At 38.1% G+C, this 287,393-nt stretch overlaps 2 protein-coding genes and 1 pseudogene across 2 annotated transcripts; all 3 read right to left on the reverse strand.

Annotated features, from left to right (window-relative positions):
• Positions 1–13,829: 13,829 nt before the first annotated feature.
• Positions 13,830–15,124, reverse strand: LOC100758979 (annotated as a pseudogene).
• A 20,749-nt stretch (positions 15,125–35,873) lies between these two features.
• On the reverse strand, positions 35,874–81,758 carry Slco4c1 (solute carrier organic anion transporter family member 4C1). The gene is made up of 13 exons (XM_027397699.2): positions 81,416–81,758; positions 77,837–78,100; positions 57,931–58,113; positions 56,664–56,760; positions 54,947–55,068; positions 53,414–53,532; positions 51,961–52,105; positions 51,401–51,596; positions 45,743–45,896; positions 44,618–44,808; positions 40,704–40,768; positions 38,711–38,848; positions 35,874–36,034 (listed from the first exon to the last, which is right to left on the reverse strand). Exons 1-13 carry the CDS (start codon positions 81,756–81,758, stop codon positions 35,874–35,876), a joined length of 2,178 nt encoding a protein of 725 aa, XP_027253500.1.
• Positions 81,759–82,336: 578 nt separating this feature from the next.
• Positions 82,337–196,031, reverse strand: LOC100772074 (solute carrier organic anion transporter family member 6A1-like). The gene is made up of 14 exons (XM_027395993.1): positions 195,710–196,031; positions 193,730–193,990; positions 188,834–189,025; positions 187,260–187,356; positions 177,135–177,250; positions 173,709–173,818; positions 170,464–170,608; positions 165,408–165,603; positions 153,701–153,854; positions 145,936–146,123; positions 139,288–139,352; positions 138,082–138,219; positions 136,779–136,894; positions 82,337–82,423 (listed from the first exon to the last, which is right to left on the reverse strand). Exons 1-14 carry the CDS (start codon positions 196,029–196,031, stop codon positions 82,337–82,339), a joined length of 2,187 nt encoding a protein of 728 aa, XP_027251794.1.
• Positions 196,032–287,393: the final 91,362 nt, after the last annotated feature.

A 287,393-nucleotide genomic window follows, 5' to 3' on the forward strand; every position in this document is an offset into this window, starting at 1 on the left:
TCCCAAAGTAACACATTTCCTGGTTTCCAAACTGAGGTTAACACATCTTTAAAATATACAGGCTAACTTAATTCAGCAGTTTTTTTTTTTTTCTTCTGCTATCCAATATCTTTCTTTCAACAGCTATTGTTCCTTTCTCATTAGCATTTAGAAATTTAAAGTTAGTAAAGCACTGTATAATCTACCTGAGGGGGTCTTTATTACCTCTCTCTGTTTATTATGGCAAGAATGATAGATTTTGATGATGGGGAATGTACTGTGTATGTTTATCTTATTGATTGTTAAATAAAATACTGTTTGGCCAATGAGATAGCAAGTTAGACGTGACTAGGAGTCAAAGAGGATTCTGGGAAATGTAGTAGAGAAGTGGTGCTCCAGGCAGGAAGTGACATAGCAAGGAGACTCATATTTAAGCGAAGGAGAAACAGGAAGGGCCCTCTTGTCCCCTCCGCTCCTGCTCCAGCGGCACAATGTGATCCACAGGCAAGGAGGGATGCCAATAAGGTGTCCGATAAGATAAGTCTTATAACCTATATAGGTTTATGATAGTTATGACTGAGCTAACAGATGAGGGTCCTAGTCATTGGCCAAGCAGCATTGAACCTAATACAAGTTTCTGTGTATTAATTTGGGCCTAACTCGGGGAGGCAGCTGGCGTAAAGCTCACACGTGGCGGTGGGGCTCAGGCAGCTTTTGGCAGAAAGATTTATCATAACATTGCACATTAAAAAAATACTTGAAAGTTTACCCCAACACTAAAACTTAAGGGAAACTCGAGAACCAAATTAAACCAGGACAGCCCTATGAGAATAAGTATTATAAGAAATCCATAGCCAAGCAGAGGTCACACTTTTAATCCCAGCACTTGGGAAGCAGAAGGAAGGCACATAAGAATTACAGTGATTTAAATTTAAAAGTCACTTGCAAAAAGCAGGCTGAAATTCAAAGTGAATGTCCTTTGTGATCTAAAAATAAATACACTTAAGCCTTGAATTTATTTATAAAGAGAAAGGGCATTAGAGGTATATTTATCCACAAATACTGAGGTATATTTAGTTTGAAATTTTCAAAACATTTTTTAACTCAAAGATACTACTTTTTCTGTTGCCAAAAATATATTTTGCCCAAGGAAAGATATAACCTGACAAAAAAGGAACCCCCAATGTTAGGGTTGGGGCAGTGTTTTGCTTTTATCTGTCTGAGAACATCCAACTAAGTAATCTGGGCACCACTGGACAAGTGAGACATCTGAAGAAAAAGGACAGATCATCAAGAGAAAATATCTCAAGGAAAGGAATAAATTGGCCAAGTAGTTTTGCCCACCTCTACCTAACCAGCCTGAAACCCCATGCCACCATCTTGACTGAGTGGCTGTCTCTTCACACCTGACAACCCCCATGTGGACCTGGGGCTGGACAGCCCAGGTCTGTTGCCTTCTCTCTTCCCACATGTGTCTAGCACACCCATCAATGATTCCCAAATGCTTGCCTTCCTGCCCTCTACAGACGTAAGTGGCAAATTGTCTTTATGTGATCCCAATTCAATTAAATATTAAATCTGGCGTTGGGGTTGTTTGGAGTATGGCTCTCTCCTTCTCTAAACCCATGCATGCTTGCTAAAGGAAAATCCAAAATCTCTGTATGATATCAGAAGAGCCTCCTGGTATGGACAAAAATTATGGAACTATTCTATTACCACTAATCTCACAATCTCTTGGCTCTCATTTAACTCTCTAAAACCAGTGCTTTTTATTCAGATAAACAGGAAAATTTCTCAGAGTATTTGATCATACTGTGAACTCCAAGGTTGAGTTATTTCCTGGAAAAGCCTGTTTCTAGTTGTTGTGTGGCTCAGCCCTCACACACCCTTAATTCAAGAGTTTTCTGTTTGAATGTTGTAAGCAGGGTTAAATAAAGTCAACCATGGGTCAAGAGGTGATGGGAAGTGAACAGGAAAGAAACACAGAGAGAAAGAGGAAGTTAGAATGAGAGATAGAGAGACACAAAAGAAGAGGGGGGAGACCTGTTATTAGAGGAGTTTTGTCTGAGATGGTGTACGTAGGAGAAGGAGGAGGCCTCTGGGACATTGGCTGAGAAGGAATGGTAGGTGGATCCTTTCTCTGCTTCTCTGAGCTAGCAGGCTTTCACCCCAGCATGTGGCTCCAGAGTCTTTATTGGTAAAATTGAACTACTAAAATTTTGTTTAAAAATAGCACAATGTTTATTATTACCAACTTGCTGTTTTTCCTACCCCATCTTCCTGTTCTCTCTTCTTCTTATTCTACTTCCCACACATTCTTTTTCCTCTTTTAATTCATACACATAGAGTTGCATTGCTTTTTATATTGCTCATCCGTCTACTACATTTTGAAGCATAAGTAGAGAATACTGGAAACAGGCAATAGCCTCCATCAGTGGCAACAATTACTGTCGTCCACATCATCTATGACCGAGGTTGGGCCAATAAAAGCACTTCCCGTTTCAATCCACATGCATTTGCAGTGTTTAAGATAGAGTAGCCAGGCCAGACAAGGTTCCTCCTTGTTGACTTTTCTATTAGTGCTGATGGAAAAGAGCATGTCTCAGATGCACTGTAAAGGAAGAAGACATCAGAATGTCAAAGTAGTGTGGTACCCAGGAAGAAGCCTGGAGACATGCAGGGAGTCTCAGAGAAAGGTGTGCAGATGCTGTCAGAGGACCCTACCAGGTAAATCCCGACCGAGGTCTGTAAAGATAGTGAAGTGTCCTCGGTATTCTACATCCTTTTTTTTTTTTTTTGTTGAGTGTGTGCTCCATGTTTTTCAAATAAATATTTTTGTCTTATTGCCTTTCAATATTTTTGTGTGTTTATTAAAGTTAATCAGTTTTTCAATTACTTGCAATTAAGTTCTAATTAATATTTTTGTAAGTTCCATTTCTTGGCAAAGTGTCCTGATATTCCAAATTCTTTAAGTTTCTGGGTTATGAGTAAGTACACACTCTCTCTCTTTCTCTCTTTCTCTCTCTCTTTCTCCCTCTCTCTCTCTTCTTTTAGTGGTGTCATTGTGCAATCAAATTATAAAAAATGACTTACTAATGGTTACCAGAATATAAAATATACCTAATTGGCCAGTTGGGAATCCTATTTCCTTTTTTTTTTATTTTATTTTTTTTTTATTTTTCGAGACAGGGTTTCTCTGTGTGTGTAGCTTTGGAGCCTATCCTGGCACTCGCTGTGGAGACCAGGTTGGCCTCAAACTCACAGAGATCTGCCTGCCTCTGCCTCCGAGTGCTGGGATTAAAGGCATGCGCCACCAACGCCTGACTCGGGAATCCTCTTTCCAATAATTCATGGTGAAGATGCAAAAGGATATCATTGAATATGGACATAGTTTTGTTTAAAAATAAAAAACATTGTTGGGCAGTGGTGGCACATGCTTTTAATCCCAGCACTTGGCAGGCAGACAAGTGGACCTCTATGATTTCGATGCCAGCCTGGTCTACCGAGTGAGTTTCAAAGTAGGCTCCAAAGCTACACATAGAAACCTTGTCTAGAAAAACCGATAAATAGATAACATAACTGGATGTTTCAAAAGAAAAGTTATTTAATAGTGTATATGAAGTCACCATTTATTTAAAGGGGAAAATGTATGTAATCTTATATCCATAGCTCCAGCTGGGTTCAACAAACTGAAACAAAGGCTTGTTGTCTGCGAGGGTTTTAGCAAGGCCTCTCAAGGCACTTATCTAGCTCCCTGCCCTCTCAGTATCTTTTAACACTAGGTACCTGGCTGGTGGTGAGGCTTCGGAAGGTTGTGGAATCTTTGGCATGAGAGGCTTTTGGTGGGGTATCAGCCGGATGGAGTTTGGGGGTTTACAGCCCAGCCCCACTTCCTGTTCATACTCTGCTTCCTAACATAGTGCAAGGTGACCAGCCTGTATCCCTCTCAAGTTGCAAGCCTTCCAGTCTGAGCAAATATTGCCTTTTCCATTTCAAATATCTGGGTATTTTGTTTTTGTTTTGTTTTATTGGTTTTTTGAGACAGGGTTTCTCTGTATTGTTTTGGAGCCTGTCCTGGAACTCGCTCTATAGACCAGGCTGATCTTGAACTCACAGAGATCCACCTGCCTCTGTCTCCCGAGTGCTGGGATTAAGGGCATGCGCCACCAACGCCCGGCTTCAAATGTCATTTTTAATGGCAATTTTAAAGCTACCATTACAAATTTATTCTCTTCTCTTGAGGGATTTTTTTTTTTTAACATCGTTTGTCTGGTCCCTTCAGGGAAATAGATCAGTAGGACATAAGCAAAAACAGATTGACATTGGGGATCAGAGCCTTGGGCTGTGGTGGCCTGGGACTCTGAATTCTGTAGGGTCAGCAGATTAGGAATCTAGGAGCTTCTGTGTAGCACTTGGGGCCAAATTTCTACTTCTTTGAGACCCATTAGCCATTGAGAAGACTGAATGAATCAAATGGTAGAGATGCTCAGGTTCATTCACATTCTTCTGAGGTAGTATCGTAATCATACTCAAAATTACCTTAAACATGATGGGTAGAATCCTGGTTGACCACTGAGCTATGTGTAGAGCTTTGGCACATAATGTTAAATAACCCAATGGCTGTGCAGATAACTATTTACATAAGCAAAGATGAAGGCCACTGCAGAAAAAAATCCTTCTGCTGGATCATTATCTGCATGGTATAAAGACTCATGCCCTTTTCATGGCTTTTACACACACAAGCCCCCAGCATTTTCCGTGAATTCTGGGCTTCTGAAGGCTGGTCCTCACCCTTCTGTGGCAAGCTGTATATAAAATGGGCTGTTGTCTCCCTGGCCTCTTGAAACGTGGTTTATATCACATAGGTTGCTTCTCCATTTTGCTTCTTTCACAGATGCCTGTACCTCACCGTCTGGTTTTAGAGGGTCATGGAGGAGCATGTGAGAAGCAAAGTAGTTTAAACTGGGACACATCATTGAAGATTATAGGAGGTAATAAAGTTTGGAAGGAGAGTGAGATTCCTAGTACAGCATTCTTCTGCCAGGCATTTGCCCGGCAGGAGCAGAGAGCAGACCTCGCATGTCAAAAACTCTCCTGCATTGATTTCTCCAGCACTGCTGGAGGCCCTGCTTCAGAATGATTTGCCTCAGCAATAGAACATCTCATCAAGGTCAGAGGAATGGAGTTCTGTGCCTTAGCACCTTGAATTGCATCTAGGAGAGAGGGTAGGGGTCAATTGGACTGGGTGACGTGTAAGCATGTGAGGAGAAGGGATTTGAACAGCTTTTGTCAGTAGAAAGGATCATGGTATATCTGATTTTTTCATACTGTGACATAGTACACTGAGTATCACATGGTGTTCTGTGCTTATCTTGACAGGTATCCTGAAAAGATATAAACATATTAATTTTATTAAGTTAATAAATGAAAGCCACCATTCACTTGCAAACTGAATATATGAAATAAAATTGCAACTCTAATAAAATGTATTTACTAAACATGTGGATTGTGTATGAATTACATTAATTTTAGTCTTATTCCATCATCACATCTTCCTTGCCATGGTTAAGCTCAGGAACCTGCCTTCCTACATGTTATGCAAAATGAATGTAGATTGTCTTCCTCTCAAAACTGCTGTAAAGCGAATAAATCACTTAACACCCTGAAGTTCCTCAGTGCATGGAAGATTTTATCTTAAATCTTAGTAATTGTTTGATGCACTCTACTATAATATAAATATTGAAACCCATGCCATTCAAATCATACAGTTTCTATCTTAAATTGTCATGTTATAACATCAGAAGTTAACAAATGTAATAAATGGTGCTATCTCCTCCAACATCTTACACTACTTATGTTCTGATTGCAAAATACTCTCCTTCAGCAGAATTAATTTAAATTCTTAAAAATTCCATTACCTTGCAAATTACTTTCTGACTTCCATTACCTTCCATGTCTAGTCTCCCTGGTGACCTTTTCTTTCTCTTCTCCAACTGGAGAGACTGTGGAAAGGAGGTAACAACATTCTTACACTATTGTAAGTACAACTTATAAAAGAGAAGAAGCAAATGTGACTTGGATAGGAACTTTATATTGTAAAGAGGACTGTGTGTACAACTGTGTAATAGGCTACAAAGGCTGGAACCAGGTACAGAATAGTGAGTGTCAGCCTAGTTTCTATAACATTCGCTGATTATCCATGGAGATCAGTACTGGGCAAACAGGCAGAACTGCTCACTCCTCCTCATCATCATTGACTGCACCAACTTTGTCCTGATAATAAAGGTCACAGGAGCCTCATTTCACATCTCCCACAACTATCTTGCCAAAGAGCTGATGCCAAAGAAAAAACACTCCTGGAACACTGACTCTTGCCAAGAGAATAGCTATTGAGTCCCCACTCAAATGTCTTAAACTTTTGGATTTGAATGAGATCAGTGGGTTTTTAATTAACATATAAAGGAGATGTAGGAGAATGGGGACACTGTTCTATCCTGTATACTCAAGACATTAAGAAAGATGAGATAAATTATAGGAAAACTTGGCTTTTGCAGATATACACTAAAAATAAATATCCATGTGATTTTTACATAAGGCACTTTTTCACTCCCAGAAAAAAAAAATGTATGTATGAATAAAAGGTGTTAGACCAACGCCTGGCCTCCCTGTTCTGCACTTTCCCTGGATCTAAGATGAAAAACCTTCCCCAATGAAATTTCTTAAGTTTAGATAAAAGACTAATTCATAGCTTAAGCTTTGTAAGTCTCATATCTGAAAAATAAACAAATACTGTAATTGTATTAAAAAAGAAAAACCTACTTAAATAATGGTTTTATTTATAAAAATAGAAACCCACTTCCTTACTTTTAAAATTAGTTTTTCCACTTGTAAAACTTAAGTGATAAAATGAAAGCTTAAGAATACTAGGAAGGGCCAATCAAAAACCAGGATCTGTGTGAAGAGGCTTTCCCAGTGTGGGTAGTGTTCTGGTTAGAGTCTTGACAACTTGACAAAACTCAGAGTCAGAGGGAAAAATGGAATGTTGATTGAAAAGATGTTCCCACCAGATTGGACTGTGGACATGCCTTGTGGGCCATTTTCTTTATTAATGGTTGATGTGGGAGAGCCCAGGCCACCTTGAATAGTTCCATCCCCACACTGAGTCATAATACAATGCCTAGTGAGCAAGCCATGGGAGAAAGTCAGTAAGAAGATTTCCTGCATAGATTCTACTTCAGTCTCTGCCACTGGGTCTTGGCCCTCACTTCTTTCAGTGATTGACAGTGACATGGATCTGTAAGTTGAAATAAACCCTTTCCTCACCAAGTTTCTTTCAGTCCTGGTGTTTTATCACAACAATAGAAACCCTACAATAATATCCTGGTACTAGATTTGAATTAAGATGCCCTAATGATACTTCATGCTGTCTTTGTACCACAGAAGTCTACAAAAGAAACCAATCTGTGTAATTCTAAAGGCGACCTTTCCTTAACTGCTCATAGAAGTCATATGTCAGCTTCTAAAATGCAACTGAAGAAAAACAATGAAGGTCCATTTTTCCAGCTGACACTGACAATGCGTCATTATTGGAGAAGCATTAATAATTTGTAAATATTACAGTACTTTTGAGCCGGAAATGTTCTCTTTGATTCTCAGTCCTGAAAAATCTTAGTCAATGATGTACTGAGCTTTTCCAGAAGGCATTTTATCCTATGACCACAGCAAAACCTTTGCAAACTCCCTAATGTTGCTAGTAGCCCCTATAGTTCCTAATGTTAATATGTTAAGAAAAGTCTCACTCTGACAACAAGGATTCTGACTTGGTATTTTGAAGCAAGTATTGTGGAAAATGGAAAAATACATCCCATGGTTCCATGTAACTATGGTATGTATACAAACAGCAGATTCAAATATTTAAAACAAACCAACAATTGCATTTTAATAATTGAGCCCATGTTCTATTACATAAGTCTATATTTTTCTGATAATTTCACTCTGATTGAAGGAGAGAAAACTATCATTTGAGCAATCGATCAAACTATAGACCAAGAATATATAACAACTCAATAGCAGAAGAATCAATAACACGACTGAAAATTGTTGAGAAGCTTATGGAAATGCAGAATATAAAGAAGTGGCCAAGGTGTTTATGAAAAGGTAATGAGAGTGACTGGTCATCTGGGAAGGACCATAAAAACCACAATGTGATATGATCTAACATCTTGTAAAATGTTCACTAACAGAAAGAAAGATGATAACAAATGTTGGCAATAATACCAAAGAAAGAAAACACTTTGATCATGCCAGTAACAATGTGAATTGTTACAACCATGGTGAAAATCATATAGAGATTATTTAAAAGTTGAAAAAAATTAGAGTCTCTACAATGATCCAATAAACTCAATATGCAAGAAAGATATATTTGCATCATGGTGAAGATATTTGAGGCACATTATAAATAGAGATTAGTAGATAGGAAGTGGGAAAGACATCTATCACCTTAGAATCTATTGCCTGTCTTCAGAGGGAGTTAAAAATTCTTAGCACTAGCAGGTCCATGGTAGTGCTATCCTTTAATCCCATCACTTGTGAGGCAGAGGCAAGTGAATCTCTGAGTTCTAGACCAGCTTGGCCTACTGAGAAAATTCCAGGAGAGACAGGGCTCCACAGAGAAATGCTGTCTGAAAAAAAAAAAAAACAATAAATTAATTTTACCGTATTAACAATCCACCTCATATCTAAATTTAACCAACATGCCTCATAATGCCACCTTATGATTTCACTTAGAAAGGGAATCATTCATTGTTTTCTTTTTGTTCCTTTTTTTCTTACTCAGAATTTTTCTGTTTCTCCACTACATCATCAGAAAGACTTTAGATATTAAGTCTTCCCTGTATGCGTAATCTTTAAAGCATCACAAATTATATTCTTCAAACAATGCAACTTGAAAATGCAAGGATCATATTTAATATAACAATTGCAAAGACAATACACACAATTCTCCCATGAGAAGCAAATAACAGCAAATGCTGTCTTATTCTTTCCTTGAGAACCTATCCTTGTTTAGCCCCTGTACTTAAGATCTATGTCAAAGGTAATCCTTTAATAGTCTCCACCAAGGCAAATTGCTCAGTGGTTAAATGCACTTCACCAAAGTCATCATGACCTGACTTTGATGCCCAAGATCATATGGTAGGAAGGGGGAAAAGGACTCCTGCAAATTATCCTCTGACTTCCATCTAGCTCTAGTTGGCTGGCGCTATGCATGCATACATGCATACATGCACACACACACACATACACACACACACACACACACACACACACACACACACACACACAATGTAAGAAAATTTTGATACACAAATTCAACCTTTGCTTACCATATTCATTCTGAAATTATTTTCTTAGCAAAACCAAGAATCCAGGTTTGCCTGCATCAAGGTCCCTAATGAAGAAGGTCCCTTCTGGCTTCTACAGATGGAAACATGGATGAATTATTGTAGGGGAAGCTGTAGCCACGCCTACTTAGGGGCTGGCTACAGGTGTGCCTGACCACGCCCTCACAAGCTTGCAAGGGTGTGGTCAGGGGGACGTAGGGTGACTGCGTTTTCTCTTTCGCTTTCACTTTGGTACTTGCTGTACAGACTGCTGCCACGCCGGCTGGCTAAGTCGCTCTGTAAGTAAGACTTTTCCCTATTAAATACCCTTGTATTTCTACCTGACTCTGTATTGGTAATTTCCCACTATAAATTACTCCACCTCATCTCTATTAATACTAATCCCGATAGCCAAGACATGGCATTAACTTAAATGTCCATCAACACATGAATGAATATAGTGATTGTGATGTAAACACACACACGCACACACACACACACACACACACACACACACACACACACACACACACAAAAACACACACACAGAGGAACTTGGGCACACATGCACATTCTAGCACTTATTATTTAAAAGGGGAGAAATTCTGACATTTCTGATTATATGGAAGAATCCATATGACACTGTGTTAAGCAACAAGCTAAACAGAGGAAGGCAAATACATGACCTCTGTCATGTGTGAAATTTTAAACAAACTCAGAAACAAAAGGAGCAATGGTATTTGCAAGGTGCTAGCGAAAGGGAGAAGTGGGAAGACACCGATAGGGTCCAAAGCATCATTTCTGAAAGGTGAATTAATTCTAGAATCCTCACCTACAGCAATGGAATAGTAGTTGACAATAGTTTGTGCAAACATGGAATTTCCTGAGACAATGAATCTTATGCTGTTACATCACAGATATAAAAAGGATAGATGGCTGGACTGGAGAAATGCCTCAGAGGTTAGGAGCACTGGCTACTCTTCCAGAGATCCTGAATTGAATTCCCAGCAATCACATGGTGGCTCACAACCATCTATAATGAGATCTGTTGCCCTCTTCTAGTATGCAGGCATACATGCAGACAGAACACTGTATACATAATAAATAAATCTTTAAAAAATGAATAGATAGGTAGTAAACATTAAAATACAAGGTATTATTTTGAAGGTTGTCTTTTTATTAAATCATTAACATATATCAAATGACTTTTGGGCATGTACATAAATGCATATATTCCTAACTCAGAGAAAAGCTGAGATGACAGCAGAAATTGCTGCTGGGATTACACCTGTCCCCACTACTGAGTGCTCCACTCAGTGACCAGAGAGAAGAGGGAGAAAAAGCCCAGCAGCTGTATGGTCACAGGACAAATGGGCAAAAGATTCTGAGGCTTGTTGCTTGAGGTTTGTTATCTCCCACCATAGAACTTAATGAACTAGCTTCCTTTAATTAGTTTAAGGCCATAGTGTCTGATATCCAGATGGCAAATCAACTGATGATATGAGTAGATTAATTTTATTTTATTTTTAAACATGTTAGCATAAGGCTATTTAGCTATGGAGAAAGAATGAACATATTATTTTCTTCTGAGTGCTTTTCTGCAATTTATCTACTAGTTTTTGATTAGCATGGTCAAACAAAACAAATAACTCCTAAATCTCACATTGAGCCAAACTTTAGCTCACACTACTAACTAAACAAGAGAGCCTGTATTTTTGTTGTTGTCCTTGATAACTCCTAATTCTGTTCATGACATAAACTTCCAATATTTAGTGTTCATTCAAACTTAGGTTTGTGCTTCTGAGAATAAAAATGAATCATCGTGATCTTACCTACTTCCAATACTGTGGTTAAGAAAAGATTTTCAATCTCAGAAGCTGTCGAGAAAATATATGTATATGGGAATGGTGAGTGTGTGTGTGTGTGTGTGTGTGTGTGTGTGTGTGTGTGTGTGTGTGTGTGTATGTGTGTGTGTGTGTGTGTGCCAAAGTTGAACTGTGGCATGTATCTGATCTATAGTCAACTTAATTTCAAAACCACTTATATTAGTGCTAGAAGGCCCTGAGTGTGAGTATACAAGACAGAAAAAAGAAAAGGACAGCTTGGCAATAACTCAAGAAACTTCCTGGCTGAATGTGCCTCTTCAGAGCTGATTATTTTAGCACCATGCAGAGAGAGTGCAGACATGGTGTTAGTATTGGTTCCAAATTCAAAACGTCATAAATCTCACAAATTGACTCTTTGGCGTACATCTTTAAATGGCCTGCTTCAGTTTGAGATCCATAAATTTCTGGACATCTTTTTCATGGGTTCCTGGGAGAAACAGAATTAAAGAAACACAAAGGAGGGTGCATCAAGTTCATGAAATTTGAAAGAATGTTTGAAATATTTCACTGAGAAAAATTGTGAATCAAGGCTTTTATTGTTAAAAATAGTTTTCCTCTATGAATCAAGAGATTTCAAACTTTTGTTTATCTAAATAAAATATCCACAGACTTTGAAACAAACATCTTTATTTACAAAGACAAGAGTATCCACCAACACCTACCTTTCTTGCATTAATACTCAGCAACCATTTGTCCTACAGAAGTCACACACTCATGCCCATTGTCTGTTTCCTAATTTATCTTCGAACACTAATTAATGAACCTTTATGTCATCTTTGCTTATGAGTTCTAGCAATTATCTATTCAATTTGTCCTCATTTATGTGAGTGAAAATATTAATTCTCTTATAATATTTTCTCTGTATCCACCTACACATTGTACATTTTCTCACTCTCCATCCATTTATGATTTATGTCTTCAAGTGTTACAAAGCCAAGCAATATAATTATGGTTCTTTATCTGTTAACATTTATGGTAATGTTTTCTTATGGCCTGCTTTTATTTACATGTTTATCCACAATGTTAACATAAGTGCACCTTTTTGGGAGAAATTCTCTTAAAACCAGAGTCTCTTCACATCCAAGAAAATCTTTCTATAAATGGAAAAGAGAAAGAAAATAATTTTATATTGAATACACACTAAAACTAGAATGCAATATGCATGAAAAGTGAGGCCCCTACAAACAATATAGCAGCATGAAGAATCCCCAGTCTTCCATGTAGCCAATCAGATAGGACCCTCTGCTTTCGTGGGTTCAGGGTAACAATAATTACTTCCCAAGGGAGTAGCATCATGTGGATGACTAAAATTTTTATTCCTAGGCTAGAATGATCATCTATGTTAGTTAAATAGAATAATCCACAGGAAGATATACATTCCTATCTTTACAATGGGAAATACTATGGGAGTCAGGCTCCTGTCCAATTTAGGCTGCTCACAAGAACTAGCATAATGGCTGTGGAGTTTTGATAGGAATGGCACCCCATTCGGTCATATATGTGAATACTTGGCCATTAGGGAGTGGTACAATTTGACAGTGATTAGAAGGCATGACCTTGTTGGAGAAATTGTTTATCTAGGGGTGGACTTTGGGGTTTCAAATGCTCAAGTCAGGCCCAGTGTCTCTCTCTTCCTGCTGCCTGTGGATCTAGACATACAACTCTCAGCTACCTTTCTAGCACCATGACTGGCTGCATGCTGCCTTACTCCCTGCCATGGTTTTAATGAACAAAAGCTCTGAAACTGTAAGCCAGGCTCAATTAAATATTTTCCTTTTAAAGAGTTGCTATGGTCATGGAGTCTCTTCACATCAATAGAACAATGACCAAGACAATGGTTCTCTATTCTAATAATTTTACTTCATGAAGATGGTTCACATCCTTTTGAACAGAAAGGAAATCCCTAGATGCCTAATGTAGCTCTTTCAAAGATACATTGCTTTGGAAAAGATAACCACTAATTTTCTAAAAGAGGAGAGAAGATAAAATGTTTCCATTGTTTTCAACAGGAAGGCTTATTATTGTGTTGAATCTTTGTTTGTCCTATTATATCCTAGAGCATAATTATAAATTAACAGGGGACTCCAGGATTTAGAAATATTTTAGAAAAACAACACTGAGATCTGTTGAGTTGTATAAATGCTAGGTTAAGGAATTCTTTCTTCCCATTTCATTGTTCTCTCCCTTTAGGTGATGGCATTCTACCTCGAAATCTCTCTCTCTCTCTCTCTCTCTCTCTCTCTCTCTCTCTCTCTCTCTCTCTCTCTCTCTCTTTTTTTTTTTCTTTTTTTTTTTGGCTCTTACTGAGGCTTTTATTTTGTATGTAGAACCGCTGGGGTGGGAGCCTTGCCTGTGGCCATCCTACAGATTACACTGGGCTCCAGACACTGGGCTTGGAACTGAGGTGACAGAAACAATGACTCAGCCAATCACATGATTACAAAGCTGGGGTTTCGAGCAGGGCTCCAGGTAGCCTAAGGAAGCAGTGGCATGGGAGGGACAAGCACTGGGCGGGCCTTGAGCCGCCTTGATGACATCAGGGACAGGGTCTAAGCAGCAGGTGTTTCCAGGGTCTCTACCCACATCACTTGGCCAGGGGGTTCCTGAAGCATCTGTCAGAAAACTTGGCCTTGCTGCCCAGCTCTTCCTCGATTCTAAGGATCTGATTGTACTTGGCCAGACGCTCGGATCGGCAAAGGGCAACAGTCTTGATCTGCGCAGTGCAGAGTTCTACCACCAGGTTGGCAATGAAAGTGTCCTCTGTCTCCCCGGAGCGATGGGACACCATGACGCCCCAGCCATTGGACTGAGCCAGCTTACACGCCTGCAGAGACTCAGTCACAGAGCCAGTCAGGTTGACTTTGAGCAGGAGGCAGTTACAGGACTTCTCACTGACAGCCTTGGCAATCCTCTTAGTGTTGGTTACTGTGAGATCATCCCCAACCACCTGGATGCCCACACTAGCTGTGAAATTCTTCCAGGCTTCCCAGTCATCCTGGTCAAAGGGGTCCTCGATGGGCACCACTGGATACTCCGGATGAACGACAGGTCAGCCAGCTGGTCAGGCATGATGTACCTGCTGGGGTCATCAGGAGACTTGAAGTCCAGGTCATACTTGCCAGACCTGAAGAACTCAGAGGCAGCCACGTCCATGCCGATGACAACCTGGTCCATGTAGCTGGCCTTCCCGATTGTGTTCTTCAGGTCCAGAGCTTCTTTGTTCTCCAGGATTTTGGGTGCGAACCAGCCCTCATCACCCACATTGGTGGCATCTTTCCCGTGTTTCCCCTTGATGACATTCTTCAGGTTGTGGTAAACCTCTGCCTCAATGCGCATGGCTTCCCATAAGCTGGACGCGCCCACAGGAAGGATCATAAACTCTTGCATGGCCAGCTTGTTGCCAGCGTGGGAACCGCCATTAATCACGTTGAAAGCTGGGACGGGCAGAATAACTTCAGGGTTGCCAGCCAAGTCAGCAATGTGACGGTACAGAGGTACCCCCTTTTCTGCGGCACCAGCTTTGCAGACAGCCAGGGACACTCCCATGATGACATTTGCACCGAATTTAGATTTATTCTCAGTGCTGTCCATCTCAATCATGAGCTTGTAAATCTTCTCTTACTCCACAACGTTCAGTTTCTTGCTAACCAGAGCAGATGTGATAGTTTTATTGATGTGCTCAACAGCCTTTGAGACACCCTTCTCCATGTAGCGAGTCTTATCATTGTCGCAGAGTTCTAGGGCCTCGTAGATGCCAGTGGAGGCACTGCTGGGCACAGCCGCCCGGAAGAGACCTTTTGAGTTGTAGAGATCAACTTCAACAGTGGGGTTCCCACGGGAATCAAAGATCTCTCAGGCAAGGATCTTGAGAATAGACATTTTCTGGCACTCGGGTGGGCGAGCAGGAAAAGAACAGAGGTTCGAATACACATCCTGGAGAGCGTTTAAGGTAAGGACGTGCGAGTGAGCCGGTTCCGGAGCTGGTCTGCAATCTCTTTTATTTATTTATTTTTTAAAAGGGCAATTCTTTGAGTTAGGTTTGGTATTACGTTGCCTGTAATTCCAACACTCAAGAAGCTGAGGTGAAGAGGTTGCAACCAGTCCGAGCTCCATGACAAACTGAATGCCAGTGTGAGCTACATAGTAAAGAGCTGTGATAACCATCCCAAAAGGAAGGAAGATAATGGGAGTTATGGGACCAGAAAATCAACAGGCACGAAGGCCAGCACCTCAAGCCAGTGACTTCCAAGTTGGTTGTCCATTGCCAAAAAGAAAAAGAAAAAAATGGAGTAACACATGAGTAGAGCAAAGATGGAGCTCTGAAAGAAAAGAGAGAAAGAAGTATAGCTATCTCTCTGCTCTTCTACTTCAACTCAAGCTTCCTGTCAGGACAGGAAATGTAGATGTATTGGGTGGGGGGGGGCACACAGGTCCTCTTTGTTCCTCTTCTCAACTTTTTTGGTTTTCACTATGATTACTTTGTTTAATTGTCCCATCAAGGGTAGATGGCTGTACTTAACTAGTTAGGGCTATAAAAACTCTGGCCAACTTGTCTTATAAAAAAAATTAATATAATTAATAAATAATAGCAATCATCTCTGAAAACCATCTTGGGAAACGAAAAAAAGAATCAAGTACAATGCTGATGCTTGGGATGCTGAATGGAATGCACCATGAACAAATATTATTAGCTGTGACCATTAATATTAAGAGAAATTTATTTTGGTTTTAGTTTATGCATATTGCCTTTTATACAGGTATAAACAAACTAGTATACATTAGTATACATTAAGACAGATAAAGCTCTATGGAAATACCTAACATCAATGGGATCTTTCTATACTGCCTTTAAAAAGTAACTATTAAATTCTAATGAATAAATATTTATTTTGGACTTCTTGTGTATCTAGGTGAGCTGAGCACTGGATTTGGTAACTCCAGGGCCAGAACGTGATCTCTGCAAAGTTGCTCTGCTCTCCAGGATTGCAGCTATGCCATTCAACTTGTGCCCTTTTTCTTCATAACTTCATGAATAAAAAGACATTTGCTCCCTCTCTGCTTCTCAGAGTTAAGTGAGTATTCATTGAAAAGCATACTGAGTCTAAGACAATCGCTTTTTCCTAGGGAAAGGGATTACAGATTCAAAGAGGTGCTAATTTACTTTTCATTGTCCCACATGAACTGCTGTGTCCAGTGTTGTATTGTCATAGAAACAAAGAAGCTTATTATTCATATTTCCTTGGATATGAGAATGGATTATTTACAAAAAAGACCTTCTACCAACATAGAAACATCCACCCAACAGAGAACAATCATAACAACTCATACATTCATCAACTAGTTATTAAAATATAAATCTAGTAAAATGTACATTCGTTAACTAAATAGTTATTAATCTAGACATCTATGTGTGATGTGGCTGACAAAGTACGTTATATCACTGGAAAATCCCTGTCTCCAGTTAGATGAGCACAGCCTATCCCATCCCCATTCCGTGAGGTTTCATGCATATGGATTGTGTATCTGCAATGTAGCTAATTATCCAGGTCATAAAAGGAGGAAGATAAGGAAAGAAACAGGGGAAACAAAAAGGAGTGAACCTGTGTGCCATTCTCACTTAATTCATGAGCCATTGTCAGTGAAGGGCATTTGCTGCACTGGAGTAAAACACAATGGCAATGTAATTTTCTTAATCTCCCATATGATTTTCTTCTACACATTACATCTCCATCCCTCATTTCTTTTGTCTCATTTCATGTCTTCTATTATAGTGGCTTTAAATGCTTACCCCCCCATCTCTTATTGGCCCACATTCAAACCATTTACTGCAGGTAATTAGCTTCAGTGTTTCTGAGCCTTGTTATCGCAGTCTTCTCCATTCACAGCAGGTCTTTTATGACTACTATTCCGTGTATCAGAATTTAAAAGCCTAAAAACAGGATCAATGTCTGTTGAGAACACTGTGGCTTATTTTTTTCAGCCACTGGTAACTAATTGCTCTGCTTTTGTGTGCCTGATGAAAGCCACAGATCCACTGACAGATGGGCTGTTTAATTAAAAATATAATACCACAAGTCAGCCTAAAATTTAAGAAGGGCTCTTGTATCACCAAGTCCCTGAATCCGGACTCAAATACCAAGTGATCACAGGTTATACCGAATAAAGCATGCTTAGAAAAATTTCTGGACCAATTAAACCAAGCCAAAGTATGTGTGTGCCTCTGAAAACCATGAGAGCTTTGATACTTCCCTCAGAGTGGCAGTAGGATAGGATAGACTGGCTTCTTTCTGACTGAAGTCATTTGTTCCTCGCGTGTGGCATTTACTTTGGAAAACTTGTCATTGCACACTGACTCTGCTCTTTTGAACTGTAGATGCAGTGTAGACTGAGAAGGGATACCCTTTTCAAAGCCCCCAGTGCTATCTAACTATAAAGGGAGGGCTCATCTCTGTCTTTGGTCCCCACCAGAAATCAGAGGCAAATTTTCAGTACCTCTCACTCCAGTATGCAAAGTTACTTTCTATCCTGAAAAAAATGTGAGGATTTCGTTTTCATCTTGTTAAAACTCGGGCAAATACAAATGTTCTAAGATATAAATCTGCTTGAAAACAGTGGCACCTTTGTTTCGTCAGAGTTGAGTACAGGGTTCCTTCTACCTTCCCTTCCCTATTGCAGTGGTTTTGCAAACAGTTTTCATTTCCCCTTTAACTTTGTGAGTTTCTGCTCTGGCATTCCAATGGCTGATAAAACTATAAAGCATATTGAAAACCATCAGTTTTGCTTCATAGCTTTTCCCAAGACTAGCTCTGTGTATCAGCAGGGTGTGGGGCAGTTGGAAACCAATAATTCAAGAAAATAAGCATTTTGATGTCCAGTGTGCATCACCAAGTGATTTGTTTTTATATTGTTAAATTATCATATACTCAAGAAGTAAATTGTGTTTGAAAATAGACATTATGCCAAATAAGAACAGAAGTTCCCAGGAAAAAAGCCAGCCACACATTGTCAAAGATTCTACAATGGTTTGAATGAGAGTCATTTCTATTGGCTCAGATGTCCGAATACTATGTCCCCAGTTAATGGAGCTGTCTGAAGAATCTCACTGGAAGTGAGCTTTGAGGTTTCAAAAGCCTTGTGACATCCCCGTTACACTCCCAGCTTCTTGCTTGCAGCTTAAGCTGTGAGCCCTCACCTTGCTGCTCCAGGCACCATGCCTGACTGGTGCCTTGCTTCCCCATATTGATGGTCTTGGACTATTACACCTCTAGAAACTTAAGCCCAGATAGAGTCTTCCTTCTGTAAGTTGCCTTGATTATGGTGTTTTATAACAGCCACCTGAAAGACTAAAATTCTATTAGGATGACTGTGGGGAGTTAGAATAAATGCATCCAGAGCCAACTTACCTTGTGCTGTCTTTGGCATCCTCTTCCAAACCCTCTCTTCTGACCTAACTTCCTTGTGACCATCAGGTAAGCCTCTTTGGAATGCACCAAGCTCATCCACCACTGGCTTCCTCAACCCAAAGGCTAACACTACCAAGTTCTGCTTGCAATCTACAGCAGAGGTTCTGCTACTTTCCTATAAACAAACCACCTACTTGATGTTCCCACCAATGTATTTTAAAATGCCTTGATTTGTGACTTCCTTTAGTTCTGCAACTATAAAAGCTTTATTAAACTGTTAAGTCACTGGAATGTGTTACATTTGCTTTAGCCCTATCATTACTACATGTTTTTCTTAAATTGTTTCTTAACAATACATGTAAAATGATAGAGAAAATTTACCATCTATCTAGACATACATAACTCAGCTTGTTCTAACGTGACGTAGTACAATCCAATGCTTATCAATGAAATAACTTAAGAACCCAATCCATCTACTAACCTTTTCTTTAAATTATAGCCATTAGATACTGTATTTGATGGTGATTTACAAAGTCCATTGTATATGTAGTGACTGTTGGATTCAGAATAGATTGTGACGATGGATCCAATAGGTAAAATCATATTCCACCAAGCCTGATGACGACCTGACTTTGGTCCCCAGAAGCCACATGGTAGAGGGAAAGAACCAACTCCAACACAGGCGAGCGCACACACACACAAACTAGATGCCACATAAATTAATAAAATAACAAGGTTGTTAATAAGTTTAGAATGCAAAGGTAGGAAGCTAGTGTCAGCTAGGTCCTGCACTGACTAAAACAGAGAAAGTAAGAAATGAGAATGCCATGGCAGGCATAGGGCTTGATGATGAGCTCTGCCCTGGCCAACTGAGTTAATGGTGCCCGGAATATAATCCAATGGAGATGATTGACTAAAGAGAAACAGAAGGAGTCTGCACATACTCATGAGGGAAACATGAAAGCAAAAAGAAGTGTTTTCTGTTAAAGTCAGAACCTTGAACTCTTTAGAGGGAAGAGGTAGAGAAGAAGAGAGATTAATGTTTTATGGAAGTGGACATAGGTCCACCTCAAGCAGCTGGGCCTGCGCAGTTCGTTTGTGATTGAGCATTGTTTTGTATCATCATTTTAACCCATTGCTCTTCATGTCACCAGCAAGGCAGTCTTTACCATGTGTGTTCTGTTAACAGCTTGAACTCTGTATTGCATCTCTTCCTGAGCATGCCTTGGCTCTGATTCCAGCTCTCAGGATATGAAAGCAGGGAGATTTGTATGATGTTGAACCCAGTCCTAGCTAGAGTAAGACCCTATTTCAGAAAGAAAAGAAAAAGAAAAAATACTATGTATTAATATTCAAAAAATACATGTAAACTGTCAAGATTATTTATTGATTCCTCAGACTTTCCTGTGTTTTTGAGGACTAAATTTATCATTTAAAAATAAATTACAGAATAGCATCAAACATCCTCTGTTGGGGAATTCTACAGACAAAAGCCTATAACAACAACAAGAAAATATGTGCTATCTATTTCCAAACTAAAAATAAAGCAAAATAATAAAAGCTGAGTTTACAAAACAAAAAATTTAAGTTACTGTCTTCTCTTTCCAATTATTTGCAAGGAGAAAACAATTCCACTAAAATTAGCTAAAGAACAGCAATAATGGCTGTGAGAAAAATGAAAGTAATTTTTTTATAAAAGGTACAGAACTATTCCATTATGAACCAAAACAGAGGCAAGAATTGATCGTGCACAGCTCCAGTCTTGGCACTAAAAATGAAGCAACAGGACCATGAGTTCAAGGTCAGTCTTGAGCTACACAGGAAGATCCTGTCCCAAAAGAGCCAAGCAGAAAGGACAGAAAGAGGTTTAGAAAACAAAGGACCTTTACCAGAGGAATAAGAACAATCCCGCCACCTTCTGGCCAAAACAGAAATTGCAAACTTGAAAACAATTTAACATTTACGCTCTTAAAATGATCATATTTTTCATGATTAGTGTCTCAAATTTGCCTGATAAAATATAATTTCTGGGTTGTACAAATATGTTGAATAATACCCATGGCTAAAAGTAGTTTGGGTTTAGTATTGACAGCTTGTGGGTTGGGGCACAGCATAATGAGGGGACCTTGGAAACTTTAGGGAATGAACTCACATGCTTGCAGTTTCAGTCTTCTCTCTTTATTGTTCTGCTTTAATTCACTTTCCGTGTCCTAAATGTCTATAATTCCTTAGTTCCAGTTCTGTCACAATTCAAACTCCAATTCCAATTCTCTGTTCCAGAACTCAGTTCCAATTATTTTACCACTTTCCTCCTCCTCCTCCTCCTCCTCCTCCTCCTCCTCCTCCTCCTGTTCTTCTGCATTTTCCTACAGTGTTTAGTGATTACACTTCTACTACATTCTTTATGCTCCTCATTCTTTATTGTTCTGCTGTTAAAAATTCCCATATATATATATATATATATTATATATATATATATATATATATATCTTAATAGTAATTTTAAAAAGTTACAAGGGAAACACTTGGTCAGCTTAAATGGTGACTGACAACAGCTGTGGCTTATAAAAGCTCATCTTATCTCTTAAAAGTGACAGCTACAAAGTTTACAAAAGGGAAGAAACTAAACCAACGAGAGATGTAAGGAAGTGGCTAAGAATATATGCACACACTATTTTACATTTTCAAGGGTTAATAATAATAACCATTTGGGGGAGGGGAGAGAGAGGGAGAAGGGATTGACATCTGAAGCAAGCTCGTTCCTAATTTGAACTAATAAAATAAAATAAAAAAATAATAACCATTCGTGGTTAGTTGGTTTACAACTTTTTTTTTATCACCTGAATCTTAGGACCTAAGCAAAAATTTAGTCTACTCAACCTGCAATCTTCCATCAAAAACTGGTACAGAGTGTTAACTGCTATTTTGAGTCAGAGCAGGAGATGCCGGTGAAGGAAGCTTGGAGCTACACAGGAGCTACTGATCTCTCCAAGGACAGTGACACAAGGACAGACACCTTCAACACCACCCTAGTTCCCCGTACATCCTCTAAAGAGCTTAGATCCTACAAGGCCAGACACCTGCAACTTCGTAAGTAAAATCTGTGAGGGTTCTGCCTGTGATTGGTCCAGAAGGACACATGTCTGGCACAATTGCCCCGTCAGTGAGGCTAACGATAGAGGACAGGCTTGACTGGACTATGAGAGATAGCTTTATACAGTATAGGGAGAAGTCATCTTCCCTACTATGACCAAGTATATGTGCCCATAAGACTGAGATGTAATCATGATATTACAAGTGCACATTACATGGAGATGTGTGGTAATGGAGAGATGTCAGAACTGTTATTGCACAAGTGAAGTCACAAATGAAAGCCAACACTTTTCAGACACAGTGGCCCTGCAGGCCCCACCTGGCAGGATTCCTCCACCTGAGCATAATTTCTCTGGTGGGTTGACATCTGAATTGTCAGTTTCTCTAATCTGTAATTGCATCATGTCCCACAATATCTCATGATGAAGGCTCCTGCCATTTTACTATTTTAAAAACTTGATATTACCATTTACTAGTGAAAAGCCCTGGATTGGGGGCCTGGATTCAAGTTCCAGATTTGGGTCCCTGATAATATAATTTCCCTGGGTTTTCATTGTTTTATCAAATGTGTAATATATTTATCATACTACACAATGTATGGTAGATAAGCGAAGCGATAACTGATTAATTGACGCAGAATACAAAGAGGAAATACTATTGGGACACTGTTTTAAAAGGGGGTGGGGTTCTTACACTGAATCTGGTGTCCCATTAGCTGAGAAGCAAGGATCCAGCACAACTACAATTTGTCATGATGGTTGCCAACACACGTATTTTATATTGAAGGAGCAATGATCCAGGCCTTAGGCCTGAAAGTGTCCCCACAGCCACTGACAATAACTACCTCACTTTCACCAGAATGATCTGTTCTCAACTAAATTTTGTTGAAAGTGTCTTTGTGGGCAGTATTATCCAAAAGACTTCTAACTTTCTAATCCATAAATCACTTATCAAAAAGAGTAATTTGCCCAGCAGTGGTGGCACACGCTCTTAATCCCAGCAGTCAGGAGGCAAAGGCAGGAGGATTTCCATGATAGCCAGGCCAGCAGCAGCATGGTCTGCAGAGAGAGTTCCAGGACTGCCAGAGCTCCCCAGAGAAATCCTATCTCCAAATCACTTCCCCTAGAAAATACAGAATAATTATCAGCATGTCACTTACTTATACAAGAGGGAAGCCAAGAATTAATATAATCAGGACAGAAACAAGGTAAATACAAGCAGAGGCAAGGAGGGAGAAGGAAAACATATTCAGACAATGTGATGCAGTGATTTAGTTTCCCTTTCCACATGAAGACATTGGCTTTGCTGACCAGTAGTGAAGAAAACAGCCAGAGAACTTTACAGTCGACAGCCAGAACGGCCGTTTGTTCTGCATCATAAGAACTGTGCAGACACAGGGCTGCAGAGCATGTGGCAGAACACTTTAGGGTGGCCAGTGCATTCAGCATCCACAGCAGGGTCATGTCAAATCTCTCCCATTTGCACTTTAGAATTTCTCACCCAAATATGATTCCATAGGCTGGTCTCCGCCATTCTCAAAGCTCTCTGTAAAACATCCTGTAGTGTTCTAACTGTATTGTGGCCAAAGTGGGTTATTAAATGTGGAAAATAAATTAACTTACCAAGTGGCATCTTCTAATGATTTTGTTACTTCTGGAAGAAGAATTGGGGGACATTTCACAATAATCCGTTGGCCTCCATCTATTTTCCAGCTTCCTGACACCCCTCCTCCAATCTCACTCACCTCACCCCCAACGAGCATCTGGATTTCAAAGTGAAACCCCTTTGAAGCCAAAAACCTCAGAAATTGCTCCAAAACTTCTTCTTCTGTTTCGCTTTCCAAATCCTGTTTCAGTTCTCTCAAATTTAAAAGTTAGAAATAAGAAATCATGTTTAAGTCACTGACAAATAAATGCAACTCATGACCCCAACTTCTTCTGGTCTCCTTGGGAACACACACACACACACACACACACACACACACACACACACACACACACACACTAAAAAAAATTTAACAGAAATGCAGTGCATCTGTCCACATTTATAACTAGTGTGAACTGCACATAGAGTAAGGGACTGTGGATTGCACACACTATAATACAGCATGGGTCATTTCTGTAGAGAGCTCTGGCTTACATTATTCTTGTATCATTTAGTGAACAGAACACCTTGTCCTTTGGTTTTTCTTTGTTTTGAGAAAGGGTCTTCTGTAGCCGGGAATAACCTTGAACATCTGGTCCTCCTGCCTCCTCCTCTTGAGCATAGGTATGAACAATCACGGCCAGTTTCGCCTATCTTCTCTGGAGAAAGGGCTAGTCCTAACCTTTGCTCACCTTTTCATTTGTGTGTTTGTCTTTTCACTTCTGAATCCTGAGAGATCCTTATGTATCCTGGATACAGCTCTCAGAACAGATACAAGACTAACAAATATTCTCTCCTACCCTTTAGGATGCTTCTTCATTTTCTAGATTATAATATTTATAATATTATAAAGTAAGGGGGCTTTTGTTATGGCTAAGAAACCATTATCTAACCTCCTATCTATCTAAAATATGAAGGTTTACTCTTTTATTTCCCTCTAAATGCTTTAAAAAACAGTTTTGTTCTGTCCTACAATATTCATAAAATACAATTTCTACAGTAGGAGGTACTGGTCCAATTCTTTGTTTTATATATGGATAATTATGATTTGTGTATGTGAAAATAAATTGAGAAAATACAGTCTTAGAATCTTCTTTGTGTGGTGGCAAATTTACATTGACTGAACTAGCTGAGGTATCACCAGGAGACACACCTCTGAGTGCCTCCCCAGGAGTTGGTCCCTGAGAGGGTTCACTGAAGAGCCACACTGAATTTGAACAGCAGCATTCCATTTAGTTGGTCCCAGGCCGAATAAAAAGAACCTGAGCTCGGTATCAGCACTCTTGTCTTCTGCTTCTTAGCTGGCAATATGGCTCACCACTTCATGAACCCATCATTGAGATGTCACTGCCATTTCCTCCAACCATAACACAAAACAGACCCATCTAAAACAAGGGGTGGAGAAGGGTCCCTAAGAGCAATGAAGGCTTTTTCACATCAGAGGCCTCACTCAGGAGTTTCGATGTCAGGCGTTCACGGTCACACCTGTGCAGCTCTGAGTTCTTTTCGAATGAATTCAAAGACTGGATTTCACAGCCCGCGGGAAGGGTGAGCTTTTAGAAAGGAATGCAGTAGAGGTTCATAGGTGGGACATTGAGATAAAGATACGTAATACAGAGCTTGGGCAGCAGGAGCGGATGTCAGGGGTGGGGTGGGTACCAACAAGCTGCTCGTGTGGGGCTTTTCTTAGAATGTACACAAGAAACTAGATTGCAGTACAGAAAGAACTGGTCGGTCTAGTTGGCCCACCAAAAAGGTATCCTTGAATTTTCGTGACTCTTTCTATGGCTACATTGAGACTGTATGTAATACACACCTGAGTCTCTAGGAGAACATTTCTGGCAGGACAGAAACCAGGGTATGTGTCATTATCTCCGGCCAGAAACTTCGTGACATTCCTGGCCAAAGGCAAAACACAGAGTAGCTAGGAGGATTTTTTTTTTTCTTATCTTTTCTGTCTGACCTGCTTCTATCTTATTCTCACCACTTCTTTCTTAAGTTGTTTTGTCAGGCATTTTATCTGAGAAATAAGGAAGGAGACCAGCCAGTGTACCACATGAATAACTTTGCTAGCTCTTTGTAGTGTGTGTGTGTGTGTGTGTGTGTGTGTGTGTGTGTGTGTGTGTGTGCATTAGTTTGAATTGTGACCATTTTCTGTCTGTCTTTCTTTTCTTTTTCTTACAATAAGAGTAAACAAATTCTTTCAGTCTTTCTCGAAACATTTGGTTCATATATTTGCCAAACACACATTGCATGAGTGTATTGTGTTGTTGTTTTTTTCTCTCAGTGTATTCTTTCCTCCCCTTCTTCTGCCCTCAGCCACTTTTTGTTATGAGAATTCAATTATTTGTATTGTTTGCTTTCTCTGTGGGATGAGTGAATTTCTGTTTACTGATTTGAAATTTTTGTGTTTCAATAGCATTAATATGGGTGTATCTACTTAAGAATTTCTTTTTTGTTCATCAAGAGTTTGATGGTCTTCTTATGTCTGAGCTTTCCAACACAGTAAGCAAGTTTTTCAACCAGATTTCTTGGTTTCTATTGCTGTCATTTGATTATTTTTATTTGTTTTATTTTTTACTGTTTATGGTTTGATTTGAACCATGGCTCTACTTATTCTAGGCTAGCCTAAAACAAGAAAACTGTGAGTGTATCTTTAAACTCCTTCTGATCCTCTTACCTCCTCCTCCATAGTGCAGGAATTTCATGAATGTACCACAGTGATCAGTTTATGTAGTACTGGGAATTGAATTCAGGCCCTCATCCATGCAAAGCAAGCCCTCTGTCAACTATACAAGTCGCTAATATTTCCTTAGATATTTTACTGCCCCTTCTCCCTGTGACAGCTATTGTCTTATATATTGGTATGCTTAAAGTATCATGCATTTCTAGAGGCTTTTACTTTTAAAAATAATTTATTCATTCTTTTAAATTTCATTTCACATTCTATCCACAGTTCTCCTTCCCTTCGACTGGATTCCTGGATCAGATCTACAGGGTCAACTAGGGGCAGGGGGCTGGTAAGGGGGAGGAGAAGGGGGATGAGAACACAAGGGAACGGGAAGGTTAAGAGGGGAGGGATGCAGTTGAAGAGCATTGAAAGGGTTGTCTTAATAGAGAGAGCCACTATGGGGTTAGGGCAAAACCTGGTGCTAGGGATTTTCCCAAGAATCTACAAGGATGACCCCAGCTAAGACTCCTAGAAATAGTGGAGAGGATGCCCAAACTGCCCTACCCCTGTAATCAGATTGGTGAATCCCCCAACTATCATCACAGAGCCTTCAGCTAGTAATTGATAGAACCAGACTCAGAGATCCACCACCGAGCAGGAGGCTTTTATTTTTATTACACTTTCTATTTAGTGACTTCCAGATAGGATATTTTCATTCAGAATGCTTCTTGATGACTTACATCTTCTCCTTTTAATCTGATGCTGAGTCTCCCAAGGGCATGCCTCATTTCAGCCATAATAATGTTTTTCTGTTAGCCATGGCCATGCCCTTTTTAAAGATGCCCATTCACCATTCATTTTGATTATACAACGACGATTCCAGAATCTAACTTATGATCTAGATTTTGCCATCATCCGTCCTGTGAGGATGGCTGTGAGTGAGTTGGGCTTATCTGTCACCTGAGATTTTTGGATCGATCTACCGGTCACTTGATTTCCTTAGCTATTGTTAGCAATAACTAAACAGGAAGCAAAATGGAAAAACGAAAAAGCTCCCTTCCCTCTCTCTGTCCTATAACTGCCATGGCTTAAACTCAGGCTGCAGGTTGTGGTTCTTTCCTCCAGACACTTCCCCTCCACAGGTTTTCCCAGATTGTAGCCCTCGAGTCACTGAAGTTCCTGTTTCTCTATATAACTTTCCTTCCCACTCACAGTGCATATCTCAATACCAAAATTCCCTTTGTTCACTTAGAAATTTTGTAATTTGATGCTGTTTCCTCATTAGTGGATTTTCATAAAATATTTTGCACATATACCTTCATCGAATTCTTTTTAAAAGATGGTATTTTTCCATTACTGGAACACATTTATGTGAGCTATGTTGAATACTAAGCCTCCTCTACAACAGTTTCTATTGATTCCTTTCCCGGGTGTAAGTGGGTAATGATTTTGTGCAGTTCTTGTTGTTGTAGATATTTTGTTAACATAAATATATTCTAGAGGAGCTTGAATTGATTTTTCCCCTGATGGAGTCCAGATTTCCCTGTTAAGTTTTTTGCTAGGCTGTTGGTATTATGTTTCTACCACTACTGCAACCTCAGGCTAGCTGCAAGGTTGGTCATTGAGATTCCTGATAACTGGAATGCCCAGGGCTCTAACTCATCTACTCCAAATCAAGTCAGATTCTGTCTCCCCCCCATCCCCCGAAAAAACTGCTGAAGTTCACTCTCCATCAACACTCATAGGACTTAAAAACAAGGGCAGCACTCAAAGTCTCAACACACAGAGACTCACATTTTTCCTATCCAAACTTGAGAGACAGAGAGAGGGGGAGGGAGGCGGGGATATACTTCTAACTTATTACATGGCTTTGTTCAGTTTCCAGGGTGTTAGTATTCAGGCATTTGTATCATCCTGCCTTTGGAGTTCTGACAGGGCCTTCCCTCAGCTGCAGCCACTAAGAGCACCACCTGTGCATATTCACTACGTTCCCTTTAAAAGGGCCCTGCCCACCTCCCTTCTCTCTTTCTTTTTCTCCCTCTCTCTGCCTGTTCCTCTCTCCCTCCCTCTCATTTCCTTTCTCCCTCTATTCCTCTCTCTCTCTCTCTCTCTCTCTCTCTCTCTCTCTCTCTCTCTCTCTCTCTCTCCCCTCCCTCCTCTCCCTCCTCTCCCTCCCTCTCTTTTGCTGCTCCTGTCTCCAGAGGTGAGTCTCACCTTCCCCTTTCCCTTTTTACAATCCTTCCCCCCTCTCCCCTCCCCCCAAAAACCCTCCACTTGAACTCTGTTGTATGGTATCTTTCTCTCTCGAGCCACTTATTTTAAATTACAATACAGGGTGCTGATATATTTGCTCTTATCACTTTGCCCAGCTTCGTGGCATAACCATAATTTTGTCAGTAAGTCAATTAAATAAATGAGTAATTGCAGAAAGTAGAAAAAGGAGATTTATTCTATGTGGCTAAGTTGAAAGGAAGAGCAAACAGGCTCAATGACCTCCACATGACTTTCTGTTTAAATAGAGAACTTATAGTTGTGAATAACTGAGCTGTCAAAAGGAAGGTGTGATACTGCCCAGTCTGTCACCATTGCCTGAGCTCCAGTAAGCAAGGTCTGTGTTCTAAGTCTTTCCCCAAGATAAGCAGGTGTCTGGCTGCCCCAGAGGCCTCAACCTTTTCCCTTTCCCAGAAGGACATGGCTAGGGAAATAACAATTTCTTGGGAGTCCATTGCTTAATTAGTCTAATTAATCTGTTTCTTTGGAATATTTCCATCACTTCCAGAAAAGTTACAAGGACATAATCAAATCTTAAGCTTGACAAGGATCATTGGGATCGATGCCTAGACCTGTGATCTGGAAGCTGAGGTAGGACTAAGACTGAGGTAGACTAAAATCATTCTGGTTTTGGTTTTGAAAATGAGTAAGAAGGAGGTGCATGGATTCAGAAACGTGCATAGTCTCTAGGACACAAGAACATTGGCTTCCAACGATAGCCCGTAGAGTGCAGACCCTTGAAGAGCCCTTTTCCTCTTAGAAATCAATTCTCGACACCTGTAGCCCACAGCAGCTGCCACCTGCTATGAGATCAGAACACATAGATTATCTATGGGAGTGGGAAGGAAGCAAGCCTAGACTCCCCCTATACAGCTGCAAAAGAAAAGAACGGCTCTGCCTAGTTCCTCTTCATGAATTTGAGTGTAGGGCATTTTGCTAGTTAGTGATTGATGGGAGAGGGCCCAGCTCATTGCAGGAATTTCCATCCCTGGGCCGGTCATACTGGCTTTTATAGGAAAGGAAGCTGAGCAAGCCACCATGACCTCGGCATCAGCTCTTGGCTCCATGTTCCTGCTCTGCCCGATTTCCTGTCCCAACTCCCTTCAATAATGAACTTCCATGGAAAAGCATAAGCTGAATAAAGCTTTCCTTCCAGTCTTAAGTGTTTCTATTGGCATGAAAAGACACAATGACCACTGAAACTCATAAAAAGGAAAACATTTAATTGGGTGGCTTACAGTTTCACAGGTTCAGTCCATTATCATTAGGGCGGAAAATGTGGTGGCATGCAGGCAGGCATGGTGCTGGAGACAGAGTTGAGAGTCCACCATCTTGACTTGCAGGCAACAAGAAGTGGTCTGTCTTACTGGGCATGGCTTGAATAGACATGAGACCCAAAGCTTGCCTCCACAGTGACACTCTTCCTCAAACAAGACCACACCTACTCTAACGAGACCATACCTCCTAATAGTGCCTCTTCCTATGGGGGATATTTTTATTCAAATCATCACACTCTCCATGTTGCTTTGATCTGGTCATAGTGCTTCATCACAGCAATAGTAACCCTACCTAAGACAGACTATATGAAACCCAATTATGGTAAGGAATTTTGCTCAAGTCCCCCAAACATATTAAAGTCAGACCTCATCTTTGATAAGGTGACTTTTCTCAAAGCTCACTCTTCCTTCTCTCCTGTTAGCTCTCCCAGTGTTGTCCCTCTGGCTATCTCTCTTTCTCCTTTACTTTAAAGATTTCTCATAATGAGGTTTCTCTCCCTTTGGGGCTCCATCATGCTGTCCCTGGTGTGATGGGTCCCTCCTAATATTCTTCCATATCAAGGTTCAGCCGTACAACCACTTATGGTCAAGATTTTCTCTCTTGTAATAAAGATCATTCTGAAGGGAATTGGTCTTAGCTTTCTCTTTTTTTTTTTTTCCCGTTCTTTTTCCTTTCTGAATCCTTTGGATTGAATTGGCTTGTTATATCTGCCTTTTATCTTAATTGAATTTTTTCATACAATATGTTCTGATCATGCTTTCCCCCCCTTCCTCAACCACTCCCCAGATCCTCTCCACATCTGTACCCACCCAGCTTCTCGCTCTGTCTTTCTTTCAGTTAAAAAAAAAAGATTAAAAAAGAAACAGAAACACACACACACACAATCAGAAAAGAAAACATTCAAGCAAAAGCTCTTAGTTTCTTTTTTCCACCTGCCAATCTCTTTTCTCTTTGTTATGACTGTAGCCAACAAGTAAATAATAAGCATGGATCTTATTCCTGTCTGGCCTTCTCATCCACACAGCTGTAAGATGTAAGTGGATTGTACTGCGACATGACACTAAGTTTGTTATACCAGCAAAAGAAAAACTACTACTCAAATATAGAAAAAAAATAATGTGATATAAATAACGTGACACAGGCTTCTTATAGAGAAAGGCTCTACCAATAAGTGAAAGGGAGACTACATTGAAGTCAATGACACTATACTGTCATTGGGAGTATCCATGTACACACACTGACATATATCAGTGTAAAGAGATGTGGGACATGAATTGATATGAAAATCTTAGTTCTTAAATGCCATCCTTCAAAAATAGGAATCAGGAAACATTATAGAAGGGAAAGTACTAAGGGAATCAGGAACATTCTGTAGCTCTCAGGAAATGCTCAAATTATATAGATATAAAGAAATCAAACAAAACACAGGTATCAACCCATAATGCCCATGTCTATGAAACAGTGTAACCATTAATATTTCTCAATGTATTTTATATAATAATGTAACTTTATAAACAAGATAACATGGTAGCTCTATTTTAGAGAGTAATATCCTTGTTAATAAACTTTAAAGAAGTGATAGAAATAAGAGATAAATATTGGTGAAAATAACAGGGTGGGCAAAGATTGAAAACAGATGCCAAATTATTTGGGTGAAGGTTTGCTAGGCGATAAGGTAGTTGTTATCATCTCCAAATATCTTTCTAAGAGATGTTGCTCAATAACAAAGGTTACTATAAATAACCCTACAGTAGTCATTGCTGTCAGAAATACATCTTAAGCAACTCAACCATTACGTACAGGTATGTACTTGTTTATATGGCACTCCGGGAAGAACATGACACCATTTCCCAGTTGTTTTTTTTTTCCAAAGATGTATAATATCCTTATGAATCACAGGATGTATCAGAGAAACCGAAACTGAAGGATATTAAAAAAAAAAAAAAAAAAAAAAAACCGTTGGCCTGCCCTTCCCTATGCCACAGCCAGTCTTCAAGAGTACTTACTCTGGTGAGCCTGCCTCAGGCTGTGCACATACTTTTGGGGTTTCGTCCCACATGGTATCAGACACTGCTAGGGGAATTCTAAGGATCTCTTCCCTGACCTCATAATAAAGAGGCTATGAACCTTGACCTATGGTAAGGGTCCTTTGAAGGTGCAAGTAAAAGCATTACAGCTTGGGATTGGTCCCTCTTTCACTGTAGCAATAACTCTGCCGCATCATCAAGCCCTGTGCATAGTCCCACATGCCAAGGGATGAGGTGTTTTCATAGCAACCAAATGACTAGACCTTCTTACAAGCAGATCACCCAGTCTCCAGCAAGTCTGCAGACGATTAAACTCCAGGTCAACATCTTTAATGGAATCTCTTAATAGACTTCAAACTACAACTATCCATCAAAACCAGGTTCCTGACCCACAGAAACTTACAGCAATTCACATTTGTTTCATGGTAATGAGATTTGAAATTAAAGACTCATCAGTAGAGAAGAAGATGTGGAATGAAAGGGATGAATTAATAACTGTTCTTGATTGGAGAGGAATAACAATCCAGGACAAATAAACACTGGATCACAGATAGGATCAGGAGCATGTAAAGACCATTAATGTCTAACATGATTTCTGGGCATTTTGATAAACCAAGATGAAATGTTACCTTTGTGAGTAGCAGATAATTCTACAAAAATATGCACAAAACCTGGTGTGTTATTCTTGCATGTTTCAAACATTTAAACTGCAATTTAAGATAATTCTCCTAGTATGGTAATAAACACAGTTTTTATTTAATTGGATATAACTGCTAGGATGTAAAGTCACTGGATTGTATTCACCAAGTTCTAAAGCACATTGATTTTCCTTTCCCACCCACAAAACATACTTAGATTCTTAAGTAAAGGTACGTCATCTTTCAGAAACTATCAGGCTAATGTTACAGTTTGGATTTGGAATGTCTTCAAAGGTTTGGTTGCCACCTGGAGAACTGGGGGTGGGGGTGGTTGAAACTAGGAAATTGGAGGAGGTTAGTCATTGTGGGCATGTCTTTGAAGGGTATACTGGTCCACCACCTGGTCCCCTCTCTTTTACTTCTTTCTGGCCATTATGAGAAAAGCAATTTGGCCCACAACCATTATGCTGTGGCTCTCCATAAGCTCAACAATGCAGCCAAACGACCATGGACTAAATCTTCAAAACCATAAGTCAAATATTTCTTTCCTTTGAAGTTATTTTTTCTAAGATTATGCATGATTGTCATCCTTGATTGTCACTCAAATGGGATTTAGAATCACCATGAGAACAAATATCTGGTGGTGGGAGGCTCTACCTTAAATGTGGGCGGTACCACTTTAGGGGCTGGGGTCTTAGACTGAAGAAGGAGGAGAAAACATGCTGAGCACAAGCCTCCAGGTCTCTGCATCCTGACATGATGTCACGAGACCAGCCCCTGCTGCTATGACTTCTCTGTCATTGTAGCCTGTAATTTCACGCTGTGAGCCAAGGTGCATCGTTTCTCCCATAAGGCGCTCTAGTCAGGTTTAGTCAGGTGTTTTGCCACAGCAATGCGAAAGCCGATGTAATCAAATACTTACAACAAAGTCATACAAATATTCTGATTTAATAAAAGTTACATGTAGTAATTATAGAGTTGCTTTCAACATAGAAAATAGGTCTATATTTTATGTATATCTTTTTCCAATGTACATATCAAGGTCAAATGTATACAATTTTCTCATGTGTATTATTTATATTTCTGTTTTCTGCAGTTAAGAAAATTAAAATATGACAAATTTTAAGATATAGTCAAATATGTACAAAATAATAGCAGGTCTACCTACAAGTTATTTTAAAATAATTATAAGCTGTGACCAATACATATAATGAACTTGTACTCTAAAGGCAGCATAACGACATACATGCATGAATTCTGCATGAATTTACAAGTAGAAAACAATGAAGATTAAAGTAGTGTATTTACCAAAATTATTGGTTCCCTTTAGCCATTTTCATTCGAAATTTAGCTTAAAAAATATAAAAGAAATACTTCAAAACTGAGTATACTGAAGACAATGTCAGTTTGATGAACATTAATCATAATGGATACCAACAATTTATTTACCTGTCTGCTAGATGTTTAGGATACTTTTTTCTTCTCCCTAAGTTAAGGCCATATACTCGTTTGTTTGCACAGATCATTTGTTTTCTTTCTTGTCTTCATTTCATATTTCTATCACTGAAATTCTCAAGAATGCCTTTATGTTATAGTTTTTCCACTGGAATCCATGCTTCCACCCACAGGATATAGGAAGTCTAACATCTATTACCCTTGGCTATGACGGAGGCAGTATTTATAAATATGCCTGGATGATGGGGATGAATATTCTCACCTGAGGTATCCTGTGCATTTCCTGTCTTTCTTGTATTGTCCCTTTAGTTGGCGAAACTGTCTCCTCCCCAAATACCTGGATTTTGGCTGTACCGTTTAATTTAATTTTTTGGTACATGAATGTTCCTGAGTTAAGTAGGTCTAGCCCTCTGGTTCCTGAGACTGCATTTACTATTCAAGGTGCTTGCAAGTCTAACTCCTAGCTTCTGGAATTTAAGCCTCTAAGTGCTATCAGGTTCTGAGGTCCTTGACCCCACCTGGATTACCACCAGACACAGCAACATAAATTCTGTGAATTCTAATGGCCCTGACTCCTACTTTCTTCCAGTTCATTTCTCTGGGCTTGTATTGTCCTGATGGGGAACTTGATACATGACACTTAAAAAGAGCAAACAGGGCCGAGAGGTGCTGGTTTGCAGGGGAACCCCATACCAAACCTTATTAAGTAGAAGCTTTAACTTGCAAAAACAACTCAAATATAATGACCCTTAGTTTTGAATAGATCTTTTCAGTACCAAGTATCAGGCTTAAACTTTGCATTCAGCTGCACCCTTAGCCTTTCAATGCTTTTCATATTTAGAAATAGTATTCACAATAGTGAGTTAGTTTTGCTGATGCTAAATAATCTCTTCGCTGTTTTAAGAAAATTTGTAAGGAACCCACACAGATGGACTTTAGTTCCTCTGATATCAGGTACATGAACTACTTGTGCTTCCAGTAAATGCATTATGAAATTTAAAACTTTAACTAAATAAGTATCTGATGTTTGTTAAATGAAACTCTGCTTAGGTTACTCTAAGTAATGTGCTAAGTGATTAGTCTGGAAAATAAAATTTAAAGTATTCAATACATAAGCATTTGTCAATAGTGCATTGTGACAGCTTTTCGGGTCTAGGTGGCACTTTTCATTACTGGAACTGGTTCTTTCCTATGAATATGTAATTAAATAATACTATCACAGAATCATACGTTTTAGTGTTAAAAGTCAATATTAATAAATTACCTCCTAGAAGTCTTATTCTAAGTTGAAAATATGTGTAATCAGTGCTAATATTTCTAAGGCTGTAAAGGTACTAGAACACAAAGAAAACAACCATCCTATGTTCTATTGGTTTATGAAAATAAATGGCAGAAAAAAGGTACAATATAAAAACAAATTACAGTGTAAAGCTGCCTTGAATTTCATGAGTTTTAAATAACTAGTCCCCAAAACCATCACATAAATTTAATTAACTTAAATTTTTATGGTGTAAACTTCTCAAATAAATTGAAATAATTGAAAATGAAATTTGAAGTGTAACTAGTAAAAGAAAGAATTTTAAAATGCCAATGTGAGCCAGTCATAGTGACATACACTTGTGATCCCAATACTTGAGATGTAGTGCAAGTTGGATCAGGGATCAAAGGTCATCCTTGGCTACCTGAGTTACTGGGCAGCTGGGAATATGTGAGGCCTTACAAAAAGAAAAAAAAAAAACAACAACAAAAAACAAACAAAAAAAAACTGATGTTTTAATTTGTGTTTGTGCACCTGTGTTTTTTTACTCTAAGTTTTTAATTATTTGTTGTTGGCCACTATTGTTGTCATGCCTTGGTAATTTCATAGCTAGACAATGAAAGCCAATAATAATCTGTGTGGTTTATGGCTTTTGGTGAACTTTAAAGGCACAGGCCTGGATTTGTTTATTTGTTTGTTTTGCTTTGCTTTGCTTAGCTTGTTTTTTCCTGTTGTAACAAAAATAGGCATCTGTATACAGACAACAAACACCCTCAATTGTGGAACATGGGTTTGTAAGCTATGGTCTACATGGTCTAGACAATGGTGACTTGGCACAGTGTGTTCTTACAGACAGGAGCCAGTTTTCCAAAGCAATCTCTTTTCCTTTTTCATCCTTCATTTTCTACTTTGTTGAAATCCTCTTCTATTGAAATAGTAGACACAATGACATTCTGACTTTGAAACGATGCCTCTGTGCCTGTTGTTGGTGGTTTATAGAGGACAATCGCAAGTCCATTGAAGAACATGGTGATGACTTTACAAGTAACACCTACATAGAAGATAAGCAGACAGGCATGACTTTGGACCATTAATGATGAATGAAAAACAGTTTCCACCGAGTGATTCTTCACACATAGAAAGTTCCTACTTTAAAGTGAATAATTATAAGGAATAAAAAGTCTATACTTTTGAACTTTAGCCCACAAGAGGAGCTGAGTGTGGTGGCACACAGCTGTAATCACAATGCTCGGGAAGCAGAAGCTTCCCAGCTGAGGCCAGCCAGGCCTTCACAAGGACTTTAGGAGCAGCTTAAAACAGAGCAAGACCCCACTCAAATGAATAATATTAATAATTTAGTATTTCTATTAAAAATAAGTAAAGACATAAGTTACAAAACTAATGCTGTGTGTTACATAGGAGTCAATAAATCCTTTGCCCATTTTTGTTTTTCTTTTTGAGAAGCTATTTTGCTATGTGGCTCAGACTAACATCAAACTCATGATCATGTGATCTTAGCTTCACGGGATCTGGAATTATACACATGTACCACCTCTACACCCAGGCTCTGGGCTCTGTTTCTGAGTTTGTGAACACATACCATATTCAAAGGGGGAAAGCAACCAAGAGTCAATAATGAATAAAACATCTCACCATCCTTAGACTTGAAGAAAGTAAAGAAATTTCATGTCAGAAGTAGAAAATAATATTAAAAGTAATAAGGCTTCCGAGTTCCTATGAGAAGGCCTGGATATGAATGTTACATGTAATACTTACCCAAATTTGCTCTGTCATATCAGCTAAAACCCTGATCTATTCCGGTTTATTGTAAAAATTTTGATTTGATGACAAATACTTCTTTTGTGACCCAATTACATAAAGATAAATTAGTTTCCACCATAAGATTCAGCATTACCAAGTGTTAGTATTGAAAAGCATCTCATGGTGTAGTTTTTCCAATAGTTGAATTCCTATTTGTTAATCATGCCTATCTACTCTAAAACATCTGAAAATTAGGAATTCTCCTTGATCTATCTAAGTATTATAATTTGTCAAAAGATCACTAACATATTCAATTGTCTCAGTGCTTGGTTGTTTACTTGTGTTTGAAACTTTAAATTAAATTTAAATGTAATTCATACAGTTACAATATTTCTCTTTATTCCCTCTAGACCTCCCATACACTCCGTCTTATTCTTGTTTAAACCCATGGCTTTTTTCATTAATTGTTTCTATATGCATTAATGCATATGCATAAATATTCCTAAATATAACCTACCTGGTCTGTATAATGTTACCTGTATGCATGATTTCAAGGCTGACTACTTGGTTTTGGATAACCAATTGGTGGCTCTTCCCTGGGAAAGATTACCCCACCCATAACACTCCTTAGTTGCCTGTAGTTCTTCATATAGGCCAGAAGTCTAAGAAGAGACTAAATATTTGTCCTTATACCCACTGTTAAGTGTAGTCTTTGCACCTCATCAAGGAAATGCTATGAACAAGTAGAATAAAAAGAATTTTGAGTAGTAGGTACAACTAATGAGATTAATTTTATCCAGACTAGTTAATATTTTCTCCTATTGTGAGTTAACATATTTATTACTTATTTATTCTGTAGATATTGTGTTTCTGTAATTATGAATTCAGGTAGTATACTCTGATCTATATATAATAAAAGTGTATCTTGACATTTGTTAAAATCATAGCAATGAAAATCAAACAACACTTGTATATTTGACATCTCTCCCTCCCTCTCTCTCTCTCTCTCTCTCTCTCTCTCTCTCTCTGTGTGTGTGTGTGTGTGTGTGTGTGTGTGTGTGTGTGTGTGTAAGAGACAGTGTCTCATTCTTAGCCCAAGCTTGCCTGAAACTTACTATGCAGCCTATGTTAGACTCAAATTCATACCAATCATCTGGGCTCAGCTTCCCATGTTCCAGGATCATAGCTGTGTGCCACCAAGTCCAGCTAAGAGTTCTCTATATTTAAACATTATAAGTCCTACATCGATAAGAAATGTTTAACTATCACATTGCTATATACAAGATATATACTTTACTTTATTAATCTTATCTTGAATTTGTCATTTAACCAAGAAAGTATAGACTGCCATCAACCAAATGAATGAAAGATCATGGTAAGCCGGGCATTGGTGGCGCACGCCTTTAATCCCAGCACTCGGGAGGCAGAGACAGGCGGATCTCTGTGAGTTCAAGGCCAGCCTGGTCTCCAGAGCGAGTGCCAGGATAGGCTCCAAAGCTACACAGAGAAACCCTGTCTCGAAAAACCAAAAATAAATAAATAAATAAAAAGAAAGATCATGGTAAAAGCTATGAATTGTAAAACGTTTCTTGCAACTGCAGGACATTGCCCTGCTACAGTCTTACATAGTTTCCAAAGCCCACGCACTTAGAGGAAAATCATCCCTCTGGGCTTTTCAAATTCGCTTTTATTTTTGTGTGTACTTGCCCAAACATTTAAGAAAAATTGCTCTAAAACAGCACATGATGTGCGGTATATAGAAAGTGAAAATTTTATTCTTTTACCTAAGAAAACTCAAAATTGCAGGGGCCATTCCATGATATCATGTTGGATAAGTACTTTCAGCCTCAGAAATGCAGAATTTCCCCCACAGAATGGCCTGAACAGCATACCTAACCTAGACTGTAAATCATTAACAATGTGATTCACATTAGTCTACTCTAAAGTTACCAAGATATCAACTTACTTATGGCTACCAGCATATGGGCCATCCTGATATTATCATAAATCCAGCAAGCTCCTTTTATTCCACATTCATTGACATCCCACAGAACACATGTGCTGTCTATTGTGACACCAAATATAATTGGCCCAGGTATTGTACCTAGAGGAATTAAAGACAAAATGAAAATAGGTGAAGATTGTAACTTATAACCATAGGTTCTAATATGTATAGCTATACATATATTTATATAATACCAATAGGTCTTACTCTGTCCAAATGCACATTAGCCAGTTCATTCATAAATCAAAGGGTTATAAAATTTGTCAAATATTTTAAATAATTATATGCAATAATATATTTCTAACCAATTCAAAAAAGTCCTTTAATAGAAACCATTAGCACTAGGGCCAGTGAGAGGCTCAGTGAGGAAGGGCACTTGCCTCTTGGTCTGACAGTCTTAATTGGATCCTGAGATCCACATAGTAGGGAGAGAGAGAGAGAGAGAGAGAGAGAGAGAGAGAGAGAGAGAGAGCATACTCCTGAAAGCTGTCCTCTGTCCTCCACGTGTTTCATGTGTGCTCCCACATTCATGCACACGCATATGCTAAGTAAATGTTTAAAAAATATTAAAGACAATTTTACTCATATATTGGGTTAACACAGAAAAATATTTTATTTTGATTTTATCTGATATAAAACTATAAATAGGTAATGTTTGAGAATCTGCAAAATCTTTAAATTCATGTAAATGCAGCTATATCCACTAACACATTATGTGTAGCAACAGCTTTCAAAATATCATTTCCCTAGCTTTTTACAATACTAGTAAGTGAATATTTTAGTTTACCTCTTTCATAAGTTAACAAACAAATCCCTCTTTGACATTGGCTATGCCAGCTTTAGAAAATAAAAAAAATTGGTTCACAAGAAGGCTGATAAATTACTATTTGCATTATCTGCACATTTTGTGCCTATTCATACACACATTAATGTGGGCATGTGTGTATAATGTAGCCAGAAGGTGTGTCTGAGTGGACATGTCTGCATACAGGCATATGGTGGAGTATTTCTTACACACACACACTCACACATCCCAGGAAGCAATGAAGTAACCCTGATGGAGAATGTACTTCTGTGTATATTCATCTTATTGATTGTTGAATAAAGTACTGTTTGGCCAATGAGGGAACAAGTTAGAAGGGAGTAGGAGTCAAAGAGGCTTCTGGGAAATGTAGTAGAAAAGTGGTGATCCAGGCAGGAAGTGACATAGCAAGGAGACTCATATTTAAACAAGGACAAACAGGAAGTGGTCCCTTTTCCCCTCTGCTCTTCCTCCAGATTCACAATGTGATCCACCGGCAAGGGAAGACGCCAATGGAAGGCGTCAGATAAGTCTTATAAAATATATAGATTTATGATAATTAAGACTGAGCTAGCAGATGAGAAATCATAGTCATTGGCCAAACAGCATTTGTACATAATAGAAGTCTCTGTATTATTTTGTCCATCCACGTGGCAGGCAGAACTCAGGTGGCTGGCAGAGACCACCCACGTGGCAGTAGGGCTCGGGAGGCTTTTGGTGGAAAGATTTATAGTAACATAACCCTCTTTACCTCTCTATATTCCATGTTAGTGAGTTCAAACATATGGAGACTGAATGTATTATTATAATAATCCATACTGAAGATGCTCAGTTATTAAATAAAAGGTAGTAAGAAAAGAAATATATGCTGAGATCCACAACTGATATTTCAAATGAACTGGATATTCCCATGAGGTTATATTCCCATGGGATTAGAAACAACAGATAACAAGTCAGACAGGTGAAGTGTAAAGTCTTTGTATTCTTGTGTCATGTAAATAGTGCTACATCATGAATGCTGGGAAACAGCTTCCATCAATGACAACCATGCTTCCTTTCTCTTCCATCATTTACTTGCTGTGTAACATATCTGAATGGGTAAATAACACTACTGAACCAAGACAACATATACTAATCTTTTTACTAACATACCTATCAACCGCAACAGCATGAACTGCACTCCCAATGCTAGAGACCGCTCGCTGTGATTGACACACCTACAAACATATTCAAAACAAGTGGAAAAAAAAGTCAGGGCATGTATTAGTCACAATCACACCTTCACCTGGACCTGAGTTTAGTATTTCTACTCAAGTAAGTGTTGTTCATATTAAAATATTTGTAAAATCTTACAAAGAAATTATTCTGGGATTACATAAGAAAAATATTATCTGTAGTAAAGCACTAAAAAAATACCAAAAAGTCAAGTTAAGGAAAAAAAACCCTCCAATTTCCCAGGAGGTGATGGCAAATGCCTTTAATTTTAGAACTTGGGAGGCGAATCTCTGAGTTCAAGGCCATCCTGGCCTGCAGAGTGAGTTCTAGGACAGTCAGAGATACACGAAGAAACCCTGTCTCAAAAAATCAAAAATCAGAAAAAGTATTCAATTACAAAATTACCCTTCATAAAACCTCTAAAGAGATTAGACATGAGGGGAAGAGATGTACTTCGGCAAAATAAAAGTCACAGATAACAATCATGGGTAACAGTCAATTCTGAGAGTAGAAGAGGGAAAGGATGCCCACACTCACAGTGTTCAAATTCTGCACAGATGAAGTATGCAACAAATACAAAGAAAATACCTCCAAATTGGAAAGGAAGAAACTGTCTCTGTTTTTAGATGGAGTAAAGCCTCCATGAAAAGAACTACTTGCAGAAATGAATAGAGTTTATAAATTTGAAGATACCAAATTAGCATTACCAATTAGTTACATTTCTACATACTATGAAATATGCATAAAGGAAACTGAGAAAAAAAGTCCCACTTACTATAAAATCAAAAAGTAACTAAATACCTGGGTTTAAACAAATAGGAAAAAAGTCTTGGACATCAAAAAAATGTAAGAATATGTTGGGAGACATAAAAAAAAGACATTGCAGTGTTCACAAATCAAAATAATGTTGTCTACATCCCATACTCTCCAAGGCAATTAGAATAAAATCCCCATCAAAATGCTAATGAAATTGTTCACAAAAAATAGAAAACACAATCTTAAATTCATATAGAAAAGACCCAGCATAGCTATCCCAATTTTGGTCAATAAGAACAATATTGGAGGCATAATATTACCAGATTTCAAACTACAATAACAAAGCTATAATAATAAAAAGTCTGGGTCTGTCATAAAAATGTACACAGAGATCAATGGAATAAAGCACATATGTGTATGCTTCTGATGTTTGATGAGGACATCAAGAACACATATTGGGGATGTGTGGAAAATTGTATATTCTATATTCATATGCAAAAAAATGAAATTTGGACCTTATCTCAAACTGTACACAAAATGCATTCAAACTGACTAAAGACTAAACATAAAACTTGAGTCCTATCCTTCCAAAAGCAAAACCAGAAAGTTCTCTATATTTATTTGAGCAATGATATGGCTATCATACCTCAATATAAGCAACCAAAGCCAATAGAGGCAAATGGGACTGTTTCGCAATCTTTCTGCAAATCAAAGGAAGCAAAGTGAAGAAACAGAGTGCAGGAAAGAACCAGCAAATGAGGCATCTGGGAAGCATTTTATACACACACAATAAATCATAAACTCAAGCAAAGCAATAACAAGAGAAAAGTTCTAAAAACAGGCAAAAGATCTAACTAGGAACTTCTATGAGGAAGACAGAGCACAAGCCAGGAACAATGTGGGAAACAAGGCTCAGAACCAGTGGTCATGAATAAATGTGTGTTAGACCACAAGCAGAAGCTGTGTTGCACTTACTAGTTCAACTTTGATACAGTGGAACAAAATGATCAAGAGGAAATGCGGAAAAAAAAAAAAAACAGTGTAAACTACCAGAAGGACAATGAGCTGGTCCAGACAGACAGCAGTTTCTCAAAAGGAGTTAAAATCGTGAGGAATAAGGGATTCAGCAGAAGGTCAAAGAGATGGCTGCCCTTCTCTGCTCACCATAGCCTCACTGACAGCAGCAAAGCTATCGAACAACTCAATCGTCAAATGAATGGATAAAGAAAGTGTGGTATAGAAAATAATTTTACCACACTAGGAAAGGGATCTCTTTCCATTTGTACAGCATGGATGACCTTAGAGTGCACTGCACTGAGATGAACCAGACGAGATAGAAACACTGTATGTTCTAATTCATCTGTGTGCACCGGAGCATCAGCCTCGCTAGAAGTACAGGCAGACTGCTAAGATGGCTCAAGTGACCAAAGTACTTGCTGCCAAGACTGGTGACGTGAGTCCAGTTCCCAGGAACAACACCATAGAGGGAGAGAAGAAAAGCGACTTTCGAAAGTTGTCATCTGATGCCCACACAAATGCCATGTCATAAGTGTATACATATACATGCACACAAATTAATGAAAATTTTAAAATGTTTTTAAGAAGTAGAGAGTAAAGTGATGATTACCAGAATACATAGTTCAGTGACTGTATTGTACCAAAAGCCAGAACAGGCTCAACTATACAGCAAGTTCAAGAACAGTCTGGTCTATATGAGACCCTGCATTAACCTCTGGTCCCTCACCCAAAAACTTTTATTATATATTTGAAATTTAGTAAGAGTAGATGTTAATTACTCTTATACACGTGTGTATATGTATAAAAATGGTGACTGTGTAAGATGAGTGCTATGGATATTATTTCATATCATATGTGCCCTTCAATGTATTTAATAGTAGCACATACAGGTTTGATTGACTATTGCAATGATTCTGGAAAGCAATTTAAATAAGATATCATCTGCACTAACAACAACAAAAAATAACAAATGAACAAAAAACCTTTCTTGGCAAAGATTATAGGCAGGTACCCCTACACTCAGGTGAAAATCTTATTATCATTAGTAGTAGTAGTATTTTGAGTATCACAGTTAACTAAGCTTCAGAAATGCTGACTTCTTCTAAAGTTGAGGCTGGAATCTCACACATATAGGTTAAGTATATAAACTGAGGCAATAAGAAACTATTTCTGGATTCAAGAATATTCTTTCTTTAATGACTGTTCAATGACAATAATGTGTGATCTCAGCATACAAGGGAGTCATGTGAGAGAAAAAAGATTTATGTTTCTAAACAAGTTAATAAGCCAAGCAGAGTGGCCCAAGCCTGTAATCCCAGCACTTGGAAGCCTAAGACAGAAAAGAATTGGTGCAGGTTCGAGGCCAGCTTCAGCTCATAGTGAACTGCTGTCTAAAAGTACAAAACAAAACAAAACTACAAACAAGCAAGCAGTTAAAATGTGTCTTACATAATTTAAATTATTTTTCTAAATTGTTCTTTTTACTAAATACCTCAAATTCCTGGTGATGTTATCTGTTTAATATGATTCAGAATCTATACACTTTCCACTTACTAAAAAATATGAATGACAATGAGTTTTTTTTTAAAAAAAAAGTGCTAAGAAAGAAAAAGCACAGCATTTGTTAGGCAAGAGGCAGAAAGCCTGCTGTGGGAAGGTAGAGACTCTTGTAAAACAGCGTTAAAGGAGGAAAAAAAAAAAAAAGAAAATCATCAACAATGCCCAGATCACAGCGACCTTCTTAGCAGTTTATAGTGAGTTTGTCAGAACCTACTCTTCAATTTAGAATGAAGATCGTTGTGATTATGGACAATACTTGCACACAACTGAGCAAGTCTCAGATGACACTGGTCATGTGTGAACCTCAGAGAGATGAATGTCTAGTGAATGTCACATGGCCATAGTAAGACACTTTCACACATTAGCTTCTTTAACCCTCACTCATCTGGGCTTCTGTGCAGTCCCAGAATTCATGCTGTATCAGGGTGGTACTGCTTGAATTAATAAAAGCCCAACTGAACCTCTAAGTCCACCGCATGCTTCTGTAGGGTCTGCCAGTTTCATAGTCCAATGCTTACCTTAATATAGACACAGTTATTGGAGTACCTGCCATAAAGGTAAAGATAACGGTAATGAAGAAAATGCCAAGAAATATGGGCAAGTTTGCACAGTGAGTTTCACATTTTCCAGCTTTAGCTTCAAAGTCAGCACTTTCCACAGTCGATGTGATTTCTGCTTTCCTTTCAATGCAGGAACAATTGTAATACACCTGAAATTTCAACAGGAAAATGTCAAAGTTGTTTATTTCAAAAATGTGATTTTTGTCACTGTCCTAATCTATAGATAATGGTGCTGAGAGTGATTAATCCTAAGAAACTGAGCACATAGGAACAAGCCACTCGTATGAAATCCAGTCACCTGTATTTGACAGTGGCTGTTACTCCAACGTGTAGCCTATTATTGGCCCACGACATAAAACAACTTGACAAGCGAACAAAAACTATAATTTTGATAAGTGCCACGGTAAAATTATCCTGTACACTATACACCTTCATACCCTTTTTATAACATGTAGGATAACAAATTTAGGAGTTACTCCATCTTTACTGTGAAAACTACCTTACATATAACTAACTTATTAGTTATTTCTTATATAAATATAGATATGGACGAATACCTATGATAACAGGACATTGTGAAAGGTAACAACAAATCACATTCTAATGTTGCAGGAAAAAAAGATCAGTTATTTAGAAATTGTATTGAGTCCTAAAGACATTGTATATCTCAATGTTATCCTTAATGTAAATATTAAAAACAACAGAATAATACTGAAATGTGGAAGCGAAAGAAACTAAATTTATATTTGAGCCTGAATTAATGATTTGGATGATTTATAATGTATCTATGGTGTATGAAACTTAAAAATAATAAGTTGTGCTATATTACTGATTAGTAACCATTCTCAAGGATCTTATAATTGAGAAAGAAACAAACAATATAAAATGTAATATAACTGTCATGCTGAGCTCAGCAATAGTTGCCTCACACATGAAGGCAGGAGACTTATCTGGAGGAAGAGGTTAACGGGGAAAGTGGAGCAAACAGAAGGAAGACTGAACAGCCCACTGTGAGGGTCAAGATGACAATCACAATGCACAATGCACATTGCTTCTTGGAGGCAAAGTAGAAAAAATGGCTACCTTTGGTTTCCTGCTTGAAACCGAGTTTACACAACCTGCAAAGCATGGAGAGAAATACTGGATCCCATCACTTCCACAGAGGGGGTAATAATAGGACCGCAAACAGTTGCAATTGGCATTACAAGGAGCAGTCAAATTCCCCAGTTCTCCTGTTCTGGAAACAAGAAAAAACAGAGAAGGTGAGACTTTTTTTATGATGTTACTCCTAAGGGACAACTCAGAAGCAGTCGTGTCTTGTCAGTGTCATTTAGTCAGTCACTCACTGAATAAATACTAAATGAATAAACAAAGTTTCTGCTTTTCCATGAGATTTAGCATACAATTAACCTATCTCTAGACCTAGACTGAAATCTTTGAGGAATGATGCTCTTATTTAGCTTCAAGTTCTCATTAATCAACACAAGGCCTACTTATCACCTCCTCAGACACATTGCTGAATGAATGAATGAATGGATGGATGAATAAATGAATGAATGGAGAAGGCACTGGGGAAGAACTTTGAGAAGAGTAAACCTTAAGGGGAAAAGCAGTCAAGTAAGAGTTATTAATTAATAACTGTTACAACACACACACACACACACACACACACACACACACACACACACACACACACACAGTAAAATAAAACAGAGTGCTCCAGTAATGTCAGGTTTTCCCAGTGACAGTTATTGGCTCCCTGGATGATCTGTGGATTGATTGGTAGTACCCTCATCTGCTACTCATCAGTTGCAAGCAGCTTTCTCCTTAGTCACAGCAATGAAAAAATTGCTAGACATTTACAAACATCCCCAGAAAGTGAGCAAAATTTTTAAACCAAAAAGAGTGATGTTGTTTAACACTGTTGTCGAACCATTGAATCTGTCTTTGCAAAAAATAAATTTCCTGACTTCAGACTCTGTGATGTGGTGGTAATACTCTTTCTTCCTGTGTGTGAGAAGTCACAGAAGTCCTGATATACAGGGGCACAGAAGTCCCAATATATGGGGCACAGAAGTCCCAATATCCAGGACACAGAAGCCCAATATACAGGGCACAGAAGTACCAAAATACAGGGCACAGAAGCCCCAATGTATATATAGGTGCAGAAATCCCAATACAAAGGTTATTCTAATCAAAGATGCTCCCCCAGGGCCTCACCTAATCATTCATTCAGCAGTGTGTTTGAAGCAGGTGATAAGTAGGCCTTGTGTTGGGTAATTGGAGCACACTGAATAAGATAGCATCATTCTTCAAAGATTTCAGTGGAGGCTTAGAGGTGGTTTGATTATATGCTAATCTACTGACTGTAGTTTACTGGCACATACAGATAGATGCATTTTAGAAGTTCCAAGTCAGGATGACTATCAAGACAAGAGGTTTGGACAAAGGATACCTGAGGAGCTACCTCCTAAACGAGTCTTAAAGATGAGCAAAATTTAGCCACACAGTGGGTAATTGGAAGAGGAGCAATTGAACAGAGAAAAAATAGAAATTGTGTCTTGCCACAGCTAAATACTGAGCCAAACTCCTGGAATCCATTTGCAAAGAGGGAGGAGTGATGAGCAAAGGGGTCAAGACCAAGCTGGAGAAACCCACAGAAACAGCTGACCTGAACAAGAGGGAGCTCATGAACCCCAGACTGATAGCTGGGAAACCAGCATAGGATGACCCAGACCCCCTGAATGTGGATGTCAGGAGGACTGGGAGGTCTATGGGGCCCATGGTAGTGCATCAGCATTTATCCCTAGTATATGAATGGACTTTGGGAGCCCATTCCACATAAAGAGAGACTCTCTCAGTCTCGGTACACAGGGCGGTGGGGAGGAGGCACGGCTAAACCCTGCTTGAAATGATGTGACAGACCTTAAAGATCCCCCACGGAAGGCCTCACCCTCCCTGGGGAGCAGAAAGAGGATGAGATAGGGAGTCGGTGGGGGACAGAGGAGGCGGGGAAGGAGAAGGAACTAGGATTGACATGTAAAACAAGATTGTTTAATATATATATATATATATATATATATATATATATATATATATAATATTGGCATTCCAATGGTGTTTGGAACAGAAAATAAAATGGAATGTTCCTGTAAGATGTCAGGGTCTAGAGTAATGGTTGCCTCAAGGGCTTTGTTAAAAGTCAATGACTGTTAATTATTATAAATATATACACAATATTTTCAAAAGTTGACCAAAAATGTTTTTACGTGTGCGTGGTAAACATGGATTTGTGTGTGTGTGCATGTTTGCATCTGTGTGGGTGAATATATAAGCATGTGCCTGAGGTTAACATTCAACAGCTTCCTTGATTACTTTCTTAATTAAGACCGTATCTCTCACTAATCCCAGATATCTCTGATACAGGCTAGTCTAGCTATCCTGCTTGCTCTGGGGATCCACAGTCTGTCTTTCCAGTGATGGAATTAGAAGTAGGCCACCATGTCCATCCAACATTTACATGGATTCTGAGTATCTGAACTCGTTTCTCACACTTACTCAGCAAGTATTTATCCTCTAATATTTCACAAAGTACGAATTTGAGGGAAGGAGACCAGTTATAACACCCAAAACAAGTGATCAAAATGTAAAGAGAAACCAAAACACAGCTTGATTGTAAGAAAGATTGGAGATAACTTTTTTATATACAGTTAAGATTTGGCAATTGGTAGATGATAAAGCACTGTTTCAAGGAATTTGAAGGGACTCCTACTATTTAGCATGGGAGAACCCAATTCTGAGGAAGAGGTAACAACTATGGTTTTATACATATATTAAAGTTAAGAGTCTTAAGTTGGTGGACAACTGACCCAAACTTAGAAAACTTCATATCCATTTGCATGTATATTTAACAGAAATCATGATAGTGATAAGATCTAACATACAGTATGTAGACATATCTAACTTTTTGACACTCTGACACAGATTGTAACACACAGTGTCCACTCTTAAAAATTTGCAAAATCTAGGATGCTAAGCTGAGGTTTGGGGAGGTGTGCTCACTTCAAGTTCACACAGCAAATCTCAGACGTGCTACCTTATGCAGAGAGGTAGAATCTTAACTGAAAGAGGGAACCAGAGCTGGAGATGAGAGAGAAAAAGCATCATTCCAGAACTGTAAGTGAAATATGTAAACCAATGAAACATCAAAGTGTCTAAAAAACAATCCACCAAACTGCAAAATGTTGGTATGTAAGTCGTAGGTAGAGAAGTTTGTGAAGGAAGAGGATCAATGTAGAAGGGAGGAAACAAGTTGTTGGGTAGTGAAAATCAAAAGCTAGGTTGTAAGGGGCTGGAAAGATGGCTGAGGTGGTAGGGGTACATGCCACCAATGCTGATTCCCTGAACTTGGAGTCTGGAACCCATGTTAGGAGAGATCCAACTCCCACAAGTCATCCTCGGACCTCCACATACGTACACACCCAAATGAATTCATAAATACAGTGTTGTAAGAACACTTTCCTTCTGACTGAAGTACCTTCTCATGCAGCTGTGCCCTACAAAACGCTGCCATGTGTGCCTTTGTCAAACACCATTATATTATGAAAGGATGATAGTCTCTGCCCACAGAAAGCTTACCATGGACAACAGAAAGGAGACTAGATGAAAATCAGCCCTTGAAATACAAGTTAGTAATATAAAGCTACACAACAGTTTCAATTTAGAATTTCCAATACTTGTCAAACACATACTGAAAATACACAACGTGCAACATATGACATTATGCAAAGCACAGCAGAAATAAGAAACGTACATTACTTATCATCAAGCTCTGCTCAATTTATCTGCATTTTATAAAAAATTATGACAAGTGATAAATAGAATAGGAAATTATTAGTAGAAAACTAGTAAATGCTTTTGAAGTATATTTTCTTTCTTCTTTCTTTTTTTCCCCAAGATAGGGTCTCTTTCTGTAGTTCAAACAATCCTGAGACTTGCTATGTAAATCAGGCTAGCTTAAGACTCACAGAGAACCACCTGCCTCTGACTCCCAAGTGCTGGGATTAAAGGCATATGCCACCACACCTGGTTGTAAAGTATATTTCCAGCATTTTCATATTTTTCTTTTTTCTTTCTTTGTGTTCTTTTTTTTTTCTATTTTCAGACATATAACCCACTTCCACTCAAAACTGGTTCATGAAAGTAGCCTTTACTTTTAATAACATTTACACCCTTGGTAGTGTGTTCTTTCTCCCTTTCCTTCTCAGCTCCTTAAAACCTATTAACCCCATTTTCCCTTAGGTCACAAAGCCTTCCCTAATTATAGTCAAATAAAATTGAAAAGACCTCTCCTTGTGAATGTTATAGAACTTTCTAGAGCTCCAGTCACCCAACCATTGCTCAGTCACCATTTTGTTTTCCCATCTCTGTTTGAGAGTAAGAATTTACTGTCTGTAAGAGGAATCATGAAGAAGTGTGTTGACTAAATGTAATTGAGCTTAACCAAACATTTATGTAGAACACTCAGCATCATATTAACTCGAAGGAATGACAGACACATAACTGCAAATCAAGATTATTGTTATTGGCAAACTTTCCTAAATGAATTTAATGCCATGTGAATATGATATTACACAAAGTTATGAAATCCTATATGGGGAATAACACCTCCCTCAAAAGCCATGTACACAGGCAATGGAATAATTAAAACAACACAATGAGGCTCCCACGCACACTGTTCTAACCTCTCACCTGCCTGATCTACCATGGGTGGCTTAGGATTTAATAACAAAACAAACCTGGCCAAGAAAACTCACTAAAGGGAGGAACTTGTTTGCAAGATAGAAAAAGAAGCCATTTATTTCTCAAAAATTAACATGAATTCCACAGTAAATAGGACAGTAAATATTATGCAGGTTTAGTTTTATTTTAGTATTTTTAAGTATATCTTCAACCCAAATAAGAGAATTTTATCATAAAGAATAACTTTTGCCAGGTGATGGGACAGACAACTTTAATCCCAGGACTCTGGAAGCAAAAGCAAGTGGATCTCTAAGTTTGAAGCCAGCCTGGTCTACAGAGCAAGTTCCAGGACAGCCAGGGTACACAGAGAAACCCTGTCTCAGAAAACAAAAGAATAGCTTCTATTTTACAATACTGAAGTTGGTAGGAAATTAGGATGTTAAATTCTCTCTAGGATGTTGTCATAGTCTGCTTTTTGTAGCTATAACAAAATATCCAAAGCAAATAACTTAGGAAGATGATAGGTTTGCTCCAGGATAGGGAAGAGTGTTAGAGGGAGGTCAAGCAAAACAAAGCAGGATCTTTTTGGCCTCTGATGATAGAAGGGCCTATCACAAACAAGATGGAAAAGACTATCTAGAAGAGGTTATCACAGGACAGTTAGGAGAAAACCAGCTAGTTTGGGAACTTCTTCCCTATTATAGATGAATCCCTACAAGACAAACTCTCTGTTTGCTTTTTCCTCTTTGAATTCCAGAGCCTAACACCTTGCCCTTAAACAGCAAACTTAATTAACACCTACAGCTTTCAAGAGGGCACTAAATATTCAAATTAACAAAACAAAAGACAAATTTCCACAAGATCTTATACTGAAACAAAGAAAAGGTGTCAATATTTTTTCAAAAGGCAATTCCTAATCTCTGTTTTGAGAAAAAAATACTTGAAAATGCATACATAATATGTGAGACATTAATGTAAAAAGCATTGAAATATATTTACCCATTATATGATTCAGAAACACCAGCAAAGGGCTCATTTTCACATTTTGCATAAATAAATACAAAACTCAGCGTAAGTGCTACTCCAGATGTAAACAATGCAAACTTCATTGTATTTTTACACTTCATTTTGAATTTTGAAACAAGAACACCACCTAAGATTTGACCAAGAGCAGCTCCAGGGATTAAAACAGCCCCTAATGAGAAGTAAGATAATGAAAACACACAATTATGCTCAGTTACTCATATGGACAACTGGAAATTATCAAAACCAGCACCACCATGGCTTCTGCAGACAGAAGCATTTACCTGACACAAAAATATATGCACAGAAAATGTCATAGTTACAGGTGGTGGACGCTTAATAAAATTAAGTATTAACAGAATTAATACATTCTTCTTATCCCATTTTGTCTGTCTCAAGTTGATACAGAACACTGATTTCAGAGAAACTACCCAAAACTCCAAGGAATGTAGTATCCAAAATGACCTACTCTCCCAATAAAAATAACTTGATTAGGTAGACCAGTACACCAAGTGATAAAAAAGAAAAGCTTTTACCTCCAAGGGTAGCTGCAAAGCTGGGTGTCACTCCAAATTGATTTTCTATAAATTTAGGTAAAAACGTGGCAAATCCGGTAGTAACTAATGCTTCAGAAGTAGTTGATAGAACTAAACATATAAAGACAGTATTCCTCATCAAATTCTAAGGAAGAAATACAGTTCATGTGAATAGCAGATTACATCACAAAGTGCTCCATTAACACAGAAGCATAATAAAATGCAAGCCTTTTGACTCAGGGTTTCTTCTGGCAAGAAAATATAATTTCAATTAGGTGATAGATGTACACATGCGCACGTGCGCGTGCGCGCGCGCGCGCGCGCACACACACACACACACACACACACACACACACACACAGGACATTTGTGTGTGGAGCACCTAGGGAATTGACAGATGACTCACTATTTAAGTCATTATGTGTTGATTGGCCTCAAGAGGCCAGCAGAGGAGGCAAAAGCCCATTTGGGAAGGTTTCCTTTTCTAGGGTTAGAGTAAATGTCTATACTATAAATTCATCCCTTGTTAGGTTACTTAAAATACATTTAAATTCCTGTATCCACTAAATGGGGAACTTGAAACTGAGCTCGGAGAATATTGTTTTGTAATTATAGTACTCAGTAACTAAGAATATTAGATAGGTGTGAAGTAGCTACATAGGTATCTCTGCTGCCAACTCTCTCATAATGTTAGTTCACAAGCCTAACACACCAAATTCCCAGACACTAAGGACAGATGAGAACATTAGTGGTGTGGTGGTGAGTATAACTACCTAGCAAGAATAGATGAAACCATTCGCAAAGCTACGCAGGGGAGGAGTACTACCACAGGACTTCTCAACTTTCAGTAGAAAGGAGGAAATGATAACCAGATACAATGGAGAATAAGGAGGCATGATCCAAAAGGAAGAAGGCTTAAGGACAGCCAAGTTCAATGACAATGGATCAATGCACGGCCTAAGGGAAATAGCATGGAGTGACAGAACCACTGAAAATACTGTCAGTGAAGTAAATCATGCTCTTTCAATTATTCTATTCTGGAGCTCAAAGGGCAATGAAATTCAATCTAAAAAGTTACGTATAAAAGCTTTAATAGTAATAGATAAGAGAATAAGTAATAAAATGATATGAAGCTGCTGGTCAGTGGTGGTGAACACCTTTAGTCCCAGCACTCAGGAGGCAGAGGCAGGCATATTTCTGCGAGTTCAAGGCCAGCCTGGTCAGGCTCCAAAGCTGCACAGAGAAACCCTGTCTCAAAAACAACAGCATCATCAAAAATGATGGGAGGGTGCATGTTTGTTGTATGTACACATGTGTAAATACTGTGTTACTATGAGACTGTGGGGAAAATACACACATACATGTACATGCACACACATACAGAGAGAGAGAGAGAGAGAGAGAGAGAGAGAGAGAGAGAGAGAGAGAGAGAGAGAATAAACTTCTATTTTACCTTTATAGCAGTTGGAAAATCTTTAATACTTTTTCCAAAATTTTCATCTGTATGTTGGAAGGAAGTACTACTATTCTGATGAGTCTGGGAAGTTTTGCCAGCTTGAATTTTCGCTGTTCCTGGGGGAAGATGGTGTAGAACAAATGTGCTAATTTTACTATTTGTTGTTTCACTAGTCATTTTAAGTGTGCTTACTCTTTAATTGGTATACCTTCTATGAGTATGTAAATTCCACTAGAGTTCAGTTTCCTTCTGTTACTAAGGTTCTATAAATATGTGTGTCTGTCATTGGGCTGTGCTAAGGGCTAGTATTCATTAACATTCCTGAAGGGCAGCCAGGTGTGATGGCTGACTTCTATAATAATCAGCACTCATAGCTCAGTTTATGCCAAAAGGATTGGCATGAGTCTGTGACCAGACTGTCCATCTGGGCTGTAATGTGAGACCTTGTCTAAAAATTAAAAACAAAACAAAACAAAAACACTGAAAATATCAACTAACAAATGGAGCTCCAATCTGTGTAAACATTAATGTTTAGTCAATGAATTTTAATTTAATAACACAGTTTTGCTACCAACATATATTATTCTTCAGTTGAAGTCTGATAACAGTTTTATTCATTTGAAATGTTGGGGGGACAGTCTTTATAGATTAATGCATGTGGGGCTGTTTTCCTTTGTTCACTAAAGAAGACAGACACGTGCTTGGAATGTGAGGTAATGTTTGCTGTCTTTCACTGTGGCCCTTTGTTTGAAACCATTGTTCTGTGGATAAAATGGAAACAGCATTATCTTCTGGCACTGTAATGGAATTACCCAGGATGGTAGAGACATCAATGGGTTAACAAGCTTCCAGTCTATCGAGTGTTCTTTTACCTGTCTCCCTGAACCTCCAAATCCACCTCCACTCACCCCACAAACATCCACACACCTCCACACAACACTTCCACACCTCCACATACCTCCAAACGCTATGTTTCAAATGACATTGCAAATAAATAAATGCCTTCAAGTTTGACAAAATTGCTTCAGAAACAAGAACTCATAAGAGAATTGACATTTCTACTAGGATGATATTTTCCAAGGCTATCTAGTATTGAAATATGGTTTATAAATTAATACATGACAGAATGTTTTTAGGACAATTGAAAAAAAGTAAGGACTTGTAAAACTATCAATAATTAGCTTGAAGGATTTAACACAGATTAGTCCTTGAAATTAATGACTAATGGAACATGAGATAATAATGATTTACAATTTTATCTTGCATGTACATGGGCAAGAATTAAGATAAATCACAAGGGCAATTTTAGTGAAAAGGACTTAGTACTCAAAACATAAATGGGAATGAAATAATCCGTAAATATTAGTGTTTCTATGAATATTTTCTAAGAGATTAGATTTCAAAAATATGCATTGGCAGACCATGAAGGTCTACAAACAAACAGGGTGATTCTACAGTTCTTACTAATCACCTTGAAAACCACTGACCTAAAATTACAATAAAGCTTTCTGAACTAAGAGATGCATTTACCTGGTAAATACTTTGGAAAACAGGAGAAAGGTATTATCAAAGACCAAGCAAAGAGCCAAGCTAAAAGAAATCCAATCCACCAAGCACCCAACCACCGGGGATCATCCTCAGTGACATCAGAACTGTAAGGACAGAAAACAAAAGTCAAAACTCATTCAGTCTTAATCAGAACTCTGTCATAACAATTAGATGTCTTATAATAAAATTGTAAGGAAGTCATCACAAGGAGTCAGATAACAGATAAGAGACATGCAGGTATACATGAGGTTTAAGAATAATTCTTTGGAAAGCATCATAAAATGGCAAGCATGTAGACTAAAGGGAGGACGTAGTGGTTAAGAGCATTTACTGCTCTTGAAAAGGACCAAGGTTCAATCCTCAGCAGCAACATGATGGCCCACAGCCATCTGTAACTCAAGTTCCCACAATCTGACGGTCTCTTCTAGCACTACACACATGGATGGTAGACAGGCACATGTGCAGGTAAAACATTCACTCCCAGAAAATACTAATAAATAAATCTTTTTTAAAGCAGCAAATATGCAATAAAGGTTGAAAGTATTTAATAGTAAATATAAGCATGACAAATATTTAAAAACCTATGCAGAATTTCTATACATTATTTAGTTTTTTTTTTCATTTATTTCAGTAAGCTAAAAACATCTTGCTGTAGATCACTGACCCATGTTAAAAGTTTCATAAAGCATGCTTCAAAGAACACTTTATTTAAATTGTTCTGAAACAATTTATTAAAAATTGCATAATGGATGTGAAAAGTACTGTGTGTGCCAAACAAATAAAGCTGAAGGCAAAAAATAATTGCATAATGGTTCTCCTATTTTAATATCAATAAGACCTTCCTCCACACACATCACTCCGTCAGTCTTTTTCTGATGTCAAAATACTTGATTTTAAAAGCTAACAGTCCTATCTCAGGGACTGTCCTGAACATATTTTATATTGTGTCTGTAAGAAAAACCCAGAAGTAGCATCACAGAGAACCAGTCAGACCCACCACGTCATTTATTTACTACTTGCTGTCATGTGCAGCACTGTGCAGTCAAACTTCCAGTGGGAAAGGGGGAAGATGCTGCCTGGGGCAGAAGCTTACTATTCAGGAGGAAAAGCCAATCCCAGGTAAAGAGGGAGTTGAGTTCAAAACCAAAAGATCAACTCCAATTCCTGTGTTTCCCACTTACAAACCTGTACATGTTGCTGCTGAATAAAATTATTGGGGGAATTGAATAGGATAACATGTAATATAAGCTAACAGAAAATGTGTTGTGTAGATTATAAGCATTGGATAAATAATGTTAATTATCACTATCTTGACTGCCTTAGTATGAAAACAACATGGTTTTTACAACATTATCAGAGCTATCACAGAACCTATTCTCATTTGGATACTTATAAGACAGTGTTATCTATCTGCAAATAAATCTACAGGGAAGCTCAATTTATTCAATAATTATTATTATTGAATGACACAAAGGGTATATGAAGTATACTTTAAAAAGTCACTGGTAATTCTATTAGACATCCTTATTTATGAACAATATGCTAAGAGATTTAGAAAGTGGTGCAAACACAGTACTCATATAAAAATAATGTGCATTGTTTTATTTCCTGAAATCCTTCATGACATTCTGAGTGAGAAATGAGGTCTCCTTTACTGAAATAGAGGGAAAAATTAAAAGAGAAACAGATATTGTCTTGCCTTTGTCCCATTGCAACATCAATGTACATTCTCAACAGCTGTCCACCCAACACATAACCAATGGCCGGGCCTAGAATTGACATAGAATAGCCGATTCCTAGGAAAAGATTAAAGATATTTGGAATAGTTATATAAACAGTTTTGCTCAATATTCTAACAGCAGTGAAGAAATATATGTTACTAAAGAAAATTCCTAATGATTAGACCTACATCAAAATTACAGAGATTTAAAAAATTATCACTTGAAAGTTATCATTTGGTTAACAGTTATGTCGAGGAATCTAAAAATAATGACTCAGGATAAAAAAAGAACCACTTGATTAATATAATAACAGTTAAACCCAATAATTACAAATCTGTCTATGTTGTGTAACTGGTGGTGGGGATCATACATACACTGTTTTCCTTTTGAAGTAAATATTGTTTACAATTTTGTGGAAGAAAACAAGGCAAAGTAAGAAGTCTCCCCACCAGGCACACACTTAGAAAGCTTTCTTTATTTTACTGTGTAGCGGAACCAACCTAACACCTGCATCTGCTGATGAGTTGACTTCCTTTTTTGTTTGTTTGGTTGTTGTTTTTTGAGACAGGGTATCCCTGTGTAACCTGTGGCTATCCTGGAACTCCCTCTGTAGACCAAGCTGGCCTCGAAATCAGAGATCCATCTACCTCTGCCTCCCTAGTGGTAGGATTAAAGGCATGCACCACCACTGACTGGAGAAAAGTTGATGTCTTAAAAGCAAGTCATTCATCTTTAGTCATGATTCCTGGTGAGTTCTCTCACTTTTACTAGCAGTAGGGGTGAACAGCTTACTCCTGGCTAATAGATATTTATATTGTTGCCATATATAAGAAAGTATTTGCAAAATGAAACTTACTGTATTGACACCTTCTAAACTTTTATTTTCTTACTTGAACACACAAACACACACACACACACACACACACACACACACACACACACACACACACACACACACACACTACTCTGAGTAAAATCCCCTGTCTTGAATGTCAGCATGTTCAGGATTGGCCACAATAAAACCATTGTGCATCCTAGTAACCAACGGGGCAGTACAGTAAACAACTAAAGTACAATCACAGTTACTTAAATGAAATGCCCATGGCATTACAATTCACATGGTTTTGTTTTTTGTTTTTCTTTCTCCCTTAGTGATAGGGATGGAAACCATCCGAGGCAAAGGCTCTTCCAACTTTTCCTACACGGTGAACAAACAATAAATCAAAATACAAAGAGTTCACTCACCTATATAGAGAGAAGATTTGTGTGTAGGTACAGAGTCATCAATAAAAGCTGTTCCCAGGGTATAGAGTGGAGTTCCTCCAGTCCCAAGTAACAGTTGTCCCAGGACAAAGATATACAAGTAGTTAGAAAGCAAAGAGGATGTGGATTCACAGCTGGTGCTATTCCTTGTTGTTAGGCAAGTATCTTTAGAGGAGAGGAAAAATGGTAATTTCCAGTTTAGCCATCAACTTAAATATCTACTTACAAATTACATTTAGACAAGATGTTCCTTCCAATCACTTCATTTTCACTACATTTAAAACAGATAAAGGTACATATAAAAAGGTTTATAGGTTACTCGGGCAAAGTTAGAAATTACTCTCTTGACAAATTTTAGAATATAAAGAAATACTACTTAAGACTTGAATCTAAGAAGTTTGCAGATAACCAGTTTAAGTATATCAGTGATGATAAGGGGCCAAAAATTAAAAATAAAAGTAAACATTGCAGTTACTTCTTCGGTCAAGAGCTCATGATATATGCTAAGGAGCTCATGGAGATGTTGTGATGGAAAGCACAAAGCAGAAATAAGAGAACAAACTACTAGAAATGGAACAGGGAGTAAAGACTGGAGGACTTCCAAGGAAAAAAATAGTTGACACATAAGAATACATGAGAAAAACTTAAAGCCCCAAGATTCCGGTGAGGGCTAGAGGATTGGTAGTCAACTGGCACTTGTTACTCATGCAATGGACCTGGGTCCAACTTGTGACACCCACATGACAGCTCACAAGGGCCTCTTTTAACCTCCAGGCATGCGTGGGGTGCACAGACAAACCAGCCAGCAAAACACTTATGCACAGAAAATAACAAAATAATTTTTAAAACTTTCAAAAGACATAAAAGGTAAGACAGCAAGTCATACAAAAGCAATCAAAACAAATGTGTAATCAACTAGAATCAGAAAATATATACATATTCCAAATTAACTGAAAACAGTTTTATAATCTCTAGGGCATAGAGCAAGCATCACAGGGAGTTGGGTGTAGGACTTTCCACCATGAAAGTCCCTGGTAAAATGTTAATGGGTTTCCAAATGTCACTAATGAAGACAGGGGCAAAGGTGGGTAGTTGTGTTGCCCAGTTACATAGACACAGTGAAGACATAACAAAATGTAATCAATGAAAAATGGCATGATTCGTACATTTCCTTCTTTTACTTATTTTTGTATTTTAAAATGGAATGAGCCTTCTCTGGAAAATGGAAGATTTAAAACACCATATAAAGGAGGGAAATTGTTGAGGCTCATTAATGGAAAGCCATCTCCTTCTGCAACCCAAGGTTATTTTATAAAGTTTTAATCATTTTGTATTTATTTATTTCTTTTTTCTTTTTCTTTCTTTTTCTTTTTGACATGAGGTTTCTATTTATAGTCCTGGCTGTCCTGGAACTCCATCTGTTGACTAGGCTGGTCTGAACTCAGGGATCAGTCTCTGCCTTTTGAGTACTGGGATTAAAGGTGTGCACCACACTCAGCATATAGTTTCATTTCCCTTAAATTGTCTTTAGTCTACTGTGTTACATATTTTTTTTTTACTTGCAGGAGGTAGAAAAGGAGAGGGAGAAAGAGGGGGAAGACCTATGACTCTGTCTGGAAGGAGACATGACATTTCAAGCTGATTCAAATATCACAGAGACCATCATCCCATCCTGTAAGGGTTAATCCATGTGAGCCTATCCATCACCTGGGAAGAGCACCTCTGGGGAAAAGTAATACTCGTAAATCAATGATAAGAAGCTTGAAAGAGCAGCCATCACCTTAATAAGTGCTGTAGGTATAGACCCCAAAGCCCTGGGTCTGTGCAGTTACTTAGAAACCTCACTGCTAACCTGCCCACTTCTTTCTCTGAGTTCTCAGAGGAAGCATAACGTTTCACATTCCCTTTCATCAGATGCTGGCCAAAATCTGAAGCCTACTGGACTTGGCACGTGCAAGTCCTCCAAATGCCTGAAGACCACCCTGTTCTGCGGCTTTGTGAACTTCCATAACTGAACATGCCTGCTTTCCTGGCCTCCACCACGGCCAAAGCTTGCTCTCTGCCTTTTCCATCTCCTTCCTCACAGCTTGCTTTTCCTTGGTATTCTCCTAAATGGTCTTTGAGTTCCCATCTGAGTCCATTTTCAAATGGTTTTCATCAACAAGACTAAGAACCAGCAAATGCAATAAATGATAATGATAAATGGTAAAATATATCAAAGATAAATGATAGATGCTTAAAAAGGTGAAAAGGTTGATTATGGATATTGCATACTGTATATTCTTGTTTTAACTAAATTCTATTAATTTGTGACATTACATTAAACAGAAAAAATAAATTTAAAAGAGAAAACAACATGTAAGTTAACAATAACCACAAGAGGGAGCCCCCATATCACTTATAAGTTCAGAAACCCAGTGGAGGTAAAGTTAATATGAATCTTTTCTGTAGCATAAAGGCAAAAAAGTACACACACACACACACACACACACACACACACACACACACGCTCACACACACACACTCACACACACACACACACACTCACACTCACACACACACACACACACACACACACACACACACACACACTCACACACACACACATACACACACACACACACACACACTCACACACACACACACACACACTCACACACACACACACTCACACACACACACACACACACACACACACACACACACACACACACACACACTCACACACACACACACACACACACACACACACACACACACACACACACACACACACACGCTCAGGCCACTAAGCCCCTATAAACTTCCCCATCCCGCCTACCCCTGCTCTGGTCCCTAGTTCCAGGCATTTGTCCTAACAACCTGGAGGCAAGGCCCTGCTTTCCCTGTGCTCACCCTACAGGAGTGGAAAGGACAGACACTGGGCAGGAACTGAGATTGTACTCTCCAAGTCCTAGTTTCCTATGAGGATCTGGGGGAGGAAAGCCCTGGAGAAGACTGAGGACAGTTATCTAAAGAAACCAGACTCCTTTATTACTGTATATCAAGGTGACTAATTTTAAACCAAAGCAGCCCCTCTTCTCCATCTTTGATTTTGTTCGTTTGCTTGCTTAGACTTCTTATTAATGTGTGTGTTTGTGTATATGTGTTTTCTTCCTCTGTCTCAGCTTTCTACTTCCTAACCAGAGCTCTAAGGAAGGAGAAACACTGCTGCATTCGCTTACATCTGTCCATCCACAAGTCACTGCCATAGGATCGTCTGGCCTGGGGACTTAGCTCAGGCCTGCTTTCCTCTCCTGTAATCTGTTTGCACTTATCCTGTTACCAGTATTTCAAACACTTCTTATAAAATGTGGTAAACAAAAAATAACCTCTGATCTTCGGCATGTGGTTCCCTCTAAGCACCTGGTTAAACACAGAGCCCCTTTTCACCAGGGGAAGCTGGTGACAGAAGCCCTACAAAAGATGCAGGAACAATGCCTTCTTCCTGAAGCTGAGGAGCCGCCCTCCCTCCCACATCCGAGGGGACAGACTCTGCCTGTAACAGAAGATGTGCACAGTGCCCACGGAGCATTCCTGTACGGCATCACTTCTAAAATATGGAAGGGGGAGTGGGAAGGAGGTTACTCAGAGAATCCCACAGATGCCTCAGCAGTCTTCCTTGGTGGGAACTAAAATCTGAGAGCCTTCGCCTGTACTGCCCACCTGCCTGAGGTGGCAGCCTGGCCAGCATTCCCTGGAAGAACTTGACCCAAACTTGGTCCATGAAGGGAATTTCCAAAAGAGATGTCACTGCATCTGCAGAAGGTTATTATTATTTAAAAAAACACCTAAGAACAGTTTCATTAACATGAACTCTGGGGTATTCATCACCATTCATGGAGCAGATGAAAAATGGAAGGCATTTACTCATTCGGTGAAGTGATCGGCGCCAACATTGGATGTGAAGGACAGCGAGGCAGAAATAAGGCATCAGAAGAAATGGGAATGAGGAGCTACATGTGCTGGCAGGACTGGGAAGGAGAAAATTAAAACCCCACGGGAATGAAAACACAATGGAAAGTGGCCCAAAGGCGAGCCTGGAAAGCAGGGGAGCGTGGCAAATAGGAAGGGACATGTGGTTGAAATGAGAATCACATGGAAATAGGTCACAAAAGCAGAAGAGAAGTAAAAAAAAAAAAAAAAAAAAAGACGCAGGAAAGGAAGCGCATGTGACCTGAAACAATGAGACAAAACACCAAAGACAACCTAAGAAAATGACACTCATATGAACAAATAGGAATTTCGATAAATAGATTTCATTTCTCTTTTAAGTAGGTGTTCGGGATAGATGCATCACTGAACCACAGCACTAATTAACTTCAATAAGCAAGCATGTTTGGAATATTGCAATTTTGCAGAGAATATATCCGCAATCTGCACATCATGAGTCATAATGGTTCTGTCTCCAACTCCCATGGCAGTAGGGTTAAAGGCAAACAGATGACCCCATCTTGTTTTTTACAAGAGTGATGGTATTTAAACTTGGGTCCTCATGCTTGTGTAGGAAGTGTTCTTACTTCCTGAGCCAACTACTCACATACCTTGATTAATCTTCCCTAACCAATTTTCTTCAATGGCTAGTCCAAGGAATGTTATTATCCAGACTCAGCATCAGGACTTGGACTATATTATGGTAGAATATTTGCCTAGCACCCTCAAGGCCCTTGGTCAATTTTCAGCACTGAAAAAAAAATGTTATTTTATCTTGAAAGAATCTCTGGTAGTAATGGCTTGAACTTCTATCCCAAATTTTTGAAAGTGACGAGCACGTGTACATCCTTTCTATTTTCATTACAAGGCCCTGAGGTACAGGCCAGTGAGCCTGTAATGCAAAAGAAATGAATGGTTGGTGTGTCACCATGAAAACCTGCTGGAAGCTGCCTACATCCACCTGTGCTGGGACAAACACAGCCATCTTCTGGGGCAGAACTCTTAGGAATTTCTTATTCTACTAAAACCTGGTAGCCATATATAAAGTCTAATCAATGCCTAAATATTCGGAGGGTCTTTTCACACTCCAAGCAATACCAAATGGTGGTCTTCTGGCATAGCGTGTAATGCAAATAATGGATACTGTGAGGGGGTCGAGATGCTAAGTCCTGAAATTTTAACTGCTATAGTAGAACTTAAATGATTTCCGGTTTGTTCTTTATCTTCTGGCATGTGTACACATTACTGGATGTTTTCAATACATCAAACACAATTAACATAATGCCATCAATACTGAAGGCCAGCATTTAGGACAATAAGTATCCAGTAGATCTTTTGTGAATTTATTTTTGAAAAGCACGTTTCACTCTATCCATTTCAAATGAGACTTTATAGCAAAGGCCTTCTGTGCTAGTTCTTCTAATTAAAGATTTATAAAGACATATGAACTTCACTCCTGATCAAGATAAGTCATTATGACTCCTGCAGTGCTGCAAGAGTAATCCATAAATAATGGAAATGATACAAATTAAAACCTAATAACCCATAAATTTGTATGAATTAAATATTACGACAATGTTTCAAAAATTAATAGAAATACAAAAAAAGTAAAAGTGTCAGCATACGATCAGAAAGATAAAAATGCAATTATAGACTATCCCAACAATGGCAAATATAACAATAAACAAAATCAGTCTGTTCTCAGGCCTAGTGAATTCATCTTCTACCAAATTCTTGGTTAGCCTTTAGCAAATGGAATACTACAGAGATTTGCTCCAGAAGAATTCAGTATTGCTGAAGTCCAAACACCAGCAGTGACAAAAGCCAAAGAATGCTAACTATAACCCTATTCCAGCCCCTGGACTGCTTTTATAAGTAGGAGTTGATAGAAACACAACACGCCCACTTTTTAATGTGTTGCTAGGTTCACTTTCTTGAGACAACAGCAGTGTTAAGCAACTGTAACAGACTGAATAGAACCAAGGATGAAACTATTTACTACCTTGCAGTTTATAGAAAACAGTTGCTGACCTCTTACACTCCAACGTGGCTGTGCAAGCACAGTGTATCTTTGTCCTCTTCTTCAGGGCCTGAATTATGAAAATAACTATGTTTGTTCTTGTTTATAAAAAGATTAAAACAAACACAACAGACAGGAGTAAGATTAATCCTCGTGGAACAAAAATCAACTTCAACAATTACCAGTCCAAGTTCAATCCTGTGTGTTGATTTTGAAAAAGTATCTAAAGTATCACATAACTCAAACACAGAATTTCATTGTGTGGTTGGCTGTATTGTTTATTATCCACAAATTATTTGCTGACATATTTAGCATTTAGCTTGTCAGTTGTTTTGCACAGTAAAATGTGGAGGTAAGCTAAGTCACTTAAGGACAATTGGATTGAGAGCCTAAGACTGACTGATCATTTCCTTTCTCTACAATTTACAGAAAGTATATAAAGTTATTCACCAACCTCAACCTTCAGATAAAGATGGCTTGATTTCAGCTATTGTTCACTAATGAATAGTATACAAAGTAAATTTAAAATAGGCATGATTAGAGAAACCACAGCTATCTGGGGGTTGTTGCTGATATATAAGCCAATGTATCCAGACTATAGGTTATGATGTCATTCAGTGACTCCATAAATACATTTTGTCAATATGTTAGAAAAAGCTCAGGATGCAATGATAAAGCCGACGTAGAGGATTTTTCCTGTGACGATAGTATATATATGTTTCCACCTGTTTCCCCTCAAATACAATAAAACTTATTGTATATTTTAAAAAAGCAATTAGATAGTCAAGGCTATGCAGAGAAAACCTGTCTCAAAAACCGAAAATAATAATAGTTGTGGGATAATTGTATACTGTGTGAAGATATATTGCTGTGATTGGTTTAATAAAGAGCTGAATGGCCAATAGCTAGGCAGGAGGCATAGGTGGGACTTCAAGGCAAAGAGAGAATGCTGGGAAGAAAGGCAGAGTTACCAGTGAGACATGGCCTTTCAAAGGAGACAGGAGCTACAAAAATGAAGACAGATAATGCAATGTGACAGAAAGTAGATTGATGTAAATGAGTTAAGTTATAAGAGCCTATAGACAATAAAAGGATTGAAAATTAAAGAAGAATTTGGTATCACACATAAATCTGAAATTATAGGTGAAATCAATTGATCCCATAAAAGGAACAACATGAAAGGGACATTTGAATATCCCTGTAACTGCTAAGGACAGAAAAAAATTGAAAAATTTTCAATTGAAAATCAGAATGATACGATGGTTTCACTTAGTGAATTCTAGCACACACATTTAAAAATTAAAATCAATTGTAGAAATTTATTTGAGATTTGGGTGGTGGGCCCTCCCAAATACTAAAACATAAAAAAGTAAAAACAACAAAAACAAAAACCCAACTACTGTATCTCTTATGAACAGAAATAGAAAAGTTCTTGACAAAGTATTACTAAATAGAGACAGGTGGTGCTGATGGGCACATACCTTTAATCCCAGCACTCAGGAGGCATAGGCAGGCAGATCTCCATGAGTTCAAGGCCTGCCTGGTCTACAAAGCTAGCTTCAAGACAGCCAGAGCTATACAGAGAAATTCTATCTCTAAAAACCAATGCATATATAATATATGTATATATTATAATTACCAACTAAAATTTGCTCTGGGATGCAAGTTTGGATCAATATTTAAAAATAAAATAAGAAGATTAATTTTCACCATTTATTTTAAATAGGATCTTGCTACATAGCCTTGGGTAGCCTATTACTCACTGCATCAAACGTGAGGCAATCCTCCTGCCGACCTGTTTTGGATGATGGCAATATAGACATGAATCACTATCCTAGCTATAGCTTTCACTACTCTTATTCAAATTAATCAAAATGTTCTAGGCAGTTAAGTCAAGCCAGAAAAAAAGTTAACTACAAAGGAATATTTTAAAAAGACACAAAACTGTCAGTATTTACAGAAGTCACAATTGTCTACATAGGAACCACCAAAGAGTCCAAAACAATAAGTTCAATAAGGAAAAAATAAGGTCATTAAATTCACAAGGTACAAGATAAAATATACATTTTATTATGCTTCTAGTTATTAGAAACCAACATGGTCACTAAAATTTAAAGTAGAATGCTACCTAAGTAATTTCTTCAAAAGACAAAAGAAATATTTCTGTATGGGTCTAATAAACATGTTCATTGCTTTCATGCTGAAGCTAAGACAGTGACAGAAAACTACCTAAATGATTGCATTAGTTTGTTCTTTATTGCAATGATAAAGAAGCCACACCCCAAAACAACTTCAGTGAGAAAATGGGATTGTTTCATTTTATAGCTTATGGTTCACCATGAAGGGAAATTTGGGAAGGAACTCAAGGCTAGACCCTAGAGGCAGGAACTGAAGCAGAGGCCATGAAGGAGTATTTCTTACCATGTTGCTTTTCGTGGCTTGTTCTGCCTACTTTCTTATGCCCCCCACCCCCACGATTACTTACTAATTACATATAGTGGGTTGTGTTGTAATTTTAAAAAGCTGCAAGAGAGAGAAAAACACCATGCCACAGAGCTTGGATGGAGGGGATTTTTATTGGGGGAAAGTAAATGGGAAAGGGTTGGGGGAGATGGGAGACCGGCCTCTGGGGACAGGAGTGGCAGAAGAGAAGAGAGAGGCTGAGAGGGGAGAAGAGACAGAGAGGCAGAGAATCAGAGAGAGACAAAGAGAAAAATGGGAGCTGGGCATATCCGTTTTAAAAGGGAACATAGTGAATGTGCACAGGTGGTGCTCTTAGCAGCTGCAGCTGAGGGCATATCCTGCCAGACTCCCAAGGACAGGCCAGGACAGATGCCTAAATACTAACAGGCTGGACCTTCCCATATCAGTCATTAACCAAGAAAATGGTTCCAAAGACTTGCCTACAAGTCTGACAGAGGCATTTTCTCAATTGAAGAGCCCCCTCACCCATTTACAATAGAGTAAAATATATGTATAATTAGTACGAACTTAACCAAGGAGGTACAAGACTTCAACAATGAAACTTTACCAAATAAAGAAACTGATGACTACACTAGAAGACAGGAAATCCTCCCATGGTCACAGATCAACAGAATTAATATTGTGGAAATGGCTACATTGCCAAAACCAAACTACGGATTCAATCAATTTCTCCTCAAAATTCCCATCACCATTTTCACCAAAACAAAAATCAATTCCAAAATTCATTATAGAAACACAAAAGATTCTGGATAGTCAAAGTCAAACTGAGCAAAATAACAAAGTCAGAGATATAGTTGTTAACTTATGAGACAGCATTATGAAAATGAAAACAGCACTATACAGGCACAAAAAAATTTGGACAAATGAATGGAACAAAGGACCCAGAGATAAATCCATACAGCCACAGCCACTTGATTTTTTAGCCAAACTGCAAAAATATACAATGTACAGTACTTTTCAACAAAATGTGCTGGGAAAATTGGATAACCATATGCAAAAGAATGTAACTGGATCCTAGTCTCTTGGCATGCACAAGGGATGAATTCAGAATTTGAAATTGCCAGGAGAAAACAGAGGAAACACTTTAAGGTATAGACATGGGCTCTCTGAAAAGAACTCCAGGAGTTGACACATGAGAATGCAGGAAATTTCACACAGCAGAGGAGACAATTAACGAATCAGGGAAGAGTCTACGAATGGAAGAAAGTCCGTGTCTGCTCCACATCCGACAGGTGGTGACTTTCTAGACTAGATAATGAATTCAAAAAGCAAATTCAAAACTCCAAACAACCCAGTCAATAAATGAGCTAATCAAACTGCTGTGGCTTACAAGACAGAGCACACTTTAAAACCTGTTCAACAACCTTATTTGCCAAGGAAATGCAAATTAAAACAGTATTGAGACTCCATCTTTCCCTGGACACAATGTCTAGCTATCAAGATAAGAAATAGCAAATGCTAGTAAGGGTAAAGAGAAGGCGACTCTTATATTCTGCTCCGGGAATATATTTACTAAAGTCATGGGAAGTTCCTCAGAAAACTAAAAGTAGTACTACAATATGACCCAGCTATGCCACTCCTGGACATGCACTGTAAGTACTCTGGAGCAGTACACCACAGTAATATTCACCCATTCATGGATATTACAGCATTGTTTTCAAGAACCAAATCATAAAAGCAGCCAAAGTGTTTGTCAACAGATGATGGATAAAGAAAATGTGGGATACTTTGCACAGTGGAGACTTACACTCTAATTTTTGTTACACTCACTTGTGTCTGTGTATATGTGGGGGGCACAGGCATGACATGGTGCGTAGGTAGAAAAAAGGGACAAAGTTGTGGAGTCAACTCATTCTATTGACCATGTGGGTTTTAGGGGTAGAACTCAGGTCCTTACTCTTGGGGTCAAGTGTCTTTGTCAGCTGAACTATTTCACCAGCCCATAGTAGGGTTTCATTCAAACATACACAAGCATTAGCTAGAACCTTTATGACCAGAACCACAAAATGTAATAAGAAAATAATAAATGAAGCTTCATTAAATAAATTTCATAAAAAGTTGAGTAACATAAAAAACAAATATTCCATAGGCCCATCTCTATTAATAGCAAAGACACCCAACATATATTAAAAGTAAAACATGTTTATGTTCATAGGTCAAGCCACTTGTTTTGTCAAACTGGATTTTAAGTATGTATGAATGTGGTATAATGAGTGACTGTTAGACTATTAGTGAAGACTGTATGAGAGTGCAAAGGTAGCAGTAAGGACTATACATTACACTGACTATTTTCTAATACATGAACATTTTAAAAGACTGGGCAATGTTAAGTTAATAGTGGGTAATCTAGGTAATGCTGTCATAAGATAGGCTTCCTTTTTTATCCTATTTTTATTAGTTTATCTCTTTTTTTCTGAAAGTCTTAGAAAAATCCCATTACTATGTGTCTAAAAGCAGAGAACAAAGCTTGCCTACTAAAAGCTCAACATTCGATTGCGTTGCAGGCAGATCCAATTATCTGAGCTACACTTGGTAATTCTTCTCTTATGTCCTAACAGGAAACCTTGGAGACTTATCTAATCTTTGCTAATGTGGTAGTTTCATAATGTTTGGCCACATTTTGGCCAGGCATCAAGACCAAGTTGCTTCTTTAAAATGCAAATCTGTGGAACAGTTTTTGCTCATGTTTTATGGTAACTACCATTGCTAGTAACAAACAAACACCTGACAGCTATTTTAGTTATCATTCCTCATAATTCTTTGCTCCTACTCTTTTTTGAGGGGAGAGACATGAAGAAAACATATTTATCTTTGAGATTTAGTATGAAATGAAAGCAATTTGCACATAAAAGCTTTAAATAATGAGTCTTAGTATCATGTACTTATAATTCACTGTAGTAACTTAATGGAATTACTAATATTTACCAGATCTTTTCTATTTCCCAGCACCAATTACAAAACTTTTAAACTCTTTATATGTTTGCCTAGGTCATATATATATATATATATATATGTATATATATATATATATATATATATGGAGAGAGAGAGATGTTTAAAATGTGTGTGCATGATCTCAACATTTCAGATGGAATAATTGAAATGCAAGTTGTGTCAGTTATTAAAATCTGAAAACATAAGTATTAGACTGAAATTTGAATTTAGAAAGTCCAGCTCCAAATGCCACACTCTGATCTGAACTGCCAGGTGCATTGTTTTTATGCAGATATGATTGGATAGAGAATTATAATCTTCCCCTTTTGATTTCCCTAAATTAAAGGATCTGTAGAAGTGCACTATGCAAGTCTATTAGCTGCTTTGCATCTTTGCTCCTCTTGAAGGAACATGGAACCTCCCATCAGGCACAGTCTTAACTATGAAGTTATTATCACAGAGACTTCTGGTTGAAGACAGGGAGATGGGGTCACATAGCTGACACACGGTGCACAAACAGAATTTCTGCTTGACTGTGATCCATGTGATTCATCTAATGTGCAACAATATTAAGAATAAAACAGAAAAGCACAGTAAGGCTGATGTTGAACAATTTGTGCCCTTTTAAGGGGCAAGACTCCAAAAATAGAGTTTCCTCATGTTTTTGTCTTGCCACAAACCACATTTTACCAATCTTTCTGAGGAAGCTACAAAAATAAATTACTTAATCTTTAACTCCCAAACATTCTAGATGCTCAGACACAGCTATGCTACACATCACTTGAAGGTCACATCAGACATCACCTAAGAAAAAAAATCCTGCATTGCAACATCCCTCAATGAAGTCAGTTTTACCAGATATTTGTGGCAAAAGCCAACAATTGTTTCAAAGCATTTTCATAGTATATTCTGAATTTGCTTCCCTTTGTAGCTTCCCTTTTCACACTGTTAAGTTTCAGATCTAAAACATTAGTAATGAAGTCATTTATGGACAAGAAGTTTTGCTCAAATGACTAAAGAAAATTTTAATTCAACACACATACACACACACACACACACACACACACACACACACACACACACACACACACACAAGCTTTGGCAATAACCTGAGAATCCCAACATCAGTCTGAGCTCATTGACCAAAGGACTCTATTTTCATGCTTGTCACTTTTTTTGTTGACTTCACTTCTTTCTATTTCTTCTTCCAGGTTAATGTTTTAGTAAGAGTGTGTAGAGAAAACTGGTGTGATGCTCTCATAGGTCTAAATATATGTTAATGGCATCAATAGCATGTGAGGTAGAATATTTCCTGAATGAAATGACTACTGAGCTATCAAATACACAGTGAAAAGATGCTTCCTATAGATACCTCTAAGAAGGCATGTTCCCAGTTGCAGAGAAGGACGGAGTAATGAGCAAAGGGGTCCAGCCCAGGCTGGTGAAACCCACAGAAACAGCTGACCTGAACAACGGGGAGCTCTTGGTCCCCAGACTGATAGCTGGGAAACCAGCACTTGACTGAACCAGACCCCAGGAACGTGGGTATCAGTGAGGAGACCTCAGAAATCAATGGAACCTCCTGTAGTAGATCAGTATTTATCCCTAGCATAGGTGCAACTTTGAGAGCTCATTCCAGATAGAGGGATACTCCCTGAGCCAAGATACACCGGGGTGGGCCTAGGCCCTATCCCAAAGGATATCACAGATCCTGAAGACCCCTTCTGGAAGGCCTCACCCTCCCTGGGGAGCAGAAACCTCATGTGACAGGTATGGCTTAGTTGGGGGGTGGTAGGAGAGGAGGGGAGGGAGAGGGAACTGGGATTGACATGTAAAACAATCTTGTTTTTAATTCAAATAAAAAATGGAAAAAAATTCAAAGTGAAAAAAAGAGAATCCTCCATGGTGGATGAAAAAAATAGGCAATATAAGGAAGCATTAAGTAAAAATAATTACCCAAAACTTTTTATTTCACCTGAAGCATTTGCTAATCCTGAAAAGCTAGCTTTAGCCCTTTTATTATGCTATTACATTTAAACTGACCATATTTGTTTCCTTACATTATGATGCATGATGCCGTCTCAACCCTGGTCCTCTTATTTGTTGCAGGACAGTGCACTTGAAATATAAGAACAGAGTGAGTCCCATTTTAAAAAGTGCCATCAAAGAAGGAGCCCTCATGATCAAGCAAAATCATAGCACTCTGTGGTGAGATATTGTTTATGATTTATTAAAGCTTTCCTGGGGATTCAGAAATCAAAGTTAGCCACTGGCCACAGAAGCCAGGCACACACCTTTAATCCCAGCAGCCAGAAGCTAGGAGGTGGTGGCACACACCTTTAATCCTAGGACTCCGGATGGATATCTGTGAGTCAAGGCCACCCGTATCTACACCAGAGTGAATCAGTCTAAGAGAATTGTAGCTCACACATTTAATCCCAACATTAGGGAAGTATATAAAACAGAAGCAAGGTCTCAGAGAGTCTTTTCATTCTTCAGCCTCACAGAGGAGAGGCAGCAGTTTGAGACTTTAATCCCAGAACTTGGGAGGCAGAGGTTGGCAGATCTCTGTGAGTTTGAAGCCAACCTTGTCTATAGAATGTGTGCCCAGGACAACCAGAGCTATCTAGAGAAAAACCCTGTGTCAACAAACAAGCGAACGAACAAAAGGCCAGGCATGGTGGTGCACATCTTTAATGCCAGCACTCCAGAGGCAGAGGCAGATGGATCTCTGAGTCTCAGGCCAGCCTCGTCTACAAAAGAGTTCCACAGTCAGGGCCATATCAAAACTGAGTGTCTATCTGTGTGTGCTGGTCTTCACCAGTAATTAGAATGGTGGAAAGACTAGGGTTCAAGGTCATCCTTAGCTACACAGAGTTCAAAGCCAGGTTTGACCTTGCCACAAAATCCAGCATCAAAAGTGAATGTCAATACCCAAAGTGAAAAGATAAAGTAAGCAGTGTCATATATTAGTTATTTGAAAATCTTTTATGGCACTTGACCATTTTTAGATCAATAAGCTTAAAACATAACCCTTAGGAGTATTTATTTCTCCTACTCTTGCTTGTATCCGATAACAACAGCCCAAACTCATCTCCATTCAAAGTTAGTCACCTCCAATCTCTCTTACCTATAACCTCTCCAGGTGAGAAAATGACCTTTCTCTGAGATCTCCTTTGGTTTTATACAGAACAATAGGAAACCATGCTGACCCAAATCCCCCCTTTCTACCTTTGCTGACTCTCACACTCCTTTTGTGTCATTCTCACACCTGTAGAAATTTTACATGCTACTCATATTTCATATTTTGTCTTCACTGTCTTACTGACTATATTATATTACTTTAATCTTCTCAGAGGGATTAACTCATCCAAAGTGATTTCCCTCAAGTTAAAAAAATCAGTGGCCCTCCCCTTTAATGAGACTGATGACTACCATAATGCTGTCCTAGAGCCTTCATCCAGTAGCTGATGGAAGCAGAAGCAGAGATTCACAGCTAAGCACGGAGCCAAACTCCTGGAATCCAGTTGTAGAGAGGGAGGAATGATAAGCAAAGGGGTCAAGACCATGCTGGGGAAACCCACAGAAACAGTTGACCTGAGCAAGTGGTAGCTCATGGACCCTAGTCAGGCATCTGGGGAACTAGCATTGGACCGAACCAGGACCCCTGAACATGGGTGACAGTTAGGAGGCCTGGGAAGTCAATGGGGCTTCTGGCAGTGAAACCAGTATTCATCCCTAGTGCAGGAATGGACTTTGGGAGCTCATTCCCGCATGGAGGGATACTCTCTCAGCCTACACAAACAGGGTGGGCCTAGGCCCTGCCCCAAATGATGTGACAGACTTTGATGATCCCCCATGGGGTCTGGGATGGGGGGTAATGGGAGGGTGGAGAGGAACTGGGATTGATATGTAAAATAAGATTGTTTCTAATTTAAATAAAAAGAAATTTAAAAATCACAACTATTTCCTCAATGTTCACCTCACATGCATTAATCTATGGGGCAGGAATCATTTTGATTAATAAAATGAGTTCTCATGCTTTTTATGTTATTTTACATTAAGGTTTTTTATTGTATTTTGGAATTTTTACTTATTTGTTTCTCTTTTTTTCATTTTTTTAAGTGTTTTTCGAGACTGGGTTTCTCTGAGTGCTGGGATTAAAGTCTTGCACCACCACCACCCAGCCACATTAAGGGTTATTGGTATTTATTTTTGTTTTGAAGCAGGGTCTCGTGTATCCCAGGCTGCTCCCTGAATTGCTATGGAGGCTGAGGATGAACTTGAACCTCTGATCCTCTGGCCTCTTCCTCCCAGAGCTCACATTATAGAAGTGTGGCACCACGCCCAGTTTAAGCTCTGCAGGGAACTGAATTCGGGCAGCTATGGTACTAGAAAAGAGCTCCACCCAGCTCCCTGACTTAGATATTACATCACTTAACAAACGGTGTCTTCAGGCTTCTAACTTCCAACGTATCTGTTTTCTCTTTGCCACTTAAAACTCCAGTTTTCTTTTTCTACATTTCTCAGAGTTAGACAAATAATTCAGATTTTTGTTCCAGGTTTTCATGTTTTGGTTTTTTTTTCCAGGTTTCCTTGTTTGTGAAAATGAGTTTACTTATTTGAACAAAAAGGTTGTGATATTTTTAATATAATACGTGGCTCCTTGGATTAAGGAAGAAGGGATGGAAACACAGCTAGGTTGGCAGAGTGCTAGCTAATCAAGCAAGAGGCCCTAATTCTCCACAACACAGAGTCCAAAGTGGTAGCATATGTCTGAAATCCCAAAACTTCAGGTGAGAGCAAGTGAGTCAGAATTTCAAGGTCATTCTTGGGTATACACAGTTCAAGGCCAACCTGAGCTACATAATACTCTGTCTTGAAAAAGAAATTGTTTGAATTCAGAAAAAGAATATTTAAATCATCCAATATCTAATAAACTATGAATAACTTCTTTCAGAAATTAAATGCAATTTCGCTTCTATATCCTATGTTAATTGAAAGCTTTTCTCTCCCTAACTCTCTGCCTCTTTTACCCACATGCCATAATAATACGTTTGCCAAGGAAAAAAAGTTCCACAAAATTCAAAACAGTAACTAAGTTGCAGCTAAGCATGTTTATCTATATTGACAGTGTGAAGAGTAATTAACACAACCCTCTCCAAAAGTCAAAGTGGCACTACCAAAAATTAGAATACAGAAGACTTTCTGGTACAGTGTTTGTACTTCAAGGACTCGGCTTGTGCTTTTAGGCTAGTGTGTTTAAGTATATACACTGAATACTGGGTAGAAGTATTTCACCCTGAAGTTAAAAATTCTTAATCTCCACTGCCAACTCTGTTTTAACTAGTCCTACCCATTCTAGGACACAGTCCCAGCTGGTCAAGTCAAATACAAAAGGGTCAGCTTGGCTGGCCTCCACTCTGCATGTTCACCTCACAGCACATTTAGCTCTTGTGGTGACTGTGTTGGCCACAACTGATCATTTCTGAAACCCTCAAGTTTTTCCTCTATCCTGAAAAACATCTCTGAAGGCTGTTTCATCATTATCCACCTATCATCACTGTAGCCTCCCCATGTAAACCCACCTACGAGATGTTTAACCTTCAACTGTCTTGTTTACTTGCTAATCCTTCCCCAAATAACACATGAAATAAAATGTTTTACTATTGTTTTTCCAAGACCTTCGATTATAGACATGCGGCACTAGGCCCAGCTTCTTCACTGCTGTTATCTTAGTACTATGTGTACTCCACGTAAACGATATTTATAGACATGGCAAAGTGACATAAAAAGCAAGCGAACTTTTCCTCTTTCCATTGTCTACTAAGTCTGGCCTACTAAACCGCTTTAAAATATCCATAAGAACAACAAGAATCTTGTACTATACACAATAATCACCAAAACTCTCTGCTCTTGCATCAGTAATCATCTTAGCCGTAGCTCTGAGCCAATTCTTTTCACACCCCACAAATACAAATGCTTGTATTTGTAGATGCTCCCTTTGGGGATATCAAGAGTTCAGTTTGGCCAAAACTTAAGGTATGCCCCACAAGAGACACCCTGCAAAGACCACTGAGACAGAGGTCAAAGTTTTGCAGAAGGGGCACTTACTTTTTACTTTATAACATGTGAGGCTTGGCAACAAAGCTCTTTTAAGAACAAGAAAGTTAGCCAGGCATGGTGGCACACATTCTTCATCTCAGCCCTCAGGAGGCAAAGGCAGATGACTAAATTTGAGGACAGCCTGATATACAAATTGAGTTCTAGGACATCTGGGGCTGCACAGAGAAACCCTATCTAAAAACACCAACCAACTGATCAACCAACAAGTAAATGAACAGGAACAAGAAAATTCTTACATAAAGAACCACAGGAAACTAAAGAAAGTCAAGAGCAGGAAAATAATCCTCTCCAGGGAAGAGCACACCAATTGGTTATCCAATACTAATTGGTCTGCTTCGAAAACATGCATACAGGTAACATTACACAGACAGTTATATTTAGGAATACACACACACACACACACACACACAGTCATAAATGTAACATGTAACATTATATACATTATATATGTGTGTGTGTGTGTGTGTGTGTGTACATATATTGTTCATGTAACAATCAAGTAATAAAAAAGAGAGCATAAATTTAGGAGAGAGCAAAAAGGGTATATAGGAGGTTTTGGATGGAGGAAAAGGAAGGAGGAAAAGGAAGGGGAAAATGCCATAATTCTAATCTCAAAAATAAAATATTAAAAGCAAGCAAACAAATGTGTGTGTGTGTGTGTGTGTGTGTGTGTGTGTGTGTGTGTGTGTGTGTACATGTAAGCCCCCAATAAAAGAAATGTAGCTGGTTAAACATCAATACATTTATCCTATCAGGGAATCAGGAGTCTGTGTTCTTCTGAGGCAGATTAGCTTGAATGTCCTGTGCTGTTTAGATTTCAAAGCATAATAGCACAACCTATGCTGCAATGTGTGTCTTGTTCCTGAAATGATTCAGTCTGCCTTATGCAATGTTGCCTAATATCAGATACTATACTACAATCCCCAGCAATAATCATCCCACTGGCACTATCTTCCACCTCATTTATTTTAAATTTTTCATATTTTAAGGGTATCTTCTCTTCATATATGTGCATTTCCCATTTTTATGTCTAAAATGTAAACTTGTAAACCTCAAGTGAATAATACACAGCTTTTAATTAACAATGCCATCTTATTCTTTATTATATTTCAATTGGAAAATCAGTCTTGGGAAACACTAAAATTCTAATATTGTTTTTTAAAGATGCTTGTTTTTATTACATATATAATAAACAATATATATATATATATATATATATGTCTAAGACTGCTTATCAAATCCACTGAAATTGGAGTTACAGATGGTTATGAGACACCATGTAGGTACCAGGAACCAAACCCAGATCTTCTGAAAGAGTAGCAACTGTTCTTAAACACTGAGACACCTCTCCAGCCTGCTTTATTAATATTTTTAATGGTAACACAAAAATATTAAAATCATAACCTAAAACTAAGAAAGCCAAAGGGATAGAGAAATGGCTCAGTAGTTCCAAGCAATGGGTAGTCTTCTAAAGGACCCAGATTCAAATCCCAGCACCAACATGGCAGTTCACAACTCTAGTTTATAACTCTAGTTCCAGGGTGATTCAACAGACACACATGCAGGCAAAACACCAATGTACATAAAATAAAAACAAATCATTTTTTTTAATTTAAAACATAAAGGAATGTGTATAGTACAACATCTCAATTTCTCTTTTCTCTCTCCAGGCGTTCCCCACACTTACCTAATCCCTAAGGGCCTCTCCGAGTTAGTTATTGCCAGTCCCAGAAAGGACATAAAACTGTTAAGGTGAACTTCCACAAGTCACAAGCACATTCCTCTGGCTCTAGTGTAATTGTTTTATCATTAAAAATGATTGGGGGAAAAAAGGGATCTTTAAATTTCCTTCCAAGGTTTTGAATAATGGACTTTGTTTCATCAGGGTAGCATGGTCTGCAGGTCACTGTGACGCTGTATGTCCAAACTAGAGCCAAAGGAAAAACTAGGCTTCAGTTCAGAGAAAATGTCCACTAGACCAATTCACCTGTCCCGTCTTAAACCAGGAATGTGCATGTCCAGCATACAGAGCTGTAATCACTGCAAATAACAAGAGTACCAAAGCAAATCTGGAAGTCCCAGAATCCAATGAGCTCAACACCTGCAAGAGTCTGTTTCTATTTAAAAGGGACTGAGCATAATATGGGGAGGGGGGGAGTGAGACTCAGAGAGTCACAAACCTGGAGGACCACTGAAGTGACAAATAACACGCAATCTATCTCTGCAGTCTCCTACACTACGCAATTCACACGAAGCAGCCTTTAGACCTTACTTTACTGTACACATATCAATGAACCTGTTTCCATGTAATTGTGGAGACTAATGCAAACAACAAACACAACAGAGACTTACCTTCAAAAAGGGATCCCAATTCATATCTTCCACTAAAAAAGTGTGGCAAGGAAAACACCAGTGCTCCCAATCCTATCATAAAGGCTGCAAAGGCAAGCCAGCGAGGTTTGTGTCCCCTCTCACCAAAAAACGATACAAATAAAGACAACACGCAAAAGGAGATATCATAGCTGGATGATATCAAGCCAGTCAGTGAGCTCTTCATTTCATAGCGCTTCTCGATGGTGGAAATGCTAATATTTACTAGGCCATTTACTACAATACCTAGAAAAGAGCAAACACATTGTTTTAGCTTCAGTATATATAAAAGTAGCAATGGAAAGCACAGGGGGGCTGTTCCATTGTTCTTTTGCTATTTTCAAATGTGCCAATCAGAAAAAAAAATCTCTCAATTTTCAAAGTCAGGCAATCCAACCATGTTTCCTCTGAAATCATTTTGCTTTTCCTATTGTAAAATTTTGTGCTTTCATGTGTTCTACAAAAGCAATGCTTACTGCATGTTAATTGACTACTATTTGTCTGAAGTCACTGAATTCTTTAATTCACAAATGGAAGCCAGACTGGTAAAGTCCCATAAAACCAGTTTGCTAGAGAGCTCTTAAGCTCAGCACACTCTACAACACTCTCTGGAAACGACAGCAAGAACAAGTTGCCACATAGGACGGACATTACAGCAAGGTTCAGTTACCTCTTTAGTTTCAGACATGCCTATCTGTAACTACAGTTCACCCTGAGCTAGATTTAAGAAGAGGAAGTTGAGCTCTCAAGTCTTTTTTTTTTCCCCCAACAGTTTCACAAACATTAAATAAAGCTTTACTTCCCACTTTGAGATATGATACTTCAAAGTCCCTTGTCTGACCTAGAATCAGTGATCCTACAGCCTTGGCTACTCAAGTGCTGGGGTTATAGATGTGTACACCCAGTCCACCTTCAAAGTATTATTAAAAATGGTCAGGATTAAGTATCATTTTGACCATTAAAATGCTAAGTCATATTAAAAGTAAAATATAGTGGAAAAGGCTACATAGAGTCTACCTGCCTGTTTGATAAAAGAATAGTAAAAGAATAGCAGGGAAAGAAGGCTGAATGTCCAGTGTTGACTGATTTTCAGATGCCCGTCCAGGTTATAGGTCAGATCCACAGGAACAGAGATGTGACAGTAAGCTAAAACCTAAAAGTGATGGAAGTTTCAGTTAAGTGTGTTATTATTTCCATTATTAATTAGGCTGGATACAAACATCTTATAATAACTACCTACAGTCTGTCTTGTTTTATCAAGACTGCAAATGAAAATATATTTTAACAAAATTGGTATAACAACAGCTTTCAATGTCCTAAAATTGTGGTTGTTTGTTTGCTTGTGTCTTTTGCTTCTCTTTAAGCTAATTAGCAATTTGGAGATTGTAAAATGACATGTGTAAAGCACCTAGAAATGGCATTTATAAGGAAGTAGTTACCAGGTAACATGAAATTTTTCCCATGTAAACATCAACCTTCCAATATACCCACAACATTGATTAAAAATTAGTTATGCTGGGTGTGTTAGGAGACAGAGGCAGATGGATCTCTGTGAGTTCCAGGAATGCCTGCCTGGTCTCCAAAAACAAATGAAAATTAGTCACTAGGAATCATTGCTTTTATAGGAAACCTTCATTTTTCAAATGTCTAGAAGAAGATGGCCTTTAAGCCTATGAATCCCCAGTTCTAGACCCCACACATTCCAAGAACACTGAATTTTTTGTTTGTTTGTTTTTCGAGACAGGGTTTCTCTGTGTAGCTTTGCAGCCTATCCTGGCACTCGCTCTGGAGACCAGGCTGGCCTCAAACTCACAGAGATCCGCCTGCCTCTGCCTCCCGAGTGCTGGGATTAAAGGCGTGAGCCACCAATGCCTGGGGAACACTGCATTTTTATCTGCTCAGAAAGAATGTAGACTATGTCTCACCTTTGTAACAGGCAGCTCCCTGGGAGGTCGGTGCTGAGCAAGATACCCATTGTCTTTGAGAAATGTCTGCTAAACACCTTCCCCAAGCTGTTTTCCTTCCTAATCAAGTGTCTATTAATGTATAATGGGATATGGTCTTCTCAAGGGTAGTGAGGTGCACAGCAATACACTTTCAGCCACTGCAACCTAAACTTTAGCATAAACCAATATGCTGGTCTATTTTCTTCTATTTTTTCTTAAATCATAGTAAATGATGCTTTATAACTAAATAGGCATTTTCCCCCTGAGTACCAATTCTATTTGATAATAACTTAAAATAGTATTTTAGACATTGCAGAGCAGAATTCAAGATGAAACACAAGATAGATTTTTACTGTTTAATTCTATACTGTTGTAGCAATGTATCCCAACACATGATTGGAAAGAAAACTGGAGGGATAAGAAACGTGGACAGAAAATGACTACAGCACAAATCCTTGTGAAAGGAGCTGAAATCTACTTATGATCAACAAATATTTACTTAGCACCCAGAGGGTGCAAAGAAAGAGGCACCGAGTTCCTTGGAATAGAAACAAAATAAGAACAGAAGACAAGAGCCCTCGGTTTGGTTTTTTTTATTATTATTAATTTAGCAAAGAGCAATTTCCAGTAACCCTTTACTATCTCTTGGGTTGCATTCCTTCCAACCAGTCCTTGACTATTGCAAAATAGTTATGGCTCAATTAGTGCAAAAATGTCTACATACGACATTCAGTTAAACTTTCTGCGTATCTTTCAAGCTGCCCCACCTTCTGCTCATCCCTCCTCGGTTTATCTCTTTAGACTAACTTCCCATTCATTCCATCCCTTCCCTTGGAGGCAAACCAACTTCATTCCACTTCTTTCTTTCTGCTTCCTTTCTTTCCAAAAAGCCTCCCCTCTTCCTCACGACACCTCTCATGCAGCGAAACTCGCTTTAGATCACAAACTCCTGGGGGGATAAATCTAGGCTTAATCTGTTAGTCCCAAGAGGACTGAAAAGAGATCCTAGAACAAACAGACACTGTGACCCGAGAGCTAATAAGGGTTCACCCTTCTGGGCTGGAAGCTTTTCCTCATTTAGTCGCTGGCCTGCACTTGTGCCCACATTCTCAACTATACAGAAAATAAGATTACCTACATTTAATCTATGCGACATAAAATCAGTCCACTCCTATTTGCAAAGCTTTTAATCCTTCCTCTGTCAAAACATAAACAAATAAAGAAATCCCTTCCCTAGCTCCCAGTGGACAATAAGGTTTTAAAATGCAGACTCTACCCCAAGGCTTATCATTTTCCCAAAGGACAGTTCTCATAATCTTCCCTAGGGGAATCTACTCTGCTAAACTGAGGCAGAAGACAAAATAGCAAAACCTCGCATGCCAAGTTTTAAATGATGCTATCTAAGGAGGAAGCTGGAAGTGGTAGAAACGCGCCAGCAAGAGTGCCTTCAAGTTCCAAAACCAAGGGGTGGGGGTAGGCAGGGGTTACCTAGTGTGGCATCAACTACCGGGTCAATCTGTGGGGTCCCCCTGCACCTGCCTCCTCCTCTTCCCCAGCTCGACCCCACCCAACCACCAACTCAGCAAAGCCCCCAGAAGCTGGAGCAGGACTTTACCTTGCGTGAGGGCCAAGAGGCAGTAATGAAACAGAAAACCTTGGGGCGTGTTGCAGAGCTGGAGACACCTGGGGTGGAAGTCCCTCCACCCGCAAGGCCCCTCCTCTAGTTCGCATAGTTGTGATCCCGGTGGCTCATCAGAAGCTGGAGGAGTTGATAAAGGCGGAGGTGACTCGGATGACTTCTGCGGCTCCTCAGATTCCCGAGGCTGAGAATCCCCATTCTGGTTCCTGGAGGTCACAGCAGAGACCTCCACCTGGGAGGGCGAAGCAGACGCACGGCGTGGGGTGTCCGGGCTGGAGGGGACAAAAGCGGGGTTCTCGATTCCTTTTGGGCCCTGCATGGTCAAGAGGGGTTCTCTGGACTCCAGTGACTGAGATCAGCAAGACTGGTTTCTTTCCTGGCTCCGCCTCTGGGCAGGTGACTGCGCCCTAGAGCCGGACCAGTCTCCGCCTCCCGGCCCTCCCACTCTGGCACATCGTGGCCACCGCAGCTGCCGGGACACTCCCGGAGCTCCGGGTCCCTGCATCTGGAGGTGTCGGCGCTGCTCTCCTCCACACCTGTCGCAGCAAGCGACAACCTTAATTCTCTGCGTGGGCGTGCGACGCGGCCTCCGCCAGGTGAGGGGAGAGGGCAGCAGTATCGTGGACGCGAGGGTGGCACTATCATGGATCTCGGTGCAGCGCTCTTTTCACGGAGTCCAGGGATGGTGACAAATAGAGGCTGTGGGAGGCTGTGGGCCAGCGCTCCCCCTGGGTGTGTGTATGAAAGCTGCAAACACAGTTGCATCAGGAGACCTTTCAGGAAAACCTGCGGCTGCTTTCCTCTTTGTTGCTTAAAAAGCAAGAAATCCTGTGCTCCAAGAATCAGGCCGCCCTCGGGTATAATACTTTGAATTCCGTGAACATTATAAAAGGTCTTTCATCTGCCAGCATTCCGGCAAACAAATCCTTCCATATGACCACCAACATTCACAAGGTCCACCTTTTTGGCTTTAGTTTCTCCAAACTGAAGGAAAAATAAAACTTTAAAAAGTCATACATGGTTTCTCTGGGCAGCGTATTGCAAGCCTAAAATGGAAAAAAATGATCATCGCGCAAATAATGTGTATATGTGAAACAAAAGAAAACTGATTGGAAGGCATTAATATTGTTGCTTGATTGACAGTAATTGCAATCTATTCATTTATTATGTCATTGATCATCAGAAAGTATTTTTTTTTCCTGTATGCTAAAGACTGTTGCAGTCTGTAAGAGTACACCGGCCAAGACAAACTGGCAAATACCCCAGACATCGTGGTGCTCACATTCAACAGGAAACAATCCCTAGTAATTGTGCACACTGAGCCCTACGAAATGCTACCACAAATGTGCTCTCGGGAAATCTTGGTTTTGTTTGTACACACTGTACTTACTGGGGTGAGAGACTGAGATGTAAGCTTGATATATTACTTTTGAACATTCAAAAAATAGTTTGTATTGTCACAGGCCCTGGCTGAGCAGAGATAAGGACTGCTGTGTTCCCTGTTACTGGTCCTTAAATGAGTGTAATTACTGTTGTGTAAGTGTCACAACTGAAGAATCTGTGCCCCGGAGAGAATCAAAAGCCCTCCCAAGGTGGCATTGTGACCACAGGCCTAAGATTGGAGGGGACATGAACTCAGCCCTCCTACTCTGGACTTCACATTATCTGTCTTTTAGTTACCTCACCCTACTTGCGATGATTAGCTCATTGGATCGCCATTCCCAAAGATCAAAACCAACACTTAGGCCAGTGTCATGGCATATTCCCCTTAGTCCTAGTACTTGGGATACAGAGGCAGGCAGATGTCTTGAGCTCAAGGGTAGCATGGTCTACATAGTCAGTTTGGGGACAGCTAGAGCTCCGTAGAGAGAGCCTGTTTCCAAAACCTCATGCTTCTCTGATAAGAGGTTTTGAACATAAGAAGCTGAGGATGTTCAGATTCTTGGGGAATTACCTATGTTAAAATGATCTCAGTATAAACAGAAATCATCACATTTTCTACGGAACATGAAGTAATTTACCTACCAGCAAAGCTGGATTTGATGAGGTTTGGTTACCTCAGCAATGGCTATGTTGTAAGTTTGAATGAACAGATTCTAAGTATCCTGTTCCAACCAGAGTAGCAGCAACTATGCACATTTAGATTTAAACTAAGGACTCTTCATTCTCACAGTGTTAGCAGGGGACCTCTGCTCAAAGATTAGCAAAAGCGTTGTTTCTTCACCTTCAATACACATTGGTGTTTCTAAAAGTGTTACCAACATCATTTTCCTGTTACATTATATTCTATGTGTTGCAAGGGTGTGGGGAAGGAGACTGAAGTGTGCTACAAAGATGAAAAATGCTTTCTTTTGTAAGCAAGCTGTCTTGGGCATGGCCTGTCCTCATAGCAAAAGAACAGTAACTAAGACAATATATGAGTGTTTTGTCTGTATGTATGTGTACTATATGTATTCCAGACACTCCCACTGGGTATGAGAGTTCCTGGAACTGGAGTTAAAAACAGTTGTGAGCTAATTTAGTGAATATTGAGAACCAAACCCAGGTCCTCTGCAAGAGCAACAAGTGGTTTTAACATCTGGATCAACTCTCTAGCCTCTCCACCCTAATTATTACAACAGAATTGTGTGTGTGTGTGTGTGTGTGGTGTGTGTGTGTGTGTGTGTGTGTGTGTGGTGTGTGTGTGTGTGTGTGTGTGTGTGTGTGTGTGTGTGTGTGTGTGTGTGTGTGTGTGTGTGTGTGTGTGTGTGTGTGTGTGTGTGTGTGTGTGTGTGTGTGTGTGTCTAGTATCCAGAACTAAACTTAAGACTTTGTGAATTCTAGTATAACATCTTAAAATTTTTATATCATACATCATCTCCCCATATTTTCCAGGTTGGCTTTGAATTTGGGATCATTCTGCCTTGGCCCACAGAGTTTCTGGATTACAGAGTTACATGCTACTCTCTCAAGCCCACAGAATCTTTTACTGACTAAATAAGCAAAGAGACAGCTTAAGCTCTCACAGTATCCTTCATTTATCTCTTCCATTTAAGTATCTCATACAATGTATATGTGAAAACAAAGAGATCTGTGCTTATCTACATTGCTTTAATACTGTAACTGCACAGAGATATGTTTATATTAAAAAGAATTTCAATTATAATTTTTTCAATCTTTGCTTGTCTTCAGGGTTAAATATTTGGTGTATTCTTTTCTGTGAAGGACTATTTCTCCTGCTCTCAGCATTCCTTCGTTGCCTGTATGTAGTTCTTTGTGTAGAGTTGAGGCCTTGTGGGTGTTCCTCCTTCCACTTTGGCGTGTCTATTGTTGTCCCTGTTCAGTTTATGTTTAGATAGTATTGTTGGTGAGACTTTATGGGCCTAGCTTCTGACATTGCTAGCACACAGTCTTGCTGCAAACTCCCCAATCCTCTCTTCCAATCTCCAACTCCTTTTCTATAATGTTCCCTGAGCCTTAGGTCCAGGGGTTGTTTTGGAGATTTAATACTGCAATAGCACAGAGATATAGTTATATTAAAAATATAACTGTGACTATAAAACGTTTTCTTGTTTAAGTGTGTGTGTGTGTGTGTGAGAGAGAGCAATTGAAGAAAAAGAGGCCATGAATTTGAAAGAAAGAAAGAGGGTTTCATGGGAGTGTTTGGAGGGAAGAAAGGGAAAGAAGAAATGACATAACTATATTATCATCTCAAAAATAAATAATTACAATTTTTCTTTAGTTTTGAAGATATCACATACATAGAGAATGAAATATGATTATGTCTACTATTTCCATAATAATTTTGTACCAAATCTGTCTTTACTTTTCTCTAACACACTAAGTCCATTAATGCTACCCATCACTGAACACTTTACCTTTGACCACATCCTCAAATGAGAATGTTTTCTCACTCCAGGAAGTCATCAACTGTCCATTGCTACTCAGAAATTGCACTGGGATCTTGCTGGCTTGAACTGTGGAGCTCTTGTGGGTCATCTGGTGTGAGTTCCTGAGGGTGATAGCTATATCATGCCCATGAGAACTTTTCACAGTACTCTTCCCTATTCTTTCTGCCTTTTGGGCTGTGATATTTCCTGATCCATGATGCAGGGTTGTGGGGAGGAATTAATGTTGGTGTCCTGTTTACGGCCTTGTTCTTAGCACTTTGACCAGCTATGCATCTCTCCATTGAGTGCTGTCCACTGTGGAAGCTGTGAAGAAGGCTGAGAACAGGTGAGATCTGTGAGTATGAACATAGGTATTTAAGAGGCAATTGGACAGCAATTGTAACAGACTTTAACAAAAGCAGACTCTCCTCTGGGTCTATGAACTCCCAGCCATGGGCTTGTGACCAGGGTTAGACTAAGGTTCTTCTCTACTCTATATCATCCCGAGAAATTAAAATATTAAGAATGACTCCATTGACTAGAGAGAGAGAGACAGAGACAGAGACAGTGACAGAGAATGTAAATAAACTAAAACAAAAAGAATTGTTGCAACTCGCTACATGAATCTGGCTGAACAAACTATTACATTTTATATTAAAGGAAATATAGTGGCAACATTAAGTGGTATCATTAAGCCATCAGAATGGAGTTTTTTGGTGGTATTTTTTTAATAAACCCAAGAAAATACTCTTATTCATTGTAGATATATGAGTCCCAATTTTTCTATATTTCTATACATCAAATTTATGTTATATATACTTCTATATATATGTTATTGGTTTTTATTAAAATTTCTATATATTTTTAAATTGTTAAATTTCTATATATTTTACATTATAGAATTTATATATTTCCATATATCAAAGACAAAAAGTCAATGCTTTAGATGAGTTGGACTGGTTCAAAGACTTAGTTTGGAGAGGCAGTGTTTCTGTGACAAGCTGTTTGGAAGGAAAGAAGGTCTGCTTAGTATCTGAGGAACTGAGACAAATAGACACACAGAAAGAGGGACAAGACACAGAGATGAGATAGATAATAGATAACTGATGACATGTAGGTAGGTAGACAGACACACATACATATAAACATACATGGATGATAGATCATAATGAGATGATAGGTAGGTAGGTAGATAGATGTATAGATAGATATAAAAGGTAAAACTAAATGCCACACATTTTAACAACAAGTTCTACATGTTGCCTGCTTATATTGTGAAAATAGGTACAAGCACAAAGAAGAAATGGAAAGGAAGCTGTCATAGGAAGGATGGGAAAAATCAGAGAACTGTAAAGTACATGTGTTAACAAATGGTCTTGTGGAAAGCCAGAGATTAGAGGACTTATTTTCCAGGGTCCCAATCCAAACTCAGGCAGCTTAGTGATAGGAGTTAAGTGATTTATGGTTCGAGATTCTTCTGTAACACACACACACACACACACACACACACACACACAGAGTCTCTGTTGCTCTTTTCTGAGCCAGCACCACAGGAATGAGAGGAAGACAACAGATATGAAGGAAGTTGGACTCTGTCTCCAAGAGCTAAGATTCCACAGTAATAGGTAGGGTATGACAATGGCTCTCTGCTTTGGATAGAAAGATATAAGTAAGAAAGAGCAGACTGAGAGTCTGTCTTCTGTAAGTCTTGAAACTATGACATGGGTATTGTAAGTAGAAGATATATGTGGACTCGATGTGAAGGTAAATTTCAACAACATTCCAATGTTTTGGAATTCATTATCTGGACATTGAAAGAGAAATATACCTATTAATAGGCTTTCTGCCCCCACCCACCCCCATAATAGGTTTCTCCAATGATGCAGTAAATGAGATCAAGCTGAATTGAGAATATATATCAACAGGTTTATTTGAGTAAAGCAACTTCCAGGAGGGTTCTGTAGTCCCAGAGATGAGGTCACAGGAGGTGGGCCCACAAAGAAAAGCAGAGAGACTTTATAGGTTGCAGGTGAGTGGTGATGACATGGCCTCCACAAGCTGGGTTTGTGCCCAAGTTTGGTAGAAACCTGAGCACTTTAGGAGACTCAGACAGCTGTCAACTCCAGGGGAGGAAACTGTAGTACCTGCCAAGAATGCAATGCTGGGCTTTTTGGAGTCTTTCTTTTGTTTGAGATTCTCTGAGTGGGTGGAGTTTGAAGAGAGGAATGGGCTTTTCCATTATGCAGGGGCAAGCTGGAGGTTCCAAATGAACACCTATTTGTTACAATTCTTTTTTTCTTTTGCAATAGATTTAGAAACGTCTTTTTTTTTAATTCAGTAACATGTAGAACATAATATCCTTTTAGATACTTTTGTTTGTTTGTTTTTCTTACTTTTGTCTCCAGTGTTTTTCACATTTGCTTTCTGTTGCTGTTTTGTTTGTTTGTTTCCCCCCCCCCCCCCCCGACCTCCCAGAGCTTCTCTGTAGCTTTAAAGGTTGTCCTGGAACTTACTCTGTAGACCAGGCTAGCCTGGAACTCACAAGAGATCCGCCTGTCTCTGTCTCCCAAGTGCTGGGATTAAAGGTGTACACCACCACTGCCTGGCCCTTTCAGATACCTTTGAAGACAAAATATTGAACATGTAAGGTTTGTGTTTTCCTATTACTTGCTTTTCATAAAATGTACCAAATATATATTTTCATAAACCCCAAACAGAAATACAACCTCAACAAACAAGATATTCATTGGCTCTTCAGGATTATTTTCAGAGGACTGACAGGCAGTTTTTTTAAGTGGGAGCAAAAGTATGTATACTTAGACAATCTTGACCAACCTGTGGTTCCACCCATCAGCATTGTCTGGGATCCAGAGCCTCCAGCACCTCCAACTGACAGACAGTCACAATAGTGCACAATCTCCTCCCCTAGGCTCTAGATCCTCCTTCCTTCTTCCAGCATGAGATTGACATGGAAATCACACTTGCTCTGAGATTGATGTTTCTGATAGGCTGATAGCTACAGGAAGAGGTGCAATCTTTATTCCTGTATAATTGTACTTTCTCTGAAAAACAAAATTAGATGTAACCCCCACCCCCCAAAAAAAGTGAACTTTGAGTGTAAAAACAAAATCATCCTTAACTATTTTTTTTTCAGATCTGTGAGAATTTAGTGAACAGGCAAGCAAAGTTATCATGCATTTCAAAATTTTTTCAAGTAATAGATAGCAGCACTAAAATTACTTACTCATCATGTTTTGACTTTGTAACCTTGATCATGTAATATCCTGTTTCTTTTAATTTTGTCTTTTGTAAAATGGGAACAATAACAGCTATGTCATATATGCCGTAAAACTATAGTATTACAGTTATAACATTTAATTCACAAATGGACTTAGAGTGTGGGACAGATAAGAAGTTATTCAAATATTCGTAACATACAGATTAAGTATCCTCTACAAGAAAATATTTTACTAATGGCATATAGAACAGAAAACAGATAAATCACTGATCATCAGGACCTTACATTTCAGTTAGTGGACAAACGTATAACAATCACAAAAGCAGACATAATTGAAGACAATATGTATAGATGATAATTGGTACAGATAATGTGTGTACGAGATAATTTGATGGATGATCAAACTAGACAAGCCTGGTGGTTGCTTGAGTGGAGATAATAAAAGACAGCCTTTTGGTGGAATAATTTTTAAATAGAAATGTAATGGGGAAAAAATCTCAAAGGAGCCACATAAGCACAATCTTGGAGAAGTTTGTACACTAAGCCAAACTGGAGGCTTTTATACAGAGAATGAAGATTTTTTTGGGTTTTAAATAAAACAAGATAATTTCTGCTATATAGCACTGGGCCTAAGAAACCAAAGATAGGGTCTCATTAAGGGGTGGCACTAAGTTTAGTTGCAGAAAAAAAATAGAAGGTAATAATAACTGAAACAAGTTGTCTTAGTTAGGGTTTCTGTAGCTGTGAAGAGACACCATGACCAAGGCAACTCTTATCAAGGAAAACATTTAATTGGGTGGCTGACAGTTTTAGATCATTATCATCATGGTAGTTCATGGCAGCCTGCAGGCAGACATGGTATTAGAGAAGAAGCTGAGAGTAGAGAAGGAGTTACATTTTCATCAGCAGACAATAGGAAGTGATCTGAGACACTCACTGGGCATGGCTTGAGCACATGAGACCTCAAAGCCCACATCAACAGCGACACACTTCACCCAACAAGGCCATACCTACTCAAAAAAGCTAGGACATCCTAATAGTGCCACTACTTATGAGATTATGGGGGCCAATTACATTCAAACTACCACGCAAGTATTTGTAAGCTGCTTGGAGCTATCAATTCACAGTGATTTAGAGTCTGAGGTATCAGTAATTCATACTCTATCTACCCTATTGATCTACCATCTGCAATTCCTGTATTGCCAGACTAATTCTTCTAAGATAACACCCAAAGTTCTTACCATCTCTAACTTCAATCAAACAAGAGAAAAATGGAGGACACTTCCTGTAAGTTACACATCACATTTGCTTGCATCCCAAAGCCAAACACCATTTACAGCTGGCTAATTAAAGATCAGAAATGATTGTTTTAATCCTATGCATTCAGAGGGCTCATTAAATGCAAACTTTCATTACTAGGGGAAAAGGACTAAATTATATTTGAAGTCAGTAATTAATGTAGTCAGCTCAGAAAGGAAGAGAAACTGTCTCAGTGATGTGACAGAGATTACCTTACTGTTCAGGCAACTCCTCTCTGCCACAGCCTGCATATTCCACTTGAGATACAGTTGTAGTGTTCATAGGATAGGATAGATTGACTTTTGAGTAACACAGCTTTTGAATACTGTGTCATTTGTCACTTTTTTGTGAGGAGAGAGAGATATTTTCTCTCTACCTTGTCAATGAGTGGCACTTGTCGTCTACATTTAGGGGAGAACATCATCTTGGTGCTCACTCCAGCCACTATGTGCTATGCTTGGGTTCCTGTAACTGTTGACAGTTTTTGTCCAAGAATTTCTAGTACTGAGGCATCCTGATAACGCTACTTCAGGGTTCTTCAGCTCTTCTTCTGGGAAGACTTCTGGAAAACAACTGAAGTCACAGAGTAATATACCACCTTGCACTTGGCAGACATGAAGATCCACGCCTCTAATCCCAACAATGGGGAGGCAGAGGCAGGTGGCTCTCTGTGAGTTTGAAACCAACCTGGTCTACATGGTAAATTTCAGGCCTCTTGGGAGTTGATAGACTCTTTTTCTAACAAATAAAAACACAAATAACAATGTAGCACAAATAAATGCAGAGAAAAACAAAACTTTGCACTTACATGAAGTTTTTTGAGAGGAACAGATCTGTACCTATGAAGACATCCCTAACTATTATAGGATGTGTCTGCTACTTTTCCCCCAAAGTTAAGATATATTGCTGGATCCTTGTGCTGGTATATTATTTAAGATTTATTAACGCTTGCCTGGGGATTCAGAAATCAAAGTCAGCAACAAGCCATAGAAGCTAGGCACACACCTTTAATCCAAGCAGCCAGAAGCTAGGAGGTGGTAGTACACACTTTTATCCTAGGACTCAAAATTAAGAGATAGGCAGATCTCTGTGAGTTCAGGGCCACTCAGGGGTACATGAGATTGAATCAGTCTAATAGAGTAACAGATCACACATCTTTAATGCCAGCACTAGAGGGATATAAAAGATAGAAGCATGGTCTTCAGTATCCAGAAGGAGACATTCATTCTCCAGCTACATTAATGATTGGGGCATTGACTCTCCAGCCACTCTGAAGACAGATAGCAGTTTGAGGCTCGGTGAAGAGCTTGTGCATGGATCAGCCCTTTTGGCCTGAGCTTGAGATGAGAGCCAGTGGCTGGCTGCTTTGCCTCTCTGATCTTCAGTTTGAACCCCAATATCAGTTTCTGGGTCTTATTTTTTTTTCATGTTACAAATCCTAAGCCAGTAGATCTTAACTCAAACTGTGTTTATGAGACTACGAATAAAAACGTACAAAGTCTCTCTGAAACCTTTTATCATTGGAAATATCATTATTATATAGGGAATAAGAGAACAAAGAGTTCCTCTAGGGTGATGAGCTTCTTGGGGTATTGCCCCTTGCTACTTGTTCCTTAAACTTCAACAGTGTGCTCATGACAGATGGGTCTGAAGGATGAAGTAGGGCACACCCAAACAAGCCAACATAAGCAAAGGTCTAAAGAACCAATAAGACATTGTTAATATTCAGTAGGGCTTTATTTTTTTTCTATAATGATATCCCTTTCTCACTAACTGCGCAAGGGAAAGGAGCTTCTGCCTCCATGAGTGGCACTCACCACCATAAGCAGTCTCATCTTCTCTTCTATCTCAGAGGTGATGGTTGAATTTATGAGTCACTTTTGACTGTACCTCAGGGATAGCTCCAGATGAGTAAGATTCTGCTGTGTCTGTGTTTCTGCACAATGTTAATATTTAAGTCAGTTAAGCAGGTTGTTCTTTCCAATGTGGATGCACATTACTCAGTCAGTTGGAGGCCTGAGTGGAATTAAAACATGACCTCCTCTGAGCAAGAGAGTTCTCTGGGAGACTTCCTTCAGATTTAAATAGAACACCAGTTTTCCTGGCTCTCTGTCAGCCACACAATGACAGTTTTGGACTTGCTAGACTCTCTAATGAGGGGAGGGGTCATTTGTTAGATCATATTTGACTCACATACTCTGCCTCCCCACATCCCTTTGGTTCCTTCTTTCAGCAGACTAATACGTCATATTAATTCATCAACAAGAATTATTCTGGTTCCAAAATACATCCAATATCCATCTATTTTTTTCTGTTTCCAAGGCAGAACAAAAGGTCACAAGTCTCTCTCTAAATGATTGTAATAGCTTCTGGTACAGCTTAGATCTATAAAGTTTGTCAATGGTATAGGTGCTAAAAACTAGGTCCTCATTGTTTTCTCCTATGGGGTTGCCTCACCCAGCCTTGATATGAGGGGTTGTGCTTAATCTTATCATATCTTGTTATTCGTGTTTGGTGGATACTCCTGGTATGTCTATGCTTTTCTGAAGGGAAATTGAGGAGGAGTCCATCTGGAGGAGAAGGGAGATGGTATAGGGGTGAATGGGAGGGGTGGGGAAGGGAAAATGTCAGTTGGGATGTATTGAAAGCAAACAAAAAATATTAAACAACAACAACAAAAAGACCTTGGTTCTCAAATTGTTGCTAGAGGGGTATGATAAAAGCTTAAAGACTTGGTGGCTAATGGAGATCTTAAGTAATTAGGATACTATCTCTGTTTCTCTTTCTTACATCCCAGCAGCAAGGTAAAGACCCTTAAGTTCATAAGCAATGAAGCCATCCATCTATGGATGGGAAATCCCTAAAACTGTGAAACAAATGCTTCCTATAGTAAACTAATTGCTTCTATTATTTTGTCAAAGTGACAGTCAAGTAACTAACACAGCTGTCTATGATCTTCCATTCTTCCAGTAGACATCTACAATTTATTTTTGACATAGAAATCAAATTAGTCTTTAAAAATTTATATTAGCCAGGTGTTGGTGGCGCACACCTTTAATCCCAGCAATTGGGAGGCAGAGTCAGGTGGGTCTCTGTGATTTCGAGGCCAGCCTGGTCTACAGAGCCAGTTCCAGGATAACAATACAGAGAAAGAAATACAGAGAAACCCTGTCTCAAAAAACCAAAAAAAAAAAAATTGTATTACTGCATTTGTGTGTTGCATGTGCACATGTGTGTACAGGTGTGTGTGTGTGTATGTGTGTGTGTGTGTGTGTGTGTGTGTGTGTGTGTGTGTGTGTGTGTGTGAGTGTGTGTGTTCAAGTATATGTAAGTCAAGGACAAAAATGAGGAATTAAGTCTCTCCTTCCACCATGGGTGGCAGTATTGAGCTGAAGTCACTGGGCTTGTCTGGCAAGTACTTTTACCCACTAAGCCATCTTGCTGTACCCAAATTATTCTTTTAAAACATGAAAAAGTTTAAGTAACAATATAAACATTATGACTTGTAATTTATTTAATAAAATAATATCCCTCGATTAATATCCACTTAAACAAACAATAGAAGAAAGGAAAGGCAAAAAGTCTTAATGGTAAAATGGCAATCACTAATACAAAAATAATTAATTGGTAAAATTTTGGTAAGGAAAGGATATTACATACTTTCAGGCTATTCACTGGCAAATTATGTATTCATTACAAAATAAAAATAGTAAAATTACTGAAGAAACATTGTAGAAATATCTTAGTGACACCGATGATCCAAAACACTGAGAAGGTTCAGTGTAAGATATATGGGATTCTTATCATACATACATACATAGTCTAACTCATCATAAGGAGTTATTAAAAGCATCTATGTGTCAGTTCCTTTTTGCTATTTTAATGAAAGGAATTAAGATTTACTTTGCCTTAGGATTTCAGACCATCAGAGCTAGAAATATAGGGCAGGACAGTTCTTTACTTTTAGTAGGTGCATGTCCTGCTGTGACCCTAATCTGGATACAGAATACACAGTCTGGAACCAGGCTGGGTGTGACCGTTGGCCTTCTTCCCCTACACAGGCTCCTCCTTACCCAAAAGATCCCAAAGCTTTCAAAGTAATGTTTCAATGTTCTACACAATTGTTCCTGCTCTTTTAAAAAATAACAAAAAATATTTTAACATGTTCAACAATTTGCCTAATGTTACATGATTAAATGAAAGAGCTGAAATTTAAATCCTGGTGATAGAGACAAAGCCTTGGACATTGCATGATAATATGTTCTCAGTGGTAGTTACATGTCTCCTTATGGAACTGCTTCAAGCCAAGATAATATTTTTTACAAAGCATTAAACCTGATGAATAAATTTAATGAAAACATACTCCTTAAATCTAACCCTATCAGAATAAATATTTTTTAAGATTTGTTTTATTTTTCTTTTGGGGTGTGTCTGCATATACATATGTTCACATGCATTTGGGTGCCTGCAAAGACCAGAAGAGTAGATTGGATCTTCAGAAGCAGCATTCACAGGTTCATGAGTCACAGGTTGACTAAATGGGCGCTGGGAACTGAACTCTGGTCCTCTTCAAGGGCAATAAATGCTCTTAACACTGAGCCATCTCTTCAGTTCCTAAAAATGATGTTGTTGAGGGGAATACTTGTTACTCAAGTGGATAATATGAAATCATTTTGTTCAACTAAGAATTGTTCTGTTCCTTGGGATGCATTTCTGAATGGATATTCAGCGTAACTAGTGACACAGACACGTTTCTTAGATTCTGTAGTGAGTTTGAGGGGTTTCAGAACTGAACAATAAAAAGATACAGAGCAGGTTTTGGTTGGACAACATCTTAACTGGTTTCTTGTAATAGGAATCCTTCATAGAGCATTATCAAGTGGGACCAGGTGGGGCAGAAACCCTGTCAACAAATCAGTGTTTTATTATTCATCAACCAATAAGAGAAACATATATACAGGACATCCCATCATCCAAGGGCTTCAGTTCTTTTTTTATTTTATTTTTTTTTTGGTTTTTCGAGACAGGGTTTTTATGTGTCTTTGGAGGCTGTCCTGGAACTAGCTCTTGTAGACCAGGCTAGTCTTGAACTCACTCTCCTGCCTCTTCCTCTGGAGTGCTGGGATTAAAGGCGTGTGCCACCAACGCCCAGCTGGGCTTCAGTTATTAATGAGATGAGTAAGGTATAGTGGGAAATTACCAATACGGAGTCAGGTAGAAATACAAGGGTATTTAATAGGGAAAAGCCTTACTTACAGAGCGACCTAGCCAGCCGTTGTGGCAGCAGCCTGTACAGCAAGAAGCAAAGTGAAACCAAAAGAGCAAACGCAGTCACACTATGTCACTCTGACCATGCCCTCACAAGCATGGTCAGGCACACCTGTAGCCAGCCCCTAAGTAGGCGTGGCTACAGCTTCCCCTACAATTCCCCTTTTAGTCTAAAAGAGGATTAAAACTTAACAGTTTAAAGTATCCAAAATGAACAATCATAAAGGTAAAATATAAGAAGATACAACAATCTGCTTATGTCACATCCTAACTATCTATGTTAACTAAACCCTAAAGTCATCTGAGAGAGGTATCCAAGCCTGAACACCTCCTTCCAATCCCAACCATAAACAATAGGAAGCTAATCCTATATACACTATCCTAAGTGACAACAATGGGGAAAGGGGGCGTAGCATCCTCAAAGTTACTTCCTGCTGAAATGGGACGATGATAGTCATGTGGGGTCCTGTAGGAAGAAAATGTTAGTATAGTGAAAGTCTAGAATGAATTGTAACCAGTCCATGTTAGATGGGATTCACTTGATTGAAGATCTCGCTTGAAATCCTCAACTTGATTGAAGTCAGTACCCGAACCTCTGGCCTGAGTGTCCATTGAAATGGAGCAAGTTGGATCCAGTGCAGTCGAGGAGGTGTGGCCCATTTTCTTTCCAGGGTGACCAGGGATTGCTGTCAGGCAGGTCTTCATTGGCTGTGTGGGACTCAAACATAAACAGTTAGCAGAGAAATGTTTGCTTGTGTATGTACACATGCTGGGGAATGCAACCATGAGAGCATAACAATTATGAGAGGGTGTACACCTTGAGAGAAAGATCCAAGAAAAGACAAAGACAGTCCCCAAATTCTTCTTTTATTCTGTATTACATCAATTGGCTTCTTGATACAACACAGAAACTAAAGTTTAGTTAAATAACGTGCTTGGAATTTAGAGGAGGAAAGCCAAATCCACCTCTAAACCCAGCATTGGTTTAATTGAATAGGGACTAGGATATAAAGAGAAATAGAGTTCTCTGAGAGACAGCTGCACCGTATGGCACATTCCTTCTATTTGATGGTTATAGCTACCTTTTCTTCTTAAGTATCTACCCATGCAGTGTCCTTTGCCTTCTGAAGATGAGTTTTCCTGTGAAGATAAAAGCAAAACACTTCCCTTTCCTTTGAGAGGTTTCTATTTAGTTTATAAGATATACCTTAGAAGAATACCTGTCATTTGTCCTCTTCGAGAGGTTTTTCCTTTTCCACTCGAATCTTGATCAACTTTGATGGTATCCAAAGTTTTTCTTCTCCTGTGGAAACCAATGCAAAACCCCTACCCCAACATAACACATATCCTGGTTTCCATTCAGAAGTTAGTACATCTTTGAAGTATACCAGCTGATTGAGTTCAGCAGTTTTTTCCGTAGTCCAGTGCCTTTCTGCAGCTGTTTGTCCTTTTTCATTGGCATTAAGAAAGTTTAGTGTTAATAAAGCATTATGCAACCTATGTTTGGGGGGTTTAGTCTTCCAAGCTTGTTTGTTGAGCATCTCCTTAAGTGTTCTATTAGATCGCTCAACCACTGCTTGTCCTGTAGGATTGTGTGGTATACTGGTGACATGCTTTATGTTATAATATTTGAAAAACGGTTCCAATTTTGTAGAGACATATTCTGGAGCATTGTCAGTTTTTATTTGTGCAGGTATACCCATAACTGCCGTCACCTCTAGCAGGTGTGTAGTAACAGAATCAGCTTTTTCAGAGTTAAGAGCAGTAGCCCATTGGAACCCTGAGAATGTGTCTATAGTATGATGCACATATTTCAAATTTCCAAACTCTGCAAAGTGAAAGACATCCATCTGCCAAACCTCATTTCTCCGAATGCCCTTAGGATTACAACCTGCTGGCAATGGAGTTTGATTATAAAAGGAACAAGTAGGACACTTTTTCACTATCTCCTTGGCTTGTTGCCAAGTGATAGAGAAGTCCTTTTTCAAACCTTTGCTATTTACATGATGTTTCTTATGAAATTCTGAGGCTTCTAACACACTTCCAATTAATAAATGATCAATCTCATCATTGCCTTGTGCTAGTGGGCCAGGCAGAACCATATGGGATCTGATATGTGTAATGTATATAGGATTACTTCTGTTTCTGATAGTTTCCTGTAATTGTAAAAACAGAGTAGTTAATCCTGCATTACCAGGAACAAATTCTGCAGTCTCAATGTGTAACATGACTCTCTCTGCATATTGGGAATCAGTAACTATATTAAGAGGTTCTGTAAAATCCTTAAGTACCATGAGAATTGCATATAATTCTGCCTTCTGTACAGATGTATATGGACTTTGAACTACTTTACTTACCTCCCTGCTTTATAACCGGCCTTACCTGATTTGTTGGCATCAGTGTAGAAGGTAAGAACTCCAGAAATGGGGGTTTGTCTTACAATACGTGGAAGAATCCAGACTGTCTTTTTTATGAATTTAATTCTGTTCAGTTTTGGGATAGTTGTTGCTAATTGTTCACAAAAAGTCAATAAGAGCTATTTGCCAATATTCATTATCTTTCCATAAGGAAGAAATATCTTCATTAGTTAAAGGTACTATAATTTCTGCTGGATCTTTTCCAGTCAGCTGAGGAAGTCTTAATTTACCCTTTAAAATCAAATCAGAAATCTTTTCTATATATGTCTTTAACTTTTTATTCTGTTTATGTGGCAGAAATATCCATTCCAATATAGTGTCTTCTCTCTGCATCAGAATTCCAGAAGGGTATTCTCTGGATGGCAATATAACCAGAATACAGTCTAAATTAAGGTTTATCTGCTCTACATGTACATCCAATATTCTGTTTTCTACCCATTGTAACTCTATTTCTGCCTCAGCAGATAATATTCTCGGACTGTTTAGGTCCTTATCACCTTTAAGGGCCATTTTAAAATGCTTTAAGTCATGTCCTTCTACACCAATAATCATCTGTAATTGAGAAATTTCCCCTAATAATTTCTGAAGAGAATTAAGACTTTGATAACGATCTCTCCTAATTTGTACCTTTTGAGGTCTCTGTAAGTCTATCTTGTAACCTAAATAGTTAATAGAATCTCCTCTTTGTATCTTTTCTGGGGCAGTCTGTAATCCCCAACAAGGCAGAACTTCCTTCACCATTCAAACATACGTTACAAAGTTTCCTTATTAGAATCTGATGAAAGAATATCATCCATGTAACAATAAACAAGAGATTGTGAAAATTTCTTACTAATTATTCCCAAAGGTTGCTGTACAAAGTGTTGACACAAAGTAGGGCTATTTAGCATTCCTTGTGGCAAACCCTCCACTGATATCTCCTAACTGGCTGTGAATTATTAAGAGTTGGTACAGTAAATGCAAATTTTTCTCTATCATTTTCCTGTAACGGTATTGTGAAAAAACAGTCTTTTAGATGAATGACTATAATAGGCCATCCTTTAGGTATTAAGGAAGGTAATGGCATTCCAGGTTGCAGAGAGACCATTGGTTGAATTACCTTATTTATAGCTCCCAGGTCTGTCAGCATTCTCCACTTACCTGACTTCTTTTTGATGACAAATACAGGAGAATTCCAAGGACTGGTAGATTCCTCTATATGTCCAGCATCTAGCTGTTCCTGTACTAACTTTTCTAAAGCCTCTAGCTTCTCTGAGGTCATTGGCCATTGTCCTTTCCAAACTGGTTCATCTGTAAGCCACTTCAATGGCAGGGCCTTTGACTCCTCTGAAGGTCCATCATTTGTACCTAGTTTCTGTACAGCATGGATGGTTGGTAACCGTTTTCCATAGCATCTTACCAGATCTTTTCTACTATCTAAAGGCTGTAAATAATTTGTATCTGACACTGGAGGAATATTAACCTGTATTCCATTGCTGTAAGAGATCACGACCCCAGAGATTTATAGCTATATCTGCAACGTATGGTTTCAGTATCCCTTTCTGTCCTTCCGGTCCAATGCAGACCACTGAGTTAACACTCTGTCAAACTCTAGATAGAGTTCCAATTCCTAAAAATTGTACATTTGCCTCTCTAAGAGGCCATTTCTGAGGCCAAGACTTTTGAGTAATAATAGTTACATCTGCCCCAGTGTCCACTAAGCCAGTAATAACATTATTATTAATTTTCACTTCAACTGAGGCCTTTTATCATTAATAGAAGCTTGCCAAAATATGTGTTTCTCATTTTGTCCATTCACACTTGATTCTTCATCACTATTCAAAATACCATCTAGAGCAGCATCTTTTTTCACAATAGGCAATGAACTATCTATTGTTCCTGTGAGAGATTGTCTCCCACTGCTACTGGGAATAACCCGACCTTTCTCGATGTGGGGGCCTTCTTGAGATCCCCCTCGGGGTTTCCCGACCTTAAGGGGTTTCCTTGTATGTCCCTGGTTGATCTACATTCATTGGTCCAGTGTCTGCCCTTACCACATCTTGTACACAATCCAGAAAGCAGTGGCCTTCCATATGAGGCATTGTTAGAATTTGTTTATCTACAATTTCTCTTAGTATGTCCCATTTTATCACAGTTGAAACATCTAGGTTCCTGGAGCCTTCGTGGTCTCCAGGGGAAGGCTCTTCCTCCCCAAAGTTCTGGTTCATAGTAGTAGTAACCTCTAGCCTCTTGGTACCTTTGTTGACCTCTGTAAGGTGCTTCTCCTTGCCAAGCCCTTACATCCTCAGCTCTAGAACTTTTAATTTCCTGTTGCCTTTTTAAACCTTTTAAAATGGCTTCTCCTACCCAAGCTCCAGTATCTTGTACATTATAATCAATGTTGGTTGCATACAAAACCCATTCTTCTAGCGGAGCTGATCTGATCTTTAAAGGCAAAAGTATTCTTTTGCATATTGGGTTTGCATTCTCATAAGCTATTGTATATATAATTGATTGTCTTGTTTCTGGATCTGTTACCTGTAATTCTACTGCCCTAGTTAACCTTTGTAAGAAATCCTGGAACTGTTCTGTAGGTCCTGTTCTATTCTGGTATAAGCTTCTAGGCATTCTCCTGGCTCACAAACCTTATCCCAGGCATTTAATGCTGCTTTCCTGCATAGAGACAGTATATCGTCATCATATTCAGCCTGAACCTGTGGGTCAGCATAAATACCCTGACCAAGAAGCTTATCTAAGGGGCTTCAAAACCTTCCTTTATGCCCTGACGCTCAAGGAGCTTTGCGTCTTCCCTTACCAATGCCTTCCACTGGATTTGGCATGAGTTCTCAAGTACTGCTGCTACCAATCGTTCACAATCTGTGGGTGTCACCCTGTTAAAGGTTGCCCATGAATGTAATAGCTGTTTTACGTATGGGCTATGGAGACCATATGAGACAACTGATTCTTTAATATTCTTAAGATCCTTCAGCTGTATAGGTTGCCATTCATAAGCCATCCATCCATGAGGGTGTTTCTTAGAAGCTGGCTTTTCTACCATGGTAGCTGGGTATACTAATGGTGTACAAATAACAACCATAGAAGAATAGTCATGATACCTGGGTGGAGTAGGTGTCTGGGATTGGAGTGATTCTGCTTCTGAGGCATCCCAATGATCTTTAAGCCTAGCAATGATATCCTTTTGAAAAGTTTCAATCTCCTTAATCATAAAAGATTCCAAGCACGTTAGCGAATCTGTAAATTGCTCTAACTGCTCATCTACGTGTTTTTCTAGGTCTTTAATACGATCTTCCTTAGGCAGCATCTGGATGGCATGGAAACTGCCTTCTAGGTATTGGAGTCTAGATTCGAGGTCATGATTTGCTGATTTTGAGTCCTCAGCAATCGACCGTATGGACCTATGTAATCTGTCAGCCCTGTACTGTAAATTGTCTTCCAAACATTCAAATCTAGACTCAAATTTCTGATCTTCTACCTTGGATGCTTCAATAACTGATTGAATGGCATTGTCCAATTCTTCAACCCTATGCTGGGTATTTTGAATCGTTGCATCTAGTTGATGAGTAACATTGCCTATCTGAGTTTCTAGCTGGCTACAGATATTCTTTAGCTGGTCATGGTCTTCTGACAGCCTAGCCTCTAAGGCCTCAGACATGGAGGATCTCTCTGTGTTTATCTTATCATAAATACGCTGCATCTCATCAGACAGCTCTGTCTTTAGTGTATTGGACACAGAGCCAAGCTTATCATCCAATTTCTGTTCCACTTGCTGCACAATTGTGGTCTGACCTAATCTGTTCTCCAAAACCTCACTTCGTAAAGCTGTTATTTCCTGTAAATAGCTGGTGAGATTATCCTTATCCCTATTCCTGAGTCCTCTGGCTAGTAATACTATTTGTACCAGCAAGCTAACTGCCATTATGGCATATAGGCCAGTAATTGGCACATTAACATCCTCCTCAAACAGTGAATTCACGTAATAAGCAAAAATATTAAAATTTTAGCAAATGACAAATATTCTGCCATAATTTTACCTGATTTCTACTCCAGATGCAGTAAATATCTTTGACCAGAGGGTGGCACAGGTGTTCAGTGAGTCCGCAGCATTTGGCAGCAGTTGGTCAGCTGTGGAGAGAGGTCACAAAAGGGGCTGCGCTTGTCTTAGAGAGTATACGGCCTTGCGACTGCAACCACTGAAACAGATGCGGCTTTCCGGCAGCAGCGGCCAGGGGAAGCCTCTGTCGAAAGCCGAGGCTCACTCACCTCTAGGCAGCTAGAAACTGTCTCCAAGCTGGGTGGATGGTCCTGAGCAGCTCAGCGGCAGCAGGTCGGCTGCTAGCTGGGAGCACCTGTGGAGAGAGGGCGCTTTCCGGGTCTAGGCCGAGGGCCCGATGGAACCCACAGCCTGTCCCAAATGGGGTGTAGGTTTCCAATATCCTGCTTCTGACAACCAGATATAGTGGGAAATTACCAATACGGAGTCAGGTAGAAATACAAGGGTATTTAATAGGGAAAAGCCTTACTTACAGAGCGACCTAGCCAGCCGTTGTGGCAGCAGCCTGTACAGCAAGAAGCAAAGTGAAACCAAAAGAGCAAACGCAGTCACACTATGTCACTCTGACCACGCCCTCACAAGCATGGTCAGGTACACCTGTAGCCAGCCCCTAAGTAGGCGTGGCTACAGTTTTCACTACAGTAAGGGATAGTAGAGACATCCAGGAAGGGAGGAAGGTGCCATATACAAAGTGCAAAGGGTCATAGAAGGATGCTACATACCATTTGATGGCCCTCAGCAGCTCAGCCAGAAGTGTAAATCAGATAGCGGCAAAGGGTAGCAGCAGGTTAGGGATCCTTATAGCTGTAGCATGCACTTCATCCATGGCTAGCATCTTATGGATACAGTTTCTCTGGTAAGCATATTATAAAGACTGTAAATGGCCAAAAATATGCTTATTGAAGCAATGTTCCAAACAACTGGGTATGTAAACTTTTTATAGCAACACCAGCAGGCTCTTGAGCTCATAAGCTGCAGAGAAAAACTGAAGAGAAAACTTAGAGCTGAAGATGTAGACAAAATGGTAAAAAATGATTTGTCTAGCCTGCAAAAAGCCTAAGACCTGACTCCCAATACCACATGAAACCTGGCAAGATGATGCCCTCCTGGAATCACAGCACATTGTAGGACAGTGGTTCTCAACCTTCCTCATGCTGCAGTCCTTTATCAGCTCCTCATGTTGTGGTGACCCCAGCCATACAATTATTTTCACTTCTACTTCATAACTGCAGTTTTTCTACTGTAATGAATTGTAATGTAAATATCTGATATGCAAGTTATCGGACATGTGACCCCTGTGAAAGGTTGAGAACTACTGTTGTCTAACAAGGACAGCAAGGGCTATATGATACCTGTCTTTGGAAAACAAAACAAATAAGCAAACAAAAAGAGAAACAGAGGGAAGAAAATACAGGAGAAAAGGAAATAACTTGGGGTGGGGATCATCTTTGGCTCATTTCTGCAATGAGTTGCATGATAGTAATACAGTTCGCTGGCCAGGGGCCAGCAGGATATCTCAACGAGGAAGTCTTTGTTAGGCAAGACTGACCACATTACGTCAATCTCTGGACCCCACACAAAGGTAGAACAGGAGAACCCACTCCTCAAATTTGTCCTCTGACTTCACATATGCCTCCCCAGATCCTGCACAATAATAATAAATGAAAATTACAAAAATCTCTCTGTTCAAAGAGCAACAATTTACTTCTCAGTATCTCTAGGCCCAGATAAAATCACAGCTGTATGTTCTTTGGCAGGTAAATAAGAAAATGTCAAAGAAGTATTTGTTTAGGCTGATGAGAATATCAAAACTCTTTGAGAAGATTGACCAACTGCTGGGGACTCAGATGTTTGCTACCCTGAGACTTCCAGGAGGAAGTGAGTATTTCTCTTGGTCAAAGTAACCTAGGCTTTTTATTTGTATATTTGCTTATTAGTCTAGTACAGGCTAAAAATGGCTGGTCTGCTGAAAAATATGACTCCTAAATGAAATACACAGTTTCACTTTGGGCATCAAGGGAGAAACACAAGTTAGAATGGCAAATCTGCATTCCAAAGGCATTCAAAGGAGCATTGCAACCAGGAAGGCTTGTAAAGGGGTTACAGGAACTTTGGACTTGTTATAAATATCTATGCTAAGCTATGCCTTGACATCTTTGGATGTCACAGAGCAGTAACAACTTCCTCTTTTTTATTTTTATTTTTATTTTTTTGTTTTTTGAGACAGGGTTTCTCTGTGTAACTTTGGAGCCTATCCTGGCACTCACTCTGGAGACCAGGCTGGCCTCGAACTCACAGAGATCTGCCTGGCTCTGCCACCCGGGTGCTGGGATTAAAGGCGTGTGCCACCAACGCCTGGCACAACTTCCTCTTTTAAATTATGACATGTTAATGTAGTTCAGAAAAAAAATAATCCCAGCTGTGATGTATATCCATTGATGGCACGAAGAATGCTTAACTACAATGCAGTCATTCAGAAGCCTGGGTTATCAAAGGGCTGCCATTCTGCAATTGGGCCACCTCAACTATTCCAGACTTGGGATCAAAGAAAGTAATATGGAAGATGACATATCTCTTCATTAATCAGAATTAGTAATTTTGAAAGGACCACAAAATATGAGTGGGGAGGAATAGAATACACACTACACTCTGTAGTAATGGCTGAATACTGTGTCTGTGGCATTTCTACATCTCCATTGGGGCAGGGGCTAAAATTCTGTCATTTACTGTGGGGCGTGGGGTATGTGGAGGGGCACATACTCATGGAAGTCAGAGGACAATTTCGGGGGCTTGATTCTCTCCTTCTACCATGTGGGTCTCACAGACAGAACTCAGGTCCTGACAAGCAAGCACCTTTACCAGCCTGGCCATCTATCTGGCCCAAGTTATTTTTACAGGTGTGCGTATGCATTCAGTTTGGTTGGTTTTATTTCAAGAGCATGACTCAATAGCCTTTGTTATCTAATCCTCACTATGTAGATAAGGCTGGCATTGAATTTACAAACATCTGCCTGCTTCAGACTCCAAAGTGCTTGAATTAAAGATATGCAACACTATGACCTGCAAGTTTTTGAGAAGTAATATATTTTTATTTGTTTCTTATTGGTCATGTAATATATGAACACAGCGTAGTGACTTAAAATCACGCATGGATGCTCATATAGTACTGGAGGTCTAAGATGGGAATCCCAGAACTGTTGTCAGTCTGCTCGTACCCTTGACTGTGGCTCCCTCTGTCTTCAGCACCAGAATGTCTGATACAGTCTTTTTCATTCGGTCTTTGGTTCTTCCACTTCTGTCTATGGCTCTCAAGACTGCATCCAACATGGATAGTCTAGAATACTCTCTATATATTCAGGATTGGGGAATTAGAACCACAATTCCACCTGTCATCTTGATTATTTGATATGTCACATACCATACTCCTAGGTTCCAGAAATCTAGACAGGATTTTGACTCATTTTCCTGCTTGCCACAGTAAAATATGGAAACATTTGTAAGAATCTTCATACTTGCTAATAATGTTGTACAATGACTTTGACACAAAATTCACATTTTAAACACTATAAGAATTACAAGTTTATTATTAGTTCATGGGAATAATAGTTATAACTCAATGGATTTCTCATTTTTTTTAGAGACAAGGAAGGAGAAAAATCAGTTCAGCAATATATTGCTGCAGGCAATTTTAGTGTCAGTTTCTAGACAGTATATACTGGGTTCTATAAAGTTTTCCTGTAATTGTTTTCTTTGAGAAAAATTTTCCTTGTTAGTACTATTGCTTTTAAGAGTAAAACTATTAGGGAAAATAAGAATAGAAAATAAAATAATCTTAGCACTATTGAACCAAAGAGAACTATAGTGTTGATTAAAACTGATGAAAAATAAATACTGAAAATTATTCAGTATAATAAATTTGCTTTTCAATTTGGCATATAACCATGTAGAAAGCATGGCATATATGAACTGGAAAAAATAGAGAAAAGCATAAAATACTGTACCTTCCCTCAGGATCATAACAATTTTGGGACATAAAGACAAAATTAGCTACATTTTGCAGAACAAAAGAAGTATGTCAAAAATAAGTGCTATCAGTTAAATCAAGACAAAAAGAAAGGAAAATGCAATGAGGCAATAATTTCAAAAAAACGTTAATAAAAGCAAACATAAAGGTGTTTTTATCACAAGGATTTAGTCTTTTAATATATTTTTTACTGAAAGATTTGTTCCATGTGGCTGATATACTCTTTATACACAGAAAAGGTAAGCCCACAACATGAGCTTGGATTGTTCTGTGATGTATTGAAATAAAATTTCCATTCTCACCACATACTTTCTATTAAATATTTTTCTTCTCCTCAATAAAATGCATACCCTTTTCATTTTTTTCACATGATCATGTTTTAGAAAAGGAGACTTGTAATTAAGGTAGGTACTGCCAGTTGCTTTCCCCTTCATGTTTGCATTGGGGAATATTATTTTCAGGTGTGTGACTTTTTTTTTTTTGGTTTTTAGAGACAGGGTTTCTCTGTGTAGCTTTGGAGGCTATCCTGGCTCTCACTCTGGAGACCAGACTGGCCTCGAACTCACAGCAATCCCCTTGCCTCTGCCTCCCGAGTACTGGGATTAAAGATGTGTGCCACCAACACCTGTCGTGTGACTTTTTTTAATGTTGCATTTGTTTGACACTGTGAAGCTGTGTTACTGTGCTTGTCTGAAATACCTGGTGGTCTTAATAAAGAGCTGAATGGCTGGTAGTGAGGCAGCAGCAAGCATAGGTGGGGCTGGCCGCCAGAGAGGATATATAGAAGGAGAAAGAGCAAGAGAACATGGAGAGGAGGACATCAGTAACCATCCACCGAGCCGCCCAGCCAAGCATGGAGTAAGAAGGAAAGAAAGATATTCAGAGGAAAGAAAGATAAAAGCCCAGAGGGAAAAGGTAGGCAGGATAATTTAAAAATAAGAAAACCTGGCTAGGAACAAGCCAAGCTAAGGCTGGGCACCTATAACTAAGAATAAGCCTCCTGGTGTGATTTATTTGGGAGCTGAGTGCTGGGCCCCTCAAAAAAAAAAAAAAAAAGAGAAAAAATATCTAAGCCTTGTTTGTTTTATGAATCAGTAACCACAAGCTATTCACAATACAGTATGTGCACTAAAATATTACCTGTCCAGTGTCCTACCCTTAGGCAGTTCAAGGAGGGTGTGAAGGTGATCTGTTTGCCACACCTGTCATCCCATATTGACTGTCACCTGCAGACCTGGCTGTCTCGACAAGTGTCCCTTTCCTCCATTGTCACTCCATGTGCATCCCTCGAAAAGCTGTGCAGCTGAGGAAGAGGATGACCTTCCCTGAGTGGAGGAGGACCAGTCTTCAGTAAAGACTATACAAGCTGCTGTGCTCCCCTGCTAGAACCTCTAATCAAGCCCTCAAGGAATGCCCATGGGACGGTTCTGGACAATTAAATTTAAGGAGTCTACACTGTCACTAAATGGAGATTTTGACATGTGGCTTTTTCATGGTTGCATTTTGAAGTTACACACTTCGCCCTTTTTTATAGCTCAGTGGGTGTGAAGATAGAAAGCTTCTGGCCTCTTCCTTATGACTATGACAAATAGATGGAAATGTGAGGATGCAGAATAGGAAGATGGAGGGGTCCATGTCTTTGCACCAATCCAAAGCTACCCATGCGGTGCTTCCTGCTTGTGAGACACACAGAGCCTTCAATTTGCAATGGCCATTCTCTGACCTTCTCCTTTGATGATTATCTACATCCCAGGCCTCTTCATCACAGAAAGTGGGCTTCTGAAAGTGCTGCCATCTGGATCAGATGATTTCAGCCACTTTACAGAATACCTATTTATTTATTTATTTTTAGATTTCATTTATTTATTTTAATGTATGAGGGCTGTAACTGCATGTATGGCTTTATGCCAGAAGAGGGCATCAGATCCCACTATACATGGTTGTGAGCTACCATGTGGTTGCTGGGAATTGAACTCAGAACCTCTGGAAGAACAACAGCCAGTGCTCTTAACCTCTGAGCCATCTCTCCACCCCAGAATCCCTATTTGCATTTACTGGTTGTTCACATGTGAATAGCCAGTGTTCACAAATGTTTACAGAGACTGGCACTCCAAGCTGTTTGCACCTCTTCAGAGAGGTATTGGGAGTTTTCGGAGCCCTGTGCTGGATTTCTGGCTCATTGTTCTCTCTTACTCTTTTCCAGTTAGATCTCTTATACACCTCAATTCTACTCTGGATAATAAGTTGGTAGCTAACATAATCTTGAATTGGCCATAGACTTCCGATTTGCATTTTGTTCTTATCTTACTCCAGATATTGTTTAGAGTGCCTCACATGCTGTCACTTTTCTGCGTTACAGAATTTCAAATCCCGCACTGCCGCCCCCGGTTCTGAATGAAGACAGCAGTGTCTGAAAACTGCATCTTCGATTATGCAGCTTCTAATCTAAAGAATAGGAATCCAAGCAGAGTATCTCAGTGCGTGGTGTTAGGAGAAAACAATTCCTGGAAAATGCTGGGTTGAAGAGAGGAGAGCCGAGCTCATAGGTACTGGAGCAACCAAGAAAAGCAGCATGCAAATTAAAGAAGAGTCTGTGGATTCACTCAGTTATTATCACCACTTACATTAAATAGGAAAGAGAATCTGTCAGGTTAGATCACTGGCAGGTAGAACTTCCTTCATCAGTGCTTACACTGTTGTATCAATCTGCTCTTATTCACTACTAAACACTGGAGGGCCCCAGAGGGACTCACTCTTGAAGAACAACACCTTTTGAGGGCAATGCCTTAAATTACCTAAAAGCCCCAGTAGAACCCCACTCCACAGACTCACAACTCCCTTCCCATTTCACCATACTAGGGGCCAGGCCTTCTAAACAGGACCAACTGGCAGCAGCAAGCTCAAGTTGTCTTTGGAAGGGGGAGTGTGGTTCAACATCGCCAGCTATGTTGACTGAGTAGTCCTCCTTAGAGCTGGCTGCAGCCTCCACCCAGGGGAGGTCAGGCCGCAGCAAGTAATTTCAAATGAATTAAATAAAGCAAAAAAAAAATTGTTAAGAGAAACGACAAAGGCTTCAGACATGGTGCTGCACACCTTTAATCCCAGCAGAGGCAGGGGCAGGTGCATCTCTGAGTATGTAGGAGGCCAGCCTGGTCTATAGAACATGTTCCAGGACAGGCAGGGCTACACAGAGAAACCCCTGACGCAAAAAAGTTAAAAAACAAAACAAGAAAAACAGCACACATACACACACACACACACACACACACACACACACACACACACACACACACACACACACCACACACACACATACCACACACATACACACACACACACACACACACACACACATGCGTGGGGGGAGGGGGACAGCTAAAGGTTTGTTTTTTTAACAGTCTCTTGTAGCTCAGGCTAACCAGAAACTCACTATGTGGTGGGGATGGTGTGGAACTAACTGCTCACCTTCTTGTCTTCACTAACTTAGTTCACCCTTGTGCTCTTCAGATTTAATAATACGTTAACATCTGTCGTCTTCATCAGCGCATTCTTCTGTTAGCCCAAATACACAGGCTGTTCAACCTTTAAGTGAATTCTCCCAGTGAGTTATAGTTCTTTCCAACTTTAGAAACTCACTGGGTTCTTTTTTGAAAATATCGTTTCTGCCCTCTGCTGTTAGCTAATGCTGATTATTCTGCCATGATTCAGTCCTTATTTATAATTTTCATGTTTAGATTTGCTAAGTAACATATCAAAGTTTCCCCATAAAGTTTCTAGGGGCAGCTTTTGTATTAATGACCTTTTCCAGTGTATTTCTGCCGTGATTTGGATTTAGTTTGCAGTCTTCCACCAAGGGGAAATTGTGCTGACGAGACTGTCCCCACTGCATTGGGCAGGAATGTCACATGGGATTTTTAAAGGACAGTTCCTGACTGTGAAGTAAGTAGGTCTCTGAAGGTGCTGACCTCAGAAGGAGCGTTTCGCAGACATTTTATGTTTGAAGTTCAGGGAATTCGTGTCTGTGCTATATTTCACTTTTTGTATTCATGAGGCCTTTGTTAAGACTAGAATAGTTGCTTACTCGAACTCTAATGAGCCTTGCAGATAGCCAGGGAAGAGCAGGACATTAGGAAGTTCCCTTTTCCACCCCCTTGGTACTTACTTTGATTTTTGTCTGTCTCATGGGCTACATCATTTTTTTTTTTTAAACCTGTCATTCTTTAGTGGCAGGGTCCTGACTGAGAGACCAGGAGATCAGAAGATAAAGAGGATGGAAGATGAGTTTGAGGCTAGCTTGGTCTTCAGAAAAGGCTTTGTGCAAGCCAAGGCTACACAGTTAGCCCCTGTCTCGACATAAAAAACAATCAACAGAAGAAACATAGATGCAAGTGTAATCATGACCTCCCTGTTTTTGAATTCACTGGGGTAAAAGATCAAAACTCTGAGAAGCACTTACCATGCTTAAGTGATTCTGTTTCTCACCATCTCTTTGGTTCTTCTCACCACAACACTGATGAATCCAAAGGTCAGAGAAGGTGGGTGCTGATGATCAAGAGCCCTTGCTGTAACTCGTGGCTCTCCTGACAGTGGGTGTTTGCACTTGCTCCTCTTACTGAACACTACACTACATGTCCTTTGGAACTGAGAGCGCCCCCACCCTTCCATCACTGTAACAGTAGTGACCTTGATTTCACCTTCTGTTATTTTACATTGAGGTACCAGATAATTAATTGAGATGTTATCTGTAATGTGAGGTTTTCTAGCCTAGCAGGTTCTCCGGTCCTTGAGCCCCCAAATAATCACACAGATGCTACATTAGTTATGACTACTGTTGGCCAGTGACTATTGCTTCTTATTTGCTAGCTCTGACTTAATTATTAACCCGTTTCTATAAATCTAAGTATTTCCACGTGCTTTTCTCTTACTGGAGGAAAGGTCTGAGCGTCTTACTCCATCGGGGTGTACATCGCATCTGCTCAGTGTCTCCTCGGAGAAGAGAACAGAGCGATTTCCTCTTTGTCCCTGCTTAGATTCTGACTCTGCCCAGCTACGTCACTTCCTGTCTTGGCCAATCAGACAATCAGTGTTTTATTTGTTAACCAATAAGAGAAACATATACACAGAAGGACTTGCCCCATCAGTTAACATTTACTCATGTGCCTGTAGACATGTGCTATGCATGGCAGAAATATATAAGAAGCAAAAAACAATGTAAACATATATAAAGCTAGAATGTTTTACTGTCTTCATTGCTACTGTTTCCCAGATGCCTAGAATAGTGCTTTACCTAAAAGACAAGCTTATTAGTCACCCACAAACATCTGGGTAAATGAATGAAAACATATTAAGGGCCAACCTAGTTCTATTTTTCCTATACTAAAATGCCTAAAATTATTAAGATTTCTTCTGTTCTTTTAATTTCAAACTCAAATGAAATCACATTCTATTTTTCAGTTTTATACATATCTGCTTCTTATTATTTGCCTATAAGCTTTATACGTCCTACTTGTGTAACTTAGAGCTTTTAACTATATCACTATGAGGTATCTTAGTGCTATTATTGTCTATAGCAAAGTGAGTATTGTTAGTGATCTCCAGTTTTGCTGTCTTGGAAATATTTTCATGTTATACTAAGTAGAATTCATTCTATCTAATTTACTTTTTAGGCAGTGTGTTCTTGGTTTTTTTTTTTCCTTTTCCTATGATATGTAATCTAGGCTTTTAGAACCATCTCGGAACCAGAGATGACATATCATGAGACTTCTAAATCGCTAATCTTATGAGAATGGACTTAACCTATTTCCTGCTCTTGATCTAGTCCATGTGGAACTCCATATATATTTGAGGACTCACTTTATTTCTTTGTATTGAATTATTTCTGCAAACAAGATAATTCTACAGGAGAAAATTCTAGTATTTATAATCAGTGAAAATACGAAACACAAAATTACACTTCTAAACTGTATTATACCAAGCAGTGTTTCATTTTTTTCTTTTTGAATAGCTTTTTTAAAATGTGTGTTCATATAAGTGTGTGGATGTGTATTTGTCCTGGAATTCAGGTAGAGTCTGGAGGATTTTTGTCTAGAGTTTATTATCTCCATCTACCATGTGGGTTCTAAGCACCAATCTCAGGTCATCAGCCTTGGTGTCAAATGCCCTTCCTCACTGAGCCATGTTAATAGCCCCCAATACTTTCTTCCTACCTGTGGAAATCTTTCTCAATTAAGTAAGAAAGCTTTTGTAAATTACCTAGTTTGGGTCTGGAAACAGTGTGATGTATGAATATATGAAAATTCAAATATTATTCATGTCAATGGAAGGATATGCTGTTATCATTAAGACAATGGCTCTTGGTTTCAAATTGTGTACCCCAAGGAACAATAGATATCCTTTATGAAGTTAAGAATAACTATAGCTAACATAATTTGAATCATGATACCAAGAACACAAACACATGGGGGTATGTGTTTGTGACTCATCAAAAGTGCCCATTAATCTGAGTGGATGAACAAGTGATTTCTGCCATCAAGAGTTATTAAGCACTGGAAAAGCTGAGTATTAGGAAAATGTGTCCATTTTAAATTGACAAATTAATGCAGAGTCTCATCTAGGAGAATAGTTATTTGACAGCATAGTGTTATTTCACACTTCACAGGATACATTCTGATGTAAATGTAATTTTATATGAACTGGAATATCACAAAATTATGTATTTTATAGTAATATTCTCTTTATTTTAGTGGTCTACAACCAAACCCCTAATATCTTTAGTGTGGTGTAATGGGATTCAAGTCACAACTAGTTGCTAAGTAGACATTGTTTCTGAGAGAAAATTAATAGCTATAAATTAATATTTCAGAAACCATGTCTCCCAGCTTACTCACTGCCATGGATTTGAGAGAAACTCTTCCCACAGTTGCTGCGTTGGTGGCAATTTCTTGTTAGCTGGGACAGATCCTTTTTATCTATGTTTATCTATGTGAGACAATGTTTACATGGTGGAGAAAAAAGTGCCGCTTTATGGCAGTAGGCCTCCATGTCGGATCTTCAGTAGTAACAATGGTGCTGTCAGACTTATCTGTGGAGCAATAACACACCATATCTATTCCCAACATAGCAACATGATATTTTCTTTAATAAGCGCAGCCTATGTTGGGAACAAAAATATTTATCAGAATGAGGAGAGGAAGAGAAAAACCTTAAATGCCCTTGTTAGTGAGATTGGAAGAATCATAATCAATTAGTACATATTTCTAGTATTTGCAGAGGGAAGGGGAGAGTAACAAAAAAGACATCTTGATACAGGGGCCATTTTGGGATTAGGGAGAAACCTGGTACCACGGAAACTCCAGGAATCCACAAGAATGACCTCAGCTAAGATGTCTGGCAATAGGGCTGGAGAGATGGCTAGGCGGTTAAGAGCTCTGACTGCTTTTCCAGAGGTCCTGAGTTCAATTCCCAGCAACCACATGGTGGCTTACAAACCATATGTAATGAGATCTGGTACTCTCTTCTGGCCTATAGGCATACATGCAGGCAGAAAACTATATATAAAATAAAAATAAATGCATCTTTAAAAAAAAAAGACTTCCAAGATGCTAGACTATGTGTTCTAGAACAGGCCTAATTTATCTTTGTCACTGTGTTCTTGTTGACATGTGTGCCATAGGGCAATGTCTCAGTAAATAACTGTGAGTAGTGTTCATTAGTCAACAAACATATCTTTGTTATTGGACAATTATTTCTTATTGTGTCATGGATTTGCTCAACTCTGGATATATAATGGTAAAATGATAGGCATGGTCCCTAAACTCATAGAGGGCTTTTGTGGGGAAGGTTGATGCTGCTTAATAACAGGTAGAATATTACTCAGCAAGATCAAAGAGGAAGGAGATGGGCAAACCTGAAAAAACAGCAAGGATTGTTCTTTGACTAATGACTAATTATAAGGAATAAAGAGGGAATGTCAAAAGTGAAAAAAAAAAAAAAGACTTCCAGCAATAGAGAAAGGGTGCCTGACTGAACTGGCCTTCCCCTGTAATCAGATTGGTGACTATCCAGTAAGTGATGGAAACAGATAAAGAGATCCACAGCCAAGCACTGCGCTGTGCTCCAAGAGTCATCCTGAAGAAAGGGAGGAGGGTTTGTACAAGATCATGGTTATAGGCCGGGCGTCGGTGGCGCACACCTTTAATCCCAGCACTCGGGAGGCAGAAGCAGGCGGATCTCTGTGAGTTCGAGGCCAGCCTTGTCTCCAGAGCGAGTGCCAGGATAGGCTAAGATCATGGTCATGATGGAGGAACCCACAGAGACAGCTGACCTGAGCTCATGGGAGCACATGGACTCAGGACCAATGGTTAGGCAGCCTGTATGGAACCAACCTAGGCCCTCGGCATGTGTGTGACAGTTGTATAGCTCGGTCTGTTCCAAAGGCTCCTAGCAGTGAGATCAAGACTAGTCCCCGACATTTAGCTGGCTTTTGACAACCCATTTCCCATGCTGGAATACCTTGCCTAATCTTGATACAGGGGGAGGAGTTTGGTCCTATCTCAACTTGATATGTAATACTTTGTTCAGGCCCATGGGAGGCCTTCCCTTTTCTGAATGGAGATGGAGGAGTAATGGATGGAGAGGGGAGCAGATGGGAATCTGGGGGAGGGAATGGGAGGGGAAACTGTGGTTGGTATGTAAAATAAATGAAAAAACTGTTAAAATAAAATTTAAAGAAACAAAAAAGGAAAGAAAAATTTTGATCATATCAAAAAGTATGATCACAGTCTGCCTGTGCCAGCATATATATTTAAGCCTACAATGCAAATTTGCAGATTCACCTAAAATGGATTTTCATTACAATGTGAAAATAACATTATGTATTTTTTCTAAAAATAAAACATTTTATATAAATTTTATATAAAATTCTCCCTAAGTGTGTGTGTGTGTGTATGTATACATATACAATTATATAACCATATAATTCATAACCTTAGTTTTATTTGGTATGGCTTTCTATGTATACTTAGTCATGTCAGTGAATTAGAAATAATAATAGTCACAAAGGAACCATATCTGACAAGCAAATATGTATCTGGGCCTCGGGAACACATTGTAGATGACCTGTGCAAGCATAGAACAATGCCTTTGTGATGGGCAGAACATTCCTAACTTCCCCCTTTCCTGGTGGCCAGTGGCCAACAATCTAACCTGCACAACTGTAAGGTCATAGCCCACCCCTTTCCTCTCTGCCCTCCCCACAACCTCTCCAGAAACAAAATATGTCATGTGTTATGTGAGGGACAACATACAGAAGGAAGGAGCTGAAAAATCTGCTATGGCACAAGGAATTGTGCCTTGGGGATTATTTTATCACCTTCATCTGTGACCTAAGGAAACAAAGTTTCTTTTCCTCAATCAATATTGTAAATCCTTGGACCTTGGCTTATTTAGACAAAGAAGAATTAAAATAGTAATACAACAATAAATGCTTTGAGCAATTTCCCACCCTATAGTTCCTCTATCATGTTTGAAAAGGAAAATGATGTGTAATCTTTAATAGTAAGTTAATGACAAGTTCTATGCCTCATGTCAATTGTCTCAGCATCAAGTTCCTCTGTTGATATACTAACGTCATTTTCCAGTTTATGGCATACAATTTCTACTTACAAACATGGTTGAAAAATAATTTTGTCTGGATTGAGTCAAAAGCATGCCAGGTTTTTTTTTTTTCTATTTTTATTTACTATTTATGCTAACTACTGGGGAAATGACTGGGTTTTTATCAACTTTGATGTTGTAATGGCATGTTTTATAGGCAGTTAATTTCCTTTCTATAAGCTCTATGCTCATCAAGTAGTAAAAGAGCTGGTGTTTTGTATTTTAGAAACAAATGCCAATGTATGGCTACTTTTTGAAAAGCATGGAAGCAGTTTTTGAATGGGAACTTTATAGCATCTAGGCTTCCTGTTAGCCTCCTCAAGTGTTTTATTCAGGAGATTTCACCCTGTGAAATTTCTCATGTGAAACCCTGAGCTGGTGCCAATCCTCCTCTCCTCACACCTCCAGAGGTATTGTCTCCTAGTGTTGTTCATATTTTATCAGATTAATGTCATTTAGAATATTTCTTCTTCATTGAACAACAACATTGAGATAAGGAAGAAAAATTTAAAAAGGTATAGGAAGTTGAGAATAAAGATCAAACGGGTGGAATAAATGAATGTTGGTTCAACTAAGGCTAGGGCAATGTTGTGTAAGAATGTATATCCCTGTATAAGCAGAACTGAACAGCTTTAGAGAACTGTGCTTTATATACCTGTAAGTTTCATAAAATTCTTGAAATCAGTCTAAGCCAACAAAGCATACATACATTGTGCTTTAGCCTACTTTGGTTACAGGAACAAAGCACCATCAACTAATATAAATTCACTCTCTCGACAGTTTTTGGTGGCTGAAAGTAAAATGCAAGGTATTGACGAGGTTCTACTGACATCTTCCAGAAAGAATCCTTCCTTTCCTCTCCCTACCTTTCAGTGGTTGTAGGTAGGTCAGGTGTTTATTGCTTGGTTTGAAACATCACTCCAGTCTCTGCCTCCCTCTGAAGGTGTCCAGATTCCCTTTAGGTGAAAAACTGTCTATCCTGATCCAGTGGTAGTTCATGCCAAGACACTGAATTAGGATTTATCCTAATGCAGAATCACTTGACTGCATCTTCAAGGATTGTAAATGAGGTGACTTCCACAGCTAGCTGGTAGGAATTAAGCACAGCCTTGAAGAAGATGCTCTGTGTACTCTGCTGCTGAGCAAACATTGCAGAAGAACTCTTTACAACAGGATATATTACAGTTAGCATAGCAGAAACAAGTTGTAAAGTTTTTTCAAAATTAATCTGTTATGATCTCCAATTGTGGCCTGGCTTGTTGGTTCACACTTGTAATCCCAGCACTAAGGAAACTGAGGCAATAGCTTTGCCAATTGGAAACTAACATGAGCTGCATAGCGAGTGTTTATCAAAAAAATCTTCATTGAAACTCCTCTAGAACAAGATGTCTTGCACAAATTTCCAACAAGCTAACCTCTGAGATTCAATAGAAAGCAAAATATTTGATTTCAGTGGCATTTAAGACAAAGTCAATAGATATTCACTCATTCATTTGAGCATTACATAAAAAAACCAATAGTAGCACACTGATAAAGAATGCATGAGTTCTCCCAAAAATTTATAATCTAGAAAGAGAGTCAGGCAGTTATAACCTATTGTGCATTCTGATCAGATTACTTTTAAATGAGTATACTTCTAAAATTTCACCCATGTACACAGAGATTCTTGATTATTTGTTATTGCTGTTTCTTTTTCTTTTATCTCTGGGGGCTTGCCACCTACCTCCCAAATAAAATACACAGAGATTTAGTCTTACTTATAAATGCCCAACCTTAGTTTGGCTTGTTTCTAGCCAGTTTTCCTTAAATTACCCTATCTGCTTTTTGCCTATGGACTTTTGTCTTTCTGTATTCCATGTACCTTTCTTTACTTCTTTTTGTTTCAGATGTTTCTTTTTTATTTGAATTAGAAACAAGATTGTTTTACATGTCAATCCCAGTTCCCTCTCCCTCCTCTCCTCCCCTACCATCATGGCTTGCTGGGTGGCTGGGTAGCTTTCTTCTGGTGTGCTCTGCCCGCCTTTTGTCTCTCCCCGCTTCTTTTTCTTCTATTTATTCTTGCTCCACCAGCCCCACATATATCTCTCTCCTTCCTTCGTATGGGCTGTTCAGGTCTTTTTATTAGACCAATCAGGTGTTTTTGACAAGCAAAGGAACACAGCTTCACAGAGTTAAACAAACGCAACACAAAAGAATACAACAAATCTTTGTATCATTGAACAAATATTTTACCCATAAAAAAATATAACATATCTTTAACATTCTACAACAAAACCTATCACTCACTCACCCATTCCAGCTTGCCCCAGGATCCCCCACTGCTTCTTCTTCGAAAGAGCATCATGTCCTCCTTATATGTTTCGTGGAGTTTTCTCTCAGAGGGCGTAGAACAGTGAGTTGGAAAGAGAAAAAAAATCCAGAAGCAGCTAGAGAGATTTCATGCTGTGCAGACAGAATGAATCAGCCTTTCTGTCACACAGAAGAAGTATTTTTTCTTCACTACAGCTTGTTTTCTTCCAGTGTTATGGATTCCCTCTGCTTTCTATGCGATGTGGTTGTATTAGTGGTGTTCTCTCTCCTAGACTGTTTGCTACTTGTTGACTACGCTCACACTCACAACAACAATACCATCAATTACCATGCCTCCCACACTCTTTCCCCAGATTTCAGGTCTCTGTCCAACTTGTATCTTTTGATTGTTTCTGTGCCGTCACAGTTACAGACATTTAGGTTTGATGTCTCCAGAGCATGTTTAATCTAGTGCCATCTGGCTTCTGCTCAGCTCTTCTGAAATTAACTCATCAGAAAACTAAGTAAATCCATCCTGCTCTTAGATTAGTTACTTCCCCTTATATCTCAGTGATGTGACAATTTTTGTCTATTCACATGAAATTTTGTATATCATTTTACCTTGGCTTGTTATATTATCTCTAGTCCTTTCTTTCTTCTCTCCTTGATTTTTTTTTCTCTCAGCTTTATATGTTCCTTTAAATCCACTAGTTAGCAATAGTCTATTTTATCTTTTTGATCAAATTTTTTTTTCTTCCAAGGAAAAAGCACTCATTTCAATATTAGTGCTGCCCAACTGTGAGTCTGATTGAAGTTTCTCTTCAGGTTTGGGTTTGTATTTTCAAATGGATGGTTTATTGAAACAGCAAAATTGTACAAAATTGAACTTGTTTCACACCTCTGTTCTTCCTGCATTTTGCATTCTAATTTCTCATAGCACTCTATGTATCAAAGCATATAAGCCAACCCCATAGGAACCTAGCCTAATATTTCCTATCTCTGTCTTGCCATCTCTTACGCCCATATTCTATTCTATCACTTTTGTTTGCTCATTCTTGATTTCTTTTGTGATGCTGGTGTTCAGGATCAAATCCACAGCCTTTTTAATACAAAGCAAGTGTTTTATCATTAAGCTACATTCCAGGCTCTCATAGTCTTCCATTCACACTGCTATTATGGCTATAGTCTTGCTTACTATATCGCTGTGCTCTTCCTGAAATAATTTAACTTTATCCTAAATATGTGTCTCTTATAGACTGCCCATGTGTCTTAAGGCAATCAGACTCCAACTTCAGATTTAGGGTTAAGACCTTATTGACTATATGACTATAGCAATGGTACCTTACTTAGCATTGACTTATTTAGGAACTCAAATAAGTCAAGATGGCTGTTAATTACATTGCAATTGTTACTTTTCCAGATATGGATATTTATCAAGATTTATTCCAACAGATTGAGACAAATCTGTCATTTTCATTGTTTTCTGGATTAAGGTGTTACTTTTCCTCCCACTGCATGAAATCAATGATACTATGACCTCAGCAGCTACAAATGATGTTTCATTTTCTTAAGCTTCTTTATAATTCTTTCATCTACATAATATTTATAAACAGCTGCTATGGAATTTCAGGTCCTATATTTATGATAGTAATATATTTTATTGATCAGAACACCAAAAGAGATACTTAAAATGTTATATTATACATAATTATATTTTTATATGTTCTACACTTTGGCATTCTTATGAAAATGTTATCTGTAAACTTAAAATCATACCTCAGTTTCATCCACCTTTGTAATATAGCTTCCATTGGAAAAATACACATATGCGTTCATGTTCTGTCTTCATTGTTCATCTTAGAATCTAATGTAAAACATATGTTTATATAAGCTTTTTCTAGCATGTCTATTTTTTGGAAACCAATCAAAGTCTTCTATGATACATGTTCCTGCTACTGAGATGGCAGTGGTAACAGAATATACACCTTCAACTTAGAGAACACAAATAATTGGTTTCCAGAACACTTCTACCACAGGACACACTCATCACCAACCTAAGAGTTCCTATCCTACCAGTCCTCCACAAGTGATTTGCCTAAATTTTACATTTTTTTTCTGGTTGTTCCAGAAAAAAAAATGTTCTATAGGTTGTTTCCTATAGAACCACAGTTCTATTGGAAAGAAAGCTGAGCAAGCCACAAAAACCAAACTGGTAAGAATCTCCCTGATGGAAGCATATGCACAGACCCATACCCAAACATTAGGCATAGTTCATAGACACTTGCATAAGATGGGGAGGCAGGATTATAGGAGCCAGAGGGGCCAAGGACACCACGAGAACATGATACACAGAATATACTAAGCAGGGCTCACAGATAGGGCCTAAGAGATTGCCTAAGAAGCAGCAATGGGGAGCCTGCAGGAGTCTGTGGTAGGTCCTCTATATACATGCTATGGTTGTTTAGATTGTGGCTTTGTAGGATCCCCTACACGGGGAGTAGGAGTATCTCTGACTCTTTTGCCTATTATTGGGGCACATTTCCTCCTACTGGATTGCCTTATCCAGGCTTGATATGAGGATTAGTGCCTCTTCTTATTTCATCTTGCTATGCATGTTCAGTGGATATCACTGGGAAGCCTGCTCTGTTCTGCAAGGAAATGGAGAAGGATCTGGGTTAGAAGGGAGGTGTGGGTGGGGGGGGGACTGGGAGAAGTGGAGGAAGGGGAGACTGCAACTGGGATGTATTGTATGAGAGATGAATAATTTTTTTAAAATTGAGGTTGCCAACTAAGAAAGACAAAGACTACATTTTCATATAAATATATCTTCCCCTTTGATATATTTTAGGTGGATTCTGGGGATGAAACTCAAGTCTCTACAACTGAGAAGTAACCTCTTTACTGACTGAGCCATCTCCACAAACTTTCTTTCCCTTTGATATGAAATAAAACCATAAAACATGGAATCAAACATCCCATTAAAACAAAAAACTGAAAGCCATAATATATATGCAAAAGACCTGAAATCATTTATTTCCCCAGTGAAACACCAATGAAGAAAACTAAGTTTCCTGAAATGGCTGTCAAAAGTATATGGTCTCTGGGTTAGAGATGGGGCTTATGTTCACTTCTCTCATATCTAGGGACCCCTCTGGTACAGATCCATGCAAGTCCTGTACATGCTGCCACAGTGTCTGTGAGTTGATGTGTGCCAGCCCTATTGTATCTAGAAGGCCTTGATTTCTTGGTGTCCCCCATCACATATGGCTCTTAAACTCTTTCTGCCTCCTTTCCTGCAGAGTTCCCTGAGGCTTGAGAATTGAAGACCCAGGCATATATCTACATACCTGTGAACACCTGATTTATTTTATAAAGAAGCAAGAGATGAACACTGGAAAGAAAAAGCATCTTCAAGAAATGATGCTGGTTAAACTAGACAGGTGCATGTAGAAGAATCCACATAGATCTGTACTTACCACCATTCACAAAACCAAACACCAAATGTATCAAAAGACCTCAAAATAAAACCAGATACCCTGACTCTGATAGAAGAGCATATGGGAAATAGGCTTGAATTCATTGACACAGGAAGAGAACATAGCAATTAATAAGTGGAGCCTCACATAACTGAAAAGCTTCTGTTAGGCAAAGGACTTTGTCTTTTGAACAAATGAACATCCTAGAGTTTGGGAAAAGATTTTTACTGACTACACATCTGATAGAGGGATAATATCCAAAATATATTTAGAATTTAAAAGCCAGACATCTAGAAAACAAATAACCCAATTAAAAATGAGGTATATATCTAAATAAAATTCTCAAAACATGAAACTCAAATGGCAGAGAAACACATGTTCATCATCCTTAATCATTAGGAATGCAAATCAACACTACTTATACCTGTCAGATTGGCTAAGATCAATGAAACACATGGCAGCTCATGCTTGCATGGGTGTAAAATAAGGGGAACCCTCATCCATTGCTTGTGGGAATGCAGTCTTGTATAGCCACTATGTAAATCAGTGTAGCAGTTCCCTAAGAAGATGAGAATTGATCCAGTTCATGATCCAGCTATACGACTCTTGGGCATCTACCCAAAAAGTTCTTCATACTACCACAGAGACACTTGCTCAGCCATGTTCATTGCTGCTTTATTCATAATAGCCAGAAATTTGAAACAACCTACATGTCCCTTTGACAAGTGATGGTAAAGAACAACCTTCGATGTTGATCCCTGCCTTCCTCTTTGGTTGAGATGAGGTCTTTTCTTTGTCACATGTGTGCTAGGCTGCCAGAGATTATATTGTCTCTGCCTTACATCTCACGACAGGAGTGCTAACATGACAAAGGCATGGTACCATGTCTGGCTTTACATAGATTTTTTTTGTATGATCTAAATATAGGTTCACATACTTGGGTGGCAAAATACACATTCTTCATCCTGCCAGTTTGTTTTTTTTTTCTTTTCCATTTGATATTTTTTTCTGTTTAGATTAGAAACAATCTTATTTTACATATTAATCCCAGCTCCCTCTCCCTCCCATCCTCCTATGACTCCCACCAGCCCCATAACTCCTCCCCCCATTTCACTCCCTATCCACTCCCCCTGGAGAGTGAGGCCTTCTATGGGGAATCTTTAAAGTTTGTCACATCATTTGGGATGGGGGCTTAGGCCCTCCAACCTGTATTTAGGCTGAGAGAATATCTCTCCATGGAGGAAATGGGCTCCCAAAGTCCATTTGTGCCCTAGGAATAAATACTGGTTCCACTGCATGAGGCCCCATAGACTGCCCAGGCCTCCTGTCACCCAAGTTCAGGAATCCTGTTTTGGGCCTATGTCGGTTCCTCAGCTGTCTGGCTGGGGTCCATGAGCTTCCCCTTGCTCAGGTCAGCTGTTTCTGTGGGTTTCCTCAGCATGGTCTTGACCCCTTTGCTCACCATTCCTCCATCTCTACAATTGGATACCAGGAATTCAGCTCAGTGCTTAGCTGTGGGTTCTGCTGCCATCAGCTACTGGATGGAGAGGCTCCAGGATGGCATATAAGGTAGTCATCAATCTCAATATAGGGGATGGGCATTTAAGGTAGCCCTTTTGTAATGTGAAAGTTTCTTGTTCCAATTGGGTCCTACCATTCTTCTCTGCCCCTAAAAGCACACAGATGCTATATTAATTATGAAACTGTTGGCCAATTGACTTGGTTTATTATTGGCTAGCTCTGTATTAACCCATTTCTAATAATGTATTTCCATGTGGCTTTATCTTACTAGAGAAAGGTCCTGGGACCTCTTACTCCTCTGGCATCCTACATCTCGACTGAAGATGCAAAGAGAGCGATTTCCTGTTTGTCCCTGATTATATTCTAATTCTGCCCAGCTGCATCACTTCCTGCCTGTCCAATCAACCAATCAGTGTTTTATAACGAATAAGAGAAACATACACACAGAAGGACTTCCCCAATCACCTCTCCACTATTGTTCAGATTCTTAGTTGGGGTCATCCCTGTGGATTTCAAGACATTTCCCTAGTGCTCGATTTCTCTTTAAACCTATAATGGCTCAATCTATAACAGTATCTCTTTTCTTGCTCTCCTCTATTCAGCCCTCATGGTCTCCTCTCCTCTCGTCTTCTCTCCTCCTATTTCTCCTCCTTCCCTCCATCCCTCCCTCCTCTCCCCCACCTCTTTCATGCTTCCAATTTGTTCAGGAGCTGTTGTCACTTTCCCCCTTCTCCAGGGGACTATGTATGTCTCTCTTAGAGCTCTCCTTCTTTCTTAGCTTCTCTGCAAGTGTGGTTTGTAGGCTGCTAATCCTTTGCTCTATGTCTATTATCCATATATGTGTGAGTACATACCATGTTTGTCTTTCTGTGACTAGGTTACCTCCTTCAGGATGTTATCTTCTAGTTCCACCCATTTGCCTGAGAATTTCAAGATTCCATTGTTTTTTTTTTCTGCTGAGTAGTACTCCATTATGTAAATGTACCACATTTTCTGTATCCATTCTTTGGTTGAGGGGCATCTAGGTTCTGACTATTAATGCTGCTATGAACATAGTTAAACAGATGTCCTTGTATGAATGTGCATCTTTTGGGTATATGCCTAAGAGTGGAATTGCTAGATCATGAGGTAGACTGGTTCCCATTTTCCTGAGAAACGACCATATTGATTTCCAAAGTGGCTGTACAAGTTTGCACTCCCACCAGCAATGGAGGAGTGTTCCCCTTTCTCCATAATCTCTCTAGCATAAACTGTCCTTGGTGCTTTTGATTTTTGTCATTCTGACAGGATGGAGATTGTATGTCAGAGTTGTTTTGATTTGCATTTCCTTGATGGTTAATGATGCTGAGATCTTTCCTAAGTGTCTTTCAACCATTCTAGATTACTCTATTGAGAATTCTCTAGTTTTGTACCCCACTTTGAAATTGGATTATTTAGTGATTTGGAGACTAGCTTCTTGAGCTCTTTGTATATTTTAGAAATCAGCCCCGTGTTAGTTGTGGGGTTGGTGAAGTTTTTACTCATTTATTTGCTGAACTTTCTTATCCAGTCCAAGATATTTTCCTCAGGTTATTTCAAGGGCAGTGCAAATGGGTTTAATTAAAGAGGCTGTGTTCCTTCTTCATCATCACTCTATGAGTTTATTTGTGACCCAGCATGTATGTTCTGTTGTAGTAAAAAGCTGTTTTGTCTACATCCTACAACTTAACTCATAATTTTATTATAACTTTGCTGCTATTCAAGAGATAGATAGATAGATAGAGAGAGAGAGAGAGCACAAATGAGGATTAAATGTGACCTTAATGCACTAAAACATATTACATATGCATTCATAAAGAACCAAACATTATTTTTAACATTAACTAACAGTATATAATCAAATAATATTTAAATTAAGAACATTTTTAAACATATAATTTAATAACTCAAAACTAATTCTTACATCATACACGTAAAATACTATTATAAAGTCCTAATCCATGGCTAGCAAATGGCTTAGCAGGTAAGGGTACTTGTCCACAGAGCTGACAAACTGAGTTCAATCCCATAGCCCATGAGCTGGTATGAGAAAACTGACTCCTGAGAACTTCCTGTGCATGAACTATGGCAGGAACACATGCTGTCCCCACAATAAAACTAAGAAAAAACTTCCTAATCCAGTCAGGTGCTGGTGGTACATGCCTTTAATTCCAGTACTGGAGAGGCTGAGGCATGCAGAGCTGTGTGAGTTCAAGGCAAACCTGGTCTACAGTGCTAGTTCCCAGACAGCTAAGGCTGTTATACAGAGAAACTCTGCCTCAAAAAACAAAAAACAAAAGAAAAATTCATAATCCATAAACAAAAAATTCATAATCCATAAATCTTTCATAAGAGTATTCTTTATTGTGAAAATGAAGATCCACATCAGTAATTTTCTCCTATGTTTTCTCTTCTGAATTATAGCCTGGCCACAAATCTTAAATCTTCAAAGGATAGACTGCTGTCCTTAGAAATCGGACCCTCACAGGTTTAAACCCTGCAGATTTAAACAAAAAAAGAGTCAGTCAATTTTCACATAAAGCTAGGTTATAGAGTTTTCATACTGCACATTCAATTTAAGGAGTGTGAGTACAATGATTATATCCTGTTTCACACTCTCCTCTGCCTGCCATGGTCATGGATGGAGCCACCCTTCTTGCATGCAAAGTCACATTAAGGTTATCACTTCTTCCAGAGAATCAGCAGAGAAAACTGGCCTATGTGTTCTTTCTATAAAATAGTCATTTTAATCTAGTATTTGGAAAATATAATTAATTAATTAATGTACAGTTATTTATGAAAAATTAACATCTCTTTAGAAGCATATTTTAACTTGAGAAAAACTGGCAATTGATTCGTTACCAGGCACTATTAGTAAAATTAAATTATATTTCATGTCTTCTAAAATAAAAAGCCACAAAAAATGTATACTGCAGATTTCTGGAGTAATCTCTTTATGTCAAATCATCAATAAATATAAATTTTACACTTAAAGGTTAAAATTATCTATTTTGGAAGTTCAATCTGATTTTCATGATATGATCTAATATCTAATTTAATTTATAGAATTGTTGAAAACAATTACCAATACACCAAAGAAAAAGTAATAAAAAGTAGATATTAGGAGATGGAGAGATGGCTCAACAGGTAAAGGCTCCAGCCAACATGACTGATAATCTTAGTTCAATCCCTGGGTCCTACATGGTAGAAGGAGAGAAAAGAGTCTCAAATTGTCCTCTGTACTCCACACACATCATGATATACACATGTACTTTCAGGCTGGCATCCACACATACACACATGTAAATAAATAAAATTTAAATATTTTAAAAATGCTCACATAGATGACCCATACATATTCACACACACACACACACACACACACACACACACACACACACACACATACACACACACACACACATGCACACATATATATGACATGAAATAAAGATGAGAATTGTACATTATGAGAGTAAATGAGAAGAATAGGGGAGAATGAAGGGTAGATGTGATAATATTTTATTGTGTACATGTGAGAAATTCTCAAGAATAAAGTAGAACTCTTTAAATAGACTCTAAGAAACTTAGTTAATCCCATTTTGCTTATGTCCAGTAACTAATAGGGAAACGTTGCAGGGTTAAACTGTGTATTTTCACATTTCCATCTAACACTCTTCTTTCAAGTGTTATCTTTCAATCAAAAGCATTAAGTGTGCACTCTGTACCCCAGACCCAATCTCCCCATCACGTCCTTAGCTCTGCAGCAGGACACCTGTTGCAGTTGCAACCTTCCCTGTCCCCCCCCCCCCCGCCCACATCTCCCGTGGATCACATAGACCATCTTCCAACTTCTCTTTCTCCACTTTCTGCTTTATCCCAGCTCTTAACTCCAGCAGGCCCTGGACCTCACTAACCCTCAGACCACTCATGAAAAAAAAAAAGTAGGCTGTCTATAAATGTTTTTCTGCTCCTTTTGTCACTCTAGATCTAAACCCCTGTCTCATACCCAATACTATAGCAGAATATATATATTATATATTAATATTATATTATATATTAATATTATATATTATATATATTATATCCCCTGCCCCCTCCACACACAATTCAAGGGAGATAAAATAAACAGACCCTGGTTTGACACTTGGCTCTCCTCCTTGTTATGAAAGCCCTCAGATCCCTAGTTTATCCCCATTCTAAGTGTCAGCTCCCAATACCCAGAAATACATTCTCCATGGAAAATAATTATCCGTTCTAAAGAAAATTTCCTACCAGGAAACACACAGGTGTCAAACTTTCTGTAAACCCATACAGGAAATAGAAACCAAAGAACAAAACACCCATACAATGAAGACAAATCCAGAAATCAGCACACTGAACTATAATCGTCCCAATTTCAGATGCCCAGACAGGAGTGTAAAACACAATCAGTTAACAGCCAGGGCAATATGACTCCAATAGAGCCAAGATATCCTACTGCAGCACAAGTAAAAGACCTTAAAACCAACATATGAATATGATAGCAGTCTTTAAAGAGAAATAAGTAAATATCCTTTAAAAAAATCCAGAAAAAAAACTAACAAGCAGTGTAAGGATATGTTCGAGATCAGAAACCCAAACTGATAGAATTCTGAAAAATAAAAAAAAATTCAGGAATTCAAACAGAACTACAGAAGTAAACTTCCCCAGCAGAATAAAAGAGATGGAAGAGAGAATCTCAGGCATTGACGACAAAACAGAATAAATCAATACATCAGTTAAAGAAACTATTAAGTTTAAAAGACTTCTGACACAAAACATCCAGGATATCTGGGACACCATAAAAAGACCAAACCTAACAATAATATAAGGAGAAGATTCCAAGCCCAGAGGCCCAGATAACATTTCTAATAAAATCATAGAAAAAAGGAGTAAGCCAGATCTGCCAGAGCTTACCCTCAGACCACTCATGAAAAAAAGTAGGCTGTCTATAGATGTTTTTCTGCTCCTTTTGTTACTCTAGATCCAAAGCCCTGTCTCATACCCAACACTATAGCAGTACCTGTTGAGGCAAGAGGCATTGAAACCCTGGAGCTGAATTACAGATGATATGAGGTGTTTCACAGGTGATACTGGGAATGGAATTTGAATCCTCTGCAGATGTGGTACCAGTAATTAACACTAGAGCCACCCCTCCAGTCCCCATATTTGGAAAATTTGTATACAGGGTTGTGATGTAAACTTTGTCCTTACTCTATCCCTGTCCAAAATTAAATATTTTTTTTTTAAAAAGAAAGAAAGAAGCCAGGTGGTGATGGTGCAGGAATTTAATCCCAGCACTCAGGAGGCAGAGGAAGTGGATCTCTGTGAGTTAGAGGAAAGCCTGGTCTACAGAGTGAGTTCCAGGACAGCTAGGACTATTTCACAGAGAAACCCTGTCTGAAAAAAAAAGAAAAGAAAACAGGAAGGAAGGAAGGAAGGAAGGAAGGAAGGAAGGAAGGAAGGAAGGAAAGAAGGAAGGGCATGGTGTTGGTGGTATTCTTCAATACCAGCATTGGGAAAGCAGAGGCAGGATGATCTCTGTGAGTTTGAGGCCAGCCTAGTCTAGTCTACAAAGCTAATTCTAGGACATGCAAGGCTACCAAAGAAACCCTATTTCAGAAAGAAAAAAAAATGGAAAGAAAAGAAAGAAAGAAAAAGGGGGCACAAGGAAATTAATGTTTCAATATTTTTCCATGTGTTGGAAACTCTGTGTCTAAAAAAAAACAAAACAACAACAACAAAACACCACAAATGCGAATCTCCATCTCCATGAAGTGGAAAGAGAAGGGGATGAGAGTTGAGAATCATAACGCTGGAGAGGGCATGTGCTCTACCAGAGCTGGAGCAGAAGTCAGCAGGAATTCTGAGGGGCAGGAATTGCCTCCAGATTTGTGTGTGTAATAACAACAAAACATTTTTTTAGTTAGATAAGAAAGAAAAGTTAAATTAATAAAGTCAGGAGATACTACTGGAAGGCAGCCATGCTCTGGTAGGTAAGAGACATAACAAGTTGAGAGAAAACAGGCTGCAAGAATGGTTTGTGTTATTTTTACAACTTGAGGGTAGCCAAGAGCCTAGTGGGACGAAGAACAAGAGAGCTGGTTTCCAGGTCAAAGATCTACTATACAAGCCCTTTTGACTGTTGCCCTGGCAACGTATCCCCCTGGAAGGTAATGAGGGGTCTAGACCAGCAGCTTAAAAATGTAAAGATTTCTTTTATCATCTATTAAAATACAAAATCCATGCACAAATATTAAAGAACAAAAGGGGAACCTGGGCTGAAACACAAGCCACGGCTAACATGCTTATGGCCAGCTACCACCCTGGAAAAGTCTGAGCAACCTCCGGTTCTGCCTCCTCTCTCCTTCAGATCCATCCCCAGGGTAAAACCCGCCTCTCGACTAAACCGCTCTTTCCAATTGGACAGCGGACCTGTAACAGAATTCCTGTAACATGGAAATGTGGTTGTAATTCAGGTGGTAGCTCTGCTTGGTCTGCATTTGGTCTACTTTGGAGTAAAGTCGGAGAAGGAGTTAAAAAGGGTTTGGCTGGCAAACAAGGGAGAGGCTGAGAAGGAAATGATGGAGCCTCTGCTTCCTGTCCCTCCATGATGTAGCTTCTCCACTATGTTGCTGTCCTTCGAGACCAGCCCAGAAACATGAAATCAAGTGCATGGGCTGAATGAATCCTCTGAAACCAGAGGCCTAGATAAACAGTTCTTGCTTTGTTAAAAAAAAATCATAGAAAAAACCCTAACCTAAAGAAGGAGGTGACCATAGAAGTACAAGAAGCATACAAAACACCAAACATATTGGACCAGAAAAGACAGACCCTTGACCACATAATGATCAAAACACTACACACAGAGAACAAGAAAGAGTATTAAAATCTGCAAGAGAAAAAGGTCAAATTTGATATTCTTTAACATATAAAGGCAGACCTATTAGGATTAACCTGACCTCACTGGAGATACTAAAAGTCAGAAGTTCATGGACAGATATACTTGAGACTAAAAAACAACAGATGTGAGCCCAGATTACTATACCCAGCAAAAGTTTCAACCATCATAGATGGAGAAAATAAGATATTCCATGACAAAGCCAAATTTAAACAATATCTGTGTACAAATCCAGCCCTACAGAAGGTGCTAGAAGTTAAACTCCAACCTAAGAAGGTTTACTATACCCATGTAAACACAGGAAATAAATAATATCACACCAACACAATCAAAAGAAGGGAAACTCAAAGACAGACATATGGGCATTTGCATGCTCGTGCACACACACACCAGAAAAAAATAAGAGAAATCAAACAAGCATTGGTCACTGATAACTCTCAATATTGGTGGTCTCATTTCCCCAATTAAAAGACACAGCCTAACAGAATGGATGAAAAAACAGGACTCATTTTACTATTGCATCTGTCTAGGATAGATGTTACCTCAGGTTAAAAGGTTAGTGAAAGATTGTCTAAACACATGGTCCTAAGAAGCAAGCTGGTGAACCCAATTTACCGTCTAAAAAAATTGTCTTCAAACCAAAACTAATCAAAATAAATAGGGAATGGTAGTACATTCTCATGAAAGAAATAATCCAAAAAGATGACATTTCAATTATTAACATCTATGCCATAAACACCAGGGCACCCAATTTTGTAAATGAAATATTACTACCACTTAATTCACATATTTACTCTGACACACTGATAGTGGGAAACTTCAATACCCTAGCCTCTTCAATGGACAGGTCATCAAGACAAAAATGAAACAAAGAGATACTGGAGATACTAGACATTATAAACCAAATGCAGATATTTATATAACATTTCAGCCCAAATCAAAAGAATGTGCCTTCTTCGATGCATTTGATGGCACTTTCTCCTAAATTTACCCCATATGTGGACACACAGGATCAACAGATACAAGAAAATAGCTCCCTGTACCCTTTCATAGCACCATAGATTAACATATAGCAACAACATATATCATAAGCAACAGAAAGCTTACAAACTCCTAGAAACTGAACAGCTTTCTACTGAAAGAAAAATGAATTAAGACAGAAATAAGAAAGGAATTTTAAGACTTTCTGTAATTGAATGTCTTAGAGTTCTATTGCTGTGAAGAGACACCATGACCACAGAAACTCTTCTAAAGAAAAGTATTTAATTGGGGCTGGCTTACAGTTTCAGAGGTTTAGTCCATTATCGTCATGGTAGGAAACATGATATCATGAAGGCAGACATAGTGCTAGATAAGGAGCTGAGAGTTTCATATTTTGGTCTAAAGATAACAGAAGTGAAAACCATGTCATAAAGCCTAGCTTGAGCATATATGAATTCAAAGCCCATGCTTTGACATACTTCCTCTAATGAGGTCACACTTCCTAATAATACCACTCCCTATGGGGACCACTTTCTTTCAAACCACCACGTAGTTTTTCTTTTTTAATTGTTTCTGCCTTTTAAGCTACACCTATCCTACTCAGCAACTGCCACCCTGCAGCTACCAGCAGCAGCCAGGCTGCAATAGCCTAAGCCTGAGGGAACTCTGTTCACTCAGGCACCAACTCTTTCAAAGCTACTAAGGAAACTTATTTAAATGTCTGTCCCGATAAAGAAATCAATATTCAAAGGTTAAGATAGACTCCTGCTTCCCAGAGAGGGTGAATAACGAGTTGCTCACCTAGCTCACCTCCTCCAGTCTCTTTGGGTATTTATTGCCCCTCATTAAAACTTTGCTCCACCAGGCTCCTCCTTACAATTTCCTGTCACCTAGATGCTGAGCCAGCCTCCTGATGACAGGTGAAATTTATGTAATAAAACACATCTTTGCATCATTAAACAAATGTTCCAGAGCATAAACAAATGTAATACACCTTAAAATAATACTCTACAATAACAACCATACAGTGAACATATATATAAGCACACAGCATACCCAAACTAATGAAAGGCAATGAAGGTGGTTCTAAGAGGTAAATTCATAGCACCAAGCACCTGACAGATAAATAAATAAATAAATAAATAAATAAATAAATAAACCCAAAAAGGTCTGGAGGGATCTTATACTAGCAACTTAAAACAACACTGGAAAGATCTAGAACAAAAGAAGTAATCAAAACCAAGGGAAGTAGATGACAACAAATAATCAAACCACAGGCTGAAATCAATAAAATGGAAACAAAGAGAACAACACAAAGAATCATTGAAACAATGGGTTGGTTCTTTGAAAAATGAACAAAATAGACAAACGCTTATTGAAACTAACTTTAAAGAAGAGAGAAGATATCCAAAATAACAAAAGAAAAAGGAAGATACAACAGACACTGTGAAACTACAGTGAATCATAAGGACATATTTAAAAATCTGTACTCCGGCATGGGGGTGAGGGGAGGGAGAGGGAGAAGGGACTTACATGTGAAACGAGCTTGTTCCCTAACTAGAACTAATAAAAAAAAAGTTCAACAGAAAAAAAAGAAAATCTGTACTCCACCAAAATGGAAAATCTAAAAGAAATGGGTAATTTTCTCCATAGGTACCACTTACCAAATTTAAATCAAGACCAGATAAATAATCTAAACACATCTATAGCTCCTGTTGAAATAGAAACAGTCATTAAAAGTCTCCCAGTAAAAATCTCTCAGGGCCAGGTGGTTTCTGTGAAGAATTCTACAGACTTTCAGAGAAGAATTGAGACCAATAACCCTCAAATTATTCCACAAAATATAAACAGAAGAAACATTGCCAAATTCATTTTATGAGACCATTTTTACCCTGAAAATCAAACCAGATAAAGATCCCAAAAAGAAAGAATTAGAGAGAAATTTTCCTTATGGACATAGATGTAAAAATATTTAATATAATATCTGCAAAGTAAATCTTGGAACAGATCAAAAAGATCCTTCACCATGATCAAATAGGCTTCATCCCTAAGATACAGGAATTGTTAAATGTACAAAAATAAAGAAATGTAATCCACCATATAAACAAACTGCAAAGACAAAAATCATTCATGGTCATCTCATTAGATGTGGAAAAAGCCTTTGACAAAATCCAATGTGCCTTCATGATAAAAGTCATGGAGAGAATAGGGATACAAGGAACATAGCTCAAGATAATAAAGGTAGTTTATAGAAACCATAACCAACATCAGATTAAATGGAGAGAAATTTAAAGCAATTCTACTAAAATCAGGAACAAGTGAAGTTTGGTCACTTTTTTCACACATATTTAATTTAATAGTTGAAGTCTTAGCTAGAGTAATAAGACAACTAAAGGAGATCAAGGGGATACAAATTGGAAAGATAGAAGACAAAGTATCATTGTTGCAGATGACATAATAGTATACATAAGTGACCCTAAGAATTCCACCACAAACTCCTACAGCTGATAAACACCTTCAGAGAAGTGGCTGACTACAAAATTAGCTGGAAAATGTCAGTAGCTATTCTATTTGCCAATGAGAAATGTACTGAGAAAGAAATAAGGGAAATAATAACTTTCACAGTGGCCTCACATGACATAAAGTATCTTTAGGTACTTCTCACCAAAGTGAAAGACTTATAAGATTGAAAACTTAAAGTTATGTAGAAAGAATTTGAAGAAGGCATCAGAAGATGAAAGGATCTCTGATGATCACAGATTAGTAGGATTAACATCATAAAAGTGGCCTTCCTACCAAAAGCAATATATAGATTCAGTGTAATCCCCATCAAAATTACAAGACAATTCTTCACAGAACTTGAAAATTCTCAGCTTCATATGGAAAACAAACAAATGAACAAACAAACAAAGCCAGGATAACTAAAATAATCCTGTACAATGAAAGAACTGCTGGAGACCTTACTATTTCCAATTTCAATTTGAACTTCAGAGATACAGGAATAAAAATCACAAGGTATTCACATAAAATAGACACATTGATCAATGGAATCTAACTGAAGTCCCAGACATAAATCACCACACTTATGAACACCTGAGGTTTGACAAAGAAGCCAGAAATACACACTGGAAAAAACACAGTATCTTCAACAAATAATACTGTTCAAACTGGATATCTACATGTAGAATAATGCAAATAGATCCATACTTATTTCCCTGCACAAAACTCAACTCAAAATGGATCAAAGACCTCAACTTAAGGCCAGATATATTGAACCTGATGGAAGAGAAAGGGAGAGAAAAAGCCTTCAACATTCTGACACAGGAAACAATTTCCTGAACAGAACAACAGTAGCTTAGGCAGTAAGATCAACAATTAATAAATGAGGCCTCATGAAACTGAAAAACTTCTGTAAAGCATAGTGTACCTTCATTTGGACAAAGCATCAGCCTGTTGAATGGGAAAATATTTTTACCAACTCATGTCCAGTGGAGGACTAATATCAAAATATACAAAGAACTCAAGAAACAGTACCAAAACCCTAAATAATGTAATTAAAATGAGGTATGGATCTAAAAAGAGAATCCTCAATAGAGGAAACTCAGAGGACTGAGAAACAAAAGAAATGTTCAACATCCTTAGTCAACAGGGAAATGCAAGTCAAATGACTCTGAGATTCCATCTTACACCTCTCATAATGGTTAATGTCAATAACACATTTGATAAATGTTCACTGATGGTAGGAGTGCAAACTTGTACAGCCCCTATGGAAATCTGTATACTCAGAAAGATGGGAAATGGATCTACTTCAAGATCCAGCTGAATCAGTCTTGGGCATATGCCCAAAAGATACTTCATTCTACCACGAGGGCATTTCCTCAACCATGTTAACTGCTGCTTTATTCATAATAGCCAGAAACTGGAAAAAAACTTAGATGTTCTTCAACAAAAGAACGAATAAAGAAATGTATTGCTTTTACACAATGGAGTATTACCCAGCTGTAGAAAAAAATGACATCCCTAAATTAGCAGGCAAATGGATCATAGTAGAAAAAAAAATCCCGAGTGAGATAACCCAGACCCAGAAAAGTAAATATGGTATGTATTCACTTATATGTGGTTATTATCCATTAAATAAATGATAATCAACTTACAATCCATAGACCCAAAGAGGTCTTGTATAGAGGAAGTGAAAGGGGGAAACACATGGATCTCCCTGGGAAGGGAGCACAGATTTTATGGGTGGACTGGGGGTGGGTGTTGATGGGAACATAAAGATCAAGTGGGGAGTGGGAGCAGTGACCAGGTTAAAGGAGTTAATGTGAAGAGAGACAGCTAGAATTGATGAGCATTTGAGGAATGGTATGGAAACATAGTGCAATCAAAACTCCCTAATATGTATGAAGTTGATCCAAATGAGGCCTCCCCTGGTGGGGGGGGAGGGTGGAATACAAAAGACCATCTCTTGTCTCAGATAAGGCTTCCAGTATCAGAAATGTGCTGTACTCCATTGAGTTGTTGACCAAAGGGGTCCAGTGGAAATTCACAAACAATCCAGGCTGTTGCTAAGACAATGGGCCTCTTTCAGCAGGACCCCATCACCAAGGACAGTACCCACAGAACTTATTGAACATGGAGAAGTCCAGCAGGTGCTTATAAGGAGCCTTCACCCATACATACTAGTCTCTTTGTTGTGGGAAGGTACTCTGTAGGCAACCAAAAGAGAAATGTAGCACCACTCAAGTCACAGAACCTTTGACATACAGCATGTCTTGCCTGCAAGATATGCTAAGGCAATGGTGGCACAGAACTTGTGGGAGCAGCCAACCAATGTGTTATTTGACGTAAAGCCCGCTCCATGAGCCATAACTCATACCCAACGCTGTTTGGGTGACTAAGAACCAGACTTTAGATAACCCAGAGACCTAGGATAAACCCAAATACTACTACTGTAAAGAAAAAAACTCAGCAAAATGCCTCCAAATGATATTGTGCTATACTCAAAGGCCAGTGCCTTCTCCAGTCATCATCAGAGAAGCTCGCTCCTGCAGCCTACAAAAACATGCTCAGACCCACAGCCAGGCTTTATGTAGAGAGAAAGAGTTCTTGAAACAGCTTTCAGTGTGACGTCTCCATAACATCCCTCTCTTCAGAGTTCTGGCAAACTTGCAGAACAAGAGAAGGAAAGAATGGGAGACCCAGAGGGGATGGAAGACACTACGAAGGACAAGGCTCTCTGAATCAACTGGCAAGGCTGATAAGAACTCAAAGAGACTGAAGCAGCAAGCAGAGGGCCTACTTGGGTCTGCTCCAGGTCCTCTGCTCAGGTTACAGCTTCAGCTTAGTGTTTTTATGGGACTCCCAAGTATTTGAAGAAATGGATCTCTGATTCTCGTGCCTGCTATGGGTCTCTTTTCCTTCTGTTGGGTTGCCTTGGCCAGCCTTGTCATGCTTGGTTGTTGTCTGCTAGAAGCCTGTTATTTTCTAATGACAGATAGAAAAAGCATGCAAATGGCCTGGAGGAGAGGTGGGAATAAACTGGGAGGAGGTGAAGGAAGAGAGACTGTAATCAGAATACATTGTATGAGAAAAGCATCTGTTTTCAGTAAATGAGGAAAAAAAGACCTATAACATTTTAAAAGATCTATTTATTTGTATGAGTGCTCCATCTGCTTGTACTCCTGCATGCTGGAAGAGGGCATCAGATTTCATTATAGATGGTTTTGAGGTAATGAGAGTTGAACTCAGAACCTCTAGAAGAGCAGCCTGTGCTTTTAAATGTCACCCAACCCCCTTTTCTCTGCTACAGATTTTTAGATATTTTATATAATTGGAACTATATGATGCGATTGTGTGTGTGTGTGTGTGTGTGTGTGTGTGTGTGTGTGTGTACTTTTATTTGAGTCTATATGTTTCTTTTTTTTTTTTTTCATTTTTCTGGTTTGGGGAAATGGGATTTCTCTGTGTAGTCATGGTTATCCTGGAACTCACTCTATAGACCAGGCTGGTCTTGAAGTCAGGGTTCACCTGCAACTGCTGTGCTGGGATTAAAGGCATTTATCACTACTTGGAATTTCTTATGAGTTAAAAAGAAAAGGACTAAGTGTATGTTTCAAAATATCTTCAGCAATCTTAAAACAGACTATATTTTATGCTCATAATAAAACTTGTGGGAATCATATAAGCATGATTTAAAATGTAAGTATATTACTATTATTTTAAAAGTTATCAATATGATATTCCATAGACAAATGAAAAATATAAAGTTCTTACCATTGAAGAAATCAGAAATTATTTTTTTCCTTTTTTAGTTTCTTTTGATTTCTTTTCATTCAGGGCCATATTCTCAGAATTTTCAGCTACTATAAGATCATATTTATTAATTGCAGAAAAAACAAGGAAGGTTGTGGCCAATTTGCAAGCACTACCTGAGTTAAAAAAAATAGTACTTATAATATAACTATATTTTAACAAAAGTTTTTGAAAGAATGCCATTTATCTGAAGAAAAGGTACAATTTATTTCTGCAAGTATTAATTCCCCAATTATGAAAATTAATATTATGTTAAATATTTTAAAGTGCTTATAAAAATTTTCATGTTCAGGTCTGAGCTTTCAGATTGTGTCTGCTGTGCCAGATTTCAGGCTTCCCCAGGGCCTCAGTACTCCTCCCTCCAGCCTCTGACATCTCTTAGACTAAGCATACTTATCCTGTGTTTGTCACCATTATTACATTTTACATTAGAAGATCACAGATCTCAGAGGTTAGACGTGGATTTTGGCAGATTGGATGTTCATGCCTTGGAAGCTTTATGCTGTTGTTCTAAGACCATGGTGATGAGTCTTATAAGAGGGAGAGCACCATGGAGACCCATTGAGAATACTAGTGACATGGACTTTACAGGTTAATTGACCTTGATTCCTTCCAAAGGTAGCAGTGAGCCTGAGCTCTGGGTTTTCTAGCTTCCTGTCTTTTAATGTGATAGCTCTCTAACCTCAGGTTTCAGAAGTCATGTCAGGTAGCATGATCTGATGCAGCCAAAAGGCCCTTCCAAAATTATAGTCCTATTTGTAATTTGAAACTCCCAAACTATGGACTAAATAAACTTCATTATAAAATACCAGATTCAACTGTTTTTATAGCAATCAAAATGGAATAGCATACGTGAAATCTATCTTGTTCATTTTATCCATATTATCAGAGAGACAAGTTTTCTTTTCTCAGAAAAAAATAGTATCTTTGGTATATAATGACCAATTGCCATCATCAATTGGTTGGTTTGCAGATTTACTAGATGGTGTTACCTTTGTTAGCTTTGAATTTCTAATTGGTTCTGGTGTTTTCCATTTCTTCTGAATTTATCTTTTGTTCGTTTACTGTTTCCTGACTATCTTCTGTTGTTTCTCTCTACAGTAATCTTCTTTTATCCCTTTCTAATGTAGGAATATATTTCAGAGTTCTCCAGTGGGTATAAGTTTATAAAATAATTCCTGCACAGTTGTATAAGCCTTTGATTGGAGTATTTACTCATGGTAAATTATTTTGTTGTTGTAAACAATTGCAAATCCTAAAATCATTTTTATTTACTTAAATTTGTATAATTCACATCACTTACATAGTCCCAACAATATGTAGACCATTCTCGCCTTATTATAGATCCAACAACGTCCTCTAATTCCACATTGATTAATATCCCAGTAAATACAAGAACTATTTGCTGTTATTCGAAAAAGTATTGGTCCGGGGACGGATCCTAAAAAATAATAAATGATTACAAGTTCTTTATAAAAAAAAAACACTATTGACCAGTTTAACACACACACACACACACACACACACACACACACACACACACACACGATCCTCTAATCAAATTACTTAAATTCTGTAATATACATTGATTGGCTCATAACCTGAGCAATCAATATCCTGATCCCTACATTATACAAACTTCATATGACCTAGAAAAGAAAATATTGATGTTGTGTTTCTAAATAGTTATGTTGGAAAATTGCATTCTAAATACCATTTATTTCCATAGATTTGTGCGGCCCCTGATCTGCATCAGAGAAACTTCCTATTAGGTGTTAATGCAGGCTTGTATTCAAAGTGCTGAGAATATTTGACTGTGAGTGCTCGGCCATAGATGTGACATCTCTATGACTCTCCTCTTTTCAGAGGCTTGGAGGATGTTATAGAAGAGGGGACTGGAGGAATGTAAGAGCCAGAGGATGGGAAGGACAGTGGTAAAACACTGTCCTTTGAACATAACACAGCTGTTGCAAACATGAACATAATAGCTGTGCTACTTTCACAGGCCTGTAAAACATCAAGTTAGTCAAAAAATACCACCGTGGGTTTGGAATGGCTTTGATAAGTCCCCCAAAATCCAATTTGATCTTGTAGTAATTAAATCCATAGATACATCACATTAAGAATCATTGGTGATGAAAGCTTTTTATATAAATTTCATGTGGGGACTTCTCAAGCATATAAGTAGTGTGAAATCACTGTGAGTATAGATGCTTTATGTGATCTATCAGATCCACTTTTGTGGGACGATGAAGATACATAGGTACAAGTGCATGGCTCCAGCTGACACAACATAATCGATGCATATTTTTGTTTAACAGGATGGCTTTTATTTCACGTATTTTTTCTCCATATTTAATTGGCTCCTAAGTTTTCCAAAAGTAATCTCCTAGTCACATTTTTGTGTTATTTTACATTACTAAATACTTGTAATTTTAAATAACACATAAGGGAATTTAGATATAAATATGAACAATTTGATACATTAAACATATCTGAAAATACATACCAAATAATCTCAAAGTTGTGTAGGTCACACCCATGCCCAGTGACTTGAAATTGGGAGGTAAAGTTCTGAAAGCAAATAACAAAGATATTACCAATAAGTGGCACATGCTAGTTTTATATTTTACATATAAATATAAATTATGTATTATATTTATGAATTATAGATTATTAAATATATTACATATTACATAATTTTTCTACCAATTTTTAGCTAGTTGACAAAAGTTCCATTTGGCCTATAGACATAGTGTAGATCTTTCCTTTTAGCCCTTTCTTCATTCATTCCCAGTTCTTCATTCCTCCCAAGAGAAAGAATTGCATGAGTCATATCCACCTGCAGTCTCTGCTTCTCAGCCCACCTTTCCTCAGGCTGTCAGGCACAGGATGGTTTAGAATTGGTTTCATCTTTGTAAAGTCCACTCCGAATTTTCTTTTTAAAATATGTTTTTTCCATTTTTAAAATTTAAATTAGAAACAAGATTGTTTTACATGTCAATCCCAGTTCCCTCTCCCCCCCCCCACCCTACCTATCCCATATACTTTTTGTTCCCCAGGGAGGGCGAGGCTTTCCATGGGGGAAGGGTCTTCAGAGTCTGTCATATCTTTTGCGATAGGGCCTAGGCCCTCCACCATGTGTCTAGGCTCAGGGAGTGTCCCTCTATGTGGAATGGGCTCCCAAAGTCCATTCCTATGCTAAGGGCAAGTACTGATCTACTACAAGATGCCCCATAGATTTCCGTGGCCTTCTTACTAACTCCCACGTGCATGGTGTCTAGATCAGTTCTATGCTGGTTTCCCAGCTATCAATCTGGGGACCATGAGCTCCCCCTTGTTCAGCTCAGCTGTTTCTGTGGGTTTCACCAGCCTGGTCTTGGCCTCTTAGATCATCACTCCTCCCTCTCTGCAACTGGATTCCAGTTCAGTTCAGTGTTTAGCTGTGGGTGTCTGCTTCTACTTCCATCAGCTGCTGGATGAAGGCTCTAGGATGGCATAAGACAGTTTTTGCTAGAAAGGGCTATAGTTTCTTAGTTGGTGATTGCTATGGATTCTGCACTCCATATACTATATTGGTAAGACAACCTTTAACTTCCAGGCTTTTGAGTGGGTTCTACCTACTTGGAGGTTTGGATGAAGGAAAAAGGTGAAGTCAATTCCCTGTCCTCGGGCTTCTTCCCCATGGTTACTCAGGGTGCCTGGGTGTCACAGGAAGAGAGCTCCTTACATGTGTCTTTTTCTTCCTCTCACTCATTTGAGTGTGAGGTGGCTGAATACCACAACTTGCAATGGCGTTCCTTATATCCAACCTGCATTTAATTGCAACTTTATTCAACTTTACATTTTTGTTTTTGTTTTTGTTTTTGTTTTGTTTTTCGAGACTGGGTTTCTCTGTGGCTTTGGACTTTACTTAAATAGTGCTAATTTCTGAGCGTGCCCTTTTTCCTGTGGTACCATTGTTATAGTCAATACTAGAAGTAAATGAAAATCAACATTACAACATTGTAAACAGGGGAAGTCCACCCACACTGAAGCAAACAACTCAATTAACAAATCACACAGAGAAAAGTCTTAAAGGTGGGAGGGGCTTGTTGGGAAGAAGAAAAGAATAAATGGCAAAGACAACTAAAATTCTTTATATACATTTCTGTATAAGAATGCTGAAAATAAACAAGAGGAACTCTGTTTTTCTTGATTAAATCAAATATCTGTTGAAGACAAATGGTGCAGAGCTGTATTTTAAATCAGCACTTTGTAAAGTTCCTTTGTTTTTCCTTTCCTTGGATTAAAACTAACACTTTACAAAATGTCTCATTTTTAAAAATGCAGCACTGAATTTTATGACATTTCAAAAACTCAGCTTAATTCTACCCATATTGTCCTGGTCCAGTATATGTTTACCCAAATTCTTACTAATAGAAAATTTAAAATGACCAATTCTCAGCCAGCAATTTGATTTTTCTATAAATATAAGATAGATTTTTTGGCAAGTAGATTGATTAGAGATTAAAAATAGCTGATGTATTTCAGAGGCAAAATTATAGTTCAAAGGTTTTTATACAGAGTTAAAAGTGTTGGGAATGGGCTTAATTGCCATAAAGTGTTGTGTGTCATTTAATGTGGAAGGGTTTTTTGTTGTTGTTTTTTTGTTTTGTTTTGCTTTTTTGAGACAGGGTTTCTCTGTGGCTTTGGAGCCTGTCCTGAAACTAGCTCTTGTAGACCAGGCTGGTCTTGAACTCACAGAGATCCAACTGCCTCTGCCTCCCAAGTGCTGGGATTAAAGGAGTGTGCCACCACTGTCCTGCCTATGTAGAAGTTTTCTTACATGTATGTAGTATGACAGAATTTCTTTCTGAACCAATGCATGTTTACAAGTACAATTAGTAAGAAATTTTTATGTATTCTTTATTTCAAACATCTTCCTGAGACACAGAAGTAAGTGGAAAGCTGAGTGACTTCTCTAGGTTTTCAGCGTAACTGCATCAAACTTTAGGCATAGGGGTTGGAGGGAGGACTCAGCGGGCGAAGGCACTTTCGGTGCCACATGGTGGAAGGACAGAACCAGGTCCAGAAAGCTTGTCTCTGACCTCCCCTCTCATGCCATGGCACTTGTATGCACAGACAAGGGAGGGAAGGGAAGAAGGGAGACAGAGGAGAAGTGATTAATGGTCATATCTAAAAAGTCAGCTTTTAGTGATTAAGACTGTTTTAGCCAAGGTGAACACATCTTTAAATGTTCTGTGTGATCAGTAAAGTTACAGTGTGATGCTTCGAAACTCATGAAACCAACTGGAAACTTGTGCTCTTCCTAATGTAGGAGGGTGCTCCTGTTAGCCCTATGAGCTGTAATATTTGCATTCTTAGCCCACATGTTTTTTACAAGGCAGTTATCCCAAACATAAGTTTCTGTCTTGTACAAAATCCATTGGTCCCCTAGTATTCTCAGCTTCAATAAATGGAAGTGTGGGGAAGAAATGTCTCAAGGCCATTCCCCAAGGAGACCTTTCTGGGCGTGACTGTTTTCTTCTTTCACTACAATCCTCAGCCAAGGGCTACTGGCTACCCTATAACTGTGTCACCTACAGGAAAAGAAAGGTACAACTTCCCAAGTTATCTCTCAATAGTCATTATGCCAATGAAATTTTCTTTTCTTTATGGCCTAATACTAAGAATCTTCCCAGCTGTTGCTAGCATACCCTCTAGATCTGAGGAAAGCAAGAACAGCCAGAAATCTTTAGTCTGATACTATCAAGTTCATTCTATACTAATTCTTCCAAATTTCCCACCCTTCCTCCTTGTTCTCTGTATTGAAATGCAGCACCCCACCCCCACCGCCAACATCTTCATGCGCATTGCTGATTTCCTGGAAAATCATCACCTTCCGTACTTTAAGGCTTAGTTCAAATTCATTTTCCTAAATCCTCAAGCTAAGATCATTGTTTGGTTATGGGTTATTACTAGTTAGGCCTGCATTAAGAATGGGCTCCGTTCTTGTCTACACACTCTGTACTTTAGTTCTTTGACTCTGTGATTTGAAAGATATTTCCTTTGAATTATAATAATAATTGATAATCTTTGCAGTTACTTTCCATAGATACAAGCTTGCTTTATTATATCTATCCCACCACACAATCCTGGTTTCCCATATTCGTGATTAGTGACATCATAATTCATGTCTTTGGCTCTCATTTTCATTAGGCTCTCCAAAACGCCTTCATTTGGGGACTTTTAAATATAAATTTGAATGCATTCTCTGGAGAGCAGAACAAGACAAAGCAGAAACAGCACAGGAAACTCTATGCTTCTATACCTGCCCTCATTTACTGGAGCTGCTCCTCATGCTCCTCTCTCTTCTCCCACCCTTCTCCATCTCTTTGCAATACTGTATTTATGTAAATTCACAGATTAAAAACTACATGTCTTTGAATTACCCCACTCTTCATAGATTGCAAGCTATATTCTTTAATGAGTACATTAGCAACATGTGTTAGTTAATATTTCTTCATTTTTATTTTTCTTTCTTTCTTGTTTTGTCTTAATTTGTTTTAAGACAAGTTCTCACTATGTAGCTCTGGCTGGCCTGAAATTTACCATATAGATCAGGTTGAGCTTTGAATTCACAAATATCCACCTATCTCTGCCTCTTGAGTGCTGGATTTATAGGTATATGCCTATAAGAAAATATGTTTTGCTATATATACAAATTGTACAAAATAATGGTGTCTGAGTATACAATATATTCACTTTCTGTTCCACCATCTTATCTCTACCCCAACATCCTCTCTCTGATTCCCTTGATGTCCCGTAAGAGTCTGTTGAAGAGGCTGTATTCAATAGAGACATCAGTTTCTGCAACATAAATTTGGTATACCTTTGTTGAAATCAGAGGGCTCTTGCTGTGTGGGTTTATTTAGGGGTCCTGTATTCTCTTCCATTACTATACATATTGACCTTTATGCTAGTGTCAAGGTGTTTTTGTGGCTATGATTTAGCAGTATAATTTGAAGGTGTATATAGTTCTAGCATATACTTTTGTGTTCATCACTATTTTAGCTAGTCAGATTTCATATTTATGTGTGAATTTTAGAATTCTCCCTTGTCTTATGAAGAGTGACAATAGAATGTATTGATGGAAAGTGTTATGAATTTTAGGCTGTATTTGGTAGAATGGTCATGTCCCCAATATCAATTCTAATCAACTGTGAACATGACATATCTTCTAATGGGAGGGAGCGATGCAGCAAAGGGCAGAGGAAAACTTTCAAGAGGTGTTTTGTTTGTTTGTTTATTTTTGTTTATTTTTTTTTTACTTCAACCATGTGAGTTCATGGGACTGAACTGGAGCCCTCAGACATGGTAGAAAGTGTACCTACACCCACTGAAGCATTTCACTAACTCAAGTATGGGTTCTTTTGCATTTTCACTTCCTTGAATTTTATAGTTTAGTTTAGAGTTATCCTTCCTTTGGTCACCTAAATGAAAAGTCTGAATATTTTCTGAGATTTCTCCATATTCAAACAAACTGACAATTCTCACCCTTTTAACAAAGCTAAATATTTTCCCCAAAATGCTCTATCATATTATGTCTAAATATCACTATTACATTCTTTCTTTTTTTGTCCATTTTCCCTTTAACTCCATTTTCCTTCCCACTTTCAAACTATCCTATCAATTGCCCATTTGAGTGTTATCCCAGCACCAAAAAGGTTGAGGAAGAGGACAGCATTGAGGCAAACTGTGGTTATTCAAGAAGACCCTGTCCACCAAAACACATGAACTACAACAATGCAAAACGAAATCAAAACAGGCATATCATCAATTCTCTTTGTCTAATGTAGAGAATTTCATTATGCATATGATACGTTTTGACCAACCCCATCCCTATTTTCTTATAGCATGATTAATAAAATCCCAGGGATAGATATTGGAGTTCAAGCTGCAGATCAAAAAAAAAAAAAAAGGCAGCCAAGCCCCTAGAGAGTTCTTACCTCTACCAAATGTGGGGGGAGGCTATCCTGTCCTCAGAGTGACCACACACTGCAATTCTCTGCACCAAAAATCTCAGATTTCTTTGAGCTCTTGTATTCCAGCCTTATATTCCTCTCTAAGGCTGAGATTAAAGGTGTGATCTCTGTTTTCTTTTAGATTGATTCACTCGCATGTAGTTCAGGGTGGCCTTGAACTCATAGAGATCCATCTGCCTCTGTCTCCCAAGTGCTGGGATTAAAAGTATGGCCTCCACTACCTGACATCTATCCTAATATCTATGGCTAACTAGTGGCTTAGTTGTGTGAGTAACTCATGGATTAGTATGTGTGTGTGCCTAATTAGTGGCTTAGGTGTGTGGCTAATTAGTGGCTTAGCTCTGTATTCTGATCTTCAGGCAACATTTATTAGATCATAAGCAAAATATCACCACACTTTCTCTCCTCTCTAGTTTCTTCTTATTCTCCACGCTGCTTGTCCCCATCATAACCATATGCTTGGTAGGATATTTCATGTACTTCTGTCTCTACTTTTACTCCACAGATAATTGAGATGATGCCAGGAATGAAGTATTGTTTTTTGTTTGTTGGTTGGTTTTGCTGGATGGATTTTACTGGATACTTGAAAAAACACGTTTAGAGTAATGTCCATTTGTTCTGTTCTTAGAATAAAGATGAATGTTTGGTGGAGTTTACATATTCTGAAAGAACACGTGAATGTCAAATGTAGAGACAAATACCCATACCAATGGATCAACTTCATACATCTATGCTACAGTTAAAATTTTCCCATTTGTGGATTCTTCATGTGTTATACAAAGTGGGTGTAGTCTATGGTTTGTACTAAATTTATTTTGTTACTGATGCATGAATAACTACATTTTCTAAATAATTCTAAATAATGTTAGAGAGTAATATGTGCAATTCCAAAACTGTGTATACTTAATTTTAAATTAAAGTACAACTAAACATAACATCTACACAAGTGAGGCAAATAAACAAGAACAAGGGAAAATTAAACTTATACACACATTACAACAACAAAAATATTTTCCCTCTTCATTTACTACTTTAAATCACAGAAAAGCTTTTGCTGTAGCGATATGAACTATTTATGAATGGATAATTCTTATGTACTAAATGTATAATTATAAGTACTATATACTCACCGGAGGATAGTCAAGATGATTGGTATATTAGATGCACTAGAAAAAGCAATCGCAGAAAAGAAAAAAGCAAAAAACAAAGGTAATTTAAAACACCTGGTATTACATTTTCCAGGGAAGGCATCAACAAAATCACCTTCAATATCTGCAGTTGTCAATCCTTCTTTAATGCAAGAACAGTTGTAGTATGTCTATGAATATTGAACATAAAAAACAGTATTTAAGAAACAGACAGGAGACAATAGGGTTTTGCTTGTTTTCTTTAATAATTTTTAAGATTGAAATATAATCGTATTATTTTCTCCTTCCTTTACCCTCTCTAAACTCTTCCATGTATCCCCCTGTCAAATCCATAGCTTTTTCTTTAATTATTGCTATATATTATATACATTGAATATGAACTTACATATACAAATACTGCTTATATACTTATATATGCATACCCATAAGTGTAACTTGCTCAGTCTGTATACTATTACAGTACACTGTTTTCAGGGATGACCATTAATAGCTAGCTAGTGTGTTCTTCCCTGGAGAACACTATTTCTCCTGTTCTCAGCATTACTTAGACAGGATCTCACTTTGTAACCCTGGCTGGGCTTGAACTCACAGAGGTCTGGCTGCTCCTGCTTCCAGAGTACAGGGATTAAAGGCATCCAGCTAAGAATGTCAAATTCAATGAATATTCTCATTTTAAACCTGCCATACAGTATTTAGAAATGCAATATTAGTTGTAAAATCAGAGATATTTTACCTGCCAGTGAATTACTTTTTGTGTGTTTGTGGATATATAATTGCTGTAAATAAGCAAGAGTTCCACAAATTTAAGAAATAGTAGTCAACTCATGTTAAATTTATCATTGTATAAAAATATAAATTAAGGAAAATCAAAGATAATGTAATGAATAAAATTAAATTTTAGCTGATATTTAAATATGGACAATTACTCAACTATGAAAGGTTGTGTAAGGTTGTTAATACTTTATTTTGTGTATAATTATGATGGATATGATTTTATTAAGCATAGTAGACACATAGCCTCAGAAACCAAATATTTTTAAGAGCACACAGAACAGCACTTGTAATCCCAGAACTAGAGAGGCAGAAATACACACACACACACACACACACACACACACACACACACACACACACACACACTCAAAATGCTTACACAGTGGTTGGATGGAGATAAAGAAATCATATAGAAATTTATTAGGCCATTTAAAATGTCCTAAGCTATGAAACAATAATCATAACAGAGAAACAACAACAAAGTGAAAATACTGCTAGTAAGAAAATTAAAGATGGCCTGGTTCTGAGTGATTAAGAAAATGAGAGTGTAAAATCACATCAACCTAGCTGATGAATTACTAGACACATTAAATAACATAAATATTCAAATACTCAAGCTAAAATTATCATTCCACCCAAGTTTCCAAATGGCTGTGTGCCGAACAGCAGCTTGATTTTAGGGGACATATTGTAAACAGTACAAGAGAAACCTGTTTGCCATTCAGAGAATTCTCTACTTAGGAAGGCAACTAGAGAACAAGAAAGAACATTGCATATGATGCATATGTGGTTATTATCAAGAAAAAAGGGCAAGGGGGAATTGCAGGCAGTATCAGGAAAAATGCTTTTCTACTTAGCAGAACCAGAGGATGCAGAAATGATGGAGAACTATGTGAGAAGAAATTTAAAGAACATACGGAAGGAAGTTACATTGTGATCTAGACATATGTTACAGCTAAGAAAATAAAATCAGTCAATTATGAAGCAGTGTTCCAGAATATGGTTAACAAGTTCAGTGACCAAGCACTGAGAGGGCTGGGGCAGAAATGACGTGAAAGAAGCAGAAAGCAAAAGACCAGAATGGAGCCAGGTGGTGGCAGAGCACACGCCTTTGATCCCACTACTCAGGAGGCAAAGGTGGTTGGTTCTTTGTGAATGTGGGGCTAGCCTGGTCTACAGAGTGAGTTTCAGGACAGCCAGGGCTACACAGAGAAAAACCAAAAACACCAACAAAAGTGAGGATGGGATGAGAAGTGTAAGTAATACAGACATTGCTAATTGTAAAAATATGTTAAGAAACTTTGGTCTTTACTCTTAGAAGCACTCTGGTTGCTTGGATTATTGAACTACCAAGGCAAGGATAAAAACAGACATACAGCATAAAAGGTCAAAAAGTACAACAAAATCCAGTGCTGAAGAAATGAATTGTAAAAGAGAAAATACTGAAAATGATCCTACATGACATTATGTAGAAACTAGATGTGAAAGAGATTTCTGGAAGCTCTGTATAATAAATTTTTTCCTCCATTTTTTATTTTAAATTAGAAACAAGATTGTTTTACATTTCAATCCCAGTTCCTTCTCTCTCCCCTCCTCCCCTGCCCCCCCCAACACCCTATCTATCCCATACTATTTCTGCTCCCCAGGAAGAGTAAGGTCTTCCCTGGGGGGGTGTCTTCAGAGTCTGTCATATCCTTTGGGATAGGGCCTAGACCCTCCCCTGTGTGTCTAGGCTGAGGGATTATCCCTCTATGTGGAATGGGCTCCCAAAGTCCATTCCTATGCTAGGGATCTACTCCAAGAGTCCCCATAGATTTCCCATGCCTCCTCCCTGACACCATTCATGGGGACTGGATCAGTTCCATGCTGGTTTCCCAGTGATCAGTCTGGGGGCCAAGAGCTCCCACTTGTTCAGGTCAGTTTTTTCTGTGGTTTTCACCAGCCTGGTCTTGACCCCTTTGCTCATCACTCCTCCCTCTCTGTAATGGGATTTCAGTTCCGTTCAGTGATTAGTTGTTGGTATCTGCTTCTACTTCCATCAGGTGCTGGATGAAGGCTCTAGGATGGCATATAAGTTAGTCATCAATCTCGTTATCAGGGAAGGGCATTTAAGGTAGCCTTTCCACGGTTGCTTAGATTGCTAGTTGGTTTCATCCTTGTAGATCTCCAGACATTTCCCTAGTGCCTGATTTCTTTTTAAACCCATATTGGCTCCCTCTCTGATGGTATCTCTTATTTTGCTCTCCTCTATTCTTCCCCTACACAACCTTCCTGCTCCCTTATGTCCTCCCCATCCCTTCTCTTCTCCCCTTCTCATTCTTCTAGCTCCCTCTCCCCTCCCCCGTGCTCCCAATTTGCTCAGGAGATCTTGTCCCTTTCCCCTTCTCTGGGAGACCATTTATGTCTCTCTTAGAGTCTTCCTTGTTGCCTAACTTCTCTGGTGGTGTGGATTGTAGGCTGGTAATCCTTTGCTCTATCTGTAAAATCCAAATATGAGTGAGTGTATAATTAATTGAAACCATAACATGAAAGTCATACAAAGAAAAGTTTTACTAAAAGAAATTAAGATTTTCAACCCAGAGATGTAACAGAAGAAGACAAGAAAACAGCTTATTGATTTTGCTTTTTGTTTTCTATATTTCTAATGTGCTTTGGGAATTCTTTTACACAAATGCCAGATGAGAAAGGTCCCTGATACTATGACTGCCTCCTGGGACAGAGTGCATGTGACTACATGTGCTGAGCAGATCTGAATGATCAAAGTACAGTGCAGTAAATGTCTACAAAGAACAGGAAAAGGGGGGGCTAAGCACAAGACTGAAAACAAAAATTTAGTGGTCAGTTGGTGAGATTTCAGGATTTTTGGTTCTAAAAGGATTGAAGAATTTGAGAAGTCCATATAATAACATGAGCTGAAAGTAATGGCCTTTCTTTTGTACAAGATAATTGATATTGAAGTCATGAACTGACCAAACTATGTATTATAAATTCTGAATAGAAATTAGCTAGGGTTTGTTCAATTGGAGCATAGAAGTATAAAGATGGAGCATGATGCATACAATACTTTTGGGAAAGAAGTAGTGAAAGAATTATAGAATTAGCAAATAAGACCCTCAAGATGAATTTCAAAACTCTCAGAAATATTAGACAGAGCATCAGTGACCCAAGCTCTAAATACTCGGCAAGGAATGAGAGGAAATGTCTCAAGGCTGAGCCAAACAGAATGCAATAAGGAGGTGCAATAGAAGTGTACTTTGCTGAGAAAAGTCTCAATGGGAGGTACTTGGGAGATAGAGGACAGAATGTGCCCTAAGTCATCCTAGGAAGAAGAAGAATGTTTACCTGCTAGAGGGAGGCTTGTTGGAAGGGAACAAGTTACCCACTGAAGCTACAAAACCACAGCACTTTCCAGAGCAAAGTAGACATTAGTCAGAAGATATATTAAAGGACTAGTGTTTGGATGAAAAACACTTTGTTTTTAGAGGGTAGTGAGAAAGTTTCATTGTGGGAGGGGTGGGTGGGAAATAAAATCAAATGATGAGATACACAAAGTCAGAAATGTATGGGCATGAAGATAAGAAATTACCTGAAAGTTTGGACCTCTTCTCTATGTTTGTTTGTTTTATTCTATTTTTAAATTTCATCTTCTCGTTATTATTGTTACTGTTATTATTATTATATGCCTGCTTGTTTTTTAATAATAGAGAGAAAGAAAGGTTGTGCATTTTAATGGGTCTGGAAGTGGGGACGATCTAGTAGGGGACAGAAGAGGGGAAACTACCCAGAGTGTATTATATGAAGAAAATAACAGTTTTAATTAAAAAATCATTTTAAAAAATAAGTATAGGCATGTCTACAAGAAATAAATGAGCAAATATTGGGTGATGGCCCCCTCAGTAGAGTGCTTTCCAGTTTAAATACCCAATACCTATGGGAAAGTGAATCTATAAACCTGGTTCCGGGCTTCGAAGGTGAGAAGGGTGGGTCCTGGATATAACTGGGCAGCCAGCCTAACAAAACCAATAAGCTCACGATTCAATGAGACACCTTGTCTCAAAAGTTAGAGCAGAGAGCAACTGAGGAAGATCTTCACTACCAACTTATAGATTGCACACACACCAAACTAAGTGAATACTATGTTTGTTAAAAACTATACAAAGTAAGGACAAATAGTTTAAGGATATTTCTGATAAAGGAAACCCTAAGTGCTCCTTCCTGTTTATAAAAATAATATTTATCCATCTTTGGGCCACCCAAAAGAAAATCATAATTTATTTGGAAGCATCCATTACATTTCACAAATCAATAAACGCTCCAATTCAAAAGAAAAACAAAACCTAGACCAATAACTTCTTTCTCCTACAATATCTCCCTCATGAGGATCCTCCAGGAGTTGCATTATGTTTTTATGACTTGCCATATCAGTTTCTTGTGTAGGATTTTATAACAAGTTTAATCCTAGCACTTAGGACACAGAGGCAGGCAAATCTCTGTGAGTTCGAGGCCAGCCTGGTCTACAAAGTGAGTTCCAGCACAGAGAAGCTACAGAGAAACCCTGTCCCAAGAAACAAAAATGAAATGTAAAAGAAATGAAAAGTCCATTTGTTAACTATAATATGCTGCCCTATCTGATGTACATTTTCTGTTTTGAAATAAAGTATGAAGTCTGACAGAAATGCATCATCATCCTTCAGCATCTAAGAGATTCCTTAATGCTCTGGATGAGATGAACTAGCTCCTCCACTAATGGTGAGAATGAGGCTTCTGTTGAACTATGAATTTGCTGACACAAGTCCTCAGCCATGCATTCTGATACTCTAGCTGTGTCAGCTAAGAAGAAAACCACCTGGAGGGACAAGATCAAAAAGAACAGTCCAAGGATGGTTTATGTATAAATAAATATGTTTTTAAAAAGTGAGCATTCTTAGAAGTGTAACGTGGGTTTCAAAGAGTCCCCCTGTCCAGATTATTAATATGAAGAAAAGGCACAGGTTTTTTTGTTTTGTTTTGTTCTAGTAAAGGCAGTGTTCTTTTTCTGTTTTGACAAAATTATTTTGCTGTTTCTGGTTCTTTCTCATCTGAAGTTAATGCTGATTTTGTACATCCTTCAATTTCATCCATATCAAACTTGTCTAACCACAGTCTTTGATTTTGTTAATTTTAATTTAGTGCTATTATCTCCATCAAAGATTCCACTGTTTCTATATAATTTCTGGCAGCAGTACTCTTTACTGAAAATGTTTAGTTTTCCATTTTTATGTATCAAATGCTATCATACATTGTGTGTGGCTATTGTGTGGAATCTTTTTATATTTGCTAAGAATTATGAAATAATTGTGCCTTATAGAAATATAAAATTTCATAGAATTCCATGAGATGAATGTTGCTAAACATGATTTCCTACAAAGGAAAGTGGTTCAATAGTGCTACTATGCTTAGCCTGTCAGTGAATATACATTTGTTGTATAGTGGCATGGTGAACATTTGCAGAGATATTTACATATTTTAACACTGTAAGGAGAAGAATTGGGCGCATGTATAAAGCAAAGACTTACAGTGATGTAGTCAACTTTTGAAGATGGAAAACTCTACATGGGAGTTGTTTACTTTTCTATTACATCTAATTTCTCCCATATTTTAAAAACTACATTAACATATAATGTTTAAGAAGACTGATATTTGTGAATGGCACACATCTTTATATACTAATGTTTGTTAACAATTTTGTTATGATACTAAATCATAAATATAGCTACAAATGTTGATATGTCTATGAATCAGTATTCCTATTTACTTCTCTCGTCCTTCACAAAAACCAGAAGACAGAGGGAAATCAATAAAGAGTATTTAGAACCTAGATATATAATGTTGTGCCAAGTAAAAGGTAGAAACTGAAAATAATGTAATTAGCAACTAAAAATGTTTATCCTGTAGCTGGAGAGATAATTATATTAGTGAGGTGCCAACCATGGAGGTCTGGTTTTGATCCCTAGCACCCATATAAAAGCCCCATCTTGGTGGTATGCTTATAGCCCCACTGCAGCAAAAACAGAAATGTGTGAATCCATGTGGCTCTTTGGGCCAGGTACCCTAACCTATTTGAGGGGTTCCAGCACTGTGAAAGACTGCTCCTGAGGAATGACATCAGAGATTGTCCTCTGATCACTACTCCATTCACATATTTTAAGACTGAATCGTTTTTCATTTTTAATTGTCAAATGCTATCATAGTTCTGCACACGTGTTTCATGGGTACATACATACACACATGCATCAAAACATGCATACACACAAAATAAAAAAAAGATAGAACCTCAGAAACATAGATAAATGGTAGGATAGTCAGTTGCTCTCGACAACAGAGCATGGGCTGGGAAAAAAATTAAGTTTGTTCTGGGTTGATATAGCAGTCCAGGAGACAGGAAATTTCATGTTAGTGCCACAACACATGTAATTAGAGTTTTTAAGAAGACTCAGTTCAGTTAAGCCATATTCCTCTCATTCATATGAGTTATCTATAGCTTAATTTTCTAAGATGTTTTGTGAAAGCCTTGTATATATGGTAATCTGATGCACAAAGAACTGGGGGCTAGGGATGTAGCTCAGCAGTAGAGCCCTTGATTCAACACCCCACTTAATAAAATTCGCATCTATATCCAAGGTGCTGTGGAGCAGACAGTGAAACAACAGGAAACTAGAGAGTGGGCATTTTGAATTTCAGCAGAAGTCACATTAGAGGGATAGAGGAATCACAGGACAGTACCGGGCAACCCTGGGGTGAAGATTGCGTGTTGAAGATGGTGTTCAAAATCTAGTGAGTTGGGAAACATAAACTAGGCTTTCTTTTCATGTTGTTAAAGCTAAAAATGCGAAGAAAAAAATAAAAACAAAACTTTAGAGAGCTGGAAGCAAACTCTTATCATATAAAATGAGAATGTTACAGGGGAGGAAGAAGTACCATAATTAAAAGCTACCTTTTCACTGTTTAAGAGTTTCCTAGTTGTGCAGCCTGCAAAGCAGGGCGAGAAATACTCAGTCTCATCTCTTCCACATACAGAAGCATAGTCAGTGGCTGCACAACCACAGTGCTTATTGCATGGAGCAGTGAGGTTTCCCAAGTTACCTGTCCTGCAAGGGTGAGAGTAAACACAGTTATTATACCATCATTTAAATTATTGATGCAGACACTAAGATATTCATGAGACCCACAAATATCTTTATTGAAATAATTTCTTTTTTTACAAATTTACTAAGGTATAAAAAACTATATAAATGCAGATTCAAAGCCTAGAGAGATGGCTTAGCTCTTAAGCACAATTCCTCCTCTTCCAGAGGACCAAAATCCCATTCCCAACATCCACACAGCAGCTCACAACCACCTGTAACTCCAGTTGCAGGGGATCTGATGCCCATTTATGGTCTCTGCAGGTACCAGGCAGGCAAGTGGTATGTATACATACATGCAGGTATACGCTCACACACTTAAATAAAAATAAATACATCTTTAAAATGTATCATTTGAATTTTTATTATGCTATAGCAAAATTATCACCACAATTATGCAAACAAAGAAACCCATCACCACCTACAATGCACTCCTCCCTGCCCCCACCCTCCGACACCCATACTTCAAAGATTTCCTTTACCCATTTGTAATCCCTCTACTTATTAGTACTATCTTCCTGTCGCTTTGTTAGGATTTTATAAAAAGCAATCACAAGAAGCTTATATTTTCCTTGCTTCATCTGTAAAAATAATCTTTATTTGCTTTTTATATGGGCATATGTTTTCATGATTATTGTGTATTAAAAGAATATTTAAGTGGTATATATTTTTTATAGTAACTATTTTAGAATTATTTTATGTATATGAGTATTTTGTTGGAATATATTTATGTGCACCATGTGAGTGTAGCTTTGCTTCTTCTACATTGGTCCACAAGGGTGGAGGGAGCAGAAGTGGGGAACAGGGTTTGGATAGATGTGGGTACCACAGCGACAGCCCTCCAGGAGGCAGATTTCAGTGAACCAGCTCAACTTCATTCGGACTATAAGGAATATATAGGATTGGGAAGCCTGGGGACAAACCCTAATTTGTATTAAGTGGTACAGTCATATCATAAGGTTTCTAGCACAAGTCTTAGTTATCACATGTTCAACAGAGAAGGCTTCCAACAGGAATCTATCTGTGCCAACAGTAAGCTAAAGATAAATCAGCTCTAAGCTTAGAGACAACTTTCAGGTAAGGTCAGTCCTCCCAGCCAAGGATATTCTCCAGATAAGGGCATATAAAGATCAGAAAGTCTCACTGGGGAGGAAAAGAGTCTCCATGCCATTGAGCTTTTGCAAAAAGCTGCCTGGCTGTGATAGAGTGCAACTGGACCAGCCAGCAAGGCCTTCCAACAGTTTAGCATTCATGAAAGCAAACATAAGTCATTGCATCTCTTGGGAATGGAGTTACTGACATTTATGAGCCTCTGTTTGACAGCTGGGGACCAAACCTAGGCCCTCTGCTGGGAAGACAAGTGCTCCTGAACAGGGAGCCACCTCTCTAGCTCCCTACATTCTCTGCTATTTTTTTTTTAACTCTTCAAGAAACAGTTTCCAAAAGAGGTCTATTGTCACACTTCTGCTAGCAGAATACAGAATTTTCAATTGTTCTCCATGTTTCTCTGTCACAGTATGGCTTCATTGACTAGCCATTCTGATTTTGGAACAGTAGTTTGTGATTTTTGATTCACAACTGTAATGACTAAAGAGAGAGAATTTATTTCTATATGAACATTTTTCATCTCTGTATACAATATTATTTGATGAAAGTTGGTTTCAAATTATTTGTCTCTATTTTCTTATTACCAATAGAAACACTATAAGTATTTTTATTTGATCAGAAACAAATCTTTTGTATATGCCATTTTTCTTTCTGTTTTTTTAATACTCCATGACCCATTGTTTGTTTGTTTGCTTGTTTTTTGTTTTTGTTTGTTTGTTCTTTTAAAAAAGGGTCCTTGAAAGCCAGGCATGGGCATGACTGTGCACACCTCAAATTTCAAGATTTTGAAGGTAGAGGCAGGTGGATCTCTGTAAATTTGAGACAAGCTTCATGTACAAAGTGAGTTCAAGGACAACCAGGTATTGTTACGATAAATCTTTCTGCCAAAATCCGCTGAGCCCCACTGCCACGTGTATGCTTTACGCCAGCCACCCGCCTGAGTTAAGGCCCAAATTAATACACAGAGAGATTTGTATTAGGTACATTGCTGCTTGGCCAATGACTAGGATTCTCATCTGTTAGCTCAGTCTCAATTATCATACATCTATATATTTTATAAGACTTATCTTATTGGATGCCTTATTGGTGTCCCTCCTTGCTGGTGGATCACATTGTGCCACTGGAGCAGGAGTGGAGGGGAAAAGGGCGACACTTCCTTTTTCTCCTTACTAAAATATTAGTCTCCTTGCTATGTTACTTCTGGCCTGGATCAGTACTTCTCTACTACATTTCCCAGCATCCTCTTTGACCCCTAGTCCTGTCTAACTTGCTGTCTTATTGGCCAAACAGAACTTTATTAAACAATCAATAAGATAAACATACACAAAAGTACTTCCTCCATCAAGGTATAGATAGTGAGCACTGTCTCAATAAACAAACACAACAATAGCAACAACAACAACAAAAGAATGGGAAAAGTCCTTTAAAGGGCAGGTTTTAATTTTTATGAAATCCATCTTGTAATTTCTTCCTAGGTTATGAGTTTTATGTTACATGAAAGAAAGTCTTCCCAAATTCAAGATCAAAAAATATTTTTCTTATATTCTTAGAATACTGTGTTTTACATTTACACTTATTGTTTATTTTGAATTCCTCTGTAAATTACAAGTGTGGACTCAATTCATGTTTTTATCTAATGGTCCCAACTGAACAGTATTTTTAAATCTTGAAATTTCTTTATATTTTATTTCTGAGTATGCGTGTATCTGTATAAGAATATGTCATGGGGGTGGGGAACCACAAACAATAGAAGAGACTGTCAGATCCCCTGGGGCTGGGATAACAGGCAGTTCTCAACCATGGCATGGTTGCTGGGAACCGAATTCAGGCTCTCTGGAAGAATGACAGATACTCTTATCTCCCATCTTTCCCTCTATCCCTGCTGATAGTATATATAATTTTTGTTCTTTAAATATTTTTTTGACTTTTGAGGTTATAATTTAACTACAGTATTTTTCCTCTTTCTTCATCCCTCTTAACTCTACCCACTCTCCTTCAGATTTATGGTTTCATTTTTCACTAGCTGAATGTTATGATATTCAGAGTCTACACAGTCCATAGAATGCTACCCATATGCGTTTTTCATTGTCAAAGACTTAGCCAATAGTCTTTTTGTAAATGACTCTAGAGTCTCTATTTCATTGCTTCTATACCCTGCCAAAGATCAGTCATTGAGATATAAGTGAATTTCTGTTTATAAAGTCTCTCCATTGTATTTCATTAATGTACCTTTATCACTCTCTCAATTAGCATAGTTCTACAATGTGTATTGGTAGCAAATAGGGTAGTAGTCTAATTTTATTATTTTTAATTTTTTTTGTTTTTCTAGGTCCTTGCATATCAATGGCAATATAAGATTTTATTGCCATTATCTAATTTTATTATTTTTAAAACCGTTTTGTTTTTCTAGGTTCTTGCATATCAATGGCAATGTAAGGTCTTCTTGCCATTATATACAAAGGACAGCAGGATAGAATTTTGTTGCCACTACACTGAATACATAGCAGAAATTTGAGAAGCAGAAATAGTTATAAAAATGAATCCTCCTATTCAAGAATGCAGGTAACTTTCCTTTAAAAATATCTTTATTTTCATTAATACATTGTAATTATCAGTGTGCATGATTCTTATCATTGATGATATTTTATTTACTACTTCTAATTGTTTTCATATAATACGTGAAAACTTCTATTCTTCTATAAGCACTGTTTTTGTTTGTTTCTAGCAAGCAAATAAACAGTTTTGTATATGTATTTATACATGTCTATATGCACGTATATATGTATTGGTCTTGCTAGAATAGAACTGCAAGCCAGGTAGTAATTATGCAAATGGACAATCAAAGACCTATAGCCCCAGCCAAAGAGAATCAGAGATTCTTGTTTGTTGAGAACATGTTGCACAATTATCCTAAAGTTAGCATTGTAACACTAAAAATAAAAGACCCAGAGCCTGATACTAGGGTTCAAGCTTCAATCTGAATATCAGAAAAGCAAAGTAGCCAGCCATTAGCTCTTACCTCTAGCTCAGGCTGAAAGGGCTGATCCACAATGAGCTCTTCACCACACTGCAAACTGCTGCCTCTCCTCAGTGTGTTTGGAGAACAATGAATGCCTCTCTGAGTCCTTGTCTTTGTCTTATCTACTTCCCTAATGGTGGGATTAAAGGTGTGAGCTCTAATTCTCTTTTAGATTTATTCATTCTTAGATCTGGGTGGTCTTGGACTCACAGACATCTGTCTATCTTTTAATCCTGAGTCCTAGGATTAAAGGTGTGTGCCACCACCTCTTACCTTCTGGCTACTGGGATTAAAAGTGTGTGCCTGGCTTGTATGGCTTGTGGTTGACTTTGCTTTCTGAATCCCCAGTCAAGCTTTAATAAATCAAAAACATTATCTCACCACACAGCATATTAGTTCTAGTGCTATTTTAAATTTTCTACAATCATATTGTCTTTAGATATACATAGTTTAATAATAATGGTTATTAAAAATGCCCTTCATTTTTCTTTAGTCAATTTAGCAAAGCTGCCAGTAAAATTTGAAAAGAAAATGTTAAAAATAAACAACATCGCACTTCTGAGCAGTTAGTGTTCCATCCATCTCCTTGTATTCTCTGCTTGTTTTAATGTACCATCACAGGTTAGGTGCCTTCAGCAATGCATTTATTTCTGGGGCTGTAAAATCAAGGACTAAGATGTTTGTTTTAGCTAGGGTTTTCTGTTTGTTTGTCTTTTCCTTTTGTTTTTGTTTTCCTTTTCCTTTTTTTCCCTGTTTTAATTAGAAAGAAAATTATTTTACATGTCAATCCCAGGTCCCTCTCCCTCCCCTCCTCTCCTCTCCTGCCCCCCACCCCACCCCCAGACTAATGTCCTACCTATCCCATACACTTTCTGCTCCCCAGGGAGGGTGAGGCCTTCCATAGGGGGTCTTCAAAGTCTGTCATATTCTTTGGGATAGGGCCTAGGCAACCCACTTGTGTCTAGGCTCAGGGAGTATCCCTCCATGTGGGATGGTCTCCTAAAGTCCATTCGTATGGTAGCAATAACTGCTGATCCACTACAAGAGGCCCCATAGAATTAAAGGTCTCCTCACTGGCACCCACATTTAGGGGGTCTAGATCAGTCCTAAGCTGGTTTCCCAGCTATCAGTCTGTGGACCAAGAGTTCTCCCTTGTTCAGGTCAGCTATTTCTGTGGGTTTTACCAGCCTGGTGTGGACCCCTTTGCTCATCAGTCCTCCTTCTCTGCATCTGGATTTCAGTTCAGTTCAAGGTTTAGCTGTGGGTGTCTGCTTCTATTTCCACCAGCTGCTGGATGACAGCTGATGGTGACATAAGAATTAGTCATCAATCTCATTATCAGGGGAGGGCATTTAGGTAGCCTCTCTTCTGTTGCTTTGATTGTTAGTTGGTGTCATCTTTGTAGCTCTCCAGACATTTCCCTAGTGCCTGATTTCTCTTTGAACTTATGTCTCCCACTATTATATTATCTCTTATCTTGCTCTCATTTGTTCTTCCCCCAACTCAATCTCCCTGCCCATCATGTCCTCCTCACCCCTCCTCTTCTCCCTTCTCATTCTCCTAGTTCCCTCTCCCCTCCCCCCATGCTCCCAATTTTCTCAGGAGATCTTGTCCCTTTTGGCAAGATTGCCAATTTTACTATGTTGATCCTACCTATCCAATAACATGGGAGATGTTTTCCTTTTTCAAGACAAGGTTTCCTGTGTAGTCTTGGCTGTCCCAGAACTGACTGTAGAGCAGACTGGCCTGGAATTCAGCCATCTGCCTGCTTCTGCCTCTCTAGTGTAGTGATTAAAGTCATGTACCACCTTACCAAGCTCGGTGAGGGTTTCTCTTGCTGGGATGAAACATCATGACCAATAGGAACTTAGGGACAAAAGGATATATTTATTTCAGTTTACAACTGTCAGGTCATATGTCATCCCTGTCAGCGCAGGAAAACAAGGCAAGAGTCTGAAGGACAGAGCCCACAGAGTGCTGCTGCTTTCTGCCTCGATGGGTTTGTTTATATTTTTATACACCCTAGGACCATTCCCCAGGGGTAGCATGATGTAAAGTGGTCTGGGCCCACCCATTTCAGTCATTAATTAATAAAATGCTCCTCAGGTTTCCTACAAGATGATTTTATGGAAGCATTTTCTTCACTGAGGCCTCCTCCTCTCAGCTGATGCTAACATGCTAAATTGATAAAACACTCACCAGAATAATGCCAGAGGAACAGATTGAGTATTTAGTGACTAACCTCTTACTATATCACAGAGGACCACTTTTCAATATGTCCTCACAAGGGGTAAAGTGTGGGAGCATTAGACGCTTGTAAGAAAACTAATGTGATTCATGAAGACGTCATCTTCACATTCTCAGCTAAGACTAATAACATCCCCAAAGGTCAAACTAATATTTTAACACAGGGGTTTAAGCCATCAAGATGTTAATAATGGGCCAGATTAAAAACGTTCACATCCAAAATTTTAAGTATAGAGTTAGCTGCAGTAACTCAGAATCTGTATTGAACTGAAGTACTAATCTTCAAATTCCACTTTTCTTACTTTATTTAATGTGCATTGTGTGTTTGAAATAAAAGCTTAATTGATTAGTATCCAATACACAAATTTAAAGTATATAATCACATTTCAGTATATTTATGTATATCTGAAATCATCTTGGTAGTCAATTAGATTCTTTTCTTATCTTCTTTTCTCCCTCATTTTCTCTCCATTTCACCCTTCCTTCTTTCCATCCTTCCTTCTCCTTTTCTTCTTTCTCTCTTCCTTCCTTTCATCTTACCTTCCTCCTCTCTCTTCTTTGCTCTGTGAGATGAATCCTTCTCCTACAGCCTAACCTGACCTAACTCACTATATAGTCAAGGCTGATCCCCAGCTCTTAGCAATCAATCCTTCTCAGGCAGTTTCTTATGTGCTGTAGAACATTTTTATCACCTCAACAAGTAATAGATGCTGAAGTTGATCAAGTCATTATTTTTGACTATCTAAAGAATTCTTCTTTTCATTTTTTAGTTTGTTTAACATGATACATCAATTAGTTTTTCTCTGTAAACTTATTTTCTTTTTGATTCTTGGTTGATTATAATTTATATACTCTTATAAATTCATGAATATGAATATGCAACAATGAGTTACCACTTTAAGAATTTACCATTTCTTTGTGTTTGAGAATACTCAAAGTTCTTTATGCCAGCTATTTTAAAAATATGTAAGAAATTACTAACCACAATTATCTTTTATGCTATACATTCGAAGTTATTTCTCATATACAAATGCCTTCTTGAACTATTTACCATCCTTTCTTCATCCACTTTTTATTCCACAAACTACTTCAGCCTGTGGGAGACACTATTTTACAATGCCCTTAATTGAACAGGGTTTTGTGATTTTATTTTTATTTGATTTATAAATTAATTTTTTAATTTAAATAAAAAACAGTATTATTTTACATACCAATCCTAGTTCTCTCTCCCTCCCATTTTCCCATTCCCCCCATCAACACCTCATCCCACTCCCATTCCCTCCTCAGGGAGAGTGAGGCCTCCCATGGGACATCACCAAAGTCTGTCATATCATTTGGGGCAGGACTGAGGCCTCCCCCTGTATCTAGGCTGAGAGAGTATCCCTCCATAGGGAATGAGCTCCAAAAACCTGTTTATGCACTAAGGTTAAATGTCCTTCACCTATAATGAGATTGATGACTATCTTAAATACCATCCTAAAGTATTCATCTAGTAGCTGATGGAAGCAGAAGCAAAGATTCACAGCTAGGCACTGAGCCAAACTCCTGGAGTCCAGTTGTAGAGCAGGAGGAGTGATGAGCAGTGGGGTCAAGACCATGCTGTGGAACCAGCGAGTGGAAGCTCACAGACTCCAGCCTGATAACTGGGGAACCTGTGTAAGACTGAACCAGGCTCCCTGAACATGGGTATCAGTTGGGGGGGGGGTTGTTGGGAAGACTATGGGACCGCTGGCAGTGGAACCAGTATTTATTTTAATTTTTAAAAATTTAATTTAGGGTGGACTGGAACTTATTATTAGTTATGATTTTCCTTGTAGTAATTTACTTCCTTAGTTAAATTTATTCTTAGGAATTTTAATGCACTTGCTTTTGGAACTACAGCTAATAAGGTTGCTTTGCTCATAATTAACTCATGATATTTTTACATATTGATGCAACATGACTTCATTTACTTCTTTCCTCCCAGCCCTTTGTGACCTTACAGTGTCTGCTCTGTAATTACAAACTTGAATTCCTTTGTTTTCCTGGCTTAGTTAAAACCTGGGCACTTATTTATTTATTTTCCAACATGTAATGTTGTATTCAACTAAGCTTTTGGGCTGTGGAGAAATGGCTTAGCAGTTGAGAGCACTTTCTGTTTTTTCTTCTAGAGATGCTAAGTCTAGTTCCTAGGACCTAGGCCAGTAGCTCACAAATGCCCGCAATTCCAGCTTAGGTGGATCTGACACCGTCTTCAGCATGTATCCCACAGGTACCTACACAGGTGTGCTAGACACAGGTAAGAATGCATACACAAAAATAACAATTTAATAAAAGATAAATGCTGCTTTCTTTTAAAATTCCATTTTACTTTACTTCTGGCACACCTTCTTTCTTCTTCTCTAATCATTTGTACCATTTCTACGTCCTTTGCTTTCAATGTTAGACAGCCTGTTTGCGCTCTTTTTGTATATGTGAAGCAGTTATTCATTGCTATCAGCTTGTACTGCTTTGCTTTTAAGTCATATGTTTCAGTGTTTTACATTTGTCTCAATGTTTTTTCCTCTTTTCATTTACTTGCTGATCCATCAATTGGCTTTTGGATATTTATCTATACATTAAGCTCACAGACTCCAGCCTGATAGCTGGGGAACCTGTGTAAGACTGAACCAGGCTCCCTGAACATGGGTATCAGTTGGGGGGGGTTGTTGGGAAGACTATGGGACCGCTATACATTGTTCACTGTTTGTCTTGTTAGCTTCTAACTTTATATTATTTTGTGGTCCAAATGGGCACATTAAACTAAATTGTTTTTTTATTTGTTTAAGATATGTTCAGATATGTTTTGACTCCTAATGTAAAATCTATCCTCAAGAATGTTCCCCTTTCTGATAAGAAAAATAGGTGTTAGGTGAGACATTCAGTAGAGTCTAAGAGGTCCATTTATTATGCAGTATGGTAGAAATCTGATGTTTCTTTGGTTTTACTGCCTGGGTTATTTGTGCTTGAGAAACATAGGACATTTAAAGCTCCACAATTATGGTATTATATTTTATCATTCTTTGTAAGAAGAATGCCATTTGCTTTATGTTGCTGTGTAACATGCAAGTAAACTGTGAGTGGAAATATATACAATGTTCCCAATGTTCCCAATGTCCCAGTAGCATCACCATTGCCTGTGAGCTTGCAAATTCTCAAAGTTGTCATATAAGGAATTTTAATGATGGGAGGCAATAGTCTATGTTTTGACTTCTGTTCTATGAAGTTGATATTAAATTGGAGAAACAATAGTTTTTTGAGAAAATATAGATATTTTAAGTATTCACAAAACAGACTATACCTAATGCTCATAGTCCAGCTTTCTTATACTGAGAACAAAAGTTCTTACCTCCCCTCATTTTCCTGTGCTCTTTAAGCTAGAAGAAAATATATTTATATACTTTTCAGTAAATTATATAAATTACGTTTTCCATATATATGTAATACATGTCATTTATTCATAAAAGTAAATAAACATATTTACAAACTTAAAAGAATTTTACCTTTTATAGTAAATTCTATCTTACTGTAAGGCAGAAATATAATTTCTATTTTTACCTAGCACTACAAGGTTTGTTGTACATATATAGATCTATTACATACTGGAGCATTACATAAAACTAGACGTGGTGCCTTAAATTCTAGTCTCATTTGGATAGTAAATTTCCTATATATTTAAAACATGCAACATTCTTCTCTGGTGGAAATGTCTACTTTACATGCATTATGTTTCTAAGTATTCATAGTATATTACTGAGGTATCTTATAAAGATTTGTAGTTAAGACAACACCACCGTACTTGTTTTGGTTCCACAATAAATTTTGATCTTTAACAGCTGAGTCCACCAGCTTGGTTTCATTGTTTTGTTTTTTAAGGGAGTGTATTCTCCACTCATGACCTTTTGTTGTTGCTGTTTTTATTTTTTTGGTCTGCTTATGCAAATAGGCTCTTTGAAGTATGTGTAATACTTTATTAAGGGAAAACGACATAATTCTGTTTAACTAAAATGTATTTTTTAAAGATTTTCTATGAATTATAAATAATTTTCAAATGAACTTGTAGACAAGTGATCTGTTTATGACATTCCATATTTAAATATATTATTGTCTACAATTCTGTGCTTATGCATTAATTTAAATGAGTAACATTTTATTTTATTCATAAATGATTTGTCCATCTTGAATATTTGAGCAATTTATTTGGGCCTCTTACTTGTTAATTTGCAAACAAATTAATTGAAATGATATGTTTTCCATTCGTTTCTTGCTAGAGTAAGGGAGTAGTTAAGTCTTAGTATTTTTGTGTTCAGCTCTCTGAATTTTTATTATGCAAATATTTTTCCATTCTGTAGTATAATCATTCCACCAGATTAACAAAAAGTTTTGAACAGAAAGGGCTTTTAATTTTTATGTTTTTATATGTTATCATTTATTTTTAAGTTACAGAGATATATTTTGTTGCTAGGTTTATAAATCCAAGTCCTTCCTCTAAGTCATTTGGACAGATTTGTAAGAGAAGTGAAGTTAAAGTCATGTTTTATAAGCCTGTGGATGGCTCCAGTAGCATGAATTGGAAATTGTTTTACTGTAGTCCAATGTAGCTCAAAGTCCATCAAAGTTCAAAGTCCATTGTTGTCTTTTATTATTTCGCTTGATTAATCCTATGGTTTTCAGTTGCATTTATGTTGCACAATATTTATTATTAACCCATGCCAAACCTGTTTCTTTTTTCATATTAAATTTAAAATGCCCATGTGCATGCTCAAATATACTTTAAATCTATTCTTTCATGTCCACAAGAATGCAGACAGGTAGGTCCAAGAACACAAGGTCAAATCACTTATATATATTTTAGTAAAATATATAGTATTTTAGTATAATATATATATTTAGTACCATACATACCTTAACATAATCTAGTTTTGATTCTAAATCAAATGCATAATAACTAAGCATATATCTTGAGATATGAACTATCAATATGTAAAGTAAAACTATGTTTTATACTACATTTGTATGCTTAGTAATTCTAAGACTTATATAAATACATAAAGTTGCTGGATTATTAATTTGGAAAATATGACTTCAGTTATGATTTTTAAAATTGAGTATGCAAACATATTTACCCATCATAATCTTCACTGATTCCAGCAAAATGCACTGTTTCACACTCTATAAAAACTATTAATATAAAAAGCAGAAGTGATATAATAGATGTCACCATTATAAATCTCATTTGGCTTTTGACAGACATTCTCAACTTGGAAACAATGAGACCTCCTAGAAAACTGCCAATTGCACCTCCTGGGACTAAAATAATTCCTAGGAAATGGAAAAGAAAATAGTTAAAACATATCCTATTGAGAATACCAAAAAGTAACATATAGATGCCATTCCCTCTACTCAAATACAGTTTTTTTTTTTTTTTTTTTTAAGAAGCTAGAAGATGTGTTATTTGAAAAAATCTGGGCCGGGCATTGGTGGCGCACGCCTTTAATCCCAGCACTCGGGAGGCAGAGGCAGCTGGATCTCTGTGAGTTCAAGGCCAGCCTGGTCTCCAGAGCAAGTGCCAGGATAGGTTCCAAATCTACACAGAGAAACCCTGTCTCAAAAAACCAAAAGAAAAAAAGGAAAGAAAGAAAAAGAAAGAAAGAAAGAAAAAGAAAAAGGAAAAAATCTGAACTTCATAATATGTACAATCCTGTGCATAGGAATGGAACCATTATAGTTCTACTGGATTCTGGTAGTGGGGGTCATGTTTAGATTAGATACACTGGGTATCTAATACAGGTATCTAATAATCTAAGCCAGGAACATAGTTCGTACCACATAGAAGTTATGAACTGTCTTATTGAGAGATATTTTAATTAGCTGATTAAATGCATGGCTTGTTACAACAGCCAGTTGAACTAACAGGCCTTCTCAAATCATCCTATGAGCAAGAATTGAACCAACAAACTCACTGAGATCTCTTATAAAAGGTCAATATGAATAGACTTACAATGTGAGACTTCAGAATACCCAGTATACCCTATGTTTTTCTACTTAAATGTGAATATTTAGAAAAAGGAAATAACAATAAGAGTGCAGGCTAGAAAAATAAGGAAAAGAGAAGAAAGAGAAAAATAGAAAATACTCTGTGTAATGTGGTTAACTCACAAACTAATAAAATCCAATCAGCTTAAAATGTATATCACTGTGTGTATAGAAATTGTGGGTATAGAAATAAATACCAGTAACAACATTAATACAAAATTAAATCTGGTGATAATTTGAATACATATAAATAAAACTTTAATGAAAATGGAAAAAATAAAAGCAAGGGGGGAAGAAATAAGATGAAAAAGAACAAACAAACAATAAAAGTGAGCAAGAAAAACACATAACTGATCAAATTCAAGTTTAGGTCCAAAGTGGTAGAATTGGGACACACTCAGCATTAGTTTTTCTTGTCCATGGGATAAAATCAAAACAGTAGATTTGGAACTTGTCATTGAAGGAAAAGTTGGCGAGCATTGAAAGTTGTCTATACAGAAAATTAAACCTGGCACCTTCCCCAGACCAGAGATAATGACAAAGCAAGGTGAGCAAATACCCTGGCTCCTGGAGCTCCAAATATAGTAGAGAAGTGGACTCCCTATTCCTAGGCAGTAAGCTACAGTGGAAACCTAGACTTGGCACGGAAGGCTGCATCCTACAGACAAGTAGCCTATTCTACCCAGCCTGGAGTCTGAAAACAAGCTAGCATCACCAAAGAAATTAACAAGATCAGTGACATCTTAGTGCCAGAGCCTCCGCTGTCAAGGACTCAGACACTCGGGAGATATACGTACATCTCAGACTTCTCCTGGGCACCTCACTGCATAGATCTGGATAAGCGGCAACCACAGGGGAAGGTGAGGCAGTTGTACCTGGGTTAGTTTCTCTGACACAATATACTGAAGGATTTACGCTCACACATATTCTTAGAGGCCTTCTAGTCATGCCCATGTCTTGGATGCTTTCCTGGATGCTAGGTTGCAAAAAGTAAAAGCCTTCAGAGGAAATGGTCCAGTGTTATACAAAGGCTATCCGCATTTAGTGTACAGTGAGAAGAGCTTGCTGCTGCCCCAATACTATCTACATAGCCATGGTACAGAATAAAACTTTGTGAGTGACGATAAAGCAGCCTATTCCTTCTATGTGCATATGGTAGGACGGACTCCCTGCTCTACCATCAATATCCAAGTGCAGAGCATTGCACACTTAAGACCCCGGAGTGTGCACACCATTAGTATAGTCAACATGCCCTGACTTCGTCAAATGCTGGACACAGCCTGCTTCTGCTCCTGCTAGTTTGGTGACAACTGAGAGGAATTAGAATAACACGAAAATGCAACCTACTATTCTCACCCCATTCATTGAGAATTTCAACTCTAGAAGATGCAGAGAGACCTTAGCCAGGAAGATGATCTCGCTTCATTTCCCTCCATTTATTTCCACTGTAATGTGGGTTTTTATTTTTTGTTATTCTTGCTTTTATCTTAATTTCATCGAGTTTTCCTCTTTTCTCCATTTTCCTTGTTATGTGTTCCTTTTTTCTTCTTTTTACTTCTATTTTTATCTTTTTAATTTTTCTTTTTTTCTCTTTTAGTTTTTAAATGATGAGGAATTTCATGTATACTAGGTAAGTGTTCCAGCACTGAGTGACAACTCCAGTCTTTCAATTTCCTGTTTTTTGTGAATATATTTTTACTATTTTAAAAACTTCTCCCTTCCCCATACCAACAGCCTGGTATGCAATGGACTGGCAGCTATATCTCTGAGCTATTATTTTCTGAAGAATTAACCTAGTTCCAGTCACAACCCAGTCTTTCTCGAACTATAATGGTCACTTCCACTTAATAAAATGAGGGAAGCTTGCAAACCTGTCTGTTCACCTGTATAGATAGGAGGTGGGGGGAGGGGGGCTGAGGTTAGTTCCATCGCGAATATCCACCATATTGTAGCAATAGAGAGAAAAACATAATGATATAAGAGACCATATCTACATCTATAGTCTACCACAGTCAAAGCTGCAGCAGAGAAGACTGCATGTGATGTGTCAGTCTGATGATGGGGTGTCACTCAGTAAAAGCTGTGATGCTAATTGTTTACTTTCACCCTAATATGCCTTCCGTTCATAAACCCTGCAACATGAATGCAGCAGCCAACCCACAAATCACTTTCAAATGTGAGTTACTTTCAACAGTGTAGTTAGAAGTCCACAATTCCTAACAGTGCTAGCAATCCAGGAGGAGTCACCTGCATTGAGTGTGCACACCACAATTTATGCTGCCTACACATCTGCTAAAAGTGCCAGACTTCGTCCACTCTTTCAAGACTTGCAGAAATGCTATCTTACATGGTCATCTCTGTCCCAAATCTCTGGGGTTTTGTTTGTTTGTTTGGTTTTGGTTTTGGTTTTTCGAGACAGGGTTTCTCTGTGGCTTTGGAGGCTGTCCTGGAACTAGGTCTTGTAGACCAGGCTGGTCTCGAATTCATCGAGATCCACCTGCCTTTGCCTCCCGAGTGCTGGGATTAAAGGCGTGTGCCACCAATGCCTGGCCCAAAGCTCTGTTTACAAACAAATCTTTAAGACATTTTACTATGGAGTACTTTGGTAAACAAATTCAACATTACATGAGAATTCAATTATTAAAAGTCACACTAGCAGAAGAAAGCAACTTATCACGAAGGCCACCATAGAAAAGTAAAGAATTGTCCATGTGAACTCAGTGGAAACCTCCATATTAAAAAAAGAAATGAACAACAGCAATATATAATAGATGAACAGGATGAGTAAGTTAAGAAAGATAATTCAAGAGAAAACAACTCAATGAAGACAGACTCTGAAAAATAATACAATGCTGGAAAATGAAAAACGGGATAAATTGAACCAAAACCAAGTGAACTGGATATGGGGGAGCACACCTACAAGGAGGGGGAACAAGACTTGAAGCCTCAGCTATAGATCAAGTTCATGTGCAAGATCAGTGTGGGCTGCATCCTACCCCATCTCAAGAAACAAAATTTGTCAAAACTCCTAACCAACAGAATAAATTAAGTTACAGAGAAGAATATTATTTTAGGGATAGCAAAGTGGCTTCATGAGTAAAGATGCATGACACAGTTCCTGAGACCCACATGGGAAAAGGAAAGAACAACCTCCCTAAGATGTCTCCTGAAGTCCACGTGTGTGTTATTGAAATACCATACATATGTACGTTCACAAAACACAAATAGTAAGTAGTGTAAAAAAATTAAAAGAATTCCTAAAACTTTATGCTGCTATTGAATTAATCATATAAATTAATAACACCATTTATACCTAGAAGAACCTTCAAATGAATTTCTCTTTTATGTTTAGAAAATGTAAAATGTGGATTAGAAAAAGTAAATATGTGGATGTTTTATGTAGACGTCTATAGATATATTTAACTGAAAGCTAAATCAATAGTTTAAGTTAGTAACATATGGTCAATTAGTTTCTTGGGAAATGTTGTGGATTAGGATCAACTTGAAGGACTCCAGAAGACTCTCAGATGTGAAGAGCACTAGCAACGGAAAGAAAGGGTGAGGTAGAGAAGAAACAGGAGTTCTTAGAGGGTCATTTATTATATTTTATGTGATTCTGAAGAATTAACCTAGTTAATTAATTTAGAGTTCATTCAGTGTATAAGTGACTCTCTGTATGTGTACTATTCCATTGCACATTCTTATGGTTTTGGTAGATTATATATATATATATATATATATATATATATATATATATATATATATATATTGCATATATATATGTATATATATGATGTCTAATATATATATATGTTAAAAGCAATGTTATTGAATCATGTCCAGTTAAAATTTTATGATATGCATCACTTATGTACGATGGGGAGAGGAGGGAAAAGGAAATCGCCAGTTGTACAAATGGGAGGCAGGAAGACCATAAGCAATATAAACAGATGAGTGAAGTATTGTATGAAAAATATGGAGGTAGTGTTGGAGTGTTATTTTTTTAACAGTTTTAACAAATGACATCCAAGTACACTGCACCCCATGCCTTCTGCTTCCATGACATGTTTCTTAAATATACATACCACATTTGAATACATTCATCATGAAAAATTGGAAATCTGAGCAGTAAGAAGAAGAATCTACCTGTAAGCAGAGTAGCAAGTGCGGGAGATAACAAAAACTGATTTTCTAAATATTTGGGCAAAAATTCTGTAGCTCCGATGTAAGACAGGGACTCTGTGGCTTTGCACATTGCTTGGCATATCAGCAGCTGGGACTTGGACAGACACTGAAAGAGAACAAGTCATATCACAATGATTTCATCTCATCCCACGCTGATTATCTGTCCGCAGAACTATTTCCCCATAATCCAAATGGAATGTATGTAATTCCCTAGTAGACATGCGGCATAACAGATTTGTAGTTAGGCTACTTTCTACTGCAAACAGAGCTCTTATCTCTGCATCTGTCAGTTTGTTGAGGGTATCTTCCAGTGTCTTATTAGATACACTCATATCTTGCATTTAGTTGAGCCATCTGGTGAAGGTTCTCTAAATTTTCATCATCATGAGATTACACAGTACCTGTTGAGTCCTATAGGATTAAAAATCTGTGTCATCTTCAACTCCCCAGTGTCACCAACATAGTTACAATAAAAATCCCCATGCCTCTACTCTTAATCTCCTTTGACAAGAGTATCTTTAGGATTGTGTGTTCTTAGAGGGCATTTATAGATATTGGGGCTTTATTTATAAATAAATAAATAAATAAATAAATAAATAAATAAATAAATGGAATTTATTTCACTTTTTTGCTCCAAATTTTTCTTCAGGTTGTATCTTTTAATAACAACACCTCAATATCTCAGAGTCACTTTACTTAGTGGCACAGTTTCTACTCTAAGATTCCTCAGAACAATACCTCAGGTTTGGCCCTTGCAGGCATGTACCATTTCATCACTAAGTCACTGAGTACAGGAAGGGACAGCAAGACCATGTGTGAGTGTTCTTTAGAAGATTATTATTGGCCAATAATAATGCTAATATTAGAGCAAAGAAGCCTTGAGATATTTCCATCCTTTAGATTGTGAGCACTTTCATCGCCCCATGTATAATTAATGGGATAAACCTCATACGATTTTGCACTGATGAGTAAAATAGTATTCTATCACACTAAGTTTTGTCACATAGCTATAGCTAAGTGGCATAGGCCATATAATTAGAAACATTTGTTAACCCTTGCTAACATGTGTAGGCATTCAAAATTTTGTCATACAGATATACACAAGGCAGTATTTCTTTTGTGTTTCTATGTTTTCAAATATAAATGTGCATTTGGTGGGCTGTAGAGACAAATAATTTGGCAAAATGCTTGGGTTGTTCAAGAAACTCGATCTCAAGAACCTATACAAAACATTCCAGGCACAGTGGTACACACTCATTATATCAGTGCTGAGAGATGGAGACTGGGTAATAATTCCTGAGACCTACTAGCAAGCTGGTCTAGAGACATAGCAAGTTTCAGACTAGCATGTCTCAAAAATGAAAACAAATGTGTATACTAGCTGAGGAATGGCACCTGAAATCATTTGGATTACTCATGTATATGCATACATGTGCATGTGAACCTGAACATGAATGAATATTAACACACATGCAAATATAATAAACCGTGTGTTTCCTCATATAATTTAGAGTTCATTCAGTGTATAAGTGACTCTCTGTATGTGTACTATTCCATTGCACATTCTTATGGTTTTGGTAGATTTTTTAAAAATTCTATATATTACCTTTGAATTTAGGTAGCAGTTACTCATTTAATGTGCCATCTACAGAGTCATTCATAGAACAAGCATTGTTATCTAACATATGGATGTTTATTTTGTGTTTTGCATTGCTAAGACTTGTTTAAAACACATTTCAATTTCTTTATTGTATATATCTTCCACTGTCAATGTTAACTACTTTATTTTGCCTAAAGAACGTGGTAAAACTGGAAAAGTATCTATGTACATAATATATATGAGATAGGAATTCTGATATTGGTACCTTCCATTGCTTATATCATATAACAAATGCTTCTTTAATATATGCACAGGTACAGACATATAACCATTTTCAGTTGTCTTCTCTATTTCATTTAGATGCAGATAAAAATGCTGTACTATTCTTATTACTCTGGTCTTTAATCATTTTATCATTGTTACTGGATAAATGCTGCTTGCTTTACCTATATTTGAGCCTATATTCTGCCATATAAAATTTAGAACAATTTGGTATTATTTAAAATATAAAACCCGTGCCATATGATTGATTATTATTGTACTGAATTTCTAGATTATTTGACTAAGTATCTCAATAATAGCCATAACAACTTTATGAATTAGCATTACACATCTGTCAATCTACCCAAAGTGTTTATTAATACAGATATGTTAAGTTCAATTTTCTTCATGAAATTTTTATGTCTAGCTGTTAAATGAGTTTCTGAATTATAATTTTGTGATTATGTTTTAGATTATAATCCAATTTTATCTATGACTGCAAAGGTACAGAAAACAGAAGCATCACAGATAAATGTGATCATTTAAAAAGCAAGAAGCTTCTGTTCAGTAAGGAAAACTGCTACTGGAGTGAAGAAACCACCTGTAGAATGGGAGAAAATGCTTGCCACCTATTATTCTGTTCAAGGATTAATACACAAGCAGATAAGGTCTTGAAGCTCCTTAACAACGCAAAGGTAATCAATCTAAAAATGGACATATAGTCTGAATATGTATCGAAAGAAGAAATATAAACAGATGAGAAATAATACAAAAATGTTAAAAACAATTAACCATGGAGGAAATGCAAGTGAAAGCTGCAATGAGGTACCATGCAATATATATGCCAGAAAGAAAGTTTCACTTACAAAACAAAAACAAAAACAAAAAACAAAAAACAAAAACATTCAAACTAGGACAGGAGTATTGGAAGGGGCTTTCTCTCATCCTGGTATCTGCTACGATGATAGGCCTGTTTCTTATCTATAGAAAGAAAGGATTTTATATTCAATGTTTTGAGTTTTGGATGTTTGTGGGAGTTATGTGTAGACACAAGTTCTTCCAATTCATGTCATCTTGTTCCTGAGACCATAAACACAAAATAATATAAACTCTATTAAAGAATAAATCAAAATTGCAGTTGTGCATCATCAGTCTCTAGCACTAGAGATTGGCAATGCTAAATAATAAAAGTCTCTTCCTTTTCTTTACAAGGAAAATGAGCAATTTAATTAAGAGAGTACAGAAATTTCACCTAAATTTAGTAAACACTTTGCCATTTTGTTAACTATATAAAAATTAAACAGGTTGACTTAACTGGCTTGGTAACAAAATTATTTTACTTTACCTGAAGAGCACCAAACAAATCCTTCACATGAAGTCCAAATTTTTTAAATTTAAGTCTCTTATCAAAGGCGAGAGCTTCCTTTTCTTTCCGATGTCTTAGCTTGTGTGCACCTACAGGTCACAAGTAAAGCAATCTTATGTTGAAGCCAGTAAGAAAATACACCGTGCATTTCTACACGTCATAATAACCCCAGTTTGTCATGGAAAGTCAAGTGAATTATTTTTAAACAAACTAAAACCAATGTATATTTTAGAATGCAAATTCTTTTACAGTAGTGATTCTCAAAAGACAATTATTTGATAATGAAAATTTTCACATCTGCACTGCCCAATTCTGCAGTCAGCCACTATGTATGTCTCTTATCTGCTGAACGGGTGCTTTCTATGACTGAATTAATTGGTTGCTAATTTAATGTAGAATTCAATAGCCACATCCCAATAAATTAAGATTTGATAACACAGCCCTAAAATATCCCCCCAAACCCATCTTCATATATAACGAAATACTAACAAGTGAGAACTTTTTGTAACAATACATATCAATAATGTAATAGTAGTAGCAGTAGTAGTAAATGTTAACTAATATTTTCATTCTCATACACATATCATTACACTTTTTCTTACTTGACATTGTCCTCTCCCTTTATCTTTTCTTCTTACACAGCCCCCTTTTCTCCCTTCATGTCCTGCATGTATATGCCATCTAAGATTTTTCCTGCAACTGTTATGACTTTTCTTTATATCTGAGTGAAGGGCCCTGGGTTAACACATTGTCCTTTTCTAGTCATCTTTTGGTAGATGCCAAGGCTGGTTTTATATCATGGATGTTGCTAGTAGTGCAGTGGCAGTCATGAAGATTTCAATTGCTTGTGAAAGATGTCTAGTTTGGATGGTGAGTGACTGAATTACAAAACAGTCAATTATTATTTCTTTGATTGCTAAAGTGGTTAGACAGTTATTTTTAAATACCGTGGTTTAGAATATAAAGTAGTTGATTTCGTAACTGTATTTTCATGCTTATATGTTATCATACTTTGTTCTCACTTGTTCCCATTCTCTATTGTCTCCCATATGTCATCTTTCCTCTTCAGTTGACTCCTAGATCCTGTTAAGTCTCAACTTTTGCTTATAAATTATTGGTAATTTGTTACTGTATATCCAACTTCCTTTAAGCTCTCTTCAGTACCTCATATGTTCATCTTTCTAGTTCAGTCACCTCCCACAACAAACACACACATGAATATACACTTACACACATGTGCACACATGCACATATATATGTATATATACATATTTTTGAATTCACATCTCATGTATGGAAGAAAAAAATTAGTATTTGACTTTCTGAGTCTTACTGGTTCAACTTAAGTTAATATTTTCTAGTTCTATCAGTTTTCTTAAAATTTTCATGGTTTTTATCTTCCTTTATGGCTAAATAAAATTCCATTGTACATTGGTCAGGTGTCACTGTGGGTATCAGGCAGTGAAATGAACCATGAAGTGGTCAGAATGAAAATTCAGTTTAGATTGACTCCATTAAGCACAATATAATTTGGAAAAATAGTTTCCTGGTGTATCACAATTGCTGATACACACAGTGTGTAGTAATTACATCCAAACTCAACTGAGGGCACGTGCCATTTCTTTCAAGAAGATGGATTCTGTACTAGCTCAAAGTCCTAAGAAAGAACCTGCCTAAGTCTCAGTCTTACAGACAGCAGTGAGTTCATTTGGGTGATTAGCCACTTGTGGTGGTGGTTGTGGGTGTTTGAAGGAACCCTTGGTTATATGGATAGTATAAAGGTCATTTAGACTATTCCGTATCTCAGGTCCTGGTTGTGGGAGCTTGTGGACATCCCTGACTATACAGGTAATGTAAGGATCATTTAGATACTAGCTGCCTCCACTCCTGGTGGAGTGGCCTGGCCAAACAGATAACACATCACTGGGATGTTAATAATCTCCAATTTCCGGCCTTCTGGATGGAAGAACGGATTACATGTCCATTCCTTTCAGAGGATAGTCCTGTGTTACCCTGGAGATCTGTGCATATTAGGACCTTTGTGCTCCCAACACAAAGGTGCTCCATTTTCTTTGTCCTGTTAAACTATTTGTGAACACCTAGATTGGTTCAACTTTCTTACTATTTTAAATAGTGAGGCAATAAGTAAAAACACACAGCTATTTCTGTGGTAGAGTCCTTCAGGCATGCACGTCAATGAGTGGTATAACTAGGTCATATGGTAAAGTTATTTAACTTTTTAATTATGTGTAAGTGTGTGTGTGTGTGTGTGTGTGTGTGTGTGTGTGTGTGTGTGTGTGTTGTGCAATTTTGAGTATGCACACATAAGGAATTGCTTCTGAAGCCCAGAGATACAGGCAGTTGTGACCAAACTCAGGTCCCTTGCATAGTGGTATGCATTCCTAACTGCTAAGATGTCTCTCTGGCCCCTTATTTTCAGATTTTGTTCTTTTGTGGGACCTCCAGAGTTACTGTACAAGTTTATATTCCCACCAGCAGTAAGGGTTTTTCATACCTCAAATCCTCATTAGTGTTTATTCTCTTGACTACACTATTCTAAATAAGTCAAGATATAATTTCAATGCAGGTTTATTTTGAGTTTCCTTAATGGGAGAAGATGTTGAACATTTTTTCAAATGTTCATTGTCCATTTGTTGTTCCTTAAGATGTGACTATTTGAGTTTTTGGCATATGTTCTGATAGAGATGAGCTTTCCTTTCCACAACTGTTTTATTTGCATCCCAAATGTTTAGGTATATTGTAATTTCCATTTGTATTTCTTTAATAACAGAATGTTCAGGCAATTTTGCTCTTTGCCTGCTTGCTCTTGCCTTCATTAGGAAGTCCATTCCTTCACTGCATTTCAACCTAACTCTTCAGGATTCCACTGTATAGTTAAGACCAGCTGATACATTAAGCCTAATGGACTGAAAAACTAAAGGATTCTTGGACCTTCTGTTCAGAGGCAGCCATTGTTGGATTAAGTGGACCATGGCCTGTAAGTCATTCTAATAACTCCTCTTTCTATATGTAGAATGATTCATTCTATATATTCTGTTACTTTAGAGGATCCTGACTAATGCACTAGGGTAAGTAGATTTGGGATAGTTCATTTTTAAAGACAATTATGCACTTTAAACAAAAAATACATTAATAAAAGGAAATAATGAGTGACATAAGTATACACTAGTTAATTTGTAGTGTATAAGTATAATGTTTGGGTGTAATATTCCTTGATTTTGGTGAAAAACAAGCAAACAAAACAACAACACTATGATAGTATTTATCACAGAGCAATACCTGCAGGAAAATTGTATGAATAAAGAAATATAGTTTGTCTCTGCTTTGCGAGTGGGACTGAGAGCATGACTCACTCTAACTGATTAATTATACTTTTATACTCACCAGGTAAATTAGTTGGAAAACATAACAATGGTAAGAATGCGAACCACGAAAGTAGACTGGCAACAAGAAAACTAGCCCACCAAATGACTTGCTGCCTTAGGAATTTGTAAGATACCCTTGAATAAAGAAAAATGGGAAATTTAAGTTAGGAACATTAAAAAAACAAATCATAATTAGTGGGGGAGAGAGAGAATTTTCTGTAAATTTGCATTCATTTTTAATTTGTTAATATTTATTTGGGGGTTTTGTTTGTAGGGTCAGTCATTAGTATTCAGTTGTGTGGTGCTTTCTTGCTCCCATCAGAGCCTGACTTTCCCACCTCCCTTTGCAGTGACACCACTCAAGTGGCAGAAGTTCCCATTTGTTCCTATTCCAAACAAGTTCCTGTGAAAACCCAGTCTTCCTTCTTTATCCTGCTCCTTTAAATCTTGGACCTGGACCTGTGGGGCAAGAAGCCTTGCACTTAAGCAGCCCAGCTTCTCCTGTGTATGGCGTCTGACCCTTGAAGACACACATCATCTGAAGTCCCTCCATTCCTTTGTGTTTCTTGTGCTCAGTGTATTTGATACTTCTTTGGTCTTTGTGTTTTCCCTACAGGACCCTGTGCATTCCTACTAAGCTTTCTTCTGCTTCTTACAGGGCTTAGCAGCTTCCTATTTATTTGACACAGAGATCCTTATTCTTCTGGCATCCTCCATGCTCTCTGGCTCTTACACCCTTTCTGCCTCCTCTTCTGCAGGCTTGCCTGAGCTCTGAGGGGAGGGATTTGTTGGAGTCATCCCATTTAGGGCTGAGTATTCCACGGTCTCTGGCTCTCTTTGTACTATCTGTCTGTGGGTCTCTACAGTGTTCACACCTGCTGTGGAAAGACATTTCTGTGATGAGGACTTGAGTACCTTTTCCAATCCTTCAGCCTAAAATAATGTTTATGCTTGATGTTGAGACATGTTTCTTGGACGCAACAAAAAGATCCATCCTATTTTCAAATCCATTCTGTTAGTCTGTGGTTTTTGGTTCTTTTTGTTTGTTTTGTTGTTGTTGTTGTTTTTTAAATTGGGGAATTAAGACCATTGATTCTGAGAAAGAGCAATGATCCATAATTGTTGAGTCCTGTTGTATTGTTGCTGGTGATGGTGGTGGCATGTATGTATGTTTGTAAATGTGCTAATCTTTGATATTTCTGTTCTGAGATTATCTATTCCCTATGTTTCTTATATGTAGTTAATACCCTTAGGCTGGAGTTTCCCTTCTATATGGCTGGATTTGTAAACAGATATTGTTTAAATTTAGCTTTATCATGGGAAAACTTTTTCTCCATCTATGGTGATTGAAAGTTCTTCTGGGTATAGTAGTTTGGACTGACATTTGTGGTCTGTTAGAGTCTGCAGCACATGTGTCCAAACATTTTAGAGTCCCATTTCAAATGTGTGATATAATTCTAATAGTTCTGCTTTTATATGTTACTTGGATCTCTTTCCTTTGCAATTTTTAATATCCTTTCTTTGTCCTGTGTGTGTAGTGTTTTGATTATTATGTGATGGGGTACTTTCTTTGTCCTGTGTGTGTAGTGTTTCGATTATTATGTGATGGGGCACCTTCTTTGTCCTGTGTGTGTAGTGTTTTGATTATTATGTGATGGGGTACTTTCTTTGTCCTGTGTGTGTAGTGTTTTGATTATTATGTGATGCGGCACTTTCTTTGTCCTGTGTGTAGTGTTTTGATTGATTATTGTGTGATGCGGCACTTTCTTTGTCCTGTGTGTGTAGTGTTTTGATTATTGTGTGATGCAGCACTTTCTCACTTTCTCACTTTCTTTCTTTTCTGGTCCAATGTAATTGATGTTCTCTATGTTTCTTGTGCCTTAATATGCACCTCCTCTTCTTTAGTTTAGAAAAAAAATTCTTCTATGATTTCACTGAAAATATGTTATGGGCCTTTGAGCTAGTATTCTTCTTCTTATATTCCTATTATTCTTAATTTTGGTGTCTTCATAGTATGCCAGATTTCCTAGATATTTTGTGTCTTAAGGGTTTGGGGTTTTTTTGTTTATTTTTTTTTTACTTAACGTTTTCTTTGATCAATGTATCCATTTCTTCTCCAATATTGTCAATGTCTGAGATTTAACTTGTATTCTTGCCTCTTGTAGTTACTGTTATAATTCCTAAAATTTTAATTTCCAGAACTCTCTTCGTTTCAGTTTTCTTTATTGATTCTTTTCCCAGTTTCAGGACTAGAACAGTTTTATTCATTTCTTTACACTGGTATTTATTCATTTCCTCTTGAAGGGCTTCACCATATTCAGATGTGATTTTAAGATTTTTTTCTTCCAAGTTCATTTCCTCCAATTTGTGTGTGTGTGTGTGTGTGTGTGTGTGTGTGTGTGTGTGTGTGTGTGTGTGTGTGTCTGTGTGTGTGTGTGTGTGTGTGTGTATGCATGTGTATGTCTTTCTGGATTTCTTTAAAGGTTTTATTAATTTCCTCTTTAAGGGTCTCTATCATATTCATTTAATTGTTGTTAAATTCTTTTCCCTGTGCTTTAACTATGTTGGAATAGTCAGAGCCTGCAGTGGTACAAGAGCAGAACTCTAGCAGAGACATAATGTCCTGGATCTTATTGTGATTTCATGCAGGCATCTAGGTATCTGCGTTTGGCAGAATTGTCTGTCTAAGTGCCAATTTCTGGATTTCTCTTTGTTGGGTAGTGTTTGGTCCTTGAGTTTTGTACCCTTTCTGGATTTCTGAAGAGTGTTATGATTGTTTATTGACTGTTTCCCTTGTCTGTTCAGCTGGTGTATTCCTAAGGAATACATGCTCCTGTTGGATGCTGGGATGCTGGAATGAGTTGGGAGAAGAAAGGTTGGTCATTGTGACCCATTGGAGATGGGGTCAGAGAGTTTGAAAGGGAGACCAGAGCAGGTTTCCTGTTACAGAGCTGGGGATAAAATTGGTGTGATTGGAACACAGGAGCATGAGTAAAAGGTGGGTCCACCTTCAGCCTACTTGTTTTTCTGAGAGTAGTGGTCCTTGAGTTAGCAGGGAGTGTCTACTACTGTTCGGGCTGGGACAAAACAAGCTGTGAGTGAGGGGAGATAAGAAGAGGGAGATCAGTGGAAAGTACAGGAGATGGGTATAAGGGGACAGGGAAGACAGCCATGGGTGTTCTGCTGCAGTAATATCACTGCCTTTTTATTAACTTTTCTGAAATTCTGACCAAGATGCTTGTTTTCTCTGGGTTTGTAGTCAATTTTACTATTTAAAAGCTAGACAGCTATTAGGTTCAAGTTTGCCGATTAAGAGTCTACTGTTAACACAATGTAGGCTTTTCAGCACAACAGAGGATACATAGATGCATTTTTTAAAATAAAATACTTGTTCACCAAATACAAGATCACAGTGAAAAGATTATTCAACATAATCAAATAGGCATCATCCTAGAGATGCAGGTATGATTCAACATACATAAATCAAGAAACATGGACTACCACATAAACAGAATGAAAGACCAAAAACACATCATCATCTCATGACACAGAAGAGGCCTTTGAAAAAATGCAACAGTACTTTTATGATAAAATTCCTGGAGAGATTAGGGATATGAGGGACACACATTAACATGACAAAGGTGACCTTCTTCAGGCTCACAGCCAACATCAACCTAAATTGGAGAAAAACTCAAAGCATTTCCACTAAAACTAAGTACATGAATGAAGAACTCCTCCATACCTACTCCTTATAATATTTTAAGTCTTAGCTTGAGTAATAAGTCTACAAACAAAGTTCGAGGTGAATTTCAAGATGCCATTTTTTTCTGCTGAGTAATATTTCATTGTATAAATGTACTACATTTTCTCTATCCATTCTTCAGCTGAGGGACATCTAGGTTGCTTCCAGGTTCTGGCTATTACAAATAATGCTGCAATGAATATAGTAGAACAAATGTCCTTATTGTATGAATGTGCATTTTTTGGGTATATGCCCAAGAGAGGAATTGCTGGATCTTGTGGTAGACTGATTCCCAGTTTCCTGAGGAATCGCCATACTGATTTCCCAAAGTGGCTGTACAAGTTTGCACTCCCACCACCAATGGAGGAGTGTTCCTCTTTCTCCACATCCTCTCCAGCATAGATTGTCATTGCTGTTTTTGATTTTAGCCATTCTGATGGGAGTAAGATGGCATCTCAGAGTTGTTTTGAGTTGCATTTCCCTGATGGCTAAGGATGTTGAACACTTTCTTAAGTGTCTTTTAGCTATTTTAGTTTCCTCTGTTGAGAAGTCTCTATTTAGTGCTGCACTCCATTTTTTAATTGCATTGTTTGGTGTTTTGGTGGCTAGCTTCTTGAGTTCATTGTATAATTTGGAGATCAGCCCTTTGTCAGTTGTGGGGTTGGTGAAGATCTTTTCCTTTTCTGTGGACTCCCGTTGTGCCTTGCTGACTGTCTCCTTTGCCTTACAGCAGCTTCTCAGTTTCAGGAGGCCCCATTTATTAATTGTCAATCTCAATGTCTGTGCTACTGGTGTTATGTTCAGGAAACAGTCTCCTGAACCAATTCAAGGGTACCCCCTACCTTCTCTTCTAGGAGGTTCTGTGTGGCTGAATTTATGTTGAGGTCTTTGATCTGTTTGGACTTAAGTTTTGTGCATGGCAATAGATATGCATCTATCTGCAGTCTTCTACATGCCAGCATCCAGTTATGCCAGCACCATTTGTTGAAGCTGCTTTCTTTTTTCCATTGTATAACTTTAGCTTCTTTGTAAAAAATCAGTTGTTCATAGGTATATGGGCTAATATCAGGGTTTTCAATTTGATTCCATTGGTCTACCTGTCTACTTTTGTGCCAATACCAACTGTTTTTAGGACTATAGCTCTATAATAGAGCTTGAAGTCAGGGATGGTGATGCCTCTGGAAGTTTGTTTATTGTACAGGGTTGTTTTGGCTATCCTGGGTTTTTTGTTTTTCCATATAGAGTTGTGCACTGTTCTTTCAAGGTCTGTGAAGAATTGTGTTGGGATTTTGATGGGAATTGCATTGAATCTGAAGATTGTTTTTGGCAAAACTGCCATTTTTACTATGTTGATCCTACCTATCCAAGAACATGGGAGATCCTTCCATTTTCTGGTATCTTCTTTAATTTCTTTCTTTAAAGACTCAAAGTTCTTACTATACAGATTTTTCACATGTTTGGTTAGCATTACCCCAAGATATTTTATGTTGTTTGTTGCTATTGTAAAGGATGATGTTTCTCCGACTTCTTCCTCAGTGCATATATCATCTTATATAGTAGGGAACTAGAAGAAACCACCCTGAGTGAGGTAACTCAGTCACAAAAAGACAAACAAGGTGTGTACTCACTCATATATGATTTTTAGACATAGAGCAAAGTATTACCAGTCTACAATCCACACTGCCAGAGGAGCTAGGAAACAAGGAGAACCCCACGAGAAGATTGCATAGTCCCTGGAAAAAGGGGTGGGGGACAAGAACCCCTGAGCAAATTGGGAGCTTCAGGGGGAGAGGGGAAGGAGGTGGGAAGGGGAGAAGAGTAAGGGGAATGAGAACAAAAGGACTGAGACAGGGGATGAATGGAGAAGGGCAAGAAAGGAGATTCCTTGATAGAAGAAGACAGTATGCTTTGGAGAGAGGTCTGGCACAGGGGAAATATTAGGGGATCCATGGGGATGACCCCAAGTAAGAATCTAGGCAGTGGTGGAGAGGCTGCCTTTGATTCCTTTCCCCTATAATGAGATTGATGACTGCCTTGGTTACAATTCCTAGAGCTTTCATCCAGTAGCTGATCAAAACAAAAACAGGCACCCACAGCTAAGCACTAAACCATACTCCTGGAATCCAGTTGTGGAGAGGGAGGAAGGATAAGCAAAAGATGGTGCTGCAGAAACAGTTGACGTGACCTAGTGAGAGCATGGAGACACTAGTTGTAAAGCTGGGGAACCAGCATTGGACTGAACCAAGCCCTCTGAATGTGGATGCCAGATAGGAGGCCAAGACAGTCTAGGGGACCTCTAACAGTGGAGCCAGTGTTTATCTCTAGAGCACAAATGGACTTTGGGAGCTCACTCCCTATGAAGAGATACTATTGCAGCCTTGATAACAGCTAGGAGGTCCTAGACCCTCTCCCAAATGATATGATGGAATTGACAGTCCCCTCATGGAGGGCCTATATATCCCTGGGGAGGAGGGGAGTTTGGGGGGAACATGGGAGGAGGGAGGACCAGGGGGAAGGATATGTAAATATGAGTGCCCCTAAAATAAAAAAAATAATTTAAAAAGTTGTTCAAGGTGACACAAATTGGAAAGGATGAAGTCAAATTATCTTTATTAGCAGATTAAATGATATTTTATGAATAAAAGACCATAAAGACTCTGCCAGGAAACTTCCACAGCTAACAAACACTTTTAGTATAGTAACAAGATAAAAAAAAATTGACACACAAAAATTAGTATCCTTCCTATATGCAAATGACAAACTGAGAAGGATGGAAACAAGACCTTTTACAATAGTCTCAAATAAATCTTCAGATCATTCTATCCAAGTGAGTGAACAACTTGTGTAATAAAAATTTCAAGACACTGAAAAATCCAGAAAAATGTGAACTCCCATGCTCATGGGTCATAAGGGTTAATACAGAGAAAATGGCCATCTTACCAAAAACAAACTGTAGAGTCAACAAAAACTCCATCAAAATTCTAACACAATTTTTCACAGTAACAGAATAAAACTTTCAACTTCTCATGAAAACACACACACACACACACACACACACACACACACACACACACACACTCTCTCTCTCTCTCTCTCTCTCTCTCTCTCTCTCTCTCTCTCTCGCTAATACAATCCTGAAAAATGAAAAGTATTGCTGAAGGTATCATGATCTTTAATTTCAACTTGTAATACAGTATGTTATTGGCTTTAAAAACAGTACATTGATCTATGGAATCAAATTGAAGACCTATACATGTACAGACACTGAATTTTTTATTTCAAAATGCAAACTGGTGAAAAGATAGCATCTTCAAAAATGGCAGTACAAACTGGATAGCTGCACATAGAAAGATGCAAATAGATCTCTATCTGTCACAATTCGTAAAACTAAATTTCAAGTGGATCAAGGACCTCAACATAAGACCACATATGCTGAATCTGACAGAAGAGAGAATGGGAATAAGCTTTCACTCCTTTGCACAGGAGAGGGCTTTCTGAGCAGAGCTCTAACAGCAAAGTCACCAAGACCAACAATTAATAGATGAAATCTTATGAAGCTGAAAAGCTTCTATGATGCAAGTTTACACAATCATCCAAGTAAAGCAACAGCCAAAAGAATGTGTAAAGATTTTACATGTTTGACAGAATGTTAATACCTCCATTATATTAAGAACTAGAACACTGAACATCAAGAAAATAACCCAGTTTAGAAGTGGAGTATAGCCAGGAGATGGTGGCGCACACCTTTCATCCCAGCCCTCAGGAGGCAGAGGCAGGCGGATCTCTGACTTTGAGACCAGCCTGGTCTACAAGAGCTAGTTCCAGGACAGCCTCCAAAACCACAGAGAGACCCTGTCTCAACTCAACCCCTCCCCCCCAAAAAATGAAATGGAGTATAAAACTAAGCAGTGTCTCAATAGGTGAAACACAAATGGTTGAACAACAAGAAATGTTCAACAAATTTATGTATCAGAGAAATGCAAATTGACACCTGTCAGGCCATCAAGATCAACAAAACATATGACAGCACTGATTAGAGTATGTACTGGAACAGTCATTATGGAAATCAGGGTGGAGTTTCTCCCAGGAAGCTGGGAGTCAGTCTCCTTCAATCCAATTATATCATACCACCTTTGGGCATACACCCAAAGGACTGTACAGTGACACTTGCTCATTCATGTTCATTGCTGCTGTAATCATAGTAGCCAGAAATTGGAAAGAGCCTATGTGTCCATCAAGTGAGGAATGAACAGTAAAAATGTGGCACATTTAAAAAATGGAATATCTGTTAAAATGAAATTGTCAAAGTTGCAGGTAGATGAATGGAACCAGAAAAAAATCATCCTGAGTGAAGTAACACAGAACCAAAAAGAAAAGCACTATATATTTCCTCTTACACATGGATGTTAGTGCTCAAACCTTTGATATGTGTGCTACAATACTAATAATACCAGAGGTAGCTGCTAAGGGACCAAAAGGAAGAAAAGAATATCCCAAGGAAGGGTAAATACAACTCAATTTTATGAAGATTAACCGAGAAATCAATGGGATTAGGTAAGAGGATTAATTAGGATTAATTACTTAGGGAAGAGGATGAGGGAGAAGGATAAAGGAAGGAATATAGGAAGGAACAACTAACATTAAAGGCCATTTGAAATCCTGCATGGTAACCTGCTACTGTAAAAAGCTTCCTAAAATATGTACACATATGAAGGGAATCCACATGGAGTCACAAAATAGGGGAGATAATGTCCCAAATAGATACCTTATGCCATCAAGTCCCAGGAATAAGTAAATCTTGAGTCATTTACCAAAGGCATGCTATGAAACCCCATACATCACAAGTTATTACTAAAGCTATTGGCTCCTCTCAACAACTTGATAAGTCAGGCTCCATTGCTTAATACAGCACTTACATCATCAAACAAAGAAAAGTTGTGTTAGTGTCTAACTAGAGGCTTCATCTCTACTGAGGAGCATTCACGGTGCTGGAAGATACTCTACATGCTACCAGAAGAGAGAGGTAATCATCAATATCATCAAGCTACAATCCCTGTGACCTACAAAAGTGCTCTGCCTACAAATTGTATTAGTGCAATAGTGTTAAGAATGTCCTAGGAGTGGCCAAATACTTTTAGATTGGATTTAAGGTCCACTCCATAAGATGGAACCCATATCTGACACTGCTAAAGTGGCCAAAAACCTAAGCCTAGATAAGTCATGGGCTTAGGGGAAGCATAATAGTATTACTTTGCTAAAGGACTACTGCAATCAAGTGACTCCTAATAACGCTCAGGTTCAGTATACCTGTAGATCTGTATCTTTTCAACACATAACAGAGGAGCTTTTTTTTTTTTTTTTTTTTTTTTGCAGCAGAGAATAATTAATACAGAGACCCACAACTGGATAATGTGGCAAAAGTGAGAAACATTGGAGCACTCAGTCCTGAAGGGGATGTCTTCATCAAATACCTCCTCTCAAGGCTTAAATCTCTGTATGGAAGAAGAGGAGAAAAGATTGTAAAAGCCAGAAGTGATAAGCGACTCCAGGGAAAGAGCATCTTCCAGACACAATAGGACTGATGCACATATGAACTCACAGAGACTGTATTAACACACAGAAGATCTGCACCGGTCCATGATGGAGTCCCAGTTCTGAGATGGGGAAAGAGACATGAGATCCCACTCCTAACCATCAAACTATTTCCAATAGATGCCCATTTGTGAAGGGACAATAAGTTTTCTACAGTAGAGTGTCACTGTGTATAAAAGTAACATTCCAGAGCTGGCCTCATGGCCAGGAGTAGTTTCCCAACACAAAATGAACTCAATGGGGTTTTTGCAAACTATTTTTTTCATTTTGTTTTCTTTTATCATTTATTTTTTGTCATACTGGTCTTTTACTTGTTTGTTTTGATTTTCATTTTCATGGAGGTTGTTTTTTTTCATTTTTTGTCTTTTTTGCTGAATGCATGAGAGAAAAATATAATATTAGGTGGGAACCGAGGTATAGAATATCTGAGAGAAGTATGGCATGGAGAAAGAATATGATCATATTATTGTGTTAAAAACTCTAAGTAAGATGAAAATATCTATGTACATGCAAATAATTATAACCACTGTACTTTATTGAATGAACGTTGTATGATTTTAGCAACAAAACAAAAAGTTATTGAGCTTTTTTAAAGTTATTGTGCTTTTAAGTAATAGTTTTAGCTCTATTTCAAACAATAAAAACATGAATGCTCGCTCTAATTTATGTTTACATATGTACACAACATTTTCAGTTGTATGCATTTTTCTAAACTATTACTAGTTAAATATGTATTATTTTGAGCTATGGTATTTATTGAAGTATTCTATATGATGTGAGCAAAATAGAAAAGTAAATATTATGACTTACCTCTCCTCCAAATCTTGATTATTTGGTGGCTTAAGATTTGGTGATCCCACTGTGTAACCCAGACCGTATCCCAGTATTTGTACAGCTTCACCAATACCTTGAAGAGGAACACATCAAACGGCTTCATAACCTAACTTGGTCATAATAGAAAACAACTCTGTGTGACCCTTGGAAGGTTTTCACACTATTCTCTGTTACTCAAGAGAGGGAAGACAGGTGGGAAAAGAGGGGAAGAAACAAATGAGGGGATGAAAGTGGGAGAGAGAAAATTGTAAATAATTTCTGGAATTGATTCTAACAAATCCCAAATTAGTAGGGCAGGAGGCTGGTGTGAAATTCATGAAAGAGTTGATGCTAGTCTTATAGTTGATGCTGGTCCTGAGCCACAATCACTGCTTCTTTGGGAACTGTCAGTCTGCACTGTTGGGACTTCACATTGCTTCAAAGAGACCTATTCTTACCAAAAAAGGTCATCTACTTCACTCAGTGTCTGACTGTGAATCTTTATCATCCCCAGGACAATGCCAGAGAGCCCTATAGAGTGTTGTCTGACAGGACAACTGGGTGGCACATCCTCTTATTTAACCAAGTATTAGATACTCAATTTAATTGTGAACTTCATTGTATATTATTTAACATATATTTAAGGTAATATAAATATATTTCTATTCAGTGTGAACATAAATATGTTTTTCAATACATCACTAGAGTAAGATAACACATTTGCACAATTATCTTTGCATCATTTACCTAAGCTTCCAGAGTAGCTGGAGGTGTCACTATAGTAAGCCTCTCTATATATTGTACTGATAAGTTTCTTACTTTCTGTTTAGCAGAAAACTAAAAATGAATATTTTCTACCAATCTTGACCAATGCTAATAAGACACAAGCATTTCTTGTAAATGTATACACAGTTAGGTATATGCTTTATCATAGTCTATTGGAAAGATTACTTGTTTGTTCTTGATGTTGTTTTGAGATATAGTTTTGTTATACACTTCTGAATGACCTGGCATACTTGCTATGTAGTCTACATGGGATTTGAACTCATAAACCTTATGCCCCAGTCTCCCTGTGGTTGGGATGACAAACAAAATCCATACTGTACAAAGTACAGATTTTCAAAGTACAAAAATAATTTTATAGTTTGAAAATGATTTTTCGATATCACTGTGAAAGTACATCTTCATTCTGTCTACCAGAACAAGCCTTTATTACAGTAAATGAGAATAGATTACGCGAGGATGTATCAAAGTTAATGTAGAACACGGTTTTTATAAGGCATTTTATGTGGAAGAGATGACGCTGCATTCAGCTAACTCTCCTCTTCCCCCACCCCTCGGAGGGAAAGAGAACCAGAGATATCTATTTTTTATTCCTCTAACTATATTCAGTGACTTTAGATGATTTGTTCAGTGTTGAAAATTTCAGAATTACATGGATCAATGTGATTCTGAAGTTAATCAAACGAGCCATCAGTAGTTATTACAGTTTCACCACACGGTCAACAGTACTTTGGCATTGGTTATAACATACAGAAACCAAATGAATATTCAAAAAGGTCTAAACTTGCCTAGATAGATGCCAGCTGAGTGTGTGGACGTGTGGTCGTAAAGAAAGGTTACACCAAGGATATAGATCGGCATTGAGGCAAATCCCTGGAGACACTGCCCGGAGATGAAGAGAGAGACAATTTCTGGTCTGTGTGGTACTACACTTTCCCCGCATTCTGTTATCGACCTGTCTTCTTCTTCTATGCACAACTCTTCCAAAAGAAAAGAACTATATTTTACCAAGCTGAGTTAAAAATTAAATGTACAATTAACTTGCAGTTGCTACCATCACCATCTCTTTTCCATTTCATTTCAAATCCTTACATTATAGTCAGACAATAGATGAGTGACCATATTTTAGATAAAAGAAAATGTGTGGTAATACTAGAAGAAACACATATTTATGAAGGAAAGAGTATGACTGTTTTAAAGAATAGGATTACAGTTACACAGATATGCTTATATACACACACATTTCCACATACATAGGCACTTGTATCTGGAATTCTCTTTGGGCCTCCAACCAGCTCCCAAATAAAGACATGGAGATTTATTTTCAGCTACAAATAAATGCTCAGCCCTAGTTTAGGCTTGTTTACTAGCTCTCTTAATCTGTTTTGAGTCATTTATGTTGTTACTTTGGGTTTTTTTTATCTTTCTTTCATTTGTATGTCCTACTTTCCTGCTTCCTCCATGTCTGGCTGGCTGGCCCCTTGTGTCTCCCTGGCTTTCCTTTTTCTTTTTTCCCCTGAGCCTAAATTCTTCCTCCTACTTCATCTCCCTGCCCAGAAGTCCCACCGATACCTTCTCTACATCTGGTGACATAAATCCCCAGGAATGCATGGGGACTTGTGAGCTCCTTTCCACTCCATGATAGGATGCCTGCAGATGTTATCTTGTATAATTTGTGTGCAGATACTCACAAATTCCATGAGTTCAAGATGACAATGGTCATTTCATTCCCTAGTACAGCATTTCACACTGCTTCCCGCACACTCCACTCCATTTGGCTCTTTCATTCTTCTTTTCTACAATGTCCTATGGGCCTGGGAAGGCCATTTTTATTTGAACATATAACAGTCATTCATTCTTAATTTTTAATCTCCTAAATCTTCTAGCTAATGACTTTTAGTGTGTGAGCTGAATAATAGGTTCAAACCCTGTTAGAATGCTCTTGTTAACTATCTCAGTTGTCCCTTATGTTTCTCCCCTAGTTATGACTGACACTTTCTTATAACTTTGCTCTCTATCACAATATATGAGCCCTCAATAAAATTACAATCTTGGTCAAATTATCCCTTTTCTATCATTTTGAGCTATAGTTTTAGAGGTGATGAAATATATGGCATTCAATATCCATTTTGACTTCATTGTGAATAGAAAGAAAGTCCTTCATTCATGCTCTGTACAATCATAGAGCACCTTCGGAGCACATTTACTTTTGCCTTGTTCTAGAAAGTTAAATTTACTAGTTATGTACTCCTAAGGAGACATTTCTGAGTTTTCTGTTGAATACTATCTGAAAACAAATGTTTTCCACCTCTATAATCAATCTAATCTTTTTTACTCTCAACAATAAAAAAAATAGCCTCTGTTAAGGAAATTGAAGATTATAAATTACAAATTGCACATGTAGCAAGCCCCCCAAAAGAAACTATTAAGAAATATGAATGTTCAGTATTACAAATACTGGGTAACGATCTAAATTCATAACAAGTTTTCACTGTAGTAATTAGCAACAGTTATGTTAATGGGTAGATGGAATTAATTCTGTTTTAACATTTTAGGGGAAATTCATGTTTCTGCACAGGAATGAGTGTAGAAAATCAAGGAACTTCCACAAAAACATGAATGAAAACAAGGAGATTTCAACAGATGATAAATAGAGGACTGGCCAGAATCATGTCTGCTATTGTTATTCTTTATGAGTGAGAAGAACTTGGAGCTGGGGAGGTGGCTCAGCAGTTCAGGGCTCTGGGTGATCTTCCAGAGAACCTGGATACTGTTTCCAGTTCCTAACTGACAGCTCACATACATCTGGACCTCCAGTTCCAGGCTCTGTCAGTATCTCTGACCTTGGCAGGCACCAGGCACACACATGTGTGTACACATGCATACTTGCAAAACACTCAAGCAAATAAAAAAGTTAACATTTGAATTTTTAAAACAAATTTAAAAGACCTCCCTTATCCATCCCCAAATACAGTGTAACAATAATAAATAAAATGAAGCCATGAATTTGAGAGTGAAGAGACATAGAAATGTCACCAATTGGAGAGAAACAGCATGAAAGGGTTTGGGAGGACAAAATGTGGGAGGCATTAAAAGATGGAAGAGGAAAGACAGAAATAATTTTAATTAAAATATTTTAATTAAAAATACTATAAAAATGAAAAGGAATTCAAAGTTTAGAGAATTTGCTTGTATTTAAGCATTAGTGAGAAGTGACAGAGAACACTGCAGAGAACCGTAGAAGGCAATTGCTAGTGGGACAAAGTTTGGGACAGGAACACACAGAATAACCACCACAGGACACCTCCTTCATTTTAACTGGAGGAAAAAAAATGAAGAATACTAATATGGAGGTGTAGGTCTAATTAAAATTTCAATGTAAAGAAATTAAGGCAATTGCCCTCCATGATATGATTTTCCATCCAACACAGGGTATCTTAGGAAATCTGTAAGAAAACCTAAAGTCCCTTCAAAGTGGACCCAACACTAAGTGAATAGATCAATTTTTGAAGATACTAATACTTCCATTTGGCAGCAGAGGATTCATCACAAGACTCAGTAGCAGCCCAGCTTAGGGAAAAGGTGGATGAATGATTCAATTCCAAGGTTTACAAAGGAGGTGAAGAATGATGAGAGAAGAGAGCTGAGGGCACTCACTGGAAGGGGTTTGAACAATCTGTCTATGTCACGTTGGCAGACAGAAAATTCTCTGTGAGAATCAGAGAAAACGGGTGTCACTATCCCATAGTCCTCACGAAAGAACAGAAGTTTGTCTTCATTATAAGTAAGTTGAAAGCACTCATGACTCTCACCATAAAGCTAATCTCTGTATGCCCAATGAGACAGATTTGTGAATGGGAACTTTATATAAAGTTTATTAGAAAACAAAGATGGCAATACAGCATAGTGTTTTCATGAATTTCTGGATAATTTTGTTGAATATTTCAAATGTGGTGAAGTATGATGTCTACATGTGTGTTGAGGCACAAGTTTGAAAATGAACCAGTCAACTTTGTTGATGACAGATGGAACCATGGAGCAGAAAACAGAATAGAAATGGAAAGTTACAGACAATACCAAAAGGACTCAAAGAATTCACATTGGAAGCACCAAAAGTAAGGAACAGAAAAGAAAATCAGGTGACATAGAAATAAAAGGAGTCGATAAATAAATGAATATCTCTCCTCTCTGTCTCTCTCTGTCTCTCTGTCTCTGTCTCTGTCTCTGTCTCTCTCTCTCTCTCTCTCTCTGTGTGTGTGTGTGGTGTGTGTGTGTGTGTGTGTGTGCACGCACGTGCATGTGATATCACAGTAAGTCAAATATCTACATAAAAGAAATACTTGAGCACTTCTGCAAGGGTGTATTCTGCCTGCTTCTCTGCTATCAGTCACCCAGTAAATGTTCTGAATGAATGTTAGTAGATGAATTTAATGCACCTAATTCCAAGTAAAACAAACTGTGTAAAATGTAGACAGTATGAACAACATTCAATAGGAAAAAAAAGCAATGCTACTGCTATAGCTCCTTCTTGACACTGATAACGTATAAGGGTTTAGTTTTATTTATTAAGAGAGAGAGAGAGAGAGAGAGAGAGAGAGAGAGAGAGAGAGAGAGAGAGAGAGAGAGTGTGTAAGCCAATGCCACCAGAGGCCAGAATGGAGTACCAGATACCCAAGAGCTGTAGTTATGGCTGGTTCCTAGATATGAGACAAGGTTTTATTTATAAATCCAAGATAGATTACAACTGTCTTTGCAGGTTCAATTAAAAAAACAGGCAAACACTAATTGCATTATTTATTAATTCTTCATAATTGGTACATAGTATATTTAAAAAGTCTGGTGAGATGATACAATCATAATTGACCTTTAAGAAACTACTAATAGAAGTAGTTAGTAATAGCTTCTAAATTGTAAGTATTCATGGGGTTAATAAAATCATTTTTGTTTTTTTATAGGTTTTACTCATTCATAGTATTATAAAACAAGCTTCAAATATTTTATAAAAACCATAAATATACCATGCATTATAAACTTCAAAAATATTTTTGCACATTTACATATGAACACATTTTTCTTATTAATTATGTCTTATTAAAACCTAGCTTATCGTGTACATAAAAAGCCTGTAGATGATGAGGAAGGATCTGGGATAATAGTGTTAGAAATATACTCAAATGACATTTCAAGTAGATCTTACTAGAATAACAAAATGCAGAATAAACAATATCAAACAACATGAAAAAGCCACTATCTTATCAGATTCAAATGGTAGTCAAGGAGTAGCATCCAACTTTTGCAATGTGAAGAATAACTCCAAAAGGTATCCCTTCTGTGTGTGTAGGCTTATTCCTGTATTTGAACTTATGTGTTTCTGTGCTACAAAGAGAATGAAGGGAGTAATTAAAGTATCTAATGGACTTCTCAAGAGATTTGTAACACAAAGAAAATTGTATAAAAGAAATAACATTACAAATTTTCCACACTATTCTTTCCTAGGGTCATCCCATCTATGAGGTAAATCAAAGAGCTAATCAATTAGATTAATGTAATTAGTGGATAAGCATGGTTACATAAACAAGGAAAGGACACAAATACATACACCATGACCTGTTTTAAATTGTTTGAGGCAATGATTTACACAAACATTGATTCAGAATGTTGATAGGATATTTGAAAAATCTCACCTTCGCTGTCTTCTATTGGTGATACAATTTGGTATTTCATGTATGGAACAGCACAAAAGATGGCTCCAAGTCCCACTAAAAAAGCGCCAGTTGCCACCCACTTTGTCCTGTTCCATCTACTTCCATAGTATGCCACCGGTATTGCTGTCAGCAGAGATATAAAATCATAGGTGAAGGACAATACAACCCTCTCTGGCATTGACAGATACAATTCCTTCTGAAAATGTCCAATACTCAGACCAACAAGACCGAATATAAGACCTAAAATCAAAAGAAAGATAGAAGGTGATATAACACATCTTTATTTTATTTATTTGTTTTTTTGAGGGGGGTTTCGAGACAGGGTTTCCCTGTGGCTTTGGAGGCTGTCCTGGACCTAGCTCTTATAGACCAGGCTGGTCTCGAACTCACAGAGATCCGCCTGCCTCTGCCTCCAGAGTGCTAGGATTAAAGGCGTGTGCCACTACCGCCCGACTATATAACACATCTTAATAGACAAGACAGATAGATGGCCATCATAATCGCTCAAATAGTTTAATTTACACCAGTTGAAGTTTAACCTTTCTGAGAATTTTTGATCTTTTTGAAAGTAAAACGATGTATATATTCAATGTAAATTATTTCATGTTCTTGAATATTAAATAAATAATAGCATAATGTATTTACAATTGTCCAAAGCTAGAGTTATTCAATAGCTTGGATACTGTGCTTGAAGTTTAAAATTTTTGAGCATTTTCAATCATTTTGAAAGAAAGGATATATTCATGTAAATTGTTTCATGTACTTAAACATTAAATAAATGAGAGTACAATGTGGATACAACCGTCATCCAGCAAGTAAAAACATAATAATACTAAATGAAACAAAAATACCTTGATACAGGGAATAGCTACAAAATGTATTACATTTGTAGAAGTGAAAACAGAAAATCATTACAAATTAAAACTCATGTCTGCAAAAGTCCTGGATCACAAGTCTTGCTGCACTAAGCACAGCTGCTATTGTCCAACTATCTCAAACACTTCTTGGTTTGCAGCAATCCAGGAGTCCAGACTCTTCCTAAAGCTCTAAGAAGCTGTTCATCACCTGCTGGTCTGCTGCCCCAGCAGTTGTCACAGCTAGACAGAAGGAGCACAGTGCTGAAGAAACATTCATGATTGCTACTGATAGGATGTCAATTCCCTACTTTACCTCCAAGAAACTCAATCACCCATGACTAATCCTGCTGCCTAAATCACCAGGAAAACTGAAAACCATAGAAAATTCTTGCTATACTTTTAGTATGTACTGCCTGAGGCTCTCACTGGCAACAGTTAAGTGTGAGGGCCTAGTCAAAGGCAGTGAGCAAAGTGTAGTTTCCAAGTTAACCAGAGCCCTTGCAAAGAAAAATAAGTTCAGAAGTAGACTGATGGAGCTTAGTGAGATTTCTTATTAACAAAAATTATTAATGACAATATATAACTAAAATAATAGAAGGATGAGGAAGATGGAGGAGGAGGTAGGGGGAAGAAGACAAAGTGTGGGTAAAAACACTCCTGTGTTTGTTCCTATGATGTGGACAGAGTCAAATATCACTTTCCTTCAATTCACAAATGAGGAAACATAATGCAGACAGAAAGCAGCTTTGTCAGAGTGTTTTAACATTGTGAACTGAGACCACCTCATGATGGTAATGCTGTTTTCAACTTTTGGTACCCCAAGATTCAACCCCGAACATAAATTGGTCATCAAATAACATGAAGCAACTCAACATCATCTTCTCATCACCTCTGTATCTGAATACCAGCATGATATTCACAGTTTGAAATGCACCCTGCCAGGCAGGTAACCAAAGACCTGAGGTAACCTTACACGGCATCATGTTAGCTGATTTTGATTCCATTCATGCTTGGTAGTGGACAGTCCCCTTCCCGCCGTGTGTGTGAACCTTGTCTACCTCACTATTCTCCACCCGAGAGCAGCCCTGCTCCTTCAACTTACCTTGAGCTAGGACCACCATACAGTACACTGCGAGGAAGCAGTTAACGTTGTTGAAACGCTGCAAATTAGGAAAAACTAGAGGGCCAAAACCGAATGGCCCTTCCAAGAAAGCATCTTTTTTTACTTCTGGTAACTTCGTGTCACTTGAGACAGGCATTTTATGTTTTTTGAAACATGCAAACTTCATTATGGCACCTGGAAATGCTATCATATACGGGGATTTGTTCTTGGGACCCTCAGACTTCTGTTGGTCCTTGTTAGGTACCTCTTCCTCCGTTTTTTCCTCCATGCTGTCTTGTGCTTCTTCCAGGTCCTGGTCCATGGTTTATCTGATACAGTTCTGTGGAGAGAACAGGTTTGTTTCGAGGCACCTGTGTAGTTTGTGGGCTCGAGTGACTAACACTGTCGCTAAGAGAGCTGCCACTCTAACCTCTTCAGGGAACGATACTTTCCATGTAGGAAGCCAACGTCCGTTGGCTGACGTGTCAGAAGTTCCAAGACCGTATTCCATCTTCTGTGTGTCACAGAGAAGCAAAGAGGAGTGGGGGGGAAGCAGGGAAAGGAGGGACAGGAGAAACGAGGTGAATACGATCAAACCATATTGAATAAATTGCTCAAATAATTAGTAAAAGTACTTTAAAAGAAATATAAGGAAAGAAGAAATGTGTGACCATAGGAGAGGGGAACCAACCCCCAGTATCTCCAGGTTTGCTTCAATGTGCTGTCTCTAAATGGATAATCTCACTTTACAAATTTGTTGAAGTGCTAAAATAATAAACAAATGAGTAAAATCAGGAACCATGGGAAGATACATCCACTGTGTCAGAATAGTCTTCAAGATTCACAGCCTCAGCCGGGCATGTTGGCACACACCTTTAGTCTTAGCACTGGGGAGGTAGAGGCAGGTGGATGTCAGTGATTTCAAGGCCAGCCTGGTCAACAGAGGGAGTTCCAAGATAGCCAGAGCTGTTACAAAGAGAAATCCTGTCTCAAAAAACTAGAAAGAAAAAAGATTAATAACCTCTTTTGTGTGTGTGTTTGTGTGTGTGTGTGTTTGTGTGTGTGTGTGTGTGTTTGTGTGTGTGTGTTTGTGTGTGTGTGTGTGTGTGTGTGTGTGTGTGTAAATATTTATGTCACATGTCACTTTTCTTATGATATTGTCTTGGTGTTTGAGGACTAGACTTCAAAAGATCAATATTAACTTGTGATAACAATTTATTTGGAAACTTTTGAGTTATGAATAAATGCTGTAAGTTGCAAGATCTGCCAAAATTCATAGCACTCTCTTGTGATTTCCATGCCAGAAGGGATTTCATTGGCTTTTGACTTTTTCAGCCACTGGTGCTATAAAAGATGGTTTACTGACACCTATGGCAAATGCTGTTTCATATTTAGGCCATACCTAAAAAAAGTAGATTTAGAGACTTCAAAAACAAATCTGTCGTTGCTTTCATTATTTGTGTTATCTCTTTGGAAAAGAATTTTATTTATTTTCAATAGTTCCAGCTAGTATTCTATCTATGATACTTGAACTCAGGTGATACTTGAACTCAGGTTATCACACACAATATACAATAGATTTCTGTCCCTACTGGGCTGATTGCAGTAAAACCATGGACCTAGACATGGCCCTGGGGCAGCCCAGGCCCAGATGTCACCATGGCCCTGGGTGGCAAGCAGGCCACCCATATCAGCCTGTTCCTCACCACCTTCTCTTCTTCAGTTCTCCATCTTTCCACATCACAGAAACCATTCTGCTTCTCTTTCTCCCCCATTTCTCCACCATATATTTTCCCATCCTAATGGCTCCTACCTATCCATCAAGGCCTATGCTTGTCTTTAACCAGCTTGGACTATGAGAACTCAGGATATCCCATTATTATCTTTTAACCACCTGGGCCAAGTGGCCTTAAGACATTTTCTTAATTAGTGATTGATGTGAGCCCATTGTGGGTGGTGTCATCCCTGGTCTGGTGGCCATGGCTTCTATAGGAAAGCAGCCTGGGCAAGTCATGTGGAGAAAGTCAGTCAGCAGCACCCCTTCATGGCCTCGGCATCAACTCCTGCCTCCAGGTTCCTGCTGTTTGGTTTCCTGTCCTGACTTTCTTCAATGATGAAAAGTGCTGTGGAAGTATAAGTCAAAGAAACTCTTTCTTCTCAACATTCTTTTGGTCTTGGTGTTTCACTCTTGCAATAGTAACCCTTAACTAAGACACCATCACTAGAAATGTTTAGAAAATATAATTAGTGCACATTCTTGACTTTCTTGGAATCCATTCTTCCATTTGTAAAACTGAATGCTCAGATCAGCTGGGCACAAAATAAGTGAGGGGAGAAGTCTTTATAAAACCTATGGAAACTTTCTGGACTTATTCTTAATATAACATAGTCACTCCAAACTATAATATGCTCTTTTTGCATGACAAATACTATAAAAAGAGCCTTTTGTTACTTAATACTCTGCCAATGAGAATTGAATTTAAATAGTAATAGCTAACCTCTTGGTGCTCATTCATCAGACATTGTAAAGTTCACTTTCATACTTCAAAAAGTGGTGTGTATGTGTGTGTGTGTGTGTGTGTGTGTGTGTGTGTGTGTGTGTGTTATGTATGTGTAAGCATTTGTACATAGAGATGTCAGAGGACAACAGAGTGGAATTTGTTCTCCCTATCAAATTTCATGGGTTTCTAGATCAATCTCATGCCACCAGTCTTGTAAGGCAAAGCAACTTTATCCCTGAGATTTCTTATTCTCTCTGATGAGTACTTTGCACATACAACACCATGTCTTCTATTGTTTACATGGCAGGTAATGGGGGAAAGTTGCCTCACAGGTTTCTAACTACCAGGGTCATACACCCATCCAAAATTCCAACTCTGTGTGTCACAACAGCCTAACTTCCAGCCACACTAATGGATATCTATAACTACAATTGAACTAACTTTTATTAACTTTTATTAACTATTTTATTGAACTTTTATTAACTAACTAATAACTTACTAAATATTCTTAACTAGCCTGTGAGAACTACTAATGAATCAGACAGCCTTACTGATGTACACTAAAATGAGGTATCAAATTAGCCAGAAGTACTTTTACAATAATTATGTGTTCTTGAACCTTATAGATATTTCACAAGTCACAGATAAAACTGTAAGACACAAATAGTGGCCAGGCATTGGTGGCCCACGCCTTTAATCCCAGCACTCAAGAGGCAGAGGCAGGTAGATCTTTGTGAGTTCAAGGCCAGCCTGGTCTACAGAGCAAGTGCCAGGATAGGCTCCAAAGCTACACAGAGAAACCTTGTCTCGACAAACAAAACAAAACAAAATAAAACAAAACAAAACAAACAAAGACACAAATAGTGAGTATTTGGCAGGAAAAAATAAGGAAAACATAGGCCTGGAAGTCCAATAAACATGGTGTGGTTGTTAAAGGTAGTCAGCACTACTCTGCTTACCCAGGCTGTTCCTAAAACCGTGTTCTCCATCAATGCTCACACACTACTGTCTTTGAGGAAGCTAAAAAGAAAACCGATGCCAGAGCCCACACCCAGAGTTTCTATCTAATTGGTCTCAATCTTCTCCTGTGATTCAGGACTTTATAAAGGTCTGCCTGTTTGTAACATGCAGCCAGGACTCTTGTCCACTGTCCTGATGCAAATCTATCCTTTTCCCATGGTTCTGTTTCTTTGTCATCTTTTTGTTTTAATTGCTGTTCTTTGAAAGATGAAGTTCTGCATGCCCCAGAATTGCTCTCAAAAGCAGGCTTGAGGTGTTGATATCCTGTCATTATGCTGACCCCGCCCCCTGCAGCCTGGCAGGCTATACAACTGGCCATCAGGCAGATACTTAGCTCAAAGGACCCTGTGTTGCACAGCTAAGCCTTGCTTTAAGTGGCTGCTATAAAGACTCTGTATGTAGAAACTGAGCTAGCTGGGGCCATGTGGAGCTACCAGCAGCAGCTCCAAGACTCCAGTTTCAATTGCCCCAACTGCTGAGCCTCATTTTAAACCAATACCTTTCCCAATAAACTCCCGTGGGTTTTGTTGAGTTTTGTCATTCATGTTTCATCGCCCTAAGCTGCAGCAAAAAACATGAGGGTTGTTACATTTTGAATATGAAATGTTCACCAAAGCCCCATGTGCTAAATTCTTGGTTCCCAAGTAGAGTTATTAGAGAAGGTGTGGGGTATGTAATAGGCAGGGTCTGGCTGGAAATAAGCCCCAAATGGTGTGCTGGTGGAGCTTTTAGCTCTTCTTTGGTCCTTAGTCTCTTCTTTTCTTTTCTCCCTTGTGCAGTGTGCTTTCTAAATGCCGTGCTGACATATACAAACTCTTCAGAAATTCATTCATTCGGTGTGAGTTTCAAGTGTAAATTCATATTTTCATTTTATTTAGAATTCGTGTGCTACTGGCATCATGGTGTAGACATCTTGGAAAAGTTAAAGAAAATACTTTATTTCCTTGATGCTGTAGATTTCATATATATAAAAGATAAAATCCAAAAATAAATAATATATTCATGTATCTAATTATATCTATTCTCCACTCTGTTTCTGTGTTTAATTAAACCTTTTGTATCCAAAATCTTCTATACATTCAAGATATACATTTTGGAAGATTTAAATCTTTCTTCCTCCACTCAGCTCCTTCCCAGAGTAACTGTCAATGTTTTGTCTGGGTCTTCTTATCTCCGTGAAGACCTTGCTCCACGTTAAGAAGAACTATGATACACTAAGGAATAAAAGGAAATGGGAAAATCACGGGGCACCATCAGTGCATGGGAGTGTCTTGCTCTTCCTAAAGCTAATCTGAGGAATGATGAAAAGAGAATGGATGATTTGTTGCAGATTCTGGATTTCTAATGAGAGTACAGGCTCTCAAGCAGAGCCTCCTTATCTGAGAGTTCCTGGTATAACATGCTGCATTCATATTAAGCACTGTGGAGATCTGGTGTGAATTATGTCCCAGAAGGAAGGACAAAGGGCTGAGCAAAACTCCTGATTAACTGCACTGGGCCTGTTGTTTGTATCTCCTGGGCAAGGAGAGCAACAGGCCACAGGGGCTGCCCAGCTCTTATTTTCAAAACAAGATAATTAGTGATGTTTACAGAATGGCCCCTAATTTTTTTTTGGCCTCTAACAAACTATTTTGCAAACCACAAAACTTAAATATTACCATATTCCTTCTGTAAATGTTCACCCATTTAATATGAATTACATCTTTCTGAAAGGGACAGAGCAAAGTTTTCAATAGAATGACCTTATTCCTCATGAGGAAAGAGAATTATTTAGGATCTTGCCAAGCTCTCTTATCTTTGTTAGTTTTCATTATATTCAAAATTGTGCCGCCAAGAAAGTAAATATTGATGAAGCTGTTTATATTTATGGTTTTCACATTTTTCCAATATAAAAATGTATTCCACAGAGGCAAACATGACCTCCAAGAAATACAGTGAGATACACAGACTAGAACTCATCAAAGCACATAATTCTGCCTGTCTTATTGAGGTAAAAAGAAAGCAAGCATTGTTGGAGAACGCAAACTAGGGTCAAGCAAAGAAAACAAATGACCACCCAGAATAGCATGCAGGGAAGGAAAAATGAGAAAATGCAAGTGTGAGGTTTTTTTTAGTAGCTCTAAAACCCAAATGGCCCCAACACTGCGGCTGCTGCAAGGAGAGTCTCTGTTCAGACAGGGAAGAACAGTAGTGACAGGAAGCACACTGTCTGTGCTTTCTGATCTAACTGACTGAATCCATGGAAGTTAACATGCTAATAGCTAAAGTCACATTTACAAATGAGGTTCAACTACTTTCTTGAAAATACCTTATCAATTCAGTCAGACAATGAGAGAAGGTTTGGGGAAGAAAAGGAAAGTAGGTGAGAGGATGGAAGGAGAGGAGAGGGAAGGAGAGGCAAGTTGGATGGAGACAAGCGATTTAGAAGAGATTACACTAATCTATTGTTTGGTTAACTGGCCATTTTTTATCAAAAATTCATCATATTAGAATGGCATGTATCTTGATAAAATTATTCAATGTGTTACTACTTTAGGTTTTCATTTTTCTAGACAGGGTCTCACTATGTAGCTCTCACTGGTCTTGAACTCACTGTGTAGACCAAGTTGATCTCCAACTCATAGAGATCCACCTGTGTCTGCCTCCTGCATGCTGGTATTAAAGGTGTGCCCCATAACCCAAGTTCACAGAACACTGGATTACATTTACCATTGCCCCATAAACACCTCTCAAACATTAGTAAAGGTCTGTGTTGACTAGATGCTACCTGGTCAGTACACAGACCCTTCTCAAGTGACAGTAAGGAAAAAAGATGAAAGTTATTTTAGGTTCAAAAATATACTAAATGGGATTTAACTCCATAGTGCATACAGTCTGTTTTTCTAAATACTTATTCAGTTTTTCTAACAAAACCTTTTGTATTCAGTATTTGTATCTCTTTATTGAATTTGGCTTACAGATCCTGTATTGTCTACATAATTTCATTTAGTAATTTGTGTTCCTTGAGCTTCAGTTAGGAGTTTACTCCAGCCTTCTTTAAGTTCAGTCAGGTCTTTCCTTGCATCATTTTTTGGATTCCTAGAACACTGGACAACATTTATAATTGTTATTTTCAATTCTGTGTCCTGAGGTTTGCCTAGGTAAGTCCCATCAGAAAACATTTCTCTAGTGGTTGTGGGGGGGCATATTGTTTTGATCTTTCCAAATGTTTGTATTTTGGCAAAGGGATTGGGTTTGCAGATTTACTTCATTGCTCATGGGTCTGACATGATATTCTGGTCTGTTCCTGTTGGATGACAGTTTAGGTCTCTTTTTGCTAATGCCACAAAGTAGTTCCTTTCAGTTCATGTAGGGGGAATGAGCAAGCTAGTCCTTCAGATTGGAGTGACTAGGGTGACAATTCACTGGAACTTGTGGGATACAGAGGTCTTAAGGGTCATGTGAGATGGCTTGGGTGAAGCCTGATGAAGTGCCCTGATGGGGGGAAGTTCTTCTGTGTATATGTTTGTTGTATTGGTTGCTAAATAAAGCACTGTTGGCCAATAGAAAAGTTGAGGAGGATTCTGGGAAATATAGTAAAGACAGGAATTGCCATGTGATCACCAGGAAGAGAGGGTGAGTAAAGCCAGCGTCGTCGATAACTCTGTATAAAATATATAGATTAATGGTTATGGTTGATACTTAAGACAGAGCTAGCATATAAGAAATCCTAGTCTTTGGCAAGCAGCATTGTAATTAAGATAAGACTCTTGTGTTATTTTGGGGCCCTAAAGTGGCAGCATAACTCAGGCAGCTGGCAGAAAGAGTATCGCTACAGTGCCCTGGTGTGGGTGCCACCTTGGTCTGGACTTGGAAAGGCAACACCTAGGCAAGGAAACAGAAAGAATCTCTAAAAGGGTATGAAGATGTGGCTCAGTGTTGGACTTGGGCCTAGAGTGTAGGTCAAGGGACTTAGTTCAGTCTCACCAAGAGCTCACAGATGTGGCATCCACCACTCCCCACACACACCAGGAGGTGTCACATGGCCTGGTCAGGCAATGAGGTAAATGAGAGTCAGACTAGGCAAAGGGGCCTGAGGAAGCAAAACTAGCTGGTGCCTGGGCCTGGAAAGTCATAGAGGGGGGATGATGGCAGCAACTTGGGGTCAGCAACTCAAGAGGTCTAGGGTTAGCCTCAGCAACAGAGTGATAAAATAGAGTCCTTGGTGGGCAGGAGCTTCAGGGAGGAGGAAAGAGAAGTAGACTCATCATCAGAGCTCATGGATGTGGCTCCTGCATAGGCCTTGTCTTAGAGAAACGTCGTGGATGAGCAGCAAACTTTGAGGATCTAGGGTCAGACTATGCGTGAGAGTTTGCACCTATAAAGTGTTTCTGAAGAAGGATAAACATGTAAAGTCTGCATCCGATGATTAAATTTGTTATGTGTGTTGTTTTAAAAGCGGGGCTTTTGAAAACAATGAATGTTGGAAATATCAATCTTAACTGTCATACTGTGTTTGCTTCAACAAGCGTGAAGAAGGTGACTGTTGTTTAGTCTATGATTTGCCTTTAATTTACAGTCTTCTCTCCACAATTGATTAGATTCTTAGTTGAGGTCATGCTTATAGATCTCTAGACATTTCGCTAGTGCCAGATTTCTCTTTAAACACATAGTGGCTCCTGCTAATATGGTATCTCTTTTCTTGCTCTCCTCTACACTTGCCCCAACTCAATCAACCTAATGTCTTCCTCTCCCCTCCTCTCCCCTTCTCTTTCTCCCAGCTCCCTCTCCCCTCATCCAATGCTCCAAATTTTCTCAGGAGATCTTGCCTTTTTACCCTTCTTCCGAGGTAAATGTATTTCTTACGCTCCTCCTTGTTTCCTAGATTCTCGGGTGGTGTGGATTGTAGGTTGGTAAACTTTGTTCAATGTCTAATATCCATATATGAGTGAGCACATGCAATGTTTGTCATTTTGTGACTGGGTTACCTCACTCAGGACGGTTTCTTCTAGTTCCATCCATTTGCTTGCAAATTTCAAGATTCCATTGTTGTTGTTTTTTTTCTGCTGAGTAGTACTCCATTGTGTAAATGTACCAATTTTCTCCATCCATTCTTCAGTTGAGGGGCATCTAGGTTGGTTACAGGTTATGACTATTACAAATAATGCTGCCATGAACATGGTTGTCTTTGTTGTATGAATGTGCATACTTTGGATATATGGCTAAGAGTGGAGTGGAATTCCTGGAACTTGTGTAGACTGATTTCCCATTTTCCTGAGGAAACTCCATACTGATTTCCAAAGTGGCTGTACAAATTTGCACTCCCACCAACAGTGGAAGAGTGTTCCTCTTTCTCCACATCCTCTCCAACATAAACTTTCATTGGTGTTTTTGATTTTAGCCATTCTGACAGCAGCAAGGTGGTATCTCAGAGTTGTTTTGATTTGCATTTCCCTGATGGCTAAGGATGTTGAACACTTTCTTAAGTGTCTTTCAGCCATTTTAGATTCCTCTATTGAGAATTGTCTATTTAGTTCTGTACCCTACTTTTTAATTGGATTATTTGGTGTTTTGGTTTCTAGCTTCTTGAATTCTTTGTACATTTTGCAAATCAGCCCACTGTTAGATGGGGAGGGTGGTTGGTGAAGATCTTTTCCCATTCTGTGGGCTGCCATGTTATCTTTCTGACTGTGTCCTTTGCCCTAGAGAAGCTTCTCAGTTTCAGGAAGTCCCATTTATTTTAATTGTGGATCTCAGTGTTTGTGCTATTGGTGTAATGTTCAGGAAGCAGTCTCCTGTACCATTCATTCAAGGTTTTCTAAGAGTTTCAGTGTGTCTGGGTTTATGTTTAGGTCTTTGATCCATTTGGACTTAAGTTTTGTGCATGATGATAGATATGGATCTATCTACAGTCCTCTACACACCAGCATCCATTTATGCCAGCACCATTTGTTGAAGATGCTTTCTTTTTTTCCATTGTGTATTTTTAGCTTCTTCATGAAAAATCAGGTGTTCATAGGTGTGGGTTAATATCAGGGTTTTGAATTGATTCCATTAGTCTTCCTGTCTATTTTTGTGCCAGTACCAAGATGTTTTCAGGACTATAGCTCTATAAGAGAGCTTGAAGTCCAGGATGGTGATGCTTCTGGAATTTCCTTTATTGTACAGGGTTGTTTTGGCTATCCTGGGTCTTTTGTTTTTCCATATAAAGTTGAACATTGTTCTTTCAAGGTCTGTGAAGAATTGTGCTGGGATTTTGATGGGGATTGCATTGAATCTGTGGATTGTTTTTTGCAAGATTGCCATTTTTACTATGTTGATCCTATCTATGAAAGAGCATGGGAAATCTTTCCATTTTCTATATCTTCTTTAATTTCTTTCTTTAAGGACTTAAAATTCTTGCTATACAGGTCTTTCACTTGTTTGGGTAGTGTTACCCCAAGATATTTTATGTTGTTTTTTGCTATTACAAATGTTGATGTTTCTCTAATTTCTTTCTCCGAATGTTTATCACTTGTATATAGTAGGGCTACTGGTGTATTTTGAGTTAATCTTATATCCTTTCACTTTGCTGAAGGTGTTTATCAGCTGTAGGAGTTCCCTAGTAGAGTTTTTTAGGTAGGTCATTTTTGTAAACTATCATATCACTGCAAATATTGAAAGTTTGACTTCATCTTTTCTAATTTGTATCCCCTTGATCTCCTTTTGTTGTCTTATTGCTCTAGCTAGAACTTCAAGGACAATATTGAAGAGACATGGAGAGAGTGGACAGCCTTGTCTTGTTCCTGATTTTAGAGGAATCATGTTGAGTTTCTCTCCATTTAGTTTGATGTTGTCTGTGGTTTGCTGTATATTGCTTTTATTATGTTTAAGTATGTTCCTGTTGTTCCTGGTCTCTCCAAGACCTTTATCACGAAGGGCTGTTGGATTTTTTCAAAGGTTATTCCAGCATCTGGTCAGACGATGATGTGGTTTTCTCTTTCAGTTTGTTTGTATGGTGGATTAAATTGATGAATTTTTGTGTGTTGAACCATCCCTGCACCCCTGGGATGAAGCCTACTTGATTATGGTGGATGATTTTCCTGAGTTGATTTGATTTGCCAGTATTTTATTGAGTATTTTTGCATCAAAATTCATGAGAGATATTGGTCTGTAGTTCTATTTCTTAGTTGTGCCTTTGTGTGGCTTGGGTACCAAGGTAATTATAACCTCGTAAAAGGAATTTGGCAATGAACCTTCAGCTTCTATTGTGTGGAACACTTTAAGGAGAATTTGTATTAGGCATTCTTTGAATTTCCTGTAGAATTCTGCGCTGAATCCATCTGGCCCTAGGCTTTTTTTTGGGGGGGGGGAGACGTTTGATGACTGCTTCTATTTCATTAAATAGGTCTATTTAAATTGCTTATCTGTTATTGATTTAATTTTGGTAAGTGATATCTACCCAGAGAATTGTCCATTTCCTTTAAGTTTTTGAATTTTATGGAGTATAGGTTTTCAAAGTATAACCTGTAGATTCTCTGGATTTCCTCAGTGTCTGTTGTTATTTCCCCTTTTAATTTTTGATTTTGTTAATTTGCATGCTCTCTCTCTCTGCCTTTTGCTTTAGCTTGGATAAATGTTTAATTTGTTGATTTTCTCGAAAAACCAACTCTTTGTTACATTGACTTATTTTGTATTATTTTCTACTTTATTGGTTTCAGCCCTGAATTTGATTATTTCCTGGTATCTACTCCTCTGTGGTGCATTGTCTTCTTTGTGTTCTAGAGCTTTAAGTTGTGCTGTTAATTCTCTAGTGTGACTGTTCTCCAGTTTTTCATGTGGGCACTTAGTGCTATGAACTTTCCTCTTAGCACTGCTTTAAAAGTGTCCCATAAGTTTGAGTATGTTGTGTCCACATTCTCATTGAATTCTAGGAAATATTTAATTTCTTTTTTATTTCTTCCTTGACTCAGGAATGGTGCCATTGGGGATTATTCAATATCCATGAGTTTGTAGGTTGCCATGGACCAACCCAGCTGGGTAGGGGAGTTCCTAGGATGAGGGTCCTCGAAGAATAGGTGGGTAAGGATTAGGTGGTGACAAACAGAAACAAACACAGAGGCAGTTTGAATCTGAGTGTATTTTGCAGTTCTCAAACAAGATTTTTTATAGAGATATTTTCTCAGGGGATGTCTTTGTTAAATAAACCCAAACATATGATATTATTGTTACTTGGCACAGTGATGCAGAAATCCAAAACATAGAGTCATCCAGGGTTAATCAAAACATAAAATTGTCCTTGATTGGTTAAAACATAAGACTGTCCTTGACTAATATAGGATCATCCAAGGTTAACCCCATATTTCTTAAATCAAATTAATATATTTTATGGTCAGTTATTGTTTAACATCTATTACCTAGTTCTTTTGAGTTTTTGAAGTATTGAGCTATTTTAACTCTTTCTTATTAAAAGCTTTCATTACCAGACACTTGAGCCCACTTTCGATGACACATGTACAGCTATATGAAATTTTTTTAATGGTAAAGTTTTTACTATTTGTACTTATGTGAATGATTTGGAAAGTGCTAGTTTTTCCTGAGATGAGGTCATGGCTAGTGACCCCATATCAGGGATGATTTCTTATCTATTTCTTTTGTTTAAAATGTCAGTATAGGCTTTTAGGAACATTTCATTAATGTTAAAAAAAAAAAAAAACGAATAGAAGAACAAACAGAAATTGTGATGAGAATCACAGCCCAATATTTTTCTCTGGCTGGGAGTTCCACAACGTTTCCAGGAGACCTTCTTCTTTTGAAGTTATCGATCTCCTTAGTCTTCGGAGCTTGTCACACAGAATCTACTGGATTTGGTGTGGCAGTAGGTTTTCTGAAATTGGTGTTGATTTTGAACTCTAACTTTAGAGTATGGTCTGATAAGATTCAGGGGGTTATTTTAATTTTTTGTACTTGTTGAGGTTTGCTATGTTGCCAAGTATGTGGTCGATTTTAGAGGTTTCATGTGGTGCTGAGAAAGTATATTCTTTTGTGTTTTGATGGAATGTTCTATCGATGTCTGTTAGTTCCATTGTTTCTTTGTTAAGTTTCTGTCTTGTGATTCCGTCTAGGGGTGAGAGTGGGGTGTTGAAGTCTCTCACTATTGGTGTGTGTAGTTTTATGTGTGATTTGAGTTTTAGTAATATTTGTTTTACAAATGTAGATGTCTTTGTGCTTGAGGCATGAATGTTCAGAATTGAGACTTCATCATGATGGATTTCTCCTGTGATGAATATGAAATGACCTTCATCTCTTTTGATTGATTTTAGTTTAAAGCATTATTTTCTAGATATTAGAATTGCTATACCTGCTTCTTTCATGGGTCCATTTGATTGGAAAATCTTTTCCCAACCCATAACTCTGAAGTTCTGTCTGTCTTTGAAGTTGAGGTATGTTTCTTGTATGCAGCACAAGGATGGATTCTGTCTTCGTATTCATTCTGTTAGCCTGTGTCTTTTTACAGATGAGTTAAGACCATTAATATTGAGGGAAATTAAGGACCATTGCATGTTAATTCTTGTTTTAGATTTGTTGTTGGTGGTGGTATTGTGTGTGGGTTTACCCTGCCTTTTCTTTTGAATTTTGATAAAGTAGGATTATCTTTTGCCTATGTTTTTGTGGGTGTAGTTAACTTCCTTAGGTTGAAGTTTTCTCTCCAGTAGTTTCTGTATGGCTGGATTAGTGGATATGTATTGTTTAAATCTGGTTTTGCCATGGAATATCTTGTTTTCTCCATCTATAGTGATTGAAAGCTTTGTTTGGTATAGTAGTCTGGGCTGGCATTTGTAGTCTCTTAGTGTTGGTAGAATATCTATCCAGGACCTTCTGGCTTTGAGAGGCTCCATGGAGAAGTCTTGTGTAATTCTGATAGGTTTGCCTTTATATGTTACTTGGCCTTTTTCCTTTGCTGCTTTTAATATTCTTTCTTTATTCTGTATGTTTTGAGTTTTGATTATTATGTGGAGAAGCGATTTTTTCATGTGGTCCACTCTATTTGGTGTTCTATAAGCTTCTTGTATTCTATTGGTTATGCTTGTATCTGTAGTTCCTGATAGTTTACCCAACCTCTGTATTTCCAGCATTCCCTCAGACTGATTTTTTTTTTATTGTCTCTATTTCAGCTTTCAAAATTTTCACTGTTTGAATTGTTTCTTGCAATTTTTTGGTTTGTCTTTTCCTCCACATCCTGATTTGTTTGTTTTTTTCTTCCATTTCTTTAAGGGAATTTCTCATTACCTCTTTGAGGGTCTCTATCATCTTCAAAAGTTGTTTTTAGGGTTGTTCTTTTCTGCTTCACATGTGTTGGGATATTTAGGTCTTGCTTGTATGGGGACCCTAGACTCTGGTGGTATCATACTGATCTTTCTGTTGTTGACTGTGTTATTATACTGTTGTCTTCCCATCCCTTCTTCCAGTGGGTACTGGTATGGTCTCTTCCTCTCCTGGTGGGTACAAGACCATAGTTCTCTTCTGGTGGGTGCAAGCAGGTCCAGTACTCCAATGGCTCTCCTCTTCACATGGGTGGAGGTGGGACTAGCACCATGATGTTGGCAGACTCTGGATGGGCTGTTCCACTGGGACAGGTTCCCCAAGCTTCAGGAGGCTCTGAGATCAGGGCACTGGAATGTGCAGCAGAAACAGTCTCATGCTCACCTCCTCCCATGGGTGGAGGTGGGACTAGGACACTGGCAGAATCTGGATGGGCTATTCTGCCAGGACAGGATCCCCATGCACAGGCCCCAGGCTTCACGAGGCTCCAAACAGGGTACCAGAAGGTGGGCCAGAAACAGGCCTTGTTTTCCTTTTTATTAATTCTTCTATCATACATTACATCCAACTATGGTTTCTTCTCTTCTCTCCTCCCAGTCCCTTCCCCAACCTTCCTTCTCTCCCAGATCTTTCTCTTTTCTCTTCAGAAAAGAGAAGGCCTCCCAATGATATCAACCATACATGGCATAGCAAGTTACAATATGACTAGGATAATACTCTCATATCAAGGCTGGATGAAGCAACTAAGTAGGAAGAAAAAGATCCCAAAAGCAGTCAAAAGAGTCAGAGACACCCCCACTCCCATTGTTAGGAGCTCCACATTGGGAGCAGGGATCCCCTGGCTCTGTCTGCTCTTAGGAATCTTTTCATTCACTGGATTATGTCTCCTAGCCTTGATATGAGGCTTTGTGCCTAGTCTTATTGTGTCTTGGTATGCTGTGTTCAGTGCATTATTTGTGAGCTATATCACATATGTTTTATGGGTTATATTTTTAAAAATCTGTGTGAACTTAATATGCCATGTTTAGTTGATTTCCAGGAAGGCTTAGTCTTTGCTGAATAGAAATAGAGGAGTGGATTTGGGGTGGCTAAGGTGAGACTGGGGAGAGGGACTGGAGGAGTGAGGGGGAAAAGGTTGGGATGTAAACTAAATAATTTTTAAATGCTTGTGCAAATAATTAGTTTTCATAGAAAAGAGTGATCCCAGTTGATCCTTCTCATGTCTTTCTTTGGTCTCCAATTGAAAAACAGTTGGCAATAACTTGGTGATGCAAAGAGAAATGGTTTAAATATCCTCTTTTACAAGAAGCATCTAAGGAGACAGCTAGAGAAATGCTGATTTGCTCACAATCCCTGTAAAATCTGATCCCCAACACAGTTCCTGCAGCAGTGTTTGTTCCCTGCAGTGAATCCTAGAAGTGGAAGCTGTGGCTGTTGGTCACAGCTGAGGGTCAACACACCGTTGACCCTCTGGTTACTGGTAAGCAATGGAGGCAGAGAGTCAGATCTGCACCATTCAAGTACTTCTTTCTATTCAGATACTTAACTTCACCAGGCATCACTTTCCTCACCATTAACTTCTGGAGAGCACTTATGATTCTTACATCACCTGCATCTAGAAAGGGTGTCCTAAGATAATGTGCTTTGAGTTCCTGTGTGGGAAGAAATGTGGAACACTTGAATTCACTTAAACAAATTCTCATTAGAAGACTTGAAGCAGGATAGAACCTTAACTAATCTAAACCCCAAAGAGCAGAGACTGTCGATGCAGCCGCATAGGAATAATGGGACTACTGGCCATTAGAAGCTGTTAGTGTTGTTACATGTGTACATATACTAATACTTACATTATGGTAAGGGCTTATGATTAAAATATCCTGTAATCTATTATAGCTAAGCATACTTGGAATACATGGAGATTTTCTTCTATCAACAGGGTACAGAAAATATTTCTTACAGAGGTTAGAGTTGCATATTTTTGTTGTTAAATATTTTAAGTCTTTAATCAAAACTACACTGAATGTTTGTTATGAAAATTAACATACTATAGAAAAGAAGCAATCTATAAATTAAAAGCAAGAAAAATTTGTTAATGTGCTATGAATACTTGAGATATCCCTATAATATTAAACATATGTTCTATATCCAATACTTCAAACACTATTAATTTAAACTAGATGAGAAACAATTTAGCCCTTGACTTCTCATGGCCACACAGGGAATAGCATCATGATCTTGGCCAGCACTGGTCTTTAGGGACAGGTGTTGCTAGGAAACAGAAACATGAGGCTTTCCAACCATTTGGGATGACCATTCTAAACAAAAAATAAGAACAAATCCCAAGTTACAAAATCTCTAAAAAAAAAAGAAAAGAAAAACAGGTGCCCAAGGATAAGCACACATCTATACCAAGTAGTGGCTTTCTGAAACATACTTTGATGATGTTGCTCTCCCAAGTCCAGCATTTACAAGGGAAACAATTTTGTCCTCATCATCTTAGAAAGTTATTTATTCTCATTTACAAAAACACAAGACTGAGTATTTTAAAACTGTGTAGTAGAGAATATAGCAATGGTTATTTTTCAAAAATAGATCCCTTCAAAATTTACTTCAAACACTAGGTACAGGAGAAAATGATGCCATGGTCTCAGGGGAATTAACTCAAAGACATTGTAAACACTCGATTTTTTTTTGTCCTTTTGGTATTGTTCATTGTATCCATCCTTTTAGGAATATATTCTCTGTCCATTAAGTAGAAGCAACTTTCCTCAAAGTCCTCCCTTCTAATTTTAGAATTTCTTTTCAAATTATAGACTATTGACTATCAAATTTCATTTTGTTTCCTGTAATCAGAACTCATGTACCAAGTACTTAACATGTTGTGAAAATATGTAGAAACTGCTTTACTAAGTTATCTGAAAATAATGAATTCTTAAGGTAATTTAGGAAGTCCTCTTATATTCTCATCCCCATTCCCTTCCCCTCTCTTCTCCATCCCCAGTTTACCCAGGAGATCCACTCCTTCCTAAGGTGAGCCATGTATGTCCCTCTTAGTGTCTTCCTTGTTACCTAACTTTATGAAGGTGGGTCACAGTTGTGTGTCTTGCTCTGCTTGTGGGATCTGTCAGGGCCTGAAAAATATCAATATCAGATACATGCCTCAAACTCTATCCCAGTAGCTCGAATCTCACTTTGTCTTTTAGATGTATGGTGGTGGTTACCAGCAGATAGCTTGGCCTCAATGGAGAATGTCTCCTAGTTTGCATAACAACAGACCTAGGCCTGGGTGCACAGCAACCTGTGCTGAGGGTTTATTTAAGTGCCTAGAGACTGTTTAGGTGTGCTGCTGGGGTTACAAGAATTTTTTGATATCAGCTTTATACATGATAGTAGATGTCTTCTGTAGTCACCCTCACTGTGGGAAAGCTATTTAAGAGGATGCTTGAATAAACCATGGACTCCAGTTTCCATCATGGACTGTGAGCCCTCCTGAAATGACAAGATGCTTGTGTCTCATCTTTATCACCATTGGGTAGCTAAGAGTGCTGGGTCCAGCACTCCCAGACTAAGGGATGGATCCAGGGCCATTCAGCTGGCCCCATGGCAGCCCTGAAGACATCAGTCTGGAATAGATAGCCTTTGTAGTATGGGACTGATACAAGCCAGGCCCCAGCAGGGGCCCCTGGCAGTGGGACCAGAATTTATCCCTGGTGCATCAACTGGCTTTTTGGAGGCCATTCCCTATGGTGGGATTCATTGTTCAGTCTTGATGCAGTGGGAAGGGACTTGGTCCTGCCTCGACTCCATATGTCATGCTTAGTTGACTCCCCTTGGGATGCCTTACCCTCTCTGAGGAGTGGATGGGTGAAAGAAGAGGTGGGGGAAACAACAGAAGTGGAAGGAGGGGAAACTGTAGTTGGTATGTAAAATGAATAAAAAATAGAAGCATGTCAAAAAGAAGCCTTTTGATAATTGTGTAAGGAAAATTTTATTGCTTTCCTTAATTAATGAAGACCTTGCTGTCTTTGTTCACTTGAGATAAGGCATTAATATGGTATAATATCAACAAGATTGTATTAATAATTAAATTTGAAGGGCTTCAGAGATAGAATCGTCGATACAGTGCATGCCACATCAAGAGACCTTGCCTTGGTTAAAAAAAAAAATTCAGGGTGATTGTGGAAGACACTGGGGTCAGTTTCTGACCATCATATACATATTCACATGTGCTTCCACAGGTGCCTGTGCCCACACATCCAAGTATGAACATACACATGCACATACACACACATGTGCACACACAAAATGAATTCTCTTTGAGGATTAGTTTGCCTATAATTATACCAATCTATAGTATGAGATTTTACTTTTCATGTTTTTAATCGGTTGTTTTTATTTGTATACATGTCTTCTGAAGGACTCAAAGAATAGGTGAGCTTCCATAGCATAGACATTGTATGTGTGTGTAGGACCTGGTTCTGTATCTGGCACATGCTAAGCACTGAAACTAATGTTCAGGGAATAAATGAGCCATTAGGGTCAGAGAACTACAAATCATCTTCCTCCACATTCATTTTTGTACTGTTCTTCTTGACTTCCCATTTCAGTGGCAAAATACCCAAGAGAGGGGATAATTCAAAAGAAGGGAAAGTTTTATTTCAGCTCCAAGTTTCAAAGGATTAAATCCATGGTTGACCAGAGGAAAGACAAGGCATCATTCAGATAGAAGACTGATAATACAATTCGGCTTACTTCATAGTGATCAAGAAGCAAAAGATAGAAGAAGAACAAATAACAAGTTGTTCAGTTGTCAACCTCTGGGACTCTCCCCACATTATAGAGTACTTTCTTCCTGTTCTGTCACCTGTCAAAATAACAGTATTTAGAAAGGTGTTTTTTCATTTCACTTAAGTAATTTTGTCTTTTTCTACCACAAAATCATGAACTTCCATTTAAAAAGATTCAAAAGAAAGTAAAGATAACTGTAGAGATAAAATTTCTATTTCGATTTTTTAATTCAAATGGGCATTTCCTCCTAGTTATACACTAGATGGAGCCATTTGCTTGAACTGATTTTAGAAAAATCGAAAAGATTCCAAACTATTTCCAAAAATGACTACGTAACTTTTTAGCTCTACAAAATGACTATATCAATTGTTAGCTCCACCAGTAACATATGAAAATTCAGGAGGCTTCATTCACTGCCTGGCTGGAGCTTTTCTAGTTTTTTTTTGTTTACCATCCGAATCGCTATACTATTGTACATCATTGTAGGTGTGTGTGTGTGTGTGTGTGTGTGTGTGTGTGTGTGTGTGTGTGTTGGGGATGTGTACATGTTTGTGTGGGTGAGTACAGTCATGCATGCAGGTGCATGTTCGAACACATGTGGAGGTCAAAGGTCAAGGGTGTCCTTTCTAAATCACTCTTCACCTTTGTTATTTGAGACAGGGTTTCTTACCACACCTAAATCTCATAATCCAACTAGGCCAGCTGGACAATTAACATTAAGAATATGCCTAATCCTGTCTTACTCCTCCCGACCCTAACCCACTCCATCCAGACTCCACTATTATCAGTGCTGACTATTGTTATAGACTCAAACTAGAGGTGGCTTTTTCCATGAATCTTTTTCCATGAGAAGGATACCAACTCATGTCCTTACATTTGCATGGCAGTCAGTTTCCCAAATGGGATGTCTCCAAGACCATCATTAGAGATTTGTTTAACTTTCCTTAATGGCTAATGATGGTTAACATGTTTCAAATAAGCTTCTTAGCTCACTTTATATCATCTTTGACAAACTACCTGTCCAAATATTTTGCTTAGTATTTATTGATTTGTTTCTTAATGTTGAGTTGTACAAGTCCTTTATATTACTCTTAACACAGAAATACCAGTCTGTTTTGCTTGCCCAAAATAAATAAAACCACATGTCTACAGGGAGATCAATATGCACATGTTTTTACAGTGTTATTTTGTTACAATAAATCTTTCCACCATAAGCTACCTGAGCCCCACCGCCACACATGTGTTTTACGCCAGCTGCCCCCCCCCCCCCGAGTTAGGCCCAAATGAATACACAGAAACTTGTATTAGGTTCAAAGCTGCTTGGCCAATGACTAGGATTCCTCATCTGTTAGCTCAGTCTTAATTATCATAAATCTATATATTTTATAAGACTTATCAGATGCATTATTGGCGTCCCTCCTTGCCGGTGGCTCACATTATTTATATGCACCTGAACTAAAAATTGTACATCTGTGGGAGAGCAGACAAACTGTGCTTCACACCCAGCATGGAATAGTAACAGCAGTGGAAAGGAAGGGTATTAACGTGAATAACTGATATGAGGTCTGTAAGGTTAGGATAACTTTTAATAGATAAACACCAGCCAACAGCAAGCCACAGCATGCCAAAGCAGCAAGGCAAGAGAGTGCTCATGTGCTCATGTGCCATGTCTGTCCCTTTAAACCTCTCCCATGTCACCCTGACATCACCTTGACCACACCATGACTGGCATGGTCGGACACACCTGTAGTCACTACTTAGGAAGCTTGGTTACAGTGTCTCCCCACAATTCCCCTTTTAGGCTAAATGAGGATTAAAACTTAACAGTGTAAAGTATCCAAAATTAACAGTCATAAAGGTGAAATATAAGAAGATACAATAATCTGCTATGTTAGATCCTATGTCTATTTCAGCTAAACCCTAAAGTCATTTGAAAGAGGTGTCCAAGACTGAACAACTCATTCCAATACCAACTACAAACAATAGGAAACTATCCCTAACTAAGTGACAACAATGGGGGAAAGGAGGCATAGCATTGTCCAAGTTGCCTCCTGCTGAAATGGGATGGCAATAGCCTCGAGAGGTCCTGTAGGAAAAAAATGTTAGTATAGTGAAAGTCTTGAATGGATTGTATCCAGTCCATGTTACATGGGATTTGCTTGATTGAAGATCTAGGTTGAAATCCTCAACTTGATTAATGCTCTGGTGAGAGTGTCAGTTGAAATGGAGTAAGTTGGATCTACTGCAGTCAAGGAGGTATGGCCCAATTTCTTTCCGGAACATCGAGGCATTGCTGTCAGGCATGTCTTCATTGGGTGTGTGGGACTCAAACATAAGTGTTAGCAGAGAAATGTTTGCTTGTATATGTGTGCATAATGGGAAAGGCATCCTTGGGGAAATAACAATTATGAGAGGGTGTACACCTTGAAGGAAAGAACCAAGAAAAGACAAAACCAGTCCCCAAATTCTTCTATTATTCTGTATTAGCTTAGCTAATCAATTGTCTTCTTGATACAATACAGAAACTCTAAAGTTTAGTTAAATAACATGCTTGGATTTTAGAGGAGGAAAGCCAAATCCATCTCTAAATCCTGCATTGGTTTAATTGAATAGGGAATAGGAAATAAAGAGAAGTAGAATTCTCTGAGAGACAGCTGTAAATTTTACCATATGGCAGGTTCCTTTTGTTTGATGGTTATAGCTACCTTCTCTTCTTAAGTATCTACCCATGTAGTGCCCTTTGACTTCTGGACATGAGTTTTCCTGTGAAGATAAAAGCAAAACACTTCCCTTTCCTTTGGGAGGTTTCTATTTAGTTTATGAAATATTCATTAGGAGATACCTGTCATTTGTCCTCATAGAGAGGTTTTTCTTTTTTAACTAGAATCTTGATCAACTATGATAGTATCTAAAGTTTTTCTTCTCCTGTGGAAACCAATGCAAACTCCCTACCCCAATGTAACACATGTCCTGGTTTCCATACAGAGGTCAGTACATCTTTGAAGTATGCTGGCTGATTCAGTTCAGCAGTTTTTTCTGTAGTTCAGTGTCTTTCTGCAGCTCTTTGTCCATTCTCATTGGGATTAAGAGATTTAATATTCATAAAGCATTATGCAACCTATGTTTTGGAGATTTAGTCTTCCCAGCCTGTCTATGGAGCATCTCCTTAAGTGTTCTTTTAGATCTCTCAACCACTGCTTGTCCTGTAGGATTGTGTGGTATACCAGTAATATGCTTTATCTGTTCCAATTCTGTGGAGACATATGCTGGAACATTGTTAGTTTTTATTTGTGCAGGTATACCCATAACTGCCATCACCTCTAGCAGGTGTGTAATAACAGAATCAGCTTTTACAGAGGTAAGAGCAGTAGCCCACTGGAACCCTGAGAATGTGTCTATAGTATGATGCACATATTTCAAATTTCCAAAGTTTGTAAAGACATCCATCTTCCAAACCTCATTTCTCTGAATGCCCTTAGGATTACAACCTGCTGGCAATGGAGTTTGATTATAAAAGGAACAAGTAGGACAGTTTCTCACTATCTCCTTGGCTTGTTGCCAAGTGATGGAGAAGTCCTTTTACAAACCTTTGCTATTTTCATGATGTTTCTTATGAAATTCTGAGGCTTCTAGCACACTTCCAATTAATAAATGATCAATCTCATCATTGCCTTTTGCAGAGGGCCTGGAAGACCCCTATGGGATCTGATATGTGTTATATATATAGGATTACTTGTGTTTCTGATTGTTTCCTGTAACTGTAAAAACAGAGAAGTTAATTCTGTATTATCAGGAACAAATTCTGTAGTTTCATTTTCTTGTAATGGTATTGTGAAAAAACAGTCTTTCAGATCAATGACTATGATCAGCCATTCCTTAGGAATCAAGGAAAACAATGGCATTCCAGGCTGCAGAGAGCCCATTGGTTGAATTACCTTATTTATGGCTCTCAGGTCTGTCAGCATTCTCCACTTACCTGACTTCTTTTTGATAACAGATACAAGAGAATTCCAAGGGCTGGTAGATTCCTCCATATGTCGAGCGAGCATCAAGCTGTTCCTGAACTAGTCTTTCTAAAGCCTCTGGCTTCTCAGAGGTCATAGGCCATTGTCCTACCCAAACAGGTTCATCTGTAAGCCACTTCAATGGCAGGGCCTTTGGCTCCTCTATAGGTCTATCAATTGTATTTAGTTTCTGTACAGCCTGGATAGTTGGTAACCATTTTCCATAGCGTCTTACCATATCTTTTCTACTATCTAAAGAATGTACATAATTCGTATTTGACACTGGAGGAATATTAATCTGAGTATTCCATTGCTGTAAGAGATTACAACCCCAGAGATTTATAGCTGTATCTGCCATGTATGGTTTCAGTCTCCCTTTCTGTCCTTCCAGTCCCATGCAGACCACTGAGTGAACCACTCTGTCGAACTCTATCTAGAGTTCCAATTCCTAAAAATTGTACATTCGCCTCTCTAAGAGGCCATTTCTGAGGCCAGAACTTTGGGTAATAATAATTACATCAGCCCCAGTGTCTACTAAGCCAGTAATAGCTTTATTATTCTCACTTTCAACTGAGGGCTTTTATCATTATTAGAAGTTTGCCAAAATGTGTGTTTCTCATCTTGTCCAGTCACATTTGCTTCTTCATTGCTAGCCAAACTGCCATCTAGAGCAGTATAATTTTTTCACAATAGGCAAAGAACTATCTATTCATCCTGTGAGAGATTGTCTTTCACTGCTACTGGGAACGACTGTACTTTTCTCGATGTGGGGGACTTCTTGAGTCCCCCTCGGGGCTTCCCAGCCCAAACAGGTTTCCTTGTATGTCCCTGGTTGATCTACATTCATTGGTCCAGTGTCTGCCCTCACAACATCTTCTACACATTCCAAAAGGCTGTGTCCTTCCATAGGAGGCATTGTTAGAATTCTCTTGTCTACAATTTCTCTTAATATGTCCCATTCTACCACAGTTGAAACATGTATGCTCCTGGTGCCATTGTAGTTTCCTGGAGAAGGCTCTTCCTACCTCAGGTTCTGGTTCATAGTAGTGCTAATCTCTGGTCTCCTGGTACCTATGTTATCTCTGTAAGTTGCTTTTCCTTACCAAGCCCTTTTCCTTACCAAGTCCTCACCTCTAGAACTTTTAATCTCCTGCTGCCTTTTTAAACCTTTCGAGATGGCTTCTCCTACCCAAGATCCAGTATCTTGCACAGTATATTCGATGTTTGCTGCATGCAAAACCCATTCTTCTAGCAGAGCAGATTTGAACTTTAAAGGCAAAAGTATTCTTTTGCATATTGGGTTTAATTTTCATAATCTATTGTATATGCATTGATTGTCTTTTTTCTGGATCTGTTAACTGTAATTCTACTGCCCTAGTTAACTGCCCTACTGCCCTTTGTATGAAGTCCTAGAACTGTTATGTGGGTCCCTGTTCTATTCTGGTATAGGCTTCTAGGTGTTCTCAGGGCTCACAGACCTTATCCCAGGTGTTTAATGCTGATTTCCTATATAGGGACAGTATGTGGTCTGTTCCCCGAAACCTCATTAAGTAAAGCTTGCATTTCCTGCAAGCAGGTGGTGAAGCAAATGATAAATATTCTGCCATGATTTTTCCTGGCGGCTTCTACTCTGAGAGCATGCTTGTGTCACGTGGCTTCTGGGCTGGGCAGCCTTTCCTAGCCTTTTGGCTACAGAGGAGAGGTTCTGAATGGGCTGTGGGTTTTCAGTGCCAGTTATTGAGGTGAATAACTGATACGAGGTCCGTAAGGTTAGGATAACTTTTAATAGATAAACACCAGCCAACAGCAAGGCACAGCATGCCAAAGCAGCAAGGCAAGAGAGCTCCCATGTGCCTTGTCTGTCCCTTGAAACCTCTCCCATGTCACCCTGACATCACTTTGACCACATCGTGATGGGCATGGTCGGGTACACCTGTATCCACTCCTTAGGAAGCATGGTTATGGCGTTTCTCTACAGAAGGGATCCCATAAAACAAGATGAATCTTCCAAGTGCAATGCTGTGTGACAGACAAAAAAGACAGCATGCTGTAAGATTTTCATGACATTCTTGCAAAATATACAGAAATTTGACTGGGGATAGAGAGGAGACAAAAAAGAACAGGGCACAGATTAGTTTGGGGGAAAGACTAAATTATCCTATAGTGGGTTTGTAATACTTATGCAAATGTAGGTATCCTAGGCAGTTCATACCAGCCTTCACGATCTCGGCAAAGTGGCATCAATTGAGAAAATTTTCCATCAAATTGCCTGTAAGCAAGTCTGTAGAGCATTTTCTTAATTAATGATTAATGTAGAAGGACCACACTCATGGGGAAGGAAACATTTCAGCCCTGGAAAGGTGGTTCTGGGAGCTAAAGAAAGCAAAGTGAGTGAGCTATGGGCAGCAAACCAGTCCTCCATGACCTGATTCTGTTCCTGCTTCCAGGTCTTTGCTTTGAGTTCCTGTCCTTAATTCCATGATGAGGGACTATAATGTATCAGCCAACTAGATTTCTTCCTCAAGTTGCTTTTGGGAACAAAGCACAGCATTGGAGAGTAAACTAAGACACAACATGTCTGTGAAGTAATTAACTACACTTGTAAAATGGCTGACTGTTCCAAGTCATTGTCAAAATATTACAGGACCTTCGATTGCTTCATAGTGAATGTTTTAATATTGATCTAACCCTATATACATAAATTTGCTTTTAGTCTTGTTGAACTTTAAGGATGTGGTTAATGAGATTTTCCACTAAAATCGTATGCATGTGAGAGGCTCAATTATATGACTGTTCCAAGGATAGTGTTTGTTTTCATAAAGAATGATTCAAACAAAGCCTGTGAAATAACAAGGTGATCTGTACCAATCAGCTACCCACACATCTTGTTATTTCCTAATAGGACACTTTTCTTACATCTTCACTCTTGACCAAGATAAAGTGGAGCATAAATAGATACTGGATCTCCTTTGTATACAGGTAAATAGCATTTTATAATTAAATTCTAGAGAAAAAGTATTATTATTAGAAAGAAGACCATTCTAATCTATATAATATGTGCATAAGCATCCACATGCACATGTGTGTTACATATTTCTTGTAAGTCAGATTAAAGTAAATCTATGCTTGGAGGTTATATAATACACAGTCATAGTAGGGATAGTATGCCTCAATATTTATAAACAATTGCCTTTGAATATTCTAGCTAAAATCTTTCAACTATATTTCATTTAGAATAGCTAGATGTGGAGTTTTTAAAAGGATGACTTCCAGTACATTTGACAATAATTCTTTTCTAGATTTTTTATTTAATTTAAACATAATCTTATATAACATTCAATCCCCTCTCTCTCCCATCCTCCCATGCCCCCCACTAACCCCCACATCCTATCCCCTTCTGCTCCCCAGGGAGGATGAGGCCTTGGATCAAACTGAGACCTCTGAATGTTGGTGCCAGTTAGGAGTCTGGGGCAGACTATGAGATATCTGACAGTGGAACCAGTATTTATCCCTAGTGCACAAATGAACTTTAGGAGCCCTTTTTCCATGGAGGGATACTCTTTAATGATCCCACATGGAAGGCCTCACCCTTCCTAGGGAGTGGATGGGGAGTGGGATGAGGGGGTCGGTGGAGGACATGGGAGGATATGAGAGAGAGGGAACTGGGACTGATATGTAAAATAAGATTCTATCTAAATTAAATAAATAAAATGTATGATGGGAAGAATACCAAAAGTGTTCTAATCTTCTCATTTATAGCAAACAAACAAACAACAACAACAACAACATAATTAAAGTCCTAATCCAGGGCTAGTAAATGGCTTAGTGGGTAATGGTTCAGTCCACGGAACTGGCAATCTAAGTTTAACCCCCATAACCCATGAGATGGAATGAGAAAACTGACTTCTGAAAACTAACCACACATGAACTATGGCAGGAATACATGCTGTCCCCACAACAAAACTAAGAAAAAATTCCTACTCCATAAATCACAATCAGAAATCTTACATAAGCATATCCTTTATTGTGAACATGAAGATCCACATAGGTATTTTTCTGCTATATTTCTCTTCTGAATTATAGCCTGGGCACAAATCTTAACAAATCTTCAAAGTACAGACTGCTGTTCTTAGAATTCCAACCCTCACAGGTTCTATGTTTAAACCAAAAAAAGTCAAGTCAATTTCCCCCAAAAAACTAGGTTATAGATTTTTCTTACTGCACATTCAATTAAAGAGTGTGAGTACAATGATTATTTCCTGTTTCCCTCTCTCCTGTGCCTGCCATCGTGTTGGATGGAGCCACCCTTCCATGCAAAGTCACATTAAGCTTATAACTTCTACAAAAGCAACAGCAGAGAAAACTGGCCTATGTGTTCTTGCTACAAAAACTATTTTATCTAGTATTTGGAAAATACAAAGAAATGTTGTATTATGTATATAAAAAATAAAAAGCAGCGGAAAATGTGTAGTGCAAATTTTCTGGAGTTTTCTATGTGAAAGCATCAATGAATGGAATCTTGACCCTTAAAAGGCTAAAGTAATCTATTTTGGAAATTTAACATGATTTTGATTTTTAAATTTTTATGATATGATCTATAGTAAGAGATATGATGTAATTTATAGGGTTATGGAGAAGCACTTTTTGATAGTACAAATAAAATGTAACAAAAATAGACATTAGGGGATGGAGAAAAGGCTCTACAGTAAAAGGTTCTAGCCACCAAGACTGGTAATATTTATTCAGTTCTCCTCCACATACATGCCATGGCACACACTTGCAAACTCATACTCACACACACACACTCACACTCACACACACACACACACACACCATGAAATAAAGTTGAGAATGGTACATGGTAAGTAGACATCAGAGGAGTTGGGGGGAAGGCAGATATGATATCATTTTATTTTATATGAATATACGTATGAATTTACAAAAATAAAGTAAACCATTTTACACAGACTCCCTAATTTTTATATCCAGTAACTAATAATGGAAACTCACAGGGTTAAACTGTGTGTATTTTCACATTTCCTTCTCACACTCTTCTTTCTTATTAAAATAATTGTGTGTACACGCTGTTCCCCCAGATCCAATCTCCTCTTTTCTCACCCTTAACTCTGCAGCAGAATACATTTCAATCTTTCCTGCCCCCATTTCCATGCTCCCATCTACTGCAGATTCCACACATTCCTCTTGTAACTTACTTCTCCTGCTCCTTGCTTCATCTTAGCCCCAAATTCCAGCAGGCATCCCCAACAAATCCACAGGCCACTCCTTTGAGAAAATTAGGTAGGCTCCCTGTGATCTTCTCTCCCCCCTCCTTTACTCTGGGACCAATCCCCCAGTCTCATCCCCAGATCTGCAGCAGAACATCTGTGGCAGCCTTCCCTGCTCCCCTCATTGTCCCATCTTCTGTAGATCCCACAGACCTCCCTCTTCTTACCTCCTTCTCCCTCTTATCCAGCCCTCAAGCCAAGAAGGCATCGCCTGAAAACCCAAAGGCTGCTCTTTCTAGGGTCTCAAAGAGACAGGAAATGGACCCTTACTTCTCTCTTCTGTTCCAGAGCCAATCTGCTACTCACACACACAGCCCCTTAACAGACAATCTGCTGTGGTCTCCCTTTCCTCTCTGACCAAACAGATCACAAAGACCTTCTCCTCCCACCTCCTTTCCTCAAATTCATCTCAGTATCCTCAGCCTCTAACATGAGAAAGCTTTCCTATGAACACACCAGCTGTGAAGTCCAAAGAAAGACGTAAGTACACTGAGGACCTTTATCATGCCCTCCTCTCCTCCAAACCCAATCCCCCAGTCTTGTCCCTACTTCTGCAAAAGAATACATGCTGCAGCCTTCTTTCCTCCTCTGCTCACATCTCCTGTGGATCCCACAAGCTTTCCCCTCCTACCTTCCTCTCACTACTTGTTTCTTTATTCCAGCCCCTAATTCTAGATGCCCAGCCCTGATAACCCACACAGCATCCTGCCAAAAAAATCAGATAGGCTGTCTCCAGATATTCTGCTCATCCTCAGTTTCTCTAGAGTGATCCATCTGTCTCATCCCCAGAGCTATAAAAGAACCTACATCCCCAGAGCTATAAAAGAACCTATGGGATAAACTCTCCTCACTGTCTTCCCCCATTCCAAGGAGATAAACAGATGGTGGTTGGACACCCTACTCTCCTCTCTCCTGTGTGAAACCTCTCAGAACCTAGCCTAACCCTAATACTTACACTCATCTCTCAATATACATAACATATTTTATCTGAAACACCAAGTAGCCATAACTATCAGGTTCAAAATAAATTCCCAACAAGGCAATACACAGGTATAACACTCTCTGAAAATCTGGAGCAGAAAAGGACACCAAGTAACAAACCCCACCCAGATAAATAAATACAGAGAAGATAAATACAGAAATCAGCAATTAGAGCTATATTCATCCCAATCCAAGATGTCTATATGCCAGCATGAAAACACAAGCAATAATAACAAGAGTGGTATGGTTCCCCTAGAGTCCAGTTATCCTACTGCAGAGGGCCCTGGACATTCCAACATAGCTGAAACACAAACAAGACCTTAAAATAGTCTTATGAATATGAGGGGGGCCATAATACAGGAAATGAACAAATCCTTTAAAGAAACACAGGAAGATATAAACAAACAGTGGAGCATAATGAATAAAACAGTTCAAGACCAGGAATTGGAAGTAGAATCAATAAAGAAACCCCAAAGTGAAGGAATTCTGGAGATGAAATATTATGGACTTCAAAAAGAAACCACAGAGTCAACCTTTTCAAACATAATAAAAGAGATAAAAGAGATACCAAGTGTTGAAGATACAATAGAAGAAATTGATACATAGCCAAATGAAATGATAAATCTAAAAATATTCCTTAGGTAAATATCCAGAAAATCTGGAATACTACTAAAAGATGATATCTAAAAAATATATTGGTATAGAAGGAGAAGAAGCCTGTCTTAAAGTCCCAGAAAATGTTTGCAACAAAATCATAGAAGAAAAATTTCTTAATCTAACCAAGGAGGTGCTTATAAAGGTACAAAAAGCATACACAACATAAAATAGATTGAACCGGAAGGAAAGTCCTCTCACTGAATAATAAAACAAAACAAAGATAGAATATTAAAAGCTGCAAAAGGAAAAGACTAAGAAGTGTATGAAGGCAAAACTATTAGAATTATACCAGAGTACTCAATTAAGATTCTAAAAGCCAGAAGGGCTTGGACAGATATACTGCAAACTATGAAAGATCACAAATGCTAGCCCAGGCTACTAAACCCAGCAAAACTTTCAAACACATTAGATGGAGAAAACAAACTATTGCATTATAAAGCTTAATTTAAACAACATTTATGTATAAATCCAGCCATATAGAAAGCACTAGTAGGAAAATTGTAAGTTAAGGAGGTTAACTACACCCATGGAAACACAAGGAATAAATAATGTTACTATAAATCTTTCTGCCAAAAGCCGCCTGAGCCCCACCGCCAAGTGTGAGCTTTATGCTAGCCGCCTGCCTGAGTTAGGCCCAAATAAATACGCAGAATCTTGTATTAGGTACAATGCTGTTTGGCCAATGACTAGGATTCTCATCTGTTAGCTCAGTATCAATTATCATACATCTATATATTTTATAAGACTTATCTTATCGGACACCTTAGATTCTGCGTATTTATTTGTGCCTAACTCGGGCAGGCAGCTAGCATAAAGCTCACAAGTGGCAGTGGGGCTCAGGTGGCTTTTGGCAGAAAGATTTATAGTAACAAAATAATCTCATATCAGAAAAACCAAAAGGGAAGCACAGAAACACACACACACACACACACACACACACACACACACCAACAGCATCAACAAATAGGGCAGTCTATGGGACCTCTGACAGTGGAACCAGTACTTATCCCTAGTGCCTAAATAGACGTTGGGAGCCCATTCCTCATGGAGGGATACTCTCTCAGCCCAGATACACCTAGGAGAGCCTAGACCCTCCCCCAAATGATGTAACAGGTTTTAATGATCCCTCATGGAAGGCTTCACATTCTTTTGGGAGTGGATGGGGGCTGGGTTTAGGGAGCTGGAGAGGGCCATGGGAGGGAGTGGGAACTGGGATGGATATGTAAAATAAGATTGATTACAAATTAAACAAATGTGTAAAAATAGGAATTAGCAAACAATGCTCATTGATATCTCTCAATATCAACAGGCTCAACTCCCCAGTAAAAACAACAGATTAACAGAATGGATGTGAAAACAGGATCTATTTTTTTGCTGCATACAGGAACACACCTCAACATCAAAGACAGACATTACTTCAGGGAAAAAGGTTGGAAAAAATATTCCAAGCAAAAGGGCTTAAGAAGCAAGCTGGTGTAGCTATTTTAATATCTAGTAAAATAGAATTCAAGCAAAAATTGATCAAAAGAGATGGTGAAGGACACTGCATATTCATCAAAGGAAAAAAATCAGGCAAGATATATATATATATATATATATATATATATATATATATATATTAAACAAAAACTTAAAAGGAAATGCTGGAGCTACCAGACACCATAAAACCAACAGAGCTAAAATAATTTTTACAGAAAATTTGACCTAAACACACACACACACACACACACACACACACACACACACACACACACACAAATACAAATGTTCGTTTTCTTCATTTCATGGAACTTTCTCAAAAACTGACCACACACTCAAGACATAAAAAGAAGTCTCCACAGATACAAAAAAAAATTGAAATAGCTCCTTGCATTCCATCAGATCCAAACAGATTAATACTGGATATGAACAACAACAATAGCTACAGAAAGCTGAAAAACTCATAAAACTGAAATATTCTTTATGTAATAAAGAACGGTTCAAGAAAGAAATAAAGAAACTAAATACTCTCTGGAATTCAATGAAAATTATCCCACACCAAATGAAATGTATGAAGCACAATGGAAGTTGTTATAAGAGGAAAGTTCATAGTATTAAGCACCTACAAAAAATAACTGGAGAAAGCTCATGTTAGCATCTTAACAGCGCTAGAAAAAAAGGATAAGTCACAGCCTAGGTGAGTACATGCCAAAAAATGATCAAACTCTGGTCTCAAACCAATAAAATAGAAACAAAGACAACACAAAGAATCAATGAATTAGAGATATGATGTTTTTAGAATATCAACACTAGACAAATCCTTATCAAATCTAACAAAAATAGAACAAGAATATCTAAAATAACAAAATCAGAAACAAAAGAAGGAACATAGAAGACACCAAGGAAATCCATCAAATCTCTAAGACATACTTTAAAAACCTGTACTCCACCAAATTTGGAAATCTAACAGAAATGGATAATTTTCAGGATAGGTACCTCTTAGCAAAGTTAATTCAGGATCAGATAAGCAATTTGAATAGACATATAGCTCTTAGTGAAATAGAAGCAGTCATTAAAATCACCCTATGAAAGAAAAAAATAAAACCCAAGGACCACATAGCTTCAATGCATAATTCTAATAGACTTATAGACGTTCAGAGAAGAGTTAATCACAATACTCAAAGTACTCCACAAAGTGGAAAAAAATGGCATTTGCCAAATTCATTTTATAAGGCCACATCTACCCTAACTTTCAAACCACATAAAGACCCAACAAAGCAAGAATGTTACAAATTTCCCTTCTGAACATAAATGCAAAAATATTCAATAAAATACTTGCAAATCAAATCTAAGAATTTATCAAAAAGGTCATCCACAATGATAAAATTGCCTTCATCTCAGAGATGCAGGAATAGTTAAACATGTGAAGATGAATAAATACAATCCACTGTATAAACAAACTGAAAGAAAGAAAAAACATGGTACGATCTCATTAGATGCTGAACAGGCCTTTGACAAAATCCAACACCCTTCATGATAAAAGTCCTGGAGAGAGTAGGTATACAAGGAACAAGACTAAACACAATAAAGGTAGGTTATAACAAGCCTATACCCAACAACAAATTAAAAGGAGAGAAACTTAAAGCAATTTCACTGAAATCAACAAGATAAGGTTGTAAACTCACTTCATAACTATTCAATATGAAACTTAAAGACTTAGCTAGAGCAATAATACAAATGAAAAGAGATGGAGGGGATACAAATTGAAAAGGAAGAAGTCAAAGTATCTTTATTTGCAGAAGACATGATAGAATACATCCGTGACTTTAGAATTCAACTCCTGTGGATAACTCCTGTGACTGATAAACACTTTCAGAAAAGTAGTTAGATACAAACTTAACTCACAAAAATTAATAACCCTCCTACATACAAATGACAAAGGAACAGAGAAAGAAACTAGGAAATAATTTCTTTCATGATAGCCTCAAATAATATAAAGTATCTTGGGGTAACTCTAGCCAAGAAAATGGAAGACGTATATGACAAAAACTTCAAGTCCTGAAGAAAAAAAATTAAGAAGATATGAGAAGACCAAGTGATCTCCCATGATCCTTGATTGGTGGGATTAATATTAACATCTTATCAAAAGCAATATACAGATTCAAGGTAATCTCCATCAAATTGCCAACACAATTCTTCACAGATCTTGAATTACAATTTTCAGATTCATATAGAAATACAAAGAACCAGGAGAGCTAAAACAATCCAGAACAGTCCAATAGGTCTCACCATTTCCAATTTCCACTTATGCTACTGAGATATAGAAATAAAATCCAGATAGCATTGGCATAAAAATAGATATATTGACCAATGGAATACAAATGAATACACAGACATAGATCCACACACCTATGGCTTCTAATTTATGATAAATGAGTAAGAGACACTCAGTGGAAAAATGACAGCATCGTCAACAAATAGTGTTGCTCAAACTGGATGTCTGCATATAGAAGAGTACAAATAGATCCATATTTACCACCCTGCATAAAACTCAATTCTAAATGGATGAAAGATCTCAACATACACCCATGTACACTGCACCTTAAAGAAGCGAAAGTTGGGAATAGCCTTAAACTCATTGGCACAGGTAAAGACTTCTTAAACAAAACACTAATAGCATAAACACTAGGATCAGCAATTAATAAATGGTACTTTATGAAATTGAAATTTCACATAAAGTAAAGGACACCATTAGTGGGACAAAGCAGCAGCCTGCAGAATGGGAAAAGATTTTTATGAATTCCACATGTAACATATAAATAACATTTTAAATATATATTCTAAGTATATAAAAACCTCAAGAAACTAGATATCAAGAAACCGAATGATCATTGGGATGCAAACTACAGCAGGTGAACTAGCCCTCAGAGGAGAGCTTGCCACCGCAATTGGGAAAGATGGCCTTACCCCTCACCATAGGCATACATTTCACCTGGGAAACATACGACAGTTGACCGTGTGGTCAGGGACACAGGTGAGCTGACCCTGAGCCCATGAGAGTAGGAGAGTTTACCCCCAAACCCCTTCCTCTTGTCAGCCGTGCTGTGGCATAGGTGAGGGAAAGATGCCTTCCCTTCTCTATCTCTTACTACATCTATGGCAGTCAAGAGCACTGGCCCCAGGGGCATGAGAGTGAGAGAACTAGCCCTTCTCCACACCAACTGTAGTACACAGGAAACTAGTCCTTGTACCCTGCCTGGAGAGCGCATTACAGCTGACCCTGTTGTCAGGGATGCAGGTGAGCCAGCCCTGAAGGTACCAGAGCAAGAAAGGTGATCTGGCACCCCCTCATATTTTCCCTGCAGTAATCAGCAGAGAGGTGTTACAATAAATCTTTCCACCAAAAGCTGCCTGAGCCCCTCCGCCACGTGTGTGCTTTACGCCAGCTGCCTGCCCAAGTTAGGCCCAAATGAATACACAGAAACTTATATTAGGTACAATGCTGCTTGGCCAATGACTAGGATTCTCATCTGTTAGCTCAGTCTCAATTATCATACATCTATATAGTTTATAAGACTTATCTTATTGGAAGCCTAATGGTGTCCCTCCTTGCCGGTGGCTCATATTCTGCCACTGGAGGAGGCGAACGGGAAAAAGGGACCCTTCCTGTTTCTCCTTCGCTTAAATATGAGTCTCCTTGCTATGTCACTTCCTGCCTGGATCAGCACTTCTCTACTACATTTCCCAGAATCCTCTTTGACTCCTAGTTCTGTCTAACTTGCTGTCTCATTTGGCAAACAGTATTTTATTTAACAATCAATAAGATAAACATACACAGTAGTACATTCCCCATCAAAGAGGCCCTGTACCTTGACTGAGCAAAACAGGAGAGCTAACCCTGGCAATATGACTGAGGGAGACCTGGATATAAGGGCTGAAGAGCAGGAAAACTGGCCCCACCCCTTGCTGTAGGCTGCATTGGCAGCTAGCCATGGCAGTATTGCAGAGCTCACCCAAGTAGTGTCCATGAGGGAAAGCTATCGAACTGACCAACTCACCTACCACCCAGACCCAGAAGCAGGACTAAGAGTTGGCGCACTCCAACATCTACCTCATCTATGCACCCTTGGAGCATGTGAACGTGGGGTGAACCTACTGATCCCAAACAGCAGGTTCTCCATGATGCAGGACAACAGGATATCCTAGATGGGCCCCAGTGAGAACACATTATTTGTGGTTGTACTGGTGGAAGCTCCTTTTGAGGTCCTGGCAACCATACACCCAAGGAGTCTGGAATGTTCTGGTGGAAGCTCACCTCTCTGTCTCTCTCCCCAGACTCTGCCCCCTCCCCTCAGAAATCCTGTCAAAAGTTACCCCCCCAGGGCTGCTCAAAGACAATGCCTTAGACTACATAAGATCTGGCCCCCATATTTGCAATGTGAATCCTATAATCAATCCTGTCTGTAAGGTATTGTAAATCAATGATGTTGTAGAAACATGATAATAGCCAACCAACATCTTGTTTGACTTAAGACTCACTCCATGAGCCAGAATTCAATTAAGTGTTATTTGCTTGTGAAGTTTAATTACTTTTATGTGATATAATTTTCAGAAATTTGAGACAAAAATAAAAACTATAAAAGTAATTATGTTTTCTATAAGTTTAGTTTATGTGGAGAAGATAACTAATAAGGTTAAAATAACACCAAAGCTCCATAAAAGTTTAAGCAAGTTGCACTTCCTACATAGAGTTAAATTTGGAAAATATACACTGCGTGGATGACAAGAAGCAGAGACCAAAGGTAAAAACAAACACTTCTGGTCTTAAAATACATATAAATGAATTGACTTCTAATGATATTCTACTACACTCAGATATCTGTGCCTTATTCAGTCATCATCAGAGAAACTTCCTCCTGCAGTGGAAAGGAATAAACACAGAGACCCATAGCTAGACAAAACTCACAGAGAGTTGAGAGACAGAGACACAGAGAAAGAGACAGACACATACAGAGAAACAGAGAGAGAGTCCTTGGAATAGACAGCACTAAATATGTGTCTCCATTAATCCCTCCTTTCAGAGCTCCCAGAAGCCAGAGAAAGAGGAGGCAGACAGAGTGTAAGAGGCAGAAGGAATGGAGGACACCAGGAAAATAGTCCTCTACATCAACTGAGAAACTGTCATATGAACTCAAAGAGACTAAACTAGGAAACACAGGTCCTACACATGTCACTCCAGGTTCTCTGTAGTATATTATAGCTTTCAGCTTAATATTTTTACAGGACTTGTGAATGTATGAAGGAATGTGTCTCTGATTCTTTTGCCTGCTATTGGCGGTGCTTTTCCTTCTGCTGGGTTGCCTTGTCCACCGTTGATTTGATGGTTTTAAATCTTACGCCATTTTATTTTGTCATGTTAGTTGTTATCTCACAGAAGACTGCTTTGTTCTAATGAGAGACAGACATGGGTTCATCTGGAGGGAAGAGGAGTTGGGAGGCAAAATTTTAGTTCAGGGTAGATTATAGAGAAAATAATCTATTTACAAGAAAAGGGGAAAAAAGAAGAGCTAGAGTATCTTTTAAGAGTTAAAAAGTGTATGTTTCATGATAGCTTCAAGGATTTTAACACAGACTGTATTGTGATGCTCATAATAAAACTTATAGGATTATATGAGGCACATTTTTCAATGTAACTATTCACTATTACTGCTTTTAAAGTTGTCAATACAATATTCCATTGACACAGGGAAAAAGTTCATACCCAATGAAGAAATCAGTTAAGCTTTTTCTTCTTTACTTTCTTTTTCTTTTGTTACAGGATGGACCATTCTCTCATTTCTTGGCTTTACCTCAGCATCAAGTTTGTAAAGGGCAAAAAGACCAAACAAGGCTGTGGCTGATTAGAAAATAACACCTGAATAAAAAAGAAATTAAGAGAGTACAACTATATCTTTAAAGTTTTTTGAAAAATTCTATTTACCTGGGAAAAAGATATAGCTTACTTCTAAAAATATTAATTTCCTAATTACAAATATAATTAATATTACAAACCTATGTCAAATTAAATATTTAAAATGCTTACAAAATTTTTCATATTCATTAGCCTCCAAAGAGTAATGTTTAGCAAGTGAAATGTGCTAATTTGCAAACACATAAATGAATTATATTTTCCAAATTTAACTCTATGTAGGAAGTGCAACTTGCTTAAACTTTTATGGAGCTTTGGTGTTATTTTAACCTTATTAGTTATCTTCTCCACATAAACTAAACTTATAGAAAACATAATTACTTTTATAGTTTTTATTTTTGTCTCAAATTTCTGAAAATTATATCACATAAAAGTAATTAAACTTCACAAGCAAATAACACTTAATTAGAGTCAAAATGTTGTAGCTGAACAATACCAGTTATCTAATAATGTCATTTCACAAGACAAAAAACATTAGTAAGTCTTTTCTATTTATGAAATACTTCCTCTGTCTTAAGGGATATCTTGTCAAATTATACTTACTTGGGAAATACAGGAGATATTACAATGAAAAGTGTAAGTAATGAATGACTATGATGTTCCTTTGGAAGCACAGCATTTGAGAAAAGATTGAGAAATTATGGAAATTACAACCAGTACTGCATGCAGAACTAGTGTACTGCTAGTAAGAAACTCATCGCTTATCAGCAGAAAAATGCAGACAATACATTAAAAATTTCTATGTTTAATAGCCAAAGAAATAAAAAGTTAACATCCAGAGTTTTAGAGGATATCATGGCAGTGGCATGGAGTTTACCTTGAGTACATTTTCCAGAGTAGATGGTGTCAAAAGATGTAAAACTACACTTTCACCCCAGAAGAACCTGTGACAGAACTTCATAGTCTCACAAAGACTGAAATGGAAGGAACATGTAGAACAGGGTGCAAATAAATACCAAGATGCGTGCTTAATGCTGAGAGGGCAGAATTCCCAACAACAGAACAGTAAGAAGATGAACAAAGGGAAACAGAATGGAGAGACTTGGTGAGTTCACAGCCTGGTCAGGAAAGGTTAGGAAGAAGAAATTACATGTGTGGCCCCCTATGCACTTGCTACTGAGACCAGTGTGACTAAAAAGGAGTGCACCATTGTGCATCAGAACATAGACAAAAGGTCTTAGGAACAATTCAGAACTCTTTGGAGAGAAGTCTGCTCCTTTCCAGGGTAGGATTCTTCAGGGGTTCAGCTTTATAACTCTGAGTGGGCTTGCTGCTTAGGGGAACTTTCTGTCTTTGCTTCTAAGGGAGTAGCACCAAGGAGCCATGGCTCAGCCTTAAGTCCAATGCTCACATGGAAGCAGATCTAAGTGGTCCTAGTTGTCCAGGGGAACAAAATGCAATTGCTTTGGGATTCTGACAGCTTCAGAATCATCCTCAGAGTAAAGCCAGGGAGACAAACCTGAAATTTGCTGCACAGTTGAAGCCCACATAGAACATCCCTAACAGTGCAATGCCAAGTTTGGCTTTGGAAGTGGATCTCTAGCAATGGAAAGTGTGCATAGCATTAAACTGTACACATGCAACCGTGTATCCATGGAGAATTTCTCTCTGTTCCAACATGCCTCTGTCAAATAAAATTACAACACATTTCCTATTCATGTCTTTTATCCACAAATACTTTTTCAAATTTAAACATCCATCTTGTGCTGGGTCCATCATTGTTGACCTTTTAGGTAAAATACCTAAATTAGCATGGTTCTGTTTCCTTTGTCCTATTTCCATTGGTAGATGTGGTCTCAGTGTTAATCATTAGCAGTTTGATCTGATCATATTTATTCTGATAAAGGATCAATGTTTATTCCCATTTCATTGAAGAGAAGCACATAGGAATTTCTCCCCACCATTTCCTGGTGTCATTTTGTTCACACTTTAAAGTTAGTCAAAGGCTACCTGAGCACAAGCCCTGGGAGGCCACAGCAGTTGACACTGAAGTCAAGATGGCTACTGACTAGTCAGCAGTTGGATAAGATAATTGGATGAAAAGATGATTTGCACTCTGGGAGGGACAAAGGGGGATTGATAGTTCCTCATGGTACTCAAATTGGCATATAACATAAAATTTGTGAGTTGTGCTTTTTCTTTAATCTCCTTTTAATATCTTCAAGCTATGTTTGGTAGTTTGGCACCAAAACATAGTTGAAGCAACACTACTTCACTCTGGCAGTTTCCCCGGCTTCATTAAAGGAAGGATTTACATTGTGTCAGGCAGTCTTTGGGTTTAGCCACAGGTGATTTCCTTTCTTAGTGTCACATTATCTCTATGTTAGTGGTACATTTTTTAATTAAGCCATTAAGGTTCTTTTAATGTAACATTTTTATTAATTCTTTAGGAATTTTACACATTTGATGTATTCTCATCTCCACTCATCTCCATAACTCTCCCCATAGTCATTCCACCTTGCTTTGCCCTTCCACATTTGTTACCGCACCCTGCTTTTACCTCACTGTGGTGATTTGAAGGAGAGTTTCTCCCATAGGTCATGCATTTGAACACTGGTCCCCCGCTGATGTCACTGTTACAGGAAGAGGCTTTGATGAAGGATGCATTACAGTGGGAGTAGGATTTGAGAATTCCTAGCCTTACTCCTATCCCAGTTTACTCTCTATGCTTCATGTTTGCAGTTGAAGATGTTGTCTCTTAGCTTTCTGCTCCTGCTGTCATGTGTGACATAGTTGCCATGCTTTCCCACCATGACAGAGTCATCAATCAGAAACCCTATATGAAATTCATCTATAAGTTGCTTTTAATCACTATATTTTAGCACAGCAACAGAAAAGTAATTAATATAGAAGGAGCTGGTACATGAGAGTGGGTCACTGCTATGAAGAACATGACAATGTTGGTTTTTGTAGATGGATGGAAAAATTTGGAGCTGTGAATTAAAAAAGTAATGGAATTCTGTAACCAGTTCTTAATGGGTTGTACATAGGATCCTGGAAGGAAATAGTGCTAAGAAATGTGGACTAGGGATGCACTGCTAAAGAAGATTCAGAAGCTGGTAAAGACAACTGGTCTAGCAGCCATTCTTGTGATGTTTTGGTAAAGAACTTGTCTGTCTCTGCCTGTGTGCCAAGAACTTTCCTGGAGCCAAATTAAAAGGTAGGGATTCATTTCATTGATGGGTGATATTTCAAGACAGCATATCATTGAACCCATGGCTCGGTATTGATGGCAGAAGTCCTTCTGTATATATGTTTGTCTTATTGGTTGATAAATAAAGCACTGTTGGCCAATAGGGAAGCAAGATAGGTAGGGCTAGGAGTTGAGGAGGATTCTGGGAAATGTAGTAAAGAGGAGAGTGTTGCCATGTGATCCCAGGGAAGAGAGGATGCATGCAGCTGTTGTTCTCAACAAGTCTTTATAAAATACATAGATTAATGATTATGGTTGATTCTTAAGACAGAGCTAGCAAATAAGAAATTCTAGTCATTGGCCAGCAGCATTCTAACTAATATTAATCTATGTGTGTTATCTGGTGGCCCTAACATGGCAGTGGAACTCAGGCAGCTGAAAAAAAGAGTTATTGTTAAACAATGTTATTGCCTTATCTTATTATCTTCAGTAAAAAGGAACAATTGAAGCAGAAAGAAATAAATTTGGACATTTTGGAGAGAAAAAGAGTCCTAGGAAACTTAGTGTTATCGTCAAGGCAAGTGCTGGAGGAGAGAATGTAATTGTCAAGGAGATTAACACTAAGGAGAGACCTTTGCATGGAAAAAGCACCATAAATCACCCAGAGAACCCTTTAAATTATAAAGGAGAGCCCAAGGGTATACTGCTCTGAGGAAGCTTCCTAATGCAGCTACAAATGTGACACCTTGGTGTGAGGATCCATGCCAAGCTGGAAGCCAAATCTCAAGGTATTATACTACTGACATTTGCCTGTGTGCATGGGACCATTTCCTCTTACTAGGTAGCCACAAAAAGCCGTGATGTTAGGGTTTGTGCCCAGGCTTAGTGAACCTTATTGGGCCATGTTCAGTGGATACCCCTAGAAGGACTGCTTTATTGTGTTGTTTTTAAAAGTGAAACAGGGGGTGCTCATATGGGGAAGAGGGGAGGTAGGAGGAGGAACTAGAGGCAGTGGAGGGAGGGGAAACTAATCATGTAGGATTCTAGTACATGATAGAATATAAAATCTAAAAAACAAACAAACATTCAAAAGTGGGGGGTTTGTAAATTCTTCCTTCACTGGAAAGTCTGCTGCAGAGGCCAGCAAACACTTGGCAGGGCATTTCCTTCTAGAGGACGACTCTGAGAAGCCAAGAAGCTACTACAGACTATTGTATGAAGCTGTGAAACAGAATTCTACATGGTAGTGGAGAAAACAAGATATTGGAGATGCCAGAGCAGTGAGATATCTACCAGAGGGCACAGCAAACAGGAAATGGAATAATAAATATTGCAGTCAGCAGAGCTGGAGAGCTAAAGCCATCTTAAACCCTTGACACTTGGAATGGAGGCATACGATTCAGTATTTTCCAGCCTCGCTTTTGAACTTGCTTTGGCCTGTTATTTCCTCACTATGTCCCCATTCCCACACTTTGGAAAAGTCATGTATATTAATGTGTTGTTATAAACTGGAAGTATACAACAGGCTTTTTGAATTTATGTGGGATAACAGTTAAGGAACTGCCTTGAGTCTTCAAAGAGACTTTGATCATACAGTCAGTGTTGGGACTGTTGAAGTGTATGAGGACTTTCAAAGGTAAACTGAATGCATTATGATGCAGCCATGAGCTTATGAGAGCCAGAGAGTAGAGTAGTAGCTTGAATGAGAAGGTTCCCATAGGATAAGGGATTTGAACACTTGGTTCCTGGTTATTAGCACTGCTTGCGGAGGTGGAATAGCCTCAGTAGAAGAATTATATCACTGGGGATGGGGCAGGGACACCACATCCTAACAATTCTCTCTGCTTTGTGTTTATCGAACAGGCAATAGCTCTGTTGCCAAGACAATGACATGTGGAAATATATTTGGAAGACACTAAGTAATTTTGTGAGATTCTCAGTAACTGAAAAATAACATGTCTAGTATTACCATAAAAAGGGAAATTGTGAAGTTTAATCTTCAGAGACATTTTAATGATGTTATTTACAACTACAATAATTTTTATTCTAAGTTATATAATATTTAATGCTTTAAAACTTAAAATTTCATAAAGGAAATCCATTTGGCTGTATAAGTGTATAACCAAATTAGTTAACAAATTGAAATTTTACTAGTTATCACACTTTCTTAAACAACAACACAGAACTCTAGTGCATTTTACAAAAAACTGTAAGTGTTTACATAAATTCTGTAGTAATCGTTTATAAAATACTTCCTACACAATTTTAAAAGCCCTTACTTAGCAAAAATATTTATTCATGGTTAAATATTACCTAGTTATAAACAATTGCAAAATCTAAGCAACATTTTATTTATTTAAATTATACAATTTGCATCACTTACATAGATCCATCACTATGTAGACCATTTTTGCCTTGTAGATCCAACAATGTTCTTTGATTCCACATTCATTAATGTTCCAGTAAATGCAAGCATTAGTTGTTGCTATGTAAAAAACCAGTGGTGCAGGGACAGATCCTATGAAACAGTCAATGATTTTAAGTACTTTATAAATACACTTTTGATCAGGATTAGAATAATTTCTTCTTAAAACACACACACACAGAGAGAGAGAGAGAGAGAGAGAGAGAGAGAGAGAGAGAGAGAGAAGAAAGAAAGAGAGAGAGAGAATTACATACCCCACAGGATCTCTACATTATTTAAAATTCTGTAATAGTCTTTTATAGATTGGCTCATTAACTCTGGCAATCAATATCCTGAACCCTGCCTGTTTACAAATGTCAGAAGTTTGAAATGATTTTACAATTCTGTCTATGTTTACATGGCATCTTAAAAGAGTTGTTGAATTTGCATGGAATAATTAGGGGGAGCATATTTGGAACAAAGGCATTAAACTACATGACTTTGTGACTTTCAGTATCTTCAAAGATACACAACTCTGAGATTTTTAATGACTGAAATGACGTAATTTTTTCTGATTGCATTCTGAAGTTTATGTGTCTACAGTATTCTTCACATATTCTTGTGGAATATATTCCAAGATTGTCCAGTAGATGTGTGAAACTGTGCATGGCACCAAACCATACTCAGATATACAAACATGCATACAAACACATCACTTTCTGGTACAATGTGATGCTGTCAAATTAAAACACATTGTTGGTGTCCTTTATTTTCATTTGTCTTACACACTGGTGAGATTTCATAAATCTTCCATAATAGTAGATTTGGATTATATGCCAAGTTAATTTGGTTATATGTCCAGGAGTGATATGTCACAGTCATGTGGTAAGGTCTATTTCAGAGTTTGAACAGAGTATTGTTCACATTACTGTTCCATGAAGACTTGTATTATTAAATGAAAATCTCAGTGTCAAACAGTTTTCCTCTCCTTTGTTTATTGGCCAGGGAGGGCTTAGAGGCACCTGAAATAATACAGTCTACTGCCAGTGATCATAGCCCCACCACAACTTGATGATAAGATCCTGTTACTGAAGAAACCACATGCTTTGGTTACAGGACTCAGAGAAAACAACACTGAACAAACTGGCTAGCTTTCATAGTGTTATAAGGCGCTATGCAGCCTGATGGAGGAGAGAAAACAGATTTTACTTAGTACCAGACCCTGCTCCAGTACCAACCTACCAGTCTGGTAGTGCCTATGATACAAAGTGACATGACTTATTGTAAGGTCAAACAACCAATCTCTTGATTGAATTTGAGTTTTCTTTGAAAGGGGGAATTCATGACTAGTTTTATAAACGTGGCCAATTATCATGACTAGGGGAAATCTTTTAAAGAACTCATTTGAGTACATTGAAAGCAAAAGGAAGTATGAAATTACTGTGGATGTTTTCTATGATCTTTCAGAGATGAGATGATGAAGATGCTTCAGGTCAAAAGCATGGCTCCAGCTAATGCAATATGATTGATGCATACTTATGTTTAACAGGATTGCTTTTATTTCACATAATTTCACTCTCTATTTAGCTGGATCCTAAAGTTTTCAAAGCAATCTGCTATTAAATTTACATTATTGTTTGCTGTTAGGTTTAAATACATATATAGGTAAATTTATATATCAGAAAAAAATCAATTTGGTACATTGAAAATACATACCAGTAATTCTCCAAATTGTATAGGTTATACCCATGCTCAGTGAGTTTAAATTGGCAAGTGCACTTCTGAAAGCAAATAGCAATGGTATTATTTATGGGTGGCACATGCCAGGTTTATATTATATATATATATATATATATATATATATATATATATATATATATATATAATTCTACTCTAATGTTCAGCTACTTAACAAAAGTTGAATTTGACATATAGACATAGTGTAGATCTTTCCATTTTCCCATTTCTTCATTCTCAATAGATCAGACCCACCTGAGCCTCTCTTTCCTGAAATAGCTGAGCTCCCTGATTCTCAATTTATCTTTGCTCAGGCTGTGAGGCACAGGATTGTTTAGAATCTGTTTCACATTTGTGAAGTCCACTCCACATTTTCCTAGTTTGCTATTTGCTTTGGATTATGCACTGCACACATTATGTCAGTAATGGTACCTTGAATGAAGAAGAAAGGTGAAGTCAAGTCTTTATCTTCAGGCTTCTTCCTCATGGGTAGTCAAGGTGAGTGCATACCACAGACAGGTGTCTGTCTTAATAGGTTTTTTCATCTCCCTCTCACTCATTTGAGTGTGAGGTGGCTGAAACCACACCTTGCAATGGCATACCTTGCATCCAACCTACATTTGCTGGCAACTTTAGTCAACCTTAATTAAACAGTACTAATTTCTGAGTGTTTTGTCTTTCCTGTGCAACCCTCATATTCAATACTCAAAATTTTAATAAATGTCATAATTTTAAATAGGAGGTGCTCACCCACAATAATGTGAACAACTCTAATGAATCTAGCAAGGCACGCACAGAAAGACATCCCTAAGGGCCGGCCTTTTGGGGAAGAAGAAAAGGACAGATTAAATGGTGAAAAACAGTTAAAATTCATTGTATTTTAGTATGAAAGAGTTTAGCCGGGCATTGGTGGCACATGCCTTTAATCCCAGCACTCGGGAGGTAGAGGCAGGAGGATATCTGTGAGTTCCAGGCCAGCCTGGTCTCCAGAGCAAGTGCCAGGATAGGCTCCAAAGCTACACAGAGAAACCCTGTCTTGGAAAGAAAAAAAAACAAACAAACAACAAAAAAAGAGTTGAATAATAAACATGAAGATCTATGTATTTCTCACTGATTAGATAAAATGTTGAAGAAGAAAATGATGTACAGCTTTGTTATAAACCATTTCCTTGTAAAGAACCTTAGCTATTTATTTCCTTATATTAAATATTTAAACCCCTTACACAATGTATTATTTATAAAACTTGGCATTAACATTCAAGATTGGTAGTGTCATAATTAATATCGTTAGCTTTCAGATTTTTTTCTTTTTTTAAATACTATTTTTCATTTATTTTACATACTGAGGACAGTTCCCCTCCTTTCTCACTGCCCATTCCTTCTCTCTAACACCCATCTTTCAAACCCCATCTAATTCTCTTTCTTCAGAAAGGGACAGGCCTCCCATGGGAGTCAACAAAGTATGGTGCTCTGAGTTGAGGCAGGACCAAGCTCCTCCCCTACATCAAGACTGGATGAGGCAGCCCAGCATGGGGAACAGGAGAAAGAAGGCAAAGTATAAACCAGTCATTGATTTAGAAAATATAATTTAAAAAAATAAAGAAAATATCTTAAAAAGGAAGTAAAGAAATTTTTAAAATGCCATTAAAGACAGAAAATATGCAAAGTCTGGATACTATATGCTATTGTATTGTCTTTGAATTGTTTGACTGCTGACGAAAGTGCAATCGGTGCGAAGAGACATTTGATTACAAATGCTGCTGGATTACACCAAGCTATGTATTTTTAAGAGAGATAGGTTATTTTGGGACAGACTACTTTATGAAAATAAAAGTTCATGGATGCATTCAAAGGTAAAGATGATCAGGTTTTATTGAGGAAGACCCCTGAAAATTCTGGCTTTAAACATAAAGAAATAAACCTAGAAGAACTACAAGACACATTTATTATTCATATTTTACCTGCTCAAACATAAAAAAAATCTTTAACTGATCTGCACAAACCACATATTCCACTTTTGTAATGCTTGTTACCTGTAAAAGTTTATACATTTTCCAAACAAGGGGACCAGACAACAGAGAAAAAGGATGGCCCAGATGATTCAGCATCCAGAACAGTTTCAAGGCTGCTGCCTGAGATGGTCCAGCCTCACAAACTATTCTATCCAAGACCTAACAATTATCCTGATTTTTATCAAGGTTCTCCCAAAGATAATAACACCCACAAACAACAGGAAGTAGTGTAGAGAAAAGCACCCACATTCCCCAAAATATTGGCTATAGATGTTTGTTATCATTTAAAGGGTGTTGTTTACAAGTTGTTATTAGTCATTGTCAAAAAAATAAGAGCTAGACATTCAGAGATATATTTCTAAAGAAAGAAAGGTTATATAATATGGAAATACTGGGGAAAAGATGGAATATTAAATCTTTAATCCACTTTAATCCAAAAAAACTGTTAATCTCAAAATATTTTACATTGGTAAGGATCTTAGTTTATTGATACATTTTTTTTAGTTATTTCTGTTGTGCTGTATTTGTTTTGGGCATTATGGTTATGTAGCTCTTTAAAAATGTAATACCTAATTAAGAAATACGAATAGTTTTCATCTATAATAGTCATACTTATATTAATGGTTAGGTCTGTTTTCAAGGTCATACACAGATATTGTTAGATATATTGTATTCAAAACGTGCAAAGAACTGCAGAATATGGTACTTAATATGTTTAATGACAAGGATTTTCATGACAGTGAGACAGGTCTGCTGGCAGCACCAATTACTTCAAAGAGGATGATGGGCATCAAGAAAACTCCATATGGAGTTTGTTTTCTCTATGGCAAAACCCAGCCATGTTGGCAAAAAACTGTCCTTGCCTCAATTGCTGACAGTTTCTGTCCAAATTGGACCAACAGGACAGAAAAGAAAAAGACTACCAAACTCTTTCAAGACAAGGTAAGATAGTCCTTCAAAATTTCCTGCTTCAGACAAAAATCTGTCAGATACATTAGGTCAAAAATGGATGCCCCAATGTTGCAGAATTTGGGTGACTGTCCAGATGTCAGATGTTCCTGTCATTAGTTAGGTAATACCTTCTGGGGTCTTTGACAGAGTTAAAACTACATAGTCAGTGAAAGCTTTCCATAGTTAGGATAGAAAGTGAATTAGTTACAAAGATAGGGTAGATAATTGAGTATTTTCTCTTACTTTATTAAATATAAATGGAGTGTATATTGAAACTGTAATTCTTAAGAACTGATTTTGTTGCATATAAACTTACTATGTCAAAGTTAAAAACTTCCTTTTTAATTAGGCAAAACTCGGGGAAATGCTGTGGAGTAAGTCTTCTGTACACTGTTAATATGTATTATTCTTCATGGTTTCTAAACCAACTCTGTTTTCTTGATCATTTGTATTATTTTTTGTCTCTTATTCTTTAATTGCAGCTTACAACTTGTTTCTTTCTTTTCTACATTTCTTCCCTTCAATCTTCCCTCTTTCTTTTCCTCTTCCAGCTTTTCAATGTCTTTCTCTCCTTGTTGGTTGATTTTGTTTGTTTTAGGCTGTTTTCAAACACTTTTTAAGGTTGACCTTGAACTCTTGATCTACCAGTAGCCAACTTGTCTATGCTGGGATTAGAGGCATATAACAACACTCCTAGATTGTGTGTTTCTGAAGATGAAGCCCACTGCACTGGCCAGGATAGTCTACACATTTCTGTCTCTACTTTTACTCCACATCTAATTGGGATGACACCAGAAATGTGCTATTGTTTTTTTTTTTTTTAATTTTGTTGGTTAGATTTTAAAGGATGGTTTGGATGAAAATATGCTTTTTAACTTGAAAAATAAGTTTAGAATAATGTCCTTTATTTCTGTTCCTAGAATAAAAATGAATTTTAGGTGGGCTTAAAATATCTTGGAAGAATACATGAGTGACAATTTTTGGTTCAATTTAGAATAATAAATTGAAGTTTTAAAAGTTACTGGGTTCTTTTATGGCTGACTCTAATGTTTGCTCATAGCTCACTTTTTAATGTGGAACTACAGTTAAATACCCATGTCAATGCATAAACTTTACATTCATCTCCATGCTAAAATTAAAAATTTTCCAGTTTATATAAAACCTTCATATTCTATTAAGTTTATTTTATTATTAGTGAATAGATACCTACATTTTCTACAAAATTAGAGAGTAACATGTGAAATACCAAAGCTGTGTACACTTATTTTTAAATTAAAGTGAGAACAAATATAATATCTATACATGTTATGAAAATAATGAACAAGGAAAAGGAAAAAATTATGACTATCATGAATTTTAACATTACAAATAACTTCTCTTTGTATTTATAGCTATAAAACACAGTAAGCCATTTGCTGTAATAATCTGAAATATTTATAAATGTTTCTTTCTTATGCATTAAGTAAATAATAATGATGAAAATTACATACTTATTAGAGGATAGTCATGGTGACAGGTATACTAGACAAATTGGAAAAAAAATATTGAAGAAAAGAAAAAGGCAAAAAACAAAGGTAATGTGTGACACTTGTTACTGCATTTTCCAGAAACAGCATCAACAAAATCACCTTCAGTATCTGTAGCTGTCAATCCTTCTTTAATGCAAGAACAACTGTAGTATGTTTATGAATATTGAACATAAAACAGTATTTCAGAAACAGGAGACAACAGCTTTATTATTATGAAGATAAAAATTAAATCAATATCCAAAGTAGTACAGTGTTTTGATTGTTTTGTGTTGATAATTATTTAAATTTAGTGATATTAAAATATAATCATGTCATTTTCTCCTTCACTTCCCCCCTCCAAAGCCTTATATGTGTCACCTTTCAGAGTCATAGCCTCTTTTTCTTGATGCAATTTGCTCAGTCTGTATAATATTATTTGCATGTATGGTTTTGAGGCTGACCATTTGGTATTTGATAAGGAGCTAGGGGGCTTTTCCCTGGAGAAGACAATTCCCCTGCTATCAGAAGTCCATTGACAGGGTTTTGCTATGTAACCCTGGCTGGCCTGGAACTCAAAATGATCTGGTTGCCTGTGCTTCCAGATTACTGAGACCAAAGATGTTTTAATTGCAATCACAACCTGCTTAGACTGATGAGTTTTAGTAAATATACTCATGTTAGACCTGCCATATATTAGTTAGAAATGAGTGTTAGTTGTAAAATCTGAAATATTTGACATGTGAATAAATTAATCTGTATGTATGCTGATATATTTTTTACGTGATATATTGTTTATGATCTAATAAAGCTTTCGTGAAGGATCAGACTAACCTGGGCTATATTCAAGTGAATCAATCTAAAGGAGTAACAGAGCTCATGCCTTTAATCCTAGCACTAGAGAGATACATAATGAAGAAGCAAAAGGTCTCACGTGAGATTCAGTTTCCAGTCACAGGGAAGACAAGATCTCCAATATCTGTCTCTGGATATTGTATTGCTCTTGCTATAATGTGTAGGTGTTTGTGGATGTATAATTGTTGTAAATGAGCAATAGTTCTACAAATTTAACAAATAATACCCATTTATGCTAGTTTTATCAGTGGATAGGATTATAAACTAAGAGCAAATAAAGGTATGTAATGAATAAAATTAAACTATATCCATGATTTGAAATATGGGCAGTAACCCAACTATGAAAGATTGTATAACCATGGTAATACTTTGTTTTGTGTATAATCATGGCAGAGTTGGGTTTTATTAAGCACAGTAGACACATTGTTCCTCAGATCAAATATTTCCAAGAAAAGCAATTGTAATCCCAGCTGTGGGGAAGAGAGAATCACACACACACACACACACACACACACACACACACACACACACAAACACACACACACACTCATGCTAACAATACTTACACAGTCTTTGAAGATTGTCTTAGGGTTTTATTACTGTGAAAAGATCTAATGATCATTTGTCTATCATCATCATGGAGAGTCATGCCAGCATGCAGGAAAACATGGTGCTAGAGAAGAAGCTAAGAGTTCTACATCTTGACCCTCAGGAAGTAAACTTAGTACCACACTGGGGTAGCTTGAGCATATGAGACCTCAAAGCCTGCTGCCCCACAGTGATACACTTTCTCCAACAAAGCCAGGCCTACTCCAACAAGGCCACACGTCCTAATACTGTAACACCCTAAGAACCTCTGAGGACCAATTACATTCTAGCAATCCAGTCCTGTAGCAGGTGCTACAAGGAAAATCTAAAATAGGGAGACTAAATACACCAATGAAAAAACAGGGAATAAGCAATCTCACATTAGCAAAATCAAATGTGTTAAGCACAGAAGCACACACACACACACTGTGTCACCATCATAAGCAACAACAAAAACAAAATCATATGAATGAACATACACTGTTATTGCAATATAAAAATAACAACTCTCCAGTAAAAATAAGCAGTATCTTAGGGTTTTCATTGCTGTGAAGAGATACCATGACCATGGCAACTCTTATAAAGGGAACATTTAATTGAAGGTGGCTGACTTACAGCTTCAGAGGTTCAGTCTATTATGATCATGAAGGGGAGCATGACAATATGCAGGTAGACATGGGGCTGGAGCTGAGAGTACTACATCTTGCAGGCAACAGGAAATTGACTGACTGTCACACTGAGTGAAGCTTGAACAGATACCTCAAAGTCCACCCTCACATTGACACACTCCCTGTGTGTTTTACAATGTGTTTTACATTGGTTAAACCTTACTTAGAACACAATTCCACTTCTGTTTTATACATATATTTTCTGTCAGCATTTACTTTTTATTTTACCTAAAGAACTTTATAACCCGACAAATTATCCATGTATATTATTTGACATAGGAATTCATATATTTATTATAGCATACATGGAGCAATACTCTTTTCATGATCTATGTCATAGAATATACATCTTTAATATATGTGTATGTATACACACAGACAACCAATTGCTAAGTTGCCTATAACTATGATTTATTTATATGCATATAAGAATTTGTTTATCTTCAAAATATAAAATACATGCCATATGATTGATTATTATTGCATTGAATTTATAGATTATTGGACTAAATATCTCATACATGAACATAGCCTTTTCACAAACTAGCAGTATACAACTATCAATTTTCCCAAATTGTATTAATACAGATATATTTCATTCAATTATCTTTAAGAAAATTTTATGCTTAGCAGCTAAATGAATTTCTGAATTACTTACAATTTTGAGATGATATTTAGGTATACCATTCAATTTTAGAATTAGATAAAAGGTATACAAATGTTAAGAGTCAAATCATCAAAAATCTTAGTAACATTTAATTAGCCAAATGAACTTGCTGTGAAAGTAATCATGGAAGCACTCACAATCAAAACAGCTAAAGAGAAATAAGTTCAACTTGTAAATAAAGCACCTCAATGATGAAAGTTGTAAAACACTGAGAGAGAAATTGAAGTACACACACACACACACACACACACACACACACACACACACACACACACACACACACACACACACACACACACAGGAAAAGATTATCCATGATCCACTAGGGAAAGGTCTGGAGATATACAAAGATGACACCAACTAACAATCTAAGCAACAGAGGAGAGGCTACCTTAAATGCCCTCCCTGATAATAAGATTGATGACTGACTTATATGCCACCTGATAGCCTTCATCCAGCAGCTGGTGGAAGTAGAAGCAGACACCCACAACTAATCACTGAATTGAACTGGAATCCAGTTGCAGAGAAGGATGAGTGATGCACAAAGGGGTCCAAATCAGGCTAGTGAAACCCACAGAAACAGCTGACCTGAACATCGGGGAGCTCTTGGTCCCCACACTGATAGCTGGGAAACCAGCATGGTACTGATCCAGACCCCAGGAATGTGGGTATCAGTGAGGAGTCCTCGGAAATCTATGGGGCTTCCTGTAGTAGATCAGTACTTATCCCTAGCATAGGTGTGGAATTTGGGAGACCATTCGCATAGAGGAATACTCCCTGAGCCAAGACACTGGGGTGGGACTAGGCCCTATCCGAAACAATGTGATAAACTCGGATGACCCCCTATGGAAGGCCTCACCCTCCCTGGGGAGCAGAAAGGATATGTAGGGAGTTAATTGGGGGTGGTAGGAAAGGAGGGGAGGGAGTGGGAACTGGAATTGACATGTAAAACAATCTTGTTTCTAATTCAAATAAAAAAATATCATCCATGATCATGATAGAAAGAATTAATGCTGGAAAACAGAAAGTGATCTATATATTCAATACAACCTCAAACAAAACACCACTGGTGTTATTTAAGATCTTTAAAAAACAATATTGAAATTCATAAGGCAGAAAAAAAACCAAAGTAAGTTAAATTAACCTGTGTCACAGCAAAGCATAATGTTGAGGTAACCCTGGGATCAAGGCATGCTGTCGAGCCACAGTAGACAGAGAAGCATCGCATAAAGAAAGACACAGAGGCCAGATTGTCCTGGAAATAATCATTGTGTATAGAAAGCTGATTGCTGATAAAGGGTTAAAGGTAAACACTGGAGACTGGCGTCCACATGTAGAAACCTCTTATTTCATTCTGTAGAAAAAGCCAACTCAAATGGAATTAAAATGTAGACATAAGACCAGAAAGTATAAATCTAGTAAGATGGAATTTACAGGCTGCAGTGTAACAGTATGAGCAATGATGATGATGCTTTTTGTATATGACTGCAAAAGTACAGAATACAGAAGCATTGTAGATGAATATGATCATTTAAAAAGCAAGAGGCCTCTGTGCAGGAAGGAAAACAACTACTGGAGTGAAGAAACAACCTGTAGAATGGGAGAAAATGGTTGCCACGTGTTCTTCTGTTCAAGGATTAATACACAAACAGATAAGGTGCTGAGGCACCTGAACAACACAAAAATGATCAAATTTAAAAATGGATGTATGATATGAATATGTTTCAAAAGAATTATAAGTAACTTGGAACTAATACAAAAATGTGAAAATAATTAACCATGAAGAAAATGCAAGTGAAAGTTACAATGAGAAACCTCTTGGCCCAGTTAGAATGATATCATGATCTAGATATAAATTTTTCCCCACAACTTCAGTTAGTTGGGAGCTGCTTGGCCCTTTCATGGTGACTTGGAACCTTTGTGAGGACAAGGAGCTACCTGAAGAGAGTATGCCTCCGCTAAGACAGCTGTGAGTATTAGACGCTTGTCCTACTTTGTCCTTGATGCTTTCTACTCCAGCAACAAGGGAGGTGGTGAGGGAGTTGCAGCCACCTCTTCCCCTTGCCATGAACCTGTCGATAGCCTCAGCTTCTCTGCCATGAAAGACTGCATGGTCCAGAATGCTGAGACAAATTAAATTCTTCCTCTGTTAAGTTGCTTTGGCAGGCATTCTGCATCAGGGATAACAAATGGCTATTATCAAAAATGTCCAAACTTCAGCAACAACAACAATAATAATTCTGCCAAGGATTGAGGCAAAGAAACTGCTATACACTGTGAAAAAAGAAATTGATTTTACTAAAATATCAACAGCAGATCTATATCATATAATTGAATTACTTTGTATATAAAATTATAAGCATAGGATCAGAACATGGCTGATTGTCTCAGTTACTTTGGCTCATGCAGCACATGCTCATACAACTAACCCTTCACTGCAGAGCCAGGACAGAAATACAGAGACAGTAAGAATCAGATTTTCACTGTCCCATTTGGGATCCATGCTTAATGACAGACAGACTTCTGGTTAGGCTCCAGGTCTTAGATTTCCCAAAGAATGCTAATATGTTTCTGGGAAATAAGATCTCGTTGCCATACTGAACTTTAGGGCACATGAAAGGACTGTTCAAAGTACAGCAATCCCATAGAAAATGTATTGGCATACCAAAGAAATACCCATACCCCAAATTACTTACTATAATATTCACAAAAGCTACGATTCATCCTTGACCTAGGTACCTATTAATCAGTAAACTCATAAAAGAAAGTATGGTATTTTTAAATCCTTTAAAATTTTGTCTTAATCTTATTTTTAACTGTTTATAACTAAAAGCATGTATATGTAAAAGAAAGAAATCTCATCATTTGTCAATTAATACATGGAAGAGATGGGAAATAATTAAGTCAAACACAGAAAGACAAATACAAAATGTTCTTTGCTGTGTCTAGGGGCTAAGAAACAAGTAATCTGCATATAGAGACTTGTTATAATAGGGGGTAAAAATAAGGTTGGGGATGGACAAAAGGTGGATGATAAATGCCACAGCTGATAAATACTTTCAGCAAAGTAGCTGGATACAAAATTCCCTCACACAAATCAGTAGCACTCCTATCTAATTATGACAAGTGGACTGAGAAAGAAATTAGGGATACAACACCTTTCAAAATAACCTCCAATAATATAAAACATCTTTTGGTAACTCTAACCAAGCAAGTGAAATACTTATACAATCAAAACATTAAGATGTTAAGAAAGAAATTGAAGAAGAAGAGATCAGAAAGATATCCCATTTTTGTGATCACTATGATTAACAAAATAAAAATGGCCATTCTACCAAAAGCAATCTACAGATAAGATGCAGTCAGTATTGAAACTCCAATACAATTATTTATAGACCCTGACAAGAAAATTCTCAACTTCTTATGTTAACCAAATATAAAAAATACCTCAGGATAAATTACTCAATCCTGAATTGTCAAAGAAGTGCTGGTTGTATCACCATTCCTTATTTCAGCTTTTAGTGATAAAGACAAAATGGCACTGGCAAAAAACAGACACAATAATCAAGGGATTGAATGTGGAAGACCCAGATATAAATCCATATAGCTATGAACAACTGATTTTTTTATTACAAAACCAGAAATAAAGTGGAAAAAAGACAGCTTCTTCAAAAAAATGGTGTGCTCAAACTCGATGATGGCATGTAGAAGAATGCAAATGGATCTATACTTGTCAATCTGCACAAAACTCAACTCCAAATGGATCAAAGACCTCAAGATAAAAACATACACTGAGCCTGATAGAAGAGAAGGGAGAGAAACTTCCTGAGCTATCACAGGAAGTTTTTTAAAAATAAAACCAATAGTGTAAGCACTGTGGTCAACAGTTAATAAATGGGATCTCAATAAATGGAAAATCCACTGTAAGGCAGAGGTCACAGTCATGTGGACAAAGCAGCAGCCTACAGAATGGGAAATAACATTTACCAACTCCACATTCAATATATAAAGGAAATAGACAGCAAAAGAAAAGATTTAATTAAAAATGGGGTACAGCTTTAAACAGATAGTTTTCAACAGAAAAAAAACTCCAGTGGCTGTGAAACCTTAAAGAAATGTTCAACATCCGTATCCATCTTGGAAATGCACATCAAAACTACTCAGATTCTATATGACACCTCTCAGAATGGCTAAAATCAAAAACACAAATGACAGTCCATGTTGGGCAGGATGTGGGACAAGGGGAACACTCCTCCACTGCTCGTGGGAGTGCAAACCAGTACAGCCACTATGAAAATCAATATGGCTATTTCTCAGAAAGTTGGGAATCAATTTATCTCAACATTCAGCTATAAAACTCTTGGAATATACCCAAAGGATGCTTCATCCTACCAGGGGACATTTGGTTAACCATGTTCAGTGATCCTACATTCATAATAGCCAGAAACAGGAAATAACTTAGAGTCCCCTCAAAAGAAGAATGAAGGAAGAACATGTGGTACATTTACAAAAATACTCCAGTATTACTTAGCTGTGAAAAAAACTATATAATGGAATTTGCAGGCAAGTTCTAGATTGGAACTAGAAGTAAAGTTATCCTGAGTGAGGTAGACAAGACCCAAAAAGTTAAGTATGGAATGTATCTGCTTAATGTAGATATTAGCCAGTAAATAAATGATAGTCAAGCTAATTTGTAGACCTATAGGGGTTTATGTGTAGATGAATGGAGTGTGAATACACAAATAGCTAATACATACTTTAAAAGGACTAGGGGACTTTTCCCTAGAGAGGGTTATTTCTCTTGATGTCAGTTCTGTTCCTTAATTGACTGTAGGACTTTCTCTCCAGTTGAGAGAGATCAAGTGGTGTGGGGGTACACGGAAAGTGAAGAAGGGAAGAAAGGGATGGGCCAAAAGACCATATTATATTCAAACTTTGAAATAAATTTTAAAAGGAATAAAATCCTTTGAGTAGAACAATGAGCAATAAAACAACAAAAATAGAAAGAAAAATAATGGGAAATTGGGAATACAGAGATATAATTCTAATATGATTTTGGAAAATTCAATTGGTGTTATATCAAAGACTTTTGGAAGTTTTAATCAGAGTGTAAAATTCATTAAAAATGAATGAAATCTGTATATGAAAATTAGAACCATGGAATCTATATGCTAGAAAAGATATTACAGTAAAAAAATTATTCACAATAGGATTAGAGTGTTAGAAGGGGCATCCTCTATGTCCTGGTATCTCTTACTATGATAGTTCTATTTAATAACCATCAACAGAAACACAGAATTTTTTATTCAACGTTGTGACATCTTTTTGTGTGGATAATATGTGTTGATGAATGGGATTCTTCAAATTCATGACCTTTATGTTAAATGCCTTCTTTATTCAAAGGGAAAAAACAAACACAAAAAAACAAAGAAAACTAAATCAAAATTATATTTGTGCACTATCAGGCTTTGGTGCTAGACAGAACTCTGTCAGTATCAAATCTTTCCATTACAAGGAAAATGAGCAATTTAATTAAGACACTACAAAACTTTACCCAAATTTAAATTAAAGGCTTTTTTCATTGTATTAACTCTGTAGTAACATTAAACAGGTCAACTTAACAGGCTTGGTTATTCTATTTTACTATGTTATTTCATTTTACCGTAATATCCTGAAGCATATCCTTCAAACTATGTCCAAATCTCTTATTTTTAAGTGTCTTGTCAAAGGAGGGTGTTTCCTTTTCTTTCTCAAGTCTTATCTTGTGTGCACCTATAGGTCACAACAAAACAGTCTTTTGATATGTCCAGTTAAGTAAGAAAATGTACATGATGCATTTGTGGAAAGACACGTGACTTATTTCCAATAAACTAAAGCCAGTGTACATCTTAGAATGCAAATTCTTCTACAGTACTGCTTCACAGAAGACAATTGCTTGATAATGAAATTTTCACACATCTGCACTGCTGAATTTTGCAGTCAACCACTATGTATGTCTCTAAACTCCTGGGAGTAGGCTAAATTATGGCTGAAGTAATTAATTATTAATTTAATGTAGAATTCAATAGCCCCATTTAAAAATTAACATTTGGTGAGACTGCCCTAAAATACACATATACAACATAGATGAAGATATATATAAATGTGTGTGTGTGTGTGTGTGTGTGAGAGAGAGAGAGAGAGAGAGAGAGAGAGAGAGAGATTTTATAAGTTCTGTTCTCTAGAGAATCTAAAACTAAAACTAAACTAAAACACTAGGGAAATAGATTTGTGCATGCTTCACTTTTAAAAGACAACTATACACTTTAAATATAATGGGCATTTTAAAATAAATAATGAGTGATACAAATATATACTAATGAAAATGTAATATACAAACATGTCTGGATGTCATGTTGAATTGATTTGGTTAAATAAAAAATATTATGATACCATTTCTTTACCATAGAGAAAGTAGGAGAAACATACTCACAAAGAAGTGTAGTGTATCTATTCTTTGAGAAAGGGAGTTGTGGGTAAGAATTATTCAACTAATTAAATATTTTTATACTTACCTGGTTACCAAGATGGAAAACATAACAACGGTAAAAGTGTACACCATGAAAGCACAGCAACTAAAAAAAAAAAAATAACACTCCACCAATTTCGCTGCAACTTTCAAAATTGATTCTCATTTTCACTTGAACAGAGAAAAATTGGAAAATTAAGTTAGGAGCACTAAATAACAAATAGTAATTAGTCAGGGAGAGAGAGAATCTTCTGTTAATTTTCAGAATATGACAAAGCATGCTGTATTCATTCATGGAAAGAAATTTGACACGTGAATTTAGTTGAAAACTAAGTGCTATGAATATTATCAGAATGCAAGATTTGCCTAGAAAACTCCTTGCTTATTTGAAATAACCCAAGATATTTATTTTCTCTGAGTCTGCAGTCTGTATTTACTATGTAAAGACTATACAGCACCATAGATTCAGGTTGTCAAGATTCTGTAAACACAATGTAGACTTTAGCATTAAGAGGGATACATAGATACATAAATTCTCAATAATACACTTGCAAACTGAATACAGGAGCGAAACAAAAGGATCATCCACCAAGATCAAGTAAGCTTAATCCCAGAGATGCAGGTTAGGTCCCACATACTTAAATCAATAAATATACTTAGCCACATAAACAGACTAAAATACAAAAGGCATATGATCATCTCATTAGATACAGAAGGGGCCTTTGACAAGATCCAACAATACTTTATGATTAAATAGCCCTAGAAAGACTAGAGACATAAGGGACAAACCTCAACATCACTAAGGTTATTTACATCAAGCTCACAGCCAACATCAAGATACACTGAAAGAAACCCAAACCATTTCCACTAAAATTATGTGAATGAAGAACTCTCTCCATACCTATTTATTGTAGTACTTGAAATCCACCCCAGAGCAAGAAGACAACTGAAGGAGATCAAGGAGACACAAATAGAAAAGAAAGCTAATCTTTATTTCAAGATTATATGATTTTATGAATAAGACCTTAAGGACTCGAACAGGGAATTTCTAAGCCAATAAACACTTTAAGGAAAGTAGAAGGATACAAAAATGACATGCAAAATTGAGTAGCCTTCCTAATTGCAAATGATAAACAAACCTGAGAAAGAAGTCAGGAAAACAGCACCTTTCATAATAGCCTCACAAAGTATCTTGAGATCTCAAAAACCAAGTGAGTGAACAACTTGTGTAATGACATCTTAACAAAATGATATAGAGAGGACCCTCCCAGACAGGAAGGATCTCCTTGTTTCTGGAAACACCTCACTCTTGGTTCCCCTCCACCCTGACCTCTGCTGAGCAAGGAGAATACCAGGAGAGGCAAGACCATCCAGAGCTGCAGACATTGAAGTCTTGGCCCACTTACACCACCGGGTGACAAGAGGAGATAAAAAGACCCCAGCTAAACCAACTGGAAAAAGAGATGGGAAGAAGACAGACTAAGAACACACACAACAATAGAAAAACCAATATGACACCCAGAATCTAGGGACTCCACACTAGCAAGCTCTGAAAAGCATAACACAGAGGAAGAAGAGACAGACCTAAAAATCTACTTTATGAAGATGTTCAAGAACCCTAAAGAAGAAACAAGAAAATCCCTTAAAGAAATAGAAGAAAAAAACAAAAAATCAAGAAATAAGTAATTCTCTTAAAGAATCTAAAGAAAGCCAAGAAAAAACAACCAAACAAGTGAAGGAAACAATTGAAACAGTTCAAGGCATGAAAGCTGAGATAGAAACAATAAAGAAAGCATACAATGAGGGGATTCTGGAAATACAGAGGCTGGACAAACAATCAGGAAATAAGGATGTGAGTATATCCATAGTGGAAAATTAGGTAATTTCCCACTATATATACCCAATAGAATACAAGAGATGGAAGAGAGAATCTCAGTTGTTGAAGACTCACTAGAGGATATACAGTCAGCGACCAAGAAAATGTCAGGTCTAACAAATCCCTAACACAAAATATCCCTGAAATATGGGACACCATGAAAAGGCCAAAGCTAACAATAATAGGTATAGAAAAAGGTGAAGAAATACAGCTCAAAGGTACAGAAAACATATCCAACAAAATCATAGAAGAAAACTTCCCCAACCTACAGAAGGATATGCCTATTAAAATACAAGAAGCTTATAGAACACCAAATAGACTAGACCACAAAAAGAAGTCCCCTCACCACATAATAATCAAAACACTAAATTTACAGAATGAAGAGAAAATATTAAGATCAGCAAAGGCAAAAGGCCAAGTAACATATAAAGGCAGACCTATCAGAATTACACCCGACTTCTCAATGAAAACATTGAAAGCCAGAAGGTCCTCGGTAGATGTCCTACAAACACAAAGAGAATATGGATGACAGACCAGGCTACTGTACCCAGAAATGCTTTCAATGACTATAGATGGAGAAAACAAGATATTCCATGACAAAACTGGATTTAAAAAAATACATATACACAAATCCAGTCCTACAGAAAGTTCTGGAAGGAAAACTCCAACCCTAAGAAGATAACTAAACTCACAAAATATAGACAATAGATAATCCCACTTTACCAAACATGAACAGAAAAAAAGAGGGTGAAATCTACACATAATGACACCACCACCAATAATCCAAAACAAACAAGAACCAACAATCAATGGACATTAATAACCCTCAATGTCAATGGTCTTAACCTGCCCCCCCCAAAAAAAACAAAAAAACAGGCAGACAGGATGGATATGATGACAGAATCCATCCTTCTTCTGTATACAAGAAACACACCTCAACTTCAAAAACAGAGTAAAGGATTGGGAAATGATTTTCCCAACAAATGGACCCAAGAAACAAGCTAGTGTAGCAATTCTTTTTTGGTGGGGGGTTATTTAGAGACTACTTTATTAGTTTTTGTAATCAAACCCACGTAGATAAGACCTTACATATTTAATACAGTGCGCTACCCCTGTACAAATGGAAAAAATTAAGTTCAACATTTCTAGACCAATATGGCTGTTAATTTCTGTACAATGCCAACTCAACACGTAAACTGGGATACTTTTTTCCAAAGTTGACAGCACAGCTAAAGTTTCCAAAAATTCAAATTATATATATATATATATATATATATATATATATATATATATATATATATATATGCAGTATGTTATGCATCAATAGCAGCAACAGCTTTTCCAGGTTCTGCAGTCATTTGAACAAAATTGTAGAGACATCTAGCACACTCCATTAAAAAAAAAAAGTAAAAAGCAAATCCCAGAAAATAGCACAATTCTGTTACTCTTGTGGTACCTGGCACCATTTTTTTTTTAAATTAGCTTCTCAATCATCATCTGGAAGAAAACCATTCTGAGCAACATCATTAAAAACAGCTCTGATGAAGCATGGTCACTACTATGTATCATAAAGCAGGTCCACATATGAGTGAGTACATATCATGTTTGTCTTTTTGTGATTGTGTTACCTCGCTCAGAATGGTTTCTTCGAGTTCCACCCATTTTCCTGCAAATTTCAAGATTCCATTGTTTTTTCTGCTGAGTAGTACTCCATTGTGTAAATGTTCCACATTTTCTCCATCCATTCTTCAGTTGAGGGACATCCAAGCTGCTTACTGCTATGAACATGATTGAACAGATGTCCTTGTTATGTGAATGTGCTACTTTTGGGTATATGCCTAAGAGTGAAATTGCTGGATCTTGTGGTAGACTCATTCCCATTTTTCTTGAGGAGTCGCCATACTGATTTCCAAAGTGGTCTTACAAGTTGGCACTCCCACCAGCTGTGGAGGAGTGTTCCTTTTTCTTTGCATCCTCTCCAGCATAAACTGTCATTGGTATTTTTGATTTTAGCCATTCTGGCAGGAGTAAGATGGTCTCTCAGAGTTGTTTTGATTTCCATTTCCCTGATGGTTAAGGATGTTGAACACTGTCTTATGTGTCTTTCAGCCATTTTAGATTCCTCTATTGAGAATTGTCTATTTAGTTCCTTACCCCATTTTTTAATTGGATTGTTTGGTGTTTTGGAGAATAGCTTCTTGAGTTCTTTGCATATTTTGGAGATCAGCCCTTTGTCAGATGTGGGGTTGCTGAATATCTTTTCCCAGTCTGTGGGCTATTGTTTTGTCTTGCTGCCTATGTCCTTTGCCTTACAGAAGCTTCTCAGTTTCAGGAGGCCCCATTTATTAATTGTTGATCTCAATGTCTGTGCTACTGGTGTTATGTTCAGGAAGCAGTCTCCTGTACTGATTAATTCAAGGGTATTTCCCATTTTATCTTCTAGTAGGTTCAATGTGGCTGGGTTTATGTTGAGGTCTTTGATCCATTTTGACTTAAGTTTTTACAGGCTTGGGTCTATCTGTAGTCTTTTACATGTTTGCATCCAGGTATGCCAGCACCATTTGTTGAAGTTGCTCTCTTTGTTCCACCATATATATTTGGATTGTTTGTCAAAAAATAAGGTATTTGTAGGTGTGTGGGTTAATATCAGGGTTTTCACCTCTATTCCATTGGTCTACCTGTCTATTCTTGTGCCAATACCAAGCTGTTTCCAGGACTATAGCTCTGTAATAGAGCTTAGCATTAGGGATGGTGATGCCTCCAGATGTTTTTCTATTGTACAGGGTTGTTTTGGCTATCCTGGGTCTTTTGTTTCTCCATATAAAGTTGAGAATTGTTCTTTTAAGGTCAGTGAAGAATTGTGTTGGGATTTTGATGGGGACTGCATTGAATCTGTAGATTGCTTTTGGCAAGATTGCCATATTTATGTTGATCCTGCCTATCCAAGAACATGGATATCTTTCCATTTTCAGGTATCTTCTTTAATTTCTTTCTTTAGAGACTCAAAATTCTTATGGTACAGGTCTTTCACTTTTTTGGTCAGTGTTACTCCAAGGTATTTTATGTTGTTTGTGGCAATTGTAAAGGGTGATGTTTCTCTGATTTCTTTCTCATCACATTTATCATCCATATATAGTAGGACCACAGCTTTTATGAGTTAATCTTGTATCCTGCCACTTTTCTGAAGGTGTTTATCAACTGTAGGAGTTCCCTGCTTTTGTTTTTCGGGTCACATATTGTCCCGTGCGCTGTATTTTCTTGCCGGCAAGAAATACACGCAGGACACTCGGATCCTTCTGCAGACAAGCTTTAATGCATCTTGAGAGTTGGAGAGAGCATAAGCTTACCAGAGCGGAGACTCTGAACCAAGAAAACCCATCCCTAATAAAGGCTGGCCAGCCGCCTGGGACGTGTTACCCTATGAATGGCTTCAGCTCCTCAGGCCAAATGAGCCACGGGATAGGCAGAGATCAAAGGAATGGAGATTACCCAGCGCCTGTTGAAGTAATTTACATCTTGGTGTCTTTAGGCACCATTATTGTAATGGAGGATGCAGGAAACGGCCCCCTACATATCACCCTTTTTTATTAATTAATAATAAGGCTTTACATTTTTACAAGCAAATAGGTCACCCATATGTTGAGGGATAGAGGCAGAGGTTGAACCTTCCCAAATCAAACATTAAGACTGTGTACGAGAGTCGCCATCAGGCTGTTAGCTTGACCCGAGGCACTCTCGACCTGTCCTCTGCCGTTTTTCTGGGAAAGGGAGGCTCGGGCAGGTAACCCTTATGCAGGTCAACGTACCTCTCAGATAAGCCTGCATATTAGGCAACTCTGTGCGATGCCTTTGCTCAGCATCCCTCATGGGCTGCCCAAACCAGACACTCTACCCTGTGCAATGAGCCTAGGCTCCGGGTGTGCAAGAGCTGTCTGGCCGGCGGCCTATTGCTTAAGCATTGTTAGCCAAATATCAGTGGAAGCGCTTGGGCGATCTCTCTTTAGTTTTGAGCCCTGGAGCTTACAGACCAGCCAAAAGTAACACCAATCCGCAAACGGCTGCATCAAACAATCCCATCCCCACCCCTTTCTCACAGACCAGCCAGAAGTAACAGCAATCCGCAAACGGCTGCATCAAACAATCCCACCCCCACCCCTTAAGCAGTGACAATCTCTCCGCCAAGGACAGGAGTTAATCTGGATAACAATAGCGGCTCTCAACTCCCGGGGAGAGGGTGGAGTTCCAACTTTTGAAGGTCCGAAGGGGCTCTTCGGGTTGAGTCTTTTTGGGATCCACAGGGGATTCTCTTCATCCTGTGGAAAAACACAATATCTCCCCTGGATCTTATGAGAATAGGATCCGGGCCTCTCCAAAGATCAGTTAAGATATCTTTTCATTTTACCATTTCCTTTTGGCCTTTTAGGTTTTGAGGTGAGACGCTTGGCCCGAGCGTCAATGTTTATGAGGCTTTAAAGCCCCAGGCATTCCAGGCCTTTAAGAAGTGTTGAATAGCAGGCACGGCCTTTTCCCCTATCAAAGACTGGGAAAGCCATCTGTCTTTCATTTTTGGCAGCCGATATCTATCGGGGTGGTATCGTGCTGCCTCCTCCTCTAGCTCTGCTTCCTTGCTAGAGTCTGAGCTGCTCAGCTCCAAGGCCTCTAGTTTCATTGTAGGGCAGAGGCTAGGTTTTGAGTCTTTATTTCTCTTAAATTTACCGGGGTGTGACCGGTTATCCCCTATTTTTTCTCCCTCCATTTTTGTTTCTTTTTTACCTAGCTGAGCTGTTTCCTCTAAAACTTTATCTCTTGAGCTTTCAGAGTCATTAGAGCTATCAAGATTTAAAGCTTTAAACTTATTTACAGAATCATCTAACAAATTATTCACTCCCTTGTCAGTAGACATCCCAGGAGGTCCTTTTTTCTTATTTGTTGTTGTTTCTCTTAACAAATTATTCACTCCCTTGTCACTAGACATCCCGGGAGGTCCTTTTTCCTTATACACTCCCTTGTCAGTAGACATCTCGGGCGGTCCTTTTTTCTTATATTTTATTGTTAGGCGCGCCCCATCTCTCACCACATTTGGTTTCTGATATGTAATTCTGGACTTCTTTAAGATTGCTACAACAGTGAGAAAAGTCAAAATAGCTCCTAGTAAAAGCATAGAAGCCTCTATATTAACCTCCCACAATAGCAACATTCCCAAGCCAAAGTCCAGAAAAAACATACCTCTCCGAATTTACCACCCTGCAGTTCTGAATCCGCCCCGTTAGAGGGGTCTCCGAGGTGCCAGAGATGTTCACATGTTCCCGGGTTTCGGCACCATATGTCCCGTGCGCTGTATTTTCTCGCCGGCAAGAAATACACGCAGGACACTCGGATCCTTCTGCAGACAAGCTTTAATGCATCTTGAGAGTTGGAGAGAGCATAAGCTTACCAGAGCAGAGACTCTGAACCAAGAAAACCCATCCCTAATAAAGGCTGGCCAGCCGCCTAGGACGTGTTACCCTATGAATGGCTTCAGCTCCTCAGGCCAAATGAGCCACGGGATAGGCAGAGATCAAAGGAATGGAGATTACCCAGCGCCTGTTGAAGTAATTTACATCTTGGTGTCTTTAGGCACCATTATTGTAATGGAGGATGCAGGAAACGGCCCCCTACAACATATGTAGACTAGCATATCATCTGCAAATAGTGAGAGTTTGAATTCTTCCTTTCTGATTTGTATTACCTTGGTCTCCTTTTGTTGTCTTATTGCTCTAGCTAGAACTTCAAGGACAATACTGAAGAGGTATGGAGAGAGTGGGCAGCCTTGTCTTGTTCCTGATTTTAGAGGAATTGCATTGAGTTGGAAAAGAAGTGAAAATTTTACTATTTTCAGATGAAATGATAGTCTACATAAGTGACCCAACTACAGCTGATAAACACCTTCAGCAAAGTAGCAAGATATAAAATTAACTCAAAAAATCAGTAGCTCTCCTATACACATATGATAAACACAATGAGAAAGAAATCAGAGAATCATCCCCCTTCACAATATCCACAAGCAACATAAAATATCTTGGGGTAATGCTAGCAAAAAAGCAAAAGACCTGTATAGGAAGAACTTTGAATCTTTAAAGAAATTAAAGAAGATACCAGAAAATGGAATGACCTCCCATGCTCTTGGATAGGTAGGATCAACATAGTAAAAATGGCAATCTTGCCAAAAGCAATCTATAGTGGGAAATTACCAATACGGAGTCAGGTAGAAATATAAGGGTATTTAATAGGGAAAAGCCTTACTTACAGAGCAACTTAGCCAGCTGGCATGGTAGCCATCTGTACAGCAAGCAGCAAAGTGAAACCGAAAGCGCAAACGCAGTCACACTACTTCACTCTGACCACACCCTCACAAGCGTGGTCAGGCACACCTGTAGCCAGCCCCTAAGAAGGCATGGCTACAGCTTCCCCTATAGCAATCTATAGATTCAATGCAATCCCCATCAAAATCCCAACACAGTTCTTCACAGACCTTGAAAGAATAATACTCAACTTTATATGGAAAAACAAAAAAAAACCCAGGATAGCCAAAACAACCATGCACAATAAAGGAACTTCTGGAGGCATCACCATCCCTGACCTGATGCTCTATTACAGAGACATAGTCCTGAAAACAGCTTGGTATTGGCACAAAAGTAGACAGATAGACAAATGAATATTTTTGCATTTATGTTCAGAAGAGAAATTTTGTAACACTCTTGCTTTGTTGGGTCTTTATGTGGTTTGGGAGTCAGGGTAGATGTGGCCTTAAAATATGAACTGGGCAAATGCTAATTCTGTTTCCCTTTTGTGGAGTACTTTGAGGAGTATTGGGATTAACTTTTCTTCGAAAGTCTATATGTGTGTTACAATTTTGCACTGAAACCATGTAGTCCTTTTGTTTCTTTTCTTCAATTGGGTTTTTTTTCCAGCAAATCAAATAACATGGATTTTATTTAGAGATATATATTTGCATATAAAAATTATGCATTTGATGTTTATATTAAAACAGATTGTGTCAAATGCAAATATGTATTTTAAAACATACATAAATGTAAAGATACCTTTAAAACTCACTTTCATCAATGTAAGACCCTAATCTGTGATATAATCCTCCCCGCACCCCCACACCACCACCAGCCACCCCACTCCCTTCTTCTCTCTCCCTTTCTAAGTGTCTAAGTGGTTTATATGGGTAATGGTGTGTTTTTCTTCCCTCTTTATCTTCTTTTTTTGTATCCTGTATTTTCTGTTAGTTAGCTGTTAGTTAGTTTTGTAATGGAAAAAGCACAATAAGCTTGAATTTTGATAAAATAAGGAATATAATATTTAGTATAATATCATGCTACCTGACTGATGTTTATGATAATCACGGGGGTTGGGGACAAGGTCAAATGATATCAAGGAGGTCTTGAAAGGCTTTTCCTTATTGAAAATTTTCAAATGATCACACTTAACTTTTCCTCTTTTCCACATAAAGAGAGCAGAAAAGCTTATTTTTAAATGTTCCATAATTACTTTTATTTTTAAATAAAACATAACAGTAATTAAGAAAAATACTGCTCCACATAGTTTTTAAAGTATTGCTTAATTGACTTTAAACTTGTTTCATGTTTCTTTATTCAATTTTAAAAATGACAAATTAAAGTTTGTGTGTGTGTTTGTGTGTGTGTGTGTGTGACACATGGGTGGTCAGAGCAGTTTTTGAGAGTTAATTCTCTCCTTCCACCAAGTGTGGGTATTAGTATTGAACTCAGATCCTCAGGCTTGGCAGCAAGCACCTTCATTTTCTAAGCCATCTCACTGGTTCTTTCTTCACATTTCTGTTGCTGCTTGTTCTACTTCCCTTAATTTTTAGACTTAGTATTAAATTTTTTGTTGTTTTTTGCTTTCCACACAGGGTTTCTCTTTGTAGTCATGGCTGCCTGGAACTCACTCTGTAGACTATGCTGGCCTCAAGATCCATCTCCTGAGGCATTAAAGGAGTATGCTACCACTGCCTAGCAGCATTAAGATTCTTTTGTTGTTGTTGTTGTTTGTTCAATTTAGGAAACAAGCTTGTTTCACATGTAAGTCCCTTCTCCCTCTTCCTCTCTCTCCCCTCACCACCATTCCTCCTCTCCCAACCCCAACCTACCCCACACCCCATCCACCCACCACTCCCCAGGCAGGGTAGGGCCCACAACGGGGGCTCTGCTAAGTCCACCAAATCCTGGGGGGACTTAGCCCTTGGTCCTGGGCCCTTCCCCATGTATCCAAGGTCAGAGTGTATCCCTTCACGTGGGATGGGCTCTCAAAGTCTCTTCTTACACCAGGGAAAAATACTAATCCACCACCAGAGGCTCCCTGGAGTGCAGAGGTCTCCTTATTGACATCCATGTTCAGGGGTCTGGATCAGTCTTGTACTGGCCTCCCAGACAGCATCTGGGGTCGATGTGCTCTCCCTTGCTCAGGCCAACTGTTTCTGTGGGTTTCTCCAACCTGGTACTGACCCCTTCGATCTTCATTCCTCCCTCTCTTCAACTAAATTCCCAATTTCAGCACAGTGTATATCTGTGGATGTCTGTCTCTGCTTCCATCAGTCTCTGGATGAGGGCTCTAGGATGGCATAAAGCGTAGTCATCAATCTCATTTTAGGGGAAGGGCTTTTAGGTTATCCTCTCCACCATTGCCTGAATTGTTAGATCATGTCATCCTTATAGGTCTCTGGAGATCTCCCTAGTTCCAGATCTCTTTTTGGACCTATAGTGGCTCCCTCTGATATGATATCTCTCATCCTGCTCTCTCTCCTCTATTCTTCCCTCAACTCAATATATCTGCTCCTCCATTTCTTCTCCTCTACTCTTCATCTTGTGCTCTTATTGTGTCAGCACCCACTCCCCTATCCTCATGCTCTCAATTAGCTCGGGAGTTCATGCCACTTCCCATTCCTGGGGGTCCATTTATCCCTTAGAGTCATTCATGATTTCTAGTTTCCTTGGGGTAGAGGATTATAGGCTGGTAAACCTTTGCTCTATGTCTAAAAATCATATATGAGTGAGTACATACCATGTTTGTCTTTTTGTGATTGGGTTACCTCACTCAGGATGGTTTCTTCTAGTTCCATCCATTTGCCTGCGAATTTCAAGATTCCATTGCTTTTTTCTGCTGAGTAGTACTCCATTGTATAAATGTACCACATTTTCTCTTTCCATTCTTCAGTTGAGGGGCATCTAGGTTGCTTCCAGGTTCTGGCTATTACAAACAATGCTGCTATGAACATGGTTGAACATATGTCCTTGTTGTATGGACATGCAGTATTTGGGTATATACCCAAGAGAGGAATGGCTGGATCTTGAGGTAGATTGATTCCCATTTTTCTGAGCAACCACCATACTGATTTCCAAAGTGGTCTTACAAGTTCACACTCCCACCAGCAATGGAGGAGTGTTCCTTCTTCTCCACAACCTCTCCAGCATAGGTTGTCATTGGTATTTTTGATTTTAGCCATTCTGACAGGTGTGAGGTGGTATCTCAGAGTTGTTTTGAGTTGCATTTCTCTGATGGCCAAGGATTTTGAACACTTTCTTAAGTGTCTTTCAGCCATTTCAGATTCCTCTGTTGAAAATCTCTGTTTAGTTCTGCACCCCACTTTTTAATTTCATTGTATGGTGTTTTGGTGGCTAGCTTCTTGAGCTCCTTGTATATTTTGGAAATCAGTCCTCTGTCAGATGTGGGGCTGGTGAAGATCTTTTCCCATTCTGTGGGTGGTAGTTTTGTCTTACTGACTGCGTCCTTTGACTTACAGAAGCTTCTCAGTTTCAGGAGGTCCCATTTATTAATTGCAGACCTCAGTGTCTGTGCTTCTGGCGTGATGTTCAGGAATCATTCTCCTGTGCCAATTTGTTCAAGGGTTGTTCCCACTTTCTCTTCTAGAAGATTCAGTGTGGCTGGGTTTATGGAGAGATCTTTGATCCATTTGCACTTAAGTTTCGTGGATCTATCTGCAATTTTCTGCATGTCCAAATCTAATTGTGCCAGCACCATTTGTTAAAGATGCTATCTTTTTTCCATTGTATGAATTTAGCACCTTTGTCAAAAATAAGGTGTTCATAGGTGTGTGGGTTAATATCTGGGTCTTCAATTCAATTCCATTGGTCTATCTGTCTATTCTTGTGCCAATACCAAGCTGTTTTCAGAACTATGGCTCTATAGTAGAGCTTGAAGTCAGGGATGGTGATGCCTCCAGAAGATCTTTTATTGTAAAGAGTTGTTTTGGCTATCCTGGGTTTTTTATTTTTCCATATAAAGTTGAGTATTGTTCTTTCAATGTCTGTGAAAAACTGTGTTGGGATTTTGATGGGGATTGCGTTAAATCTGTAGATTGCTTTTGGTAGGATTGCCATTTTTACTATGTTAATTCTGCCTATCCAAGAGCACAGGAAATCTTTCCACTTTCTGGTATCTTCTTTAATTTCTTTCTTTAAAGTCTCAAAGTTCTTATTGTACAGGTCCTTCACTTTTTTGGTTAGTGTTACCCCCAGATATTTAATGTTGCTTGTGGATATGGTGAAAGGTGATGTTTCCATGATTTCTTTCTCATTGAGTTTATCATCTGTATATAGTAGGGCTACAGATTTTTTTGAGTTAATTTTGTATCCTGCTACCTTGCTGAAGGTGTTTATCAGCTGTTGGAGTTTCCTGATAGAGTTTTTCGGGTCACTTACGTAGACTATCATGTTATCTGCAAATAGTGAAAGTTTGACTTTGTCCTTTCCAATTTGTATCCCTTTGATCCACTGTTCTTGTCTTATTGCTCTAGCTAGAACTTCAAGTACAATATTGAAGAGGTATGGAGAGAGTGGACATCCTTGTCTTGTTCCTGATTTTAGAGGAAAAGCTTTGAGTTTCTCTCCATTTAGTTTGATGTTGGCTATTGGTTTGGTGTATATCGCGTTTATCATGTTTAGATATGTTCCTGTTATTCCTGTTCTCTCCAAGATCTTTATCATGAAGGGATGTTGGATTTTGTCAAAGGCCTTTTCAGCATCTAGTGAGATGATCATGTGGTTTTTCTTTTTCAGTTTGTTTATATGGTGGATTACATTGATGGTTTTTCGTATGTTGAACCATCCTTGCATCCCTGGGATGAAGCCCACTTGATCGTGGTGGATGATTTTTCTGATATGTTCTTGGATTCGATTAGCCAATATTTTATTGAGTATTTTAGCATCAATGTTCATGAGGGATATTGGTCTGTAGTTCTCTTTCTTAGTCTTATCTTTGTGTGGCTTGGGTATCAAAGTGATTGTAGCCTCATAGAAAGAGTTTGGCAATATCCCATCTGCTTCTATTGTGCGGAACAGTTTGAGGAGTATTGGTATCAGCTCTTGTTTGAATTTCTGGTAGAATTCTGCAGTGAAGCCATCTGGTCCTGGGCTTTTTTTGGTTGGGAGGCTTTTGATGACTGCTTCTATTTCATTAGGGGTTATGGGTCGATTTAAACTGTTTATCTGATCTTGATTTAATTTTGGTAAGTGATATTTATCCAGGAAACTGTCCATTTCCATTAGATTTTCGAATTTTGTGGAGTACAGATTTTCAAAGTATGACCTAAAGATTCTCTGGATTTCCACAGTGTCCGTTGTTATATCCCCCTTTTCGTTTCTGATTTTGTTAATTAGTGTGCTCTCTCTCTGCCTTTTGGTTAGTTTGGCTAGAGGTTTGTCTATCTTGTTGATCTTCTCAAAGAACCAACTCTTTGTTTCATTGATTCTTTGTAATGTTTTCCTAGTTTCTACTTTATTGATTTCAGCTCTCAGGTTGATTATTTCCTGGCGTCTACTCCTCCTTGGTGAGTTTGCTTCTTTTTGCTCTAGTGCTTTCAGTTGTTCTGTCAGTTCTCTAATGTGACTTTTCTCTAGTTTCTTCATGTGGGCACTTAGTGCTATGAACTTCCCTCTTAGCACTGCTTTCAGAGTGTCCCATAAGTTTGGGTATGTTGTGTCTGCATTCTCATTAGATTCTAGGAAGTCTTTAATTTGTTTTTTTTTATTTCTTCCTCAACCCAGGAATGGTGCAATTGGGTGTTATTCATTTTCCAAAAGTTTGCAGGTTTTCTGCCATTTGTATTGTTGCTGAATTCTAGCTTTAATGCATGGTGGTCTGATAAGATACAGGGGGTTATTTCAATTCCTTTGTATCTATGGAGGTTTGCTTTGTTGCCTACTATGTGGTCAATTTTAGAGAAGGTGCCATGTGGTGCTGAGAAGAAGGTTTATTCTTTTGAGTTTGGATGGAATGCTCTATAGATATCCGTTAACCCCAGTTGGGTCATAACTTTTCAGATCCTTTGATTCTTTGTTGAGTTTCAGTCTGGTGGTCCTGTCTAGTGGCGTAAGGGGGGTGTTGAAGTCTCCTACTATAAGTGTGTGTGGTTTTATGTGTGGTTTGAGCTTTAGTAATGTTTCTTTCACAAATGTGGGTGCCTTCGTATTTGGAGCATAGATGTTCAGGATTGAGATTTCATCTTGATGGACTTTTCCTGTGATGAGTATGAAATGCCCTTCTTCATCTCTTTTGATTGATTTTAGTTTAAAGTCCATTTTGTTAGATATTAGGATTGCTACACCGGCTTGTTTCTTGAGGCCATTTGATTGGAAAATCTTTTCCCATCCTTTTACTCTGAGGTATCGCCTGTCTTTGAAGTTGAGGTGAGTTTCTTGTAAACAGCAGAAGGATGGATTCTGTCTTCATATCCATTCTGTTAGCCTATATCTTTTTATGGGTAAGTTAAGACCATTGATATTTAGGGATATTAATGTCCATTGTTCGTTGGTTCTTGTTTGCTTTGGATTTATTGTTGGTGGTGTCATTGTGTGTGGATTTTGCCCTCCTGCTTCTTTTTGTGTTTGGCAAAATTAGATTATCTATTGCCTGTGTTTTTGTGCATGTAGTTATGTTCCTTGGGTTGGAGTTTTCCTTCCAGAACCTTCTGTAGTGCTGGATTTGTGGATATGTATTGTTTAAATCTGTTTTTGTCATGGAAAATCTTGTTTTCTCCATCTATAATGATTGAAAGTTTTGCTGGGTACAGTAGTCTGGGTTGACATCCATGCTCCCTTAGTGCTTGTAGTGTATCTATCCAAGACCTTCTGGCTTTCATAGTTTCCATTGAGAAGTCGGGTGTGATTCTGATTGGTTTGCCTTTATATGTTACTTTGCCTTTTTCCTTTGCAGCTCTTAATATTTTTTCTTTATTCTGTAGATTTGGAGTTTGATTATTATGTGTCGGGGGGGACTTCTTTTTGTCGTCCAGTCTTTTTGGTGTCCTATAAGCTCCTTGTACTTTCATAGGCATATCTTTCTGTAGGTTGGGGAAATTTTCTTCTATGATTTTGTTGAATATGTTTTCTGTACCTTTGAGCAGTGTTTCTTCACCTTCTTCTACACCTATTATTCTTAGGTTTGGTCTTTTCACGGTGTCCCATATTTCCTGGATATTTTGTGTTAGGGATTTGTTGGTCTTGAGGTTTTCTTTGGTTGATGAATGTATATCCTCTAGCGAGTCTTCAATAGCTGAGATTCTCTCTTCTGTCTCTTGGATTCTATTAGTTATACTCACATCTGTAGATCCTGATCGTTTATCCAACCTTTCCATTTCCAGCATCGCTTCATTCTGTTTTCTTTAATGTGTCTAATTCAGCTTTCATGCTTTGAACTGTTTCAAGAGCTTCTTTCACTTGTTTGGTTGTTTTATCTTGGGTTTCTTTAGCTTCTTTAAGAGATTTGTTTATTTCTTGAATTTTTTGGTTTGTCTTTTCCTCCATATCGTGTAATTTTTTGCTTGCTTTTTCTTCTATTTCTTTAAGGGATTTTCTTGTTTCCTCTTTGAAGGTCTCTATCATCTTGCTGAGATAATTTTTGAGGTCCATCTCTTCTTCTTGCACAATGTTGGGCTTTTCAGGTCTTGCTGGAGTGGAGTCCCTAGATTCTGGTGGTGTCATATTGGTCTTTCTGTTGTTGAGGGAGTTCTTATTCTGTCTTCTTCCCATATCTTTTTCCAGTGAGTGCAGTTAGGATCTCTCTATCTCCTCTTGTTACTCTGTAGTGTGTGTGGGCCAGGAATTCAATGTCCGAAGCTCTGGATGGTCTTGCCTCTCCTCGTAGGCTCCTCACTCTGAAGGAGTTAGGCCTCCTGGCGGATCGGTCGCCGGGAATGGAATGAAGAGTGGCCTGTACCCAGATTCAGGGAGCTCCTCCCTGCCTGGGCGTGTCTGTTTCAAGCAGGGAGAGGCCTGGAGGGATCTGGGTGAATGGCGCTTAGGACAAGAATTGGGTAAAAGCAGGGGGTGGCTCACCTGGTCTGCAATGAGTCAACGGAAAGGGAAGGATATTTTCTACAACTTTTAATAATTGTTTATTATTTATGAGCTATGGTACCTATTCAACAAATATTCTTTATAATCTACACTAAATAGAAAACAAAAAAAAATAGAAAAACAAACTTACTCTCCATTTGAATTTCCATCCTGAGGAGGGCGCATTGATCCTATTACAAAACCCATAGTGTATCCAAACACTAGTGCAGCGTCACTGATAGCTTGAAAATGAACACAACATCAGTTTCTTAACTCAGTCAAACAAAATACCACTGATCAGTCTGTGATAACTGAATGTTTTTCATGCTAATCTCTTTTACTGAAGAGAGGAAGGATGGGTAGGAAAAGAGGGGAAGAAATGGAAGGTAAACAGAAAGAGATTGGAAGTATTTTCTGGAATTGATTCTAACAAATCCCAAATTAGTAGGGCAGGAGGCTGGTGGAAAATTCTTTTAAGAGTTGATGCTAGTCTTATAGTTGATGCTGAGCCACAATCACTGCTTCTTAGGGGACTGTCAGTCTGCACTGTTGGGACTTTACATTGCTTCAAAAAGACCTGTTTTTATTTTAAAAAGGTCATCTGTTGCCTGGCGTTGGTGGTGCACGCCTTTAATCCCAGCCCTCAGGAGGCAGAGGCAGGTGGATCTCCTGAGTTCAAGGCCAGCCTGGTCTCCAGAGTGAGTACCAGGATAGGCTCCAAAGCTACACAGAGAAACCCTGTCTCCAAAAACCAAAAAAAAGAAAAGGTCATCTGCTATACTCTGTGTCTGACTCTGAATATTTATCTTCCCTAGGACAATGCCAGAGAGCCATATAGAGTATTGTCTAACAAGGACAACTGGGTGGCACATCCTCTTATCCAATCAAGTACTGGATACTTAGAAATTTTAATTTTGAAATTAATTGTATCTCATTTAATCTATATATTTAATGTACACCTATTTATGTTCAATGTGAACATTAATAAACCATAGTTCCTTTAATATCTCACTAGAGACATTTTCAAAGTAAGTACAAATTAGATTCATATTTAAAATAATGCTATCTAGGTATCTCTGGGAAAGTATATCTTTATTCTGGCCTACCAGGACTAGACTCCAATACTGGTTATTAGGTAAATTATCTGGGGACGAATCAATGTTTACTTAAGGACACATTTTACATAAGACATTGTAAGTGGAAGAGATGACACTGTGGTCAACTAGCTACCCTTCCTTTCCTCTTCCCTGTCACCTTCCCTCCCCTCCCTCCTACTCTCTCCCAGAGGGAAAGAGAAACAGAGACAAATAGAAACATTTTGCCACTTAAAACATACATTATTTGCTATTCCACTAACTCTTTTCAGAGACATTTTGATGATTAGCCTAGTATTCCAAGCCTCAAAGTTAGGTAGATCCATGTGATTTGCACTTGTGCTATGGCCACAGGTCATCACTACCTGGTACAATGTCATCACACTTCTGAATCAGTCTTTCTGTATCAGTTGAAACATGCAGAAACCTAACGAATATTCAACATGTGCCATGCACATTTGAAAGAAACAAACTTGCCTAGATAGAGGCCAGCTGAGAATGTGGGAACATGGTCGAAAATGAAGGATATGCCAAGGATATACATAGGATCCCTGTTATTCCATGGAGGTACTGAGCAAAGATGAAGAGATAGATACATTCTGATCTGTGTGGTAATGTTATTCCCTGACAATCTGTCCTTGTCCTGTTTTGTTCTTCTATGCACAACTCTTTTAAAATGGAGGAACCATATTTTACTGAATTGAACTCAAAATTAAATGTACCATTAAATTGCAGCTGCTACCATCACAATTTTTTTCTTTTACTTAGTATTTTTGCATTCAATGTAATCACACAGTCAATTATCATATTCTCAGAAGAAATAGCACAATAAAATAAAATTGTGTTGGCATCCTAGAAGACACACACAGTATAAATGAAAGAGTGTGATTGTTTATATGCACAGGATTACATGTATAGAGATATGCTTACATATACATACATTTACACATATATATGCACTCGCTGTTTTATGCTTTGCATCCTGTTTTAATGAGTTTTGTCTCTGGAAAAAAAGGACGATTTGCAATGCCCTAGATGATCTGAATTGCCAAAGTCCACCATCTAAGTTTAATTCTGTGGTCATTTCTTTAGCAATCTTTAAAATAAGTTTGTGCTTCTTTCATTAAAAAAATCCTATTTTGGACCCATGAGCTTCTATACTATATACTCTTAAGGTTTGTATATGAACTACCTCCCTAAAGCTCTATATAACAAATGCTAAATTCCATGAGAATATTATTTGGAGAGGTTCCTAGAACTGTAACAGGGAGATGCCACCTGGTCTCTGACAGGAATATTTTGTCTTAGCCTTTTTCTATCTGGACTTGTCTCTGACCATGAGGTAAACAGACTTCCTAGAATACTCCTAGTTCTCTGCCTGACAACAAACTCAAAGTCAATGGAGCCCAGCAATCATGGAGGTAAAACAGGGCTTTCCTAGTCTAAGCTATTACATCTGGCATTTGTTCACAGCCACAGAACATCTAAGCACACATGGGATCATTTTAAAAAAATATTATTTCATAAAGATTTCTTTGATTACTGTGTGGCCATCTACCGTTAGATTTAAAAAACCTTTGAGTACCAAAAATAAGAACATGTTATTTCTGTTTTATGTTACTCACATGACTATAAGGTTTTTGTATTTATACTTGCTAGTAGATATGTAGATCCACATAGCTGATACTAAACCATATCAACTATGTCCATTTTGGGTGATATTTAAAACATGTTCTTGAAATATTATGGTAAAAACCTATTAAAATGAAGCTTACAACCTATTGTCTTAGTGAAAAGGTATTTTGCTTAGTTTCTATGGAACAATACTTAACTCTATAGCAAATGTCCCTAAAATTGTGATTTAACATAGTGTGCTCATGCTTTTCTTTTTAAATATAATACATACTATGGTCAATTAGTTTCTTTATGGCATTTTCATACATGAATCTCTTTTTACCTTTCTGTCTTCCTCACACTCCCACTGATTGGCTTCCTCTTCTCAACTAGACCCCTCCTCTACATCCATGTTCTTTTCTAAATTACTCAATGAGTTGTGTTATAATTGGTTACAGGTGATGGGTTGTTTTTGTAGAGTCACTTGCATCTTGGCTGTTGTTCCTCCCCCACAACTCTTTCTCTGAGTAACAGGTAGCTACATTAAAATCTCCAGGAATGATTGGGGACTTATCACCTCCTTTTGCTTCCATGGTATGGTGTTGTAGATGCCATGTTGGATAATTTGTGTGCAGATACTCACAGCTTCTGCCAGTTCAAGTTTACAATTCCATTTTGGGTCTAGTCCAGCATTCCACACTACATCCCATACCCTCAACCTCATTTAATTCTTTCATTCTTTGGCATGTTTTCAGTGGACCTTGGAGGAACTATTTATGGCTGCTCATAAAACATTCGCACATTATTATTTTGTGTTCTTCTAATCTTTCCAGCTAATGTCTTCAGGGTATGTGATCCCAAATAATACATAAAACTCCTATTAAAATGTGCCCATTAACAATCTCAGTTGTCCCTTATAGATTCCTTCTGTAATTATCATAGACACTTCTGTATAGCTCTGCTCTCTTTCACAACATGAAAACTCTCAATAAAATTACAACTGTAGTCAAATTGTCATTTTGCCATGATCTTGCTGTAGTTGTAGAGCTAAAGAAAAACATGTGATTTCAAAAATAAAATTTGCCTTCATGGGGAATAGTGTAAAAAAAATCCTTCATGTTCTTCACAGTCATAAAACATTTACTGAGTACATTTATCTCTGTCTTGTTCTAGAAAGCTGAGCTTACTACTCTACCTACTCCAAAAAGTCACATATCTGAGCTTTCCATTGACTAGTAACTGAATACAATGTGTTTTACTCTTAACAATAAAATAATTCTATATTAAGGAATTGAAGTTTCTAAATAGCATAAATAACAATTTGCATACGTAGAAAATCTCAGAAGAAAAACTATCAAGTACCAGTTAAAGTTCTATTTTAATAAAAAAAATAAGGTTTAAATATAGTAAATGGCATTAGTCATGCTAGCATCTTGACAGAAATAATTCTGTTATAACATTTTGGGTAGAAGCCATGTTAAATTTCACCAAAGAAACTTATGAAAAAATCAAGAAATCAAAAATACAGGTCTTTCACAAACTCACAGAGGAAAACAAGGAAATTTCAATAAATAGAGGACTGACAAGAAGCATTTCTGCGATTGTTATTCTTTAAGAGTGAGAAGATCATGGAGCTAGGGAGGTGGCTCAGCATTTCAGTGCTCTGTGTGTTCACCTAGAGAACCTGGATTCTGTTTCCAGCAACCAACTGGCAGCTCACAGACATCTGTACCTCCAGTTTCAGACTCTGACAGCCTCTCTGACATTGGAAGGCATCAGGCACACGTGTGTGCATGCATACATACATGTACAACGCTCAAACAAATAAAACACAATTGATAGTTAACATTTTAAAGAAATTTAAGACAGGCCCTCCTCTATCACCATATACAGACTAACAATAACAAAGAAAGAGAGGCCATGAACGTCAGAGTGACTAAGATTGCAAAGGTAGGAATGGGGAGGGAGGGAACAACGTGGAGGGCTTAGAGGATGAGACGTGGGAGAGGTTGGATGTAGAAATGGGAAGCGGGAAATGATAGAGTTTTGTTTTAATTCAAAAATCAAACAAATGAATCATTCAAATTTTTAAAATGGAATGAGAAGAATTTGCTTGCATTTAAGTGTTAGTGTGAACTGACAGAGAAGGGTGACCTCCTGAGAGCTGTAGAAGGAGATCACTAGTGGGACAAGTTTGGGACAGGAGCACACAGAATAACAACCACAGCACACCTCCTTCATTGTAGGTGAAGAGAAGAAGTAAAATAATACTGATAACATATCTGCAGGCCCAATAAAAATTTCAGTGTAATGGAATTAGAGTAATTTTCCTCCATGAAATCATTTTTCATTCAACACAGGACATCTTAGGAATTCAGGAAGAAAACTTAAAGTCTTTTTAAAGGTTAGAATAGAGTGTGGATTAACACAGTTTTCAGGTGGTGACTAAGTCCATTTATGATGAAACCAGAACTTCCATTTGGCAGCAGCAGATTCTACACAGGACTCATCAGCAGTGGGCATAGGAAAGGACAGGTGCATGATTCACTCCCAAGGTTTACAAAGGAGGTAAAGAATGATGAGAGAAGACAGGTGAGGGCACTCACTAGAGGAGGCTTGAAAGAAGTTGCTATGTCATGTTGACAGACAGAAAACAAACTACAAACACTGGGAAATAGTAACTATGAGAATCAGAGAAAATAGGTGTCACTCTCCTGAGGTCCTCATGAAAGAACAGAAGTTTGTCTTAATTATGAGTAAGTTGAAAGCACTCATGGCTCTCACCATAAAGCTGATACTGTATGCCTGCTGAGACAGACGTGTGGATGGTCACTTTATATGAAGTTTATTAGAAAACAAGATGACAATACAGTATGAGTGTTTTCATGAATTTGTGGAGAAATTTTGTGTTGGATATTTCAAGATGTGCTGAAGTATGATGCTACATGTGTGTTGAGGCACACGTTTGAATATGAACCAGTCATCTTTGGAGATACCAGCTGGACTCATGGAGCAGATAACAGAATAAAAAGGGAAAGGTATGGATGATACCAAAGAGGTTAAGCTCATAAGAGAAGATGAGCCTAGTATCTATCTAGTAAATAATCTGCAGAAAAGAAAGAGAGCATAAAAGACAATCAGGAAACAGCAACAACAGAGAGGGGTAGATAAAACAAACAAATGCAGAAGATCTTTCATGTGTGTGTTTGTATAGACTAAAATATGAGTGTGTAATTATGCATGCAATCCCAAGTAAACAAAACATAATTGACATGAACAAGATTCAAGAGAAAGAAAAAATGATTACTTCTGTGACTCCTTTTCAGCACTGATAACAACATTTTAAATATCTATATTTAATTTTTAGATTGTGTGTGTTTGTGTGTGTGTGTGTGTGTGTGTGTGTGTGTGTGTCTGTGTCTGTGTGTCTGTGTATTTATGTGTATATAAGCAAATGCCTTTAGAGGCCAAGAGAGGGTGAAGATGCCCTAGAAATGTAGTTATGAGTAGTTCTAAGCTACCTGGTATGTATGCATGGAACAAAATTTAGGGTACTCCATGCTCCTAATCACTGATCAGAATTTAAATGTTTATCAAGATGCAATGCTCCTGAAGGTTCCACCATTTCTGACCAGAACGTAATTAACAGCATCAATGAATGAAATATTGATCATTCCTTTTTATATGTAAGTCATATTCTCATGCAAGCTAAAGTCAGTTCTACAAATATAAAGATGTATACATGTGTAATATATAGTATTTACATTTATATTCATTATATAGTATGGTACTATATTAACATTAAAATAGCTGTGCTTCATAGTAACCACTTTTATATTTAATATTATATAAACACATAAATATACATTGTAAACTTCAAAAACATTTAAATACATAAACATATAGATGCATGTTCTTTAATCATCCTGTCTTGCTAAAAACCTAACTTATCATATATATAAAAAGCCTGTGGATGATAAGGTAGGATCTGTGCCAATAGTGTTAGAAATATACTCTAAGAATATTTCAAGTAGATCTTATTTACTAAGAAAAATGGAAGGATTGCAAAGTAAAGAATATCAAACAACATGAGAAAGCCACTGTCTTTACAGATTCAAATGGTAGTCAAGGAGTAGCATCCAACTTTTGCAATGTGAAGAGTAACTTGGAATGTTACCCCTTCTCTCTCTGTAGGCTTATTCCTGTATTTGAACTTATGTGGCTCTGTGCTACAAAGAAAATGGAGTAAATAAAGTATGTAATGGACTTCTCAAGAAATTCAGAACACACTAAGATTGTTTAAAAAATAATTTTACAAATTAAACCACCATGTTCTTTCCTAGTGTCATCTCGTCTGTGAGGAAATCAGAGAGCTAATTAATTAGACTAATGTAGCTAGTCAATAAGCATGGTTACATAAACAAGGAAAGGATGCACAGATATACATCATCACCTATTTTAAATTCCTTGAACCAATGAGTTCAATATTGTTTAGTATACGATAATATATTTGAAAACAATCTCACCTTCACTTTGTTCTGATTTTATAATTTCATACTTGTGGAAAATAAAAGCAAATATAATTGATGCAATTCCTAATACAAAGGCAGAAGCCGCCACCCATTTTGATCTGTTCCCTCTGCCTCCATAGTGTGCTACAAGTATGGCTACAAGTAAAGATGCATGATAATCACTGTAATCCATTACGAATCTCTCTTTCTCTGACAGAGAAAATTCCTTGTCCAATTTTTTAGAACTCAAATCAACAAGGGCAAATATAATACCTAAAAATTCAAAAGAAAGACATAAGGCAACATAATGCATTTTAATAAACAAAACATAAAACTAGTATAATCACTCAAAAAAAACTTTACACTGATTTAAGTTTATTTTATAATACTATGAACATGTACACAAAAATTAATTCATTAATCTCCACAAAAAATTTTTACTTGAAAATTAGAATCTCATTTAAATAATTCTATTGGTAGCTTATTAAAAATCAATTATGATTAAACATCTCATCACTCTTTTTAAATGAATTTTGCTTCAATTGTGAAGAATTAATAAGATAATGAATATATATATATATATATATATATATATATATATATATATATATTATGAAAACATTTGGAACACAGCTTGGATTTCTAAACACAACCCGTTCCATACCTAGTATTCTGAGTTTGAAGTCAAACATTTCTGGGAATTTTCAATCTTTAAGAAAAAGGTATATACTTAATTTAAATAGTTTCATGTTGTTGAGTATTAAATAGATGGTAGTATTATTTGTATAAAATCACCATCCAGCTTGTAAAGAAGAAAATAATCATACTAAGTGAAACAAAAATAACATGATACAGGTTACAGTTATAATGTATTGCATTTCTTGGAGTGAGAAGAGAACATAGTTATAAATTAAAACTCATTTTACTTCTGCAACGGGTCTGGATCACAAGTCATTGCTGCATTAAGCACACCTGCTGCTGTCCAGCTGTCTCAAACACTGAGAAGCTGCTCATCACCTGCTGGTCTTCTGTCCCAGCAGTTGTCACAGCTAGACACAAGCAGCACAGTGCTGAGGAAACATCCGTGATTGCTGCTGATAGGATGTCAATTCCCTATTTTACCTTAAGAACCTCAAACACTTAGGATTGCTCCTCCTGCCCAAATCCCCAGCAAAGCAGAAAACCATAGAAAAGTCTTGCTATACTTTTGATATGTACTGCCCGAGCCTCTCACTGGCAACAGATAAGTGTGAGAGCCAGGTGGTGGTCAAATGCAGTTTCTGAGTTAACCAGAACACTTGCAAATAAAGGAAAGTTCAGATGTGGACTGATGGAGCTTGGGGACTACATGCAAAAAGTGGAGACTTTTTATAGCAACAAAATTAAGCAGAAATTTATAAGTCAAATAATACAAAGTGAGAAAGATGGAGGAGACATGTGGATAAAAAAATCCTTTGTGCTTTTTTTATCCCCAACCCCACGTAATTCAAAGATGAAGAAAAAGCAAGATGCTTCCAAAAAGTTGTCAGAGTGTTTCACAATTGTGGACAGAAACCACCTGCTGCTGGCAATATTGTTTTCAACTTTCATCTCCAAGAAATAGAACCCAGAACTCAAGTTGGTCATCAAATAACAAGAACTAACAATACCACTTTCTTATCATCTCCAGAAGCTGATACCCTGGTGTCGCGTGGACCCTACAAACAGGTGGCCAAGGACTAGAGGCAGAGGCAGAGGATCCGGCTGAATGATGCCCCATCATCAAACGTTTCATTCCCACGGTCTTGTCTACCTTAATATTACAGCCAGCAGAGCAACTCTGCTCCTGCAACTTACCATGACCTGTGACCACCACAAAGTATAAAAACTTGAAGAAGTAAGTGTTGTTGAAACGTTGAAAAGCAGGGAAAACTAGAGAGCCCAAGCCGAATGGCCCCTCCAGTAAATTCGGGTGACTTAAAGAAACAGGCATTTTCTCTGATGGGGTATTTGTAAACTTGATCAAGGCAGCTGGAATTGTTTTCAAATAGGCGCTGATTTGGGGGAATTGCTCAAGCTCTGCGTTTTCCTTGCCATCCCCCTCTTCCACTGGAGCTTTCTTGTTGGCATCTTTCTTTTTTCCCGGCTCCTCTGTCATGTCTCAACTGATGCAGCTCCGTGGAGACTGCAGCTGTACATACATAGCAGAAGCACTTTGCAAGGGCTCTTTCATGTCCTCTAGTCACAAGCAAAGGATTGTTCTTAAGAGCAGAAAGAGGAGCATCAATCAGAACCCGGTTATCTACCTGTTGTCTCCTCAAATGTTGGATGCCAACACAGGAGGTGATGGAAAGTAAGAGAGAAAGAAACTTCATTTCATCCCAAGAAATTCAACAAAAGAAGACAAGGTCTGGCCTTTAGGTCTGGACACTCAGGTCTTTTTAAAATCCAGATTTAACCAGGGGAATCATGTCCAACTTTCACTAGTAGAAAAAATTGTACCATGTGAGAAATATAGACAAGTAATGGCATAGAAGGAACATATCATTTGTGCATTACACAGACAGGACCTGAGGAAAATATGGTTTAGCACAGTAACACTAACAAGATTTTCTAGTTCCCCATGTTTTACCAGATGCACAAGGAAGCTCATTCCCTACTGGAAGAATTTTATGTCTGTAGTTAACTGACAATGATTAATATGGAAACAAAATCCAAATCAAACTCTTCTCGGGCATCCATAAACATATATAATCCATAATATATCCATAAACATATATATATATCCATATATATATATCCATAAACATATATAATATCTAAAGAAGAGCCACAACTATGCTGAATAAATATCGCATGCAGTCTCTAGCATTCTTCATATTCACTGGCTGGGAACTTGTGTTCACTTACCCCATACACGTGTAGTTTATGTAGAAACCCCAATTGGAGACACAATTGGCACCAGTTTCAAGGAACTAATGAAAGTTACACAACCATATATGCAATTATGTCATAAATATAATAATAATCCCAATAAGCTAAAGAAAATCATATGTAAGCATATAACTATCAAGATTACTGTCATCCCTTTCTACCATCCCCTCTAGCCTATTCCCAATCCTTTGTGTCACCTGACAATACTTAGAAACACTCTCAATCTGGGATCCCCAGTAACCATACTAGGTTGGAACTTGGTAGGGCATCTATAAATAGGCTCATACAGGGCTGGTAGTGATAGGAGCAAGATTATAATGGAAGTTAAGAAGGAGGCCAAAAATTATGCTATTACATTATGAAATTTAAGGTAGTAAGAATTTCCACCACTTATTGTTTTAAAAGCCCCACACGCAAAAGGAAACACACACACACACACACACACACACACACACACACATTTTAATCATGAAGTACAGCCCTTGTATGTTTATCCCTCTTCAAAAAAAAACATTTTATAGGTGCAAACTCTCATGTACAGTTGACCCAGGACCCTTGTCTTTGCTGCTAATCCAAAATATCTCTCGAAGACTAGGCCCAGGCAGGAGCCAATCTATGAGACCTGTTGGTAAATCTAACTCATCCCCCCTCCATGTGGTTCCTCTTTATGACCAGCCCTATCTGGAAGCCCCATCTGAACACACTCTTGATGAGGTTAATCCTATACTCCTGTGCCCCCCAGTTGCTGCCACCACCCCTCTTCTATAATGTTCCAAGCCCAAAATCAAACAGGCATTGCATCCCTAGGGAAAATGAAATCATGTAATGTAAACAATACAGGATTTGCAAGCAGAATTCAATAAAGAGATAGAAATATTGAATAACAAGATTTTATTAGATTAACTGAATAGGTACTCTTGAAAAAACAAATAGTGTATGCATTAGTGTAGCTACGTTCCATCTATTGTATTATAGAACCTAAAATAACTTCAAACATTGGGTATTTAAACTAGATGAGACATGATTTAGCCCTTGACTACTCACGGCCACAGTGGGAATAGCATCATGATTTTGGCCAGCACTGGTATTTAGGGACAGGTGCTGCTAGGAAACAGAAACTTGAGACTTTGCAACCTTTTTGGATGACCATTCCAAACAGAGTATGAAAACAAATCCCAGGTTACAATGTCTTTTAACAAACAGTAAAACAGGTGCCCAAAGATACGTGCACATCTAGATTGAAAAGTGGCTCTCAGAAACCTACTTTGATGATGTTGCCCTCCCAAGCTCAGCATTTACATGGGAGATAACTGTGTCCTCATCTTCTTAGAAAGTGATTTAGTTTCATTTACAAAAACATGAGAGTGAATTTTTAAAAAATCTCTGTGTAGTAAAGAATGGAGCAATGTATATTTTTCAAAAGTAGATTGAAGGCAAGGATGTAATTATTTCACTGGACGAAAGATGAATGATAAATGGGTATTCATTGAGAACCAATTACACAGAAAAATACAAAGAATCAAGGGAGTGTTTCCATGCCCTTCCTACCAGGTCAGCAGACCCACCAGAAAGGAACCACTAAGGAAATCCAAGCCTTAAGCTTCTCTCTTTCTGCCTCCATCTTCCTGAGACCATGCCCAAGGGGATGTGGCCACTGTTATAAGTTCACTTCAAGGCCACCACAATTCCCCCTTTTAAACTAAAGAAGGTTTTAAGCCTGATACAAAAACTGTGTACAATGATAACAAATGTCATGTATATGTATATTCTAGGAAAATGAAAGATAAATGTACACAAATTAAAACCTACTATCAGAAAGAGCAACACTGAGCAATATATATATATATATATATATATATATAATATATATATATATTCATGTCCAGTATCAGTGTAAAGGCATAACAGAGATTACTCTGATAGCAGTCCTAATCTGGAAAAAGCCTAAATCTTGTCTAAGGTAAGAGAGGATATTGCTATGTCTAATGCTGTCAGGATAAAAAGTTCATGGGTGATGGGGAGAGGGATGTTTACCTAGGTGAATGGTGGGAAGAAGTAAGGTTACTTAAGTAAGTGGTGGGATGTGGGAGGTTTGCTTAGGTAAGTGGGCCTGTGGTTGGAACAAAGGATTGATGTCTGGGTCATGTTGTTCCTTCTGAGTGCTCATGCTTCTAGAAGCCTTTTATAATCAAAAGACATTTCTATAACTATGTGGCTTGCCAAGTTTGGCCCAAAGGTTCATGCCAAGCTGTATGGCTCCCAACATGTTCCCCCTTCCTTTTATTAAAGGAAAAGGCCAAGTTTTGCAGCAGAGGTGGGTAGAGGCCTGGCCCCCTAGCAGATTGGGCAGGGTAGACTCTTGTGCCCCTCAGGTCAGGTACTTGGATCCATCCTGGGCCTTTGATAGCCCAATGTTCTTTTGTGGGGGCGGGGAGATGGAACATCGACCACATTGCACACAGGCATTTTCCTTGAAAGATATGATCTTAATCTTTCTGCAGTACCATCTGGGTCTGCACCTCTCAAGCTGGCCATGGGGGTCATATGGCTAGTTCCATTTTGGGATGGGGGGATGATAGCCCAAGGCAGGTGCCCCAAGGTGTTGGGGCAGCCAAGATCATCCTCCTTGGAGGAGAGTTAATGGTAATAAACCTGAATAGGCCTAGTAGCAGACTCTACCTGCTGTTTGATAAAGGCCACTAGTTGGTTGAAGGCCCAAGGGCCAAAGGATACCAATAGCACAAGTCCCACAAGGGGTCCCAGGAGGGAAGGTAGGACAGTGCTAAGCCATGGGGAAGTGGAGAACCTGTTTTGGTACCAGGATTCCTATTGTTCTGTTGCCTTTGGCGTGTTTTCTAAGCCCTCTCTGACTCTGGCCATGCTATCTTTAATGACTTCTGAAAGGTTAACGTAAAAATAACATTCCTCTCTAAGGGCGGCACAGAGGCCCCCTTGTTGGAGTAGATCTAAGCCTCTTCTGTATTGTAGAACTGTCTCAGATAGAGGTTGTAGGGGTTCTTCTAAGTAGGCTATCTGGTTTTGAAGTTCCTTGACTTTTTGTCTATAGTGGCACTGAGCTCAGTATAGCTGGATTGGCCAATGATAAGGGAAGAGATCCCAGTACCTGCTCCTACAGCTCCCAAGCAGAGGAGGACTGCAATTGTGACTGCTGATATAGGTTCCTTGTGTCTGTGAGGATGGGAAAGGGCTGAGGTCCCTTGGGATGTTCCCAGAAGTGAAAGAATTCATCAGGCTGTGGTAAGCGAGATGAGGACAACCTGCACAAGAACGCAGAATGCCACCTCCTCAAAGATATAGGTGGAAAGCGGGAGTGAGGCCATCGAGGCAGGCCCACCAGGCATTGTTAGGAGGAAGCAGCAGGGGACAGGGTAAGGTTGCGGAGATTAGAATGGGTTAAGGCAATGAAATTGGGGGATGACACACAGAGTCCAGAACCAATGAACTGGCTAAGGGTGAGTTTGGAGGTGGGTTTTTCAGGAGGAGGAGAGGGGTAACTATTTTATCTAAGCATGCCAGTTTTCTTTTTCTCCATGTATATCTCCAAATGGTCCAGTAGCCATCTTGTTTTATTGTTTTCCTGTAAGAAAGCACAAACATTTCCTCCACCCCAAATTGGGTCTTTTTTACTGTTTAGTGTATAGGCTGTTTTTATTATTTCTGGAACTCCCATGTAAGGAAAACATCATTGAATAGTTAGTTGTCATATGTTTAAAAATTTAAATATCTACCAATTGTCGTGTATATATTTTAATTTGTCAAATTTTTAATATGAGTAACATCCATTTGCCATGGATGATTAGGAAGTGGACCTCTAGGGTTTAGTCCTAAATTAATTACAGATAAGCATTGTGGGTAAATTATTGTTTGGCAATTTTGACGAGTAGTCTCTCTAGTTAAACCTAATTGTTTTCTTAGAGTTTTTGTTATTTAATGATGAAAGTTATGAGACTGTAGAGTTCTCTCTATCTAAGACAAATTGATCAATTTTATTAATCGATCTGTTGATAAATTCCCTTTAGCCAGTAGGTAGGGAAAGGCCTGAATGGGCTCCCTAATGTGACCCACAAAACATGGCAATTTTTGTAGGTGAATAGTATTTTTAATTTGTTTAAATAATATTTTTAACCCGATAATTCTAGTTTTATGTATAGAATTGTCTCTATTACTTAAAGAACCTTAAAAAGATGATTATTAGTATACAAATTAAATGAATCATTTTATTAGATGCTGAAACATTGTAGCAGCTTGTAACTTGATGTCCAGAGCTGTGGCTGGAGCAGTCTGTTCTGTATATTTTTTACCATTTATAATATAAGCTGTTCTTAGAAGAACCATCAGTAAAAATTGACATAGTATTTTATGAGATCTTTTCTTACTATTGTGGGGGAAAAATGTATTAGTATAAACTGTAACAGCCTATGAGCTGTAATTGATTATCAATGTTCCCTGAAAATTTAGCAAAAACAATTGCCCAAAGAATCATTATTTAGAAATAACCAATCAACTTGTTGCTTAACATCAGTAACAATTTTTTTTAATCTTTAAGCTTTAAATTCTTTAGAATTTAGCATATGTCCCAAACAATTTTTGAAAATTTACTTAGAGGTTTTTGAGCAGCCTTTTCTAATCCATCTTGTTAAACTTTTTACTAGATGACATTAAAAATTTAGGAGGGTTTTTGTATACTCTCCTCTGCCAAATTTTATAGAATTGTCCTCATAGATCCCCCTTTGCCCCTAAGTCAACGGGGCTGATTGGATGCTCTTTTTAGTTATATTTAAGGCAATTTAGATGGCTTTTTAACTATATCTGAAGTAATATACACATACATATATATACACATTTGTAAATCATATCCAAGGCAATTCAAGCAGTTTTTTTTTTCTTTTGTCAGCATTCATGCATTTACAATCACATATCATGCATTCAGGTGTGGCCACACCGTACACACAGAACAAGTACACATTTTTCATCTCTTCTTTTGCTCAGGTTATGACCAGTATGTTGAAATGAAAAATTCCTAATTGAAATCTCTTGTAACATAACAGTTATAGCCAATTCTTCAATTATGAGCATCCAAAATTTAAACAGATCTAAATTTTTCTATGGTGTCTTTCTTTTTCCATAAGGTCTTAAAACAGTTTTCTGACTGGCTGCATTAATAGTAATTTCTATATATTTGATCAGTCATCAGTGAGACAGAGAAGGGAGTAGCTCCCGAAGGCTGCAAGTGTTTTGGTTTTGGCCCTGGCCTCCCTTGCCTTTTGTCCTCTGGGCTTGGGTTGACCTGTTGTAAATGATCCGTGGCTGCCTGCTGTGGCTGTAAATTACTTATCTTTTTTGAGAGTAATTTGGCTAAATCCTTAAAGTCTCCTGGCCCTTGCTGAACTCAACCACAAGCTCATTGCCTCTCTGTATTTCCAGTTAAAAATGAGGGAGGTGCATAGTTTAATTCTGTGGGGGTAGCATCTGTTGATGGTGTAGTTCGTACCCCAGATACATATATGGTTTAGCAGTTTGAATTTTATCAGGTATTATTTGGAGCTCTTTTTGAGTTAGGCTGGAAGTTAAATCTTACAAGCATAGGGAAAGTTGCTTCTGATGGGCAGCAGCCAAAGAATGTAAACAGAAGGCCAATTTTTCTAAAAGAGTAACAGCAACAAATGTTTAGCATAAGGTGAGGCTGTTGGCCATGCCCTGAAGGCAAAAGCTTCCATTGGTAGTGATGCATAGGACCCTGGAAATTAACCTTGCACTGGGTTAGGCTGCTGGGTGTCTTCCCCTCGAGACCCACAATCGACCATATAGCAGGTGCCTCAATGCATGGATGGCCCCGTCCCTCTAATGAACACTGAAATTCTCCTCTCCTGGAACAGTTGAGACCCTAGGGACAGCAACCTAAAGCAAGAAGTCCTGGGAGGGGAATGGGGACAAGAGACTTGAGAGAATGACCACAAGACAGGATTCTGATCAAGTGGCAAATTTTATTTTTTCCAGGCAAGCTTATATAGTCAGTATTATGGGGGAAAGTGGAGGGGGAGAAAAGGCCAAAAGCCAGTTGTTAGTCTAAGCAGGATGTTGGAAAACTATAGAAAGAGGATGTTGGTGGGGGTAAAAAGTTCATGGGTGGTGGGGAGAGGGAGAGTTACCTAGGTGAATGGTGGGAAGAAGAGGGTTGCTTAGGTAAGTGGTGGGATGTGGGAGGTTTGCTTAGGTAAGTGGGCTTGTGGTTGGAACAAAGGATTGACATCTTGGTCATATTGTTCCTTCTGAGTGCTCATGCTTCTAGAAGCCATTTATAATCAAAAGACAGTTCTATAACTATGTGGCTTGCCAAGTTTGGCCTAAAGGTTCATGCCAAGCTGTATGGCTCCCAACAGTAAAAGATTACCAGCCTACAATCCACACTTTCAGAGAAGCTAGTAAACAAGGAGGACCCTAAGAGAGACATACATGGTCCCCTGATGAAGGGGAAAGGGACAAGATCTCTTGAACAAATTGGGAGCAAGGGAGAAGGCAGGGAGGGAGCTAGGAGAATGAGAAAGGGAGAGGAGGAGAGGTGAGGAGGACATGAGGGAGCAGAAAGGTTGAGTCAGGGGAAGAATCGAAGAAAACAAGAAAGGAGATACCATAATAGAGGGAGACATTTTAGGTTTACAGAGAAATCTGGCACTAGGGAAAGATCTGGAGATCTACAAAGATGACTCTGAATTACTTACAATTTTGAGATAATATTTAGATGTACCATTCAATTTTAGAATTAGATAAAATGTATACAAATAATAAGAGTCAAATCATCATAAATCTTAGTAACATCTAATTAGCCAAATGAACTTGCTGTGAAAGAAATCATGGAAGCACTCACAATCAAAACAGCTGAAAATAAATAAGTTCAACTTGTAAATAAAGCACCTCAATGATGAAAGTCGTAAAAAAACTGAGAGAGAAATTGAAGTAGACACACACACACACACACACACACACACACACACACACAGGAAAAGATTATCCATGATCCACTAGGGAAAGGCCTGGGGATCTACAAAGATGACACCAACTAACAATCTAAGCAACAGAGGAGAGGCTACTTTAAATGCCCTCCCGTGATAATGAGATTGATGACTGACTTCTATGCCACCTGACAGCCTTCATCCAGCACCTGGTAGAAGTAGAAGCAGACACTCACAACTAATCACTGAACTGAACTGGAATCCAGTTGCAGAGAAGGATGAGTGATGCACAAAGTGGTCCAGACCAGGCTGGTGAAACCCACAGAAACAGCTGACCTGAACATCGGGGAGCTCTT

This window comes from Cricetulus griseus, chromosome 2 (genome assembly GCF_003668045.3).
Source record: "Cricetulus griseus strain 17A/GY chromosome 2, alternate assembly CriGri-PICRH-1.0, whole genome shotgun sequence".
NCBI classification, from domain to species: domain Eukaryota; kingdom Metazoa; phylum Chordata; class Mammalia; order Rodentia; family Cricetidae; genus Cricetulus; species Cricetulus griseus.

Coding starts and splice junctions, on each gene's coding strand:
- Slco4c1 (XM_027397699.2), bottom strand. CDS start 81,758: ATGCAGGGCCCAAAAGGAATCGAGAACCCCGCTTTTGTCCCCTCCAGC. Junction 45,897..51,400: donor GTTTCTGAATCATATAATGG/GTAAATATATTT, acceptor TCTTGTTTCCAG/AACAGGAGAACTGGGGAATT. Junction 40,769..44,617: donor ATAACTGTGTCTATATTAAG/GTAAGCATTGGA, acceptor ATATGTTTGTAG/GTGTGTCAATCACAGCGAGC.
- LOC100772074 (XM_027395993.1), bottom strand. CDS start 196,031: ATGGACCAGGACCTGGAAGAAGCACAAGACAGCATGGAGGAAAAAACG. Junction 187,357..188,833: donor CTCAGCTGGCATCTATCTAG/GCAAGTTTAGAC, acceptor TTCCTCTTCAAG/GTATTGGTGAAGCTGTACAA. Junction 173,819..177,134: donor TTTTCCAACTAATTTACCTG/GTGAGTATAAAA, acceptor TGTGACCTGTAG/GTGCACACAAGCTAAGACAT.